This window comes from Trachurus trachurus (genome assembly GCF_905171665.1).
Source record: "Trachurus trachurus genome assembly, chromosome: 12".
Taxonomy (NCBI): domain Eukaryota; kingdom Metazoa; phylum Chordata; class Actinopteri; order Carangiformes; family Carangidae; genus Trachurus; species Trachurus trachurus.
The window spans coordinates 19,232,364-19,481,841 of NC_139908.1; the positions used below are offsets into that span (position 1 = coordinate 19,232,364).

Genomic DNA, 249,478 nt, shown 5'->3' on the forward strand with positions numbered 1-249,478 from the left:
AGTATAAGCTTCACTGCCCTGAAGTCTCTGGCAGAATAACTAACCGCATATCACATTTATAAACAGGATGCCTTCCATAAATCAACCTACAGGAGCAACACATTCATTTCCATGTGTAAACACTTTCTGCTGAGAGTGCCATCAAAGTATTAGTAAACACAAACAACTTGATGAATCTTTCCCACAGCAGACATTCCAGTGGGGGAAGCTTGGGAACTGGAGTTTTCCGAAATATTTTGTCTCATCAGGGGAAAAATAGACATTAACAGGGTGAACTTGGCTTCCTGTATGTTTTAACTGTGCTCCTTCTCTCAGAGCAGCTGAGCGGAGCTGAGAAGATGAAAAAGATTAGAGAGTTATCTTACATTATGAAATCCAGATCAAAAGAAGAACGAAATGCAGATTTGAAGCAAGGTTGTCATGACTAAGAAAACATAACATCTCCATTTCCTCACTGACTAATTCCATCAGATCGAATTCTACAAATATTGCTGGTGGTGTATTTTCTCACAGGCCCACCAGCCTGGCCCAAATTCCATTCACTCTCCCTCGGTAGGATCCTGCTATAGAGCTGCAGCTCTCAAGTCAGTGCATCAGTATGTCCAGCCCTGTCCTCTAGAGTTACATATAAATATTTAAAACAAACTAAGTTACAAAATGTTCCATACATTCCTACAATATCCATTTGTAATAACTAGCATGAAGCATGAATGAGTCCCTCTCTGCATGTGCACTTGTGTTACTGGAGAAAAGTCATGCTTTGCGTGTTATTTGCGTCACATTGATAAGACAGAAGACATAATCTTTCCAAAAGTGTATCCATAGTGCCTCTGTTGGAAGTGAACCCTGGACTCTGGTGCCCAAGTCCTACACTTTGCAAATGAAACATCTACTATACAAAAAATACTATACTCCAAAACAATATATACGTATGTTTACGCGACACTTGAAAAAAAACAAATTAAGGCCTTAAAGGGGACATATAATGGAAATATCACTTTTAAGGCTTTTGAATTGACAAAAAAAAATCTAAATTTCCAGGCTCATAGGTTGAAATCCATGTGGTTTTATGAACTGTTCCCTCTAGTTTTCAAATTTGCATAAAGGCCCCCACATACTCGGGCGTACATGACTCCGCGGACGTCCGCGCGTACTCGAGGCGGACTCAGTGCGGACCCAAAGCAGACGTCCGCCAGACCCGTCCGCGCAAAGCTCAATATTTACGACCGCGCGGACTCCGCGGACTCGGTGTCACACAATAGACTACTCGGCGGGAAATCTTCACATCGACCAGTTTTTAATGTGACACCGTACGCCCGACTATGAAAGCTCAAACGTCCGTGGACAGTGCGCACAGAGTCCGCGCTGCTCACAGTACGCGCACAATGCGCCTGAGTATGTGGGGGCCTTAATACCACCCCTACCTGTGAGTACCTGTACCGGTAGGGGGGGGGCAGGCACTGAAACCAGCCGTTCTGAACAGGGCTAATTTGAGTGGATGAAAAGAGAGCTGTGATGTTTGATTCTTGGGGTATTTTGACCAAAGCATGTCACACACGTCTTTCAGACACCTGGGAACTATTTTAATTATAAAAAAGGGGCATAATACAGTATGTCTCCTTTAATCCGTCTATAGCGGGACAACTGTAAGTGCATGTAAACGCGTTAGTCCGACTAAGACGGGACACCCAGATAATGTGATTGGAGACAGGTTTTCTCTGCATGCATCGACTTAATCTCACTGAAACTGCACAATGCATCTCACAACAGTAGTGATGGCACAAAGTGTAGCATAGAAATTGGCCCAAACGGCCCAGAAATGCACCTGGCCTGATACGCCAGCACCGATACAGAGCATTTCATATAAACAACACACAGTACAACCAGCAAGAAGGTGTGTTTAAAAAAAAAAAGAGGGCCTGACCTGACCCGAGTCATTTATTTATATTTGTATATTATTTACAACACGGCCCAGACCAGCACGTCCAGTCGGGTTAGTCGATGAGAACTGTCATTTGTTTATTAGGTGATAAGCCCTGAACCCTCACTGACTAAAGTGACGTCAGCTCAAGTGACAGAGTGTGAGAGTCTGTGAGGGTCCAGATGCTGTAAACATGAATGGAACAGCACTTACCCACTCTCACGACACGTTACCTTGACAACAACATGTTGTTGACTCCGGTCTTGGGCCGACAATTTACTGTACTTTCAATACGCACAAGGTGTGTGAGGTGGACGGACTCAAAACAAAATGTTCCTGGATCAGATCTGATCAAATCATCATCAATAATCACAAATTGCACGTTAATACTGACAGTAAACTTATTCTCTTTTTTTTTTTTTCTTTCTTTCTTTTTTTTGGTTGTTGCTCTTGTCCATTAACAATAAAGAGAGCGGCGGAGCTCTCTCTGACTACGTGTGTTAATTTACTTTTTTTTTTTTTTAACACTTGCGTTCCGACGGCATCTCATGTGTTTGACTTCACAACGCTATGAACTGTGGGTAATTCCCCTACCCAAAGTCAGCATCGGTGCTGACTTACGGTAAGGGGGCAGTAAGGGCTCATTCACTGACTCACTGACTTGATGATCTGACAACGGAACAGCCCTCACACACTCACGGACTTCCCGTGAACGCGCCTCTAAGTCAGTGAGTCCGTGAGGGGTCGGATTGGAATTGGGCCTATGTTGAGGAGGCGGACATGTTTCCATGAACTATTAGATTTTCCCCATTGCATGTAACCTGGGACAAGAACAGAATAGCGATGAGACGCCCAACTCGAGCTATGAGCATACTGTAGCTCGACTTAGCTGTGCATTGGTGAGGTTTCCTCCAAAACAAGTTGACAGTATGTTAATGTAATTTTGTCGTACACTTGGTTGATACATCTAATACCTGAGTGGACCTGAGCAGACGGTGCCATGTATCAGCTCTGATTACATAATCATCACATGGGAAAAACCAGGCAGATGGAGAGTGTGAACTGTGAGCTCCAGAGAAAAATTACTCAGTGCTACTGTTTTTGACTGGGGCTGCTCATTAATCGCTGGAGCATCAGGCTGCTGTCAGTGTTTTGTCTGTTGGGCCGACCATAATTTGGATAGGGTCTAACCATCCTTGGGTCTATAGGGATCAGCTTTAAAAACAATGCATGCACATCGGGTTGGAGGTGCTTTTTCACGGGCTACGTCAGGTTTAGATTCAAAATCTTTGACCTGTGGAGCTGCCTCACATTACTCACACCTCTAGGTGCATCACTCACCTCATCTCTGACCAACAGTATTTTTTTTTATGTGCATAATTACAGTGGTTGTGTATCAGGATCCGGATGCTTCTAAAATACAGATGACCCACAGCTCATTATTGTGAACGCAGCTTGTGCAGACACGCACGGTGCTGCTGCTCCACTAACAAGCTGATCATGCAAATGCCTTCATTGTAGACGCGGCGTAACTTTGATGTAAAGTGGTATGTAAAGAAGAAAATTATAATTCATACCCAGCAATCCCCCCCCTGGTCCTGAGTCTGATTGTCTTAGATCAGGTACATGGGCCCAGATTTGGTGCCACTTTTAGCCATCTCACATCCTCAGACCGCTTCATCTCTATTGTTAATTATAACTCGTGCTGACTGCACGTTTTTTTATGATTTTACAGTAATATCAGTTTTTCTGCTCAGTTTGGTTGATGTGACTGAAGGCCACGGAGGAGGAGGGATGTAGGGAGGAGTGAAAGAAGTGGGCAGAAAAAGCAGAGGATTGGAAAGAGGGGGAGCCTGAGCGCAGGGTGTAATGTACCGTGCTCTCTGAATCTAGATCACTGAACACACCAGTGTTTCTTCAGTAATTTCTTGTTGCAGAGATGGACACCCTGGTCTCCCTCGTCTGTCCCAGTTTTGGCAGCACTACTGCGTTCGCAGGGCTAAAGCTAACAACTAGCGGGAGCCACAGAGGTGGGAGTGGGGATGAAAACATTTCTTTGAGACATGATATATTATGCAATAAGGTAGAGCAACAACTAGCTGAAGAAAAGAGGGGAGACTGAGATGACAGTTGGCTTGTTCCACTGGAAATATTCCTTAAATCCTTGTGTGGGTGCTTAAACCATTTGTATTGTGGCTTGATATGACAGCTCAAGAACACTCCTGTGATTATGTTATTGTACATGTCTTGTTTTGGTCTCATTCATTCTCTGTAGCTTTGGATCAAAACGGTACAATTCTACCACCAGATGAGACCAAAGTGAGAATATTGAAATCCTACATATATTGTAGTGGCTTCAGAATATAAAGAAAGACTGGAGAGGCACATACTCAAATAGTATGTGTGATACCAGTGAAGTTATGACTTTGACACTAAGTTGTCTCAGATGTAGAGCTGAGAAATCCAATTTTAGGTCAGTGATCATCACTAGTTGGGTTTAACAGAGTGACAAACCTCTCCATCTAGTGAGAACAGGCCCAAATGAACACTACACTAGACACTAGCAGTTCTTGAAAAACGAGAAAGAGATCGTTTTGTCTGTGATGTGACAACAGTCACCTCAGCCTGTCCCAAGCCCCGTCCATATCATTCAAACTCACAGGATTTGGTTTCTCAAAGTATTTGCCTTAAATCTGCTATATATTCAGCCAATTAGAAGACAGGCCCAGAGCTTCCTCCCCTCTGATTGGCTCATTGATATGTTGTTACCAGAACTTCAGAGAGAGGAGATGTAAAACAGCATGGAGGTGATTTTACTTGCTTACTTACTCAATGCTTACAATTCCATAGCTAGAGTATATCATTTTGCTCCAGTGGGTTATTGTCCTTCTTTGGACTTGTGTCCCCTTTTATAATATAATATAATCATCTCTTTAGGCCTATATTAAAATGTCCCATAATTGTGTAACTGAGAGTTATTGAAAACATAATTCAAGTAATTAGTTAAAGATACATTTTTGACATTGATTATAATACATCTCAGATCATGTTGAATGAAATCTGAAATCAATGCTATCACCTTGAATATTCAGTGTGCCATACACACACAACAGCTCAGCAAACCACTGAGCCTGTCTATCTGTGCACGTGAGGAGCTCCATGAATATGAAGCATCATTATGAACCTCGAGCTGCCTCTCTGAGATAAGGGAGGGTAAAAATAAAATAAAATAAAGGGATAGTGTGAGCGGGACCCCGGGGTCTATAGGGCAGGCTGGCTGGGAAATATGCGGGCTAGACAGCCGACTCGCTTGTAACACAAGGTCCCTACACAGAATTAAATACGCTCCACTGGACCCGAGTACGCGTCTTGTCCCCGCCCCCCTCCGACAAGGCACAGCATCCATCCTCATGCGCTCACACGCTGCGTGATCCCCATCACAAACCGAGAGCGGTGGCTTTCACTGAACCGATGGAGTAGTAGTACAAGTAGTAGTGGGAGTGCTCGCGGCTTCCTTTCGCCCTTATCTCCTCATTTTCTTTCTTCAATGGATTCGCCTTTCCTCCGGAATATCGCCTCATCCCGTCGCGGTAAGTGTGCGCCAGGCTTGCGTGGCTGCCGTGGGGGTAGAAAGAGAAGAAACGGGGAGTGTGTAAGCTATTGTCTGTTGCTGAAGCAAGTTCGGATCTTGATCAAGTCACAACGCAGGACTCGGCGTTTTGATTAAACGTAGCCTACCCGCCCCCCCCCTCCAACCAAAAAGCGCGTAAAAAAAAATCACCGGGGTTTTGTGAATGGAGCAGATTTTCGTGGCGGATTGATCGACGGAGAATGTGTGCAGAATAGTGTTTTAATGATCGTAAAACGGAATCGATATCGGTATTTACACAGACACCTGTCTCTAGCAGCAACAGTGACCGCCCTCCAGCGCTCATTTGCGCTCTTGCAAATGTGATATTTTTGGGAGATAACAGCCCATCACCATGGTGCTGCTGCTGAGAAACAACAAAACGAATATTTGTGTAAATTTGTCGCCTATTCTGCCGAGCAAAAATGTGTCGCCGGTCCAAGGAAGGAAAAAAAAATGTGGCCCATCTCCCCGCCCCCCAACCTCAGAGGCTGGCTATTCCTCCTCAACCAGCCCCCCTAGACATGCACCGTGCAGTAAATGCCTTTCAGATCATTCAAAGACTGAAATCACATGCTTATTATGATGTCTTGATGAGCGCTATAGGGTAACCTTGAAATACATTCAGTTCAGCCTGTGTCATCCCCCCCTCCACCCCCTCTGATTGCTTCTCCTATCATCATGTTCAGAAATCGGTTGCTGTGCATGTGTAGCCTTGGCCTTAGCTTGAATTGAATATAATACTGAGAAGAACCTCATCAGTTTTTTTTAATGCTTTACGATAGGAATGAATTGAGATATGAGTTGAATAGGCCGGGGTTTCTTGGTCACAAGTGTCCGCTTTGATCATCTTCACACAGAGCAGCTTTCTGGCATCACCAGGTTAAATGTGGGAATGTATTTTACAGCACAGCTTTAGCTTGAGTGAAGTGAGGTGAAAAATCAAGTCCTTTCTCTTAGAAATACATCAAATCATTTGCAAATCTGCAGATGAGCATAACCAGCTACAGGATCCTGAATGCAGCAGGAGTCACTGTTGTCTGTTGGCCAAAAAAAAAAGGAAAAAAAAGTGCTGCTTATGCTGAATTACCTGCTCTCTAATTAGTGAACAGTATTTCCTGTATGCTTACTCACAGAGAGGCAAGTATTGTGTTTCCTTCCATTCTTCCCAACTGCTTCCGCGCATTAGTACTGAATCCTCTCTGTGTCCTTTGGCCGAGCACAGATAATCAGATAGCATCGGCCACCCAGAGGCACTTATTTCTACAAGCTGTGTGTAGCTGGAACCTGTGAATTTATGCATTTTGCTGTGTGTGTGTTTTTTTTTTAAATATTTGACAGGTGTATTCATGTCTGTCCCTGTAGTATAGCAGGCAAACGGTATTATTCAGCAGACAGATGGCAGGTGGCTGGGCATCAGGTGAGCCTTTCGCTGGCTGTCAGCAGCAAGACACATCTTGGCATACACCCACCATGCTGTTCAACATAATGGCACAAGTGTGCATTTATACAGCATGTGTATGTGTGTGTTTGTGTAGATTTTAGTATGCACATTTAAGTGCTCAGTTGGTTGTCATTTTATATTAAGAAGCTATAGGATGTATGTGTTTGGTTGTGCATGTGTTCCCCTTTCCATGAACATTGATGTCACTTTTGACCAATCGTATGACAGACCAGGCTGAGGTCAAAATGACATCATCATGCCTAGCAATGATAGTCTATGGTGACGTTCACCTGACATCAGCAGCATCATCAGTAGTAATTATACTGATGTGGAATTTTAGTTTCTAAATACTTTGTTGTCACCATCATTCCTGTATGTATGACAGAAATGTGTTTCTGTAATGTTAGTTCACATTTTCACAAGATCGTTAGATGTGTTGTTTCAGTTGTTATTAGTTGTTTAATGTTGTAGTAAAACACTTTCTACCACCATCACAGTTTGATGTGAACCAGCTCTGTTATACAACGTACTGTTCTCTGGGTTAGTTCTGCTCAAGATATTGATTCTTTTTGATCTTGGAAAACAATAAAGTAGATTTTGTGACAATTTACACTGTTTGTGTGTTCTGTCAGATTTAGTCTCTGCCACATCTGTGTCATTATGAGCAGCAGATATAGACACATTCACTGTAGGCCTAGTTCAGCACAGCATATGCCTGGCTCATCATCCTAAATCTCCAAGTGAAGGACCAGGAGAGGGTTGTTTGCAAGAGGGTTAAGCATCCCATGATATTAGTCATGATAAAAATACTTATCCCTAGTGCATGATTACTTCTTCACAGGGTGACTGAAAAATCAAAACATACAAATTCCAAAATGCCTCTTGAACAGCAGCCAGTGAGGACTCTGAATACACAAACGTAGTATTTCTGGCTATTCATAATAGGCAAGAAATAAAAATAATGCACTTAACACGTGGGGAAAACAACATATGTAGTGCGTTACAGATTACAATAATCAAAGGGGAGACAAAAGCTGATGAGTTAAAAAAAAAAAAAAAAAAGAGATACCAGCTGATGTGTTAAAAAAGAAACAGCAGATGGATTTATAATAGTGAAGACACAGGAAGGAATGACCCCTGAACCCTCATCTGATATCTAATTCCTCTTCTACTCCCACACCAGAGACTGGCTATTGATCACATGCACACAAACACACATACATATCTACTCAGACTGCCACGTGCACACACGCAAACACCAGCCATGGTTCATCGGTAGCAGGTATTTGATTACCACTGGATGTGGCGGCGGTGTTATTAGTGCAGTGGGGGTGTGTCTTGATTGGGCAATAGATCTGTCACCGTGATGTCTCAGGGGGATGATTGGCCCTAAGGTGAGATAAGGCCTGCCTCTGGAGATGGAGTGCCCCTCCTTTTTTTTATCTATAAGAAGGCTGATACACACAGGTGATAAGGTACCAGAGGAACAGGAAGAATGATAACTCTAGATGTGCTTTATGAATATTTTTTGCTTAGTGTGCCAGAAGCCAGACAGTAGTAGAGTGGCATCTAATGTGGCTAAACATCCATATTTACAAGGAGGCTTGATTAATTCGAGGCAGAAGTGGTATTTTGTTGGCTCAAATGGTGTTTTTATAGCGTGCCAGAATGCAGCGTGAGCTTCTCAGCCCAGACTCATGTATATAATTAGTCAGAATGTGAATGGGAGCTAATGGAGAAATACTTCCAGTTGCAGCCAAATAGCCCTGCTGGCTACGCGCCCCAGATTTTTTTTTTCCTTAAGTGACCATATTTGAAACTGCTGAACTTATTTTGGATGTACAGTACTCTGAAGACAGCTGAAGTGTTAAATTTAAAAAATGTCAGCCACTAACCTCTTTATTGTTCTTCATTAGTTTCGTAAGTGTTAGTTATTATGGTGAATGACTTTACGTATCTGTTCTGGAAACTACAAACATTTTGTGAATTCTTGTTGGCAGTCGTAAGTTATAAGAGCGGCTCTACTTTTCTACGTATCTGCACTTGATACATGACTAGAACTAAATTACAGACAGATTTTTTTTTACTGCCGTTCTACCACACATAAATCCTTTTGGAAGGTAATAAATGATTGCAAGGACGACGAGAAGCAGCAGTAGCGTGATAGTGTGTAGCGCTACTGAGAAATCTCATAAGGGAAAGATTTCTTTATCTCTGGCTGGGTAAAGAGGACGGTGCTGTGATGGTTCTGATGGTTGTTATCGCACTGAGAAATAGCTGAACACTCAGATCAAGAGTGTGTTTGATCTAAATATAGATGGAGATGTTACAAGGCTGCATAAGAAATAAAAAAAAAAACTTGCACAGCATCACTCAGCATTCAACACACCAAGTGAATACACACACACACATCCACGCGTGCACACACACGAACAAAAGCCTCGGAGCAGTCATGGAAATACATTTTCCCAACTTGAAAATTTACATTCATACATATGCAAATTTACGTACCTGAAGCATTTGCAGTTGTTTACTAATGGCTATTAATTAACTAAGATAACTAATAATTTGTGGAGATGAATAGCAACAACCACCACTGCTGGTGGATTAGTTCTCTGCATATACTTATATAAATAGAATTGGTATTAGAGGAAATTCAATATTAGAAAATCTTATTTAGCCCTAAGCTGCAATATGCAAGTCAATAAAAGTAGATTGCATTAAGAAGTAATCTAAAACCAAGTGTGAACAAACAGAAAAGCTCGGACCTCATGAGGACGTCTCCTCGCTGTGGTTATTTACTCTAAGCCCAAATTCAAAAGGAGAACTTATAACGCAGCTGATCAGACGTGTTTTTGTTGGGCTGAGAAATGAGCAAACAGAAGAGTGACATTGAGGATGAAACGATCAAGGCTCTGGCAATGAGTTAAAATGATCCTCAGACACATATACCACTCTGCTTTATCAGGGAAAAAGGCAGGAGGTGAAGCCCAGGCCAGCGGCTGAGGTGAACTCTGGATATGTGGAAATACAGGAACATGTTTGAAGGCTTTTGCAGCTGTACGTGTTGCTCTTTAGCAGCATCTGAGGAAGTAAACTTAATATTTCTTCAGCTCTTTACCGCTGCTTCTTCATGTCTGGATTCTCTTTTCTCGCATACTCTAAAGTCTTTTTCAGGTAGTGGAGTGTTTTTTCTTCTTTTTTTGTCTTTTGAGAGGTTCAGCTTCTTTTCTGAAAGGATATTCCTAATCTTCTACTTTCAACTTTGTTCTATTTCTGATCTCATCTTCCTTGTCTTTGTGTTTGACATTCATACGTCCTCCACTGTATTTCGTATCCAGGCGTTGTGCAGATTTCCCGGCTAAGCTGTCTGTCAGTGAGGCGAAAACGTGACTCTCATTGTGATTCCACACAATCAAGTGTTGATGCAAGTTCACAAGTTTTTTTTAATCAAAGCAGGTGCAGAGAGGAATTAAGAAATATAAAGGGAGTGAATAATAAATGTATTTATATGATGAACCACGACCTGACATTTATTACAGAACATTTTCATCATATATTTTCAAACTTATCTGGAAAGCATCGTGCACTCAGACTCATGGTGGACATATTTTTTCAAAGAGTTCTAAATCAATCCATAGAAATGCCTTTATTCTATATTCTTGTCACCCACAATGCAATGTGAACGTCGATTTTGCTTGTAGCAGCTAATGTAGCCTCAAGTGACTGGAGATGGGAGTAGGTTGCTCTTGAGGTCTGGTAGGCTTTGTTTTCCATCCCCACATGTTCAAACTTACTTTTAGACCCAACGGATGCAGACCCAAGTGACATCAACTTTATCAGGCTTTACATATAGCGCCCCCTGGGCCCACAAAAGGCGTCAACAAGTCCTCCAACCAAATTACCATAGAGGTCACTTGTTACTACCCTTGGCTTTAAGCCATAGGAGTGTACCAGCAGCAGGCCAACTGGCCCTATGTTGTCATGGTAACTATAATATGACCTCCAGGATTTTGCCAGCTGCAGGTGTAGGTCACCTCTCCTGTCATGGTCAATAGTAAAAGCATGGTTATGTTTCTGGATTGGTCACTGCTTTGTTACATCTGTGCCTATAGGGGAAAGAACATGGTTTAGGTTAGAGTAAGTTCTCTGCCACTGGATGTTGCTTGAAAAAAAAAGTCACTCTGGATCCATAATAAGTTGTTTACACGGACAAATCAGGATGCTGTCAAAGCCTTTACACATCTTTTGCCACATACAACACATCCCCAACTCTACAAAATTAGAGAGAAAACAAAGACTTGGAACTTTATGTGATGAGCTTATCAGTAGCCATTATTCTAGGTCAAAAGACTTCAAGGCAGGTGAACACATCAGAACTGGAGTGAAACTGAAAAAAGCTGTTAAAAATTAAAAATTGAGTTCAGAATTAATGAATACCGATGCATTTATATTACTGTAAATTGATGATGCACTGAATGGATTCCACCAAAAGTCGTGATGTTGGTTGGCTAATTACAAATACCTGTAAACCCATCTGCAGACAGTTGAGTAGATTACATGTAGTTGTATTTAATTCTGGTACAAAATGACACTTAAAGGGATAGTTCATCCACAATTCAAATTTCACTCATTATCTACTCATCTGCATGTCGACTAAGGGCTGGGAGAATTTTCAGAGTCCTCCGTGCCTTCTCGGAGTTACAGGGGGGGTCCGCGCAGCAGTATTTGTCCATAATGGTTGTGAATGGTGCTCACTTTTTTCCGTCCAAAAAGACACACCAAAAAACATCCAGATACCTCCATACTGCTCGTCTGTAATGTCCCTCTTGTATTAAAGCCCTGACATGAGAAATTGTTCTGTAAAAAATTAAATAAGTCTTTATTTTAAGCTTGTTTGTAGCGGAAGCTCCCAGTGTCTCAGTTCACTGCTCTTCCTGTGTGATTTGCACTGACCAGCGGAACAATTTCTCATGTCGGGGCTTCAATACAAGAGGGACATTACAGACGGGCAGCATGGAGGTATTTGGATGTTTTTTGGTGTGTCTTTTTGAACGAAGAAAAGTGAGCACCATTCACAACCATTATATGGACAAAAACTGCTGCGCGGACTTTGTTACGCGCGGATTTTGTTACGAAGACAGTTGGTATCCATTTGCAGCCATTATATGGATATGCACTGCTACGCCGAGCCCCGCTGTAACTCAGAGAAGGCACGGAGGACTCTGAAAATTCTCCCAGCCCTTAGTCCACATGAGGGTGAGTAGATAATGAGTGAAATTTGAATTTTGGGTGTACTATCCCTTTAAAAGTTGAGACCAGCAAATCCAGATCAATTCAAATGTGGAATTCAGGCAGGATACCATCTCCATCTGATCTGTGAGCACCTCCTGCTGAGATTTCCCTTTTCTTTTTGCTTTCACTATACAACGTGTGTGATTCCTTTACCGGCTTCCCACGCCCAAACACAAGCAATTAATTGTGTTTGTTGGAATGCGTGACCAATCCACGGGCCTGAACCTGGGGCTTCGTGTTGGTGAGGGAAGGTTTTGTCTTGCACCATCTCTGTATCAATACAGGGACTTCATGAGATTTGATTAAAAGCTTTGGCCATCAATCTAGTATTGTCTTTACACTAATAAGTTATTTTTTCAGTATTCGGGTTAGGGTTAGGGTTCTATTTTTCTTTGTATGTATTCAATATATCTTATGGAAAGATGGAATTGCACTTGTTATTGATTTTTCATTGTTTGCATTGTAGGTTTTGAAATAAAAAAAGACAGAGAGTATCTCCAGCTGGAACATAAAAGAAACAGCATGGATCTGTTGGAAAAGTCCAAATGCTGTATGTCGAACCCTGAATATAACGTTCCATATGTGCAGATGGTAGGTGTGATATGTGGAGGCAGCAAGAACCGTGGCTGTTAGGGGAATAAGAACCATTTATAAAGACGCTGTTTGTAACCCCCTGCTGAAAATGACAGTAAAGCACTAAGCAGTGTATCCCAGAGGAGGTAGCAAAAGTTCTTCTCCCATAAATGAACAACCTCCAAAAACATGACATTTCCTCCTCTGCGTTCGCCTCCGTCTGTCACTCTCCCGTCCCTTTCACTCTGTCCACCATGAGTCCTTGTCCTGTCTGATGCTCAGCTCTGCAGGGAAGTGGGGGAGGAATTGGAAAGATGACAATGTTATTTTATGTTGATGCTCAGCTGTATGTGCACCAAACTGTCAACGATTACTTTGAGAGAACACTTATTACAGTCACCACAAAATAGATTGATTCCCCCCAAAAAACATTTTAAAGGAAACCTCAAGGGAAGAATGAAAACAGACTATTTATAGCGACAGAGATGCTCTGTTGGCAAGAGTAGAAGCCATGGGAAGGCTGTGTGTGAGAGAGAGTGTGTGTGCACTGTTGTGCACTGAGCAGATGAGGAATCCAAAATGAGATTTATACACTTTGTTGACCATGAACCCTTTTTTCATAGCTGTTATGATTTCAGGGAGGAAAACTGTGATTTATATAAGAGTTGTATAATAAAGTGTGAAAACTTTGATGACAGTGGGGGCATTTTTTAGCATTTTAAAAACACAGGATTTCTCTGTAGTAACATGAAAAGACACAACAGGGCTCTGGACACAAAGTGCTGCGTTGGCCTATTTCCAAGAAAACATGTTCCTCAGATCTGCTGCTGCAAAAAGACTCAACATAGTTTCATTTAAGGCTTCAATAGGCAACCCACAAAAACCAAACCAATTATTATAAGCAGTTCTACATCTGCCTATGGAAAGTAGCTCAGATCACTTTACTATTAAAGGGATAGTTCACCCAAAATTCAAATTTCAGAGTCCTCCGTGCCATCTCTGAGTTACAGCGGGGCTCCGTGCAGCACTGCATGTCCATATGACGGTTGAGAACGGGGCTCACTTTTCTTCATCCAAAAAGACACACCAAAAAACATCCCAATACCTCCATAGTGCTCGTCTGTAATGTCCTTCTTGTTTTGAAGCCCCAACATGAGAAATTGTTCCAAAAAAAATTAAATAAGTCTGTATTTTAAGCTTGTTTGTAGCGGAAGCTCCCAGCATTGCTATTGGTCCATCCAAATCTTGCGCGACTTGCGCCGGCATCAGTGCAAATCTATGAGATAATGAGTGAAAATTTAATTTTGGGTGAACTATCCCTTTAATGAGGGTTATTGCATATATTAGTACCACTTTTAAACCAGGCTGTAAGGAGTATGGGAAAAGATGAAACAGATGAAAGTTGAGACGTATTAAAGTTATATCTGTCAAGATTTTAGATTGTCTCTCCTCTCCCTGGTTTCCACTAAGGCTTCTGTTAAAGTGGCCATAGTCGTTATTTTAATAATAGCAATGTATCACATGGTAATGAGAGAACAATGTGGGTGTTGAGAGTGATGAACCAGGCTGTAATTTAGCAGTTTTTGTTACTCTCACACGGCTCTGGTGGTGACACCGCTGGCCTCTGAAAGCTGCTGCTTTTTAGCGAAAAGCTCAAAAATGCCAAATAAATCCACCAGGTCGGTAAACTGAAGTGTGTTTGAACCTATCCCGGGAGTTCAAACTGTTCAAAAGTCCCAACAGTGCGGCTTTAAAAATCCTGCCATTTGTAAGAGTCAAGGAACTGATCCTCTAACATTCAAGGAGTGAAGGACACAGGGCTACACCAGCAACACGACGCCTGGCAGCGATAACAGGAGAGGCAATATTTCATTTTTCGATGCTCGGCTTTTGACTCTCGGCTCTATCGGCAGCTCTGTCATCGTGACAGCCCAGTCACATTCAGGCAGTCGTCACAGTCAGGCAGAACAGCTCAGTTGGGGACCAGGAGATGGTCAATCAGATGATATTTCTGGGCTCAATATTTCACAGTCAGCTCTCACCCATCTCTGAGTGGGGAGCAGTCAACGTCTAGACGAAGTCATCACAGCCTGGCTGAGTGGAGAGCAGATCCTGATGAGTCCTGACAAGGCCTGTAGGCTGCTCGTTTGATGAGCTCGCCGCCGGGGAGGCAATCTGATCACCTTTCATCCGGCCGTAATTAACAGGCTCCTGGAATTGGGAGAAAAATGCTCCACGGTTATGATCTTTGAGACATCTTTTACAACAGCGATGTCCCGAGGCAAGAGGGGAAAAAAGAGAGAAATCACGTTAAGACTTTTTCCTGCGACTAGATCCAATTGTTCGGCACTGTGACTCCTCAGAGCTGTGAGGCAGTTCTGGTAGAGAAATAAATGAATGTAGTGTAAACTCTTTGACACTGAGTGCGGCCCCCTTAAATTTTCTGATTTGAATCATCTGTCACAGAGCCCCGAGTCAAATCATCAAGCTCGCAGTCCAACTGTTAAATTGCCAGTTTCTTTTTTGTCCATTCCTTCCGCATGATTGCCCACAGAGCAGGACAAAAATAAAAAGCTTAGACTGCACAGTATTTGAGTCTTTCACAAAAAAACAGGCTACATGTGTCAAAAGGTTTGAGGATTTGACTTTTTTTTTTTAAAGCATCACAGAGACGATACTTGCCAATCATTCTCAAGGAAATCACACATCCTGCAGGGCTTGTGTTGGAATTTTATCAATGGACATGAGAAAAAGTGAAAAAATACCCTTTTTGGATTACTCACTTGGCTCTAGTATGGGTCACTTGGTCTCTAACAAGATTTATTGCTTCTTTTTCTAGTCCTGTTCACTTGTATTTGTGTCATTCTTCAACTACGGGCAAATTTGGTCTTGAAAATTTTAGAAAATCGAATGTATATTTTGAGAAATTTTTTCAGATATTTAACTTTTCAGTTATGTATAGAAACACATTCTGATAGCTGTTGTGATAAAATTATTTAGATAATATCTTATTTTTGACATTTTAGTCTAACATTAAGTGGAAAGCGTCATTTCCATCACACCACAAAAAAGTTGTTTTTCCAAACAAAATTATGAAAATAACCCATTTTTCAGAGCATTTATTGAAATTTCAGCTGCATAATTTCCAAAACTGCAAAATATTATTAGTTTGACTGTTAATTCTTATGAATTTTATGTGAAAATGTGTAATGTGATGGAAATGACAATGTGTGGTGGAAAGGACTTCACGTGTTGGAAATGACAATCGACATACAAATTGCTGAGTCACCTCCAAAAAAGTGATGGAAATGACTGTTGTGGAAATGACATTCTGTCACATTTAAAAAGAAATCTCATGCTATATTGGCATGATGATCTCAGCTTTAAAGCTATCAATAAATGTACACAAAATACACAATATCAAATATTATTTTTTACATTATTCGTACATTCAAAGGAAATATGAGCTGTTTGGAAATGACGACCAATAAACATACACTTTTTTTTGACAACATTAAACCTTGATTTTCTCTACTTTCAGTTTCTTCCAGGGAGCCAACTCTGCTCTCCAGCCATGTGCTCTCCTAACAAAGACTGTTGGAGTAATTAGAACTATACTTGACCTTTAAAAAACATCCCTAAAGTTACATTTTGTGGGGTGTGGTGGAAATGACTGAGACCCCAAGGGACAGGTGTTCTTTTTATCAAAAAATACATAAAACACTAATATATCTTACAACACATGATACATTTAATTAAAATAGGGATTTATGTACCACTTGTCTATAAAGTTACTCTTAGATCACAATTTAATTCAACATTAAGAGGGATTGAATGTCACAAATCTGAGCCCGGGACAATGGGAATATAGTTAAAACAATACATATAAACCTATGATTTATATAGTAAAATTAATAAGTTATCTATAATTAATTTTTTCAAAGTTCCTCTTGATGTCATGTAAGTGTGCCAAAAATAAAAAACAAGAAATGTGTTTCAGTTTTTGTTATATCTGCCAGGGACACAAATTTGCCCGTAGTTGAAGAACTGAATTACTACCCAGTGGGGGTATGTACTGTATGAGGTTATTCATTTACTGTGTCAAACAGATTTAGTGACTATCATCCTGTGCTACATGAACCAATGTGGAGAGATGAAATGTCTGTGACTGACAAGAAGTCATGTAGCTGTCCCCTGCACTTCATTTGTGTTTGTCTTCTCCAATGGAGAATGAGCAATAACTGAGACTTTAACATCATATCTATTAAGGACAGGTAGAAACAGCAGGGGAAAAAACTGCTAACATACATGAATGTAATAACATCAACATATAACGTATATGAAGCACAGTTACAACCATAAACTGTATATAAAAGATAAGGTTACAACACACCACCATTACACCTCCATTATTTTTTGTCATTGATCAAGGAAAATTCCAGTGCTCACTTATTCATATGCAATACATGTTGCCATGGTTACCGAATGATCTTGCATAATTGTATTGTATGCTGGGACATCTGGTGGCCAGGTGGTTTTCACACACACGTCAGTTTCTCTTTCTCTTTCTTCTCTGTGTAGGGATGTTTTCCTTTCACTTTCAGATATAATGATCTCAGATATTGGTCTTGTGATAGATTCTTCATCATGGTCTTGCCTTCATACTGATTTACTCATTGTGGAAGAAATATTGCGCTCGCTTGAGTGAAGGCCGTTGATAAGGGACGTTAAGAGTTCTCATTTGCTATACATTTTCATCATCAAATACCAGATGTATCCCAGGCTCTTGATGTCTGCCTGGAGATCCGATAAGCAGGTGTTCTTATAGGCCGGGCTCTTTTCATCTTTCTCTGGAGCATTCCCTGTCAAAGCCTGTCAGGTGATGTTTGTGTGCATGATCCGTCTCCGTCCTCTTCTTCCACCTACTGCTGGTCGTCACTGTTCTGTGTGTGTGTGTGTGTGTGTGTGTGTGTGTTTTGTTTTTTTCCCAACCATTTGATATGACCCATGACTGTCTCCTGAGATGGTGCCATGACAACCAAGGTCCAGCAGGCACACAGTACACATGACAGTAGCATACCTGCCTTTGTCGCCATGGTTATTTTCAACACCAGTCTTGGCTTGCCAAGTTTTAAAACCACTTGGTTAGGTTAATGAAAAGATTCTTCATTTTGGTTCAAATAAGTTCTTCCCCAACATTAGATGATCTTTGTTGTCAAGGTTACAATAATAACGATGAACTGCTGGTTTCCCATGGGAGTTGAACTCTCCTCTCCAACATCATATAGCCTGTACCCGTGTTTTATAGACAAAGCCATCCACCCCAACCACCTTTTATCATGGAGTTTGTCGCCGCACTTTTCCCTTATTATCCTTATTCCCTAATGACTACAGCTACTGGATGTTGCCTAACAACAGAACATAACTAACTAACATAATTAACATTTAAACCTGCTGCACAAATGATCTACAGTATGGGCTTGTGGTTTTCACAGAACAGTCTCTCTTATCTGCACATCTTTATTGCTGCTGTGGCCAGTGGATATAAATAATTCTCTTTAGTCAGTTGTTGATACGTTTGAACTTAATTGACTGTGGTCTTTGTCATTTTCCACTTCTCTTTTCGCCATGAAGCAGCACTGGTTTTACATCGGAGAGTCTCATTTTTGCTCTGCGTCACTCATCTGTGCCAGATGTTCTTGAGGTGCGAAAAGACTGTCCTTTCTTTTCCATCCTCCACGCAGCTCAAGGGCTGCTGCCTTCAAGTGTGATTGATTCAATCAAACAGCGAGGGCACTGTCCTGCATCTGTTAGCGGCGGACAGCTGTGCCAAGTTAGCTGCAAACTCTGAGATCTTCACTTCCACTGGATTCTGTACTTCCATTGATTAGTTTTATTCCTCATTACCCAGTCAGGGGCTAATAGAGACAAGAATCTCAGTTTTGACCTCAAACTGGTTGCTAACCCGTCCTTCATGTATCACTCTACAGGTCACTCCAGCTGTTCTTCATAAGGCACTCCATAATATCTCAGTATAGCTCAGCGCTTTCTTGTACTTTCTTGTAGCTCTAACTTTTAGGCTATATATTAATTATGCACTACTTCTAATATTTTTTGCAGTTCTAATCTGTTGCTTGAACCACTGTATGAATAGGAAGCATATCTGTATATTAAGCAAAAATCTAATTTCCCACTTGGAAAAAAAAATCACAGTAGGCCACATGAGCCGTTTCCATTTGACTCGCCTGATAAAATCACGGTTCAGTGAAGCAAACTGCAGAAATTATGAATAATTGATTTCCTGTTGGTGGTTGTGGAGAAATGTTTTAAAAAAGTGAGGCATATTATGGAGTATCAGAATATAAGAGTGTAAATGTGATTAGTGTGGTCATTTAATTTTGGGGGCTTTTTACCACATTACAAGCGTGACAACTCAATTTCCTCTCTGTGGCTGATGCTTCCCCACCTGCCATAATCTGTAAAGTCACTGAGTCACTGGAGGCCGATTACACTGTTAATGTGCACTGTGACGGATAGCAGAGATGTCTTGCGCTGGCTTTATTTATGGATTTACTGAAAGCAATTAAATTTACATGGCATGTAAGGACTTTCCAGACAGGTACTTGCAGTATTAGTGAACAGGGAGACCATCCATCAATCTTGCCTGACAGCTGTACCCACCTTGCTGAAGTGTATTCCCAACAGCCTACAGGAGGGTGTTGGCACTGGGCTGAGCTTTACACTGGTTGGTCTTGTTAGAGCAGAGAAAGGCGAATTACAACATGTGAATTTTTCTGCTCCTATCACCTTAAGTAATGCAAGCAAGTGTTAAAAGGTTTAAGTACCACACAGTGGGGTGGCAGTTATCTGTGTTGGTTTGAAACAGTTGACACTGGTGTTTTTTTGTCATACGGCCTAAAACAGACATTTGAATTGCTGAAGCTCAAGTGAAGCACCGTGCGAGAGCTTCGAGACCGACGGTCAGATTGTCGCCATCTGACGTCGCTTTGATTAGCCTGGATTGAGCATTAAATGAGATGGGACAGGCACTCGGGGACTGATTAGGCCTGCCGGCCTCGCTGTCTGCCTGCATCTGATGACTCGGTGAGACTGAAGTGTTTGGTTTCAAATTGAGATGTGAGTGGATCTTCATGCAAGGTGTGTAGTGAGGACTTTGCAATCTATACGTAATGCATGAATGATACTGCAGCTACAAATAACTGTGCTGCTGACCATGATGCTTTCGCTGCTTTCACTTTCACTACATGCTTTACCCCTAATCACCAGCAATAACAAGTGTCATACCAAGAGTTGACAAGAATGGCACTAGAGCAGATACCTCTGCCACGGCCCAAAGGATGTATAGCTATATCTGATGTATGTCCAATATGAAAGTCATAGATGTTAACACCATGGCTATGTCACATCTCCCATCCCAGGGGATTCTCATTTTAAATTGTTAAGTTTACAGCAGAAACAAACATGCTTCAAGTCTGGTATAAAACTGTTTTTTAAAATAAGAAAAACACTTTCTCTAATTTCTCACATTTTATTAGGGGTGTTAACTTCTGCACAGTTGAGGGGGTGTTGGTGTGTGACAGGTGGGGGAGCGTATGTTTGTCATGAGCCTGCACGTACCCCATCTCTTCAAATCAGATGCTACAGAAAGTAGGGATGTTTATGCAGTGAAAATGACTCACAGACTTGTTTCTTACAGGGAGGCGTTGAACATTAGAGTTGTAAATAGATTCTCCGTGTTCACACAGGTGTTGCCTCTGAGCTTTGTGAGATCCTGACTGCTGCTGTGATCCTTGTTTTCACCCTGACTGTTCAGCTCTGGATCTTTGTTGAATTTTGTGCAATAGGTTTTTTTTTTTTTTCACAAAAACTCATGTGCAAAGTTTTGCTTAGGTTGTTCAGTGCTATTAGTGTAGGTGTGTCTAAGGCACAATAGTATGCAATGTGTAATACCCATCTTCTCCTCACACCAAACCTCCTCCTCTCATTGTCTTTAGTTGGAACTGCACAGTAGGAAGGGAGAAAACACTCTAACTGGGAACAGTGTTCCCCTGTAATGGGGAATTAAGCACAATTACAGCCCCATAACACATTTATGAACATTAAGTATCTGCAGGGGATCGTAGCTTTGTTGATTAATACCAATAAATCAACAATTGCAACAGCAGATACTGACATTTCTGGCTCTCTGGAACATTTTTAAAACCCACCTAATCCACACCCACTGAAACTGCAAGGCACCTTGTGTACTATCCAGTGCACAGCAATTAAAAACAATGTAGCGAGTGACTGACGAGCTGTTTCAGCCTCGGATAGAGACTGAAAACCAAATAATGTTTAATTCTGCCAGTATTTATTTTTTTCGCTACATAAACCTAATTGACTCCCATTCACACTAATCAGCTTGCTATTCTACATGGGGTAATGCTATTGTTTTATAATGTTATTGTTTGCGACAATTAGAAACCATTATAAACCACAGTAAAAGAGATGACAGGAGGAAAATGGAAGCAATGCCAGCAATGCTGTCTCTCAACTCTAACACATACAACCAGAGGGCGCACTCAACTCATGTTAGAGTTAATCATGTCAAGTCAGATTCAGACTTGGACTCAGTGCCATTAAAAGTGTGACAAAACAGGCTTTGAGTCAAATAGAAAGAAATCAGACAGGCATAACATCAGAGTACAGCTAACAGAAGTCACAGTATGTCGTCGTTCTGTACATTTAGTTCAAGTGCCAAAACTGTTTCAAATCAAACAATATGAAAATAAAAACACCTCGGATTCTCAGAACTTACAATGCCACAATTCTCAATATGAACAATTTTTAATACTGTACAAGCCCCAAAAAAATACTTACAAAAAAAGAGGCATGAGAATGCATGTACACACCGCCAACACTCAACTTGAGTCTTTAGTACTTAAAGACCCCCTCCCATGAAAATCGTGTTTTTCGTACTTTTCACATGTTCCTGTGGCATTTTTCTTGTGTTAGAGGACATATCAGCAGAAAAGGACGTGCAGAATTGCACTTGAGTTTATCTGCCTTCAAATTGCTGTGAACCAATGGCAGACGCAAACTGGCAGTTTCAGGGAGACTGGAGTTGACGCGTCACAACCCCAGGGGAGGGCTCTAGTGCTACAAGCTCCCGCCCCGCTCTGCATCTGGCTCAGAGGTGAAAGGCTTGACAGCTCGGTGTAGCTGTCAAGGACCAGGTATAATTCACCTGGTAGAGCAGCTTGCACTGTGAGCAAGGACTTTATTCTAGTCTGGGATCGAATCCCAGTGTGCAGTTTTAGTGAACAATGCATTTTCTTTCTCATCATCATTATGATCACTGATATGTGCGTGTGTGATGTGTGGCCTCTGTCAAAAATGCCAGGGCCTCTTTTTGGTGCCAGTCTGCCACTGATGAACTGATGAACTGATAAACGCTAAACGCGCTGAATCGGTAATTGTACAGTGTTAAAATAACCAAAAAGGGTCGCGGGAGGGGGACTTTAATGTTTAGCAACCAAATCTGAGTTGCTGTTCACTTCCTCCTCAAGGCTGATAATCCATGTTGCATGCTTAGCAACAGCACTGACTGGAGATTTTGTTTTGTGCACTGAGATTATTTGACACAATGAACAGTTCACTGAGAGTCTATCCATATGTTTTAGGGTGGGGGAGACGGGGTCCAATCAGAAGTGCTCAGTACTCTGAGAAAACACATCCTCACACGTTGCTGCTCTCTGTGACAAATTAATTGATAATGACAATGAATATTGGTTGCAACCCTAAACAGAAAATCTCCAGGTGTCACTTCCAGACCCAGTGGCAGCTATTAACCAAACGTCTGGTCCACCTTTTTTGGGGAGGTTTTATGGGCAACATTGACTGGGAGAAGACCCAGGGGTAGGCTGAGGACATGTCAGAGTGGGTGAATTTAGCTGCTCTGGGGCTTCTTGGGATCCAACAGAAGGAATTAGTGGAGGAAAAAGGTCATTCGAGCTGTGTTAGTCTCAACCTTTTTCCCTCTGAGATGCAGCATATTACAGCTCAAATGCAGAGATGTTGCAGTGGTTAGAGCTGGTTTCTTAAATGTGGCGTTTTTGGGCAAATATAAAGCTTTTCTTGCTGAGTAAATGACAGCAGCAATACACTCACTCATTGTTTTCTCTTTATTATGTTGCAGATATATGAGCAGACAATAGAACATTCAATTAACAGTCTTTGAAATGTCATATTATGGAATAAAGCAAATAGACTCTCTAGCTGCAGGTGATTGGTTCCCAATAGACTATATCATTGAGTACCACTGATAACATCACTGTAACACTTACACATGGTATTGGTGCATTTGTGTCAGTATCAGAGAACGAGTGCTGACACTTGGTGTTCCTCTCTTTGCAGAGTGATCTGCCCCGAATCCTGACGGAGGAGAAGAAGTCTCCCGACGGGAGGCAAGATGGCGTCCAACAACACCCTGCGCAGCTACTCCATCATCCCATGTTTCATCTTCGTAGAGGTGAGAGACTCGTGTGTGGGTGTGTGTGATAATCTGCCTTCGTCTGTCCTGTAAAATTCATGCATGTGCATTTTTAACCTGCATAGGGACCGTGTGTGTGTATGTGTGTGAGTGTGTGAGTGAGTGACAGCTTAACTATTAAGAAAGTGTGTGTACAGTACAGTATGCGTGTGTATGCGTATGCACGTGTGTGTGTGTGATGATTTAACCATTAGCAGATGACCTCTTCTAGTAAATTATACACAGTTAACCAGAGCATCAAGTGTGTGTGTGTGTGTGTGTGTGTGTGTGTGTGTGTGTGTGTGTGTGTGTGTGTGTGTGTGTGTGTGTGTGTGTGTGTGTGTGTGTGTGTGTGTGTGTGTGTGTGTGTGTGTGTGTGTGTGTGTGTGTGTGTGTGTGTGTGTGTGTGTGTGTGTGTGTGTGTGTGTGTGTGTGTGTGTGTGTGTGTGTGTGTGTGTGTTGTAATGCTCCTCCATATTTAATTACCATGTCAGCTGAAAGTCCTTAATCAGAGAGATGTCTCAGGATGCTTTGCATTACTCTCTCTCTTTCACACTCTCCCACTCTCTCTCTCTCCCTTGCACACACACCCTTCTCCAAGGAAACATCCTGCATAGCAGTCTCAGATGAGTTTACTGTCACCCTCTTCTCTCTCTGCCTCTGCCTTTATCTCATACCATCCACATGAGTGTTATATAGAGTAATGGTGGTGTGTTCTCAGATATGGGAATTTGGAAATAAAATATGTGGAATGTGACTATTATGATCATTTTCCCTTTGATTGATGATGTTTCTACCTTGCTGCTCTTAGGGCAGTCATATGGGATATTTTAAAGTGATACGCCAACATTTTTTTTTTCGTGTCTTGCCTCACTCCTGAGTCCATGACCAGCAGATAGACACCATCCTTTCGACTGTGCGTGCAGTAACAAGGGAGACAGAGCCCGTATCGCCCGTAATTAGCTTAGCTCAAACGCTGGAAGTGTATATGAAGTGTTAGCCTGCCTCCTACCCCAGCCAAAATTAGCAGTCAGAAGCTGATTTCATTTTAGCTCTAAACTATATAGATATATCACTTTATCGACATTTCAAACATTTTTAGGCGAGAAAGTAGCCGTTTAGATCAGCAGTGTGTCGTTAATTTGTCTAAATACCAACTGTTTCCATTTTGTTCGGACAAATTCGGTGCTACTCAAGCTAGCCGTTGTGACCAACGCACTTCCGGTTACTTCCGGTTCTTTCACAAAATAAAACACCCGTTTCCCTTTACATACAGAAAACCATGACAATAGAATTTGTGCTTTTACTTTGAAATAGGAATGTAACCTACCCTCGATGTAGCTAGCTTGAACCAAAATAAACCGTCTTTGCTTGAACCCTCGGTTTTGACCGATCTCGTCCCGTTACCGGCATTTGACCACTCAAGATGCCTTACCGGAGAGTTTTTCAGCTCTGAGACGAAGATCGGTCTGTTTATAGTTGCTGAAGAGTGTCTCTGATGGCTTTAGGTGGAGGCAGGCTAACACTTCTTATACACTTCCAGCGTTTGAGCTAAGCTAATTACGGGCGATATGGGCCCTCCCTCGTTACTGCACGCACAGACGAAAGGATGGTGTCTATCCGCTTGTCATGGACTCGGGAGTGAGGCAAGACACGAAAATAAAACATGTTGGCGTATCCCTTTAACACTTATTAGTCTCAGTACTTCAAAACCACCGTGGTTAAAATGCTATATTGGAAAAGAACAGAACAGACTATATTTGGCCTCTGCCACAATATTAGATCAAACACCAAAAACACCAACTTAACTCCCACGCAGCCAGACAAGTAAGACCTCGGTATAAATGGCCCTGCACAGCACTTATTACCGTTTAAAAAACACACACATATACACACTGCAAGCACTGTCCTCTCGGTAAAATGCTTTTCTGAATTGTGACACATAATTAATCATCACAAAGTCTGTAGAAGGTCCTTCTGGTGGACAGCCTGTCATCATTGTATAGCAATTTGTTCATTTACAGCTTTCAAGTCTCTCGGCTGGTGCTCAATGTGAAATGCTCTGCTGGACATTGCTGATCAGTAATGAGAGCTTCACGCTCAAACAACATGCTGTCATGGGAAATAGAGGTTGGTTTGAATGTGACCTTTGACCTCAGGCTTTAACTTTTAACGATTCTTCTCGTTTGGGATTTGTACTTTTATATAATTAGAAATAGTGTGACAGTGAGACTGGGAGAATGTGAGATGTCTTTATCTGTCTGTTTTAATGATCAGATGTCAAATCAGTTTTCCTCGAGGGATGCTGTTAGATGCTGCCTCATGTACTTTAGCTTGTTGTCATCAGTTACCATAGAAACATAAATCTCTTCAAAGCTCTTCATTGCTACTAGCTCAACCCGACTCAAACAGATTAGCAAGCAAGTGTTATTGGTTATTGATGAGGCTCCACCAAGATTTGTCTTGTCTTATGATTCGAGGATGAGGAAATTAAAACCATTATAGTTCCCAGTAATGGATGTTTTATTGTTTTATTACATCAGTTAGTGTCACTGCTCAAGATCAGGAGAGAGATGAAATTGTTGACAGCGTTGTTCAGAATTCATTATTAGATCTGAAAATGGCTCCCTCTCAAAAAAACATCAACCCTGGTCACCACTCACCACTGATGTCTGCAGTCAGACATCAGCTGGAGATCCGTGCTGACAGCCAGAAAAGTTCGGGTCAAATCTGTTGTTAAAGGGGCACTGACTCAAACGATTGGATTTATCAGGTTCACTTGAGTTGAGGACAAATGACTCGGTCTGTGTGACATGGAAAGGAAGAAGGCACCAGGTGAATCTCAGCTCAGGCTTGGACATGTGTTACAAACCATCAGTATGTTTTTTTAAAGACACTTTCATTTAACAGGCAACTAAGGGCGAAAGATACGTTGCATTATGGGAAATTTAGGGTGCAATGTTTTGGGGGAGCTCGTCTTCGACTCCAGATTAAAATCTAGAATATATACCGGTAGATCTTTTTTTGCTTTGATTACTCATGTATTTTTTTAATCGGTCTCTCACCAACTTTGGGGAAGTACAATACTGAATTACTGGAGTGCAGTTTAAATATGAGTTCTTTTTTTTTTAAATAATTGTATGATAGATTATACTGCAATATGTAGACATACCCAGTTTTTGATCATTTATTTGTACACTTATGTGAAATTATAACCCATAATTGTATGAAAAATTGAAACATTCATTATAATATTGATTTGTCACCTCATTATCCGTATTTTTTAGTTTTACATCACAATCTCATGCTGCAGCATAGGGACAAGGCTGATAGCTCACTGAGTATCAAGCTTTCTTTGATTTACGTCGCTCCTATCACGTGCTCCCCTTCTTCTTCACACCATCCTCATCCTGGCATCTATCTTTCCTTCTCACTCTGCCCGTCCCTGTTTTCTCTTTTCCTCCCTCTTTGATGCCTCTCTCACATCCTCGCAGCCTCATTTCTCACTCGCCCCTCCTCACTCTGTTGAACCTGCTTCTTCCCTCCGTCTCTCCCTCCATCTCTCCTCCACCGGCCCCCATTCCCACCTCCTTTATCCTCCCCTGTATGACTCCTTCTCTGCTCCTCTTGCTCTTTTCCTGCTCCTTTGTTTCTTTCTCTCTCTGCCCCTTTCTTTTCTAAATTTCTCTTACTCACCCTGCCTGTCACGAACAGAGCACGGCAGAGGGACAGTGCCGTCACATGACGGAAACACAGCGTACCGATTGGAGCAGCTCAGCTCTGCCAGAGGCATTGTGACAAAGAGGATGTTTATTTATGGTGATTTGTTTATTTAGTCATGTAACTTGTTGCATTTCTTTCATCCGTTACTTAACCTCAAGATTATCATTTGTTGTGGCTGTTTGCCATTACTGTGGGAGTAACTAGGAGATGGAAAGCAGGGCTGCGAGATGAAAGGGGATAAAAATAAGAATAGGATGAGAGGACTGGGAGAGAGTGCAACAGGAAGGTGGGACACATGGGAGGAGGAGGAGAGGAAAGGAAAGGAAAGAGGAGATGTGGAGGATGAGGAAGGTACAATAAAGCAGGAGGTAAAGACATGAAAGGTTGCAAAAAAGGGTGAGTGATTAATTAAAGGCAGGGCTGTAAAGGTGAGCAGTGAAGAATGAGGAGAGAGCAGATATATTCCGTACCCTCCTCCCAGATGAGATTATGTAATGTGCGCAGAGCCCCGAGCTTTTATAAAATCTAACTAGGATCACCAAGACTTTCCAGGTGTTGTGTACAAAAATGAAAACTTCCCCCCGTGTTCACATCGGCGACACCAGGCTGTGAGGAAGAAACCAATCTCCTGACTAACCTCTGTCAGCCTCCGAGATAATTTCTTTCTTTCATCTCCTTCAATCTCCTCCACCAGTATGGTGTAATAATTTTGGAGGCTGTCATTATTTCCCCTCAGGGACCGTTTGTTTTTGATGTGGCTCTGTCTCTCTCATGACTGCGCTGACGCAATATGATTTTCTTCTTCTAAAAAAAAAAGAGGGGGGGCTTTTATCTGGGGAATCACATGTTAAATTTAGTTTTGAAACAGCGCTCAGCCTAATTAAACCTGCTAGTTCAGTTTATGCAGATTAGACGGGAAACATGTCATAGACATCAGATTTGGTCTGAATCATGTCATCATCATTCCATGTGTTTTTTTTTCTTCTTTCCTGAACATAGTGAAAATAGCTACGTAGTATTCAGCTTGTATGACAGTATGAGCAGTGTTATGTCCCAAGGGAGGAGGAATATTAGCTACCTAATGATAAACAGCTGTCTGCCTGAAAATACCATTGGAGCAAGATTAGCAAATAAAACTTAGCTATCAGGACAGCACAGTGAGACTGAGATAGGAAAGGCAAGGGGAGAGAGAAGATGTATGCACTCTTTCTTTTTTAAGATGGTGATTAAAATTATACCAAAAGACGACCAAGGCCATGTGACTTTATCTGGCGCAGCCTTTGAGGGTACAAGTGGGAATTACAGGCCATGAGCACATTAAACTTTGTTGGTCTTTGAGTCCCAGAAGTGAAGAGTCCTTGAACAGACAGGACAGGAAATAAAATATGCAGTCTGATGGCAGCTAGTGTAGCATTGCTCTGTTGAACAAGTGCAAAGTTACACGTTTTGGCTACTGTGGTAGAAATATATGAAGCTTTGCTCTGTTGATAAGCAGAGACCTGAAAAAGTCTGGAGCTACAAACATGGTTAAATATTAAAGAAGAGCGACTGCACCAATAAATGTGTAATACATTAAAGAAAGCATTTTTGACATATATGGCAATAAATGCAGTTATTGTAAGTGGGAACATTGTGGTAAATGAGGTAGTTCATGTAACTTCATGTAAACTGCTTTTGGCCTTGCAGGTGGTCAACCCCGCGGGCTCTGTAGTTGATTAGTGAATCACTCAAATGGCAGAAAATGAATTGCCCATCAGTTTGAATAATGAGATTAATCACTTGAGTCATTTATGAAATAGCAAATATGAGGAGTTTCTGTTTCACATAATTGCAAATTGAGTAACTGGCTTCATACAAAACAGCAGGAAGATTTGGTGGGGAAAAAAAGTATCTTGAACTTTTGGCAAGAATTTTCTGACAATTTATAGTATGAAAGATAATAAGCTTATTATTTGATAATGCCAGTGATTGATAGTTGCAACCCTGATGGGAACACCTGCAGGTGTTTTTTATAAGCAGCTGACTGTAAGGAGACCCAAGGGTAGAGCGAGGACATGGAAGAGAGATTGGATCTTCTAGCTGCTCTGGGGCCTCTTGGGATCCACCAAAGGAATTAGTGAAGGAAAAATGTCATTTGAGGAGCAACACTGGTCGTTTTCGCCTCTGAGACCCAGAATAAACAGCTCAAATATAGACTTGGCAGAGGTTAGAGCTGATTTTCCACTGTTTTGACAAACATATTATTTTCCCATCACCTTTGTCTGGAGTAAATGACCAAAGATTGGTTCTTTACACATATTTTTCTGATGTTAGTTCATTTTGTAGCTTTCACAATCCTAATCTTCAGGTTCTTCTGAGTAATGGTCAGTGACAGCGACGAGTAATTCCCGCATCAAAGTGCCATTTCAGTGCTGTAACCACCACTGCATGCATAGTAGAGGCTGGTATTTGAAGCTGTATTACCAATCACTTTAAGGGCCAAAAATACTTTATCTGCACTGTGTTTTTTATTGTTGTCACACAATATGTGTGTGTTTAGTTCCTGATTCACAGGCAGCAGAGGCAGAGCTCACACAGTAGCACAGCTCAGAAGTTTAGATAATATGGTCATCTTGACACTTTTTCTCCCATCACGGTTGAACTCTACACACAAAAGAAGGTTATTACTAAAAAGTAACATTACAGCTGGGACTGGTGACTGGTCCAATAGGAGCCAGGGAATCTTTATGAGAAGTGTAAAAGAACCAAGGCTGTAAGTCAGTCCTGGTTTGCCCCCTTTGATTAATACATCTCATGAATGTGTGCCTGAACAGCAGCAATAAAAGGCCCTTTAAAGTCCGTCCCTGAATTCTTAGAGAGACCCCACAAAGACTGGATGACCCTTGATGAAACCCTGAATGACACAAGATGCTGGACTTTACATATTAATGAGCTCAGATGAAGAGAGGCTCATAATTTCTTTGGAGACTCAGCATGGGGACAGAATCTCTGTCTCGTTTTTTTGGGCCCGTGCTCCCAGCTAACATTATTCATCATCATCATTAGCATATCTATTATCACAGTACGCTGAATATATGTTAGATTAAACAGGAATGAGTAGCTTTCTTTGACGTCACTCTTTAAGACAAGTTTGATAGTGTAATATCATGTTGTAAAACCACGGGGTGAGTCAGGCGAAGATGCCCGTGCCTGTCAGTCTGTTTCTTTCAGTCTACTAACACAACATGACAGTGAACTGAAAATCTAGGACTTGGTGTTGGATTTATATAACATTTTCCTGGTTGTTTCCGTTGTGAGGAGGGAGGAGATGTGCAGTGGGATTGACAGTAAAAAGACGCTTGAGTGAAGGAAACAAAGAGGAGAAAAGATTTGAGGGGGTTGAGGAAGGGGAGGGATGGGTAAAAAAAAAAAAAGTAATTAAGTTTGGGTTTTTATGTGATGACATTGACGGTACAGAAGGTAATTACAAATACATATAAGACATATTTCATAAACAAGTAACATCAAAGCAAATTCACAATACCTTTCAGAATATGTCTTGTTCTGTAGTCTACACATTGATGTGCCAGTGATGTATAATGTCTCGGTTACATGATAAGCAGCTGAAAGTATTGATTGGACATGTCTTGAGTCGACAAAAAGGATTAGGAAATGATTACAGTACATTGTTGGAGACCTTCAAGTCATTTAATTATGAACGGTAGCGGTAGGAAATCCTTGTCCTCCCCTCTGAAATACTGTTCTGCAGAGAAAGGTGGTCTGTTAAAAATCTAACAGAGGAAGGTGGCCGCACCACCAAAACGCCCTGCCACACTCTCTTGGGTAAAAGAGGTGAATTGTCCCCTCCGAGGGAGAAGGATAATGGCGTGCTGCAGTAACTTTGTATTGCCCATTTTACGACAGCCGCTCTCATCAGTCTGCCCTTCACACGGCTAATGCAGCGTGACTGCTTGGCTGTGCAGTGAATATAATGGAGACACAAGTTAGGCCACACAGAGAAAGGGGGACACTTGTCCAGGTGTTGAGCCACTGTCACAGAAAAAGCCAGCTCATGAGGAATTTTTTTTTTTTTTTTTTACGAAAATTGGCGAGTGGCTTCCCGGGGGGGGGGGTCCGACCTCTGCAACACTATTTTATTTTTTCCTCAGTTGGCACGCTTCAGCATCTTCATCAAAAGGGCTGACTCGCAAACCGAGTCAGGTCCGCTACAGACTGCAGAACAGACCGGAGAGAGGAGTCAGATCAGGCCGAACAAGCTGAAATTGCTTGTCTCTCATGGCCTGTTTTGGTCATTTGCCACAGCCCGCTGACTCTCGTGATGTCCAACGGCTCGCCGGTTGTTTATGGCTCGCTATGATTTATGGTGTAGTGAAGTAGAAGCTAGGTGGGCCGGAGTGATAGAGGGGGAAAGTGTGAGCTTTATAGATATCTGGAAGAGAGAGTGTGATTAGGAGGAATGAAGTGAGGAAGAAAATGGTCCACAACTTCCTCAAGGGCTTCTTGATCCTCCAAACTATAAGCTCAGTTCTTTCTACTAGCAGCTTTGACTTTTTAGTGCCGCTGCTGAACCCACGCTGGTGAATTTCCAGAAACTCTGCTCTTGCATTTGTAAATGAGCTTGAGGCAGCTTTGCTCTCTTTTTCTATTTTTTTTGTGAAATGCAAATAAGGTTCAGGTCAAAGTAAAATGAAACCATAGTAGTAATAGTAAAAGTTCAACCCCGGTGTACAACCGCCTCTAGATGATATGCCCAATCCCCTTCCCAGGTGTTTTCCTTGTAAACCTGACATCCTTAGGTTTGTGATCACACAAGGTATTACATGGCATTTCTACAAGCGGAGGAATTTACATATTTTCAGATGAGACCTATGAATAATTTTGTAGCCGATTACCCTGCTGGAACTCGTCTGTGGAACAACATGAACACACAAAATTAACCCATCTCTGTCTGTTTTAGTCATTTGGGAGCTGCGTGTGGACAATCTGCTTAAAGACAGAGGGGCAAGAGGATTTCTTTTTACTAGTGGCTTTACTTAGTTATGATTATCACAGTGTGGCAGACAGGGATGATGGTTCCTCCTAGTAGTCAATGCCGTCCATGCATGCGAAGCGTGCCGAAAACCCTTTTTTTAAACGACAGGAGAAAGTAAAAGATATTGCTAACTATCTTAGTGTAACTCTGACAGTTGGCTCGGAAACAAATACAGCACACACACTCAAACACAAACACAGGCGCTCACACCTGGACATCTCTGCGTCGCCATCTGTCACCGGACCAGACCGTGCCAGCGTTTCTCTCTTTCCCGTTCTCAGTTTGCCTTCGTCGTGCCTTCGCGGTCTGAATCCCACCGGCCATATTGTCCAGTCTGCTTCACACACGCCCTCCATATTTTTGGAACAGCTAGTTCTGGTCAGCTGATTTGATTGGACAGAATAATCAGTAAAATAGCACGTACAGTAATGTTTTATTTTTATTCTGGTGACTGATTCAGAAAAATCAGTGTACAGCTCAGTGTGGGTCGTAGCCTATGGCAACATAAAAAGTGCTGTGCTGGTTAAAAAAAAAAAAACGAGGCGAACAACTGTGCTGTCAAGCTGTTGCATTGAAAAGTGAGTCCTTTCTGATTGACAGCTGACTGACACTTCTTCTTGGACTGTACAGACTCTACATGGAGACTGATCTGTAGACCCACAGGAACTAACGGCCCACATTTTACGCTTTAACACATAAGATTTGTGGTTTTCTACAGCTAAGGTCATGTTACTGGATAATGATGCTAATGCTACAGTATGTCACCATCAATGACATACAGTTTCTATCTTCTTTTGACATAAAAAATAATGTGTTTACCAAAGTTTTCTCCAAACTCAATTTGATTTACTCCACACAGACAATTGAAGAATTGCTGAGGGAAAAACAAAAACTGAACAGTCTGATGATGAAATTATTATTTTCAAATACTGGGGAGTGCAACAGCAGACTGTTACAGAGTGCAGGCCTAATCGAGAAACAGAACAGTCTTGAGCTGTAGCATGTTGCTTATGTTAGCATGTAACTTTGGATGTAGCTTCCTTTTTTAAGGTGAGATTGCTCTGTTAAACATGTTTCAGGAATCCTGAATTTTCAATTTTGCATTCAGAGCCTCACAAGGCTGTACTGTTTCACTTTGAAGTTGTTCTTTACTTTACTTGCACTGAGTCTGAAGATGTGTGTGTGGGATTTGCTGGGATTAAAGATGACCACCTAGTGTAATGCTCAGTGCTGCCGTTTATAATATTGTGGTTATTGTGTGCTCAGTGAAAGGGGAGGTCTTATAATCACCACCTTACCTTACACACAAGTATACATTCTTGTTGATTCCTTTCATGTCCAAGAACAGTATTGAACTTGACATTGTTCAGAATGTCAGAAAATTCAGTTGTCAGATAGTTTTTCATAATAAAAGTCAGTCACGATCAGAATAGTTTATGAGTCTATTGTATAAACATCTGAGTGTAGATTTGTGTTGAAGCAATGCTGATCTTTCTGCAGTGGTGTACTGACACCTGGTGTTGAATAAGAGGTATTACACAGCAAGAATCACAGGAAACGTTCATAATATCAATTATTTTTGCAGTTTGCATCCTCTTGGCAAACAAAGTTGAAAGACACTACTACTTGTAACATGTTCTACCAAGCTGAAATAATCTGATCTTGTATTTATTTCTTCCACATAAATAAAGCTTCTTGTTATTCTGCTCTGTCCTCCTTTTCCTAGAGGGAAACTGTGACCGATATTTAAATGAACTGGCAACACGTTTGCCTGACTCAGAAATCCTACGTCTTCCAGTTCCGGTGACGTCGTGGGGCTTTTCTTCTCTTTGGCAGTGTCTCCCAAACATTAAAATATGAAAACATCTCATTACTTTTCCTCGATTATGAAACAGCAGCCTGGTGACAGCAGGGAGCCTAGATTGGCAGCATTACATGCACATCCGGGGCTGAGTGATACGAATTGCAGATGATATTCAGGAACCACATTAAAAGCCTTGCTATTCCAGTGTAGCTTCGTTATCAGTGACTAAAGATACTACATATATATTTATATATATATATATAAAAAGCATTGCCTGCAGCTGATTCTAGAAAGAGAGTGAAAGGAGGCCAGAGACAAAGGATGATGTTGGAGGGATAAAAGGATGAGGGGCTGAGGGTGGAGAGGAGGTGGTAAGTGATGGTGGTGCTGCTGCTGGTGGTGCCGGTGGTGGTGGTGGTTGTGGTGGTGGGGGGTGCTTGTGCACAACAAGAGTTTGCATGAGAGAGAAAGAGAGAGAGAGAGAGAGAGAGAGGGAAAAGGAGATGTGGTTTTAAAGGATGTGTGCAGTTGTTTTGTATTAAAACCTGTCACAGCTGATAGAGGAGCGGAGTAACGTGCAGAGAGCGGCCGTACGGCGGCTCGTTTGAAGAAAATCCACTTTTAAAACTACTGACTGTGAATCAGCGAGGACAGCCTGAGGTCCTACTTGGATATACAACTTAACGACTCTCTTTTCCTCTTCCCACCTTCCTCTTCTCTTCTTCTTCTTCTTCTTCTTCCTCCACCTCTCTCGCTCTCTGGCTCCAATATGTTTTTCTTCCAGCTCGTCATCATGTCCGGCACGGTGTTGTTGGCCTACTACATGGAGTGCACGGACCTGTTCAGCGTGCATGTGCAGGGCTTCTTCTGTAATGACGCTGAGCTCATGAAGCCGTACCCTGGCACCGAGGAGTCCGGCTTCATCCCCCCACTCATCCTGTACTGCGTGGTGGCTGCTGCTCCCACAGCTATAGTGAGTAGAAACCCATTATACACGTACGTGTGGTAAACTAGCGACTTTTCACATTGGCACCATATTCTGGAGCATAAGTGGAACTAGTTTTGTTTATTCAGTGTGTTTGTTGTTGCTCTTTTCCACCTCCATCACTCCCTGCTTTTCTCTGTTACAGCAACCATTTGTTACACATCTGGGACCCGTCCTTCTTCATTTTGTTTCCTTTATCAAATAATATCATACTAATATACCAAAAATGTCACTACACTAGTTTCTTAATGTTAGACTTGACATATGCTGATAAATTGGACTAATATATCCTGCTTATGTAAGAGTACAATGATAATAATGATTGTTACTCTTTCCCTTTGAGTTTCTTTGTCAAAGAATGGAAGGAAGTCATGTCTGAAGACTATTCAGATCGTAGTTCTATAGCTTAGCTGAAGGTTTGGCACAGATTTTTGGCTCTGTATTTTGAACTGTATACAGTGTCACTTTCACTTGTCGGTTTCTGTCTGGCACTAAAAAAAAACACCATGCTGAGTCTTCAACATAAACAGAGTCCAGTCCAGTCGTCTTTGGCTCAGTTCCTGTAGATAGTCTCGGTCCCTTTACGGAGCAACAAAAGATAAGTCCCTAATCCACGATGCACACTAAGTCTAAACAGGTTTGTTTATGTTGTATTCACAAAGGGAGAGTCTGTGGATACTGTGGTTAATTTTTGACTTTCAGAATGATCTTTTTTAAAACTTCTGTTTCTTTTCTGTGGAGCGTATCTGGCAGTATTTCATGTCTGCGGTTCCATATGTCATCTGTTCGGACAAAACAGTTAGACTTGATGATTTCTTTTTCTTCTTATTTACCTGTAGAGGCCTTTTTCATGGCAGACGTGACATAACCCTCATTCATGACCTGTCATATAAGGAAAGGCACTGGTGTAATTACTACTGTTATCAATGGCTCTGTTCCATAGAAGTGTCAGCCAGCATATACAGCACACGGTGGCAGGGCCGTGACACTATCAAAGCTAAGTAAGCTAAGTGGAGTGCAGCCCTCATTCATTACACCAGTGTTTCCAGCAAAAGACAAGTCAAAACACCCACTGTGTGTCCAAGCTGTTAATTTGTAAAGCTGCTGAATGATTTAAGATGAATGTAGGACAGTGGCTAAATATACAACTGAGACGCCTCATGCTGAAGTAGCCTCACACAGCCACTAGGTGTCAGAAGTGCTCTGTGCATCGTGACTCCACGCCAGACCAGGCATCAAATGCCTCTGGGCCCTTGAGCCAGTTCATTAATAAACCCATGTCAAATATTTTCCGAACATCTCCTGATTAGTGTTTGCAGGTCTGTGCGTAATATAATAATGCCTTGTTTTACATTTGAAACTGATTCCACAGTGATGATCTATAGAGCCCAGACGTATTAGCTGCCATCTGATTGTAGCCAAAGAGTGGGCGCCGAGTCCATTAAGCATTTTAACTAAAACAGAAAGAATTAGGGCTTTTGGCTGGTGTTGTGGTGCTACAGTAAAAGTATGCACTGGTAGCCTCCTCTTCTTTTTTCTATACTGTCTGTATGTATGAATCATTTTCACTGACGCAAATACCTGCTGCAACACCGAGTCACAAAGAGAGAAACGGTGCGACAAAGGAGAGCCTTAGTTCTTGTGATCGGTGTCTTCTGAAGAAAGAAGCAACCAGAACCAATCATCTGAATCTGCAATCCCTCCACAGTCTCTCCTAACTGTGTTGTTGTTGTATACAGCACACACAATTCTCTCCCACTACAATCCTGTGTGTGTGTGTGTTTTTGTATATAGTATATAACTCTAGTCTGTTTTTGTGTAGTGAGAGCTTGTCCCACTGCAAATGAAGAAAACACATGTAGATAGACAAATGAAGAAAACACCTTCACCAGTTGCAGGGAAAGGCTGAAGTGTTCTCAGTCACAAAACAGGACACACCTGGGCACCTTCAAATATAAATGACACAGGATGTGTGTTATCCTAGTCTACACAATAAACACTTTATATGTTTGTAATAATATTTCAGTAATACCTCAAGATGATGTTTTTAGCTCATTTTTCTACACCGTTTGCTAGTACAGTGAATTTCTGTGTTTGTGTTTAGGATGTTTTGTTGTGCTGCAACTGGTGATGTTTCCCATTTTTGTTTTTTCTTTTTTACAGCTTTCTTTCCCGAGGTGGTGCGCAAATCGGTGAAAATTCATATGCGTGCCGTGTTGAGCTCTCTAACTCTCTAACATTTAATGATTGTGTTACAACATGTCACAGTCATATTATCTCCTGTAAGAAAATAATAAGTCACAAAACTGCAGAGATAAAGTCATCCTCTCATTCTGTTTTATGGGAAACCGTGCTCACATTCATTTCAAATAGCTGTACTTTTTCCAGCAGATAGGACAACAGTTTTACTCACACCTTTAATGGCCTCTACATCAGTGGAGTTTCTTGTACTTTAATGTACGTTTCGATATCTCGCCATCATTATTCTTTCAGATGTGTGTCAAGCGGCTACCCGTCATCTGCTGCAAATCCAAAAGTTTAGTCAGAATTTATAGACCGCAAAGTGCAGTGAGGAGGCTTTTAGCGGTGTAGCGTATGTGTTTCATTTCCATATCGCAGCTTTAAACATCTTCCTGAATAGACAGCTTCTTTTTTCTATTGTGATTTCCGGAGGCACTTAATCACGGAGGTGATTGCTACTGTAAAGATGTGTCATTCCTGGACGCACGCCACCCATTTTATTTGTAATGAGATATCACTGTTCTGCTGCCTCCTCTCTCACTTGTTTATTATCTGGGACATTTGGTTCCCCTGCTCCCCGGCTCTAAACAGCGAGTGCCGTTACTGGCCTGTTATGGAGAAGTAAGCCCTGAATTATTGCTACTTTTATTGAACAAATAAAACGCATCCTGTTGCTCGCGTTCCCTTCACCGTAACTAATTGGTGGGGAGATGCATCAGCGGTCCACCTGCACACACACACACGCACAAACATGCACGCGCTTTGACACACACTCTGCGAAATAGAATAAATTGGTTTAAAATCTGGAAGAGTGCTCCGATTGGCCGGGAAATGTGACAGACGATATTATTTCCAGCTGATTTGGCGAGAGTGCATCTGTGTGCAGTTGTGACAAGACTCTTTCTGCACTGATTACTCCACAAAATAAATAATAAATAGGAGGAATCAAAGAAAACTACAACTTAACTTAATAAACTAATTTAAGAGTGAGTTTCAATGTACAAAATTATGTAAATAAAATTAGTTTACTTTCAGAAAATTAAAGCTCAAGTCTGGTTCCTGCCTTTCTGCTTTTATTTTCTTTTGTTTCTTATGGTGACGTAGTTTTACATAAAACTCATTAAATCCTTTTAAGATTAAAACTTTTTTTCCTTAATCTTGCTTTCCCCTGATCACACACTTCCTCCTTGCAGTGTGCTGTGTCAGCTGTTAAAGTTGGGTTCAACACTGCCGGTCATTTCCCAAACTTCCATCCATCCATTTCTCTCCCCTGGATATACAGAATGTGGCCTTTGTGGTTCGCAGTCTCTTTATCCATCTGTGTGCCATCCCCAACTATTTAATTGTGCCCTTTGATAGTGCTGTGTCAGGTGCTGAGGTTATGCTTGACACTGTATATCGCTCCATCTCCGCATGCGTCATAAACCAGCGAGGTGGCCGGTTAGAATTAATGATGACAAGGCTGGGATGTTGGCCAATTAGCAGGGAGGCAGTAATTTATGCAGATTGTTCCACATGGCCGGACCATTGGGAGGCTGTGGAGGTTAGATGGGTCGTACCCGTCCGTCGGCCCATAAACCTGCTCAGCCGCTGACAAGGCATCAGTCACCCTCCGCCCTCAGAGCCAAGGGAATGAAAGCATGACGCTGTTCCACTCGAGTGTGCTTCCAACAGAAACAACTGGCTGCCTAATGTCAGCTACTACAGTCACTCATAAACTTCCTATAACATCTGAACAACATCAGTGTAGTAACCTAAATAAGAAACATGCAACTCCAATGCTTTAAAAGAACAAAAAAAAAAAAACTAATTTAGCTGCTTGATGAATAATTCTACAACATTTTATGTATCTTGGTACAGTAGCAATACTGAGAATTATCAGCTCATTAAAAATAAATTAAAATAGCTTTAATTGTTTTTTGTTCAGGGTCAGCACAACAAGCTGTAAACACAACAACTTTACATATTATACCCTTTATAAAGTTGATGAGTTAGCAAACAGCGTGTTTACACATCCAGCAAACACAAAGCAGCATTTAGCTTCATCTGGCTTCTTTATGGGTGCAGTTGCAGGATTCACCCTTACAGCTCCTTGTTCGGTCTCTGCACGTTGCTCCATGTCCCCTCATTGTCTCCAAGTGTTTTTTTGTTTTTTTCACTGTTTGATGATCTCTGATCTTGATTAATACAGAGAGACTCAACCAAACAGGAAACATTGTTGTGGAAGAGCAAAACAATGAGCTGAGAGGTGCAAAAATGTTCCATAAATATGCACATTACATTGGTATAAATATTCAGTTTAAAATTTTTGTTTGTTTTGTCAGGAAGATTATGATAATATTAACCCCTTAAAACTCACCTGCCTGTGGATTGCAGTGCTTCAAATGCATTGGCCAGTGGATTTTACGGGGTTAATCAAAATAAAAAGAAAAAAGTAAAATTAAAAGAAGTAAAATTCTATATGTTATTCTTTTATCTAGTTATGGATTAAATATATTTGGATCAGAGCAAGAGGTTTGGTAATGTCTCATCAAGCTTAAGGAACTTGTAATGAGCATTTGTCATCAGCAAATCATCAATGAAAATAAAATGGCCTTCAGAAACCTTTGTCTGATTCTTTATAATGTATTGATGTAGTTTGTAGTGGAACTCCCACAACGATAACTGGATTGATTATGAATTAATAATAATTAAGAAATGTCGGGAGCGGGGAAAGAAATGAATTATTCCCTCCACAGCTCTGATCGTATAGTTGTATGATCTGTTTGGCAGCTTTTGCTGGTTATTGCATATTTCCTAACGAATGCTCAACTCCTACAGTGAAGATTTGTTTTTATTAGAATTTGAAAATCTTATCAAACAATATAAACAGTTTCTAAACCACTACAATCAATAGAAGTTTCTCGCTGCCTCAGGCTACGCACTTGATTTTTTTTTCTGATTGAAAATTCTCCACTTTTGGCCGTCAGTACGGTGGAACAAACTGCACCATGAATCATTTATGGTCCTCCACAGTGTTCAGCACTCACATCTAATATGTAACTACAAAAAAGAAAAAGGGGTGAAATGCATTTAGAATGCTTAATTTAAATACTGTAGGCAACAGGTAAGGTGTTATATAGACTTTCAATGGGCTTGTGAACCTGAGCTCCTATGTTACAGTGGTGGATAGGGCAGTGTTATTTAAATTATACATGAACTAGAAGTTTGTTTTTTTGGGTTTGAGTTCCAACAGAAGTTCTGTTACTAATGAGACATCCTGTGAAAGATTTGCATGTTCTTTTTCACGTCTGTTTGTTTAACCTTTTCATTTTCAGCTCAGACATCTCTGCGTCAGCTGAATGCCACGTTGTTTCTCACTTTTCGAACATGGCACATTTGTTTCCAGTCACTTTTCATGACATTTGTAGACAGGAGGGCGGGGTGTTAACACGAGTTGAAACGAGGCGATCAGTCAGCGGTAACTAACCTTTTCACCGTCGAGGCAGACTCTAGTGAGACAAATACCTTGAGGCGGTGGCTATAGATGCTCCAAAATGTTAATGTCATCGTTTAGAGAAAAAAAAAGAAGTATCATTCAGGAAGTGACTCACTGATTAGCAGAGTTTCAAGGAGCTGGATGGAAATGAAGTGATTGCTAACAAATTTGAATTTTGTTTATTTACCAGAGATGAAGGTTTCAGATGCAGCATCGCATATGTCTGTGTGACATGGTGGACTGCTGTATTTGCATATGTGTGAAACAAGAAGAAAAAATCAACCTAAATAATTTGTTGACTGTTACTCACATGAGACCTAAAGAAGAGTAATGAATAATTTTGTTTGCATTTAGGCGGTGGGTTTTCCTTTAAACAACCCAGGATTCACAGCCTGTAGGGAAAGTGTGTGGTCGTGATGCTCAGACCGGCCCCAGCCGCACCCAATCTCATGCTACAAGTTGCCGTTATTTTCTTTTTTACTGTTACACTGTATTTGAAGATAAAAAAGCCTTTTGCATTTGAAGACAGATGTTTCTGGGTCATTATACATCAAAATATGGATTATCTGTCATCCTGCATTTGATGATAGTTTGATTCAGTATTTGCATGCTTTATGTCAGTCATCATCCAGAGGAAGAGGGGAAAAAAAGTGTTTGAAAATATTAATTCAGCCTTCGTCATGCTGACAAATCCAGACAGGAATGGATCTAGTGCAAAGCTTTAAAAACATGCCCATGCCCATTTTATGTGAGTGCTGTCAGACCCCCCCCCCCAAAAAAAAAAACATCACAACATTGGTTGTTCTCACTGCTGGTACTCACAAAGAAATAAATAGGGTAGAGTTGCATTCATGAGAATGAAAAAAAAAAAAAAACATGAAAAAACTTCACAAGGGAGGGAAACACAGGAGTTTTGTTACCTGTCCTGGGGCACAAAACAAACTCTTTTTGTGAACACAAACACACACGCATACATACCAAAGGCAAAAACCAGATGTGTGCACACACACACTCACTCTGTCATAAACACACACATGTTTTTTTTTTTTTTTGGTGGCAGCCTGCATCACCCAAGGCAGCTGGGAACGAGTTTCATTCTGTGTGTCCAGCAGCAGTTTTTCCATTAGAGCTGATGTAATGTCCACACTATAATGGAGCTGAAGAAAGGCTGCATTAAGACACAGTGGTTTATGTACACAGGCCAGACAGTGGCGAAATGTTTCCTCCACCCTATAATGGGGTGTCTTTTTTTCCCCCTCTCCTTCCTCCTCTGTATGTGTTTCTTTTGTTGCCTCTGTTCATATTTTTTATTTGCTGATTTTTCCGTCCCTCTCTTGTGTGTAGATTTTCATTGGAGAGGTGTCCATGTATGTGATGAAGTCGACGAGGGAAGCTCTCCTGGCCCAGGAGAAAACCATCGTGACAGGAGACTGTTGTTACCTCAACCCTCTTATCCGGCGCATCATACGCTTCATAGGTAAGAAGGTTTTCACCTCAGAGTCCCCAAACTACCCGAGACTGTTCATCTTTATCCTGACAACTCTGAAACATTACATTAACCACATATACATGTGTCTTTTGACAAGCAACTCTCCTCATTTGCACTATGATCGCATATATTTATAATGTCTAGGTTGTGTGACCTATGTGTTCCTGGATAAGTTGCTTCTGTTGCAGCAGTGTTGAAATCATCCATCATCCCCCTGGCCCGTGTGCTGATCTCCCCCAGTGTGTGTGTGTGTCTGCTCCTCTCTCTCACTCTGTTTACACTCAGATTTATTTACTTATTAATCAAAGGTGTCAGTGCCGTTCTGGATCGTTTAAGTCCACTTTAACCCCTGTGTAATTGCGTGAAGTGGAAATAGTGGAAAGGCTTATTAGGCTACTTAAAAAAAAACACTGATAAACTAAAGCTGAACAAACTTTAACTGAGACTGCAGACTGATTGACTGTCCCTGACCTCCCTGTCTGTCTGTCTGTCTGTCTGTGGCCACCTCCGTTCTCTCTGTGCCATTTGCCTAATGACACTGTTATAAAAAAGAATACGTTTTCTTTTTGCATTTGTTACAACCACAGAAGTACAGTACGTTCAGTGCCTATTAGTTAGGTTTACAATACTCAGTGGGACATCCCTCAGGAAGTGGGTTCCTATCTCCAAAAACAGCTGTAGTAAAATACAAGTAAGTTAAGTTTTCCAGTTCAATTTTGTTGGATACACTGATATTTATATACATTTTATGTAATTTATATAATATTTTATATAATTCAAAGAGAAAAATATTAATTGAATTAAGTTTGGAAGTGCAGGGTTAGGACGTGGAGTTGCAATATTTCATTTCATAGAGAACATGGTGAATCCCTGACCATAGGAGAAACTAAATCTGCCACTTGATCTCCTCATACCTCATGTCATCTGCAGGCTTTGCTCGATGACCCTTCACGTTCAGCCTGTTACTTACATGAAGATTGTGACTGATCTGATGGAAGGTGCAAATATTTTTTGATCCTGTAAAGCCTCCCCCAGTGTTTGCCTGGTGCATCACCTCAGTGCAGCTGCACTGGAGCAAAACCAAGTAAATTGATGGATCATTTCACTGATTCAGATCATTTCACTCAGCTCAGTCCAAAGACTCACACTCACCAGCTGCGTAGTTTGTTTTGTTTTGTAGCAAAGAGATCACATCATTATTCAAATAGGCACCTCGGCGGTCACATCGCCGGCACGTCAAGGTGTTGATTTTGACTTTCTGCTGCTCGGTTTCGGATTATATTGGGTTTGGGATTCAGTCTTCTGCTGTTTATTTTAGCACAACACTCTTTAAGCAAGCGGGTTAATAGCTCAGGCACCCGTGCATCTGCAACATCAGACTCGTTTGTGTGTGACTTTCACAGTCTTTCAGTAAGCTTTTAATCAGGAAGCAGCATGCTGTGTATAGCATGGCTGAGCTGACAGTTGTATGTGAGTGCTGTCAGTCACCTGTGAGGGGAGCTCCAATGCAAAAAAGCCACTGAATCCAACAGTAGCTCTGTCGATTCAGAGCTTTAGGATTTGGTGTTGAAGATTAGTTTGTTCACATTCCAAACACTTCTGGCGTAATCCTTATAAAAAAAAAAAAGGAGAAGAGAGGGAGCGAGCAGTTTAGAACCAACACGGTCATCAAGCAAACACAGTACCAGTGACCTCTGAATTACATGCTAGTCAATGGGATCAGCCGTCTCCCTGTTGTCAGACACAGGTGGATGCACGGCGGTGACGGATGAGGTGACAGGGATGAAAAATGAGAAATAAAGTGGGTCATCGGTTGGCAGCAGCATATTTTAAAGACCATCACAGACACGTTTGCACTTTTATTCTTTCACACGTCAGTACAGCTGCTGCCTGCCCAGCCCCAATCAGTCCGTCTTACAGGTGCCCATGCATGTAAACCACAGTTTACACCTGACACACACTTAACAGCTTTGATCTTAAAGTTCATTACTTGAGAAAAAGGTGCAGCATATACTGGCTGTGTCACATTTGATGCACGTATCACACCCCTGACGTGCCAGGCAGACAGAAAGAGTTGAAGGTATGGGATCTGGGGATCTGATCTTGTGGAGCAAATGTGATACATTTGCTGCTTTTCTGAGGCACTGATGCTCATTGACACTAGGAAATAGGACGGTGGTGTATCCTGACGTGGTGATGGGCTCCAGATCCTGCCGCTGTGTGAAAATCCATTTTCTCAGTCAGGTTCTTATGATGATAGATTTGGTCGTATAGAGCGCAAGAACACAAAATGTTCTGCCAAAGGCGGCGAGAACTAAGCATCATTTGAATCGCTATGTCATGACAGTTGTGCAGTTGTTTGCTTGTTCTTATATGGCAGGCTACGTTCAATCAAACCTGATGAAACCACACAGCCCTGACGGAGCACAGTTTTCGAATGTTAAACGCCCAAACTTAAACTTTGATCATCCTCACACAGAGTCATGGATAGAAAATTTGAGTCAAATACATTTGAATCAATGTCATTATAGTATTCAGCAGGCATTCTTTTAATGATGTTTACCACATCGAGCATGGTCTGACAGCAGCTGCAAACACCACAGTCCTCAAGTGTAAATAAAATCACTTCACACCGCCAGTCACGCACATGATAGGCTGTTGTGTATTTCTCTTGGGCCTACGCTTGACATGTGTGGCTTAATTGGCACTGGTTGTATCCGTAGACTGTAAATAAAGATGGATGTAGGTCACCCACAGGTCTCTGAAGGGCGGTTTTGGAGCTCACAGTGAGCTGCTCACTGTTGTCTTCTTGGCAGTGCCTGACTCCGCCCCCAACTCTCAGGTTATCCAAAAATGGGAAAGGGGGAGAGAGCAGAGACATGAATGTGAATGCTGGTTTTTGGCAAAAAACCCTCTATTATGCAGAACTTAAACTATAATAGAATTTAAATGGGCAAGTTGTATCACAATTCACACCACATGCAGTGGTCGTGGAGGAGGACATTTGAGCTGTAAAGACCAATACCGTAAACATTTGGGCATTTTAACATGGAAGACAAAGAGGGTGGATTTGTTAGGTTAGTTTTGGACCAAGCTACAAGTGGTCATTCCAACAACTGCTTTTGTTTTTTTTCCACACTTCCATGTTGGATCCATTTTCAGCCCCGAACCATCCTGGTTGGACTGGTCTGACTGGCTGACCACACTAGATGTTTTTGTTTAAATGAGGTAAACTTGCTGGTTTTGGATTTTTAATAACATAATAGATTTTTTTTTTTTAAGAATCTTTAAACTTGTTGGGTTATCTACTGTATAGGTTCTGCATAGACAGATTTTCATTCATACAACAAAGCTACACTCCAGCACAGTTACAGGTATGTTTTTTTTTTCTTTTCCACACCTGGATCACTTTTCTTTATGCGGTAACAAGCCCTCCAGGTAGATTCTTTGAAGTGCAATTACTTTACGGCCACAAAGCTTGAATATAACTGGGCAAACTGACAGACCCCCTTTGATTGTTCCAGTAAAGGTGGTCGCTTTCTGGCATAATCGGAATTGTATTGTTCATTTTTAAGTAACCCCTGCAGTTTATGGAACACTCATCAGAAATTCATTAGGCAATTCAGATGATTTATATTTCCGTCTGTTCCCGAACAATCTCTCAAATTTGTAGGATCACCGAGGCTTTTCGTTTCCCGCTCTATGGCTCCCCTCCCAGCTCACCCTAATTCCCCCCTCTCTTCTCTATTTCCCGCATTGCCCTTCACACAATCATGTCCCTGTGCCCCCTCACAGGCGCCCAGACCCTCCCACCCCCCCTACGCCCCGGCCCTCTGCACCCACCCCTCTTTTGGATGAGAATACAAAGCAGAGTAATTTCATGGCTAAGCAGGCCAGATAATCAACAGTCATATTTCACAGCAAAAGGAATGCAGACGCAGACACTGGTCAGGGTTGGTGCACTCAAAGTGTCAGTGCAATCATTCATATTAGATGCTGTTTTTCCTGTGTTTATGTTTCTTTCCCTGCCTGTTGTCCGCTCGTTCTTTTTTTCCCCCCTTTCTTTCCAGTTTAACTTCATTTAAATCCAATATTTCAGTTTGAGTCATACATGCTGCAAAACAGACAAAATCCAAACAACAAAAACCTATTTTATGATGGAAAACATGCAGTAAAGTTATCTGTAATAGTACAGAATCAATACAACTCAGCTCCTACAGTACGTTTGACCATACAAGAGTCATCTGTAGTGACTTTAATACCCACTTACCCATAAAAATATTTAAGTGATGTATGAAATATTAACATTACATTCTGGGCATAGCTCCGTCTAATGGCAGTAGGGAGCTTATGTGCAAGCACTGGGAGCCAGACAGTCACAGGCCAATTTAACCCAAGATAGAAGGTGGTTTCATCATGATGTAAGGTGGATATGTGAGTGGGTGAGGCCTTTAAGACTTTGTGTTTGTGTTAATTACTGAAGGGGTCTTGCAACACACAGGCATTGGTATTGAATTTTGATAATGTGTTAATATCCCAGCTGAGATAATATTACAGACTGTCTCCACATCCCTACACTTGTATTTGAAGATACAATTTGACCAATAGCATCATATATAGGCCTATATACAGTATATTCATATATATATATTATTCTAGATCATGATAATGTTACTATCAAGATATGGCAGAGCTTTTGTAAATTTTTCTTTACAGTTTAAAAAAAACAAAAACTTTCATGCTAGTTCTCATAGTGCTGTGTCTGTCTCTGTTTGCTACAGGTGTGTTTGCATTCGGTCTGTTCGCTACAGACATCTTCGTCAACGCGGGCCAGGTGGTGACGGGCGGTCTCTCGCCCTACTTCCTGTCTGTCTGCAAGCCCAACTACACTGGCACAGAGTGTCGCTTTAATCATCAGTTTATCGTCAACGGCAACATCTGCACCGGGAACCCTGTCGTGGTGGAGAACGCCCGCCGGTCGTTCCCATCCAAGGACGCCTCGCTGAGTGTTTACTCGGCTGTTTACCTGACGGTGAGAACAACAGACTTGCTCTATCATGAAGTTTGTTTTAGAAATCATTCAACTTGTGGATGGAGTTTAACAAGTCTGATTACTATTTAATTGAAAGGATCAGGATGTGGTCACCTGACATGAAGCTAACTCGCTTTCTCATGGTGTTTTCTTTGTAAGCCATCTGCACATTGTGCTACTGCTAAATAGCCAGTGTTAGCATTACCAGCTCTTGACTCACCAGTCTTGAGTTCAAGAGCTTCAATCGTGAATATGCTTACAAATCAAAAGGGTTTTGATACATCCTCTGAGCAGTGCTACTTTTTCAGGTACAACAGGGCGGACAGTGACTCGGTATCGGAAAGTGACAAACTAAACAAGAGTTATTGATCTTGTTTGTTTTTTTGTTTTTTTACAGAACCTACTTCCTCTAAACTTCTTTTTTCTAGACCTGACGTTTAATGCTTAGGTGGCTATGTAGCAATAGTGAAAGATAAGAATAACCCCTTAAAAATCATCTCTCTCTCTTCTTTTTTTGCTAATTCATTTGCTTTCCCTTGTAGACTTTAGAACAGCTCATTACTCATTGGCCTATATACTGTATTGTTTCGACATACACTGATTAGTCACAACATAAAAATAGGTGACAGGAATTAACCTTGTGACTCATCTGTGTACCGGTACCTTTTAAAAGCCATTGACTGGTGGAAAATAATTGAAACTACAAATTAATTTTTAAAAATCCAATTAAAAACTATTCCAAATGAACTCTTCAAACAGTCCGTGGATACGCACCAGTCAGCCACAGCGATAACAACAGTTACCTACTTTAATGTTGTTGCTAATGCTGACTGGTGTACAGTATAGTTCACCGTCCATGTTATCAGAAGAGATCAAGAGCAATTTCACTGATTTGAAACATCAAAGTCCGTGTCCAGGTTATCTGGGGAGGACTGCTAAAAAAGTTGTGAAAAGCTTTTTGTGGTTTCAGTAGGAGTTGCGCAACATCTGATACACTGTGTGAAAAATTAGCCACTTGAGTCAGCGTCGGTTGGATGTGAAGACTACAAATTTGACAAGGAGCACAATCTGGGGGCTGTGGAGTCAGTAAGAAGTGAGTTTACCGGACCTCTGTAGCCTCCTCCTCGTCGCTGAGGCTGGTAGCTGGAGGCTACATTAGCTGCTATTTGTATAACACAGCCAAGCCCAAATGTCAATGGTCAAGTTGCATTGTAAGTAATGTTGGTGCCAGATTTTGACAAGGAATATAAAACACATCATCTCTATCTCTGCTGCATCTATTTTAATATCCTTTCTTTGTACTCTGTGAGTCCAACAATGTTACAAGAATGCAAAGCTGAATATATTTAAATTTCAGGAACTCTTCTCTGTGTTGCTGCAAACTTGTATTATTTTGAAAATGCCATACATTAAACTGTATAAAGGAAGATATTCAAGACCACAGTATCAGTTCTTCTGAACTGCTGAGATCTATTTAGCTTCTGCACCAAAAGACACAACCTAAATCGTGTGTAGATGCTTCTTTGCTGCAAATCTCAGTTTGTGTTATTGGTGAATGAAGTTTACAACAACAATAGCTGCAGTATAATTTAATAATAATATTTTTTTATTGATACCCGATACCCAAAGCGCGTTACAGAAAGTAAATTCGTTTATACACATTCACACCAGTGGTGTATGCTACGTCTATAGCCACAGCTGCATTCACACAAGGCAAGGTGGGTAAGGTGTCGTTCCAGAGACACTACGACAGCGACTGGGAGAGAGCGGGATTCGAACCCAACCCTCTAATTAATTATTTACCTCTTGAGCACTGCTCATTTGAACAAAGACTTTCCTGGTATACTCACCTCTGGGTTTTATTCAATTACCATTCAGCCTCCCTTTGTGACGTACTGTAGGTACTTACTGAGCTTACTGAACCGACAATTCTTTCCTTTGTTGTTGTTGTAGATTTATTTCTGTTTGTTTAAATCAGTGCCCCACAATAGAATGTGGACCAAAACAAATGCTGCAATTCCTCCACCAGATTTCTGGATAGATTTTCTTCAACACAGCCGAAGCACAGTTAATTAAAAATCACTATCGAATGTACTTGTGGCACCAGAGTTACTCATTTGGGACTGAATGGTATTTATTTTACATCTTGGTGGAAACAAATAATAGAATGTTTAAAAAAAAATCATGCCCAAACAATCACAAGAATAGATCCTTTTAGCCTGGGCTGATTAAAATTATACACTAGATCTGCAGTTTGACAAAGGAGCTGAGTTAAACGGATTATTTGCTCTAAAGAGGTGCAACATAGCACCTTTGGTTCTTTGGTGGAGGAACTGGCAAGGGAGGGAGGGGATTCATATCTCCTGAGATTTTTTGGTGGAAGAATGCAGTTCATTCAGAAGGTGCATTTTCACCTTTAGTCATGCTGCAACTTTATGGTAAAATAGAAAAAAACACCTTTACCTAACCCTTTTATTCAAAAATATTAGGGCCGGGACTCGATTAAAAAAATTAATCGAATTAATCAGAGGCTTTGTAATTAATTAATCGCAATTAATCGCATTTTAATCGCATATAAATATTTGACCTGAGCTTTTTTTTCCACATGGATTTTAGTATACCATTGAATGACTGAATACATAAGCTTAAGCAACAAAACATTGTTTTTTTTTCAAGGTGGTACTTAACCAAGACCAACAGACTAGGGATGCAAATTATCAATTAATTCATTATTAATATTTGATACATACAGATTAAATGGTCTTTCCTGCCAATACACTATGATGATTACTGTAGTATTTAATTAGGCTACATAAATCACAGTAGCATAAACTGATTTGTTGAACTCAGCCTGATGTAAACATTAATAAAACTCAGTAACCAATCACACAGCTCCATGTTGTCTCTGTGTGATGTTCAGGGACAGGTCAGGACAGTCTGAAGACAGACAGCTCTGAGGGTGAAGTCTTACGCCGGGTTCACACTGGACGCCGAAGCGCCGCGAATGGCCGCGGAGCGGAGTCCGCTTCCATTCGGCGCCCTCGTTAACTGGTGTTGTAGTTCAGACTAGACGCGGAGCGTCGCGGTCCTCCGCGGTCGGCTCGCGCCGTGGAGCGCCAGTTTCGGCGTCTGCTCTATTTTGTGCGCGAGCCGCGAGCAATCGCGTCAATCTTGGCAGGAAGTCACACATGAAACAACGAGAGAATCCGGTCAATTTTCAAAATAAAACACTTTTCAAAATAAAATACAGCGATTGACAAATGCGACCGTATTTATATTTGTCAGACTCTCAACAGAGAGCGAGAGAGATGAAAACACACACACAGGATAGGGAGACACGGACTGGGCTGGCTGCAGGGAGGAGGAGGGGGGGTCAAAACACACAAACAAACAGGGAAAGAGAGAGAGAGAGGCAGAGACGAGTTGTTGTAAAGTGGGAAAAAAAAAGGAGGACGTGAAATTAATCTTGGAAGTGAAGTACAGGGAGTTGTGTGACCCACAGCACATGGTGTTATAATTATATGAGGTTATTTACTTATCCATGATGTAAAAAACACAGCTCTGAATGTGAGTAAACAACAGCTGAGGAGCAGAGGCGCTCGCGACCGCCGCGGAGAAATCAGCGTCTGGTGTGAACTGGAGGGACGCGGCTCGCGCGCGATTTCCGCGGCCGCTCCGCTTCGCGGCGCTTCGGCGTCCGGTGTGAACCCGGCGTTATGCACCATGAAACACTGACAGGTCTGTAGCTAGGTCTTGACCACATATCAGCTGTTCAACTGCAGCAAAGGAAACTCCGCTGTTCTCAGCTTCCCCGCGACGAGCGCTTTTTTTTTTTTTTTTTTTTTTTTTTTTAAAACACGCCCTCCCTTCCCAGAGCAGAGCGCGCAAGCAACAAGCCTGCTGCTGCCTGCAGAAACTGAATGTGGAGTAAAATGTCATATTCACAGTCACAACTTCCACAATAAAACCAAAGATTACCTGTTCAACATGAACTCAGCACCGCTGCTGCAGCAGCCTGAGCGGGTCTCTGCACCGTGGCGCCGCAGAGCTCCAGGCCCCGACTCTTCCTGCTCCTCTCCCCCAGACACAGGACCCTGTCCTCGGTCACCCAGCGCCAAGAGTCTCCCTGTAGCATGAGGCTGTGCTCGGCGCTAGCCTACTAACCCCTTGGACGCACTGCACGCGGAAGCTGGGCGCGCGCACTGCGCGCGGCTTCTCGGGCGCTTGGGTGGTCGCACTAGGAGCGTACTTCTCCTCCTCTCTCCGCGCCGGTCAGACATCGACTGCAGTCGTTCATACTCGTATTCACTCGGTTTTCCACACACACGTCATTTTAAACATGTGTCTGTGTGTCTCATGTGCAGACGCAACGGTCAAATATGTATAGATGGACAAGCAACAACTTAATTAATCATCATTTAATTATTTTATTTTGAAAATTGACCGGATTCTCTCGCCTTTTCTGTGCCCAACTTCCTGTCTGGTACGACCACGTCTGTCCAGCTTGACAGACGGCGCTCTCGGCGCGCGCGGCTCGCGCGAAAAATAGAAATGAACCGAACTGAAGCGCTCCAGGCGCGCGCACTGCGCTCCACAGCGCGAGATGTGCGGCCAGGCAGACCTGTTAACATGTGCGCCGAACTGAAACTCCCTCCGCTCCAGGGCGCTGCGCTTCGGTTCCGCGTCTAGTGCGTCCAAGCTGTAATAGCGGCGGCGCCAGTCCCGATGCCGCCGCTGTGCAGTGTGCACCAGCTGCCGGTAACGAGGCGGAGCCAGTTGCCGTCGTCGCCGTCCCTGGCAACAGGACCGCGGCGACCGCTGGTACGAGCAGCGCCGCCATTAGCAGCTATTAGCACAGCGTCATGCTACAGGGAGACTCCTCGCGCTGGGTGACCGGCCACAGGGTGCTGTGTCTGGGGGAGAGGAGCAGAAAGACCGGGGCCTGGAGTTCCGCGGCGCCGCAGTGCAGAGAGACCCGCTCAGGCTGCGGCTCAGCAGGGCCGCGTGTATCTGACCACAGGACCATAATCGCTGTATAAACGATGTAAATAATAATTACCAATGCTCCAAATTGTAGACCATAGCTTTAACTCGTTACTCACTGGTTTCTTAGCGATGGTACAGCCTGAGGCCAGTATACAACAGGTAACATAGTCCATGAGCCAGACCACCAATCGCAATCGAAAGGGTGGGCAAATTCTTGTTGCTATTTTATTATTCCTATATATGTCCAGATTATTAATTGGTATGATAACCTTCGCACAAGAGTAGCTTAACAATATTTATCATGCATTCACTATTTTGACCATAAAAATGCCATATACACCAATTATGGCCATTCTCCGATGTTGCACATTTCATAATTTGTGTGCCACTACTGATGATTTAGAGCGCCTTTGCAGTTGCAGAAAGGCCCTGCAGATAATATTTGTTTGCACCACTAGTTGGCGCTAATTCCACTGGGTGCATGAGGGAGCGAGGGGGAAAATCGGCTTTAATACTGCTGTTAGCAGGAAGTAGCAGAGGACTTTTGTGAAATCACATTATACAGGGAACATTTTTAATGTTTATATATACATCCAAGGTTAAGAAGGCTAAGATGTAGTGAGTAAAGATGACATTAACTCATTGAGTGCCAACCACGTAATTACTCGTTTTTCGTTCGCATGCGTTGAGTGCCAAAAACGAGATTTTTCGTTTTTTGCCTTTTTTTTAAATTATGAAAATAGACACTTTAATACACATTATATGTAAATTTGGGGACTCTATGACGAGGAGAACTGAAATAGATGACGATCAAAGTCACATGACAGCTCATGATCTGGAAGTTTTTATCATAACTCGGCTTTTGCAAAAGGAGTTCTGCATGCAGATGCAGCAGCTGCTCTGCTCTCACCTGCGCTGCTGCTCTGCTCTCACCCGCGAGGCTGCAGCAGCAGCTCGGAGCAGAAACAGGAAGCTCTCAGCCGACTGTCCCGCCCGGTCTTCATCTGGAGCAACACCGTGTCCTCCCCAAAGTCCTCCCGCGGTAAAATCTGATGGTCTCTGGGCCAAAGCAGACCGGCATCACCGACCCGTACCACAGAAGGACCGCGACCACCGGCGGGACCAGTCTTCCCGAGGCGCTGTGGCCGACAGACCCTCACGTTCCGCGGCTAGAGGCTGTGACACGGCACGGTGCGTCTGTGTTATTGTTGTTTAGTGGCGCCCCCCCGCCCCCGATGGTGGTTTTGTGAATAGAACAACAATTGTTGTATATATTTATCTTATACGAGCCCTTTGATCCAGAAATGCGAGTGTCAGAAGAGCGACAGGCACAAACAGAGCAGCTTTCATAAAAGACGCTCTATCTCCTTTTCTAGAAAAAAAGGAGGGATTTTGGTGAAACCCAGCCATGTTTAGCTTGACTTTTCTCAGGAACGGTGGCACGTAGAAACAAACGGTTTGTGGTCATTTGAAGCATAAAGTTAAACCTTTCAATTGAGCTACAGTATGTGTTGGTGGCAATAATATAGAATACACTATGGCTCTACATAAAAAGTCAAAAATGGTCTAAATTGCCGGTACACTTTGGAAAGGAGCGCGGCACTCAATGAGTTAACATTATAGCATATTACATCCATAGGTTTAGGGGGAACTGGGGCATTGTTCATTAGGCTGACTGCAGAGAGGAAGAAACTGTTCTTGTGGCGTGAGGTCCGGGTCCTGGAGATGTACAGCTCTTGAAGAGATGGGAGGCTGCAGCCGATCACCCTCTGGGCAGAGTGAATGACACGCTGCAGTTTGGCCTTGTCTCTGGCTGTAGCTGCAGCACACCAGACTGACATGGAGGATGTGAGGATGGATTCAGTGGTGGCAGTGTAGAAGTTCACCAGCATCTTCACAGGGAGGTGAAACTTCTTCAGCTGCAGCAGGAAGTATAGCCTATCCTCTGCTGAGGCTTCTTGGTGAGGGAGATAATGTTCTGCTCCCATTGGAGCTACTGGGAGATGGTGGTGCCCAGGAAGAGGAAGGACTCAACCAGGGTCGCTGTAGAGTCACAGAGGATGACAGGGGGGACGGCAGCTTGGTCCTTTCTGAAGTCCACTATCATCTCCACTGTCTTCAGAGCGTTGGGCTCCAGGTTGTTCATGCTGCACCATGACACCAGAGGGTCCGTCTCGCTGCTGTAGGCCGACTCGTCCCCATCAGAGATGAGGCCGATGAGGGTGGTGTCAGCAAATTTCAGGAGCTTGACAGACTGGTGTCCAGATGTGCAGCTGTTGGTGTACAGGGAGAACAGCAGAGGAGAAAGGACGCAACCTTGGGGGGATCCAGTGCTGATGGTCCGGGTGTCAGAGACATGCTTCCCCAGCCTCACGAACTACCGTCTGTCAGTCAGGAAGTCCGTAATCCACCTGCACATGGAGTCAGGCACATTAAGCTGGGAGAGCTTGTCACGGAGCAGAGCTGGGATGATCGTATTGAAGGCAGAGCTGAAGTCCACAAACTGTATCCTGGCGTAGGATCCTGGGAAGTCCAGGTGCTAGTGGAGGGCCATGTTTACAGCATCATCTACAGATCTGTTGGCTCTGTAGGTGAACTGTAATGTCCTTAAGGTGGGTCAAGACGAGGCACTCAAAAGTCTTCATGACCACAGAAGTCAGAGCAACGGGTCTGTAGTCATTAAGGCCTGTGAGCCTTGTCTTTTTGGGAACTGGAACAATGGCTGAGGCCTTGAAGCAAGCTGGCACATGACAGTTCTCCAGTGAGGTGTAAAAATGTGTGTGAACACCGAAGACAGCTGATTGGCTCAGTGCTTCAGGGTGGAGGGGGAGACTTATACCCCTTTCCCACTGGCCAAAAAACCCATTTAAACCCACAAACGCACCGACCCGCGTCAACCCGGGACGTCTGTCTGACTACCCATTTCTCCGACCATACATTTCTTTATTTTTGAGTCCATTAGTCCGACCTCCCATTTCTCCGACTTAAGTAGCCCTAACCCTCAACCTTACCCTAAACCTAACCTTAACACTGTAGAATGGGTAGTCGGAGAAATGAGCTGTCGGACTTTTCAGTCGGACTGATGTATGCCCCCCCGTCGACCCGCGTCAAATGACTCGGCAAGCGACGCGGGTTAAAATCGCCTTCAATCGGCTCGGCTCTGATCGGCTTGCAGTGGGAACACCAGACCCGGCTCAACCCGCTAATTTATGTGATGACATTGGGTGTTACGTGATGCCACATCATCGCACCAGTCGCGTCTCACGTAGGCTACCAAAACAAAGCTCTGCTTGCATTCAAGACTGGGATTTGAAGATCAAAGAACACTGACCAAAAAAGATTGGAAAAAAAAGAAGCGACAGTCTGTTTAACTGACATGTTGTGCCGCGGACGTCCATCATAAGGCGGCCGCGGCAGACTCGCTGTCCTCCGTGGCGGGCGGCTGGGGCATGACACGGTGTTTCTCGCACTGCGAATGAAAGTGGGGCGACTGGTTTATGCGGGGGTTAGACAGACAGACCCGGCTCATTTTGGTCAATGGGAAAGGAGCCAAATGCCGATTGTTAGCGGGTCGACCCGCATTTAAAAAACCTGCGTCGACCCGCTGATGTTAGTAGGAAAACGGCTAGAGTTTGGGCCTGCAGCTTTGCATGGGTTCAGCCGTTTAAACAGTCTCTTCACCTCTCCTTCTTTGATTTGATTTGATTTCTATGATGGAGAGAGGTGTGAGAGGTGTGGGGGAGGGTGGCACTTGGGTGTGGGGCTGTGTAGGTGATCCAGGTTTGGAGGAGCTGTTGCTGATCGATGGCTGGTGGTCGGAGCTGTGGGGGATATCAGGTCTGTTCCATTGTCTTTCTAAGCAGCAGTAGAACTCGTTCAGGCTGTTGGCCAGGCGTAGGTCATTGACAGAGGGACACTTGAAATACTGTACTGGCAGTATGCTCCACACTATTTGTGACAGAAGGAGCAAGCTCTTTAGTTGATTTTAATTGTATAAAAAAATATTTGTTTGTTCTTGTTATTGCATGAAAAGTAAAACACTCTAAAAACGTTGGCTATTTCATGTGTATGTTCTAATTTTTATCACATTTTCATTCACATATTCCTGAGGTGAGTCTATTATTATTACAGTAGGGTCTTGATAAAAGGGAAAAACATCCTTGAAGTGATTTAGGCACTGAGTGGTCAACAAACAGCATAATACCGAACAAGCACTATACACAGTTTTCAAGTTTCCACTCTACCGGTCCACCTATTCAACACATGATAACCACCACTAAGCTACCTGTTTGCAATGGTTATCATGCCAAACTGTTCACTAGAGATGTCTACCAAGTCAAAAAAACAAACTAGAAATTGCCCACCCGTTCGATTGCGGGAGGCCAATTTTGGGGTCTTGGCTCATGGACTAACAGTGTTGTTGTCTCTTTTCACCTCCTCTCTCCCTTGCAGTGATCAGTGCATGGATGTTTTTAACAGTGTCGGTGGCTTGTTAGATGATTGTGCTCCAGTGTAATCAGTACACCTGAAACTCATCCAGTGAGAAACGTTATGCGGTGCAAAATAAGTGTAAAATGCGTTAATTTCTTTAACGCGTTAATGTTTGTGTAATTAATTAATCGTAATTAACGCGTTAAAGTCCCGGCCCTAAAAAATATATAACGATGAAGTGAAAACAGAATTTAAGAAATTTAGCAGATGTTTAAAAGAAAAATATGATAGAATAGTATTCAAACCCACTGCTGTGACACTTGGTAAGGGGTTCAGGCAAATTAAGAAAACTGTCAAAGGCCCTTTGAAGGACTTTCTAAAGAGCTGCTATTTGACATCGGCCTGTTGTAGAGGCTCGGCTTCAGGAAAGAGAGGGACAGAAGTGCAGATTTTAATGAAAGGGATACAAGGACAGATATCTGATGAAAAGATCATTTGATATGTACAGCCCCTCAGTTAGCATGAGAGTAGGTAAAAGTTCAAAAAGTAAGAACATACACTATATAGGATGAGTGATTTTAAATGCTGGGATCTTTCACTCCCAGTAAGAGATTTCTTTATTAGATTCATCTTTTATTCTCTATGGAAAAAAAACTCTTTGTTTTGGAAAGTTATTTCACTCTCATGATGTAAGTTTTTGACATCTTTCCTGAACTGTTTTGCGGTGCAATGCAGGCTTTGTGCTGTCATGAAATGGTAAAATATTTGACTCAATTTCTGTGGGAACGCCTCCAGTTGCTCTGCATGAGACTTGCTTCTGTTCTTGTCTAGTTAAAGAGAGGAACTGGGGCTACTGCTCATCCTTTGGGGCACAGAAACAAGACCTTATGTCTTGTATTTTCACATCTCTGGTTTGATCTTATCTCTCTACTCTCCTCTTTTCCAGATGTACATCACCAGCACCATCAAGACCAAGTCCAGCCGCCTGGCCAAGCCTGTGCTGTGTTTGGGCACGCTCTGTTCAGCCTTTCTCACCGGCCTCAATCGAGTCTCGGAGTACCGAAACCACTGTTCTGATGTAGTGGCTGGATTTATACTGGGATCAGCCGTCGCTCTGTTTCTGGTGAGAACAATGGACAGATGAAAGGTTTGGGTTGAAGTACGGAAACGAGAATAAAGGAGGGAGTGGTGAGAAAAAGGAGGATGATTATCCTGAGGTGGATTCTGGTCCCGAGTTATTTTCTAATTATAATAATAATTTTCAGCTTAATTTTGGAACTGACCCAAACCAGTAATTAAATGAGTAATTCAGGGTGCAGCTTTAATGCGGGTTGGGTGCCATTTTGTAGCCAGACTTGATGCTTATTTATGCCCGAAAGTTCCCATGCGCAGCAGATTTTTTTATTATTATGTACAGACGGGTGAGAAATTAAAGGAACAACCAACATAAAGTGTCTTAGTAAGGTGTTGGGGCACTGCACACTGCCAGAACAGCCTCAGTGCAGCTTGGCATTGATTCTACGAGTCTCTAAACTCTAATAGAGGGAAGAACAACATTCTTCCAAAATATATTTTCTCGCTGTCTAAAATCTCCCATAGGTTTCAGACTGGATTGCAGTGTGGTGGCTGTATAGGCTGTAGCATCACTTTCCTACTCAGTGACCTCTCTTTCCCCCTGGATTTGGGGCATTGTCATCTTGTTTTTCTACTCATTTTCAGATGTTCTCTTTAATTTGTCATCCATCTATAAATGTTTAATGTAAACTGGAGAGGCTACAGTACGTGGTGCATTTAAACAGGTTTCACTCAGTATTTCAGTCAGGAATAATGAGTTCCCAAACACTGTTTTGGTAAAGAAGTTAGACGGAGCAGTTCATGGAGAGGTGATGGGCGAGAGGATGCAAAACTGGGTTTTATAATGGGCTCTGAGGAGGTTCAGATGCAGGTGAATTTGGATAGAGGGATAGAGGGAAGTTGAGGACACACTTGCTGATTGTGAGGGACTGAATAGAAGAGAAGAAAGGAGAGAAAATACTGAGGTGGCACCTGGATTTTTACTGAGATCAGCAGTCGTCCTGTTTTTGAGCAGAGCTCGGTGAGGAAGAAGTGGGAGAACCACAAAACAGAAGAAGTTTGGCAGACACATTCGTTTTAATTGGTGGTTGTGTTTAATTCAGAGAAGACGGGGAACCAGTGATCTGATGCTTTCTGGTTCTGTAATCAAAAGCTAAGGAATCATGTCTGTCTTCTTATGATAAAAAATAATAAATAGACAGAACTAGTTTTCTACATGTCCAAAACTTATTTTAAAAGCAAGATAAATCTTCTGTGATGTGTTAACAGGCAGCCACACTTCCAAAAAAATCCCAAACACTTTGTCAACATCTTATGCTAAGTGTTGAAAGGCAGAGTTGTGATTACAGCTGAAACCCTCAAGTTGTTTTCGGGTTGAGACGGAAAGACCCACTGAGGAGGCAGGAAGGTGAAGGGAACCCCACCCCCACAAATCAAAAAAGATTTATTTAACAGTCTCAGAGGCTTCATTACTTGTAATTGCCAATGGGCCCTGAGCGTCAAAGCAGGAAGGAGTGTGACAGGGAAGAGAGGGAGGAGGAGACAGGGAGGGAAGAGTCTGCAAAGAGGAAATGAGGGCTTGATAGGGAAGCTCTCCAAGATCTGACTCTCAGTTGTCATCAAACATGGTAAACTCACTCACTAAGGTTACGTAACAACAGGAAGTAAAACTACTGTAAGTAATTTAACCAGCCTCTGCTGAGAAAACCACATTTCACATTGATATTGAATATGACATGTTACGTATCATTTTAGCATTGAAATTAGTTTCTTTTCACACTTCGAAGCAGCTGGAACTTCTACTGATAATAACCATAGTACAATTCAGCTGTTAAGACTAAAATGCCACAAATTGAAAATACACACTATCAAGAGTGACATGGTGCTCGGTCATTGAATATATCCACTGGAGACAGTGAATGCCACTAATGTTTGTGGTAATCAATTGACTATGATGTTAAATATGGTAAATGTGCAGGTTTTGGAGTTGCTGGATTGTGTATTTGATGAGTTTGAGGGAAACCAAGAAATCCAATTAGCTTCCGTAGCGTAGCTCTGAGCAGCTGGCAGCTCTGCTCCGCCGTTCTAAAAATAGCTTGCACCGACAATCAAAGATAACGAACCAACTGCTACGACTATGTGGATTATGGCAAATGGGCCAATTTGCCAAAATGTTGAACTATCCCTTTAAGAAAAGTGTGACCTGTCCAAGTCCATGAATTGGCTAAATCAATGGGTTTCCTCATCTGGAGATCATGAATGTCTCAACCAAATTCCATGGCAACCCATCAAATGGTTGCTGAGAGAATTTAGATATTTTAAGAAACAGAAGATACATTTGTATTGAAGACCCACCTGCACATATTACATGTATGTGTGGATGCGGTAGTAAGGCAGGAAGGATGCTCGGTGAAAACCCTGGTGGATGTTTAGAGTGTGGGGCCATAAATAACAGCAGCTGTAAGATTTACACACAGGTCTTGAGGGAAGGCGGAGGGAGCAGGGCTGCAGATGATGTGTGAGGTTTCCTCAGGGTGAGCTTAAGAAGGGTAGATTATAAAATGCAGTAGAAGATGTTCAGATATTGGTAGATTTAGGTTGTGACAGATGCTCCCAGGTTGAACTGGTGAGTAAGGTTGGTGGCAGTCATTCCTGCTCTTGTCTTTGCCAATTTATTTTGTACATCATCGGTTTATGGAAGCTGCTGATCTTCAGCGAGGTCAACCTGGAGCAGCTTTTGTCCTTGGAACATGAGGAGGTGGAGCCACTGCACCCCACTCTTCAATGAAAGATATAAGCTTTCAATGATTGACCTATAAAAATTGACATGTGCTGAATCAGTGATCTCCAGGGAAAGATGAAGACAAGAAAGTCAATCATCACCTCAGCAGTTTTGAACCTGCTCATTTCCACCTAATAATCAGCAAACCATGAACCGAGGAGTGCTGCCTGTCCCCTACACGCGGGTGGACCTATGGCCCTGACAGAGCCTATCAAGGTCTTGTCATCTTAGAACCCATGCTGCTTGATAGACTGCTATCTTGAGGGAAATTAATTGGCACAAAGTTGAAAGGAGGTATAGCTTAAAACCCCTGTTCAACCAGCGCTCGTGCAGGAGGAGATGTACAAGCTCATCAAACAGCAACTGCTGTTAGTCCTACAAGAGGTTTGTCCTCTGGCTGCAGATTGTGGGATCAGTGTTAATCACTTAGACGTGGAACTCCAGGATAATGTTGGTAAAATCCTAACATAGTAGACAGAGGTGTTAGCTGGATCCGAGACAAACTCGAGGTCCAAGCCGACACCTGCTGAGACTGAAACAGACCAAATCCTGTCTGATTTTCTGCAGGTCTGGGGTTTTCCGATAATCTGAAAAATCAGAGGCAGAACATAAATGTGGTCAGTGCAAAATCTGGAGCTGATTTCCCATCCCAAAATTGGATCCTGTGGCGAAAACAATATGTATAGTACTTGTTTATTTGAAAGCCCCAAAACATTTTATTTTTCAATATGTTCATGGCCTTAAGCAGATGTCACTTTCCTCACCTGAGACAATAGATTGCAGCTTGACAGAGACTTTTTTTTTTTAGCACGGATGACGAGATGCAAAAATGGAGGGAAAGCAGTCATCCACGACCTCAGGGGATGCAATTGAGTGAAAACAAAAAACTGATGGATACCATACTGAAACATGTTCAAAACAGGCAGGGAGGTTACATCTTTAAAAAAAAAAAGGTTCCAGGAGTCGATAAGATGTCATGGAAATCAGTGTCAGTGCAGAGCTTGTGCACAAACGCCTGCATTTTCTCACTTGCCCATGAGTCAGCCTAATCAGTTTGGAGTTTAGATTCACTGTGACAAACGTCGCTGTAAAGAAGTCATATTGTTTTGTGGAACAGTGATGCCAAGCCTCAGTGATTCATTCGTTTCTGTGGGAATAGCAATAGAGAAGCACCGTCCATGAAGCGCCACAAACAAGGAAACCTTGAGCATCCTCCAGCCGTGATCTGCCCTGCTTCATTTTCTCCTTTGCCACTGCCCGAGGGCACGGTTGGCCTGGGGGTTGGGATCTCCCCAAGGCTGCCTTCTTTGATTAACCAGTCTATGAAGCAGTTCAAAGATGCAGCAGTGTATCTCTTCTGTTAAAAGAACCCGACTGATGGACAAAAACTAGACTTTTCAAGAGGGCAAAATATAATTTACAAGAATTTTTTTAACAGACATATAAATGTGGAAAACAAGGTATCAGGGCCTGCTGGGCACGACGCCATGCCACAAAGATAAAGATCCCAGAGCATCTCCTGACTGCGTTAAATGATGACTGACTTTTGTGGATACTTTTCATTGAGTCTTTATGCCCATATAAACTTTATATTAGGCTACCACACGAGCAACAACAACAGTTATGAAGCTGAAAATATGGCTACATCTCCAAAGAAAATTGGGTGCTGTTAACTCTCTATAATTGGAGTTTAAGATCTCATTGGCACCAGGGCTGGGAGGCACTTGGATTTAAGTTTTGAGAAATCACGCTTTAATTTATACAATAGCTTGAGTCTTTTTAGACTATGACCCATCGGATAAGTAGCCAATTGTAGCACAGTGAGACATTTAACTGAACTTATTATGTTTTTATATTGTATAGATAATAAAACCTGCTATGCATTGCAGTATTAGCATTGTTATTGGGAGCATGTCAGTATGCTGACACTAGCATTTATGCTAACCCAAAGTCGTGAGTTAGCATTAATCACAGTCAATCCTGTCATAACTGCTAGCATGACTGTAGACTACGCCTTACCATAACACTTATGATACTTAGTCAAATTGGAAAACTATTTTGTCCAATGTTAAATGAAACAATTGTCATAGATTCATTAAACCTGATGTGTATCAACCTAATGTGAACGTAGCCTGGGAGGCTTCATAACACCAGTCACAGTGTGACAGTGCCACGGCTGAAACTGAAGACTGAATCAGTTCCACGTCGGCCTGTGTCACTGTCAACCCGTCTCTCTATTCATGCTGAACTGTCTTCACACTTCACAGGGTATATGTGTTGTGAACAACTTCAAAGGCGTCCACAGCGCAGCAGCCAAACAGAAGACTGAAGACTACCGCGGTCTGCCTCTAATGACTTTCCCCCGCGTAGAGAGTCCTCTGGAGACCCTCAGCGCACAGGTAGCTAAAAACACTTAACCTGGAATCCCAAAATCTTTAATCTGTAGGATGTGCATTATCTTTCCCCATTAATTGGTAGAGCTCCCTCGAGGCTTTGAGATTAAAACAAAAATCCCTTCTCCTGATACTTTTAATTTAGTCTCCTGGAGTTTAGTTTATACAGTAAATGACTGTTACTGTGATGTGTTGGAATGTCCCTTCTCATCTAAAGAGAGAGGTCAATGTCAGTCACATACTTGGTTCACAATGTGTTCTTTCTTTCTTTCTTTCTTTCTTTCTTTCTTTCTTTCTTTCTTTCTTTCCTTCTCTCTTTCTTTCTTTCCTCACAAAGCAATGACACATGTTCAGAGGAACATAGCAGCATGACATTTTGCACTACGCCCCCGCCCTCCTTTTCCAAACAAACACACACACAACCTCACACGGAGCACTCCTGACACTGCTTGACGATGACTTCCTCTACCTTTCCTCTCCACACCTTTATTTTTTTTTCCTTTTCATGTCTCCTTCCATTTGCTTTTGTTTCCCTTTATCTCTCTCTTTACCCTTCCACCTCCTTCTCTGCCCCTCCTTCCCTCCTTCCCTCCTTCCCCCCTTCCTCCCACGTCCGTTTTCAGAACCACTCGGCATCGATGACGGAGGTCACATGACTAAGGGGGCAGCACCGGGTCACGTTTGCGTCTCCACAGCACTTCCAGACACAATGACGAGGACGCATGCCACGTGGCGCCGAATGCTTAACAAAAAAAAGTCTACACTCTTGATATATCTGTTTCATTCACCTGGGGGACAAAATACACCATGTTTGCGATGGTTCTCATCTAGTTGGGCTATGCTCAGTTCAACCTGCCGTGGCACGCAGACCGCATCAATGGCAAATATATCACAAGGCAAACCTAAGCACAGATTGTTTCTCCAGATATTTCAAAACCATTTGAAACATGGGACATTTTTCTCCTCCAAGGTGTGTGCTGTTTGTAGTTAGAGGACGGTGTTTTGTACATTTTTGTATGAGCGAGTGCTGTAGCCTATCCTGATGGTGTTAAACCTGCACACTTCCTGTCAGCTGACTCACTCTGTCTTACATCACATCCTGCCAGGTGAAAAGCCTCATCGATCACCACATCTAATCCCCCCTCAGTCTGAAAAATCTGCTATGGAAAAAAATACATATTGATGTTGTTGTTCTGTGATGTTTGTCATTTGTACAGAAAAAAAAGACAGAATCCTTCTTTTTATTATCTCTTTCTGTACATTAATTGACCATGTCAGGTCATATTTTGTAAAGATTTTTGTTAATCTGTATGACTATTATGATCCGTTTGGACCTGTTTGCCTGCTGTAAACCTGGATATGTTTTGGTATCAGTTTAAGTGTTTTGGGAAACGACCCCCTCTTCCCTTTGGAGGAAATGACAAGGAAGAGTCAGTGACATCCTCCGAGTCAGAAAATGGGGTTTGGGCGCTTTTCTGTGCCACGTTATCAGCCGCAATGTATTCTCACTATGAGTGTGTTTCACCCCAATTTCCTGATTCACTGTGATGTTAATAGAAATGTTTTGGACAGAGAGGTCCAGTGGGGCTAGCCTGTGCCAGATCTACCTGAAGATTTCGCTGGTACGGCTTTACAATTAAATCTAAACTGAAACCCCCAAAGGAGGACGTCCTTCTAAAATATGTGGATAAAAAGAGAAAAAAAAAGAGACAGAAATGCTCTTTGGAGTGAAACTGAGTGACTGACTGACTTAAGGCCTGGCTAGCCCTTTTCATGGAAACCAGGCTAATGACTCCTGCTTCACTTTTCCTCCTTGAGGCACCCCTCCCCTTCCCCGAGCCACCAGTGGATTGTGATGCAATGTTGTGACTCCATTTCCTATTGGAAGATAACGCCCAGCATGAAGAGAGAAGTCAAGATGTTTTATAAATATTCATGATTTGAATTATACTCATTATCATTGTGATTATAATCGTCTTTTACTTTGGGAACAAAAGAAAAGTGTTTCATTCGAAATGCTGCATATATTTTTTTTTCTTGGTTTGTCCACGAATTAAATAGTCAGTAGCAACTATGCGTTCTCTTGTGGTTTTCATTGTGTCAATGAAATGCTCAAATGAAAAGTGGTTGTATCGTAAACAAATGTAGCCAAAACCAAGCAGGATGATATGAAGGTAAGAACATAGAAATATCTGTAGCGTCTGTGCTCTCCTATTTCAATTTCAAACTGACATGACCAAGAGGAGGAGCTGGAGAAAGGAAGCAGTCGGTCTCTGCACCATACCTTGCTGGAGGAAGTAGGAAATGTGTCTGTCCTTGTGTTTGTTTGAATATTACGAAAGAACATGAGCCTTTGAGCCTTGCAGTCAGACATACGGTACAGTACATTCAGTCTTCACTGCTGCATACAAATCCCTCCCTTTTGGCAGCGCTTGGCCCCAACATGAGCTATGGCTCATCTACAGCTTCAAGGTGTGATTACATTGGTTACATTGGACTTTTGTACAGAAATAAAAACTGCCCAACACTCAGCTCTGGAAAAGGATGTCATATCAGGTGGATAATAAATACATTTTAGCTGTGGTTTGTAGTCTGGTGGTGTAACAGTGCATCAGTCTTTGTATTGTGCACATCCCCATAGTCAAACAGGAACAAAAGTGAACTCTGACCTGTGAATCCACCAGAGTCAGCTGAGGGGTGTGGGGTGCAGAACATGTTACATGTGTTTGAACGTGTTCCTGGCGCAGGCTTCAGTGGAAGTGAATGGGAGATGGAGCGGATACTTGCAAGATGGAGGTGGAATGTGATCACGTCTTTGAACATTTGCCTGATAGAGGGTGCAGTGGGCATTATGCAGCCTGGGGGGACACGCTTCTGTGAAAGCTGACTTCAGGGAGGAAGAAATATCTTTCCTTACATGTTCTTCAGATATGTAGCCATGCATTATATGCTTGAACTAAAAGTAAATCTTTAGAGAGGATCATCACAGAACAATTTCACCGATAGACTTTTAATTTGAAATTTTTAAGTAAAAATCTAGATGGGGACGTTCAAATGGAAAAAACACGATGTTTCCGGAAATGTACATTTTCAAAAACTATAACTATATTCTGTGACATTTTGTGAGGCAGCCCTATCCTCTCCTCTTCACACCTCACCCCTGTCCAACCGCTGCAAGCCACCCAAGGCAGGCGATTAGAATGAGCATAGATATGCTAAAAAATAGGCTCTTATTTAGGTTTTTCTGTTGATTCATCCTGTTAGGGCCGCTTCGACTTTGGTGATGTTTATGCCACTGCTAAGCAAAGCATGCACACATGGAGACACAAAGAAAGCTGACGGCTCAGCCGGTGCACTTGCTCTTTTGCTCTGTCAGGTATTCATTTCAGCTGTGACAGCCTGCGCTTACCCTGCAGACACATTGTCTAAATAGATAGCGGCTCTGTGTGTCTGTGTGTGTGTGTGTGTGGCAGTATTTGACCATGCCATGTGTTTATAAAATGTCATCCTTGGCTGTTCAGAGTACAACTCCCCATCCAAATTGCTGTCCTCTAGCAATATGACTGAAGAATAGTACAACAACCAAATATCGTTTCAAGGTAGCAGCAAAGCTGAGTGGGTTGGTTATGAATTGCTGCAGGCTCTTTTTTTTTTTTTGTCTTTTTCTTAAAACCATAATGGAATCTTTTTAGATGGGAGGAAATGAGCAATTGCAGGTGAATCTCAATGGCCAAAACCAGAAAAAAAAAAAAAAATGCAAATAAATCTTCATTGCACGTGGTGATTGGTTTGCCCTGAATGTCAGCCATTGTTCCACTTGTTTCCCTGAGTCGTTTTGTCTTACAAGAGCTCATTAACTATCAGTGAAAGCAAAACCCCTAAATCCTCAAAATAAAAATAATAATTGCAGGATAGTGTCAGTTCAAATCATCAAGCCTCTGGTCCTCACTTGACTCAATTCACAGTTAATGCATTTTGAAGGAGAGACACTTTGTTCCCGGCACTTTCAAGGTTGCAGAAGTGTAACAATTAAATAACTGAACCCTGGTGCAACTGTGCCACAATCTGCTCTCAAAAAAACACTGAAAACCATCAACAGAGGTGTCAGAAGAAGAAAGGTCATTAAATCAAGTGCAAAGAAGAGAGGTAATTTTTAATAACAGAACACATCCAAACCCAAACAGAAAAGATGCAAGAAAACAGGTCTCATCACAGAGGGACTGTTTCAGTGTGTTCAGTTGTGAATCGTTCATCATTGAATTATATAACATGTCAGAGTTCGGGGAGGTGGTCTATGATGTTTGTTGACGTTTTTTACCCATTTGCCTTCTCCTGGTTTTGTACCAATATCCCTCTGGTAATGCTGTATTTTGTTTGTGTCACAAAATAACAAGAGCACCGCTATGTCATAAAGAGACTGGGCAAAAAACAAAAAGGTTTTGTTTTGGGTCTGTTACTAGAAAAAACATCTTATGTTTACCATATTATTATCATTATAGCCTGGAAGCCATTATGAAAAAGGAAAAAAAAAAAAAAAAGGCGCCCGTAGACCATAACTCAAACTCTGACAAGTTAAATGATGATGTAGGTGCAGCTTTCCTTAAGAAACTAGAAGTGCATCAGTGAAGTGCAGGACAACATTATACAGTGATCTATTAATAAGATTTTGTATAGTCCTAGAATCTGTTCTTGATGAATATAGAGGTGTCTTGCCATAACTTTATATCTTTATATAACAACAGCCCCGACAACCCTGAAAAGACTTAACAAGAGAAAAATGCCCTTAGCCCAGTTAAATGCACTATCAAAGGCCAGAAACATTTGGCATCATTGGCAAAAATCAACTAATCACCAGCAGTAGTAGTTCCTCTCTTACCCCATCAAAGATACAAGGTTTCAGCAAGACACGGGGACATAAAGACTTAACTGGCTGGGTTCAACCTCAGGTCATTTTACACTCTCAATGAGTCTCAACGTAAGACTCAGGTGAATTAGGCCATTAAGCTTAAATACCAAAGAGTCGTCATATCTATGATCAAGCTTATCGTTGTGGCAAGCAAATCTGTACCCTTGAAGAGACAAGGCTTAAGGGGGAAAGGGATGAGGGGGGACGAAAGTGGAGAAGAGACGGAATGGGAAATAATAGGAAAAAATGGAGGGATCGGAAAAAGGGTGAAAAAGAGGTGAAGAAAAAGGCGGCGAAGGAACGTTAAGAAAGGGAAGGGATTGCACAGCTCTTCAGTGATGGCAACAAGCTAGTGAGAACAGATTTGGTGCAGGATCCCTGGTTTCGCCTTTCGCCTCCTTATTTTATTCAAATCACGTGTTCCAGGGGTCAGGAAACGTCCCCCTGCAATTACAGAACAGGATGTGACCCATGGAGAAAGTGTAAGTCTGGTGTTCAGGGGAACTCCTGAGCCTAAGGGAGGATTCAGCTTCCAGATATCTGTGAAGGTTCCTGCTCCTGAGGATCCTTTTCCAGAACCTGCAGGAGGGTTTTTTTTTTGGAAACTTGTCCCTCCACATTGTCTGATCAGGTTTCTCTGGGCAAAAAACAGAGGCGAGGAGCTTCAGAACTCTGGGAGTGTGTTTGTGTGTTGGTTAGTCTGCTGGTGGGACTGGGTGTACTGAGCAAACTGGTTGGACTGCAGAGTGGAGGGCTGACTGGGTGCAGTCTGGTTGGCTTGCTGGTTTTCTGATTGGTACTGTTCTAGCTCTCTCTTCCTCCTCATGGCTGACTGGAGCTGCTGCTTGATGACGAGGATCTGACCCTCCAGTTCTGACAGCTCCTGAACCAGAGGGTTCCGGCCCACAGCGAGGCCGGGGCCGCAGTCGCCCACACCCAAAGCCCGGCACTGTGTTAACCCCTGTACGGAGCCCCCCGGCCCCGGTCCTTGACCCAATCCTCGCCCTAATAGATCAGAGCGACCGTTAGAGGTGGTCACTATGGGAAGGTGTTTCTCCAGTAAGGGGAGGGAATGTGGATGAGGCAGGGGAGAAGGGGGAGGCGGAGGAGGAAGATCCTGGGACGACGGACGTTCCAGGTCGTTCTGCATCTCCTGTGGAAGGACCCTGCGTCTGTTACAGTGGGCGACCTCCACAGGATTCCAAGATGCTGACTGGTTGTTTCCCTCGTTGCACCTGGAGATAAGACGCAGAGAGAAATGAAAGTGAACAAATTCTCATCTGACTGGATGTTTACAGGCTGAATCCAACAGCAAACGTTCTCTCGGAGGAATCTCTCTTCCTGACTGGTATACAGACATGATGTCAACCTGCTTTCGCTATACCCTGGTATAATCCTACACATGTTGTACGACAAACTGCAGTCACATAGGAGCAGATCATGAAGAAGTAAAGTAGATAAAAAGGCCTCTGAACTCCTGTCGGAAAGTTCCAGACATTATTGTTAAGAGTCTCACGTCGAGGTTCTTGGAGGAATACAACAACCACCATGAATGCTTGCCAAGAAATAGTACAAGTGTTCCCCCTAAATGTCCCATTAAAAGAAAAAATGCCTTATTGTATGTGTCCCTGGGTGTATTATTCTGATATTGTTCTGCTCTATTGTTTACTTTTTTTCTTCTTTTTTTTTTTAGCAATGTTTGGTCCTTTAATCTGTTGTACATTGGCATATCAGAACTATTCATGCATTTGCTATAAAAATCAATGCAGTTCCTCTTGGGTTAGGATTGTGAAACCTCAATGTTTCACTAAGATCCATCACCATCCTGCAAAATTTAAAACCATCTTACAATTTGATTCAAACATTAGAATAAAAATCTAAATTTGATAATACACTCACAAGCCCACAGATTGCTTCAGTACAGCTCCACATACAGTAGCACTAGTTTTGGTGATGAATTGAGCACCTGGAGTGTATACGATAATTTTGTAAAGTTTGTGTAGATTCTGTTTGGACAAGGCCCATATATCAGTCATACCAAGATCATATAGTATGTGAAAATCTAGGCTAGTATTGCAGATTGGTTTCCAAACAGTTTAAGTGTCCTCTGTTTTGTGGGATAGATTGGGTTTAAATTCTGCCTGATACCTCCCCTGGCTTGCACAACCGATTTCATTCGACCATAGTTTAGAGAGAAAAATCCAGTTCATCCAATAAACATGGTCAAACAGGTGTTTGTGATGCCACAGATACAGCGGCCACTTGCAATATATTCATGATCTGAAGCCTAGATTCATTCTTAAAAATGTCATATTCAGGTCATTGTTGAGATATATGTCAGGAAACCACAAAACTTTCATTTATCTTTCACTTTTGTGTAGCGAACAGGCCTCCACACAGTCATTCATGACAGAAAAAAGAAAAAGAAAAAAGAACTTAACTGTCAGCTGTTAGAAATCAAATTCATGTCTAATTTATTTCCTGCGGTGCCTGTAGCGATCCCCCCAACCTGGAGGTCTGCCTTCATCTTTAAGCTAATGAGCGCTAGCAGCAGTAAGCGTGAGTTGAACGGGTAATGTGTGCAGGTTTGACACAACATCATGAATGTCATGTTCTATCCAGACTGAAACACGAACCGGCTGACACTTGGGATCATAACACACCCTTTATGCACGTGCTAAAACTCCAGGGAGTGATGGAGGAGCTGAGTCATTACATTGAGTTTGTCCTGCCTACTCTGCATAAGCATGTTCTGTGTCCTTGTGGAAGCCCCACAAACAGCAAAAGAAGAATATAATCGCAAAGTTACTTCACTGGAACTTTAGAGCCACACACAAAACTTAATAAAAATAGTCAGCTATGGCTCTCCATGGTGATGTAACAGTAGCTTTGATTGCACTGACCATGAAAAAACTGCAACATGAAGTCACCCTGGACCTTTGCCCAAAGCTTTTCCCTTTTTTTCCCAGCATCAGCACATGGTTGAAAGAATCCAGAAAAGAAAGTGGCATTTGCAATATTATTACATGAGGCTGGTGCCATCTTAGGTTTAGAGAAAGTAGCCGATGTGTGTCCTTGCTTCACCCACCCATGGAAAAGTTCACTTTGATTCAGAATATATAGCTAATACTGACGCGTTTATTCCAAGGATACATTAGCTACTTAAGGGTTTTTCATACCTTTATTAAATATCGACTTTATAAGTTGTTTTGGTGTGTTAGTAGACTAAAATATGACTCAGGGGCAAGCTTTAGACTTTATATTCTGAGTGACGAACATAAAAACAAACAAAAACTGTATTTCATAAATTTACATTCATAGGACGTGGGGCAAACAGATTACTATTGGATTTTAATGGTAGAGTTATAGCATAATAGCCAGAAATATAAACTTTAAAAAACTTTATATGAGTCCAGAGCTCCTGAGATGACTTTGTGCTGCCTATCACTGAGAATGAATACATGACCCCAGTGCATGAAATGCAGATACGATATAATACATACTGTTCTCCCTGTCAACTCTAATGGTTCCTGCAGTCATTTCAAGGATAGCTCTGACTTGCTGGAGTCTTGGAGAAGAGAAAAATGTGGTTTTCTCTCTCAAACAGAAACTTTTTCCCCCTAATCAATTGGACCAGATCTATGAGCAGAAAAACAAACATGGTTTAATTAAAGGGGCAGAGAAGAGAGGAGAGAACCCCGAACACTTGCATTGCTGCCTAACGCCTAACTCTCGGAATCAAAGGTATTTCTGCCGACGATAAAAAAGTGACAAGATGAATCTAATGAGATACTCCTGACATCAAAAGAGACCTTAAACTGAAGGATGAGACATCAGACTATATAAGAACATAAAAAGAATTCCATCTTTAAAAAAATGATATATGCACCTTTTGACAGTGAGGCAGCTGTGCTGACATCATATCTGCAATAAAAGAGATCTCATTTTTTCTGCCATGTGCTGAACGTTATCAGTTCTCTTAAGCCTTAAATCTTAGGATAATCACCCACAATTTTAGCACCTTTAGAAGAACTGCTCATGGCTGCTAAAATTGCCTTTGTAGCAAAGATGTTCAGTAACTAACTAAGCCATATCACAGCAGCTCGCACGTACAACAATTTGTTTGAAAACAAATGCTGTCATGTAAAAAAAACTTTTAAATTAAAACCACCTTTATAAACATGCTTTTATCATCTTTTGAATACACTGAAGTGGGTTTAATTGATTCATTTAACATAGCTTTCATGCACTTATTTTGAAAGACCTACTCTGAAAAATACTATGCAAATAAAGAAAATTCTTAAAACTGGTAAAAAAGAAATACTAGCCCTTTCACGCAATTTTTTCTTAACTCTGTTTATTTTTTTTATTTTTTTTATCTGTCCGGTCTCTAACTTCATTGCCTCATGCTTTAGGAGTTCAGGTGTCACCTCTACTCAACTTCTTGATATGAATATGGAATATGATGAACACAATGTTTACATCATTTCACTGGAAAATATATAACCACTAACTTGCTTGGCTGATATGACCACAATTCACTGTCCCACAAGAAATAATCATATCAAGGTCAGAAAGGGAATTTGTGCACTATGCAGTGGAGGCAATTTCGTTTAGCAGATAAATAGCATGCTGAAATATGATATAAGTTTAGAGGGTTTTTTTTCTCAATATTCGGATGTCCTTCATATCTTCATTGTTGTGTAACATAGTGCAGTGTTCAATGGTCAGTCAATCCATACTAAAGTATTTGTGTGAAGGATTATGTGCATCTGAATGAAAAATGACAAATGTAAGGTTTAAAATGTGAGAGCTGGAGAGCTCATTGTGTTCCTCTCATTAACATCAGAGGGCTCCTCCATTTCTCACTCACAAAACAGATGTCGCTCAGTGTGTTGAGTTCTGTGTATGGAGTGGCCAGAGACTTACAGACACACAACTGCTTCCTGAGACAATCCATTTAGTCTTCCAAATGCTGAGGGTTTGATACCCCGACTCCTGTTTCTCACAGAGGCCACATCACTCCCCCAATTCCAGCTCTCACATTCCTCCACATATATCTGGTGTCCCATACTCCCAATTTGCAGGGTTTGCCAGATTCCTCTGTTAGATATGCCCAATCCTTCATTTACATTTTCATAAATATTGATTTCCTCCATATGCAGTGACTTTCTGTGTGTTCTTGCAACCTACTGCGGATCCAAAGTTGTTTGATGCATGAACCAAATACAAAATCCAAGGCTTTTACTACTCCCAAAAACCTCCAATAATCACAGATACTCTGAAGTCACATGTCAACCACTGCGGCTTATGAAAAGAGGACAGCTCAGTGTTAATTCATATTTACCTGCAGCAGCTCTCCACGGCACAATATTTCACCGCAGACCGCTATTTCCCAACACATATGTCAGCACAGATGTTGCCACCACAGCTCACAACAAGACATATAGGCACAGCTTGGAGCATTGTGAATAGTGTGCTGTCAACAAGCAGGACGCAGGTGCAGCATAAAGATATGAACCCTGCTGAAGTGTCCTTGAGCAGGATATTGAATCCCTACCAGCTGCAGTTTCTGTACAGCTTTGAATGACCTCTTGATCATACTGTGGAGCGTGAGAACATTACTGTCAAATTTGGTCCTCTTGTATGAGACCGTTGCACACAATCACTCTTATCTGTTGTGATTACACTTATTTGAAATAGAAGAGCACAACAAAAGAATCACCCATCAGGAGTGAGAGTGAGAAATACAGTCTCTGCCCAGTCAGATAGACTCTGTACAGCTGCTGTGGTGGCTGTGAAGGTGAAGAATAAAAAGCAAAATACAAATTGTTTCTTAAAGTACATCGAAGGAGCATACTTTTCCATACATTTAATTCTATGTTGGTAACCTGCAGAACCACACTGAATGGGCTTTATGCACAGCTCCACTACTACCTGAAATAAGCCAGCTCGTTTATTTCCTGTCTTACATTATTGGACCAATTTATTAATCCAGGTGTGTCTGACCTCATTACAAAGGTCAGACACACCTGGATTAATCAGTTGGTCCAATAATGTAAGACAGGAAATAAACGAGCTGGCTTATTTCAGGAAGTAGTGGAGCTGTGCATAAAGCCTATTAGATTAAAGGTCCCATGTTTTGCACTTTTCTGTTTATCAAGGGTTGATCCATCATGTGTGGTTTTAAGAACCAAAAACCATTTTGGTGTGGTTGTACACCTCGTTTCTCTGGCTTCTTTTTTTTGGAGCTCTCGTGCTGGTGGGTCTGGTTGAGTTCCCGAACTCAATTTTGAACCAGTTGGTGCGTTCAGACAGAAAAAACAACAGGTTCGGAAACTGGAAAGTCGGTTCTCAAGGGAACCAAAAAATAGTTGGTTCTTCGCTGTGAACGGTGAGATCATCAGTGAGCGTGTCGGCTGTGAAGACAAGCAGGAAGGAGGAGGAAGCAACTGACTACCTGAAGAAAAAATATTTGCAGTGGCCTGCTAATGAAACAAAAGGTTTCAAGGATCTTCAAGAAAAGCTAGAAAGCAGAACATTAAGTAATTCTCATCTTTGAATTTGGGAAAGAGATGGTCAAGGGTGGGTTCACTGGAATGCCAGTCCAAATAATTAATTAACTTTAAAAAACTGAATAAGAATTGTAGAGACAGCAAAAAATGTTGCCACTGTTGTGTTACTTCCACCCGAGTAATGCAGAGTAACGTACGCTCACTTTAGTTTTAATTAAACTGGTGTGAAGTGAACGCAGGCTGGTTCGTTGAGACTCGGTAACAGAGCCAGAGCGAGAACCAGAACCAGAACCATGTCTGAAAACTCCCTGAGTGGGCTGGGCTGGACTTGGAGCATAGCAGAGAGTGGTGACTGTATAGCTGTGACATCACAAAGTGACAGAAATGCCAAGGGCTCATTTTAAGGCATAGCCTCTCTGAATAGAGGCTGTGTGCGTTTCTCTTTGCGTTAATACTTTCACAGTTTCAAAATAGCACTTAGACCTGCTTTATAATAGCAATAGAAAAGATGATAGGGAACTCTTAATCTCTTTGTATGTTTCGAGTAATTCAAAGAAGGCATGGGACATTTTGTGAGATAAGTGACTATAGCAAAAATTATGAAATCTACTTTGTATAAATTGGCCACTACAAAAAATGCCATTGTACTGTAAAGGCGTTTAGTGATAATGCATATAAACAGAGGAAGCAATGGTCCCATCCCCATCCAAATTCTTAATTGAAAAGAACATGGCAGTGAACTCATAACTGATATTATTGATCTAGTAGAAGTGAAAGGCCTTTTCTAGAACTACATGACCTTAACACTGCGTTTGATACGAAATCACAGGATCTTAATTGGCCATCAGAGAGTGTTTCAGACTATTACAGACATTGCTCCTAATTCGCTCAGTCAGACAGTTCTCTGATGCCTTTGGGTTTTTCTACATCCTTGTTAGCACAGTTAGGAAGTGAAATATATATTATAGTTCCATCCTAAATAGTCGTTTTAAACTATTTAACTTTTATTCAACTGCTCCATTTGGTTATGCAATACTGTGGTTTTATTCCACTGAAAAAAGAGGTGGATACACAAAGATTTTTTTTTTAAAAAGCGCACTGCAGTAAAAACACTCAGAGGGGTTTTGTTTGTATATTTTCTTGTTACTGGCTCCAAGCTGGAACCATGCGCAGCACAACATCTCCTATTCCAGTACAGTGCTTCTAAAACAGACAGTATTGACACCCAAGGTTTTGCAGGACACGGACAATATGACAGTAATAAGTTCTGACTCTTAGACATCGTGCAGCCATGATGCTGAAGAGCTTGACTGAATGAGCGTAATTATGCAGGAGTAGGTAATCTATCCTCATTACCGCAGGCATCCGTCACATGGCCTTGGCTCCACAATTATTACGTGTACTTAATCCCCACTTTGAGCGCTCCACCTGAGTGTCCCCTCAGAGTGCGTCGCTAAGCAGGGATGGATGTGAAATAGCAAACAGCAGGGTATAATAAAATCTTTTGCTCAGCAAAAAGGTTAAGGATTGTTTTGATCTTTCTGTGGAGGCTTTAAAGAGAGTAAATTCCTCTCCACATCTGATATGCTTGTGTGATCGCAAAGAGCAAATGGTGTTAAAATGACAACATGAGCAGAAATCAAACATGAGTAAAAGCGGGATACACAGTGACACAGCAGTGGCAGAAACGACAGTGAAGGTTTATGTAACTAATCTGAACAAAGTGTACACATGCAACATTTGAAAAGACACTGAAGCTGCCCAAAAAAGAAGCTTTCATGAATTAGGCTTCTAAAACTCCCTCTCTGGCCTGCTGTGCCAAACAATACTCTGTGACGTCAACGTGAGATTATTTCCTCAATATCCTTTACTGATAATTAACTTCCAACAGACTGACCGTTCTATTTAGCTTCTGATTAAAAATGGGTCCCCTAACTGCCACTTGGATGTTAATTGATGTCACTTATTCTCAGCCTGATAATGTGGCCAGTGGCCCACTGGAGAGGCTTCTGTGGTATGTGTAAAGTGAATTAAGGTTACATCATGTGGACTCATACCCTGTAATTCAGCATAATATCTAGCCTATATTTAATCTAAGAAAATGTGTGGCGTTGTTAATAAAAGTAGTTGACTAAATAGGCAAGTTCAGCCAGAATGGGGAGTCAGTGGTTTGAGCAGGCACCCTATATGCAGAGGCTATAAGTCTTTGCTGCAGCCGGCCCAGTTCGAATCCCGAATCAGGTGCCCCCCCCTTACTGCATGTCATTCCCCCACTCTCTGCCACCTCATTTGATATCTCTCCCAACTATCCTATCAATTTAAGGCAAAAAGCCCCCCCAAAAATACTTAAAAAAAAAAAAAAAATGCAGGCAGAACACTTCCGGGTCTGCGCCGATTGGCCTATTTCCAGCGACGTAGCTAATTAGTAACATCCAGGTGCGCACCGCGCGGAAGTCCGAGCCAGTCGCCTAGAGACGCTGTAGTTCGTCGGAGCTCACCTGCGCTTCTCATTTCGGATTATTTGTAAAACAAAAAAAGTTAAGGTTCACCCGGGCTGCCACTGCCAGTGGTCAACCGGTTGTCACTCAGACTTCACCAGAGTTCATGTCACCCGCCGGACAGAGGCCGAGTTTCCCCTCTGTTTGCTGTCAACCCGCGTCCTACTCTGCCAGAGGCTTTCACCGGACTTCAACTCGCCCTCGCACCCGTGGGTAAGCTAAATATCTGCCGCTGTGCAGCTGACGCTTTCATGCGGTGCCAGGGACATGGCATGTGTTGGCTGGTGCAGACTGTGTTTCCTGCTCCGTGCCAGCGGGATAACTCTGGCTGCAATGTTTTATTTTGGCTGTTTATCTGTTGAGCTACACTACCCACTGTTTGTTTTGATTAAGTGATAAGCAATAATCACTTTCTCTTCTGGCCTGCGCGTGCTCACAGGTGATGTTGTGCTGCTTGCTGCTGAAGTTGGTTTGTTGTGCTGCTCAATCTTTGTGTTTCACTTAGGCTACACTACCAGTGATTTGGACACACCTTCTCATTCAATGGTCTTTCCTTATTTTTATTAATTTCTTCATACTGAAGACATAAAAACTATGAAGGAACACACATGGAATGATGTCGTAGACACAAAAGTGTTAATGAAAACCAAAATCTGAGCTGTCACATTAACCTTAACCCAACTGAGATGGTTTGGGATCAGTTGAGAGTGAAGAGTGAAGGCAGAACAGCCAAAAAGCTGCCATCGAAGTAAAAGCTGGCTACTTAGAAAAATCTATAATATAGCCTATAATAATCTAATAAACATATACTGCTTTGTTTAACACTTTTTTATTAACTACATTATTCCGTATGTGTTCCTTCATAGTTTAATGTCTTCACTTTGAATCTACAATGTAGAAAGTAATGAAAATAAAGAGAAAGCATTGTGTGTCCAAACTTTTGACTGGTAGTGTAGGTGTGTGCATTTATTTGCTGTATTCACAAGCAATCTAAGTGTTTTATTTGTATTGCTGTTGTTCAAATGCGGCTCATGTATCGCTGCTATTTGTTGCTGGTGACAGTCTTGAGCATATTGACCTGTGTGGTTTCAAGTTGTTTCTGGTGGTTTTCTTTTGGCTTGTGCTTTTGGTGTCTTCAGTCAAACTTAGTTATGGTTATTCATTTTAGTTGTTGGGTATTTTCTTTTGAGAATAGTCAATAATATTGAGTTACAGCTCAATATGAGAAGCGCTTGGTAGCATTCAAGAGAAACTGTAGCTTCAAGGCTTGGGTACATTTTGCTTTTGCTTTCCATTGAATCAGGATCCTGTTAGTATCCTGACATGTACAGTATTTATCTGAGGACAGCCAGGAGTTTGCCTGAGCTACTTCTCAGATACAAAGGGCTTTGTTGACATTCAAGTGTAATGTTAAATGTGTTTGTTGCATATTGCAGGATGGTAGATCACAGTGGCTCTTTTTCATGTGCCCCTGTGCTTAGACTTATTAAGCAGGGAGCAATATTTTGTTTTGGGGGGGATTAGCTCTCTCAGCAGACTCCACATTGCTGCTTGGGTTCACAGAGAGCTCCCTGGAACAGCTGAGCCCTTTTCACTTAATCTAACTGTATAACCATTTTTGCTATGGACACGGCAACTTGCTTGACATGTGAGTAAATGCATTTGTAAGTTGAATACATATTGTGTTCTGTGATTTAAAGATGTTGGTCTGGTTTGATACCACTCTGAGAGTTACAACCTGATGTAAAATAAATATGAAAAAAGTGTTAGCGGTTTTTGTCAGAGTTGAATCCCTTCACTATAACATTGTTGAGTTGCAGGTAGCAGGCTAAGGTGTTGCATAGATATTGTGGAAACTATTCAGAAACTGTGCCTTGAAACAAGCTATCAGGACTTATGTTATTCTGTGATGTCACAACTCTGCTAGTCTCGCTCACCAGACCTCTCTCCAGAGAAGAAAGGTCCAGCTGGGCCGACTCAGATTCTGAGATCGGAGAAGAAAAAAAAACGCCCCGACTGTTTCTTTCTTTTAACCAATCACAATTGTTGTTGGCGGTGTCACAGCAGCGGTGCACTTGCAAAATATTGCCGAGGGAGTTGGCATTAGCCTCGCTCGCTCACTGAAGACGATGGGCCAAGCTTGATAGATAAAACTTTTGCCGTAGCCGGTCGGCAAACAAGCCAGAACGTCCTTCTTGCATAGCAAATGGGGTAAACATTCTCTTTGAATATCTTTTCAGTCGTATCGTAATATCTGTTGTTACTGTTGATGTTCCCTTTATCCGAGGAGACTGTGAAAACTACAACAAAAAGGCAGGACTTCTGCCGGGTTCTACCGTGTGCCGGGTTCCTTCCGGCCAGTGAGAGGCTAATCGCAGCAGCGAACTTCCTTCAGCTCAGACTACAACTCTGCAGGCGTTGCCCTCAGCCATGCCCAAAGCATTGCCTATCCCCAGGAAGCCACAATCTCACTGCACAGCCTTGCTAAGGATAATAATATTAGAGACCAGCGGCTAAAGTTGATTTTTTTTCTGAATCACCAAAGCATTTTAGAAATTGTACATTCACCGCCATTTGTTTTTACTGCTGAGTTTCATTATGCTATGTACACTGCAATCTGTCACTTCAATCTATCAATCTATTAACAGTCACAGCACACAAAACACCCTGTTTGCTATAGAGCTGCAGGAGGTGTCAAAGCTCAACTTCACTGAGATGTTATTTTGTACTTAAAACCACATATCCTCATAACTTCAAATGAAACACCGAAAGAAGAGTAAAATATCGGACCTCTAAATCAAATTGATAAAACAGCATTACATCAAGCATCAGTTTACTGCAGTACTTGTGTTCTGGATTCATTCGACTGAACTGAGATCAGCCTTTTAATGACGGGGGACAGTACCTCTTCTCTGGCTTCGTAACAGTTGGTAGTTTGTCATCAGTGAAGACTGAGTTGAGGGCCCGGTGTAATCTCTGGAAAACAAGAAACACATGTGCTGTCAAATGCGTAGTGGAAGCGATTTGTCTGTTTTTCTGTGATTATTCTGGTGTGTGTGTGTGAGTGTGTGTTGTGTGTCAATGATAGCAGCAATCAAAACCGTCTCGTTGTCTAAATCCATATGGAGCTCACTCGTACATATTCCTGCTATAGCTGCGTCCTTATGAGTACTTAAAGTAGTCAGTACCTACCTACCTTCTGGCTGGTTTTTAGTTGTATTGCGACGATGTTTGAAAGTGTGCTTCCCCGTGGCATGGTGTGTGTGTGTGTATGTGAGTGTTTGTACCTGGCTTGTGTGCAGCCAGTATTTGTAGCGTGGCTCCTTGACCCTCGGGATCACCAGCTTGTACACAATGTGTTCCGCTACCGTGGTCAGCAGAGATAAGGCCACGCCCACGCACAGCATCACAAACAGCCCAGAGAAGTGCTTTATGCCCATCTGCAGCGTCTGGAGGGGAGACAGGAGTTTTTTAATGAGCGACAGAGGAAGGCAGAGAGATGGGAAGATTCACATCTACTGTCTCTAATGGAGGAGTAGTTGTCTGGCGGTAAATTCTATCTAGGAAGCACGACAATAAAAAGTCTCTCAGGTTTTGCTGCACAGCGATAAAAGAGTCACATTACAAGATAAGACACAATTCCACTTTTACAACTTCAACATGTTTAATTATTGATCACCCTTTATTTTGAAACCCCCAGGGTGTGTGTAGCATATATTGCTTTATGCAAACCTCATCATACAATATACAGTGTATATACTCCAGGTCTTATTGCATACAGAAGTTTAAGGTCAATGAGTCTATGTCAAAGACTTTTTTTTAATGCAGTGTAATAAAAAAACAACAACAACGGAAAACAATATGGAAACAGCATGCACGAGCAGCCTTATCTTATTGAAACAGATGTTTTCAGTAGGAAGTGTGGCCGTAGGTTTTGATTGGTGTATACAGCCAACACATTAATGATAACACCGAGTGTAATTTTCTTGTTATTTTGCCATTATAAACCATGAAAGGTGCGAACCCACTGATGTATTCACCACAGTCAGACGTTCCCACCGTCTCAATTACAGCAAGTTTTTCACGACCTCCTGAGAGTCATCGGCTCTCCCCCTTTTGTTTTGAAAAAATCCCATTTAAAAACAGCTTGCATAGACGATACACTGCAATGTCAGATGTAATGCATCGTGTATTTTTTTGCCCATAACTTAACTCCACAATCACTGCAGCTGTAAAAGCTTTGTTTAAAAAGGAGACTGTAAGTCCTCCAATTGAATAATCAGTCTTACAAACTCACTAAAGTACTTCAAAAACTCTAATGCATGTGTACAGCACTGCATCAGACAATGCAGTGCTGTCTGCTGAAGGGGAGTAGATGGCCATTATAGAGAAATATGAAATAAAGTTTCATTTACTCCTCCTGGACATATTGTCTCAATCTGGGATATCACACCTATTACTGAGATGATGACCTTTTTTTTTCTCTTCGCATCTTAATTCTAGTTCTCAGTGCGGAGCAACCTCCCAGAAATGCTTTAGCAGTCTGCATGTGTAGCCATCTGCAAATGTAATATCACACTTTGCTAATTGAGCACTTGTTGCTTTGACTGCAGATGCACATTCTCATATTTTACCGCAGAGTATGGAGCTGTTCACGATACAGCAGCAGTTGCAATGATTGCATTATAAAGTCATGTTGGAAAGGAATACATGATGGATTAAATTCGTCATTGCAGCATTGTGACTTGGCGAGCTGGCTGTAATGAAATTTTTTGGAGAGTGGGAGCTGATGATTCCTGGGAAGCTGGGCAATAGAGACAGTAGTGGCATCTGACTGCAGGGGAGCACATTTCAAACTGTACCGGCAAGGGAAACATTATTACAGTGGCGTTATCCTTTTACGAGTAAGACAAGCTCGCTGAACATACATGACACTAATCTTATACACTCAATTGAATAAGAAGCAGTGGAAGTTGGGGTGCATTAACCAGCTTCAACGTTCCTCAGATATAGTTACAGTGCTATTGGATTTTGCACATTCAAACACATACTCTTGGCTGCACACACTCTTCCTGTCTCTTGCAACCATATAGACCAATCATTAATCACAGTGATAATTCACAGCTCCACTGTGTTTTCCACCATCTTTGGTTCACTACTCCCATTGAGTAATTGCAAAAGATTTGCTGCAAAAACCTGCAAATATCTTCAATAATGCACATAGCGCTCATAATCTGCATCCCTTTGGTCACAATTTATTCTTGGTAATGTTAAGCTTGGCCCTCTTAATGTTAGCTAATTGAAAAATATGTCATTTATTAGTATTGATTTTATTACTTCAAATGGGATCAACTTCTTTGGGGTGACAGGGAGCTGGCAGGATGCCAGAGAGTTTGGCTTGACTCACTGAAGCCAATCCATCAGATTTTTCATCTTTTCAGGATCCCCGGCCTGTTGCTGCTGCTGCTGCTGCTGCTGGTGTAGCACTCATTCATCGGAATAAAAGATTGCAAAAAAAAAAGAAAAATGCTGAGCAGGACTTAAGTGAGCCAACCTTGTCAGTAATTCATATACTGCCTATTTTACATGAATTTCCCGCTGATGTTGTCCAGTGTCCATTGTGACAGTTCACTGTGACTGTGCCAAAACATCCCACCTTGACAGCACTGTCACACGTGAGTTTAAAACATCAGCTAAGGTGGATTTTCGTTTTGTGATGGATCATATTCTACGGCATTCAATATCCATAACATTAGAACAGGGACATGGACATGATTATCATCCTTCAGTTTCGGCGTGTCAACTGTCTGCTGTAGTTGTGTGTAACATTAAATCACACACAGATGAAAGAGAATACTAGGTGAGCTGCTTTCTCTGCCGTCACCGTAGACAGGCCGAGGAAGGCATGATGCTGCAAAATGAAATGTACCTGGAGCAATTTAAATGACTGCAACCGTAGATAGCATCTATAACAAGTCTAGCTGTGTGCACAGTGGAAAACGGTTCACTTCAGTGACACTGAATCTGTGCCACTGCAGTGTAGCACTTCTGCTGCTCGTACCAGCCTCATTAGACAGTAATTTACATTCATGTGTTTGGTATTGGTGACACTGTCATTCAAAGGCGTGCATCGTGAGTGCTTCTTAATTATGAACAGCTATCTGATTATTATATCGTCTGTCACACAGTATGAAACAGAGAATGAATAATGAAGAGTACACCGGAGGAAGACGGGTGCAGGGGAGGGACAGCGTGTTAGTTTTTAATTCAGGCTTGAAAATTGGGCGTGTGAAGACCGGTCGGAGCGAGGAGAAGCTTTTAGGGATTCCAAAGTCGCAGCTGGGAGGAGAGATGGCCAGGCTGCTAAGAGAGCTAAGTGCTTTGTAATAGCAGAACAACAACATGGACCATGGGGGCCTGGGACTGCTTAGGACTGAAGTTATGTGGACGACACAGCTTGGTCGGCAGCTGGAGGGTCAGGGGCCAGGGTCCGAATTAGAGGGGGGCAATTACTGTTCATAGAGGTTGTGGAGGGAGTGTGGGGAAAGTAATCTGACAGTAGAGCCAGAAACCAGCAGCTGAGTCCTTGGTTAGGATGTGTCGGAAAGGCTTTGTGAAATACATCATGGCAGTAGACGGACAAGAGAGCTGACTCTATTTAATTAGGGCATATCTGAAATGACCACAGTTTATTGACACAGTATTACTTTTATATTAGAACCACAATCACTGGCTTTGGTAAGAAGATTGAGTCAAAACTCAGTGTGTCTCCATCAACAAGAACAATGATGTGTTGCTGTTGTATGTTGCAGGCTTTACCTCAGTCACAGCGAAGCTGCGCTTCCCGCAGGGCACAACCTTGTACCATTTGTCATGCAGCGTGTCCATGAAGCCATCTGACTTGTACTGACTAACAAGCTCTGAGATGTTGGAGGTGAGCGGAGAGTTCTGAGGGAGGCCGATGCCGTAGCCTGCCATCGGACACAGAACAAAAACACAAACAGAAACACTCAGCACAGACTCTTGACTCCTCTGTCACAACAAAATCATTTTCACTTCACAACTCTGTGCAGCTATTATATTATTTTTCTGGCTTATAGTAGTGCACAGGATAAGAAAAATAGCAGCTGAGCAGAAAGAAGGCAGCCTTGACAATTTTGCAGGTACTTGACTATGTCGGTGTACAGTATCTCTGAATTCCATAGCACGCCAGGAAAGTGCGACGAATCCTGCGACGGCCAATTACAGAAGTACCTCGTCTTGGTAGGAAAGGCGCTGATTGATCTGTATTATATCCTGAAGGCTTAAGGGTGCATTAAGTAATTAACAACAACACTGGAATGTGGAACTGCGGTGGCCTGTAATGGAGGCAACCACCATGGGAACATTTTCACAGTGGGAGGAAGAAGCTTGCTAAATGGACCAGAGATTAACAAAAGACAGTGGAGAATGTAAGCTTTTGAAAGCCATAAGATTAACTGCTGTTCAAGCGTTGAGTGGCTGATATTGTTAAATGTCCTTAAAACGCTCATGGTCACTTGGTCTGCATTCATGCACAAAGACCTCTTAAAATCAAGTGACAATTAAAAACCAAAGCATATTTACGTAATTCTTAACCAATAACCAAACATGTCCACAAAGGTGTAAAATATTATTTTTTCTGAGAGCATAAATGATCAAAAGAAGCTCCCATGTGTTACCTTCTATTGCAAAGGGTTTTCCAACTGTGAGTGTTTTACAGTCTGCATCTATGGAGACCTCGTAGTCCAGCAGAGCTTTGTCCATGATGAATGCATCCAGTTTCTGAGGGTCAGCCCTGTGAACACAACACAAAAGGAAACCTTTGAATGCCACACAAGTTCAGATGTAGCAAAAAGAAGTAGTCTCACTTTCTTGCCTCACGAGATAACAACACACTGTTGCTCCAGACAGAAACTGTAGGGATTTTCAAATTCATTTCAGATATTATTGATGGATTATGGATTTAGTTTCGTTGTGGTGACAAATGCGACCCGAGCCGTTACAAAAATCTCATCCTCTGGCAATGAAGCACAGAAGCTTACAGACAGCCCTCTGAAATTCCCATGAAAAATTAACCTCACACCCCCTGAGACACGAACTCGAATGAACCCTCTCACTTAGAGCAGCAGACGAGAAGGAAGATGACACTAAGACTCATTATCGCTGCTTTTGTCCCCACGTCACTCCTCTGTCTGTTTCGCTAGGTCTTTTTCAATACGCTTTCCCCTTCCTAAACATGTAACGCTACTTGACACAACAATAAGAAGTGAAGCAATGAATTAGACATTAACAGCATGTGAGAATCGAATGTTTGGCTCCGAGCTTGTGGGCGATTAATCACAGGGCAGTTTGCAACCCTCACTGAAAATGAGATGTTAATGATTCTACAGATTTTTCTCTCAACCTTTTTACCTGGTCCAGGACCTTTCAGTACTTTATCCGATCATATGGCACAAAAATCACGACTTGTACTTGTCTTCCTCACTCCAGACCTGTTTTACAGGTGGGGTTTGAGTTACAAGACTCTGTAAAGCTTTTACAAATCAACTCAAAATGTCAACAGACAGCTAAAGCCTCTTGGGATGCAAGTGCTACATAGCAGTTCTTTTCGAGATGAACTCAGTTTTTTGTTTGTTATCAAGGACAGTGTTTGAAATCCTCCACTATCTTCTACCCATGAGCGGCCTGTTCGTTATCACAGGCTGAATTAGCTCGCAGCTTATGTCCTTGGTGTTTCCGCCACAGAACAAAACTGACGTGAGGTATTTTTTGACAGTAGCATGACCCCAACATCAATCTGACACCCCGGCATGCACGTGTTTCCCAGTGGCATGAATGGAAAACACCACTGCTGACAGGGGGCCATTTCTGCGGCACGGCTTTATTTGATACGAAGCGTGAGACACAACACTTTCTATTAGTGGTGCATTGCTGGGATCGAGTAAGTAAGACCAGGTTGAAAGTCCTCTAATAAATTGTTTTGCTTCGTGTTCAAGGCTCAGCTGTGTTTTGTGAAAATCATTCACAAATGAGATTGCACTGAAGAATATAAGGTCAGAACTTCCAATTTTTCCTGCTCCACTTTAATAAGAATGTAGTTCCATCCAGCTGTTGAAACTGAATACAGCTGTGACTATGATAATGTGACTGATAAGTAATGCCTGGCTCCTTGTGGTGTAAACCCAGAGTGTCCTGATTATTCACCGTTGCATCTCAGCTCACTTTTATGGCTGTCTTGTTCCCCTGGTTGTAATTTTCTAAAAGATGACATTTTCCCTTGAACTCTCTAATCAGCATATTACAAGCTCACAGAAGAAAAAAAAATCATGTTTCATCCATTCAAATTCTGTCCTAACCAGCCTAGGCCGGCATTCCAGCTGCCTCCTCTCACTATATTCTTGCTTTGCTCCACAGGGATGCCAGTTGAATGTCGAAGCAGCTTAGGATGACAGCAATGGCAGGGTAAGGAGGAGGGTGAGATCTGAATGTGAGCAGGCAGGCTTGCAGTGGGGGGAACCAAAGCAGCAGGGCTGGTGGTACAGTTCCTTTTGTTTCCATTTGTGCAACCAGAGAGAAATTAGATTTTAACGGAACAATGACAGTAAGATATATTGGAGGAGCAACGATGGTGGAACCTGGTTCAGAGAGGAGCACCGTCTGCACACCTGCATATTTGTGTGTCTCCTAATGTATGTGGGCTATGTGTGTGTGTGTGTGTGTGTGTGTGTGTGTAGCATTGGCTTACTTCAGATTGTGTATTCCATCTGGTGTTGCCGGGACGTTGTATCTTCTCATGTACTCGTGCATCTCAGGGAAACTCTTCTTGAGGTAGTCCTCTGCGCTGCTCTCCCTCACTGTGGCAAAGCGGAATCCCTGAGAGGGATGGTGCAACTGCAGGAAAGCAGGAAGAAACTGAGGTGGTTCTTTTAAAATTGATGTCCAAAAGTATTAATATTAATATTGGTATTTTCAATTTCAATTTGTTGTTTCTCTTTTTTCGGTGAGGGGTATGAATTTTTGGAATTCCCAGATGTAAAAGAAAAACTCATACAAAACTTTACTTTTCTTCAACTCAAATATTTCTGAGCTTTTGTGAATGAGAGAGTAGTTGAGTTGGCAAAAAAAGGACCGCACATCAATAGACTTTTAAAAAAAATATATGTAGATGATATGAAAGTAAATTAAAGAATCTATTTGCAGACTTAAGAAGTAGTAGAGTGGCTCTTCTGAAATCCAGATACTTAAACTTCAGGTCTGCATTTTTTTAGAGTGCACGTCAAGGACATTTTCAAAGAGAAATTCCTCAACAGCTTGTTAATTATCATAAGCTCAGCCAAGTTTGCAATGACAGACGGTGTACCAGAAAGACATGAGAGAAACAAACAAATTAAACCCAGTCAATTTCAAAACCACCACTTTCAAAATCCAAATGTTTTTGCCTGTTTTAATCTGATGAAAAATATAACATGTATATAAATTAAATAAATTAGTTTCCTGATTCAAAAAACCAAACAAACCAAACCTGATTTTCTCTGAGAAATTCTTGATATCGATCTGATGTTTGATTGGATTTGACCCCGTTTCCATCTCTCAGTGTAAAATATTGCTTAAGAAAATGTTTCTTTTTTGGTGTTTAAACTTCAGAAACAAATCTGCACCTTTGCCCTTAATTTGGTACCTTTGGGTCATGAATCCCTGACAGCTGTTCGTAGGTCTTCTCTCCGACCATGACGGCAGCCAGATTCGCCGTGTAGGTGGACAGACAGAACAGACAGAAGATGGCCCACAGGTTCATCAGCAGGCGACCGGTCCAGCACTTCGGGGGCTTGATGGCCACCGTCCTCCCGAAGAGAATAGCGTAGCACACGTTGAGCGCGGAGGAGAAGGAGAACACCCGGTCCCGGTTGCGTCCGCGCGGCGTCATACCGAACGGGCTGTGCCACTCGTACAGGGTGAGGAAGACGGCGGTGACGTGGAGGGAGACGAAGATGCCGAGCCACATGGACCAGTGGAGAGGCCACATGAAGGCTCCGATGGGTGCAGCTGTGTCACGAGTGCGAACCTGGGTGGGAAGGGGGACACAAGGTTTAAGAACTTCTAATTCTATTGCTGTTCTTTACCTTCACGGGTTGTTTATTTACAATAACCTCATAATTAGTGCCTGACGATATAGCAGGGCAAACAGGAGTGGATAATATCATTTTTGCACTATAAACAATGTTATCTTTTTGTTTGTTTTATACCACAGTGTTGGGTTAAAGCATGTGGTTGTTTGCTCATCATAAATTCTGTAAATAATTATAATAAAGGATCAGGAGTCTCGACAAGAGCAGAGCAGGATGGGAAGAAATAAACTGTGACCCCAGCAACAATGAGAAAACAATCCCTCCTTCTCCATGTGCTCTATAAACTATACAATGAATGAAATCAGTCCACACAGAGAAAGTACACATTCATTAGCCATATCTTAATTGGACATACATTAGCTACACAATCCAGCACACATGCAGATGTGATAGGGTAAAGGTGGTCTTTGTGACATTGTTTTTTTGTTGAGAGGGTATCTGATGTAAAATAAAGGGGAGGGGAATACAAATAAAATGGATAATAGAGGACATGCACTGTAAATAAAGCAGAACGTCTCCCACTGTAGAGCCATGTTAGCAGGAGGAGAGGATGGAATGATTACCACTCTCGCTATGCTTGTCAACTGGTGAGACTAGCTGTAGTAATTGCAGTAATAGGGTCACCTCACAAAGCTGTTCGCTGCTCACCGGTCTAGCCCCATATGGGGAATTGCATTAGATTCCAATAACGTAGGGCTTGCAGTAATAAAAGTCTGCCATATTGATACTGACCACCAGCATACCAAGCGGAAAGAGTTGAGGTGAGGTCAATGACAGCGAGCAGAGAAGGATGGGCCAAAGAGCAGCAGAAGTGAGTAATAGGAGGTAGAGAGAGAAAAAAAAGAAAAATCTATATATAATGAGGAGAAAAAGAAGTGAGGCAGCGGGAGAGGAGCAGCACTGACCAGAATCCCAAGGCTGGTGGAGAAGAAGGGTGAGGTGAAGTCAATGACTTGGCTTCTGGCTGAATTAATGCTAAAAGAAGTCACTGCTAGGTGGGCCGCGCCGCTGAGCAGGTCGCCCACGAGTCCCGTCCAGCGGCCATTTTTAAACCCCCCATACTTCCCATCGCCAACGATATAGAGGTCAAACGTGAAGCCCATGTCCTCTGCTAGCTTCTCCAGCAGATCGATGCAGTATCCATAGCAACACTTCTTCAGCTTGGTGGGAACAGATCCGTTGGGTCCTGCGAGGTTTTGGAAATATCCCTGCAAAACGGAGGATTCATTGGTGAGGGGGTCGAGGCACAGTTGGCCCGCGGGGCACATCCCGTCCCCGTCCACCTCGCGGGTGAACACAAACGGGTGCTCCACCAGCGTCACCACCCGCATGTGCAGTCTGGTGGGCCGGCGCCAGTCGCCTCCGCCCCCTGAACCCGCGTGGCTCGGCCAGGCCCCCTGGTCCATCAGAACCCTCCCCCTGCGCCAGCGTCCCAGGCGGGTCCAGGTTGGCTGGCCGAGGGGGTCCAGCTGGAGGGACCAGATGTAGTGATGGGCCTCTGAGATGACATTCTGGCTGTGACCGTCTCTGGATACAAAGCCGCTCTGGCCCTCAAACGATGTGTTGGATAGAAATCTGAGGGGAGTAAAAGTAAAGGGGGGAAAGAAATAACAGGGGGGAGGGGGAGAAGAGGAGTGACAGAGGACAGCAGAGGAGTTAGAGGAACATTTTTAGTCTGTCGATAATCTCTGTCATCTTGGGTGCTTCATTTCTTTCAGGCAGATAGCTGAGACACTGTGGACAGTATACGCATTATTGGGTAAGAATAATCTTTTGATTTCTGTATGTTAAGTTTCCAAAGGCCACCAGTGGCCTAATGTAGCAATCTGTCAGGTTAAAGATTATTAACCAATAATTAGTGTCATCCTGCCTGCCAAATATATACACTGTTAAGTGGTCGACTAACAAAGACTCCATCCAGGATTTTTACAGATTTTTACAAACTAATTCCAATTCAAGAGACATCGGAAACTGAGTGAATGTTTCAATGTTCAAATAAGTATGTGGTGTAGTGTGCAGTCGCTACTTTGATTTTAAACTCCCGAGTGAAATTACTTTTCAGTGTGTGGTGTAAGAGAAGTTCGTGGATTTCAGACTAAAGTGGGTTTGAACATTCTTTGAAACTCCTAGACCACAATTCTCTGTGGACAGGAACAGCATATGACCAGTGCCATAAATAATAGTATACTGAGTCTTAATGAGCCACACACTGTACTGTATTATAATTGTATGAGAGTAGAAAATAGTACTATGAAGGTGGGCATGCTGGGCTGCATGCCACTTGAGCTGTGGATGCCATCAAAACAGAAGCAACACCAGCAGCCTTGCCTAGAGTTGTGGTTTGGGTTATTTCATGTAGGTTGTGTGTGATGTATTAACTATAACAAGTGGATCACCTGCAGTACATTTGGATCCGTGAGCTTCCAGTTCACTGCTGTGAACAAGGCTGGGGGAAAAATATGTTTTAGCCACTGAAAAAAGGGCAGCATCAGTCAAATTTGAAATATTCTCACCTCCTTTAAGGAGTATTTTCCATTGGAACTACATTTTCTCAACCACTAAACTACCATATTTTTTGTTGAAAGTTTTCTGCAGGAAAGTTCCACAATTCTGACTGAGCATTTTGGATACGGTGAGGGAATGATTGTAGTTGTGGTCAAAATACAAATCATCTGTTTATGGACATGTTTTTTTATTATTGAAAATAGCTCCACCACCTTTTATATAGTTTTGTGGTGCTGTGACAAAATTTCACTTCACCTCACCTCTGTAGAGTTTATTATAGTTCATTTTCAACATTTCAACAACAAATGACCAATGATTTGAAGTTTTCCTGGTGAAGGCAGGAAGGAGCAGGAGCAGTGATCACAATTCACAGCTACCAGACATAAGACTACAGAATGATAGGCCTGAATTGAAGTTGTTTTCAACAGTGACCCATCTACTGTACTGACTTCCTTTTCCTTTAGTTTTTAAAATAAGTTTCTTATTTCGTCTTCTATCCATGCATCTATCTTGTTTATGCTCGCAGAAAGCCCAAACTTTCACTTTGTCTCTAATGAGTCGCTAAGCGTTTGGAGTGCATGAAGCGCAGTTCAACTCCTACAATCAAATTAACTGCAAGATGCGCAGCAGCGGACAAAGTTCTCTGCTGGCTGGGTTTTTTTTTTCTTGTTCGTTTGCCAGTGAGAATATCACCTTTTCCAGGCACCTTTTAGGATTTTTCATTTTTATTTTTATTTATTTTTTTTTTTTGAAGCTGGGATTTACAGGCTTAAAAGTACGATTTATGTTTTACCCTTGGTTAGTTTATACAAAAATTCCAATTTAATGGTATAACACCAGCACCGGAGAGGTGTATTATCTTGGTGGCCCCAGTGGCTGTCTAGTGTGTGTGTGTGTGTGTGTGTGTGTGTGTGTCAGGATAAGACAGACCACGGTCCAGCGATCACGCCATCTCTCTCACTGAGCCATGCTACTGGCTGTCTGAGAGTGTCAGATACCAGAGCAGACGCACAAAATCACATCCACACCCACACACAACACACATAAACACACACGTCCACACATACTTGTCCATTGGAATGGATATGTTTGGATGTAAGAAGGAACACAGGCATCCATTCTGTGCAGGGCGATGAACACTTCTTCAATACGCCTTCAGGAGGTAATGATGTAAACGACGTGACCTTTTCCAAAATGTTCCGTTTGTGTCACCTTGCTCACTGGGAAATGTCCCTTTTCACCACCTTGTCTACTTCCCTCCATCTTTTAACAGGCTTTAAACCAAACTGACAGCTCAACTAGTCCGTCTGAAGGTCAGCTTCTACACCGCTGCTTGTAAATATGAAGCTACCTGGGGAGTGTGTCTCTCTCCCCGGTGTGCACGCTTGAAGTGACACGCTCTCGTACACTCCCGACAGCGCAGTGGGCGTCGCGTGTTAAAAGTGTAATGCCGCCTTTTTAGGAAAGGACCACATATTACAACAGTTTCTACTTTATGTTTTAGTCAAGACCTTGATAAAGTCTTTGGAGTGTTTCATCTCGGGAATGCGAAGTTGCAGCCAGTTTCAGACGCACGCTGGCAGGGGATGTCATCCGAGTGGAGTTGTGTAAGTGGAGCTGAGTGTTTCACAGTTTCGCCTGCAGCGGGAAGTCGCTCCTTAGAAAGTCAGAGATGCTCTCTTTCACTCAAAGGCTGCGCCACCACTGCTCTTTCCCACTAGCATAACAAACATTACACGCTGCAACAAACACGTCCAAGTTGGGCACATAAGTGCACATAAGAGGGCACATGTGGATTTTTCTCATGTAAGGGAGCCTTTGAATCCTCTCCTTTCACATGTGGACAGGGAGCAGACGTGGAGCAGTGTGCCACAGCTAAAGTGCTGCTACTGCACTCGCATAATCAGATTTGGAGGATACTCATTACATCCGGGATTGATCCTGATTGGATCCCTGCATTAATGAACTATTGAATTCCTCTAATCAGACCAGTTTGCAGTAATTTTAGTTGAACTCACGCACTTACAGGACTGCTGTTTGTGATGAATTGGCGTGAGCTCAGCTAAAATGGGCTCGTATTACCTTCACTCTGCATGGAAAATGCAGCGTAATGGGGACATGATTTCTTGTTTCTTTCTCTGTGAATAGAATGTAAGGAACTCACTCAAGTACAAAATTGCAGTACTTGCCCCTGATTTGTCCCCACTACAGTTCAAAGGGACATTTGACAAAGTTATTGTTACAAATTGCTTCACAAATTGGTATCGTCTTGCTGCATTAACTATGATGCATTGTTATAGAATATAAAAGTTTGTAAAATAGTTCAAATAAAGTCTTGGTCAACTTTAAACTTAAATGTTACTTACACATCAATGAATCTAATAAGCTCACAGGAGAGAGTTTGATGATTACTTTTACTTCACACACTGTCATTAGTGTATTTCTACAGTGCAGTGATGATCCTCCCCCAGAGTGAGTTTTGAAATGTTTAACAATGTCTGTCCTCCTCACTATCTATATTATAGCAGTTCAGCTTTCACATGAAATGAAATCATCTTTTTTTTTTTTTTGGTTGAGCTCAAGTATTCCTGTGTGTGAAAAGAAAGCTGCAGGCGTGAAAATAATCCCCCAAATTATTTCAGGTTTGGGGCAGTTGAAAGTTGAAAGTATTTTTTTTTTCTTTCTTCTGTTGAATTGCTTAAAAATCTAAATATAATGTCTGAAACTGCCAGGCGTGAACTGTTCTTGAGGAACTTATCACATAAAGTGACACCTTAACAGAGGTTTGCATTGCTTTTAGCCAATAATCAAAGGTTAGTTTGGAGAGGTTTGGATAGCAAAAACCTATTCACCACAACACTGATGATGACTCAGGCCCAGTCATGTTTTCTGCTTTGCGGATACACACAACATCCTTTCACGGTCTCTTACTGTCAGACAAAGGCCACACTCCAGATACAAACTATGGTTTAACTTTTTTTTATACAAGGCGACATGATTCAGTTCCTGCTCATGAACTGGAGACATGATGGCATTTAAAGCAGAGGAGTCTTGGTGGTATTTTGGGCTGAGGAGTGGCGTCGTGCGTGAATCACATCGAACACACGGCAACACTCACTCAATGTCTGCCTCGTGTTCTTGCCTCATGCGTCGCCTAACAAAGTCTTTGAGGATGATGTGGGGTAGAATCACAATCTGCGTTTGTGTCCACATCAGTGGACTATAAATGCAAAGTACTCATCAGCGTGACTGCCTGCTGGTTTTAAGTATATGTATCGAAACACCTCGTTCTTCCCACCAAACGGAAAATGAAAATGTGCAGATGCAGCTGCCTTTTTTTTTTTGAATCGCCTGTCACTGCCAAGGGCATTCCTCCTTGTTAAACCAGTCCCTCCCTGAAGCAAACAGAGAGTGTTTTACTTACAGTGGTTCAGGGGATACAACTCTCAGAGGAGACATTTATTATATAGCGTTTTTTATCTTCATAGCTCAGCTGGCTGGCACATTCAGGGTACTACACTTGGCATTGGTGGGCATGCATCACTTTAAAATGATTTTTATCAAGAAGGACAGGGGAAAAATGAAAAAGAGAACCTGCTGAAATTTGTCCTGGCTCTATCTTATCTGTTAATGCAGGACTTTTGCCCCCTCTAGTTTATCTGTGTGTCTGTATCTCTAGGGGTTATACACAGATTTTATGCGAGTATCTTCTTCTCTCTTTTTTTCCCCCATCGCTGCCTTTCTCTTTCTTTCTCTGCTGCCTATTATTTCGTCTCCTTTGTTTTTGTTATCACATCTTTGCCCCCTACTCTCTGCCTCCTCCCTCAGCTTCTCAGTCTGGTGGACAAAGCTTATCAGTCCCTCTAACTGGCTTATGCACAATTGTAAATGCAGATACTGTGGATACTGTGGAATGGCACACTTAATGTTGTTCTTTACACTTTTTAATAGAATAAATAATTATATGGTATACACCCCATCTGACATATTCATTCTGTCTTTAAATCTGAAAAACCCAGTTGATTGTCATCAGTCGAGGTCGAGAATCTGTAGAAAGGACAGTCCTGTGTTTGTACCTGTCGGGTTATGGGAGCTACAGTATGATGTGGCTAACAAGTTAAAGTAAGAACAAAAATATATTATAACTAAAAAAATAAGGCAAATATCCAATGTGATGCATAGACATCTGTAAGTTTAATCATGAATGAAGTGCATGGATGAGTATGTGTTGGAGGTGGAGGTGCTGTAAAAGAAAAAACAAATGGATGGGCAGATGGAAGGGACAGAACAAAGAAACTCATCTAAGCCTTTATCATTAGAGCTGAAACAAGGAACAGTATTTCTTAAGGATTTTTTTTCAGCAGCGGGGGCTGAGCTACAGCAGCAAAATGCACACTGAATAGCCACAATAGTAAGTCCAGTGCTGGTTTTAATGTAGACACACCCAATCATGTGCGTGGGGCCATGGAACACATCACCAGCCACAACACTGAACAAGTTTTACCGCTGTGCCTGATCGGTGCAGTGGAAGCAGTTAGGAGCTGAGCCTTGTCTTGCTGGTATTATGTAGCACTTATGGACCCATCTCACAGATTCTTTATCATACGTTAATATGAATAACTGCAAAGTGAAAGCAATGAACTTATTTCCATGTCTTGTAATGATCAACAAGTGAGGATACAGATCTGTGACATGTTGGTAAAATAAAACCATATAATATGGGACGTTTGCATGGTTTTTGTTTTGAAATGAAGTAGTTGCAGATATAAATGTTATTCACAATACTGATTGTGTGTGTGTGTTTCAATAATAAAACTAAAATGTTGGCCATGAAGGTCATTGTTAAGAGAGAAGTTAAGAGAGAAAATGTCTTGCAAGTGGAAACTTTGTTGACCTAATGATACAGGATATAACACTTGAAGAGTAATTACTGTAGGCTGATCCTCCTTAAGTCCATGGCTATCCACTCATCCATTTAAATTCATATTCCTTGTGCGTTCAGATTTTGACATTTCTTCTGAAAAGCAGGGGGATTTTTGCAAGAATGGTAAAAGAAAAAAAGAAAAAGAAAAGAAAGAGACATTGCTGGAGACAGAACTCTGGCACAAGTCTGCCATCACTGCCCTGCACTTTGCTCCAGAGTCCCCTTTGGGCTCTTTCCGCTACATAATGCTAAGTGATGTGCATTGAAAGAATTTTCCCACAGGACCAAATGAGTGGATGAATAATAATAAAAAAAGAAGTGCGGCTCTGAGAGTGCTCAGCAAATGGAGGTCAGTGACAAATGGAAAGAAGAGATGTGGGATGTGACCATCGGGGTGGAGAGTTTATCTGTGGTACAGTCTGACCCTTCTGATCCTCCTTGGGTTAAAGCTTGAGAGAACAAATGCACTGAGAGATGAGACTGACAGGAATATTAAATGCATAAAGTCAAGTATAGAATAGCCAGCAGTTACTGATGAACTGTATTTGAAAGAGAAAATAATGAATCATCTAGTTTTTCATAATGGAGACTTTCTGCGTTATTGGATTTTTTTTTTCATTTTTCAGCCATGCATTATTTATGTCATTATATTTAGGCTATAAATATTCTAAACATGCAGAACAAATGCGATCTCAAGACGCTGAGAAACTTCCTCAGTGCTAGGAGTTGGCAAAATTTCTTAAGAACCATTTTCAACTGAGAAACTTTCATAGACTTTCACATACGGGCCAAACATTATTCCACAACTGCCTGATTAACTCCGCTTCCCCGCAGCGATTTCAGTTACGTCCCATACAGCCCAGACATACAGACTGCACATGAACTGTTATTTCATTACCAGATAGCCTGGAGCGCATTGATTAATAAGGATAACACATCCAGTCTGTTAAAAAACTTAACTTTCTCTTTGTATTTAAAATTCCTCCCCATCACTATCAGTGTGAAGGTCCTGTACCTGACACCGGCGCTCCGGTTGTATCACATATCCTGCAGGAAAACTTCAGGAAAACAAATGTCAGGGTAATGATGTGTCTGCTCTTTGGCTGCTCTCATCACCAGAGTGATGAGCCACAGATAAGTGAGTGTAGTTATTTTAGTTATTATACCAGATATTTTACTTTTGTGCTGTTCATGTTAAGATTTTTAAGAACATTTCAAGCCACACCACATTGCTACAAAGTCTAGGTTTTAGCTCAGCAACCCCGGAACTGGTTCTGTCTGCATAGCTGCTGCTGCTGGTGATTTTTCGACAATGACTTGTGCCACATTCCCTGACAACACTACAGTTGGCTGATGACAAACACCTGTATATGTCATCGACTATTGCTCTTCTTGACCACTTGATTGCTTGGCCGGCGACTCTGCTGCCGCCATAACTCCAAAATAATCACGCAATACATTCCCCAGAGGGTTTCAATGTCCAGCTTGAGACCTGCCGCAGCCTCTCTGCTGCTCATCTGTCACATGGCTTCAACACTTTAGCGGTGACGATCGTTCCCTCCAGGTCGGCTCATCCACCGAGCACCTGATGCCAGGACTCCCGGCTGAAACGCAAAACCAAAGGCTGTTCTCTCCCAGGGGGAGATCTGAAAAGACTGGAAATGACAGCGAGTTTAGCATTAAGACAGCCATGGGGGTTGAGCGGTGCAGCTGAAAGGTTCAAGGCCAAGTTTAGATCTCTGAGAAGTACTCAAAGAAATCATTTAGAGGAGGGGAGAGTATGCTGCTTCCGGTAGGAAAATGTCTCATTTCATTGTTTCAGCTAGTCTAGAAAAAGTAAGACAGGGACTTCTTTTAAAGGGGACATATTATGGAAATATCACTTTTTAAAGGCTCTTTAACATATATTTTGGAGTCTGGCTTGCCTTCTGACCCCCAAAATGTGAAAATTGACAATTGATTGAAAAATCTGTAATTTGCAGTCTCCCTAGGTTGAAATCCATGTGGTTTTCTGAGCTGTTCTCTCAGTAGTTTGACAATAATGTCAATAGTTTTCGAATTTGTATAATCTCACCTGTGAGTACTGGTAAAAGGGACGGGGCAAGCAGTGGCTCATTTGCATTTAAAGGGACAGACACTGAAACCAGCCGTTCTGAACAGGGCTGTTTGAGCAGATGAAAAAAGTTCTGTGATGTTTGATCCTTGGAGTATTTTGACCGAAGCACGTCACAGACACCTGGGAACTATTTTAATTTGTGGAAAAGGGGCATAATATGTCTCCTTTAAAGATAGTAGGGTATATTCTATTTCTAAATTAAATATAAATAAGCCAATAATAGTACCATCAAGCAGTGACAGCTTTATTTTTCAGTCTTTTCATCTTGTCTCCTGATTAAGTATCTACTAATAATGGTGAGGCTGCTCTGATGCAATTCTTGCACATTAGACTTTATCAGCTCACTGCAGGTTGATTACCAATGAGGAGGGTGGAGGTATAAACATGATAACTCGTCATCATCAGTGTTTAAGAAACATTTACTCAGCGTGACAGCATGTGATTGTCTTCAGTCGCCGAGCTTGAAGTTGCTTGATTGATGATTTGTTAATTGCAGCGTCTAATTATTTCAGGGATCGTCTTTTGTTGCCGTGGATCCGTGCCGCTGCCAACAGGTGGGGAATTTGGAGTCGGTGTAGCTCAGAAAGTGCATCAGGATGTGAACGCTGCGGTGACATAAACTGTGCTGAACAAGTGCCGCCTGCTCCGTTTTATTTGGCTTCACTGCTCTGTTTGTAGGCAGACAAACCTCTAATGTGTCAGCTCCTCCTTTCAACACCTGCTTCTCTTTTCACAGAGCCACAATGTGTGAATGACAACTTGTTGTCATGTTTACGTTTGGATTTCCGAGTAAAATCCTCGGCTTCAACCTCAATTCTTCCTCAAATGTTCTTTTGCTTCTACACCTTTTTTGGTAACTTTTTTTTGTGGTCTTACCGTGGATGTAGGACAAAACAATTTTGTTGTTTTGTACATGGAAGAAATCCTAAACAGGGCTCGGGCCTAGAGCCTCTGTTATTTATTTATTTATTTTTACATCCATAGACTACAAAATGATTAACTACAAAACAAAATATGAAATGGCTACAGACAGACACAGAAGAATCAAAGTGAGTTGTGAAAAAAGAAGAACCAACTCCAAATAATTGACTAATTTCTACAAACGGAGACAAAACGGCTACAAAATGATCAAGAATCAAAACACAACCACAAAGTGAGGTACAATACGAGAAGTACAAGCACACAACAAATTGAGGATTTAGGAGAAGAAAAAAAAACAAGATACAAAGCAATTCTTTGTCATTTACTTTTATGTTAAAATGTTTTGATATTAGCCTGCATATAAATGTGTATATATATTACACTTTTCCAGACTTGCATCCAGCTTTTTCTCAACTGAACTCGGACTTTGTAAAGATAACATTATTATCCAATAAAATCGGATCATTTATGTGTCTAAACACTCCTCCAGAGTCTAAATGTCCTGAAGCAAAAACAAAATCAAAATTGCTTTAATAATATAGGCTACTCATATAAACTGACTTTCAGGAACTTTCTCATTCGCATATCAGATTCCTCCTCTGCAAAACTTGAGGACATTGAGCTAATTTCCTTCATAGATCTCCCTCTCCCTTAGGCCGTCCCCTCCCCCCTCCCCCCTGCCCCCTGAGCCCTCTGTCGTCGCGTGGAAAATTATGACTGAATGAAACGATCTGAATGCCGAGAAATCTGTCTACACTGCTTATTGACAAATGACAGGTGTTAACAAGGAGTAGAGTAATGAGGAAAACAAAGGTGCAAGGGGATACAGAGTCACTGAAGAATTAGCTTCAATATGATTTAAATAATGAGACAATACAATTATGGTTTAGTTCCCTGTTTAGCCCAAGAAAGTGTTTCGGCTGTCATGCTACACTTTGTGTTGTCTCAGTTGAAGCATGTGTTGTCCAGATTAAGGCGTATACATGCAGAAAATTGGTTCCCAATTGCATTATCTGGGCTTTAGTTGGATCTGGAGAACTAACGCTTTTACATACACTTTAGTTGTCCAGTTGTAGACGGATTAAGGCCATAATTAGTGTCACATAAATGTACTGACTGCTTTCTGAGATCATCTTGAATGGGATAGTGGAGACAGAGCCTTAGTGGACACATAATGTACACCGGGTCATCTTTTTCACAAAGTAAACCCATATAAAGGTCAAACTGCACAGGCAAATGTCAAACTACTGTATGTGGAAAAAAGTTATAGATGATAATTGGACCCTGGTCTAAATCTGTATAACCTAGAAAGACATGTTGAAATTGGAAAGAGAAAAGTGAGTCTACATCTATTAATCCCTGGAGCATGAATGTGATCGGACAGTCCAAACAGTCACACGGCTTTACAACAGACTGCATCACAAAAAAAGAGGAAATGAATGTTTTCTTGGAGAAAGCAGCCCTTTTTTGTGTTAGCAGGTTATGTACAAACACAATCTCCTTTTCTTATCCACAACCTGCACAGCTGGTTACAGTCTATCACATATTACGATCTAATACCTGCAGATTTTTCTGAGCCAGGTATATGGCAGACTTTTCCAAATCCTCAACTGGGATTAGACCCAACATGGAAAACTAAACCTCTTCAGGTAAATCCTCTGCCCTCACTCGGTCGACAACAGGTCTCTTATAAACCTGGTAAAAGGTCCAGTGACTTTAGGGGTTCCTTTCTGTGATATGTAAAACATTGGAAGATGAATCAAGATTCCATAAGCAGCTTAAAACGAGGCAAAGAAATGTATGCACAATCAGTCAATCTCCTCCAGCTCCTCCAAGCTCACCTTGTTCAAATAATTCTCTTCCTGGTACGATTGCTCTGCTGATTCAGGTGTTTTGAGGAGAATCTCAGTAGGAAAGGTCAAACTCTAATTATAATGCAGTGGTGTGTGATCACACACTCTTGACTGCTCATATCTCAGCAGTATAAAGTACAGTGGCCCAGATGCAGACGCAGCTGCACGTCGCTGCTGCTAAATGCAATTCATCACATGTTATCATTTCACCACACTGCTGCCATGACTGAGTGAATATAGAGTGCGTTCTAATATGGTGCGTGGTTGTGCATGCATATACATCTATGCAGATGTGAATGTATAATGTGTTTCAGTGGCAGTTTCAATTCCAGACTGACATTTGTAGCTACACTTGGACCAAACATCTGCCAGATGTGAGAGAAGCAGCAAAGAGATGATAGAGGTGGCAAAGTAGAGAGATGACACGCTGTTGGATTGAAATGACCCAGGTTCACTAACCTGCTTATTATCATGTCAGTTTTTAAAAAATGTAATAATGGCCACTGTCAAAGTCTGATTGGTACTGCATGAGTCATTTGTTTATCATTATTCTCTGTTCACTTTGATAAAATTGTGTTCTTTCAGGACAAACTCTGTAGGTGTATTCAAATGCTGGGCACTGACGAAAGAGAAAACAGCATGCTGATGTATTTGATATGTGTTGAGGCTTCTTTTCTCTTGGCATCTGTAAACAGACCTGGGATCATCCAGACTGGCTATATCAGTGACTGTCAATCTTATGGATAGTTTAGTTTTTTTCTCTAAATCAACTTTTTCCGCAGCACCACGAAACAAACCAAATGTGTTGGCAATCAAAAGGGTAGAGGTTAGATTCTCTACCTGAGACGGTCAGATCTGGCTCCAGACTGCAACTTTACATGTGTTCAGAGTGTAACCTCAACCCACAACCAACTTTTAAAGATGCATTATAAGGTTTATGATAAAGTTACAACGTTATAAATTTCAACACTATCCGCATGGCGTGCCTCCTCTGTGTTGAACCTAATTTCTGTCATTAAACTTTGTCAGAGCTTATTAGAAAATGTTAGGTTTAATAAATAGAGCTAATGGGCCGGGACCGGTGTTGAGGAAATGTGTACTGTAGGAGCTCAGGCCGGTGTGAGCTGGATTTTCGGGCCCCATCGAAGCTCTGAAAAGGAGTATAATGGTGTGACTATTCATTTTTACTGACCAGTACATGCTGTTTCAGATGTTAATGTCATAATGAGTATTCTCATAACACATTGATTCACATTCATTCAGCTGCAAAAGAGCCACTCATTTCCCTCAGTAGTTGTGAGGATCAGTGGACTTGTATTCACCAGGCGGCCAGGAACCAACAACTCCAAATGAATGCTAATGTTCCCCCCTATCTGCTGCGTCTGTAAATAGAGAAATGTTTGCAAACAGGTTTGTCACATCAACTTAAAAGACGAGGTAGTGCTCACGGCTCACTGAGGCTGCTTTCAAGTTCCCAGAACCATTGTAAGTTTAAACTATTGTGTGATAATGGAGAGTTTTTGATCAATCTGCGTTAAGTTAAACTGATTTATCGAGGCATAATGATGTTAACATGCTTGATGTTTAATGTGAAGCCAGCTCGAGTAGGTTTGGAGATGGTGCCAATAGATCTTAGATGCCTGGTACTTTGTTAGGTGACGTGCGAAGGGCTGTCACACAACAGTCCCTTATAAGTGTAGAAACATAATTATCATATTCATATTCACATGAATTTACAGTTTACCTACCTTGCCAAGTATTCCCCTGAGCTGCCGTTGTTCTGTTGTACATCCATACAGTTTGTAGTCCCAGGTATGAGTGCCAAGGCGGGATTCTCCTGGGCTGCGCTGCCCACCGCCCGCGCCACCAGCGCCAACGAGTCGTGGACGTAGTGATCCAGAGAAGGGGAGCCCATGACCCCGTGGGCCAGAAGCCCCAGCGGCAGCCCCTCTGTTCTCAGCTCGGCCACATTCTGACTGTCCCCCAGGACCCAGTGATACTCCGGGAGCATCATCCGAGTGGCGAGTGTCCACAGACGGCGCACCTCACGGATATCGCATCCAAACGTCACCACCCCCGTCGTGGACGAAGGTTCTCTCAGGGCCTCCAGCTGCCGCATGAGAGCTTGCTGCTGGTCAGATTTTGCGGAGGAGGTGGACGCAGAAGCAGCAGTGGAGGCCGCTGAGGAAAAATAGGGTAAAGAAGACGATGAAGACGCGGAGTCGGCCCCTGTTGCGCCGCCCGATGCCAATCCTGAGGACGCCGGCGGCGACGAGGTGGAAATGTTGGTTGTCAGGTTGACAAGAGTGCCCAGATGGAAGCGGGTGTTGTTTTTGATGAGGATGAGGAAGTCGCTAATGTCCCATTCCTGGCAGAGGAGAACGCTGATGTCCCACCAGCCGTTCATCATCAGCAGGAAATAGAGGAGGCGGGATGGCGGGGCCTCCACCGTCCGCATCGCCATTTGGAAATGGAGAGGATTCTGTGAGGAGATAGTAAGAGGAATGAGTGTAATGGGAGAAGAATGATGAGAAGTTGAGAGGGTGAGGGTGGAGGACAGAGAAAGAAATATGAGATCATTTGGGAAAGGAGTTAAAATGTGTATTAAACAAAAAAATAAGGGAATGGGTATACAAGAGGTGAGGAAGAGTTAAGGGGGTTGGAAGAAATAGATGGAAGGGAATGGAAATGGAGTTGGGATAGAGAGGAGGCACAGTTAAATAAACGGGAAGAGATGGAGAATATGAAAATGTAAGGTTAGTGGGAGTGATGAACAAGTGGTGATGGGGAGGACAAAGGGGGTTGTCAGGGTCAGTTGGATTTCATGGAGGACGGAGAAATAGGAGAAATAAAACATTAGCGGATTGGTTTGGAATGAAAGAAAGGTTGTGAGAAAGAGAGAGATGTGATGGGAAAAGGGTGACAGATAAAATGAGAGTAATAGGAAGATGGTGGAGGAGGGAGCGGGGTGCGATTTAGAGAAGGTTAGAGGGGGATAAGATTAGGGGGATGGGACACCAGGAAGGAGAAACGGATATAGAAGATAGGAGGAGAAAGGAAGGAGAGACGGAAAAGGAATTAGTGGAAGGGAAGAAGTGGAATTACTTTCTCTCTTAGAATTCAACTTGTTCCTTGTTCCAAACACAGTCTGCTGGATATAATGGATTTCAGCCTTCACTTACCTGCTCCCATGAATATCATTATTCACATCATAAAAAATACTGTGCATCTATTATGTGTACAGGCTTTTTTTGTTTTCAGCAATATACCTGAAACTTATAAAGAAACACAGCTGGGCTCCATTGAGAGTGGGTCTTCCACTCACTCTGCCAGTTCCATGTAATTTAATTCACAAATGCATTGGTGGATTCACGAGGGCTGGAAAGATCAATGAGTACGTACAGACACTGGTGTGCGATTTCCAACTAGACCTCAGATAACAAGCGTGTTGTCTCATGGTGCTGCAAGGTGATGTGATGAGAACTGTTGATGAACCTGACATCTGATTAATATGCTGCTTTGCATTTTGGCAGAGGCAAAGATTTCAAATATGAGTATAAAACAGCGAGTGGTGTGTTTTCTATAATGCTGTGGCACCTTTTCTTAAATGTATTGTGCATTTTTTAGATTAATTTCCTGCCATCCATGGAGTTGTTGGTGTATTTTCAGTACATTAAATGCCCTCTAGCTTTTCAGGTCATAAGGTAATCTACAGGTTGCAAACAGAGGTTCAGGGGTCTCCTTGTTTGCTGTATGGGCGACTCTGTTATCAGAAATCGTGGAGAAAAATTATGAGAAACATATACAGTTATGTTCAGCATGAGACCTTCAAACCCCAATAGTTAGGGTTCTTATTCTTGCTCAAGTGTTTCACACTTCTAGGTCTTAAAATATAGATTTATCAGATCTTAGTTATGCATTTGTCAAGGTGGAAAAAATACTTAGTCCACAGTTTTGTTTTGTTTGTTTTTTTTTCCACTGGGGAACATTACAGTTGGCTTGCAATGTGCAGTTCATGCAGTTTCCTGGAGTTCCAGGTTAAATACTGAGAAGTGCTTTAGCCGCAGCACTGTTAACTGCTGTTGGCGCGGCTTGGTGGTACAGAGGTTAGCTCTATGACATCACAGCAGTAGGTTTCTCGGTTCGATCCCAGTTGGCATGTTCTAAGCCTAACCCTGCAATAGCCTGGTGACCTGTCCCGGGTGCCCTATATCAGGATTGCCTCAGTGCACCCTGTGACCCTGCACAGACGAGCTGTATACTGTAGGTAATGGATGGATGGTTAAACCAATGTCCGTGACGTCAAGCACTGATCTTTCAACTATTCTGAAATAATCTAAAAGCTGGACATGAAATTCAAAACTTACTGTAACAGTTGGTAGAAATGGCAAAATGTGGCTGGTTAGTTGTTAACAGGCAAACCATCAGATCGGTCCACTGGCTCCCTGAGTGCCATTATGATCAGGCCAGTGCAAGCCCCACTATATCCTACACACAGAGTGCACTGCACCACCAGAATTAAAGTAAGCCAGAAGATCAGAGCGGATACGCTTCAAAGCTGACACAGTCATCCCTGTAATGCTTCAGATAAAATTAATTCAGCCTGCATGAACTGCCAGTTCAGCTTCAGCGTTCGTTGGCATACTATACCCAGTCCACAACATACCAGTCACCCAGGTAATCAATCAGTCATCTACTTGCACACACACACACACACACACACACAGGAACTGCACACACAACTCTGTTTAATTGACTTTACAACTTTTATACAAGCTTTGCACTAAAGGTCCATTAGATTAATCCATTGGTTAATTTCATTTATCCCATTAATCACTCCAGCCAATAGACATGCAAATGAGACAATTATTATTCACCTCATGGTCACATGTACACAAATGGATTATCATTGCAAACAAAAGCAATGAGATGAGGTTTTATTTCAGATGTTAAAAGTCCTTTTTCAGAGAAACAAACAGTAACACAGTCCGCAGGGCATCAGACTCCCACCTCCTCTCAGGAGAATTGGAGGATTTATTCTCAGCGGCAGCACTTCTGCACCGTGATCACCATAAATCTGTAACCTTCTCTTTGTTCCTCATGTAAATAAACAGAAAAAAAGGGGAAATTGCCGGGAAGTGCGGGTGACTGCTCTCTTACATAAATACAGAGATCTGTTGCTTTCGATGCACCAGGAAATCCCAGGTCTGCTGTCACTGTGCTCCCCTTTCATCCTTCTTCTGTCTTGAAAAATCTTCCCCTTTTTTTTCTTTTTTTCTTCTGTGATTTCCACACAAAACACATTTGCTGTGAGATTTGAGGTTGGAGAAACTTGCAGCCCTTGCTGTATGGTAAAACTGCAGCGCCTGGCAGAATCACAAGCCAGTGGACAAATCAAATAAACTAGTAATGACTTGGTTATCGATCTGTCCTTGATTAGATGATTCGTTGTGGGTAAAGGGTGAAAACGGATTAAAAAAGGTTCACGTGGAATTTGTTTTAACTAAACATATAAAAATCTGCTCTGTACTTGCAGTAATTTTCAGGGGAAAAAAAAAAAAATCTTGCATATGTTGCAAAACTTTAACATCCCGGGGGGTCTCACTATTCTTCTTTTTCACAGCTAGAAATCCCAATGGCCCTGACCCCCCAAGAACTTGATAAAGACCTACCCGTACGTACCCTTTCATCCACCTGGCCTTGTTATGTCACTGTTCACATTATTTATGAGGAAGTCCACTAACTCCCCCCACACTCAGCAAAACCCTATCGTTCATGGGTAGAAGCTCAGAACATAATTACTCCAATCTCTTAATCTTTAAATTAATTCACAGGGATGAAATTGAAAAGTTATTTCCAGCTTTAGTATTTATATCCGTGTACATTACAGTACAAATATTCCTCACTATCATCTGTCATTCCCCGAGCCCCCTGCCCTGAACCTGAACTTATCGTGGGATGTGCTGTTCTGTACTTGTTGTAAGACAAATGGCCTCCTTCTGTTCTGCTGGAGAAAACGTATTCAGACTGCCACATCGTGCAGGCCGCGATGTACATCCCTGCAGCTGTTGGTTACACGTGTACAAATGCGGTCCACATCACCACTACAGCATTACAAATGACCATCAAATTAAATCCACACCTGTCTGACACGTACAATCTCTGCAGCGATGTATGATTTATTGTCTGTAAATGGGCTGCATTGTTATAGCACATTTTTCTAGCCTCTAACCACCACTCACAGTGCTTTTCACTACTACTCACATTCACACAAACAATCACACAATGTTTTCTTCTACACACATGCTCACATGTGTGAACATATGAGTGTTGGTCAAGGACATTCTGAGGATTGAACCACCGACCTTCTCCTTAGTGGACAACCCACTCCAGCACCTGAGCTCTTATTATAACAGATGGTACTGTAAATGGACTTAAAGAATTTATAATAGGATAGCTGTGTGTCTAACACTGCACATCTACAGTACAGTACTTATTCCATGTATAGGTCTGTATATATGCCCTTTGACATAATGGAAATATCTGCAACACATTTTAATGCAAATATCATACAGTTGTACATAAATGGATTAAATGGCAACAGATATTTGCATCTACCCTTCAAGCTGTCTGTGAAGATGCCATATCTTCATTTTCCACTTGTTACAGCTGCAGTGTGGCAGGGCAGCAGAGGATATAATATATTTTCACATAAAAACTAGGTCCTTGTATCACAGACAACTGGTCTTTCCCCAGGAGTTTCTCAGTCCCTTTCAACCACGTCCTGCTTCCTAAAAACCCCCCACCACCTATTCCCAGTCTCCCTCGTCCCTTCACTCCGAGTTTACTTTATCTTCTGCTCCATAAGCTTCATATTCTCATGCAGCCTCATCATTTTGAGACTTACATAACAAACTGTGTGCAGATTACATTATCAAAAGTCACTTGCCAAATTATTATATTGTATAATTTCTAACAGTGAACTTAGTTTAACCTTAGCTAGAATAAAGTTTGGCGGGATGAAATGAGGCCAAGGTCACTAATGAGAACTTCTCAAGACTTCCAGACAGTTTTCATATTGTGGAAACTGTTTTTTGGAGAGGGTTGCTGTCGGCTTTCTGTTGGGATTTGCTTGTGGAACTAGATTGAGCCAGGGGGGAGTTAAGCCATTTCGAGCAGTGCACAATCTGTTTGTATAATTGTCTCTTCCCTCGATGTTTCCGTCCTTCCTTCCATCCACTAACCCACCCACCTCTCTACGCAACCCATCAGTTAATCTTGTATTTAGTCTTTGTTGGTGGGTTCCTCTGCTATACCTATACCAGTTATTCTTCTTCTCTGAACCAGTTTGGACAGTGGACACCTGCTGACTCCTTGCAGCGAAATGCTTCCTTGTGCACAAAGCAGGAAATTGGATATTATACACACGCGCACACCCACACACACGTACTTTAGCTCACTAGGTGGCAAGTGTCCCAGAACCCTTCAGCCTAACTAATGGTTTAGATGTGTGTGTGTACGTAGGTGCGCGTGTGCGTGAGTGTGAGTGTTGAAAAAAAAAACAATGATGCTCTATGCCCCTCCCAGGATGGTTGTGCGTGGAAAGCCAAGAACCACACACTCTGTTAGCCTGCACTCATTGATATGCAATAAGTGCCCTGTTAGTGCCACCTAATTAAAGAGGTTTACAGTGTTACACTACATCATTTTGTGTCTGTGTGTGTGTGGGTGTCTCTACTTAAGAGTCGTGAGAGAGAATTTACCTGTTCACACACACGCACTAGGTGTCTTCTCTGCAGAATGATTATTGATGAACCATCCCAGTGATGCATTTAGGGTGTTTACACTTTTTAACTCATTTTTTTTTCTGTCTCCCTCATTCCAGCTGCAAATTCTGATAATCTTCACTTGGTGTATTTGGCAGGGGAGCAGCTTCTCAGCTCATGGAACTGACCAGGCTCATCCCGTCTCTTACTGACAGTCAGGGCTGATTTTCATTAAACATGAAGGGGATCTCTCCTGAATTTTAACCAAAATTGTTGCAGTTGCCTCGACTTGACCGTTAATCTGTGAAGGAGGCGGGTCGGAACGCGCTCAGCCATGTTTGGTACTGTTAGTGGTGTTGCTATGGAAGGTACTGAAAAACAATTTTAATGTGCTATGCTGTAAATAGGTTCTTGATGGTACATTGTATAGCCTGTCCCTGCTTCTAACCATTCTGAAGATCAATTTGAAAGTTTTGAGGCTGTCAGTGGAGTTCTTCTGTTTTTTATTTGACTCAAATTTTTGTAGAGATGTGATGTGTTTCTATGTGTTCAACAACAGACAACAAACCAGCCTTCTTGATTCTTAAATGGCATCATGTCCACCATGGCATAGATAGATAGATAGATAGATAGATAGATAGGTAGATAGGTAGATAGGTAGATAGGTAGATAGGTAGATAGGTGGATAGGTGGATAGGTAGATAGACTTTATCAGACTCCAGGTCCATTTAAAAAGAGACAAAAACACACATAAAATTATGTAATTCCTCCTTAACAGAATGATTGATGGCTCTCCATTTAACCAGACCGCTACATTAGATATTGGTCGTTGCTTTAAAAATGACGGTGCCATATTTAATGTGTTTAGTGATTAAGTGGATTTATAAGTATGTTCTCCTGCCAAGTGGGTCTATTGTGTGGAGAATAGAACTGAACACACAGTCTGGCCAAAGTTGAAGTAATTAAAAGAACAGGTGGTGAAGAGCAGTTCTGACTTTGTTGCATTGAGCAGTGAAACGTCTTCAAAATATTCTGTGTGGCTGAATCAGGGTGCAGCTGAATGACTATAGTGTTGCCCAGGTTACTCTATAATACAAGTGGCTATGTATACATGTTTTTTTTTCATGTACAGACTTGAGAGCAGGCCAAAGGCTACAGTCAAAGATTTAACTTCAGATTGATGGTGGAGCTCATTGAAGATCTGTTGATTAACATCTCAATAAGCAGCTTGATTATCAGACATGTGTCTGATCTTTGTTAGTGGATGGAGTGATAAAAGAGCAGCTCATCATCTCTGTGTTGAAAGGAGTCAGATTAACACTCTATATGTTTACACAACCAGATCTTACCGTGTGTGTGTGTGTGTAAGAGGTTGGCTGGAAGTGAAACTAACACACTCTGTCACTACACTTCATTTTGATACCTTATACTGCACTACCCTGCTGTGCTCTCCTCCCATGATGCTGAACTTTATATTTTAGCTTCATGTATACACACAGGGTGCTGAATATCAATGAAGCATGTGTTTACACATATATACTATATCCCTCAGGGCGTTTGCTGCAAGGTGCACACAGCCTTCAATCAAACTTTTGCTTGTATCCTTAAAAGAAGATACAATCCTCTCCTCTGCACAGACATGGAGTAGGTTTCAGCACCATGGACAGAGCCTGCTCCTGTCCTGTCCTCTCCCCCATCCTGCTCCCTAATTTGATGCTTTGTGCGAACATCAGCTCGTGTCCCAAATTGTGTCGCCATTTTAGCTTATTTTTGGGCCATTTAACCAAGATCAATACAGAGGAAGGAAAGAAAATGGAAAAAGGAAAATGCTCACGTCCTCTGACAAGATGCCTAACGCACAGAGGGAAGAGAGAGGGAGGGAGGCAGGAGGGGAGAAAAGACCAAGAACAGGAGGACGTGTCTCCCCCTCCAGCTGCTGTTTGAAATGTGGGCCACTGATGGCACTTGGTGAATTAGGCCTCATAAATCCACTCCAACTCATTTCACTTACGCGTTTCAACTGAGATAAATCTATTTAGTGTGAATTGACCCCGCTCGCCCTCGTGTATCAACATGATGTCCACTTGTCACAGGTAAATCCCCGTTGTTCTGTATCACAACAGCTGTCACACCTGCACACACACACACACACACACACACTCGCCCACTGCAGCTGTATGTTGGAGTGTAGTGATCAACAGTTCAAATACAACTCAGACATAACTTTTTTTCTCTTCCTTTTTTACCTCACTTTGGCGCGTGAATTCCCTCTGCACCACGCTGACAACCGGCACCCGAAGCGCCAGCGAGACGAACTCCAACTTGACCAACTCGTCCCGGTTCCGTGGGAAGGAGATCATGGCGGAAACCCCCTGCACCACCACAGTGTGACACACGCTCTCCAAGAAGGACAGCGGGTCCTCGTTGTCGGGGCCACCCGCAGAGGAGAAGGAGAACGCGGGCAGCTCACCGAGCCCGGACCCCACGGCCATCACCAGCTCCAGGGACAAATTATAGGGAAGTAATCCGGCGCGGTTCAGAGCCTCGGCGGCGAGCAGGACCGACTCTCGGGGCGCGAACACCCGGTTCTCCTTGGAGGTGTTCTCCTCCCGCTGTCGCGCCTGGCTCTTACTCCTGTTGGCTCCCCTTTGGCTGTTAACGGTGCCTCTAGTCCTGAGGTTTCCGTATCCAGGCGCACTGGCACTTGTTTTAACCTGTTTTTCCAACTTAAGCCGCCGCTCCGCGCTCCCCGTCGTCGAGCCTCCCTCGGCTTCCCAGTCCTCAGAACCGCTGCCAGCAGCAGTGGCGGAGAACACGCGAGGCTGAACGTGCAGAACCCCGAGCCGAACCGTGTGGCCGATGCGTTTCAGCACCTGGCACGGCTGCGGGTGCGAGTGAGCGCACGGCGGGAGAAAGACGAGAGCGCACAGTAGTAGTAGTAAACATAACGGCAGCGAAAGCCCGGCGCCTGCTCGAGACGCCGGGCCATTCATCATCACCATCACCCCCGTCTTCATCATCCCCGCTCCACAGCTGCACCGACCGCCCCGTCCAACCACAGACCGGCCGAGCACCGGGGCCGCTGCGCTGGTCCCCTTCTTGGCACCCCACGTGTGGCCCTGGTGCGCCGCTCAGACCAGCTGTAGCTCCAGCTCCGGCTCCGGCTCCAGCTCGCGGCAAAGTTGTGCGTTTCTCCACGGACACAGACAACAGGCTGCTGAGGCGCGAGATTAGGCACGAGCCGCGCACAAGCAGAAAATGATCCCCAAAAGTGCTGTTTTTCATCTCAAAAGATTTTCATCATTCAAGCCCTTTTGATTACTAAACAGGTCGTGGAATCAATTGGTCAAATACGCACACATTCCAGTGGCAGAGAAAAAACAAAACAAAACACACATGAAGCAGAATGTGTAGGCAAGCCCAGGAGGAATTGTCGAAAAAAAAAGAAAAAAGAAAAAAGCTTAATGCGCATCAAACACATTCCAAAACAGAGGAAATCCACCACTGGAAACATCTGATGGCTTCGAAGGAAAATTATCCCATTATCATCCAGAGCTCAGGAGCCAAGACCACATCACTTCGACCCGGTACTGGAGATAAAAACAAACATTTTTCCCCCAATCTCTCTCTCTTTCTCTCTCTCTCTCTGTGTGTGTTTTTTTTAAACCCCCCCTCTTGTTAAACACCCGGGTAGAAGCTCTCCAGAGCTCAAGTCATCCTCTGTACTGACACTTGTACAGGCTAGACCTCCTGCACGAGAGCGCGGTCCTCTGCACACGTTCCAATGTGATTTAACCCCGTCTTCACTTTGCCCCCACCCACCCCCTTCAACCATGTCAGGGGGAGAGGTTAAGAATGAGTAGGCTATAAGTTGCATAACACAAAACAGGATAGATAGATAGATAGATAGATAGATAGATAGATTCTGATCAGATTGACAATGAGGATGCAAACCTGATGCATTTGATTTCTGCTTGAGTGTCGGCTTCACAGAGAAACAAATTTAATCTTGTTTACATAGCAACTTCATATTTGTCCTATAGCCGAGTGCCTTCACCGTTAATGTTATATGGAAGTAAAACCTCTGCAAGTCTAGTAAAACTTGACAAGTCATGGACCAAGATCACACTAAGCCCTTCATTTATGGAGCAATCAAGCACTACGTGCTCAGATCCCAGTGTCCCTGTTGCTCTCTGGTGCGTGCGTTCTGCTAATTTCAACAGCCACCTGCTCTTAATGGGATTGTTTTATTTAATCATATCTAAGGACAGCCAATTAGATCATTAACAGCCCTGAAGGAGCCAGTGTTTAACAAATGTGCCACCCGTTGTTGTGGTAACCCCACAGGTCAGAGGTCACCATTGACCCAATCAGCGGCCTCAGTTTAAATAGCGACCTAGATTAATGATTAGTTAATGGTCTGATCAAGATTAATGATTGGCTATAATGGTCTGGCTTGAAATGAGAGGCACGCCTACCGGGCTATTGGAAGATCAATGACCCTGATCGATCCGATACAGCCTGACCTCAAAGTATGGGACAGGAAGTGAAGGCAAGAGAGACAGAGAGGAGAGAATTTGACAGGGGAGGAAAAGGAGGAGGTGGTGACCAGAGGGGAAGGAGGAGAGAGAGAGAGAGAGAGAGAGGCAGTGGTGATGGAGAGTCCAGAGGGGGTGGAAATGTTTGGGATTGATGGGAGGAGAAGGGGTGAGGAGGGGAGGGAGATGGAGAGCAGATGATGTGGAGGTGAAGGGAAGAGGTGTGGAGAAGGAATAAGGTAAGGACAGAAAGAGAGGATGAGAGGAGGGCAGGTGGATGGAGACGGGAGGAGAGAGGAGATACAAGAAGCTGCAGTTTCTTTAAAGAATCAAGGCTGCTGCAGAAACAGGAGAGATTTTCTTGAAGATGAAACAAAAGCAGAAAGATGGGGGGGAAAAAAGAAAATAGCATTGAGACCGAGATTCAAGGTGAGATTTAATTGTGAATCTTTGAAAGAGCCATTGTAGTTGTTGTGCCAAAGAAAGCTATTCTTCTTCTTGTTATTTTTACCTTAACATTTTTGCACTGTGGTGGAGCTGGAGGTGGATATCAGACAGCCATATGCTGCACAGGACTTTCAAAAAAGGCTTCAGAGTCAGAATGTTAATTCTAGTTCCAGCCCTTGATGAAAAGACAGTTTAATCAGACAAATGTTGAAGATTACCTCTGCCATTTGAATTGAGCTCAGTGGAGGAAGTTCCCACTTTTAAATGTATTTTCAGCACAGTCATATTCTCTCCTGCTGTCCTCATGGAGCCCCTCAGGAGGACAGTTGTACATTTAGGCACTGTATGATAATTTGCTTCAGCTGAAAGGAAGATAACCTTGAATTCTTTTTTTTCTTTTTTTTGGGAGGGGGGAGTTTCTACTCCATGTATATTTCTTATTTATGTCTCTCCTGGTGAGATGTCCTATAGACTACAAAAAAGAGAGATTTTAGTTGGATCAAAAAAAAGAAAAAAGAAAATCCAAAACATGTTCAGACAGATAAATTAACCATAACCATTGTAGCCAATAGGACCAACATTATGTCTGTTTTTAAAGTCATGTGCATGTTATTAGTTCTTGTGTAGCATTGATGTTTGCTGTGATAGAAAGACATGAACCATTTTCTGACGTCGTTATTTGTGGTTTGGTTTTTTGGCTCAAACATTTTCATACACTCCCTTTAAAAGAAATGCATAAACATGTCTTTTTTCTTAAATATGTTTATTATCTGCTGCACATTAAAGTTAATGAAACCTTCTTGATCTTGACCTTTCCAGGTTGTGTTGAAATGTCTGTGTTTTTCCAGCCCCCTCTGTCTTTTAAACTTATTTTTAAGTTTTTTGTTTTTCTTCTTGGCTTCTGCTCTCTGTCCACTTTCGATTTCTTTATCAGCGGTAACTTCCTGTTTTTTTTCCTCTCTCTCTCTCTCTCTTTTGTCCCGCCAGGCGTCTTCTTGTCTTTGTGCTTGGGAGCTGATCTGATTTCACATGCATGCCCTGCCTGCCTCGTTGACACACCTATATAAGTCTGCCCTCTCTTTTGTCCCCGTCTGAATATCTGTCTGACCCCTTGTCTGATTGAATTTTCATCCATGTTCCCGCGCGTCTGCTTTGGTTGTCGGATTTGCTGGCCATTTCCCTCACCTGTCTGCGTTCCTGCTCAACGGCCCACCTGTCTCTCTTCGCCCTCTCCAGCATCATTGCGTAACTGTCTCCGTGTCTGTCGCTCCGCCCCAACCCGTCTCTCTCCTTCCCAGTTTGCTCGCTGTGAAGTGACTCTGCAGACTCCTCTGACCCTTACACCTGCCAACCACATTCCTCCATGGTTCAATTCTCCCTCCAGCAGCGGAGAGAAGGAATAGATGAAACCTGAAGGCATGAAAAAAATATTAAGAGTACAGCACCTGTTAGACACACACACAACATGCACAGAGATCACACAGACAGAAATCCCATTCATACTGGTACACCGAGTTACCCAACTATTATTCAAATCATTTATACAATTTAATATCATTATTCACTTTTTAATGATATATTCCTAAATCTAATGATGTAACATCTTTACAAGAAGTAGTCTGTCTCTTTTTATCCTTTTTGAGGAGCAGCAAGCAGTTCATATTAGGACTGCTGATTAGTGTTCAGCGTGCCCTTGCACTCTGACTAACAGAACACAACACAACTATTTATTACTCGGCTTTGCGTGGAAGCCTTGATTCAGCCGAGCCAGCATGAGCAAATGTCTGATTTTAATGATTTAATCCCCCTCATCAGTCTGTTGTCACAGCATCGAGCTGCTGCCATAAGTTTGCATCAAATACCCGTGTTGCCTAGAGGATTTCTAACTTTATACAAGTATGTTACTTGTTTCTTGTAATAGTTTTTCTCTTCCTCCTCCTTATGTTAAATCAGTCATTATGTTACCCGATAGAAATTAAGTGACCATGATGAATGATTTAACATAGATTGACCTGATGTGACGTGATGTACAAAATCCTACAGTGGGACAGGCATTACTAAAGCGTGGGTGGATGGAAGTGGTGTATGACTGTAGGAAAGGTGGTGGTTGGGAATTGGTGTGGACTGACCTGCCTCGGTGAACAATGAAATAAAATAAAAAGGAAATTCCATAGTAGTAATACAGATCAAACAACAGCAATTATGACAAATGGAAAGAACTGAAAATGGATGTGTGTGTAAGTAAGACTAAGTAATATGAAATAAATGAAACAGTAGAAATACTGTGTCGAGTCTTTGGGATGTGTGTGGCTTGGTCAGTGGGTGCTGGTAGAACCTCCAGGTTTCATTAAAGGCTGGTGTATTCTCTCTGTATTCTCTTCATTGAAATGTGGTCTGTAAGTAGGTTAATCCATCGAGTGATACGATTTTCCACATCTCCAGTCTTGAGAGATTATATTCTAAGTGATAGTTAAAGAAATGAGTAATGGCTTTCTGTGTTTCGTTGGGGAGAGCAACTTGTGTAATATCTCCCAGCCGGCACAGAGAGAGAGAGAGAGAGAGAGAGAGAGAGATGGGGACGATGTGATCCTGCAGCTTAAGATAGTGGAGCGTTTAATGGAGCCTCCGTTACTGCTAAGAGAGTGAACTGGCCGGCTGGCACAAGTGGCATGAAAATAATCGTCTGTGCTGCCCAAAGTGCAGTGTGAACAGGTGTCTGTGTGTGGTGTGCTGTATTCGTGGACATTGAGTTTTTTTAATTTATTTTTTACAGATTTTACAGAAACAGCTAAGTCATTTTCTCATTTTGTGGATGTAATGGAGGGTTTGTGATCCAAACAACTTAATTGAGTTTTGAAAATCTATTTTTGGGTTTGGTTCTCATGAGTTAGAGCGTTGTAGTGAGGGTTATGTTAATTTTAGATTCAATTCTGAAAGTTTGGAAACTGATCTGGATTGTGCCAGATGGAGGAGTATCTATGGCGCTAGTGATGAGCTGAGGAGATTGTGATAGACACTAATCAGGATCTCAATTGATTGTGATGGGAAGAGAGGGTCTGCAGTTAAAGTGTTTTACACTGATTTCGTTCAGATTCAAATGAGTTACCATTGTACTTTTGGGTTCATTTGAATAAATGTTGTACATCATTTTTCCAAGAACTAGTAGATAATGCTCTAGGCCTACTTGTGATTTTCAGTTTTGTAATGTTGAAATGAGAAATGTGGGCCTTTTTTGTTTTTCCAGGAGAATTGAGTCGTTATTGCGCTTTGAACCATTTGTTGGTGGGGGAGGTGGGAACTTGAAAACTAATTAATCTGAGGTTTTAATTTTAACTGAGGCCACCCAATGAGAGAGAAGCACGGTTCAGCATTTGAAGTCATCTATTTTTTTTTTTTTTTGTAGGGAATGGGTGTAATTGAGGTTGAAGAGCTCTGACAGCCTAGAAATATTAATGCCTAAATATTTCATGTTGCCAATGTGAAGTGAACGAGGAGAAATGTTGGGGCTGCATCCAAGGCAACTTCAGACAGTGATGGTGAAGTTGACTCCTTTGCCTATAGAGTAAATATACGGTGGCCCTGTGAAAGCTCAACACAATCCAACTGAAGAAAAAGACAAAACATCAGAAAACTTCCCAATCAATTTGATGACATGTGCTGCAAATGCACACAGCATTACATAATACATAAACATTTGGTTGTTTTGTATTTGCATATTTGCAGCATGTGTCACAATGATAAAGACGGTTTCTGGCTCTGATTTTGTTGATTTCCATGTATTTGGTTTAAACAAGATGATTTCTGTCATTTTCACAAACACATGATTAGGTATGCATGGAGTGACTTCATTCAGAAAGAGCACAAGCAAAAAGGAAAACCTCTCAGTATTTAGATTTTTTTTTTTTTTTTTACCTCTTCACTCGTAACAAAGGTTCCCAACAATACAAAAAAATGAAAACTATAAAACGCCGATACTTGCAATCAGTCAGTCCTCCATGGTGTGACTTTAAATTTTACAGCACCGCTCTTTCAAGGTCAAAGCTGTATTTTCATCAAACCATGTTTTTTTTTTGTCATCCTTGTTCTGCTGCTACAGTGTGCAGCAGTTACTGATAAAGAAACGACAGGTTGTTATTTTTCTTACACACCAAGTCACTGAGGAGTTCATTCAGCATGTTAAAATTCATATACATGTACAATGTGTATTACATATGCAGCACCTTTCATCAATGAGGACTTGAGTGACAGCTATTCTCTAAGTGGAGGACAATCTGCAATTCACATCTTAGCCACTAATATCTTTTTATGCGTGCTATCACTCATGATTAAAGAGGGAGGGAGAGGGAGGGAGGAAATGATAAGAATATTTGCATCTAAACCACAATTATGTCAGCTGTGCTCCAGTGCAAAAAAAAAAAAAATCCTATTCTTCGAACATGACAAGGTCTAAATGACCCAGTCTAGGTCAGAGAATACAGAAAGGTAATAACAGAAGCTGCAGACGTGGTGATTTCAGTGGAATCCAAAGATGATGGGGAACAAGATGACTTGTGAACATATAAAATGTCAGACTGAGATGACTTAGGTCCAGTTTTATAAATAACCTTGAGAGTTGGGAGTGAGTCATCTGTGGGTCCTGTGCCCGTGTTTGTGTTGAGTCTGAAAGAGAATACAATATGACAAGATACGCAGAGAGAAACACTGAGTTTAGGACAGCAGTGGAGAGTCAGAGAAAACACATGAGAAATACTCTGAAAGAAGCACAGTGTTTTTGTTTTTTTAAACTATCCCTACCACTTTTCTAATCAGCATTAAAACTACAGCAGTCTTTCATTCCAAAGCTCTGCTTTATCTCACAGACAAGCAGTCTCTGTCAATCCCCCTTTGGACCAGCGCCCCAGATTACAAAATCCAGATTCGGCAGAGGAGGACAATACTGTGTTGTTTTTTTTTCCGGCCAGCCACCCAAAGGACAGCATGGTGCTTCACAGACCAGGAGTCAGGAAGGGCTGCGTCCTGTTGTGCCATCTCCTCTGCCTGCTCTAGTTTTGTTTCTTTCCCCAAAATGTTCCCAATTTTCACCGGTGGGTTTCCCAACCTGCCATTTAATTAAGTGAGCAAAAAACACATCTCTGCGACCAAATTATAATTGGAAAGTGGATGTTGTTTCATACACAGAAACAGATATGAAGTAATTAAATATTTGCAAAAACAAAAACAACCATAAATACATATTCTCATTCCTGTTTAGGCACAATCCTTTTAAAAAGACAACAGCGATATCCCTCGGTGTGATAATGATGTCATAGCACATTTTGACACTGGGCTAAGCAGATATAAATTGTTGCGTTCTCTACAGAGACATTAGTGTCACTTCTCAGCAGGCAGGCGTTTAAGGGAAGTTAAAGGATAGCAGGAGGTGGCTTAGAGCTCTTTGATTTGATGATGATAAGAGGCACTTCATATATCTCTGACCGGTGCACAGGCAAAGTGGTGTATTCGGGCGAGAGAGAGAAATGAGCCCGGTGATTCATTTCCTCGCACCCATTTTACACCGCGAGAATGCTGGAGAGCCAGAGTGGAGTCAAAGATTGTCTGTGGGCTTTTTTTTTTTTTTTTTTTTTTGCTGTGAACTATTTCTTGCCCTCGCCCTCAATTCTGCCCTTTCTTGTTTTATTGCACCTTGCAAACAGAGCAGCTGTAACATTTGCAGTGGATCTGATAGCAGCATCTGTTCAGCAACAATGCATGGCAATGTAAGAAATAGAATATGTTCATACAGTCCAGTAATAAGGTGGTTTTAAAAAAAAATACTCCAGACGGCAGCAATTCACACGTAACCTTGTGTCTGTGCAATGTAACTGGTGTAGTAGTAGTAGTAGTAGTAGTAATTGAAGTTGTTGAAGAATCATTTTTACTTTCTTCAACTAAAGTGTACAAAATCTGCACTCTCATCCGAAATGTCAAGTCGCGATCCATACCATGTTAGGGAATTGCTTCTGCAAACATCAGCAATATGTAATCAATACCCTTCACTCATCTCACTGAGATGCTTATTACAAGAGCTCATGTGCATTTTCATTTATCCAGCAGATGACACCGGCCGGGACTGAGAGAATGCTAATATTGACACAGACCAGAAGCCATCATCCCTTTGATGCTGATCTCACGCTGACGTTAGCTTCATGCTAATCGCTAACATGCCACTATCTATTACAAAAAGGGCAGAGCTCTTTGTACGAACAGAATGCTAATATCGACACCAGGACTCCCATAATAATCTGATTATATGATGATGTGAGGCCGTATGGTAAAAGAACATTTAGGCCAATGGTTCTCAAACTTTTTCACATTGAGCACCTTTAAAATGACACAACAGACCACGGACCCCAATCTGTTATGTTTTCGTTTCAAGGTGGCACTCGCTCATTGAAGATTTCTGCTTTTGAATATTAGATTTCAGAAAGTGGTTGAAACTCATGACTAAAATAGTAGCAGATTCTCATTGTGTAACCTATGGATGGAACATATAGGCCTTTGAAATAAATTATTCACTTAGCCTATGATTCAATCCATATGTAACGCAATGAGAGAATGTGAGGAATTATAGGACTGGTGGGATAAATGATTTCTCCTTTTTTGTTGGAGACCTACAGGAAGCCCCTGAAGGGCCCCTGTGGGGGTCCGAGCTTCACTTTGAGAACTATTGATCTAGGCTATGCCTTTCTGAGAAATAGTGTAACCTTACCTCATCTTTGCATAATGTGTTATATGTTACGATGAATGAGGCCATAGGACAGGGAAACTACTGAAAAGCGTAAATCTTAAAAATATTCTCGCACACCACAAAAGCTCAGTCAGGGTTTTCTGAACTGAAGAAAGAAAGAATCCAATGCACTATTGAGCACCTCAACTCACTTTATTCAATAATAACATTTTGGTAGACCTTCAGAAAATGAAAAAAAAAAACTGAAGGAAGAAACATTAGTTACTCTTTTAAACCAGGTCTTCAAAGGAAACTCATTCTCATTTCCACACTTGTGCTATGTGGTGCAGCCAAGCTCCACATCACCACATTTTGGGGCGTTTTGCCTTTATTTGATAGTTGAGAGAGAAAGGAAATGGGGAGGCAAGAGAGAGCAAAGGGCCTCTCGATGTGGGATTTGAACCAGGGCCGGCTGCAGCGAGGACTGTAGCCTCTGCAATATGGGGCGCCTGCTCAACCCACTGAGCTACACACTGCCCCAATATCGACTTTCTGTTTCACATTTGCCTCAGCCGAGGTGCACACATTTGGAGAATTCCAGCACTTGAATGTTTTAAAAAACGTTGCTCTATGAGCTGTGGAGCTGTCATTTACTGTGAATGGAAATGCACATGTACAACTTGTTTTGTAAAGTTTCACGGGTGAAGGAAAACGTGGAAGGGGCCAGTCAGCCATGGTGAACCCCAGAGGTGATGCTGCCTGTGGAGGATGATGGATTGCTTGTCATGACACAGGGTTGTAGTGGAGGGATGGGCAGCTCAGCCCAGCACAGCGCCGCGCCTGAAATGTCCAAACGTACTGAATATGATTAAGAAAGAGTGTTTTAATTCAGCTTTTATGTTGTTCACTTCATGACCTCATGGTTTATTTATTATCAAGTGTGCCCTGCAAATAAGGATTGACATATTCAGTGGGTTGATTGCACTGGACTAAAAATATTGAAAATGTTTTGGGGGGCCCCTCTGTAATATTTGTGCCCACAAAGCATTCATGTGAGAGAAGTCAAGGTACTGTAGATGCAAAATAAATGTTCTGACTGCCACAGGGACAGGCAGAGGATGTTTATGAGGACATATTGTGAGATAACGCCTCTCATTTTTCTGTCTAAAAAAAGTATCCTTGAAAGTGTTGTAAGGAAAGTGGCAAGGTCGGTCCACCCTCGGTCGGTCAGTACGGAGAGAGGTCGAGCCTGTCTGTAAAGAAAGTGTCAGAATGTAGAGCACACAGGCTGATGGGTTTTGGACACATGATGGCTGGGAGGCACGGAGCTGGATCACGGCCTGGTGATGCGCAGGTGTCAATCCCCTCGCAGCGCTGCCAAAGGAGGGGATCTATGGAGGGGATGACACAGGAGATTTTTTAGGGAGGTTGAAGCCGACACCGGCTGCTGTGTTGTGTGTGTTTTAGAAAGAATACAGATAATAAATCACAGGTGCTCAAACATGGAGCCACTGGCTCCTCCATATTTGATAAAGCTTACAGGCCTACTGTGAACTCTTGTGTGTTGTTTTGACTTCTGAATAAAGGTCTGTCAAAAACACCTGCAGAATGGCAAAATGGACCCTCAACTAATTGAATCTATTAATTAGTAACTAATAAGTGCTTGATTCAACACAAATTTGTATAGGAATGTTCATGTAAGTTAAGGAATGAATTTTATTATGAAGCTTTGATTTTGAATTGTGATAAGTTATTGTTTCAGGCAATAGGTGATCCAGATGTTATACCTGTGACCATAGCAACAAGAAAAAAAACTGACTTTTCATACAAAGCAAAACAAAGAAAGTTATACTTTTCTTCCCCTCTTAGTTAAAAAAAGAAATATATGTTTTTTTTTTCTCTCCACTGGTGAGACAGGGTCTGCTTTGACAGATGCTTTGGCCCATGTATTAGGATCTGTGTTAGTGACACTCTACTGGCAATTCCATCGTGCTCATGTGCACTTTATATACAAGAGCAGTTTCTACTACGATAATGAGCCTATGTTTATCCAGACAGATTGCCATTGACAATAAGCACTATCCCATCAGCTAAAACCAACACAGCTGTCTGCGACTGCGGACCCACACCCAGAAATATTTAATTGGTGGGTAAACTTGGAGTAAAACGCCACCACTAACGCTAGAGACTTAACGAAAGGTTTGGCTGTACGAGGGATAACAGCAGTGTTTTTTTATTGCTTGTGCATTAATACTAGTATTAAAAACAAGCTGCAGTGAATTACTAAAACAGCAGCAAAGAGGAAGTGTTGTTGGAAAACATGCAGCCAAAACACCCATGGCCCACGGCCAAACGATTTGTGTGTTTGTCATCCCTGTAACCTCACCACATCTTCATCACATGTTTTTTTTAGCAGCCAAAAAACATACACATTGCCAAGAATGACTCTGCATGCTGCTGAGCACCGGGGAGCGGCTGCACCTCTGCCTTTGATGCACGGGAGGTAAAGTCGATTTTCTACCCCAATTTCTCATCATTACATAAAGTAATTTTCACTAAAAATAGATTCAAACCTGAATGAGCAACGAATTACACACACAAACACCTGCACTGACAGACAGCTATTAGACACGTTCCCTAATCAGCAGACCTGAGAGGTTGGAGCCTTATCCTGCCTCACTCCCACTGTGCTATTGTGATTCCTCGGCTATCTAAGGTGACTGTGTGTGAATGACTCCAGGCTTGAAATGCAGTCAGTCTGTCAGTCAGTCAGTCAGTTAGATACAGGTTCAGCAGAAAATAATTTGTGTGTGTGTGTCCCACAGAGGTGCTCTGGAAACACCCAAAACGATGAGGTAAACAACAGGAAGGAGCTTTTGGACGATAAGCTGCTTGTAAGCTGCGAGAGCTGTCTGGGAGGCAGCTAAATTACTTTGTTCCAATTGGGCAAATGTGAGTGTAGCGTGCACGATGTCAGACAAACCTGACAACACATTGTAATTTATATATCTTGAAGGTGCTTTTGTTTTTGCATACATATAAACTCATCTGGTGTTTAAGATACCATGGATGCTGCAAAAAAAACATAATATTTCAGCAAATAACTTACATTTTTGGCTAAAATAACTGATCTAAGTCAAACTTATTTGCATAATGACAAATGTATCAAAATTGAATGAATGCTGATGAACTCCAAAAGTCTGAGCAGCAAACATAATCAGATCATCAATCGCACCACTTAACTGAGCAGGATCCCGTTGGACACAAGCTGAAAGACAAGTGGCATTTACAGACGACTGAGCTGCTCAAAATGTCAGTCAGCAGGTGAGATGGGGGGGAGGGATGCCGCTGCGCATGAACCCCTTATTACAATTAAATGTGCACTTAAGTAAATTAAGTTTTGCAATGAACATAGAGAGGGAAGCAATCTAATGAGCGGCGAACACGAGTGAGTCATCCCGCAGCGTTCCCAGCACAGCTAAGAACACGATGACAAAGCAGGTCAGTGTTGTCTGTTTACCATCAGTGGCAGAATTCGGGCTGAAAATCCTTTTTTCTTTTATTCAAGTAACCTGTTTTCAAACTGCCATCTGAGACATTTTCAGTAAAAAAAACATAACAGAAGGCTGTTATCCCATTATGCTTTTTTCACAAAGTCCACATGTGCCTGTTGTTACTGTTTGTCTGCCCCCCGGGATAGAGTTTTTGATAAAACATGTCTCCAGTGCTCGTGTTGGCCATGTGAGCATTGTAATGTCCTTGAATGCACCAAAGAGTTTTCAGGCAGATCTCGGCAGATGAAAAAACAACAAACAAACAAATACGAGCTCAAATGTTCTGTGATGAAGTACCTTTTTGGAGTCTAAGTGTATATTTTCATACTCTACAGAAACCTAAATGATAAAAAGGAGAAGAAGAAGAAAGGCTGGTAACAAATCAGACCGCTCTGCTCTGTGTGTGTGTGAAGTAAACATCGCCAACAAAGATTTTACTGTTTTAATGAGGAGTGCAATTTCTGGCAAAGTATATACCAAATGAGCCCCTTAGGGAACAGCTAAATGCTAACAAATACAAAATAAATCCGAATAATCAACATGTATTCCTCAGTGTGGTGAAGCAGCTCTGTAGTGATTGGCAAAGTCAGTGCATGAGAGGTCATGCAGCGGTTTAAAGAGCATTAAAAGGGTGTAAAATGTGTTTCAGCAAAACCTGCTTGCAGTGACTGAACTGTGAATATGAAACTTGTGAAATGTGTAGGCTAATATAGACGTTAGATCCTGTCAAATATCACCTTTTCATTGATATAAAATCTCGGTAACTGTCAAGTTGAAAGAAAACAATTGGAAACTGAACAATGGAGGAAATACTGGATGAGACTGTGAAGCAAAGCCGTTCTACTCTCGAGTGCATATTATCGCTGTGACTCTCCAAGCAGTTAATTAATCTCCATTCATTTATACACTTTACTCAGAGAATTTGCTAATGAATAAAATAAAAGCTTGAAACCAGCGGAATGAAAATTGTGTGTTTGGTTAGACTCAAAATTGCAATTCAACAATTTAAGAGAAAAGTTCTTATGATTTAATTCCACAGCCTCCGTCACCAAATCTGCTTCAACACATCTTGTCATAGTAACACCTGCCCTGTCTCTCTCTTTAGCCTCTTTAAGACTCTCCTTCAAACTCATATGACTCTCCTTCTCCTTGTAGCACTTTCCAGACCTTCACTGTCTACCAGTTGCCCTACCCGGCCATTGCAACTGGACAGCTGACCTCTCTACCACTTACCCCTCTAGTTCAACTGTATATCTGCCCATTAACTTTATTTATCTTAAGTGCCAGATGCTTCACTGTCAATGGGTTCCAACCTCCTTGTTCCCTGTTGCTGTAACCCACACTGTTTGCTGCTACTATGTTTGGACCATATCCCAAATTTAAACCTTTGATTTGACCATTGATTCCAGTATATTGAAGCCTACTCTGCATGCATCTGCAGATTGAACTGTGGCAACAACCAGGATATTCAGGCCATTCAGGCTTCCATGTATCACGTTCAAGTGGCCATTTAGAGATATTGACATTTACTCTGTGCTCTGTGTTTCAAGGCCAGAGGGTAAAAAGAAACCTCAGGCATCTAGAGGGATGCAGCAGAGGCGTATAGTTAAACTCTGTAATAAGGTGCGGCAGCCGATGTTTCGACAAACATAATGAATTTGAATCTCGCTCACGTTTGACCTCCAAAAGATTTTCTCATCTAGAAGTCTCTAAAGTCACGAAGGACTGCAGTCCTTTGCCCACTGAGTTTGGTACGGCTCTCAGTTGAGTAGAATTGTAATAAACATTATATTGAAGAAACAGATCACCGTCTTCAATGATCGCCTTCAGGCCCTTGAGCCAGTGCAACCAAGCCACAGACAACCTCACCTTCACCTAATTCTCTAGGCGAAGGGAAGCAGACACTTAACAAATGGCTGTACATGTCCAAGGCCCACATAAAAGTGGACGAGCGGCACTTGAGCTGCCTAATGTCACACGATAATAATGATATACTGCACCAAATGTAACCACTTATGCTAATGGAGCAGTTAATTAATCAGAAAATACTCCTATGTCAAACTGTCCACGCACTGTCTGTATCTTAAAGCAATTAGCAGTTACAGTAGTCCCTACAAAATAGTCCCCCCCCCCCCCTCTAATTAATATGTAAAGTTATGCAACAAGGTGCTCCAAAATCTAATCAGGTCATCTGCTCTATTAATGTGACCAGTGGTGTCACTGAAGACTGTATTCTTCTGTAGGCATTGTGCTGAATTTTCATTTCCTGTATGAAATCAGCAGACAGCATTAAAGGAGACATATTATGCCCCTTTTCCATAAAGCAAAATAGTTCCTAGGTGTCCAAATACCCCAAGGATCAAACATCACAGCACTCTTGTCATCCGGTCAAAACAGCCCTGTTCAGCAGCTGGTTTTAGTGCCTGTCCCTTTAAATGCAAATGAGTCACTGATCACCCCGCCCTGCCCTCTCTAGCAGTAACGGTACTCACAGGTTAGGGTGGTATTATGCAAATTTGAAAACTAATGATATCATTGTATGACAACTGAAGGAATAGCTCATGAAACCACATGGATTTCAACCTAGGGAGCCTGCAAATTACAGATTTTTTTTTGTAATTTCTCACATTTTGGGAGCCGAACGGCAAGCCAAACATCCAGATATGTTAAAGAGCCTTCAAAAAGTGATATTTCCATAATATGTCCCCTTTAAGTTGAGATGACCCTGCTGTAAAAAACAAGCACATTGGTCATCTGTGCAAGCGGCTTATTATGACCTATACAGTTATGTTTTATAGTTAGAAGACCTCTAGTGGTTGTAATAATTATGACAAGTCTGAATGAGGAGGAGGAGGAGAAGCATGGGTTGGATGGATGAGTCGTCAGCACATTGGACACAAAGAAAACCTCTGTCTCTACTGATAAATATTGTCTCTTCTACCCATTAGCATTCAACAACCTTAACAAGTGTTTCTTATTGTCGCCACACCATGACAATAAAGGTCTGCTATGCCTGCGGCTGATATGCCACCATAGTTAGCATGGTAGTAATGAGCAGCCTATGACCAAACTAAACTAGAGCCAGAGGCGGTTATTGGTGTGTACAGTGAGTGCAACTGCTGCTGAGTGTGTCAGATGCATGCAGCTCCCTAACGGCTCTGGTAAGTGGGTTTTGGCTGCAACTAGTCAAACACAATGGCAGTAAGCAGGTCAGAGTGTGGCAGTGTTCACTAAACAAAAACCCCCAGTATCAGCCCGTCTCTGTGAAATCAGCTAAATAATCCAATAATATTTTGGTCCCTCTTATTTCCAAGAGGCACTGGAGTCAGCATTTAGTTCATTTCTCAAACTTTTCTCTATTTTCTGTTTTGTAGAGGCAGGGGATTACTGGCTCAGCAGCGGGGGCCCCCCCTCGCCGAGGTATTACACTACGAGCTGCCTTGAAATGATCTGCTACTCTTGCGCCGCTACCTTTTTTTTTTTTTTTTTTGCCCCCCCACCCCCCTCCATTTCTGCATGTCACTCTGGCTGTCTGTCTCTGCCCATCTCTGAAATATATGCTGCCATTTCCCTTTTAATACCCATTACTATCTTATACAGTATACCTTCCCCTCCCCATAAATCTCCCCCTCCTTCATCCTCGCACCATTTACACCACCCTCTCTCTTCTCTTCTCCTTCTCATTTCCATCCATCCATCCATCCATCCATCCATCCATCCATCCATCCATCCATCCATCCATCCATCCATCCATCCATCCATCCATCCATCCATCCATCCATCCATCCATGTGTTTACAATTGTGTGTATAGGTGTGTGTGTGTCTCATGATAGTCCTCATCCATCATTTCAGCTGTTTAAATTAAAGACACTTTGTCAGAGTAGTCAATTACAGATTTCATATCTTGTCATTTCTATTAAATCAATAGATAAGTCAATTTGCTTACAGATGTAAAAATATTTGTGATAAACTGTTTGTTGTGTAAGTTAAAAGAAAAGAAAAGTAAGAATGTCAAATGAATGTCAAATGCACATTTGAACCATTTGCATTTGGTGTATGGGCAAACTTATGTGAATAAAAAGTACAGCTCTCCGTAATAACTCCAATTACAGTGTCGCAGATGAAGTTTCCAGTCAATTACGCTTCAATTCGTGTTCCAACAAACTGCTGATTTTAGTAAATACAGAAAAAAAAAAAAATCCAAACAAACACAAAAATACTTTGTAGGAAAACATTATTTTTTAAAAAGGAGTGGTTAAATGTACAGAGCTTCATAATTTTCAGGAGGACGTTTTGTGTAGGTGGAATCTAAATGTGCTCTGATGTTAAAGAGCAAACATTGTTTTGTAAAAAGTCTTCCTCTGACCATGACACAACATTTCTTGCCTTCCTCATTCTCAATATGGCTTTTGCTCCTGCTGTGTGCACAGTCCTATGCACAGCACAACTTCATGCACATATTGACATGGAGACGTGCTTGTCTGCGCTTACTGTAAATTCTTATCACTCCCAATTTTTCTCAGTCACACTCCCTCTTCCATTCATTTGCTTTGAAAGTATGTTGATCCATAGCATAAGAGACAACCCTCAGAGAGCTCAGGCAGTAATGAAATTTTTTTTTTTTTTTTGATAAGCTCCCATCTCTTATTTCACCGTATTCTGCTTTCAGTTCTGAGCTAAATGAACCTTGCTGAGTTCTTGAGTGGTTTTTAGTTTCGGTTTCTAAATACTTGGGCCTTGGATCCAGTCAGCCTGTCAACCTTCCTCATTTGCAGTCAGTTGTCCCCTCTTGCGCCACGTGAACACGCTTCCACTCCATACAAAAACTGTTTTGGAGTATTGCCATTATACCCATTTATATTCAAGTGCATGTTTTTGTCAATGTTAATGTAGCCAGGAAAACCATGGCGGTGGGAGTGGTATGGGGGGAAAAAGGCCTTTCAATTTAAAACACCTTTTTTGGCTTGGCTTTCAATGTCATTTGAAGAACTCCACTTAGTGTCTCTATTTACTCAACAGGCTCAACAATTCGCTACCATCAAATCCAACTCCACAAAGGTTTAAATTGCATTTGCATCAAAGCATGGCTTGCTGGTGTATTTGTATATAAAATGACAACATCAAGGAGAGATAATGGGTTTTGTTAGAAGGAACAACCTTTTGAATAGCAAGGTTGCACCTGTACAATATATACACATCTTTAGACGTTTATTCTCTCTGAGTCTGAGGAGCATTTACAGTAAGTGCTGTGGGAAGTGAATAAATGCAGAATGCCTCACTAGGTTTATGATAATGCCTTAGCCAAGGATGACTGAGTCAGTTCACTCAATTAGACAGGAACAAGTCATTAAATAAGTGGGCAATATGGAGACATCTGATCACAAAGGCTCATCTAATAAACTGATTCATGCTGATATGTTACTTATATTCTGATCTGTATGTTGAGCCAGTCTGTGCATAAAAAACATACTGCACATGTATCCTTTTCATTTCCCCTTATGATTTATGCTTTTAACAGTTCCTTGCTTCAAATTGTGTCCCTCCAAGACATTTGGAGATGTTGAATTCAGCAGGATTCATTTTACTTTTAATTTCCCTGTGCACCCTTTTAACTTTTTTTATCCTTGTGTGTAACTTACTGTCCCATGCTATTCTCCACTCTCTCCCTCCCTCTCTTTCCCCTGCGGGACTAAAGCAGCGGGAGCATGAGTCTGGTCAAAGGCGAAACCCGAGCTACTATTTGAGATTGATACACAGACAGTTACACAACTTTTTGAAAGCAGCATTAGATCTCTGTCAACCAGTGACTTTGACTCGGAGCACCAAAAGATAAGGGGAGAAAAATGAGCGAACGTGTAACAGATAAAAGGGCGCAGCAGATAAGACAAAGAAGTCTGCTACAGTAAAGTTTGAGGAGAGAAAGGTGAATTATGTTATTGTGACTTTAGATTGTTTCAGAGAGACAGAGGTAAACAAAGAGGCAGGAATGCAGATTTTGCTGCTTCTCATCTGGATGCATGTCCAGCCAGCAGCTTTTGGCTGTGGCTTCTCATTCAATGCAAATGGGGTTTCCACCATGCTGCCTGTTACTGTACTGCTACATTATATTTGCTGAGGCTGGGGCGCCCTGATAACGCGCCATTTCCTTTCTGCTCACTTGCTCTTTCTTCTTCTCATTTCATGATGCCGCTCTGTCACTTCTTTTTGTTCTTTTACTTATTCATCATCTGTCGACCATCCATCTCTGTGTTTGTGTCTCGAACTCCCCTCTCACCTGCTCCCCCCCGCTCTCTCCATTATCCTGCCTCCATCAAGAAGAAGAGATGAAGCCCCGCGGCTTTTCAAAGACGATCTTTACAAAGCTTTTCTCAAAACATATCACACCAGTCCACATCTTGACTGTGTTTTCAGCTTTGAATAGCTCAGCAGGAGTACCACCCACACAGAGCAAAACAGTCAGTGCTCATTAAGTCTGAAGACTAAAGGTCAAGTATTATTTTTTCCTTACTGAAGTTTAAAAAATGAATTTTAATTTCCAACATATTTTATCTTGCTAATGACATGGTGGGTGATGCAGCCCAAAGATCTCATGTCAGTCTCTTTGGGTGGAATTGCAAACCATGATTACAGCTTTAGTTGAACTTGTGTTGAAGTGATAAGGCTTTGTGTCCAAGAAAACATATAAACAACTCATCATGTGATCACAAGGCTTAACCTTTCTCTGGTGTTCAGGTCACCAGTGACCCGTTTTCAGGTTTTACATGCATACAAGTACCACATAAATTTGTTTATAGCATCAAGGCTTTTTGACTTTGTCAGGAACCTCAATTTAAACAAAATTAAAAAAAATTCTTTCTCCCAAAACTATAAAATGCTCTGGTTAAAATTATGACTTTTGTGGTGTTCGGGTCAATTTTGACCCAGTTATTACGATAAGAACAATAATGACAGTTAAAACTGAAATCATAAGTGCAAAACCAACCTTTTCATGGATAAAGAAGCCTAACAACCTAACCAAGAGATGAGAAACAAATTGGATGATAAATAATTGTTTTAGTGTGTTTTACAGCTGATTTAAGACTTGGGTCAAAACTGACCCTAACACCATACAGTAGATGGTAGCAGAAAGCTAACAAGAGGAAGGTTGAATTGAAACCAAGGGGTATACTGATAAAAAAAAAAAAAAAAAAGGCCCAGGGGCCCAGACCAAAAAATATTAACACCAATATTTTCATGGATAGGGAGCCTAACAATGTAACCAAGAGAAGAAAAACAAATTGGATGAAAGAAAAATGTTTTTAGTGTATTTTACAGCTGATTTAAAACACGAGTCAAAACTGAGCCGAACACCATAGATGGCAGTAGAAAGCTAACACAAGACGAAGGTTAAGGCCCAACTCACAAACCACAGCATCCTGTGCCCACAATAATGTCATAACATATGAGTATTCATTTGGACAGTCAGAGTTATATGTTTCTGTGTTTCGATTAGAGGGTTCACTTCCTGTTCTGCTCTGGTGAAGAACTGGTACACATGCTGCTTCGAGAAAATCGCCAAGACTGCAGAGCACAACAAGGCACCAGCTTCAGATGACAGGCAAAGTGGTGATTGAACATTAAAATGATCTGGTATCTAATTATAGCACAGCTAGATTTAACATTTAATCTACAAATTAGATCATATGCCCGTAAAGTAAAGTGAAATAATATTATCTTAAATATTATATTTTATCTTTTGATACAATTGGATTTCTTCTATCATTAAAATCTTTGGAGATTGAAAAACAGGCTTAACATGAACAGAGGTGAGGATAACTTGTTCTAAAAACACAGCCCTAAATGCAACATGGTGTCCATTTATATCTTCCACTTTTTCTAATGGTTAGTCAACTTACTGACTTAGAAAGGCTAAAAGCTCCTGGAGTGTAATGACAAGGGCAAATGTCCCTGTACTATTGATTAAACTGCACATCAGTAAAACACTTAGCCTCCTTAGGCAGGACACACATACACACGCTTGGGGGCACACACACACACACACACACACACACACACACACACACACACACACACACACACACACACACACACACACACACACACACACACAGACTCCCTCGGTGTTAAAACTGTCCTTCATCTATATTTCAGCTTCGCTCCCCATGAAAGAATGAACTGATGCTGAGTTGTTAAGAGAGCGGTGCTGAGAGAGGAGGTGGAGACACAGAGACAGGCAGAGGAGAGGGAGAGCTGTGCGCCTTGTGTCTGGTGGGGTCCAAAAAGTTGCCACAAAACTTTAAGGAAATATCTTGCAGTGTGTTAATACCGGTGTATGCGGTGGAAAGGTTGTCTCAGGGTCGGCGTATGAGGTTAATAACAGCAGGATGGTGTTTTAAAGGCAGGTTTGTGAGCGTCTTTGAGCTGCAGCATGGGAGATGGTCATGCAGGTGAATGTCATCCTATTTGTTTATTTTACTCTGAGGACGGGCTGCCGTGGTTAAGCTGTGTTATACGTTTGAAGAGATACCTTGACATTTTCGCTTTTGGTATTTCGCTGCAGATACGAGGCACACAATGTTGCTGGGGATGTTAAAGAAAACAGAAGTGTAGGCAGATTTAAAAAAGAAAAAAACATATGAAATTCCCAAATTTAGTTTTCTACTCTACATTGAAGGTGCCATGCAAATCTTCAGATATCCTGCCCTAAAGTCAGACATGTTTTTTTTTTTACTGCTTTATTCAATATTATTATAGTTTTAAATCTGGTTTTTATAATTGTGCAAGACTTCCACATTCAAGTGAGACATTTGGTTTATTGTTTTCAGAAAATGAGCAGTGACAAATCTAGACCCCCTTCAGCAGTTTCTGTCACAGCAGATTTTATATGCCAAGCATGAGACGGCATCATGTTGTGTGCCAAAATAAACAAAAGTTCCTAAAGATGTTGCCATTAATATATGTAAAAAAGACCAAATGTATTCATGAGATGCTCACTGTGATTGGCAGCATATTGCATAACAACAAAAAGAGACAATGGCCCTAAAAAGAGAGATGACAATCCCGCTGGTGCTTTCAAAAAGGAAAATCTTCTGGATGTCAGTGTGAGTTTACTGTGTGTCTTTCATCATGGTCAGGAATATATTATATGTTCATGATCTGGTGCTGCATTCAATCAACTATGAACTCGTTTTAATTTATGGGTCCCTTAACACAAAATGTTTACATTTTTATGAGACTTGCTTGTACCTTTGAATTCATTAATCCTTCCATCTCTGTTTTATATAACACAGGGAGAAATGACTCTGGTTCACTGTGCTGCAGATCCCACAGAGAAAATCCACCCCACTCTGATCTCATGACGTACAAAGAGCAGTTTTTTACACTTTGAAATTACATGCAATGTCTACACCAAAGTCAGATTCTGTGTGCAAATGATGTGCACAGCGCTACAATAGTCTTCAAAAACAAAGGGTCTAATTTGCAGCTGTGTCAGCCCTGCTTACATGTTAGAAATGTTCATACTGTCAGAAAACCAATGAAGTGACAGCAGTGTCTTTACCATTTAAATAGCCGCATTATTGAAGGGGCTGATCAATGACGGCATCAACTTTGGTTTTAAGCAGGTTTTAACTTGGCTCAGTTTTTCCAGCCTAGCAGTATTGTGGGTTATTTCGAGACCTGGTGAAAACACCAGGATGGGCAATCCATGGTCATCAGGGTGACAGGGCAGCCAGGCATGTTTGTTGCTTGTCACCTTCCCTCCAGAGATTGGTGTAGGGACTCTGCTTTAACAATTATGATCTCTGACATGGCTGCTGTACCAGAGGACAAACCGCAATTAGTAGGTGTGAGTGAAATGTATTACCACTGACATTTGTCATTACTCTAAAAGGTTTAATGTCACAAAGTATGAGCTCTAGAGGACAAAATGGTGTTGCTCGCCATTAGAGCAGTGTTATTAGATACTATAATTACTTTACTTTTTTTTCATTGTCTGTCTGTGCCCAAGCAGACAGATGGCCATCATGTCAGAAAACAAACATGTGTTTTCTACATGATGTTTAAAAAGACTGAGGAACAATAAATCACAGGATAAGAATTATGGAAAAAGCAGAAACTTCAATTGAACAATATACTTTAATTTAACTATAGATAAATAGATAGATATAGTAATGCATGGACATAGTTTTAACATAAAATCATACCTAAATTGGACTAAATTGTTATTAATTTATTTATTTTGTCATCAGTTTTTGGTGTTTTCAGCTGATCTCAGAGCTACAATAACATACCCAGCTAAGGTCAGCAGCCAACGAAATTAACCCTTTGACTGATGTACAACCAAAAAGAAATCTTTAGTACGTTGATGTCAAAGCTGCTGCTGTTCTCAGTCAGTGGTGTTGGATACCTCAGCTTTGGGAAAGGTCATTTTGAAAGTGGGCCAGGCTAAACCAGCTGTGCCATTAAGATGAACTTTGTCTACCAATGTACATCAGAACGCTGTGCATCAACTGAATGCAAAGTTTGACTTTGGCGTACACACAGCTTGTAATTTCAAAGAGTAAAAGCATGTAATTTGTTCACCATGGGATTAGAGTGGGTTGGATTCCCACTGCAGTCTGTGGCTCCACGCTGCTTTCTATTGCAGCTCAATTTGTTTGGGTGTGACAGGCTCCCATGAAGAAATATTTTATTTAGACCTTGCTCTGGGGTAATTTGGTTCCTTTCAGCTCATCATCTGGATGATACACTAGAATCACTTTGGTGGAGGTAAACTTTCTCAGGCACCATTCTGCTTCTGACCAGTAAACCCTGCAGGCCACGTAAAACCCTCACTGTGCCCAGAAAGAAAAAAAAAAGTTGCACGAAGGAGTAAAAAAAGTTGCACGAAGGAGTCTAGGTTTTAATACAACATTCAATGAGATAAAATGTGAAAGTCATGATACACTGTAACCGCACAGTTTACTGAGATATGCTAGTTGGTTAGTTAAATACACTTCTTGGCTAATTTAGACGTGGGGATAACCAGGAGAAGGATAATAGTTCAAGGCGAGGCCCGAGTCCATCCACCCTGTTTAAAAATCCCACTGATCTTCCTAAGGCCCCCACACACCGCCCCGACGTGAGCCGACGGCCGACTGCCTTTATCCGACAACTCCGTTGCCTCTTGTCGGACACAGTCGGCATAAAGGAAGCAGTGAAACACACCGCATCGACTACTGCCGAGTCGACTACACAGCAGCGTGTAGGTTCTGTGCTTAATAAGTCTCCTTAACATCGGGTGGTGCCAGGAATCCAAAACATCAAAACAGGAAATGACTGAACGGAGAAACCATAGAAGAAACCATATGGAAAAACAAAGCACACACAACATTAGCTTGTTATTCGTTTTGAGAAGACTTTTTAGAAAACAAAGCTTGGCAGCAGCCTGTCGGATCGGGCCCGACAGCTTCCGCGCATTCCTGACGGAGCTGAACATACCAAACAGACGCGTACCTGACCTTGCCAACTCTCCCCGAGCGTCTCAGACGGCCGACGGTGTTCCTGCCTTAAGCCTACTAAAGCTATTTGCAGAAGTAACAGGTACCAGCCTAGTTATGAATTTGACAGCCTATCTGGGTGAAAAGCTATCTATATTACAAAATACAAACATTTGGACTGAGCAACAAATGTGGGAAAAAAAAACATTATAAATGAGTTTTTAGGCATTTTATCAGTTGTATGTAATGAAGAGAAGGCTACATGTGCAAAATAGTCAAAGCAGGAACCACATTTAGGCTATGATGATATAATCTTCAGTGGTACAGTGGTGATGTGCTTGGCATTGTTACCTCTCGGGGAGAAGGTTCTGGGTTTGATTTGTTCTGGGTTCTCCCTGTGCCCGTGTGACTTCTCTCCAGATTGTCTGGCTTCCTCCCAAAGACATGTGCAATAGTTGGATTGGAGAATGTTTGAATGTGAATGTGCAAAGTTGTTCATCTCTATAAGTCGGCCCTGTGGTAGACTGGTGACCCAAAGCGAACCCAAAGTGAACCCTACAGTATGTCAGCTGGGATTGGCTTCAGCCTCCCATGACCCTGCTTAGATAATCGGTACAGACAATGGAGGGATGAATGGATGATTTATCAGTTGAGGGGCAGTAGTTTTCCAGTGCGCTCTCCTCCTGTCTTTTACCAAACAGAAATTCTATTCACTTTTCCAATAATGACATCAAATCAAACATTCTAATACTAATGGACATTACTAAAGGCAAACTCTGAGCTTTCTTTTGGCCCAGGAGTGGGAGTCACACCGGAGGTCCATCGACTCATTCCCACCTGGTGTATCATCACTGATCAAGAAGATTGTTAACGGTGCAGATCGTAATGACCCAGGCCTGGCCAAAGCTGTGTATATAAATGAGATGGAGAATTACTGCTTTCATAAGATTTAGTAAAAATGTTGACAATGACTATCTACTGTATATAACGTTGATGTTTCCAAGAGTAATTAACTGTGGGCATATATGGAGAAGTTCCTCAAGCGATGGATTTCCTAATGATGATATCAATCCTCTGAAATATTTGAGCTATGCATCTGGCTCAGGACTTGGCCTGAAGCGTATTTTCAACCTGGCAGGATCAGCTCCGAGGTCTCTTTCTGTGATACTGACAGTAATTGATATTCACCCCACAGCTGTCTTGATGCCAGGGCACTATGTAGTCAGGATGACCTTTATGAAAGGGATTTCTTGTAATAATGACATATTTTTTCACAATTATAAAACCATCTCATGCTAATTGGTTATGAACTATGTCGAGATAATTCCAAAGTGTTTTTCCATCAACTCCTCATCACCCAACTCCTAAATGTTTTCCGTCTAATCAATCAGAGCTCGTTGGTGCCAAATGGGAGTTATGCTCTAATAGACAAACAAACTTGGAACAAATGCAGATGGTGCACAGTGATGACATCATTCCCAGGGAGGTACAGTAAGTCCTGACATATCAATCAAGACAAAAAAAAGTTTTCATCCTGAGATCCCACAAAGAATTAGATGTTTCCAACCCAGTGGGCTTCAGTCCTGTGCATAGTTGTTTAGGAGAAGTAGATATCCTCTTGACTTTACCCCGTCCCTCTAACTCCTGTAACAGTTGCTCAGTATAGGCCTTCGTTGGCCCTTGACGTCTCATAGTCAAATTTAAAAGAGATTTTGGGGGGAGTCTGTGAGGCTCAGAAAAAAAAACAATTCACCATTTCAAAACTTCTGCTTTTCCAGTGGCCATCATACCAAAATCACAGCACAATGCTATTCATAGCAGGCAGCTTACCATTTGTCCAGATGTGTACTGTCAGATACCTGCTCTCCATTCCCACAAGTCCTGCTTTTTGCACACACAATTATAAAGGTGCTTAGCAAATAAGTACTTATTTGATTCATCAATGAAGAAAGATTTTGGAATTGAGTTTAAATTAAAAAGGCCATAAGCGATCCCCCTTTCCTTGGCAACATTGTAGTTTATAGTTTTAATAAACTGTTGCATAAACTGAACTTCACTCCATATTAAGGACTGAGGCACAGTATGTTAACTTTCACCAACACAAACTCCAGCACATGTACCTGCGTACGTTCATCACATTTTATGTCTCCAAGTGCTCCCAGTGACAGCCAAAGCACTGGCACACTCTTTTCTTTTGAGCAGAAACTCAGAGAAGCTGACAGTCACTGCTCAAGGCTGGTTAGTCCTGACTACCAGTGCCACAGCACCTTGATATCCATGCTACAATGTACAGAGGCAGACTGTTGATCGGTCCTCACATCCACTGCATTGGGAGCCAAGTCTCATACACTAAACAGAAAGGCAGAAAGAAATGTGGAACTGCTTTCAGAACCAAGATTATCTCCTTTTTTGACAGGAACAGCAACTTTATTTTCTTCATTGTTTTTAAGAAGTAATAAACTCAAGTATGGAGAATAGAAAAATGGATATAATAAATACAAAATGGATCTGTTTCTTCAGCCCTGAAAACCATGGGTTATGAGATTATATGTTGGTTTTATGACCCACAGTACGGTCCAGCTGCACACACACCATCAAAACATTTCTGAGTGCCTTATGAAGATAAGTGGAGTTACTTGAGATTCTTGAGGATATTTCACCTCTCATCTGAGAAGCTCCTCCACGACTGGAGAGGCTTTCAAATGAAAAGCGAAACATCTTCAAGAGCCTGAAGTAGCACTTGGAAACACCATGAAAACAGATACCAGTCAGCTCTTTTACAATGCTGCTCTTTTATTGCATCTGAATAGGACTTGACTCGCTGTGGTCTTTCAGAATGGCTCTGAGTTCATGTGAAGTGGAGTGCTTGTTTAGGAGCGTCAGTAGTTTACGGTAGCTCCTCAAGTTGATGGTGCATTTTATTTGAGCATCCATAAAGTGCGGGAAAACTGCCTATGAAAAGAGCTCTAACACCCAAACAGGTCAATGATAAGATGACGGGGGAGGTGGAGAGAATTGGGGAGGGGTTGGGGAGTGGAACTTAAGATAGATACTCTCTGATTCCTCTACTGATGAGGAGGAGGGGCAAGAAAGATGGAGCGATAAAAGAAGATAGATGAGAGATGGAGGGATGATAAAGCATATAATGGAAGGATCAAAGAAAGAGATTGAAAGGAGATGATGAGGATGAGGATGACTCTTCATGTGTCAGGGGATGGAGAAAATCCACTTTATTTTTTTTTTATTTTTTTTTGGGGGGGCGGGGTTATTATCCAAACCAAAGTGGCATTTTGTTCAATATGTACAAAGTGTCAACACACAATCTATTCAATTGATTCAGGGTTAGTAAAGCTGTCTAGTCCACGAACAGCAATTGAGTTGTATTTTCCTCTTTATTTTATTGTATTTTGCATACAATGCTAATGTGACATGAACTCCTCTGTGCAGCATGAAAGTCTGACTTGCTAAGTTTCCATCCATCAGTCAGACCTCCATACCTTCACTCCTATACCTTGCTCCATACAAGGTGCACTGGGACACTGGATGTAAATGATGTACATGGCCAACTCTGTCCTGTCCAACAACTGGACAGACACGTGTTGATGTTTTTTTAATCTTTAATTCAATTGATGAACATTCCCAAATAATCTTTACATTGATCTGTGTATATTGCTATTGTTTATTCTATTCTATTCTTGATGGACCTTTTTAAAACTTTCCAAAGGTGATTTATTACTGTGTTTTTAATGTTGCACCTGCAAGTGAAATCCCAACTTGTGTCAGAACGTGACGAGGAATTAAGTACATTACTTTTTTTTTTTTCCTCCCCAAAAATTCATTTTAATCTAAATCATTAGTTATTTATAAGCATGTACCCTGGCAGTGGTTAACCACTTTGAGAAGGAGTTCATGTGATTCAGTGTTTGTGAATCGGAGCCAGCAGCTATAGGTTCTGTATTTCAAAGCACATTGGCTTGGCAGTGGCATGGAATCAAATGAGCCAATTTACCGTAGCTGATCCATTTTGAATGAACAGCTGAGGCATGCATCAGCGCGTCTGCCGACGGTGGCACTTTCTAACTGTAGGAGCTCAATCTCATTTTACTGTTTAGGGTTGTAACGAGAAAATCACTTGTTTTGGCTTATCACACTTTTTTTTCGCATTAATATCAGTCTGGAAGTGTTTTTTTGTTTTTTTTAAAGAAGAATCGTGGTCTAATATCATGTTGGTTTAGCTTAATTGTACAGCCAGATGTTGTGCAGGTGTGTATGATAAATGAGCTTGTTTGACCAAGCGCATGTGTTTCTAATTAACACTGATACACCTGAAGGTGCTGTGGTGTATGTACTGTAATAAACAGGCCATCCATCATATATTTGCACTACCACAGAAGACGTTGTTGATATTAGCATGTTTACAGTCATAGGGGATAAATATTAATGAAGTATGTGATTCAAAGCAAGAGGCAGCAACCCGGATAACGCCTTTTATTTTGCTCTACCTGTTGCACAATATCTCAAACTGCAGTTGTCTTTAAAAAAAAAATTTTTTTTAATACAAATTAGTGGAAAAGATTCTCTATTTCACTGAGGTGAAAATTCCACCTTATGAAACTCCCACTCCATGAGCTGCTCCCTCACCGCCACGAGGGTGAAAGAATGCCAACTATGTAAATGGAAGGAATTGCATCAGGTTGTAGAAAGGAAATGGCAGAATTGATAGCGTCCCTGCCCACCAAACCAGCCATCTGTTCCAAACATTTTCATTTCGGCACAGCGCGCCAGCATATTAAATCAGAGACAACTTTTTTTCCCCCTCAAGAGTTGTTAACCTGTCTTATCAGCCCACCAGTCTCTGTTCAGCTTCAAAATAATATCCTACCCTGACATGCTCCCAGTGAGTGTTTTCCCATTTTTACTCATTTTATTCAGTGTAATAATATACCATTATTTTGTATTCTAATCCTGTTTACTGTGCAATGTCTACAACAAACCATTAAAGAGAGACTTTTTACTGTGTGACATTTTCACACTTTCTGCTCCAAACTTCAGTGCTCATAATATATTTCAACCACCTAATTCTTTCAAGCACAGCACACTGGAGCATGACCCGGAAAGACTGTCTGCACTTTAATCACTGCAGTCGTGCAAAATGCTAAACGCTTGACTAAACTGAACAGAAACTCAGTGTAGCTTTAAATGATCTAATCCTCTCCACCATCGCAGTACATAACTTACATTGTTGCCCTGTCACTATGCTACACCTCAATCTACAGCCTTACTGTAAAGCAACAGGTCTTTAAGATATACAGTAGCCTACAGCGGCACACGTACTGTAATGGGCCGTGGTTGTCATGTATACAGTATCTATCATCAGTAATAATGACATTGTAGTACTTTATTGACCATGGGATTTGTTCTAGACTCAATATACTGATCAACTGTATACTGTGTTGACAAAGGGTCTTTTAGAGGCCGTTCTCCTTTAAACAATAAGCCCATAGGCCATTTGTTTAGCAGTTTACTATAACCATTAGTTTTCAGTGGGGTGGAGAGGGCATTAAGGCAACATAGTGGCCATAATAAGTATGACAGAGACAGAAGAAAAAGTGCTGTGATGTAAAATAAAGAGTGCAAAAGTCCAAGACAGGATTACAGTAATAAAGTAATTCGTATTCACATCGTAGAAAGTGGTTGGGGCTGATTCATGTTTGTGCAGGAGCATTTACTGCAGTTGTGTTATTTTTCTAACTGTATGGACCTTCAGTGCCTAATTCTAATAAATTCAAGACTGTAGTCTGGTTACCATTGTAGATGACTGGTAGGCTGATACAGTTGCTATGATTATTATGGTAACAGCCAAGGAGGTCCAAGGTGTGGTATTCCAGAAAACCCTAAGAGTAGAAAAACATGTGGTTGTTGTGACCTAGGTTATTTAGCACTTAGTAGGCTACAGTAGCTTTGCTTGTTTTAGCTTCAGATCTCATGAATGTGATGCTCTCAGTACCTGTGGTGTTAATCTCTCATCATACTTCATAAAAAATACCAAGCAGGAAAAAATACTAGTTGTACTGTATGGTTTTTCAAATTGGCAGTAACACTGACCCTCGTCCAATGAGACCGTGACCCTGTATTTACTCAGCCCTGCATAACGTAGATTACATAGCTCCACAAGTTGGTTCCCATTTGAATTTCTAATCTAGTGAGCAAGCTATTAACCTTTCTGTCACTAAAATGGTATCTACTTAAATTCCAGACAGAAGTTTATGAAGCCACCATGATAAAAGGCTGCCCAGGAACAATAAATATAAAAGGAATGCACAAAATGATAACAAAAACAATTTAAAACAGCAACGCTGGTATGTAACAGGAGCAAATGAAATATGCAGTAAAAGATCACATGGCAAGCTCCCACCAATAAAAGTATAGCTCTTGTCAAATCATTGGAATGAGTGACATTTGGCAGCAGCACAACTCGCAGCTTTTCTTGTGTGTGACCATCTTGACCTCATGTCAAGCCAATTTTGCTGTATTATGCATTTTTTACAAAGTCCAAACACATTCTCTTTGAGATGTCTGGGAAAGTCAGAGCTGTCTCAAGTTTTCTTCTCATCTTGACCTTAATGACTCACTCAATTATGTTGGGTGTTATCAGTCTTTCTTCTTGGCAGGGAAAGGTGTCTCAACATCAATTAGGTGATTTGCAATCTCCCATCAGCCAACAGGTGCACTCTCCTGGACTGACACGACGATGGTAGAGAAACTTGTTAAAAAAGGTGATGCTGATGTTTATTTAAATTCTGTCAGGGTCTGTGGCTACAACAGCTGAAAGAGAATGAAATCGTTTTTGTCTGTGGTGTGTGGTCACACAGTTTGATGCACTGGGAGGCAGCTGTTGTTGCCCACCTCCCAGTTACCACGCTGCAGGCTACGTGTCAGCTGGAGTTTGCTTTGTCTCTGTGAAAGACCAGGTGAACTGGGGACACATTTGCCCACATGCACCAGTAAGCATTACCATCCTCCACTAAAGGCCACCGGACACTTTTGATAAGTGCGTGGCCTTTTTCACAGTAGATATTTTGTCTCATCTTGTCAGCGAAGGAAAAAGTAGTGGTGTCGCTAACAGTGAGTCAACATGAGCAATTCTGGGTCCAGGAAACTGAATCATCTAAATCAAATTCACCCATCGTCTAATTTGATTATGTATACCTGTGTTTTCTACTGCAAAGTGTCATTAGGTGTCCTATTTAAAAAGTTTATGTCCCTCGCTGTTATGTCAAAGTCTGATTCAGCCAGGACCTGCTGAGTTGTGCAGGGATTTTGGCAAAGTGGGCACAGATGGATTTACAGACAAAAATACTTAGTGCGCGAGGTCTCAGATTGGAGGGTGGTGTGGGCGTTGCATGGTGCATGTCGCACAATGGTATTTTCACACCTTCTGTTCTAGATTTCAGTGCTTATCATTTATTTTAACCACCAAATTCTTTCAAGCACCAACACACTGAACAATGGACAATGGCCAATATATCAATCCACTATTCTTACGCAACCAATAGTTAATTAATTCTCCACCAGTACTTGCATAAAATAGAAGAGCTTTATTATTACAGTAGGCCCATGCATTACATCACATGACAAACTACTTTAAATGGGGTTAATATGAAATAGAAAATCATATACAGTGGCCAATCATATACAGTACATATCTGGCAGTGGGACTTCCATGGAGGAGATATTTTGGCAATTCTACATCATGTGCCATTAAAACATTGCAACATTGAAATGGCATGACGAGATGACATTAATAAATAGACTAAGCGTCAAACATAATCAAAACAGAAAAGAAACAGTGATGTAAACAAAGAATTTCAGTTTGTTTCATGATTAAATCATTTGATGAAGGTTACAGACTTCTATTGACCCAGCGTTCTGATGTTTTTCATCAGCTGCAATTTTGTCTGTCTTCAGAGGAGCGGAAGCTTTTAGCTTTTTGATACACCTCCACTTTTAACCAGCGTCAAAACATTTTGTGATGTTTCCGAGTCCTTTTTTTCTGTCTTTCTTTATGGAAACGGTGCATAATAAGAGTCTGATTGAAAATTACTTAATAAAACACGGCTCAGGAAGAGGAGTTTGACTAACAGCCCTGTCAGTCTGAAGGCTGATCAGATTTCAAAACACAGTTTAATGAATTTGACATTGCTTGGATTGCCCACGTTTTTTCTTTTGTGGCACAACAACCATGAAGTAAGCCGTAGAACAAGATTCACTTATGTTTTATCATGTTATTTGGTAATATGACTTGAGATTTTATGTTTTTTTGACTTAAGGTGAACAGAATGATAACTTTATCTTATTAGAACAGATGTTGACAAAGTTTCCTTCTGTGACCAGGGCCGTGATGGTGATGATAATTCTAGGGGCCCAGCACCCAGTAGGGCCCACAAAAAACCCCAGTAGTCTAATATTTGTATGACTGAATTATTCTGCATAAGACCCTGACAAATACGCATAGTAATGCTGCATTAGCATCAAAAATAAGAAGGCTAAATAAGAAATGATAAAACTTGTAGTCTCGTAGTCTATTAAAAAAGTGGAAAAGTCAGGAGGCAGGGGCCCACTTTAGTATTCTTTCAGGGGGCCCAGAATTCCTAGCAACGGGCCTGTCTGGGACACAATTAACAGTTGCAAAAATGTTATAAATCAGTGTATCACAATATGCAATACTCAGGATATGTACAAATGTTCAAACTCACAATTATATCAACCTAGGTATTGTGAGAATAATGTATTGTGGGGCCTCTGGTGATTGTTCAAGTAGTGCTAAAAATGAACCAGGTAGAAATGTGTGCCTAATGAAGCCTTAAACAAAAGCTATATATTTTTTACAGTGCTCAGTCAGCAGCTTTGATTTGAAGGACATGGTGTGTACTGCAGCACTTTATTATATTCACTAAGCAGGAAACACTATACGTGACAATGGGAAGGGAAGCTGAGGTTAAGTCTGTGCATGTAGCAGCTCTGTCCGACTAGTCCTGCCATCATCTGTGACTGACCTGAGAGTGTCTCAGACTAAATGTCTTGTAATGGTCAGTGTAATGCAGCCCATATAGGAGATAAAAGTGTGTGTTGTGTTGTTTGTGTGTGTGTGTGTCTGAACACCTCTTCAGTGATAACCTCCTGTTCTCTCAACCCAGACAGATTCTAATCCTGCAAGACACGCCACTCCCCATGTCCTTCCCCTGTCTTTAACCTTCTTATCGCTGCCACATCCTTCCCTCCTCTTCCTCCCCCACCATTATCTTTTCCCACCCGGACCGTGCACCATGAGATGGCAATTACAACTCTGTTGACACGCCGACTCCGCGGGGGCCTTCGCCTGCGTTTTCTGTCCTGCAGCATCTGTCTCTCTGTCTGTCTCTCTCCCCCTGTCTCCCTGTGTCGGCGTGTTCCCGTCTCGCCGCGTTTCCGTCAACACCTCGGTCTTTCTCTGTCTCCCTCCCTCGCCCCAGCACTTCAGCACCCACGGGTGTCTCTTTCTCTCTGCGTCCCCTCCACCTCCTCTCCACAGATTGCCCCTCTGGCTCTTTTTTTGCACTTTTATTGCACTTTGTGACCGTCTCTTCCTTCCGGCCTCTTTACTTGTTTTCCTGTTTTCCTTGTGTAACTTTTCCCCAGCTGCAGCAGCCTGCTCACTCTGAGCTGAGCTGCAGGTTTCATGCCTTTCATGGCCACGGCTGCAGACACACAAACACTACCTGTGCTGACTGAATGGAATCTATTTAATTTTTTTTTCATCATCAGGTTTTCCCCTCGTCTTACAGATTCCTTCAGGTGCACTGAAGGGTTTTCATTAAGTCACTGAGATAAATGATATCAGCCTTGGAAGCACGGCCCAGCTGATTTTATGATTTGAAAACAGCTTTATTCCTGCTCTATAGTGCTGTGGGGGGTCATATAGGGACAACCCATAGATCTATGAATGTGTCAGCTCAATCAGCGTGTGCGTGTATTTGTCTCTCTCTCTTCTTCCTCTCTCTGTCTCTCTCTGTCTCTCTCTCTCGTGCTGTGGAAACGGGCCAAGTTAGTTGGCAAGACTGTGTTACGTGTCAGCTTTTATTGGAAATCACGAAGTGTGGAGAAAGCACTGCTTTTAGTGGCTCTTATTAAGTGTGGATATAAAACACTATCTGGAGCTGCTGGTGTGTGTGTGTGCTCTTTTGATATCCGGCTGTAGAAAATGCGGCTCTGTGTGCGTGAGACTAAGAGAACGGGTTACACGACTTTGCATGTGTGTTTACAACATAAATTCTTGAAAACCTATGCAAATTGTTGTCGTATCTGTTTGAAATTACAGTGAGGGGGTAGAAGTAATCCCTGTATTTTTTTCAATTTTTTTTTGATGATGACAAACCATTCCCTTTAATGTTGGCAGCGCCAACAGAAAAAAAAAAGATATAGATGGAGTATGGCAAAAAAAGAAGAATATTATCATATAACTTTGAAATGCTAAGAGGAAGTTCATTAAAATGCAATGATGTATCATAATTGTAAGTGCAGGAAAATCTGCTACACTTAACAACACACAAAATCACAGTGAATCACTGCGCACCAGGAAGCCTGTCTAAATGTTCTTTAATAATTCATGTTTATTAAATAACAATAGTGACTGTGCAACCTGTTTGTCACAAGCATTTAGACACATACAAGCCACAACAGTCTGTACTGTAGTTGTGGTATGGAGTTGACTGCAGTCGTCTCAGAGGCTGATCGCACCAAGTGTCTGTATCAGTGAATTCCTGATGTGAGTGGATTTACTCACAGGGTCAGAAAATGATGCACACATGAAGATCGACTTAGAGATGTCTAACTTAGTTAGATGATTAATTTCCATTCTCATCGTTCAGGGCCACTGCAGGAAGTAGTGATGTGACTGCAATGAACTTGCATCATTAAAAGTAACAAGTTCTGTGATTACCAAACTTTGAACATATTTTAACCTCCATTTTATTTCCCATGATTATGACTCCAACTTTAACCATGATGTAGTTGCCATGTGGAGAAATTGTCGCAAGCAATTTTTCCAAACATTGGTTTTAGATGTAAAACAAACAAAGAAGAAAGTATCGACACATTCTCCAGTATGAATGGTCGGTTTACAATGAAAAGAAAGTTGTGACCTTTGAGAGGACAGGGGGCCAGACATCCAAAACAGAGTAATAGAAAAAACATTGTGTTGCTCTATTCTTGGGTTTGCAGTTGATGGGAAAAGAAATGTCTGTCTGCATTAACTTCATAACTGACCTCTGAGAGCTGCTGAGGTTAGCTACTTAAACAAACAACAATCAAAAAACATAATGGCTGCTTTTTAAATTAATGCTCATCTCAACATCAAATGTGTCATTAGTCATGCGTTAAGAAATTACAAACTAAAAAGAGAGAGTTTTAGTAACACAAATAAATCCTTAATGAAAACTTATGGAGCATATCCTACACACACTCCCAGGTTTTAGATGAAGCTTCCTACGCTGTCTACTCGCTAACATTTTTTTTAAATTTTTTTTTTAAACTTCCCCCAAGCTGCCATTTCATGCTTCTTCTACTGACATTTAACAATCACATCATTCCCTGAGTCATGGGAGACAGTCATTATGCTGCAGCCATGATTGAAAACTGTCCCGCACTGACTTGAATTCAGCTGTCATCCCTCTGCTGCTGTTTCTGGACGCTGCCTTCTCAGTCTCTGCTGTCTTATCACCATCCTTAAATGTCTATACACTCCTTTGGGATAAATATGTCATAATGCTGCCTATTTTAAAATTGGCATCTCATTTGCCAGATTCGGAACTCTAATTTAAAATGTTAAAGAAAAAAAATGCAATACAAACTTGTTTATCGTATCGTAAAATCGATACAAATAAGATCTAAATTTGGACTGTGGAAATGGGTCACTCGCTTGGAAAAGACAAGTTGCAATGTAATGTAAAAATCTTAAACTCAACAAGCTCATCTGCGATGCTCGCTGCTTGTAGATCAATAATGAATGCATTTTGCGCAGCCTTCCCTCTCACTTAAAATTAATCTACCCTATCCAATAACGGAGATCTTAACACTAAGCTAAATATTGCGCCTCATTACCAGGATGTCAAGAAGACGTTCGCCCTAATGCAATAGCCTGGCTTTGTAGGTGCGCGCTGATATGAATTAGCAGGAGACGTGCAATCTTTTAAGGAAAATTGTTTTTTTAAGTGCCCAAACAGCAGGGAGTGGTGTTAAACGCTGAAATCTTGACATATCCTAATACCAGCCTTCACATCTATGTGCATCAAAAAAGATCAAATGTTACATGAAATTACATCAGAGACCGTCGGCATGTGTGCGGATCAAAGTGATAGACGTGGAGAAAGAGGCGGAGAGGACGAGGGAGAGACATATGCTGAGGAAACAGTGAGTATGCAACAACGACCGGTGTGCAGACTGTGCTGTATTTGAAGATGAGTAGTTCCTTTAAATAAATACTGTTTCCTGCATGTGTGTGTGTAGCATTTTCCACCATGTGTCAGCAAATGTGTGCGTGTGTTGAAGGGTGGTAGACTGTTGGGAACAAGGTGCCAGAGGGACACGAAGAAGCTGTTTGATGTCATCACCATGTGTCCTTTCTAGTTACCCTTGGCTCTAATCTATGGTGAGACACTGTCTGAGTCCCTCATTAGTTACTGGTAACTCTCTTTACTGTAATGTCAACCTCTGGAGGCAAGGTTGACTCGTGCACTGAATATCAATGTGACCAGACATGTGGTGAAGGTAGACTGTCATGAATATTACCGTCACATGAATAAGAACATGGTGGTAATGCAGTTTCCTCGTCAGCGTGTGTGTGTGTGTGTGTGTGTGTGTGTGTGTGTGTGTGTGTGTGTGTGTGTGTGTGTGTGTGTGTGTGTGTGTGTGATCCAGCACATCAAAGTCAAGTCTTTGCATTTGTATCGTGTTGTGCCTTCATCACGATAGGGGTGCAAGTGTGGAAATTGTTTGCCGCCACCTTTATTCATCAAGTTTTTCAAGCACTGCACACTGTTCATACAGTTATGCATTTTAATTGAAAGGTTTTGGTCCAACAAACTGAGATTAGTGACCTCGCAGCCTGTGAGGTCATAACCCACTTCTGTAAACCGTGTGTTCTTTTCGTACAAGAAGCCTGTGTAATCATGCTCAAGTCAGGTGGGGTTTGACCTCCCCTAACCTGCCAGATGCAAGCTCCTCTATCAGCGGAATGGAACTGCACCCCGAGGTCACCAACGTAACCCACATGCACGCAGCTGCATGCAGACCGTCGCAGAGGTGCAAAGAAACAATTGATTTATATGCTGGTGTTTGCACTCGGTTTTCTGCTCTGTTTATTAGATATATAATGTTTTTCTTTAAAGGGATAGTTCAACATTTTTGAAAATTGGCCCATTGCCATAATCCCTATAGTCATAGGAGTAGGTTTGTTACCTTTAATTGTCTGTGAAAGCTATTTTTAGAACGGCGGAGCAGAGCTGTGAGCTGCTCAGAGCTACGCTACGGAGGTTCATGGAATTTCTTGGTTTCTCTCATCAAACTCATCAAATACACAATCCAACAACTCCAAAACGCTCTCGTTGACAAGTTGTGACCTGCACATTCACCACGCTATTATCTCATGTTGGATTGTGTATTTTATGAGTTTGATGAGGGAAACCAATAAATTCCATGAGCCTCCGTGGTGTAACTCTGAGCAGCTTGCGGCTCTGCTCTGCCATTCTAAAAATAGCTTGCACCGACAATTAAAGGTAACAAACCTACTACTAAGACTATATGGATTATGGCAATGGGCCAATTTGCAAAAATGTTGAACTATCCCTTTAATTGTATGAGCGAGGCAGTGATGGCTTTTCCCACTTTTTTTTCTTTGATACAGTATGCATGAAAACACACCTTGCAAGCCCCGAGGATATTAGATTCATGGCAGTGCAGATAAAGTGCAACAACCTTGTGCCAGCAAAAGGGGTCATTTCACTGCAAGCAGATGTCCGACTGATTTTGTGGCTGTGGCTTTCCATGGCATTGAAGGTGCCAAAAATATGTGAGGAGTAGAAGACACAGAAGAAGAAAAAAGAATAACATAAAAGACAACCTCAGTGCATTTGCAAATGGAAAATGCTAAATACACTTAAATTCAAAACCACTTAAACACTAAAAAGCCTCCACCCTGTGCTGCTCTTACCTCTAGTGAAAAAGTGCAAATACAGTAAGTACCTGATTAATCGCTTGTTTGAGTTTGAGAGAACTGCAACAGTCAGATATAGATATCTGCTAGCTGAGCAATTATTTGAAAATGCAGTTACAAAATATGAATATTATATGTTTTAATTGGAAAAATCGTACACTACACAAGCTCTATAGATATGACAACAAAATGGAGCCATGTACTCCAGGGAGCCGTCTGAGGTCAATAAATTTGTCAAATTCTTCCAAGCTTCAGTGGGTGAACAGGTTTATTTAGCCTCAGGGTTCCAACGCATTTTGATGAACGGTGAATGTACGCAGAGGTTTGTTTGTTTGTTTGTTTGCAGAAAAAAAAAATCCACAGGATACCTTCATTTGCCGTATGCATCTGGTTCCCTCAGGGGAACCTTTTGCCTTACAAAGCTCGGTCCATCACAGCCATGTGTGCGCTGCATTTGAACAGGATGAGAGTGGTAGATCTGATTGTCCGTGATTGATGCCAGCCGCTATCACACCCCCACTGATAATTGAATCCTCCTAATCCAGCCACTTTTACAAAAGTGCTGCAGGTGCTGTGGTCATGGAAATCTGTTGGTCGCTCACAAGAGAGCCACTGCCACCTCCTGTGCTTTGAGTGATAAAACAGGAGCCGCGTCGGCGCACAGAGGCAAAGACGCAGCCGCACATGAGGGTAGAGTGTGCGGAGCAAGGCAAAACATTTAAGGCACGTTAGCTCATCAGCGATTGTGCAGTCGTCATCATCATCAGTCTCTTGACTCCAAATTTGGCAAACATTTACAGAAGTATAAAGCCCAGAACAAGGTGAGGTTGAAGGGGAGAAGACGCTTCCCTGTGGCAAAGCAGTAGAGGATGAAAGTACACTGACCAGGGTCCCGCTGTTAAAAATCCCCTCAGCCAACAGACAGTATTAAAGTCCATGTCAGAGTTGGATATGAGCTTCAGAGAAGATGGGGCAATATACAATTACAGGCTGTGGAAAAGTCAATAAAAAACAATCTGGCATGGTTCTTCCACCGATCCTGACTCCCTCTCCACAGTCTCTCAGACCAAGCTTTGGTTGAGTTATCCGGTCCAACTGAAGCGCTGCAGGGAACATGGGGAGATCAGCTTATGTGCAGCTACTTACACTGGTATATATAATCACCAAATATTCAGAGAAATGAAATTCAAATTTGCCAGATTTACGATTAAGAGAATTAAATCCTTTATTGATGCAAATAGACTGTTTTCAAGAATAAATTTGTACTATCGTCCGCATGCTTCAGAACTCATCTCTTCATCTAATTAAATAAAAATGGCCAAGCCTGGAATAACAAATGATTAATCGCTTATATATTCATGAATTCAGCGGGTGTGATTGGCCTGTTGAACAGGGTTGTTTTGCAGTGTAGAGGAGGCAATGCGGGGAGATGAAAGAAAATTGGGGGCAAATTTCCCATGAAGCTCCTGTAGAAAAGGATAGAGGAGAATGAGAGACAGGAAAAAAGACAGGGTGAGGCAGAAAGGGGATGAAAAACTAAGACTGACAAGGACAAGAGGGCTGGTCTGGTAAAATATAGATTGGGCAGATAATTGAGAAGTGGGTGGACAAGTGGCAATAAGGAACTTTAGTGTGTGAAATGTATTATGCATTTGACCTTAATGAAAACATTAAGTATGGAATCAGTGGTCCCTGTATTAGGCTGAACTACAATGTCAAGGGCATAAAGACTTATAAGGCTTTTTTGAAATGCTTTCAACTGTATCATACTTCCCCCAAAAAGCTGTTTGAATTTGAATTAAATACAATAAATTGTACAGTGTTATTAAGCGCTGGCGAGACTTCTGTGCCGGATGAAGTCAGTCCTGAGCATTATCTGTAGTGACAGGAACGTCAGATGTGCACTTACATGTACACGTCTTACCGCAGTAACTCCAATACAGGCAATTTGTTCCACTCTGACAGAGGCCATTGCCTGAGGAGGGAGGTGTATAACATGTAAATGGGAAAGTAGTGGCCAAAGGGTTACACAGCACTCTTAAAGACCCAGAAGTGAGCTGATGTAACGCTCATAAAAAAGGAAGACATGATATTTTCTTACATAAAAAAAATAGAACCAGAACAACCACCAATGGATTTTGTTGGGTTCATTTTCACACAGAGAGGCCTGTAATGTTTCAAACCTTTAGGGCTAAACAGAGACACATTGCCACATCCATGACAATTCATTAAGCATGAAACCATAAATAAAACAACATTATTTGTAAAACATGTAGCATTCCTGTGGAGATGTACACTGATCTCAGCAATGCAGTCTTTTTTTTCGCTTAAACCAACAGACTGAGTTTTAAATATGTAACAAGCCACTGGAGACGCTCACATCAATTATACATGGACTTTCTTTTCTAGCGGCATCGCATAGAATCGCATGAACACAAGAGAGATGTCACGGTGTTAATTCCTACTGCTGTCTGTGATGTTATTACTAATTCCACGTCCATGATCATAGCCACGACAATACATGTTATATATTGTTGTATCAAAACACTATTATATTCAACTTGATAACAAATAAATTCAGTATTCAAAGTGGTGGGGATGGGAATGAGACGTGTGTGAAATGTAGATTTAGTAGCGAGGCCAAGAGAGCTAACAAACAGTCTAAGGATTTTCTTTCTTTTTTTATGGCAGCCAATCAGCGTTGTTTGCTCATACTTGGAGACCAGCTGTAAGACAACGCCTGAACTTAAGTTTAAGTTCAGGTGTTGTCTTACAGCAACCTCCTACAACCTCCTTACGATCATTAGGGACATGAGGAAGTTTATTGTCATCGTATATCTACAATTTAATTTCAGTTTGACGCTCTCAAAAACAGTGAGTCACAAGGTCAAACAAACAAACAAACTAAAACCAACTAACACAAGATGAAAAGTAGATAAAAAGGCAGCATACTGATTAAAACAACTAAACAAGCAAAGAAATAAATGGATAATGAGGACAACTAGGCTAGTACAGGGATAAATAAAAGGCAGCAGCCGCAGAAGCATCCAACAAGTTCACAGTGCATTTAAGAACATTGGAACTCAGATACAGTATTACACATGACTGCACATTATAACAGTCATTACTAATGACAAATGTTTAAGGTGGTAGGAAATGGGGTGGGGGGAGGAGGGGGAGGAGGGGGGGTGGAGTGATGGAGGCTCCAGCAGTTGGACTCTGCAACAGTTGGTGACAGATTGTGGTTTAGGTCAAAATATCTATGAAGAAAACATCTCAAGTCACCGTTGATAGATTGAGTTAATAGCTGACGCAAATGAGTTGCATAACAAACATGACATGAAGAAACATGGTCACACTGTGGCTCTATGAGACTCCATTTTATTAAATGTCTTCACCTCACCAAATGTTTCATTAATTCAATAGAAGGTAAACAACATGAGAAGTGTTAGAAGGTTTTGGTTTTCTGTGCAGTTACTAACATTTCTAATGTCATCTTTCATAATGTTGTGCATTGTTTTCTTTTTATCAATTCTGTCCTCACTCTCTGCATTTCTTTTCCCTCCATTCCTCCATCTTACTGTGTTCCACCTTGTGAAAGCTCATCAATGCGCACTCATTGAATTGAAGAGACACGGGCAATATACCACTAACCTACAGAGAGAGAGAGAGGCACACACACGGTCTCTCACTTCCCCTCACACACATGCACAGAGTGAGCCAGCGAAGCATTGAGAAGAGGTCTATTCTGACTGTGGTCAAATGAGTCACCTGGGAATCAGACGACATCAATCCTGCTGTCAATACGGGACAGCTGAGCCATTCATTCTGCCCACCTGCAAGGGGAGGGTGTTTTGGTGCGCCTGTGTGCACGTGCGTTGTGTGGGTGTTTGTGTGTGCAAGAGTAAAGTGTATTTGTGTATGGGTGCAGGGTTGTTGGATAGATAGAAAGTCAGAGTGTCTGTCTGAGGGAAATAAAGTACTCTGACTGTTATGAGTGCCTTAGCTACATCAATATTGGCACGGTGTGATTATCTGCGGCACTCGGCCTGCGGCCTCGTGCCTACGACCGAATCACAGCCGTGCTGATATACAGTACAACAGCACTCCCTCTCGTGTGATATTGCTTAAGTATAAACAGTAGTCGACAATTCCAATGCGATGACTCTGCAGGTCTATATGGAACAAGTGGCTGTGTCCATAAAACACAGTTTATAGGACATACACACAGAAAATCACACTTTGCATTTATGTGTGTGTGAATGTGTGTTTGTTTGTGTGTACTTTGCAGTGTTAAGTGTGTATCCTTATCAAACATGAAGCACCTACACCTGTATGTGTCTACAGGATTGTGTGTTTTTGTGTGCAACCTTGGGTTAAAACCTTTGAGCGAAAAGTACACAGTAGTGTGTGTGTGTGCATGCATGCGTGCGCGTGTGTGTGAGTGTGAATCTTTGCACATTCTTTGTAAACATACAAAAAAGTCATGCATTTATGTGTTTGTACAAATGTGTGTGTGTGTGTGTGTGTGTGTCAGAATCTGCATTTGCATCATGTGTGTGTTCTCTCATCAGTTGTGCATTGCCTGAAGGCATTGTTACCACTGGAATACATCATCACACTGACACCAACCTACTGCTGGTGCTACACACTCACACACAGACACACAGACACACACTTGTAAGAGTTATAGACAGTGCTGTTGCTTCATAGATAATTTTTTTCTCATTCACTCTCTGTGTCTCTGGGGCCGCTGTTGGCCATTTGGGTTTCTGAGCCTTCTCTGCTTAAGCTCTGGTTCTTTGTTCAGGGTGTTGCAGAGCAGAGGTCCTTGGCAGCAGACTGAGCCTCAGCAAACCCAGAGTGTCTGTGTTTGGAGAGGAAGCTTTTGGCACACTGAGCGAGCCCGACGGCAAAGTCAATCAGCTTTGAACTAGACTGAAGCATCTCGTTCACCTGGTTTGTCCTGGTAAGAATGTCAACACAACACAACAAAGCAGAAGATGAATCTGAATGAGGCCACTTGCTACTTGAGCCTCGGCTGGATCACTCTCAGCTTCCCATGGTCTCCACAAGAGCTTCTCTGATTTTCTTTCTTTCTTTTTCTTTCAGTTGTAACACTCTGAAGTCGTCTCCACCATCTATCGCTCCATGAGTCGGCATTAGAAAAACATGCTTGCTCAAACTCTGCCATCGCCGTGTGGCTCCTGAAAACACAGAAGCACGCTCGTTTGCACAAGCAAGCAGCCAAAATAACCAGAGGCATCTTTGGACGAGTTAGTGGCATAAGATTTTTTTTTTTACAAGATTCATTCTCGGTGCTCTTGAATTTCTCTGCAGCAGTCGGGCCTGGACGCTTTTTACCTTTCATTGCTCTATTGTCATGGGCCTGTGCTCTACAGTTTTCAAAGGGAATGCTGACTCCTTTCAACTTATTGAAACAGACACTGGACAGGTTGAAGCCAGTTATTTCCACCATAGCCACACAACCGATGAATGTCTGACTTCACTGACATTTGCTTTATATTGCGTACAGCTTGGTTACACTCGATATTTGTAGAGTAATATCTTGCATTTGATTTTTGATAAGAGAGACCGAGGTCTGTTTTGTTGCATCTACTGTCCAAGATGGTGTGTCTGTGTATATTGTCTTTTATTTTGGCAGTGATATATGATATATATGATGGTATAAGATATGATATTCAAGACAGGCCAGAAAAACAAAACAAACTGCTAAATTTTAAACAAACTTGCTGTCAGCTGTCCATGAGCATCAACTTGCAGTTTCTCCTCTTTTCCTCCTCTTTGCTTTCTTTCCAAAAGTGTTGCACCAGTGTTACCATGACGCTTCAGGGCGGGCGCAAAAGAAAAACACTGGGGGATGGGGAGCCACGATTTGTTTTATATAATTTCCAGCAAATTATGTGTTAACTTGTGTGGTCTATTGTAGTTCTGGTTCATCTTCCATTTAAACAAGTCATTCATTATGATAATTATGATTGAAGCCCACTCTGTTTTGGTGCCCTCATGTTGCTCTACACACAGTGAGTGATGTGTGTCTGTCAGACCTCTCTCTGTCTGCAAGTCGACACATACGGGTGTTGCCTCTTGTCATCTTCCCCTCTGTCTGACTGAGTTCTGTGTTTTTTCAGTGTCCACACACACACACAGGTCATCCAGCAGGCCTCTCTGCCATCCTCCCCTGTGTCCCGCTCTCCGCTCTTTATCTCCATTTCATGCCCCCCCCTCCTCTTTCACATGCTACTCACTCCCAATCTTCCATCTCCCTGGTCTTGTTGCCATGTGTAACTAATCCGCTCTGATGATGCTGGTGCTCTGCCAGGTTGTGTGTAAGTAAGAGAGTGTGCGTTTTTATCTTTTATATCTGTTTTTTTGCTTGGTTTGGGGCACAGGACCGTATGCAGCTTTTGTTTTGGGCATGTTGGATTAAACGGCGAGTTATACCCTGGGTGTGCACATCAAAAGGAGACTTGTAAATTTACAGCACTATGTGGAGGAGGCTAGTTTCAGGCTACATCAGAGTACTAAACTCAGAAACAACGCTGGGTCGGTTTTAATTTGAAAACTCCTTCTAGTCTGGGAAGGTAAATTAAGGTCTTACTGTATGTAGACACCCTTTGTCCCTCCCTGGTTAGGTCTTATTTGCCTCGACTATAAGTGCTGTCAACGGTGACAACATGGATAATGTTCTACAAGCATTTTTGTCCTTGTTGACTTTGCTTGTAGCTGATGTGAAGTTACATCTTGCATTTTAACACCACAACTCTCTGTCTACAGCATTGGTCACAAGAAACACCGGTAACAAGCCTTCTTGCTTGCTCCGCTACCCGATTGTCCACACTACAGTATGACATCCGCTGAGCAGGGATGTTCTTTTGATACGGAGCTGATACGTCGTCTAGATGCAGATGGTTTTGGTCTGTAAATGCTATTTTAGAAATAAAACTCTGGTGGTGTGGAAGCAGCGTCAGTAGCCCCCGAGACAGTGAAGATAGAAAGTGACTTTGCAGGAGCAATGTGATGAAAAAGTCACTTCACCAAAGGCCATTGGCCACTGAACGGGGAGGTTGGTGTGATCATCCCGTCTGTCAGCTGATCAGTTTATGACTGGAGTCCAGACTTAGACATATGAAATCCATCGTCACCAACAACTGAATCCTAATGACTGTGGAGATCATCCTACTACTGTAGTGCCATCAGCAGGTTGCCCTTTAATAAAGCATATTACAAATATTGAGTGGAATTTCATGAAGGTGTCCGGAGGATGAATTATAATAACTCCAGAGATCTCTTGGCTTTTCCATTAAAACCACAATAAGGTTCAAATTTGTGAATATGAGTAAAATGTCATGTAAGTTTTTGGATGTTCCATAAAAACTGGTAAACACATTCAAAGTAAAGTGAGGACAGACTAAAACTATGCTATGTTACTTCAAGCATGCTAAAGATAATGCAGCATCTGTTAATTAGAAGTATTGAATATTTAAATATTTAAATATTTAAGTAAGACAGCCTGCTACATGGATGCAATCACAGGAAATATGTGACACATTAATTTGTAGTTATCGGTTTGGAAAGATGCATGTGTGATACTGCTGTTTGGTGTTTGTGCAGCGCATTCAAATTGAGCATCGGACAACTGTTGTTTTCTGTTTCAGAGAGATGGATTGACTTTACCAAGTCAATTTGGAGCAGCAGTTTCTTTTAAAGGTTTTCCAGCTGAATAGCAATTTGCAAAGCTCCTCTTCTCTCCAACTATTCAATTAACAGTTAAGAAATACTAAAAGCATCCAGAGAGAATGGGAGACATCAAAATAAGTGAAATGTCACAAGCCCTAACGGGTTCAGAGCTGCCGCCTTAATCATTGTCCTTAACCCCACTGTGCCACTCAAGTCCCACACTGTGTATTCACTGTGAGTAATGTGCTGCTTGACACAAGAATGGATGGCAAAGAAGACGATGTCAATAGTGGGTGCTCGCTGAGAAGTGGTTTTTCATTGCTAGCTGTCATAACAGAAGTGTCTGGTCATGCATCTCTGTGAGTCCACGCAGTACATCACTCACTGTGAACACATGCACACACAGACACACACACAATCACACAGACGGGGGGGCCGAAACCCCAGAAATGAACACAAGCGCGCCCTGCATTCTTCAGTAAGCGAATGCATCATATTCAGTTACACTCATCACGTGTTGCAGTGAATACCGAACAGCCAGCCAAACACAGAGAGGCTCCTCTGTTAGCACCAAAACACTGGGTGAGGGAGACTCACAAAGCAACAAGAGAAGGAACTTATGAAGGCAAACAGATAGGGAAATAAGAGTAAATAGAAGAGACGGACAGAAAGAGAGAATAAGGATCCGAAAGACGGCAACAAAGACAAATTAAGATGGAGAGACGGAACATAATTGTAACTGTTCCCGGGGTAGAGTGAAAGTATTGTGTTGCTGCCAGCGCAGCCAGTCTTGTTTAAAAAGTAACTTCGATTCCAACTTTCTCCCTTAAGAGAGTTTACATCCCATCCACACCATCTGACACATCCTTTGCTCTCCTTTATCTCACCCCTCCCTCCCCTCTGTCCCCTTTTTCTCCCACATCTCAGCCCCGCCAGCTGCTGTGTTGTCTCGTTCGGTCCCGAAACCTCCTCCAAGTGGAAGATGTGTAAACATGTGTGTACAAGTATAAGGGCACACTCTCACAAAAACCTATAGCTGAATGGAGACATTGTCTGCTGTCAGGATGCCTCCCAGATGTTTGCGTGGAAGACAGATGTATCAGCAAAACTGCCAGTATGAGTGTGTGTGTATTTGTGTATGTGTGCGCTTGTGTGTTGATGTTTTATGGACATCATTTTCAGCAGAGCAGTGTGTGTTTGTGGACAAATATTGATTTTGGATGGGTAAGTCCAGTTTCTGCTGATATATGTTTGTGTGTATGCATCCATCTTTTCACTTGGTGTAAGTGAGAATGCGCGCAACTTTTTTTTTTTTTTTTACTACGAGTGGGTGTGAATCCATCTGTGTGTGTACGCATGCATTTTATAGGCGTAATAAAGTTTAGAGTTTTATTGATTTGGACTCAGTCCTGACTCGCAGCTATCAGCTTCATCTCCACGCCGACCCGTATCGACCTGATTAATTCCGATGGACAATAAAACTTAAACTGTTCCACTGATCACCACTCCAGGACTTCAAACTGATTGTTGTGCACTATTAGTGTGGGGGAGGAGCAGGGGGAGGAATAGAGGGAGGGTAGTGGGGGAAACAGAGGAAACAGATGTGATGTGATGGGGGTAATTGTTGTCAAGTTTAAACAGAGGAAGATAGAGAGCATGAAAGAGAAGATTGTGAGGATGACAAGGAAGCACAAAAAAGGAGGAATGATGGCAATTGTCCAAGAATTTGGGATGCACTGATAGTACATTTGTTTGTCCAAATCTGAGTGTGTGTCAAAGGATGATGGAGGCAAGATAATAAAGGAGGAGAGGTAGGGAAGGAAGGAAGGAAGGACGGACTGCTGATAAAAAATTTAACAGCTCAACAATTTAAACCAAACGACTACTGCGAAAATGGGAAGATGAATGAGTATTAAGCGTACAAGGAGAAGGAATGCAGGTGGTAGAAAGAAGGGGGAATCTAATGGGGAATATTCAACCAGAGACACGGATGGAGGGAGGGCGGCGGGGCGTTAAGGGGGCTGAAAACGAGCGGCCATGAAACATTAAACATCCTCACACCATCGGCTGAAACTGTAAACTGATTATTAATGGGAGGAAAAAGATGGAGGGCAGGTGAAAGGAGAGGGAACACGGCAGCGAGAAAGACACACAAGGTTAAAATATAAGGCAGTAAATGCTGCTAAAAGTTTAAATGGACATATTCCTTCCTGGAGGAGGAAGCAGAGAGAAAGAGAGAGAGAGAGGGGAGAAATATAATAATTTGGGGACTAATTCTGGAAAATTATTCAGTGCCGATTTATTCAGTCCAATCTACTAATACTGAAGTACTTCAATTACTTCCCTCAATTTTGAATATTTGATTTACAAACTCAGACAAAGAGCAAACTCAGTTTTATGAGTGCCTGTTATGATGGCCATTTGTTCAGGTCAATAGGATTGATGATTACCTGGCTGTGTGATCAGAACAATGAGAGGGTCCTTATAATCTAATCTCTCCTGCTATGACTTGTTTTGATGTGATTTGCATAGACAGATGGATCCGCCTCTGTGATGTCACTCATGGGTTCCTGGCGAGAATGGGCCGTTCTGATGTTGCCATCTCGGCAGTGTTTACCTGATGTTGCCTAATAACTCTTGGCTAAGGTGTGTGTGAGTGTGGAGCTAAGAATGCACATCAGTTTGTAGCATAATGTTAAGCCTCAATAAGATTTAATGAGTGATTTAATTAAAAGTGTATCCCTTGTAGAATTATGAAGAATGAATTAGCAACGTAAAAAAAAAGTTTTGTACAAGATAATAAATATGTTTATTTCTCCTGTAAAGTTCGGCAGTTTCAGATGAGAGTCTATGGGGATTGACTCACTAGTGGTCTTTTTAGGAACTGCAGTTTTTGCACTTCAGCGTTGTCTACAGTGTTCAGCCCTGAAGGTTGCTGCTTGGTAATTAGTCTGGGACCTTTATGCACCTATCTAATTTATTTCATTTATTAAGACACCTCTTTCAATAGAGGTTTGTTTCTCCTTTGTCTTCTCTGGTCATGAATGTTAAAACGGTGAGCTGTATTATTCATACGACCTACAAGCCAGACAGACAGAAAAATTCACATTTTGATAATTTTGTGCCATCAAATTTTTCATTAAAGTGATAGTTCAGGTTATTTGACGTGTGGGGTTGTCTGAGGTACTTATCTATAGTGAGTGTATTACCTGCGGTAGATTCAGATCAGTGGGCTCTCAGTTTGGAGGAGCAGCTGGAAATAATGGCACAGGCTGAGCAATGTGCAGGGACAGCTACAGGAAAAAACTGTACTTTACCCACAATGCCCTCAGAAAAATATAATTAATATCAGCAAAGTAATAACAGTGCTAACATTATTTGTGTAGCACCTTTCATACATAAGGTGCTGCTCAAAGTGCTCAACATTTGAAGCAATAAAATAGGAGCACACAAATAAATACAGTAGGAGCAAATAAATGTAACAGCATACAAAAAATACATAAAAAATGACATTACTTAAATGAGAAAAACGAAGATATAATACACAAGCTTCAGAGATGATACACAAGATAAAAATGCTGTTAAGCCTTCCAGTAGGTAGCCTATGTTTTTAGTTATTTCAAGAAAAATGCCCACAGAGATGCCTGTTTGATGTTGCTGTAGTGAATATTTTCACTGTTTTATCTTGGGACGGACGGACGGACGGACGGACAGACAGACCTTTCCATTGGAACTCCATTTTTCTGACTCGCACCTGGACAGTGCTTTGGTTTTTGAGAGAAGCTGATGAACAGAAGGTCAGCTTACTTTTCTGGTTTCAGAGCTTTAGTTTTGTATTTGCAATGGTTGATCTGTTGGCCTCTTGGAGGCAGTGGAAACTAACAGCAAACCAAGATTTTGACAAGTTATCACACTGATTAATGTTGATTTTTACAACAGTAAAGTTGTAAGCGAGAACAAGAAGGAACTGCCGATTTGGGTGATAATCCTCTGTGTGACTGTTACGTTTTACTTTTATCGTGTTTTAAATGGGAGAAAAGGCTCCAACAATAAGGACTCTCTTGTCCTCAGTATCTTGAGGAAATGTTCCCATCAGGACAAGTGTGAAAGTGTTTCTTACCCTTGAGGTCTTTTTTTTCTCTCCAAAAAACAGATAATTGGGAAATGGGACATCATCTTATAATCAGTCGTGTCCTATATTCAGGCTAAAGCAATTTTGCACGTGAATGTTCTTAATGTTTATCCTGAAGTTTTGTGTTAAATGAATAAAAAAATGTTATTTACAGTAATATTTTTTCAGAGATAACTCTTTTGCTCAGAACCTTCATGGACCAGGAAGCAAACAAACAGTTTTATTATATTTCGTGATAGAGATGACGGAGATTGGATGTGAGAAATGAGGGGAAGTGGGAAGAAAGACTGATGGTGACAAACAAGAAAGGTATTTTTATATATGTACAAATACACATGATAGAAACACAGGAGGAGGAGAAATACAAACTGTGTGAAGGAGATAAAGAAAGCCAAAGGAGCAAAACAGTCAACATGACAAAGTGAACAGGGAGGAAACAGAGGAGCAAGGGGATACGGGTAAAATTTAAAAGCCTTCACTCATCTTCTCATGAGTTCAAACTAGCTGATTGTATCTGGCAGAGAAAAGGTATTGGAGTCAAGTAACAGGGGAGAAAGCGGAAAAGAAGAATACAAAATTAATCGAAAGAGATGGACCAGAGGGCAAAATGAAGATGTTGCACAGCAATCATTTTAAACAGCTTTGACTGGATGCAGGTGGGAGAGGAGGGGAAAGATGAGATTGACAAAAAAACAAGAAGGGACAGGTGCTCACATGTAAGGTTAAAATAATCCATCTGCAATGGTCAGGAGTCTAAATGGGTTTCTTGCTCTGTTGCACAGCGGCTGGGGGAAGAGGTAACGGAAATGAAAAGATGGAAGAGAAAAGATTTATGCTGATCTCAGATAACATTAGAGCGGGACTGATGCTGTTACTGTGGAAGCACTCAATCATTTGATAAGTAGACTATAACAGTTGTATTAATACAGTAGGTTGATAAATCTATTGGGGTAGTTTTCAAACAAAATATGCTTGCTGGTCCAGCTCAAATTTTGATTTTCCAGATATTCTGGCAACTGAACAGTTCATCTTTTATTCAGAAAAAATGATAATGATCACCATTTGAAGCCCTAATTGACAACATAATGTAGAATTCTCCCTAAGATCGTAGGATGTCAAGGTGTGTATCAGATGTGACCAAGAACAATATATGTAATATACAAGTGAAGAGAACATGATGCAGGAAAATGTTGAAGGTGGAGGCACTGAGTTTGGGGAGGTCTGGAGCGTGAAAAGAAAATGAGAATGTGTATTGAGGTTTTACAGGCTACCCGGCTCGCCTGCGTGGGATTTACTTGACCCCCTCTCATGAATCATAGAGTTTTATTGGAAAGGCTCTTAAAACTTCTTCTTCGGGGAGAGAAATTTATGAAGTGAGAAGATGAGATTCACAGGAGGGCTGGAGCTCGGCGATTTCCGTTTATGTGCATGCGTGTGCTCCGTCGGTGCATCTGCATGCCGCAGCGTTGAGTGTACACATGCCGAGTGCGTATGTGGTTGCAGATTGTGCAATGGCGTCCAATCCACTCATCCTCAGGTCATTCATATTGTACTATCTCTGAATGTGCTCTCTGAAGTTGTCTTCCTGCAGAGATGAAGTTCAGTTAAGTGAGGTTGATGGAATCATGGCAACACCTGCAGGGCACCACGGTAACATGTGTTTCATCTGTGCTCACATTTGATGAATGTATATTGCGTTTGATACTCGTTTCTGTTGTTTGTGCATGTTTCTGTCTTTGTTCATCATTTCCCCTGATGTATTTTTGTGATGATATGTTTATGTCTAAGCCTGGGTAGATAGACAGTGTTCACCCTGAGGGCACAGTGCTTGCCAAAGGTTAGAAAGCAGTAAAATGGGGGGTAATTCAGACACAGAAATAAAAGGAATAAAAGAGTCTTACATCCACTACAGAATGTCTAAGAAGCTAATGAATCTCCCTGGGTAGACGCACAACTGTGATACTTTGACAATTGTTTGTAAATCCTGCCTGCAAGCCAAATTACCCTCATGTGACAGAAAACCTCTGAACTAAATGCATTTGCGTCTATTTCAGTATTGATTTTCAGGGTTCTCCAAAGTATTGAGAATAATTGAGATGCTGGATTTATGCAATTAGTATGGATATGCGTCTATTTTAAAACAGGCTTTTCTGTTGAAATGATTTAAGTGGCCTTTGATTTTATTTAGCAAAGCAGATGGCGTATACAAATGTCCCACATAATGAATTATTAAAGACGCATTTTGGAGCTGGCTCTGATGATTTGAAATGAGGCAACATTTTTTGAAGCCTGATATGGTCTAAAAGAGTTTGCTCCCGCTCCAACAACTAATGAATATTAAGCCCTAAAGCATTTTGGTGACACCATAAATATCAGAGCTGAAAAATAAATCATTGTTAACTGCTCCAGTCCCAGCTGATTATACAGTAGTGGAGTGGATGCCAGAGATAATTTTCGGTGCTGTTTTGCAGGTTAGGGTGAAATTCAGGGGTCTAGCATTTGAATGGGAACGTACCAGTTATTTTTTAATGGCATCTATAACAAGTTCTCCCTCCGGGCTGTACAAGACACTTGTGTTACAACAACACTCAAGTTCCAGTTGTAAACTGCATGGCTCACAACCTGCTTCCAAATTAGTGCTGATGTTGCCATAGCCAGACCGGTTTCAGTTTAGGCTCCTTACCAGTGTAGAAGAAACATTGCGAGTTCCGCCGAAAGGCAAAGCTCTCGATTTACCGGTCGATCTACGTTCCCACCCTCACCTATGGTCATGAACTCTGGGTCATGACCAAAAGAAGGGGATCCCGGATACAAGCGGCCGAAATGAGTTTCCTCCGCAGGGTGGCGGGGCGCTCCCTTAGAGATAGGGTGAGGAGCTCTGTCACCCGGGAGGAGCTCGGAGTAGAGCCGCTGCTCCTCCACATCGAGAGGAGTCCGCTGAGGTGGCTCGGGCACCTGTATAGGATGCCCCCCGGACGCCTCCCTCGTGAGGTGTTCCGGGCATGTCCCACCGGGAGGAGGCCCCGAGGAAGACCCAGGACACGCTGGAGTGACTACGTCACTCGGCTGGCCTGGGAACGCCTTGGGGTCCCCCCGGAAGAGCTGGAGGAAGTGTCCGGGGAGAGGGAAGTCTGGGGATCCCTGCTCCGACTGCTGCCCCCGCGACCCGACTCCGGATAATGCGGCGGACAATGGATGGACAGTTAGCATGCTAACCAGCTAGTCTTAGCCTTTCTTGTTGCACTCGTGTAGCTACTCACGGTTGCCTTACAGACTCAGCGCTGCTTGGAGGTTGTATAGAAGAAGAAGAACTTTATTTGTCCCCATAGGGAAACAGGTTTTTGGCATAACCATGGACATTTCATAGACACCAAATTGAACACAACATAGTGAGACACAGCATTAACACAGACACAGCACCATAGAGCCACCTCCTCACGCCCTGAATTAGGTGCAGAGTGGGGAGTAGTACACACAATAACAACGATTCACAATTATCATAACATGTTTTTGAGTATGTAACTGCTCAGGGAATATGTGGATTCTTATGTGGATACTAGACTCGGTTGGAGTGTTTGCAAGAAGTCTATCAGAAAAACTTAGGATTGGGTTGAAGGTGTGTGGTAGGGGAAAGGGTGAGATGTTGTCTGGGTGAAGACTGAGTAGTGTGGTGTAGTGGGTACTGGGTAGATGAGGTGGCAGTATGGACAGGAACTCTTATCTGACTCGGGGGGCTGGATAACTGAGGCACAGGGGAGAATGGAGTTGGCAAAGAGCAGGAAGAAGAAAACACACGAGATGTTTTCAGGTAAATACTTGTTGGCTCCCGCTGAAGCAGGCTGACCAATCTCACAGAGTGAAGGGTGAGCTGGAGTGCTTGAGCAGAGGGGTCATGATCTAGATTGCAGTGAGGCATCCAGGGCTGCCAGAAAGAAGTAGCCATGCCCACAACACACACACACACACACTGACAGGAGAGGATGAGACAAAAGAGAGGCGAATGTTACAACCTGAGCTGTGACAACAGAGGCTGATTTGGAAGATAAAGAACAGAAAGCTGAACAAATGACATCCTGGTCCTTTTCAAGTCAGAGCTGATGTCAGAAATATGCCACCAGACCATGCCAAGGTTGTCATAAACAAGTCACGGCGACAATGACTGGAGCAGATGTGGTGAGCAAGTCGCTTATGCCCTTTTGTCATCTGTCTGCGTGAATGAACTTGAATTTGCGTGATGCGTGTGGGAGAATGGGCGACACTAGGGGCTGGTAATCATGAGGAACGTCACATCAACCATGCAGTCATACATGCTGGCCGCTATGACTGATGCATTCCCATAATAGCTGTTACTGACAACCGATGACAAATCAGCATCCCGAAGCAAATCCTATATTGTCTAATTGAATGAAAGTCTCGAGTGAACAAGTGTCACTCAGAAGGTCATGTGTAGATTTTTTTTTTTCTATTGTGCAAATTCCGTATTGGTGGCTGTACTTTTATTGATATTACATTATCTATTCACTTCAAATTAGATTAGAAAATCAGCATTCATTCCACACAGGGAGTAATTGTGCACAGTTTGGCTAGAGGCAGAGCTTATGTAACTATGAAGCATAATTCATACCAGTCAGATCTGACCCTCACGGTCCTCAGGCACACTGCAAGAAGGAGAATGAAAAAAGCCAGTGCACCCACATGCAGCAAAGTTCACTGATATTTTTACAGTAAATCCTAAAGATACTCTACTTGGACTTTTTCTAACTCGTTGTGCTCTCCCAAGAGTAGACTCACAAAGTGTAAGTCTCATGTGCGGTTCAACATGATGAGCTATTTAATTATCACACATAAATATGGATGTTTAGAAGTTGGCAGGAAAGGCGTCGAACAATCTGTGTGTTTCTTTCTTTCTTTATTTCATGGAGCTTCCTCTGAAAGAAGCTCAGAAGATTTACAGTAATGGCTGATTAAAAAGTGGAAAATAGAGTTAACCAGTATCTGTTCTTCAGTTACAGAGAAACACTTTGATCATTTTCAAGCAGATGAATAAACTGCTTGACCTTTTCGCCCGTTTGTGCGTTTGCTAAGACGTTGATGAGGAGGAACTTAAGTGGAATTCAATTTCCCCACAGACGCAGTCATTTCATTAAAATCTCAACAATGACAATTCCTCAAGCTTGATGCAACTTTGTAGCTGCAACCTGCTCTTGCACTTATGAACTCATTTCACATTGTTGTGAGTGACAAAATCAGGTCAGCGTCGGGTAATGTTGAGTGCAACATTGTAATTTACTGTGGCTGATGAAGACATGGAGCATTGTCAACCGCCTCTGACAGCTGTGACCTGAGAAAGTTGAAAAGTTTTTAAAGTGAGTGTATTGTTTTTCAGAATTTCACCCAGGCTGTTTGGTCGCCACAGAGGACTGTAAAAGAAAGTGAAAGTGACGACTCGGGTGTTTTGATGAGCATAAAACTGTCATATTGAAGGTAGAATGACGCAAACCTCTCTTTTGTGCCATAATAAGAAGGATTTCTTTTAGAGAACTGTATCCATGTTGTGATCACAACAGGGATATTCTGTTATCTGCGCCATCTGAAACTATTTGGGCGAGTTTTTAGTAAATACACTTTTTTAATGGTGTGATGAATGGATGTCTCGGCTTTTGGGGTCAAACACATTTCACTGAAATCCCCATCTAAGATCTGGATCTGTACTTTGCTTTGTAGGGGCAAATACACTGTGTTCACAACAGAGATTGTAGGTATGAAAAGATGTTTTCTAAAGAAATACAAGTATAAACTGGTGGAGGGAGATGACAACAACAGTGTGTAATCCTCACTGGCTTGTCCACTCGTCCACAGACTCGTTTTCTCAACCGTGCATTCTGGTGCCATGTGCAAAAAGAAAAAACTCAATCACATTGAAGACAGACACTCAGAAATATGGAGGAAATGAATCCTCAGCGCTCTCCTGAATTATTGGTGGTTATTCAAAGTGCAGGGAAAGCGTGGGCCGGGTCCAGAGCTGCTGGCTCCTCGGACTGTTTGCAGAGCTTTGGGGCTGCTGAGAAATGAAAGCATGAAAATGATCTGGAAAGCAAAACTGGGCTTACCTGAGCCTCTCTGTTTAACCATAGCAGATGCTGGGCGAGCTCCTGGAACATCACAGCATTTCCATAAATCTCTCCAAACACAGGGAGTCATGTTACTGTTGATAATAGCGCAATTTTGATCTGAAACTCAGATCACTTACGCTGTATAATTCACTATAATGTCTCACCTTGAATTAAATGTCACCTTTTATGCTGATATCCTGTGATATTATGTGTGGATTTTATTAAACATCAGGCGCTGAAGGAATGCTTTTTATTATGCAGTGAAAAACGCCATTGTTTACGTGTGGAAGTTTAAATCCATTGTGGATTATTTTCTTACATTTTTGCTTTGTGAGCACCTGTCCAACAGCGTGGCAAGGAAATACACAGTCACAGTATTTAATGTGAAAGGCTCTTTGTTTTTTTTTACACTCTGTTGGATTCTCTAACTTGTAGTCTGTGTTGGGGGATTACAGTCAGACTCCGACAAGAGAGCTCCTGAATCGGTTGATGCGGCATGAGGAAACCTGTTCCCGGGATTTTACTCATCACTCTGTGATACAGTTCACGTTTGTAGTTACATAAACAGACCTGTACTCCGAGCTACTCAGGAGGCAGAACTGCAGTAATAATTTGACTGTGGAGTGAAGCATACGCGGATGGTGTCAGAACTTTTTTTTATTATTATTAATGCTTTGATCTGCTTAATAGCTGGTGAAAAATAAAAACACCCTTGCTTCAAGATTCCTAAAAGTCACAGCAATCTACTCTTTTTCTCTGCTCTCTAATCCTTTTGACTTTTAAACAAGCCTGCTGAGATTCAGTGACCTACTAATACCACTTTGCTGTATCAAAGGTCGCTGTTAGGTTCGGTATTTGTGGATATTTTAATATTTCTTTTTTTGTTGCTATTAATAAATGCCAGGAAGAAAGTTGCATTGGAATTTCTGTAGAAAATCATTGAAGCTAGGTGGGTGGAAATAAAATGTGAATATTTTATATGACTGCAGACATTGTGATGACTAAGACATTCATGGTATAACAAAAAAAATGGGGAAATAAATAAAAAAATAAAACTGTATGTGGGCGAGCATCATCAGTTTTGTCTGTGGTCAATGTGCTGTTTAGCATTTTAAAAACCTGAGATGAAACTGTGCAATGCTGCGAACTGCTCCCAGATAACCTGCCCTGGCCTTTAGGACATCCTATCTGTATTTAATAGGAGTCCTAACTCCAATTACCTGCCACTGTAAACAGCAAACATACTGTAGCAAGCAAAGCAGCAGAGTGAGACAGTCATCGCCCTGCGTCTGGCGGTGTCTGTGACTCTGTGAGATTATGTAAGTCAGGAAATTTGCTTTAACACCTGACCCATTGTGGCGAACCCCGCTGATGCTGCAGGGGAGAGAGAGAGAGAAAGAGAGAAAGAGAGAGGGTGGGAAGGAGGAAGGGAGGGAGACAAACTGTTCACAGGAGGATTTATCCCAGAAAGGGGAGGCACAGAGGAAACAGAATGTGAGACAAGTGTTGTGACAGAGGTAGCGGTCAAACAGAATGTGTTTTTTTTTTTTTTTTTTTTTTAGAAAACTTCTGTATTTCCCTGTTTAATTTATCTAGACTGGACCAAGTAGAGCAGATGCCACCTGAAAAGCCAAGTCTTTAAATCTGCATCAGTTGGACTAATCCAACTCTGGTTCATCACCACTTGCCAAGACAGCAATCAAACTTGTGAAACACTATAGCCACTTTGCAGTGGGATTTACTTGACAAAATAAAAGCCGTGTCAAATTGACATCTCTGATAATCTCCAGAATTATGACAAATCAGTCGTCATTATCCATGTGAAATTGGTAAATACCGTGTAATTAGAAGTTGAGTGAGATACAGATAAATGGGGTGAATTGACAGCACTGCATGGACGTGTTACAGTGACAAACTGACACACAGCCACGCAGAATACTTGATAATCATTACAGGCAGCAAATCGTCTCGGTTTTAGGTCGAGCAGGATGAGATAAATCTCTTCACACCGATTCACAGTGTCCTCATGGGCCGTCCTCCTGGACCGAAGTGTGCGTGCGTGCGTGCATCTGTGTCCATGCGTATATGTGTGGATGTATGTGTGTACTGCCTTGTTAAGCCTTGGGGCAGCAGACAGAATGACAGAAAAGAAGATAAGCTGCAGTGACCTCCCTCCTCTACTCTTCCTCGCCGCCCTCTCTTTAACCTTCCTGTCTCACCCATGGGACGCGCGATGGCTATGCTGCGCACTCCACAGTGGAAGTGTGCAAACACATTGATGCTGCAGGTGGAATATATAGACTTATGAAAGAGTGTGTGGCGGTATGTGTGTGTGTGTGTGTGTGTGTGTTGACAGATGTTATGTCTCTTCTCATCAGTGGGTGGGCTCAGACACGCAACAAAGTCAAACTAAATATGTGAAACCACCTCTGTTTACAAACCATCCCATGCCCTCCATGCATATTTTAACCAGATCCTGTTTATTGTGAGATTTGTTGATCAGGGACGCTCTGTTAACATGTTGTCCCAATTGTTGAATTAAAAAAACAAAACAGAGAAAGTAAATCAAATTAGGTTTTGTTGTAAAGTTCCACATATTTTCCCAATGAAAACTCACAGGTGCACAATAGTGGACCCTGAGGCATTCCACCTAGGACACCTAATCTCTCTATTTGTCCGACACATTTATTATAAAACTTGGCATCCTGATATTCGGACTGATCCAATATTTACATAGGGGTCGAAAGGACAAAACACCGGAAGGGAAACTAAATGGACATTTTAATTTGTTTTAGGGACATGTCCCAACATGAAACCTCTGTTTTTTGGATGGAAGGTGATTTAGTAACACTTTATAATAAGTACACACTATTAAGCATTAGTTAAGCATGAAATACTTAACTCATCATTTATAACACATGAATACTCAATAGTATGTGTAAACAGTTAAAAATGTTTTACTCATCATTGATAAAAACTAACTGTATTTATAAACTACAAATTAATCAATATTCATATGTTATAAATGAAGAATTCAGTATGTATTAATGCTTAATTAATGCTTAATAGTGTATAAAGTGTTACGAGTGAGGACTTTATTAATTCATACTGGCACAGATACAAGTTACATAAAACACATGAGAACACAATAAACCAACTTTCAAGCATGAATCAAAAATGTATGTAACAGGCTTGTGATCCAAACCCACTGCTGCAGCCTTTAATCTCAGTAAAGGGAGGAGGAGGAGGATGACCAAGCTGCACGCTGCTGTTACCTCTTTGTCAGACAATTGCTGTATCAGGTGGGATGCACTGGATTATTTCTGCCAACCAGTCAGACAATCTTTCCTTTCACCCACTCGGGAAAAAAACCCTGTCGTCACTGCTGTGGGGGGAGGAAGCAGGAAGAGTCGCCTGAAGCCAAATTTTCTAATTCTTAGTTTCTTTCGACCGATATCATACGAGTCCAGTGTCTGGAGTAAAAAGTCAACCTTCTTTTTCTTTTCCTTGTTTTGTTGTCTCCTCCGTTTCTGTCTTCCTCTCTCTGCCCGAATTGCCATTAAAAGAACATGTCACATGATGAGATGCGGTGGTGGTACATAAGATAAGATAGAAAAAGTCACAAAGATCATCACACACACACAAACCCACTCTTACTGACACGTGTTGGTGTAGTAAGTGACATGTCAGCATTGTGTAGAGATCCCTGGTAAATGTTGCTGCAGCTCAGGTTGTCTGCGTGTGTGTGTGTGTGTGTGTGTGTGTGTGTTTACATCCGTAGGAGCACAGTTACTGCAGTCCCCCACTGAGTTTCTGTCTACCTGTTTTTCTTAACTGCATCCCATGCTGGGCTCTATTTTGTGATATCCGTGTATGTGTGTGTGTGTGTGTGTGTGTTCGCCCACCTTTGCACGGCTTCTTTTTTATTTTATTTTATTTTTTTCCGACTCAAGCCTCACTTTACTTATCAGACAGAGTCAGAAACTGTTTTGAACAGTTACGGCTGTGTGTGTGTGTACTCGTGGGGATATGTTTGTTGTGTCTGTTTTTTCTTCCATATCCGTGCATGTGCATGTGTGCACGTGTTGTCCTGTTTAACTGACCACCAGGGTGTTCCTGAGAGAGGCAGCCTGCTCGTCTAAGGCAACAGAGTTCACCACCACCGTACACACACAAACACAGACAGACACACACACTGAGGAAGACAAATATCCAACTAGACACATACAATAAATACACCAAGTGTTGTGCTACTGTAAGTGAAACAGCTCCACATCAAACCAATCCTCTGATTACGCAATAAATACTGAGATTAATCACGTGAGTGAATTAGTAAATTGAATTAATAACAGCTGTTTTTCCACTTCACTGATTAGTCGAGCTAATTGATTCATCGGGTAGTAACTCAAGCTTTGGTTCATGAGCTTTATTTGACCCACTTTAACTACTCTGCTCGTGTTCTCAGTGCACGCCATGCTAATCATGCAGCAAGTTCGTTAATTTCCCTTCATATCCGCCTACTTTACAGGAAAATTGCAACCGTTTAGGAAACACGCTTATTTGCATGGAGCGATGCCACGTTCATGACTGAGATGGAGTCAGGGCAGGTTTAACCTACTTTACCCAGCCTGGCACTGTCCAAGGCTAAAGTCAACTAATTTTGTTGTATCTCAGATGTTTCATCTACAGTATAGACAAATAGAAATTGAAAAAACAATTTGTTGTCCTAGGAGGAGTTAGGTGCTGTAACTAGATGCATGGAGTGCCTGTAAGAACGGCAGTGAATGGAAACAGTTGCTGAGACTTTACAGAAAATAATTAAATGTTGCATCAGTTAAACACACCATACACTCGGTACACACCACCTCTTTTATGAGGTGTGAAGAGGAAAATATGGTGGCCCTGAGAGCTCAGTGCACTGCCATTAGACAAAACACAAGCAAATTTGGAAAACACCATCAATTTGACAACACATGAGCTGCAAAGTGTTTCCAGGGGACACAAAGACGTGATGAAGCGCGGCTGGGACGCAGTTGCAATAGTTATTCAGTTATTTGTTAAACATTAGCTGGCAGCAGATTGTGTTGTCAGATATTGTTTGAATTTTCTTGTGTTTTTATCTATTTGTCTGTTTTTCTTCAGTTCCTTCTAGTGTATTGACCTCTCAGGGCCACCGTAGGAAGAAGTTTTGGAGACTCTGAAGCTCAATTAAGGAGTTTTGATGTCCTCTGTATTTGAATTGTAACACATAATCATATGCACTAATTGTCAGACTCCTTTAGAAACACATTGTATTTAAAGGGCCAGATTTATGCTCTTACATTAAGCACTTTATCTAGGATGGTGACTTGTTCAATATGGGAACCAATTCACATTTAATCTTTTTTTATTTCGTCTCGCAAGCCTTAAACATAAAAAAAAATGACTCGGGCAAATTAGCATTTATGACATATATGGCCTCCGTTTAAAGACCAATCTAATTAAAAGGATTCACGATAACAATTTTCTGTATTTACATAATCCTCCGTAGGAACCATGAGTCATCAGTTTCAGAATGAAACATCAACATCTCACCCACATTATCATACAGTTATGACACTGTTGGCGACAATTCACGCATCTATGGCAAACGCTCTCTTTGTGCGTGCTCATATTTATATCATATACCTCAAGGGGTGAGAAAGTCGATTCAAAAAATGAAGGGAAAGAACGTATAGACAAGAAACAAAACCAGAGCCGGTGCATGTATTTAAGTTTGTTATGCTTTAATCTGCCACTTCGGCATGGGGTGTCAGTCAGTCGTACTCTTCCGGTTGATTTCATCAAACGTTGCATTAAATGGTTGACTTGATGTTCACAATTTGTTTTGTTTTTTTAGTTTCACAAGATCACAGGTTTTAGCTGAGCAGGCGGTGATTCTACTCATCTTTCCCACTGTTGCGGATGTGTGTTCATGTTGTTGTGTGCACAGCCACTGGCAAATTAGAACAAAACAGTGAGGCTTCTTTAACAACTTTGAAAGAAGATGCAGTTTATATTTGATGACATATTAAAGCATGTCACACACCTCGGGGAATGACTCTGAAATGTAGGAGCCATTTTAAATCTAACTGCCAAATTTTGGTTCATAAAATATAGTTACCAGCAAATGGCTCATGACTGTATTACAGTATCATCAAAAATGACACACTGGGACACCCTGTGGGGCTTCACAGAGAGCTTATACAGTATTTATACATCTTTTTTATATAACATTAGGTTTTTGCTCTCTATCTCCCTGTTTTTGTGTGTGTATGTGTGTGTGCCTTTGTTACCTCTGAGAGATTTCATTTTCTGGTAGAAACCTCATTGGAAATTATGAGGTTAAGTCAAGGTCAGGGTTAGGCATAAGACAAGAATGTCATGGTTAGCAGGTAGCTCTTGGGTTACGCTGGCTGGAGATCAGTGTGTGCATGTGGCTTTCATGGCTGCCTGTCGACAAATACAAGGTTTTTGTGACACTATTTATATTCATCAATCAAATCTGTCACTCTTGTCTGTACCTGCATCTACTGTCAACTCATAAACTACAGTCATAACAGCAGATATGTACAAGTTGATGTACTGCCCTGAGGTAATAAAGGATATGCAGTGATATGTGAGGAACTTGCATACAAACACAAATGGATATTGAGCGACTATACAGAGCAAAGAGGCAGACCTTTTTTTATATATAATATTATAAATCTTTTTATTAGATTTTTCGTTTACATACATGCTTTGTATGTCTAATACTTGTACAATTAATGACAACCTTTGCAACAGTGCCCATGTAAAGGTGTGTATTGAGTCCTAACTACAAGTACAACAAAACTGATGGACATTGTAAACATTACACCTGCTACACATGAGTCAGGTAACACTGTCACTAAAAGCGTCGCTGAAGTAATTTGCAGTTAACTCACAACGTAGTTAAATTTTGTGACCCAGACAGTGACAGAGATGTAAGATCACAGAGTTCACCTGGTCCGTTGAAAAAGTCAGCCTTCATTCAGCTCACTTCTCCTCTCAGACTGGCATTTAAATGCAGTTTTGGGTCTAAATATCACTTATCAGGCATGCAGGTTGGGAAACAGAAAGAAAATAAATTGAATTTAAAGGTATAGAGGTCCACAGGAAATAACAGGGCAGGCTTACATTTTCTGTGATGGTAGAATTGCTCAGAGGTTTGCTTACGTGCAGCAGATTGGTGACAAAAAAGACAAATTGTTGAGTTTTGTGGATACAGGAGCAGGAGTAGTCATTAGCTACATTTGGAAGCTTGTATGATGGCGTTTCAAGGCAGAAGTTGGGTTTCTCAAACAATTGCACAAGTGGTTTTGTATCACTGTGATGAAGCCATTTCTGTTCTTGTTAAACATCTTATTTTCCTAGGACCTATGCATGCACTTGGAGTATCTAGTTGGCATACAACAAAAATATACAGAGATCATCATTATTCAGATTTGTGGTTCCACTTTGACCAAATCTCTGTCTTTCTAATGCACACATGAACACATAGGCAGACACACACACACACACACACAGATCAGGCCTGGACTTAGACAACAATGATGATTCAGACACTGTCAGCACTGTGTCTCCTTCCTCTCCTCTCCTCTCCTCCCTCTACCCTCCTCTAAGCCCACTCACGTCCCCCTTTTTCTTCTTCCGCCATTCCCTTACTTCGACATCTTCTTTTCCCCCTCATCTGTCCCCATCATTCCATCCCTAATTTGCCATTTTTGCTCTCCCTGTCATCCCTCAACCCTCCCAACGTCCACCCCCCCCCCCCCCCCCCCCCTCTCTCTCTCTCACTCACTCACTTGCTCTCTTAGTTAATCATTTTGATTGGATCGATCAATATCAGGAAGGGGGCTTGCACAACAAAGCATTCCCTCTGTGTGCTCACTGCATCAGCACAAATTCAACAAACTCTACAGATAAAGATAAAGAAAATTAAACACAGTGTGAAACATTGTATTATAGCACACAGGTGCAGAATTTTGTAAGAATAAGAATTAAATAAGAACTCACTGACTTTCAGCCACATTCATATTATTACTATATATTGACATTAGTAGCATGTTGGACATGGATTTAAAAATTGTTAGAAGCTCAAACAGAAGATCAGACCTAACAAAACCCAATGAAAGAAAAGCCATTAGGAGAACAGGAATCTGCAAGCTCATCACATGTGCAGGTGCAATGTCAGCGACAAGTATATGTTCTATCAAGGCTATTGGCTTATTTTATGTGTAGCAGGCTACACATAATTAACAAGCCTCCCAGTGGTGTGCGTCACATGATTATTTCATGGACTCTCATGGGAATGTGACGTCTATTGCTAACTGTGTCCTGTGATTCGGGGGCTGGCTTAAATACCCTCTGGAAAGATGAGTCTAGTTACCGAGGAACATGGCCTACATTTTTATCACCCACATCTCCCAGGCATGTGAACCGAGCAAAATTACCTAACCTACCCGGGAGAAACAAATGTCTGCTCCATTCACATGGCATTCATTTTCCCACAATGGGTACGTTCATTTGAACACACCATGTGATTGTTATCCTGCCCAGAGTGGCCATGTTTCATAGCACATGAATGAAAAGGAAAAAGTCTAAAAAGTCTTAATGATAGAGACAAATGTGTTACATCTACAAAGAAAAGCATGAATTACAAATGTGAGTGATAATTTTAGGGTAGTTTCTTCTGTTCACAAATACATTCTGCAGTGTACAAACAAATTTGAACATAGATGTAGATAGATTCCTAATACTCACAAATTGTATTCTTTAAATAGGCCATGAAATACTACGGATCTGTTTTTTGATGCTTTCTAAAACTATGCCAACTAAGCAGACTGAAATGAATGAAACAGTAAAAATGTCTGTCATTCATTCGAGTGTCTTCCATTCTATTATTCAAAGATTTTACTGCCACGTTTTATTATTTGCAGAACAAAACCGTGTTTAATCCACTTCTCAGTCACTGCCCGGACTTTCTTTCCCCGTGTTTGCCTATGCAGCATTTGACAGTTCTCATCTGTATAATTCATGTGCCATTTGCTTGTTTTTCAAAGTCTTATCCCCAGTGGGATGTTCCAGTGTTTAGTTGGTCTCAGGTATCAGCTGCTGTTGATGGAACAATCACTTCAGATGTGTTGACATTGTGTGACAGAGTTAGGAAACGAAAACTAAGCGCTTTTCTTCCTCCTGTGTTTACACGCTCATTATACTCGGGAAGAATACCTTTCAAAAGGTAAGTGGGAGGTTAAGGGGAGCGAGAGAGAGAGAGAGAAAGAGGGAAGAAAGAGAATATAAATGACAAGGGGAGAGATTGAGCCACAGGAAGGAGAGCGAGGTTTACATGAGGGAAAGGAGAAGAGAGAGAGAGAAAAGGGGGCAGAGGAGAGGAAGCAGTAAATGAGGGAGAGAGCAGGTTGTTGGCTGAGCTCCAATGAGCTCATTGAAGAAGACCCTGCTGTCAACTTGTATCACTCTGACAGACAGTGGACCTGCCACATGGGGGCCTGCTAAGACACACAAACACATGCGCAGGCACACACAAACACACATATATAGCAACATACCTACAAACAAAAATAGACACACAAGTTTACACAGTCATACATACCTGCACATTTCCACACATAAATGCAGAGGAAGATGTATACATGTACGCATGAACAAGTGGAGGCATGCACAGAAATAGCCATAGTCAAAAATGTTTAGAACACACACATACACACATTTACCTAGATATTAGCCTCGTGTCACCAGGCTCTTTATACAGAGTGGAGAAGAACCTGGTATCCTGGATCAGGAAATCACCAAATTCATCAAAGTAAAAGTGTTCATGAACATAAAACTTATAAAATAGACAATACAATTAAATACAATCAAAGAAAAAGGTTATACTTAATGGCTCTGGGATTTTCTTGTAAATTATATACTTTAAATTAAATAGTTTCACCGCATTTTATTAGCTTGGTGCTTTTATTTTGACGGAAAGGCCTGTCTCTCTCGCCCTGGTTCCGGTTGCTTACCAAAACAGCGAGTAAACGGCCCCAGACTACCTCCATACAGGCACACACAGGTGATGCTATGTAAGTACTGAGTAAACACATGTGCACAAAGGGTGAAAACCACCACATACACATCTGCTTGTGAGGATCTGGGTATTATGTAGCACCTTCTTACCCTGACCATCACATTTCCAAGCATAACCCAATTCTGATCGTTTGTTTTTTAACCCTAAGGTGAAGGGCTTACTTTTGATGGAGGGAGGACAAGTGTAAATGTCCCTACTTTCCTCAGGGTCCCCACAAAGAAAAAAAAGAAGGAATCAATACAAACAGGAAGACACACACAGGAACAAGCATCATTTGTCTGATCATTCATGGATGTCTCTCTCCTGCAGCTTGATAACACACACACACTGCCTCTGCTCACCCCACTGTGTAATATGATCCCATGAGAGCCATCTGTCTCCAGTCTCAGAGACTGTGTGTGTCTGTAGCATATCTTAACCCCCCCCCCCCCCCCCCCTCCACCACCACCTCTTTGTTTCTGACAACGCTGACACCTCTGACCTCCCGTGGCCCAGTGTGCCCGCCAGAGCTGTCTAGCCAATCAGAGCCATTGTTACTCCCTGAAGGAAATCCTGTTAGAACCTTTATCAGGTAATTAGAAAACCTGATGGCAACTTCGGTGGAGAGAGATGGGACCCTGATCACTTCCTCACAACATCCAAGATGGATAGAAGTAGTTTCTTTCTGCCTGTGACTATGGGTGTGTGTGTGTCTGTCTGTGTGCAGTGTGTGTGCATGTCTGTCATGTGACAGGCGGGTTAAATAGAGACAGCAAAGCCATTAAAGTACAGCATCCAGATCGATAACCAAACCCTGTTCCAGACCTCCTCCTTGTCAGACTAGTTATCTGTCATCCACCGCTCTGACACACATTTCCTGTGCTCTGACACGTGTAACCAGACTGTGGATGTTCACCTCAGCGGTCTATATAGCTTTCTTGTATACTGTCATATTGCACATATGCATACATTCAAAATCAACAGAAAAGATGTTAGACATACAAAAGTGACTATAAATGTAATACTGAAATAAATATCTAGATTGGATGCAAAAGCTTCTTAAACTAAACAAGCATCCAGATGATACTATTTTATCCTCTGTGTTTAGAATTATTGCTGAATTCCTCTTCTCCTTCTGCTGTTTATTCTCAAGTTATCTTGTTATTGCACTTTGCCTCTTACTAGAGAGCTAGATTAGTTCCACTTCTCTGAACAGCTGCAAGCATCTTCAAATTGTTTTTTCAGTGATTTAAGTACACATAGCGCCAGGAAAGAAAGTAAGTGAACCCTTTGGAATTACCTGCATTTATATAGAAATCTGTCTTAAAATGTGGTCAGATCTTCATCTGAGTTAGAAATTATGAACAAAAACAGACTATTTAGAAAAACAACACACAAAGAAGTGTTGTTCTTGCCTATAATGAAAACAATGCTGAAGTATTCACAGTCTAGTGAGTATCTGAACCCTGAGGCTAATGGCAATAATAAAAGCTAATTGGTGTCAGGAGTTATCAACTCCAGAGTCCAATCAGTGAAAGCAGATTGGAGGTGTCAGTTAGAGCTAATTTGACTCCTGGAAAAAAACAAAACGCTCATAAATATTTTGTGTCAGTTGCATCTGTTGATGCCTCATACAACAGAGATCTCATCTCAGACAACTTAGAATTCAGAGTTATAGATTTGCATGAAGGTTTACATCAGGCCACAGTCAGAGTCTATAAATGGAAACGATTTAGACCTGTGGATATTCTCCCTAGAAGTGGGAGTCCAGCTAAGAAAACTCCAAAAGCACAACTCAGAATAAAACTCAGGTAAAAAAAAAAAAAAAAGAGCTCAGAGGAATAGCTGAGGGCTAAAAAGAATCACTGGAGCGCAATAATGTCTCTGATCATGAGTCTATCATATGCAAATCATGAAGCAAGGTGACCCTGACAGAGCTTCCCTGAAGGAAGCCACTGCCCTCCAAAAAAGAAGGAAAAAAATATCACAGCATGCCATAGGGTTAAATATCACATTTACTCTCCTCAACACTATGTCGGAACTATTATGGACTACAGGTTGAATTGTTGCAGGAATATGCAGCATGCTGTAAAAAAAAAAAAAAAAAAAAAGTGCACTGTATACCAAAATCACATAAGGAGGAGGGAGCATAGTGATTTGGACAACTCAACATCACCAAAATGACAATCAATTCCCAGGTTTACTGAGGTATCCTATAGGATATTGTCAGGATGGTTGTCAACCCGCTGAAGCTCAGTAGAAGCAGGACACTGACCCCCAGCATTGAGGTAAATCTACCACACAATGACTTCAAAGAAAATCCCCCTCAGAGCCCAGAACATAATCCTGCAGGGATGTTGGGGAATGACCTGAGGAGAGCAGCTCACACCACACAGCCTTAAGAGCATCGCTGAGCTGAAGCAGTTCTGCAAGAACAATGGTCCATAAATCCTCCAGAACATCACCCAGGTCTGATCAGCAGCTACTACAAGAAAGTTCTTTATGCCAGCACAGTTATTACTATTTATTATTATGGCGTTCAATCAAAGCATGAACAGTTACAATTGTTTTTAGTTTTTTTCCCCCCATACTTGCAACTTAAATGAAGATCAGATCATGTTTCACCAACAATTAGTGGAGAAAATCCGGTTATTTCAAAGGGTTCACAATATCATTCTACCTAATGTAGTTCTGCTGCTGTGACAGCTTCCTTGGTGAGACGTCAGCTGAGCCAACGAGGATGTCATCCTCCTGTGCCAGAACCGTAATCCCTTCCTACCTAAATAGATTGAGAGAGATTGATGCAGCTGTACAGGTTGTGTGTCAACTTACAGAAACAGAAAACTCTTTAACTGATATGTGTCTTTGATCAGAAGTAACTAACACTATACCCCAGCCTCTGACAGAACTGAACATGATGTTGGAAAGGAAAAAGTAGTCATTTGTTATTGACTAAACACACTCCCATATGGATAATTGCCAACAGACACACACTGTTAATGAATTATGCAGTGGAAAACAATATGGCAATTCAGGCTAGACTAGATTAGAGAGCATCTTGTGGCCCTTACAAATAAGTGTTTAATTGGAATTGTATTGCACATGGCAGAGAAAAAAGGTGTGGAGGAAGGTACGAGCATTTAAAATGTCTTCTATGGATTCTGCGTTTGTTCACTGAGGAAGGACGACAGAGACTTCTATCTTAATAAGAAATACATTTCCACATATTGTTCAGTCTTGCCACTTGCCAAGATTAAAAGATTCCAAAAGAAGATGGAAGTTAGAGAGAGAATATATTAGAAAGAGCTCATGTTGATAGAACTCATGAATATATCAATATTTAGTGGAGCAGAGGGGGACATGATACATCATCGGTGATGGCTCATGTTTTTGTGTCATGTTGTTTTGTTGTCTTTGTATTGACAATAAAAAAAGAGAGAGAAAAGTACAAGAAGCAAGAGAAGAAGTGAGTAAAATAGTTAGAAATGAGGAAATGGAGAGCGGGAGTGTGCAGGGATTTAGGGATGTTCACTTTAACCATATATTGTTGATGCTCCAGAGGCCACATCTCTAATGACTAAACCGTCTCTGGCTGCGAATTGTTTTCTTGAAAGAACATCTGCTCCAAACAATAATTGGATTGTTTTACCAATAGTTGCATTCCCCTGTGTGCTAATTGGAATTTCAGTCTGTCAGAAAAATCAACTTTGGTAGAGTGAGCAGTAACAGGTGTCTGCGTCCTTTGGCAAATCACTCTCTCTTTCACTTTACCTTGTTGTTGTGTGCTCTCGTCCTTAAGCACATGTCATGCACTGCACACATATATATATGCACGCATGGGTGCTGTCAGGCTGTGATTACACCTACAGCTTTCTTTCAGGGACATAATAATAATAGTTGTCAGGCGAGGACGAGATGCCATCTTACAGTATCTTGTCTCTTGCTCTGCTGATTAGCACCACTCAACTCTACTGGGCTGTTCCATGCTCCCTCTGGAAATCTAAACTTAATGTAAATTATTCACTCCTCTAGTATTTGAATTTCTTTTTCGGCTGATTGGGAAATAAAAGACAAGGGCCACATAGGAAGAAATAGACTGCAGATCATTTGAGTCATAAACACAGGTGTGAAGGATGCTTCTCAAAGCATCACCTATCCAGATGCCCTTTAGCAAGGCCTTATATTACCAAAACACCTGTAAAGTTCCTCAGCACAGGAACTTTAGAGTTCATCCAGGGGTGAATGTGTGCTGTATGAAGAGCGCATAATCAGGTTTTTCTCAGGATTTGTTTGGAGTTTGTTTGTGCTCATCACTTCAGATCGTCTGTCTCACACAGAACAAGACAGAATCAGCCTCACAGTGTTCACAACATGTGTGACTGTAACTGCATCGAGCACCTAAACACATTAAAGAGGATTTTACAGAACTGTGATTTCACACGTTCATGTGAAGGCAGGACTGAGAGACAAAAGAGAGAGTACAGAGAGGACCACCAAGTCTGTGGAAAACAGGTTGGTTAAATAGTGAATTAAAATTGAATATTTACAAATTAAAGAACTAATTTCATCAGTTAATTGTCTAATTAGCCCTCTTGGTCATGGCAACTGCATTATATCATGTTGATGATGGGGGGACATTGGGGAATCTGGGAGCCTCCGAGTATTAATTAGATGCTGCTGAGTGTGTAACTGACGTGATTAGTGGAAAATCAAGAGCTGTGCACCATGAAGTGCAGCTGCCCTTCCTGACTGTTCATGCAAGAAATACAGATAATAACAGCTGGTTGTCTCCATGCTTGTGGCTCCTTCTTTTCAATACTTTTGCAAATTAAGTTCAGCTTTTTTAGATCCAGAAATGCCAAAAAATGTGAGACTTTAAGGCAAATAAGAAACCTCCATGTTTTGCCAGCATGTGCTCCTCCAAAATTCATGTTGCATCTGTATGCTGTCAAGTTTATATAAGCTAAAAGCCCAAATCACCTCAAAAGCCCAAAAAGCTTTTGACTGATGAGTCTGTGTTGCTCCTCATCTGCTAAGTAATGCACCACTTCCTGGTCTGCAAGCCTTTGCACAACAAGCTCCTCTTCCATATGAGCAAACAGGGTTAAACATTGTGAAACATTTTGCACAGAGCATGTCAGCTCTTCTTCCCACCTAACATCTGCACTGTGTGCTTCCTCCCAACCCCCTCCTCATGCCCCATCCCTTTCTCCTGCTCAGCTGGCATCAAAGACTGAGAGAGAGAGGGCGAGAGAGAGAGAGAGAGAGAGAGAGAGAGAGAGAGAGAGAGAGAGAGCGAGAGAGAGAGAGGGGAGGGAGGGAGAGCTGCCCTGAGTGCCAAGCCAGTTGGATAGTGATGAGTGATCCGCGATGTGTCCAGCATACTAAACACTGAAACAGGGAATTTTAATTCTACATCTGGCCCTTGTTCAAAATTCTTTCTTTTCTACTTTGGTTTTCTATCTCTTTTCACTTCCACTGCCGCTCTCTCAATCTCTCTTTTCTCTTCCTGTCACATCCTTTCATCCTGACGATCTCTGCAGCGTACCATCTGCACCGTAGCTGTCCAGCACTTGGTGGTGTATGGCGGGGAAAACTCATACGCAAATACACCACAAACCCTGAGCATGCAGCTTTTGTAAACTAATCAATTATGGCAATGGGCCACACTTACACCAGCTCACAGACTGCCTGAGCATTTCTTGACAATAGTGCGGTCAATAGTACGTTCATCCCCTACTCTGTCAGGCTGCTGCTACTGAATTGCACAAGGCAGAGATGGATGAAAAATATGTGATGTATATTCTCTCCCTTGTTTGCTGGACCACCACAGGTATCAAGTTGTATCATCAATTTAAGTGATAACTTCCACTGATGTAAAACTGCTTTAACTTAATTTTGCAGACTAGCAATTAGAGACCATACTGATCTCACCGTCTTAAATGACACAGAAACAGATACTATTTCTAATCAGATAAAGGGCTGTTGTGTGATCAGATGAGTTTTGGATTCTGTTTTGAGATGAATACAGTTATGACAAACTTATGTAATTGAATAGCAGATTTGGTGAAATTATTCTTGAAAGGAAATAGAAATTATATTAAAGGGACTATGAGGAGTTTCGGAATGTAAAGTGTTTTCACACTACATTTCCCATGAGCCTCTACGCGCAAGGTGAAATTCTAGGACTGGTGCAAGACGGATGAAATTGAAAGCATTTGCCAAGAATGTTTTCATCGATCAAGAATGAAAGTCGGAGGTTCAAAGACGATCAGATACCGTCGTAGTTCCGACCGTAAACGATGCCAACTATAGCGATCCGGTGGCGTTATTCCTATGACCCGCCAGGCAGCGTCCGGGAAACCGAAACTATAGGAAATGCTGGGCGAGTCAACCACTAAATAATAATATCAAAATAACTATAAAGACAAAACGATATATTTATCGAAAATGGACCCATTAACAAGTGTGGGTAACGTAGATTCATCCACATTAATATGAGACTCTTTTATAACCAAAAGAAAACTCCTCGGGGTCTCTTTAAACTGAATTGCAAAATGAAATTGAAATGAATTGGCCAATTGTTCTGCACATTGTGAGTCACAATTAAAGTCCTTATCTAAATGAGTCACTTAATTTCATGTAAAATTAAACCACTGAATTGATTAAGATACAAAACGCACTGTTTTGCCAGCTACCAAAAATAACCGTTTGACTTGCTTAGTGTTGCTCTTGTGAGTACTAATGTGACTCTTTTATCCAGTTTGAGCCTCTGTGTTAGAGCCGCTGTAAAACCAAGAGAAGCTGACATCTGCTCAGAGGTGCAGAGGGTGCGATCAGCCCTCTCTCTAATCACAGAGAGGCATTTGATTTACTCTTATGGCACTTGATTGTGACCAACTGTGACCATTTGAAATTGGTTCATTACAGTGGCAGGTTGGCAGATGGTCGTACAGCTTCACTGCCTAAATTCCAGGAAAAGCCAGTTGTGACACCTCTACTGTATGCAATATGAGTTTACTTATTTTATTCTACTGTTGTTTGTGTGTGTGTGTGTTCATGTTTGTGTGTATGTTTTATTATCTTTTTTGCATATGGTGACTGTGGTGACATGTGCGAGTTGCAGAACATGGCGTTTGGCCCACTTGTAGTAGAAACAACAGATTTATGATGTGGTACTGTAATTTACTACCACAGTCTTAGCACTAACAGCTGTGTTGTGTGTGTGTGTGTGTGTGTGTGTGCGTGCGTGCATGGGTATAAATGACAGACATGGAGAAAGAGAGAGAGGGAGGGGTGTGGTTATTTACAGTAAAATCAAATTCTGCTCTCTTCCAACCCTCCCAACCCTCACCTCATCAGCTGAGGAGTCTGCCTCCCAGTAACGGTGCAGCATGTTTATTTCACAAATAGAACCCAACAGATATTCAGACAGAGTCCTGCCTTGGTAAAATAGGATGCTAATGCATAACATTACGTTTTCTTGTAGCTAAAGTGAAGAGGTCAGCGCACTCGGAGTGTAAAATAATGAGAAAAGAGTGATTCCCTGTTGACCCTTCATGTTAACGTTCAAAGCAACTCACAACAGTGTCAACAATGTGACAGATGAAGTTCAAACAAGTATTGTATTCTTGAGGAGGTAAAAACACCTATAATTTGTCTGTTTTAATCATTGTTGTTTATTTAATTATTTGGTAATGCCCCTTTAGTTGGCTGCCTTTTAACCAACCCTTTTAACACAGTAAAAACCCCTACAGTTGACCCAGATAACAGGATCCTAACTGGTCTTCAATCAGTGTCATTGACTTATTAAAGTCACCTCTGGATTAACTAAGCCATACAGACTTCTGTTTTCCTTTCAGCCCCTGCACACCACGTCTTCCTCCCACTTCTTTACCTGATCTACTTGCATTTATTAAATAGATGAAGCACTTAGTGTTTACACCAAGGCTTCCTACTGCACTCAAGCTTTAGTTGCTTTGGATAAAAGCTTTTGCCAATGGAGTAAATGTAGCAAATATGAGCGTTTTTTTCTCTCTGTGGATCATTGTTATTAAACATCAGTACTGTAAGGGTGCTGCTGTATAGCCATGAATCACTGTGAATCACTGATGGAGCAGCTGCATTCTTGATGCATTGTTAGGACTTTCCACAGGGCAGGGCTGAGGTCACCTTCACTGGTACAGATATAAAATGAGTGGAGCCTGAATGAAGAGATGAACTGTGCGTCTTGTGAGATGTTTTCATATTTAATGGTACGTCCACTGTACATGTTTAATGTAAGGGGGGAATAAAATGAGATAAATAATATATTAAACATTCATTTAATGCATTATTCATATCATTTAGCGTGTTTTATGTTATCTACAGATGGCTCTGTGACCTAGGATTTAGTTTGTCTTCAGGCACCATCGACAGACATACTATTTTATCAGCTGAACAAAATGAATGTATCTTATTTCTCCTTGTTGCAAGTGTGTGTGTCCAGGAGATACTGCTATATTATATCGTATATCATTTCACTTGTGCTGATGAAGAGTAGATAGTGTAAATAGACTGATGTATTTCTCCTGTCAGATGCATCAGTATGTCATTATCAGATCAGGTGTCATTATTTTCACTTTCCACTTCCATTGTAATGTATAGGCTACTGTTGTTCAGAGCCAGAAGAAAAGTCATTTATAAATTTACTTAATTATTGTTATGAGTTATTTAGCGGGTATTAATTTGTTTTTATGTTTGTTTATTTTGATGATGAGGGCGTTGGGGAAGATCTCACAGGACGTCCCTGTGAGCTGGACTTCCAAACAAAGCAAGTAGTTTTAGAGATGGCAGACAAGGAGAGGCTTTTTTCTTCTTCTTTTTTTTTTTTACCTATAAGCCAGTGTCAGTTTGCTTGATAACGTCGGTCTCGGTGTTATCTGACAGAAGTGTCTTAGCCTGTCTTTCATCCAATTATACTACTTTCTTTGAGCTGGAGTAAAGTTTGAATGAAGGCTATTCTGCTTCCTTTGTTCCCCTGTGTGATGAAGGATTAAAAGTATCAGCCTGAAATGCCCTTAACCCAAAGAGAGCTTTGCTAAAACCACCCTGACCTGTGTCTATTTCAGCACCACAAAAAGAGACACGGATAGCACTGATTGAATTCATTCATGAGAAAAAATGTAACACCGTATGTTGATATAAGTTTGAAATTTAGAACAATTTCATAAACCGAGTGATGTCGACTTTGGTGCTTCAGAACCAGGAAGAATGAATTTTTCAGCACCCTGGAGAGGGACACAGAGAGACTGGGTTTGAATGTGTTAGCACAATGGACAGATATATATGCAGTGTGTGTGTGTGGTATATTTACTATACAGTAATACAACTTTTGATTCAGTACATATTCTGTGATTTTTGTCCAAACCCACCAGCAGAAAATGTGAGAATTGTGAGTTGATTTGAGTGCCTGGTTCCTCGTACACTGCCCTTTCTATGACCGTCTCTTCCTCTGTCACCTAGTTTCCTCCTCTCCTCTTCACTTTGCTTTTACTCTCACTGGGACACCTGAACTTTCCTCTCACCCCTTTTTAACTTTGCTCTGTTATGTTTTCCTTTTCCCTCCATTTCGTCTTCTTTGCTCTCCCCTTGTTCCTTGCTGAGATCCCTAAATGACCCTGCTTGTCAGGGTTCTGACCTACGAGTCCTCTCCAGAAAGACGTCCTTATCGTTATCCCCCTTTCACATCCTCCATTTGTATTCTTCCTTTCCAACAGAAATCCAGTCCCTGGAGGCATCTTGCCCTCCTCCTTTTCTCCTTTTTGTCCATCACTCCCCACTCTTTCAAAATAAATAAGTGTGTAGGCTGAATGAGAGAGAAAAATTATACCATTATGATTGTTTTCATACCTCAAAACCGAGGTCACATCCAGAGGAGAACTAATTAAAAGCAAACATTACAGTATGTTTTCCCTGTATATAGATATTGAATAATACTGCTTTTAAACTTTTTTCTTTTTAAATCCTGCCTACGAAGTCATTAAACTGACGCCTCACTTGAGAGCTGAGAAACACTCAGGAGGGGATCAAAATGTCACTTTTGCCATTTCAGATTTTAGCACCTGTGTTGATGGAGAGCACAGACCAGCAACAGCTGAGGGACCCGTGTTTCCCCAAAGCTCCTCCTGTCTGCTGACATTTTTGTTTTCACCACATCATGACAGGTTTGGCTTTGAACTTATTCATAGAGTAGTCACTTGGTTTTCAAATCAGTCTGTTGGTCTCATTTCCAGTTTTTGAGGAGTTAGCACTATCTTAGATGGGTTCTGTTTAGACCTCTTTCAAAGGCCCAAAGCTTTATTGTATATTTTGTAAATTGACTTGTTGATTTCAGGTAAATAAAAACCTTTATTTTTGTTGTTGAGAAATCCACCTGTGACTCTTGCCTGCCAGCTCGGTTTCTGACACCATAGGCAACACCTAGGTAAATGGTAAATGGGAAGAAGTTCACAAAGCTCTAAAAATATTGAATAGTGTTCCATTCTGCTACACAATATATTAAAAATACAGCCCGTCTCTCTCCCTCTATCTGTCACTGCCACACACAGACGCTAGCTCACTGTCTATCACACCCTCTCACTCTCTTCCCGGAGACTTTCCCCTCAACTCTTTATTTGTTTCGTTTTTCTTCATACCTTTTAGAATTGACAATTTTTTATGTGCCATGGTACATAATATAAATGCAATTGTATGTTGTAAACTCATTGGGAACACTTGCATACCTCCTTAATCATGTATTCATCCAATCTGCCAATCTTATGGCAGCATGTGGATTGCATTAAATTATGCAGATACAGGTCGGGCACTTCAGTAAATGTTCATATCAAGCATCAGAATGATCCCAGTGACTTTGACTGTGACGTGATTGTTGGTGCCAGACTGGCGGGTGTGAGTCTTTTTGATCTCCTGGGATTTTCACACGCGACAGTGAGCAGCGGCTCTGTGGACAGAAATACATTGTTGATGAGAGAGGTCAGAGAATAGCCAGACTGCTCAGAGCTGACAGAAGGGCTACGGTAACTCAGATAACCACTTTGTTACAACTGTGCCGAGCAGAAAAACTTCCCAGTGCCCGACACATTGAACCTTGAGGCTACTGAGGCTATATCAGCTATATGTCAGCTAAGAACAGAAACCTAAAGCTGCAGTGGTTCACCAAAACTGGAGAGTTGAAGGCTTGGAAAAATGTTCCTTGGTAGGATGAGTCTTGATTTCTGTTGAGGCACATAGATGCTATAGGGTCAGCATGGATCATCCATGGACCCAACCTCCCTTATGCCAACAGTGCAGGCTGCTGGTGGTGGGGAATATTTTTCAGTACATCTCGGGCCCCTAAATAACAAATCAATCACTGAATACCCCAGCGTATCCCTAAGTGCTGTTGCTGACCATATTCTTCCCATTAAAGGGATAGTTCACCCTAGAATGATATTTCGCTCATTATCTACTCACCCTCATGTTGACTAAGGGCTGGAAGAATTCTCAGAGTCCACCGTCCCTTCTCTTAGTTACAGGGGGTCTCGGCGTAGCAGTGAATTTCAATGCAACGGTTGCAAAGGGACACCAGAGCTCTTCGTAAAAAAACACACACAAAAACATCCAAATACCTCCATGATGCTCGTATGTAATGTCCGTCTTGTGCTGAAGCCCCAAATTGCGTAATTGTCCCGAAAAAAATTAAATAAGTCTATATTTTAAGCTTGTTTGTAGCGGAAGCTTCTCGAAGCTCCTCTTCCTGGTCCGTCCAAATATCGCGTGATTCACAGTAACCGCACTGACGCCGGCGCAAATCACGCGAGATTTGGACGGACCAGGAAGAGGAGCTTCGAGAAGCTTCCGCTACAAACAAGCTTAAAATATAGACTTATTTAATTTTTTTCGGGACAATTACGCAATTTGGGGCTTCAGCACAAGACGGACATTACATACGAGCATCATGGAGGTATTTGGATGTTTTTTTGTGTGTGTTTTTTTACGAAGAGCTCTGGTGTCCCTTTGCAACCGTTGCATTGAAATGCACTGCTACGCCGAGACCCCCTGTAACTCAGAGAAGGGACGGTGGACTCTGATAATTCTTCCAGCCCTTAGTCAACATGAGGGTGGGTAGATAATGAGCGAAATATCATTCTAGGGTGAACTATCCCTTTAATGGTGGAATGGCTCCATCATGTCAACATGAAGCTGAATCTCAACTAGAAGACACAGCCAGTATTAGTGTATCATTCCTATTATAAGTGCTTGCAGATGTATTTTCCTGCAGTGGCATTGTATCAGCTGTGTTTCAGAGGATGTAGCATCATCATGACTAAAAGATCTCAAAAGTTTGATTAATTTAGAGACTTTGATTTGAGCATCTTGTTGAGAAGAAAAAGAACAGAGCTGCCCAAGGCTGTTTCCAAACAGTATTCTGAATAAACCCATGTGCAAGCAAAGCCAAACCCCCCAAAATCCTCAACACACACAGGAAAGAGGCCCCGTCTGAATGAGAACAGATCAACCGTGTCCATCAAGACCAGTGGTAACGCATCCCAAATCAAGCGCCTAGCGATTATGTTGTTTGGATTAAAGCTTTAAGACCACTTTAGCTACCCCCCCCCCCCCCCCCCCCCCATCAAAGATGCACAAAATGTTGATACAGACGTCAGGCATGTTTGTGACATTGTCACACTCAGTCCACACACTGTTGGATTGGAGCAAATTCTCTCTGTGTGTGGGTATAACTTCACAGAAATCACTTGTTTTTGTTGCTGGTGGTTTTCAACCCACTACCCTCACTTCAGTTCAACCAGTGTTTGCTATTTCTTTCCACTGTAAAAAGCCTGTGGTTGTTTTTATAAGTGTCAATCTGACTGACAGTGCGTACAGCTCTGCAAGCCAGTTTCTCTTCATTGCTGTACCGTAATTGAAAAAACAAAACAAACCAAGAAAAAAAAAAAAAAAAGCTGTAATCATTTCTCGCTCTATTCTTTGGAGGAAAGAATCTTTTTTGGGTCATGATTTGACCGATTGTTACATGAAAATGTTTCTATCCAACTCATCCAGTGTGATGTTTTTGAGAGCATTGGCAGGAGAATGGACTTTGCTTGTTACGTATGTGACTTGATAAATAACAGATAGATATCTTTTAAAGGCTGCAAGGGTGCTCATTTAGACTGCTTAGACTGAACACACGCACGCATACACACACCTTAATAGTCAACCCTGTTCTCCAGACACCTCGCTGATGGCTGTCATTATCTGTTTTGGCAGACTCTTGCAATACTTTGTCCACAACCAGGCCCTTGCCCTCTGGCATTAAAACTCCAGCAGACAGCAGTTTGCATCCCCAGTCGAGCCCATCATATTAGGGCTTAACACGGGTTCATGAGGTGTCCAGAGAGGAGGGAGAAATACTGAGCTGGACCGCTGAGACAGGAGATTGATGACGTGAGCAGACCTGTCGTATTTTCTGTTGCTTTTTAGTGCCTCCTCTGCCAAGTCTAATGGAATTCATACAATTCTTGCACAAAGTGGATAAATGCTTACTATCAATCAATTAATGCCCCAGCTCCCTCCTCTCCCTCCCAGTTTGGAATGACCAATGCTCTTTGCGCCAGAGTTTTCACTCACTCTTGAACTCCCCCTGTTGTTGCATGGAGGGTTTGGACAGCTACGTGTCCCCCCTGATAAACACAGAGTTGACAGCTTCTTCTTTTCACCTGACAAGAGTGGAGCTTCCCTGGGAGGGTGTGACGCACACAGAGGCTCATGCTATCCCCCCGAGATCCTGTCACATCCTCCATAGGTACTCGAGCCAAGCAGTTGGAGGTGCTAGCGCCGTGACAAGAACACGATCCCTCCCCAGTTTCTCACCCTTCATCACTGCCAGTTTCATTAGCGAGCGCTGACCTGATTGACCAAAGCACTTTCTTTTTTAAAAAGTTTGTTACTTTATCAGAGAGGTCATAGTTGTGACAGCTTTCTCATCACATTCCATCATCTTTTGCGGATGTCGGTTTAACTGCTGGTGGGCCACTGTTAACCTGAGTGTCCCTGGTTTTACCCATAGTGTCCTTAAAGTCACCCATAAGACTATCACTGCTATGAAATGTTGCTGTTCCGAGGTCACTGCTGTAATATTTTCAAATTGTCCTTTGCACAGATCACTGCACAATCAACATAACCAAGAATGGAGGCAGGACAGAGAGGGGGTCTGAGCAATTTGATAGAAAATGTACAGGTGTTATTGACAGTGATTTCTCATTGAATGGCCACCATACAGGATTTTCATTAAATAGTCCACTGGAATTTGTTTGCTTCTAGCTCAGGCATGGGCAACTCAATCCAGAGAGGGCTGGCGTTTCTTTCCTACAAGCAGCAGCACGCCAGACTTGACTCACTTCATCAACTGATCTCAGTTTTCAGACAACTTATTGGTAAAACTGTGTGCCCTTGGTTGGTTGGAACAAAAAACCTGCAGCCACACAGCCCTTTTAGGAATGAGTTGCTCCATGCCTGTTCTAGCCACTTTACACCTTATAAGTGACCTCTAGAGGCCTGCAGCAGATAAAAGCACAGTGTTGTGAAATCCCAACCTTGTTCACTGTGCTGGCACAACATGACGTGTGTGCGTGTAACTAATGGAACATACGTCATCTGCGATGCTTGACTAAAATGATCAGTATAAAGCATGGATCGACTGATCGCGATTATAGCTGAGTGGTATGGGCGGCAGCAAACGTGAATGTGCCACCTTACTATCAGATGCCTGACCTAAATGGAATGCAGCCACATTTAAAGAGATGTATGTGTTTGGAAAGTCAAAAGGTCTGTCATTGACAAAGAAGACAGAGCATAGGCAATGTGTGAGGCGTGTTTTCACAATGGATGTCATGTCATGTGACCTGTAGACAAGTCACATGAGTTCTAGCAACACTGACAATCCAATGAAAAATCATTCATTCAATCATTATCTGGTTTTATGTGCATTGTTTGAGGAAATACACAAGCTGTTCTGCTTGATCAGCAGTGCTTCAGGTTTGTTGCTAAATGTTTTGGATGTCACCTCATTAAAGGTAGTGTTGGAGATTCTGTAAAAACGGTTCTAGGAAGCCACATTTTGAAAATACACAAGTCAAATGTCAGACTTCATTCTGAAGCCGCGCCTTCACCTTTCCGCGGACATAGGTGAAGACTCTGATCGCGCACAAGGAGGGATAGAGACGGCAGCTTGATTGGGGCGTAGGCAAAACTAGACATGAAGTTCATCTGATTGTTTTTTTTTTTTTTGCTTTTCGGAGCAAAAAGCATGGATTGGTCAGAGTTTTGTCATGTATTGACTCTCAGGATAGAAGGACCATTTCACCCAGTATAACAAAAAGTGTTTCTGAACATGATTACAAACCATAACTCTTAATACCTTTAGAAGAAAAAAAGATTGCCAAAGTATCTAGGGTTGTAAAAGTTTCTAAATATAGACACAAAGCTGTCAGCAGAGGTGTGTTCGTCCCTTGTGTGCAGTAATTTCAGTTTAAGATGTGTGTTCTTGAGGCTGCACTCACTCATATAATTAATGTCTGAAGAGCAGCTCGGCCTCTAAAAATGTTTCGACAAGCTCAGTTAAATTTGCTGTGTATCAGTGGAGTGTGTGTATCTTTGTTTATTTGTGCCCCTAGTTCCATCCATAGTCTTTGTATCTTTCACCCCCGTCCGCAGGACTGTCTCTAACTCTGAGACACTCAATCCATGTCTTCCTGTCAAAGAAATTCAGAACCCCCACAATCACAGTTTGGCGGGCTGAAGTTCACAGAGCCCCAGAGCTAAGATGGCTTTGTGTGTATGTGTGAGTGTGTGAGTGTGCTATAGTCTAGGAGGCCAGGGGGAGATTGGAAAGGGTCACTCTTGGTTATGGCTGTAATCACAAACAGTCTTTGATGGGTGAAATCTCATTAGTGCTAATACCTGATAACATGAATCAGCTTTACACACATCCTTCATGGTGTCTCCTCAATTACAAGCATGCAAATACACACACGCACATACACACATACACAATATGCATGGCACTTTTAATGAGCTCATAATGACAGAGTTTGCTCATATGATTTAGTTTTAGGATTAAAAGGACCTGCTGCATTATGTGCACTCATTAACCAAGCCAAAGATAATTCACTGAGTTCCTGGCCCTCTTTTTTTTTCTTGGGCCAAGATGTGAGGCTTACAAAACGCAATGTGATGAATGACAAATACATTACCATCCCTCCTTTGTTCCTGATGGACAAAAGTCACAGTTCATATATCGAGGTGTATGTCTTTTTTTTTTACCCTTATACTGAAATGCCTTTTTACCTGCCCACACATCCACAGATTTATGTTCAGGCACATATGTGGCACTGTAATGGAAGTTGTAATGAAACATGCCGACAGCACGGAGCACAACAAGCCAAATAGTATCAACACGCTGAACTGTGATTGATAGGGTCGTTTAAATCAATAAAGTTCCCCCACCCTATATCAAACTATAGAGTAACTACTTTTTGGATGGATTGACTTCCAATTGGATTCATGAATACATCTGACTCTGCAGTTCTCAAAACACAAGCAACTTTCCCCCGTTCATCAGCACAACTGTCTCTCGAACCGGGCTTTCTGTGGAGGATCTGAGCTCGTTGGGCAGGTATAATATGTGAAAAAATATGGAGAACATTGACAAGTACAAAACAAAGCTTCTCCTTTCCTCCTTAGACTCTGGCATATTTGTTTCTTTTCGCAGAGGGAACTGTCAGCTGCACTTCCAGAAAGCTCATCTATATCCTTGTCACATCCGCTTTATTGTGGTTCGGCTGCTTATTGTGATGAATCTTGTGTCATTCCTATTCGTTTCTTGCGGTACACAGATGTCCCAATGAAGCATGTGTGTTTACATCGGTGACAAGAGGGTTACTCAGTTGGTCCAAACTGATATGCCAGTGTTGTGGGTGTCACAGGATAATTCCTGGGACAACATACTTACTCACTTCTGCTTTTCATTACTTATTATTTATCACTGCACTATGGGCTGCAAACACCTGAATGTTTGCTTTCTGTGCCTGTGTCAGTGATTTAGTCTGGCTAAAGCTGTAACCTTTGAGTTCTCATGAGTGATAATAGCAGATAACATGAATACATGAATATTCTTTCATGTATATACACACACACATAAGCAAGCTTTATAGTATATAATATAAAGCTTGGTTCTTCTGCCAGAGGCCTGGGAGTTTGAGGTTAAGTTGTTCCTAGAATTGAGCTCCTGAAATCAATAGAGATTCACGTTGACCTGATCAGAAATTGCATCACATCTGCTGTCAACTTTCTTCTATGTTGAACCTCGTTGGCTATTTGTTTTGCTTTCTGAAACCAACAAAAAGACAGCTGAGATTGAAGAGATAAAGTGTTGATGTACACTATTTAAAGGGGTATTTCCTCTAAGCCATTGACATAAGGTTGTGGGGTGGAGAGATTAATAAAATAAAATAAAATAAAATAAAAACTTAAGGGGAACAGAGCCTTACAGACTTTTAATGTGTATTATGAGTGATGCTTCAGAAAAACTAGGTCCAAAGTGGTCCTTATCCTTAAATCAAAGTCAGCTGCATTATTCATTGTGCAGCCCTGTCCCTGTTAAATAGACTCATACCCTCAGTTTAGATTGAGCTATCAAATAGTCATTAAAATGACTGAAGTGTGTACAGATATATGGTGTATGTATACGGTCTGGGGGTGGATTGTTCATCTCTGTTGCAGCACCACTTTATAATTAGGCTGATGAGACCAGGGCACTTTTCTAATAGAGCGCATAGCTTTAAGAGACTTGGATCAAGCTCAGCACATGCTGAGATGTTAATAAAAGTAACTGGAAGGAAGGAATTGGAAGCTGTTATCTGGGTTCACCTGGTCCAAAAAGGTAAAGTGGGCTTTTTCTATTTCATCTTAGACTAATGTATTTTAGCTGTTACAATTTAATTTAACAATGTTATTGCTTACTAAATTGATTTGTTAAGGCAGAGCAGCTATCAGCCAGCTAATGCTCCCACTAGTTGTTCTTGGCTTTTGGTCAAATTCCCAGTGGATCAATTGACAAATGTCCCTTGTGTCCCTCCAAACTGTTTCATGGCAGTGGATTAAAGGAGAAAAACAAGTCTGAACTCTAGACACTCCCAGGACTGCTTCAAACATGGCAAACATTTTCAATCTTTCTGCTTTCCTTCCTCCTTTTTAATTTTTTTTGCTCCCTTCTCTCCAAGATTTAAGTCTGTGAAACAGCAGGTGACACCACAGCACAGCAGGACTTTGTATTTTTAATATCTTGTCTTTTGAAATGAAGTTTTTTTTTTAGGAAAGTTCAAGTCTAGTGCATCCAAGGCCGTCCTGACACTCTGAATGTTACAGTCTGCTCTAAAACACTCAGAGGAATATGTGTGCATGAGGGGAGCGGTTGGGTGTGTGTAGTCCTTAAAGTGAAGCAAATGCCTGGTTCATGCCAGTGTTAGCATTGAGCTCAACACATATAAACACAGATGTATAAAGGCCAATTAAAAAAGAAAAAGTACAGGGAGAAGACATAGCTTGTTTGACAGCAGCGAAAAACTGAATCTTGTGTTGAGAAAATAAGTGTGTGAGACAGAGAGGGATTTTTGTCCTTGTTTGTTGCTCAGATACAGTTCTGACCAACTGCTTTGGCAAAATGGCTATTTGATGTGTGTGTGTGTGTGTGTGTGAGTGTGTGTTTGTGTGTGTTTGTGTGTGTCTCTGTGTCTGTCTGTGTGCGTGTGTGCTAAGAAAACTCTTTTAGTCTGGCATAGGTCTTTTTCTAGTACCTTCATAACAGCAGACAGATAGACAGAGTCTTAGAGAGCTGATGTGTTGGTGAGTTCTTGTGCACTGTGTACATATTAATTAATACATTTTTCATGATAAAACAATAGAAAGAAGAATAAAAGAAAACATTTTGTTAAATGAAACATTTGTGAATCTTATCAAACATTGTATTCAATAAAAAGGGAAGTATCTCCACTGGGAGAGAGGGAGACTGGAGGGGTAATTCAAAATGATTTAAAGTGGAATATGATAAATGGGAAATGAAATACAGCTAATAAAGTGTCTCAGTTAAGTTAGGAGATAAACCATGGCAAGTATATAAAAGGGTTGTCATGATAATAGAATTTCTATCATGATACCCAGGAAAATCCTCTTTTCTTGATATCATTTTCGATACCACAGAGAAACATTTTTTAAAATAAAGATTAGAAAAATACAACAGAACAACATCAATAACGGTATGATTCACTTGGACTATTGAATGGAGATGGCTGTGTTTTAACAACATGGGGCTGTGTGTGTGTGCCTGCCTGTCTGTAGTGAAACAGTGGGAAGTTGTGATATTTTGATACTGTTGGAAATGAGTATCGAATCAGAAACGTATTGTTAGTATTATTGATGATTAGTAGATGTTAGATGTTATCAAAACCGAGTGCACAAACACAAGTCCAGAATACGTACCTGTATTTCAATCCAAATGTGTATAACCATGATTCATGTTTCTATACTTTACCTTTACATTTGCCATGAACCCTCTTGACCAAGTTGTGTGGAATGTTTACACGCTGTTGAGAGGAAATGTTGACCCTGTGCTTGAGCCAGAGGTCACGGTTCGGCAGCTGAATGACAATTAATTACAAATGCATGACTTAAACATGGACTAACAATTGCACACATCTTGATGACATGTAATTTGTGATTAAACAATATGTTTGAAGGGATTTAATTAGGCTCTCTGAACCAGCAGCATGGAACAAAAAGCCAGTGGACCCAAGCCACAGAAACAGCTCAGCAATCACAGCTAATACAATCTCATTAACATCATAGAGGAATAAGTGATCAACATCATAATAACACATATTCAATTGTAGATACCATATGCAATTGGCCTTTTGACCTCACTTTGGCAAGCAGACAAGATCAAAATGAATATTCTCCAAACTATTACCTGTGTAATTGGTTTTCAATTTGACTTGCTCAGATGCCTGCAATTCTAACTGCTCCATTTCCTATTTAAAAGCCCATTTTCCTGCCATTTTACCTGCCTGTCTCCAACGATCTTGTCCGCTCTTCCTCCTGCCTCCTGTCTCTGCTGGCTGGTTGTCTTTTCTTTTTTTTCTCCCCCTCACCTGTTTTAGTTGACTGGTTGCCCACGTATAGTGATGTTTAAGTATGCCAGCTAAGCGCCGGAGGAAGCTGATATACGAGCAGCAGTTAGCACTGCTCCCTGCCTTCAGGGGCAGTTAATCAAAGATACTGACTCTCTTTTTTTTATGCCCTCGCTTTACAGTGTAAGGCTGCCGCACTTGTGCTGTTATGAGAGTTTCACCATGTGATCATCGATGTTTGAGTAAGTGAGAGGGAGAAAAAGGAGGTTTAGTTTTGACAATTTTTCCCCCCGTTTTATAGAAGTTATTTAGTTTATCTAAATGTGACTTTTGCTTGTTCTGCCTTCTACACTTGACCTCCAGTGCTGCTGCAACAACTGTGATAAGAAATAATGTATGGCCACAGTGGGGGGAAGTCATACTTGGGTCCTATGGAGTTTGCTGTAAGTGAAAAACAAGATCAACATCGGAAGGATAAACTAGCGCAGGGAATTGTGTAAGAAATAGTCATGAAAATGTTACTGTCATGTAATTGCATGTTATCAATGAAGATTAGAACCTTTTTTTAAAAAAAATCTTTGTTCTTCCATGTCCTCTTCCTCTCTCCTTTTCATGTGTACAAGATGTGGTGTATTGTGACAAAGAAATCCCACTGATGTCTTTCAGAAACTTCATGTGGTTTTCTCAGTGAGAGAGAGACATAGATAAGGAGTGACAGAGGGAACGAGAGAGAGAGAGAGATTGGGAGGGCGGCAGTAAGTGTGTGCACATATATATATATATAATGTAAGTGTGTGTGTGTGTGTATGTCCCTGACATGTGAGCATAAATCTGGGAAATATATCTGTGCTGACACAACACTACGGCTCCTGCCCACACACAAGCATCTGATGAAACACATACGCACACACACACGTGACCCCACCCCTGACACATATACGCACACTCAGGCGCACATACAGCAGCGATCCATCCAATGCAGTCAGTCTACCACCGCTAGACCCCTTTTAAGCTAATTGGTTCTATGGCTGTGATGCAGGCAAAGCTCATTACAGGCCATCTGACACAGTCACTCCTCAAAAACACACTGCTCGTTGTGCTCCTCAGGTCTGGCCAAGGAAAAATAAATAGAATGAAAAAAAAATCTTTATTACTTCATAAAAACAATACTACAGATAAAACATTCTCAACACACCTTTATTTATGGCTCTTGTAATGCAGAAATCCACATTACAGCAGAGGCGACACAAAATTTAGAGTGTGTTGTGTATTTTAACATGTCACACAAAATAAAACACCAATAAGTCAAACATTTAATAGGTACCTGAAGGGTGGTGAAGCATGTGATAGATTAAAAGTGTAACCTATACACATAGTAAAGTGTTTTTGATCCAAACTCTGGACCAACTGTCATTGTCAGTCAGTTCGTACTGTTCTATGACAGTGTACTGCATACAGCAAGGTGTAGTACTGTATATTTATTTTTTTTAACTTTATCTTATTCCTCTCCCGAAATATGAATCTACCACAACATCTTTCCAGTGACTTAGATCTGCAGTATGTTTATGTCCTGTCCACATAATGTTTAAATAGGCTGTCTCCTATAGTCACCATTATTGTTCAGTGCCCACTGTATCATAGCAGTGGTGATTTTTCTTTATGCAATAGGCGGTTGACCTGAAAGCACCCTGTCTAGAGCTGCTGTCTGGACAGACATCAAGTCTTTCACGGTGATTGATTTTCATTGATTTTCTGATCATTGCCTTCATTGCTTCGTGCTTTGAACTGGGATCGCCGGTCAGGTCGTCTTTCCATACAATTTGCATTAATATTTCAACTGCCAAGATCCCTTAGATCAGCACTTCTTGTTTATGATTCTTCATATCCACCCCTTCTCCTCCTCTTTTCTCCTCCGTTCTCATTTTGACTCATCTTCTCTTTCAAACTTCCTCTCATGAAGCCATTTCCCCGGTGCTCTGTTCCTTTTTACTTTTGCTCCATCCTGACCCCGGCCCTGACTCCTAATGCTGTCATTTAAAAACATTACATTTCTAAAACTGGAAAAAGCCAGTATTAGGAAAATGAAAGAGATGTCAACTACATTAAAATTCAGCAGCTCATTTTGTGCTACTGGTTTGAGGGACATCGCTGCCTGACAGTCACTTTGTGAATTATGCAAAGCTTGAGGAAATGATAAACAAGTCTACAATATTAGGCAGCCTTCAGCAGCAGTCTCTTACAGTAACTATGTGGATGAGTAAAGTAAAATATTATTCACAACACATTAAGGGCATGTGAATAATACTGTGTATTAGTGACACAGAGATTTAAGATATAGAATTTTACAAAAAACATTCTTGTTTTTCTAAAGCCTGAGATGTGGAATAAGAAAAGTCTCTTTGTTGTTCTTTGTTCCCTCTCCTGTCTCTCCTCCCCTCTTTCTACCTGTCTCCTTTACACATCTTGTTTGTTCTTTTTCTTCTCCTCTTGTCCAGTTCTCTACACTCATGTCAACCGCCCGCTCTCTCTTTCTCCATCTCTAGTCTCCTCTTCCTTCTTCCTCCTTCATTATGTCTCTACCTTCATGTCAAAACATTTACACTTTCCTTGCTGTCTCCATCGCCTCCCTCCATCACTGCCTGTCTCTTGTCTTTCAATCGACATAAGTTTAGAGGTTCACAACTGACACCCTTGCCAAGATTAGACCTTTCTAAGTGTCACTCTGACTGCCCACACCTCCAGAAGAGGATGCAAAGAAAAGCTGACAGGTTGACAGTGTGTGTGCATGCACCTCTTCATTAATAGTGCTGACAACATCTTACAGACTCAGACTAAAAAAGAATAGCCTAACAAAGAAAAACACTTAGTTTTAGGAGAAAGTTCCAGACAGGTTCACATTTTTTTCTCTATCAACATGGTTTTAGGGATGGCAGTGTCATTTTGTCACTATCGTTCAGACTGAAATATCTCAACAACTTTTGGAGGTGTCGCCATGCAGCTTTATACAACATTCATGGTTCACAGAGAATGAATTACCTTTGGTGGTTCCTTGACTTGCAAAACAGAGTCATTTTCGGTATTTCAACGGACTTTGGTTCATATTATACCCAGAGAATTTACTTTTCTTACCTTTTAACTTTCTTCTGTATAGTGCATCATCATGATCGGCTACAGCTCTAGTTTGTGCTTAGTTCTCAAAGTTAGCATGCTAACAGACTAAACTAAGATGGGAAAATAATCTGCTAATCAGTATCATACTGTGACCATGGAACCGTTTTCATTACCAATGTACCAGCATACCAGGGCATGCGAGGTGGAACCCTGATTGGTTAATTGAATGCAACACCTAAAACACAAAAATGATAGGCACACCCTTAATGCATTTGCACAGCACTTTAGGCCATGTGCTTTTGGCCATTAAGATAGAGCCCTGAGTGTTGTTCAACAGATTATTTCGTGTTTTGTTACGGGTGTGTTGCAAAACACACATTATGCAAAGAAACATGACTAATTGTCTTCCAACTAATCCACTTGTAAAACTCTTTTGTTCAAATAAAAGCAGGATGTTTTAGAGACAGCGAACCAGATATTTTACCTAAAGGTCTGATGTTAATGAAGACTCAGGATTCTTTCAGGTCAACAAAGGGCATGTGGGCGTTCATATATGTGCATGATGACTTGGCTTCTTATATAAATCAGCATTTACTTAAATAAGCGCTGTCAACACAACAGCAAAACTGCTCCCTCCTACGCTAATTCTGTTAGGTCCTTTGTTCAGATAACTCTTAGCTGTGTTATGCTAATAATGTTAGTGGCCTCTCCATACAAGATCAGGCTAATATTGTTACAGCCTTTGGATCTAATTAGCATAGCTCTGGCTGTGAAGGGGCTGTATTGACAGAAAGCTGAGAGAAAACCCGATGAGAGGAGTGTCATTAGACTTGTGGGCTTTGTACTGGCTTCTATTTGCATTTAAGTGCATGTGGGTGTTTCCTTGCAGTCTAGTGCATGTCTGAGTGTGGATATGTGGACCGAAGAGAAGGGTCATTAGATACTACAATATTTCTATCTGTCAGGCAGTCATCAGCTCGATCCCAGCTTAATCACATAATGGCTTAAAAGGCTGACGGAGTGAGAGGGGGAGAGGAGATAAGCGAGTCGGACGCTTAATTGCCCTGAGAGTAAGACATTAACATTGTATCATTGCCCCATCTGGATCACAAATGTAGTCAATATTCAACCGGCCTCGGCAGGGAATTGTTGTTTTGTAATTACATTTAATCCTTTCAATGACACTGCAGTTCTCATAAATTATCATTTTATCAAACAGTTGTGAAAATGCCAATTTTTGCCAGAAGTTGAAAGTATTTCTTGCAGCCTTATTACCAGACAAGAATGTCAATACTGGACAATGTTTTAAAACTTTTTGCTTTCTGTAATATCTGTGCCTAACAGAGTGGCGTGGCTAAGGTTGGGGAAAGGTTACGTTAACAAGCATATTAGTACGGATATTGTACTGTATGTTCACGGTTTACAGTACAGGTACTTGAACACTGACTTTATCATCCAATATGGGTGTAATTTGTAGGGATACAGTGCAGCTCATTTACATCATATGGACAACTGCAAGGCCACTAAAGCTGTAGGGTTGTACAGTTAACTTACTGTATCAAAATGTATAATGTTAGTGGTATCTGTAGCAGTACGACCTCACCAATGCAGACCTATTGCTTTTTATTTACTACAGTGTGATTTACTGCTTGAACACTACCGTATTTCAACACTGATTGTAGCTAGGGAAGTAAATCCTCCTTTTTAAATTTTTTTGTGGAGCTCCACTTTACTGTTAACAAGCAAAATGCTAAAAAAAAATCATAGATAGAAAAGAAAAGACCCGTTCATAATGGTTCAGTTACTTCAGAAACACCCAGTGTAAAACTGATGCAAACGGATTACACTGGGATTCATACTGAGAACTAAACTGTAATACCCCAAAATCCACTAAGCCTCTATTTATTTTAATTTCACCGACACCTCTAATCAAAGAAATCCAAGTTACTGAAAAATATCTGAAATATGTACAGACTGTAAAAGCTTCCCTGTAAAGAGTTGTGTAAATTGACCTTAATTAACCCCAACACCAATTTCTCATGGGAAACAGGATGTCAATAGAGATAACAATTAATGAGTTAACTCTAATTGATGAGGGGTTGGGAGGTTGGGTTTGTTTAGCGGTAGGAAATAAATATTATCTGCGAACTACTTATCAGTAGATCATCTAAATTACAGAGTATCATGCTGCCTTCATTAATAACACATGCAGAATTACAATCACGCAATCAACAGGAGGCAGAGTAAAGTAAACGACTGATTCTGTTAAAGCTTTCTGGGGAAACAACAGCCACAGGTTTCTGGTGATTTAAAAAGGGATTGTTTATCAAGACAGATATTTTCCAGGGGTGTGTTTGCTCTGATTGACAGACCTTGCACCTGTGCTCGGCTGTTGTTGTGGTTTAGTCTTTACTATATTGCTGAAGGTTTCATTTTCTGGAGACAACAAGTATAGTCTCCCCAGCTTCAGGCCTCAGATCACGGGCCAGTAATTCTGTTAAGTCTGTAGTTATTTCTCAACATGTCGATGTCTATATGGGCCAGAGGCATGCCTCTCACTTTGCCAAGGCTACTTAAAGGGGACATATTATAGAAATATCACTTTTTGAAGGCCCTTTAACATTTATTTGGGTGCTTGGCTTGCCTTCTGGCCCCCAAAATGTGAGAATTGACAACAAAAAAAAGTATAATGTGCAGGCTCCCTAGGTTGAAATCCACATGATTTTTATGAGCTGTTCCCTCAGTTGTCTTCCAGTGATGTAACTATTCAAAGTTGCATAATACAACCCCTACCTGGGACAAGTAGAAGAGGTGGGGCCGGGCAGTGGTTCATTTGCATTTAAAGGGACAGGTACTGAAACCAGCTGTTCTGAACAGGGCTGTTTTGAGAGTATGAAAAAAAGAGCTGTGATGTTTAATCCTTGGGGTATTTTGACCAAAGCACGTCACAGACATGTCTTTAAGACACCTGGGAACTATTTTAATTTGTGGAAAGGGGGCATAATATGTCTCCTTTAACAGATCTCCTCTAAATGATTTTACTTGAGCATGGTCTCTACATTGTTTTGAGGTCATTGGGTCTATGTTTTTTTTAACGATGTGAACTTAAAATAACTTGACATAGTTCCAAATACATTTGCAAAATTTACTGCACTCTCATTAAGAGGCGTCCTGTCTGTCTGGCATGATTCAGCTCCTACATGTCAATATGTCTCCCCTCAGATAAGTTAAGGTTTTGCCATTCTCAGCACAGACTTTTTATAATATAAAAAACAGAAACTCTGCATATAACTGTGTTGTTCAAACACTAAATGAAGTTGACTGAAGACCAACGCCTTTTTAAATACTTGATGAATGCAATAGAAAGTCAAGAACCCTAAGCATCAGGTTTCAGAACTAGGTCAAAGATGTGGTTGATTGATATAAACTTCTGAGAAAGGGGGCTACAGACCTGTGTCCTTCTCTAGATGAGTCAGTGTACGATTTATTATTTATAGGTGCTAATGTGTTGTCTGTAAATCTCAGGAGAAACTATCCTGGTAAGAAACTTTTCCTGAGTTGCTCTGTGGCACTGAGCTGGATGTCACATACGTCATAAAAGCAAGTTCACTTTCAAAGGACAGGTCCTGGGACAACAAAACTCTAAGACTGATGTCAGGTTTATGAGTTTATGAATACTGCATCGAGTAAGAGTTTTTCATTAATGATTTTAATTCTATTTGCTTTTGCATAATGTAGCTACAATGTTGTTGTCAGTCCAGTAAACAAAGAGGATATTTAGTATTTAAGCAGAAAATGTGATTTCTGGCAGTCTAGTGAGGTCTTTGAAATTGCATTTATATTCTCATTTAGGGAAATAATATTTTCAGAAAATCTAACTGGACACCTTATTGGATGAATAAAGAAGTATTTGTCATAGTAACAATTCAATGTCCTTTTTAACATCTGGTCAATATTGTGTCAAGAGGGTTTGGGCTTATGACCACAGTTATTCCTATCTGTGCCCAATGTGGTGTGTGAGTGTGAGTGTGTGTACTGTAGATTCGTGTGTGTGACTGCGTGATGAGGACAGATGATGCGCGTCGCTCCCTCACTGCCTGTCTTGACCAAGGACAGTCTATTCTCACCGGATCAATGTTTTCAATCTGGTCATTACCATTTCACCATCAGCAGCATTATAATCAATAATTCTGCTTTCTGCTAAAAGGTGTGTGTGTGTGTGTGTGTGTGTGTGTGTGTGCGCACTCTTGTACCTACTACACACAGACATTTACACACTGTTTATTCTGCTTATTGAGGCCCATCTTTTCCTTGCCATCAATGTGACCTTGTCTGTTCTCTAATCCTTATAATTCCCTCTATGTCTTTAATGAGATTATCGTCATTTACTTTCTGTGACACACATTGGCATTTATCATCGTCACAGAATATCCCCTAAGAATGCACTGATTAAGGTTGATTATAAATGATTATTATTCAATATTGCTGTTGATTTCATTAAGTCGATTAACTGTGGACAGCATAAAATTGAACTTGCTGGATGAATATATTTCTACTATTAGCATGGCCAGATCGGCAGCCAGAGTGTCCTTTGTGTGCACCCAGGAGTCCAACATGTCAGCAGGACCCTGCAGTTTAGAGAATAATTATGAAGTAAAGTTATTTTAATTGCTGACTTTATAACATTCACTGACATGAACACAAACACACATCCTTACTAAGTCAATAGTGTAAAATGTAAAATTAAAATAATAAAATAAAAAATAAGATAAAAAGAAGAAAAGAGGCTCCTAAGAGGACTAAATAGTTTTAAGGAGTCATAGATTTTCAGGAATGTGACATATGATAAGTCTCCATCTGAAAAGGCTGTAAACCACATTCATCATTTTACAAGCAGCTTGTTTGTTAAAGGTAATGTGTGGCTGGGGCCATTGGCCAACACCCAGGGATCCATTAAGCCTTAATCCAGTCATAGTGTTTAGATATTAATCCTGAAGCAGACACATGGGGAGAAAGAAGGTTAATTAAAGGAAGTAAGAGAGATAATATGAAATATGATGAGGCGCAATGTTGATGTAAGTCATGACAAAGCACACTGTGTCCGACCCCGCCGAAAGATGAACAATGGGTGCCTGGGCGATGTACAGCACAAATGCTTTTCAGATGTTATTGGAGATAATGCATGTCAAGATGAAATGCATTGATATGACACAGGTTTTGCAAAAAAATAAAAGATATGAAAATGAGAATACACCAAGGACAGAACAGGACAGGCTGACAAGGATGAAGATGATAAGATGAGACAAATAATCAGGAAATACAAACTGAAGGCAAAGAAATTGAAGGCAACATTGTAGCTTTGTACAACAATGACTAGTCGATAGCAACAAATCATCTAACTTAAACAACCATAAACTTTTTTTCTTTTTCTTTTTTTCTGTGATGGTCTAAGGGTTTGGTTATAGGGAGATGTAGAGATTGCATGTTAATGTCCAGTGTCTTGATGCCTCCATCAATCCACCCTGGCATTCTCCCTGTCCCTCAGCAATGTCACCTGACTTACTTCTTTGTTCATGTGAGCTTTGCCACCCGAATGTAATGTTGGAGAATTTGCTGAAAAACCCAGTGTTGTCGAACTCAACCTCCAGATGTCCCATAGCAATTGCATCTAACTGTGGGTTGTAATAAGCCACTTGCATATAAACCATATGGGGTCAATTCATATAGGGAGAACAGCCTTAGACGTATTGCATTATCAGTATTTAATGCTTCTGTTACATTAGCTGTGGAGTTTTCAAGATCCTCAGTAAGTTGCTGTTGTCCTCAGTGTGGGACAGCGCTGACTTGTTCTATTCATGTGGATCTGGCAGCTAATATTGTCAGAAACTCTGAGCAGTCCACAGCAGTGGCATCTGGGGCATTACGCAGCTTTGGACTTTTTTGTTTCCACAAATAAGTTCAAATAGTGAGGGTTCGGGTAGTCTGAATTCCTCTAGGTGCCTTCAAAAGTGCTGTCAAGTCTGGACTTCTCAGCCCAGTCAAAGGCTGACAGAGGGAAGCAAACACACTGGTGCCCCAGCTGAAAAGTTCTACAGCTTTTATATAGCTGCACATTGGCAGATTTGCAAAAGAAAGAGTTCTAACAACACAACAAATGGAGTAAACACTACAATTAGATTTTGTGTATGATTTGTAATGAGTGATACTGAGAAATTAATTTCATATGATACAAAGTTCCCTCCTTTGTTGATGGGACAGTCTTCAGCAGTGGACGCTGACCTGTTGACCGGTGATATCACAGTGCAACGTTTAACTGGAAAATTGATATTCCTGTAACTTTAGGAGCAATACAATCTCATTAGTTATGAATAATTCATCACTGGTTATTACCAAATATTATGCATTTACTGTACATCAAAATGAATTGATTTGAATTAATTTGTTCAAATGAATTAATGTATTTATTTCACTGAAAGCCGAGCCCTGAAGTGAGCAGGATGTATATTGTGTAGCACTATACACTACATAATGGATAATGTCACAGTGTTAGTTGTTTTTACAACTACATGTTTTTTTTCTTACTCTCTCAAATGACCCATATGTGTGATTCTGATTCCTGAAATACTGTGACACCGCCATGAGCGATTAACCTTGGTCTTGGTGACCATAATAAACACAGCGGTAACACTTTACAATAAGGGTCCCTTAATTAACGCTACATTATTAAGCATTAATTAACTATTTACAGATATATTAACAATCATTATTATGTATTACTTAGGATTAGGAAACACATTAATTAATGTAGCCTATTAGTAAACAGTTAATGAATGTTTACTACTCAAAGTTTGTTAATAAATTAAGTAATAATAAAAGTTGAATAATGTAATTAGTTATCATTATGTATGCATTACTCAGCATTAATTAACACATTAGTTTATATATTAATGCTTAATAATGTACTAAGGGACCCTTATTGTAAAGTGTTACCAACACAGCAAATGTACCGGTAAACTGATTGTTGCAATGGTCTACTATTGTTGCCATGGTTTATGCCATGGTTCATGCATAACTACATTGTTATGTCTAGGCACAAAAACAGCATGGTTAAGGTTAGGCAATGAAAAGGTATTTGGTTAGGGTTCAACAAAGAACATGACTTACTCATTCCCCTGCATGACAGTCCTGGATCTGATTTATTATATTAGGTCACCACACTTCTCCCTGTGCTGCTGTCATAATAGTTGTGGCCACTAGATGTCGCCTTAAAAAGAAATATAACATGGGGTCACAATAAGCTGCTGAAAGAAAATGACCGTCTCACGGACAGTCTCATACATTACTGTAGCTTCACATCTGACGGCCCACAGCCTGCTGGCAATGTAGGAGACAAACAAACAAACAAAATCACCCGCTCCAACGAGGCCTTACAGGCTTTTTTCCCACAGCGCACACTTAGCATAGCAGGGGAAACCCAGGTGTGGCTAATAACGTTAACGAGGCGTGCATGTGGTTAAAGTGTTGGCCGTCGGCTCGGCTCGGTGGATGACCAAGCAGCCGTTAATGTTATTAGTTACACCTCTGAGTTCCCAGCGATGACGAGTCAGAGCACGCGCTGGAGGAAAAGGTCGGTGCTGATTCAGGCAGCACAGAGGGGCCGGTGGAAAGAGTCTAATTGCAGGCGATGAGCAGCTGGGCGAGGCAGGTGACAGGGTCCTTGAGAGGATTAGAAGGCTGGACTGAGTCTGTGGCTGCACCAGTGATGCACTCCAGCGACTCCCTTTTCAACTCGTAACATCAAACGAACTCTAGAAAGTTGCCCTTAAAAAGGTGAAAACACAGGGAAACTGCAGAAATATCATGACATCAGGAGAAACAGATCAGCGACGAATTGATTTTTAACAACTTCGGCTTCCCTGTTGACAAGTATTAACAGATTTTTACGCCTGCATGTCCTGAGCTATTCAGCAGGGGGTTTTGTATTGATCTTGCTCTGAGGTTATATATATATTTTTAAATGAATCTCCGCCTTTCTTCAAACACAACATGATGAGTTGATATTTCCCAACTTGATGAGTAGGTAGGGGTTACCAGAATGCTTTATTAAATATTTAACTGATGAAAGGGATTGTGGGACGCTGAGGTTTGCTTTGGATGGTCTCCTTCTGTCCCCCAGTTGAGACTACCTTCTTTCTTTTCTTTTTTTTCTTTCTTTTTTTTCCGGACAGACCTCAGCAGCCGGCTATGACATATTCTGTCTGCAAATATGGACTTTTTGGACGTCCAGCCCTTGAACTGGGACACAGTAAGAGATTAATTAGATGACCTAGAGGCAGAGGTGATGGAGCACCTGTCGCCATGACACATCGTTCTTATAGGTGGCCTTATTTGGTAATAATCCTGCAGGGTTAGAGCTTCGCTTCCAATCTCTACCCATTGACAACAACTAGCACTTAATTTATTAATGCAGTTTTTGTAGCATTGATTTCACACAAATGTGGTCTGTGGTAGTCTAAGGAGTTAGATGAGAAACACATAGATCCTGGGCTCCGTCCGTGTCTTCACCTTTATGAATTACATTGTAATGCAGAGGTGCAGAGCTTTGTGTGACGACACACCGTATGATAGTTGAGTCATGCCATACCATGCATTGCAGTGCAATCTACTTAAGCGTGTTAGCATGTGGGCGACTGGGATTTGTGTGTGTGTGTGTTGTTTACCAGTCTGGAACAGCTGCTTAAAATGACTGACAAATGACAAAATAAGTGACAAGCCTGAGACGAGAAGTGAGTGGAGAAACGGCGTGGAGAGGAGCGTGAGCAGCATGGCAGGAATTCGATATGAGGGTCAGAGAGGGTAAAAGAAAATATACTGTAATCCATTGAGGAAGATGAGTGTTACCTGGCAGGTGTGCAGGAACAAGCAGATGCTCATGTTCTACCAGTGTGTTTCAAGTCGGAAGCCTCACCTCACCGCTGATCTGAAATCCAGATTCCTCCTGGCCAACTGATGTTTATATCACCCTAAAGGCAAGAGCGAGGGATTTGGTAAGATAGATGGAGAGGTGAAGGGATAGACGACGAGAGGAGATTGAGAGGCGAGAGGGATTGAGAGACTGGATGTGGGAGGAAAGGTAAAGAAGTTAGGTTAGGGTAGAGGGAAAGACAGAAAGAGGACAACGGCAGACTGGGAAGCAGAGAGAAAAGGCTGCAGAAAAGGAGGCTGGTGGGCGGGAACAGGAGGGAAAAGAGAGAGAGAGAAGGCGAAAGGGTTGTTACAAAAGAGGGGAAACAGATGTCAGGAGAAAAAGAAAAAGTGGGGGACTGATCCCACAGGAAATACAAAGTCAGGAGGAAATCCTCATCTCCTATTTACTACTGATGAACCCCCCCCCTCACACACACACACACACACACACACACACACACACACACACACACACACACACACACACACACACACACACACACACACACACACACACACACACACACACACACACACACACACACACACACACACACACACAGAGATAAGATAATAAACATATGAACCAGACTGTAGATAATTGGCTCATGGGAAAAAGAAAACCTTGGTGCTGGATTGACAGGTGGACTGGTGTGCAGAGCAGCAGAATGAGGAATGATTTAGATAGCACAGCCCACTAATGCACACGCACTCGCACACACACACACACACACACACACACACACAAACTCATCCTAACATATAAAAGCCCCTCATACAAACTTCAACACATTGGGGGTGTAGTGCTGCTAGAGTGCACTAGAACAATGCTGCCCCATTGTTTTTCTCCAAGGATTTATACTTTCTATACATTCTTAAAATGTATTTTCCAAATCTTATGCTGTGCAAGAAAACCAATAAATAACGAACTTGATGGTCAAATTTTAAATTACTAGCCATATTGATGTTTTTTGTGATGACTGATTCATGGCATCAACTCAAGCTTTGAATAACTTGAAAGAAACCATTCCACTTTTAAAGTGGTTGGTAGCCTTTGAGCTCAGATACCATCCTGTGAAGGTCAATGATTTTTTCCCTCCTTTGAATATCTGATAAACACAAACTGTTTAACCATATTAAAGATATTAAAGAAACCAGCTCTTCACCCTGGATTCAAAACATTCATTCATTTCGCTGAATTTCTACTGGGCACTTTTCAACTGTTTCCAGTATTTCTTTATTATTGATTCTTTCTATAATTGTATTACGGTGTACTGTATCAACATTTGTTAAAATTCTACTACTACCACTGCCACTAGCCAACTTACAAGAATTATAAATAATGCCATTAAAATAATGATAACACACTTTTATTTATGTCTTACAAATTAATAATGGACCTAATAAAGCTGTATTAAAATGAGATTGCAAAAATGGCTTGAAGTCTGCCATAATGTCATTTAACAAATATGGAAATAATTTTCTGTTGCAATATAGTAAGCTGTTCTTTTTGTTCATAAATAAGTTGCTACATGATGTTTTCATGAAGTGTTGACTAATGCATGCAACCCGTGGGAATGCCGTCAAAGGTGCTCTTCAGTACTTAAACAAGCAGTGCACCCCTGCAGTGCATCTCTGTATGCTACATAAAAACTTGATTAAGAGAAACACTTGAGGCGCAGTGGATGTAATTCTCCCTTAAGACAGATAGAGACTGTAGACTGATGGTGTGCAGGCTGGGAGAATGAAACCATTAGCTCACACACAAACACACACACAAGCACAGCTAAATAAATGAAAAGCAAGCAACATTTCATGTCAGTATTATTAGATGTGGACACTTGGCCATGCATACAGAAATACAAACACAAAACAGGTGCATATTAACTCAAACTGGTTTCATTTTAGTCATTTTATCCACAGTGTTGACAATCAGTGTGTCAATGTGAAGACACATGGCTCATCAAAATCTCATTAAAAAGCCTCAGTGAGCTAGAATCTCATGCAGCCGTTTGCTAAATGTGCTATTCATTTGGAGTCAGCCTGCTTTGAAATGAAACCCTCTTTTTCAGTCTGGCTGTTTAGTCTGTAACTGAGTTTGACTGACACACCAGTTTATACCAGTTTCAACTGGCATAGGCACCAAAACAAGTTAGGTGTGAATGCACCCTTGGAGGACAGATGCACACATTTTTGGCATGTCGATAGGATGCCACGTAAATTCAGTGTCACTCTGTCAGGACGAAGCTCATCACAGTGAAGTTAATAATTAGTCTCCTTCTTTTGAGGTACTCAGTCCTCATCTTGTCTCCTTATCCTAAGAAAAAGGTCAGGCAACTGTTTATATGAAAGTGTCATTAACATTAAAAAGCAATACTATAATCAGGGTAATGATGCATTTTGAATGTGCAGAGAGAAATCATTTCTTATCATGACAGTAGACTCCTCATTTTAAGTCTCAAAATTGTCTGCTCTTATAAGCAAAGTACCAGTACACATCTTGGGACATCAGTGGGGCACCATGCCAGCATCTCTCACTGACTTCATTTTGCATTCACATTCATTTTAATACATACACATCAAATCACAGTTATTTAAACTTTTCTCCCCATTTTGGAAAACAATGATGTCCTATTGCGGATTCACAGTTTGTTCTCATATTCTAACAAGGCACTTTGATGTTGTTGATGATATTTCTCCTGCAACATTTTCCGTGCCATTCTTTGCTCCCTCCGCAGTTCAAATACTATTATTCTCAGTTGGTCAAACAAACTGATCAAAAGGAGGAAACAGTGAAGTTTTGAAACTGTTCAATACCAGTGTGAGCACATCTTACGGGTCATTGGGGAGATTTATTGTGACGGCACATCAGACGGAAACTGACATTATTATCTAATAAAATAATATATATAAAATCGAGAGAGCATGATAGGATGGGGGGATTGGGGAAATGGAGAAAGGGGGTGGATGAAACATCTCTCATCACAAACAACATCAAAAAGTGGTTAAAGCACAAAGAATTAGAGAAAAGAAAACGCATCAGAGACGGAGTGAAAGTGACAGAGACACAGAGAGAACATGGGAGATGCCAAGACACCGTGAGACACGAGTTTAGAAACAGAAGGCGTGAAGTAAACAGAGGATGACAGAAAAATAAAGGGAGAAAGATGAGTTGTTTAAACACCGGTAGAGGAGTTAATGTGTGAAAAGATTTGTGGTAGGTTTACTATAGCAGAATGCTGTTTATTTCCAGAAAGAAAAAATCTAACTGTTTGGACCAGAACAAAATATAGATAAGTTCTGGATGACTGTCATCAGTATGTGGAAAAATTTGCCTCATATTTCCTAATGGAGTATGAGGCTGTGGTCATGTGCAGTGTTAATGTGATATGGCTAAATGCAATTCAAATGTAAGATGCTCTGCGGCAAAGAGCACGTTAACATTCTGTCAAAGGGCTGCAGATGAAAATTGGTCAGTATTGGCTAACTCAGGCACATTTACATTTTTATTAAGGTTGCATAATTTGTACTGTTTCTGGTCAATAAAAGGATAAATGAACATAAATTGAAAATGCAGTCAATAAATGTTTGTTTATTTGGGTTAAAATCAAATAATTGTGGGATACATCGGTGCAAATAAACACAATAAGAGAGGGGGGAAAGGTTGATTTTAGCATAATTGATGATGTATTCAGAAAGTAATCAGACCCCTTCACTCTTACATATTGTTGTTATTATTTGTATATTGTTATTCAGCCATCAATCTTCACTCAAATCCCCATCATGACAAAGTAAAAACTGAATCATTTTTGCAAATTCACTGAAAAAGAAAAAAAAAATGAAATATGACATTTTCATAAATGTCACTTTCACAAGCTCTGCGCACCTAGATCTCTGGGTTTCTGCAGAACTCCCGACCTGAAACTCTGACATTTCTTTAGTCATTTTGTCCAGAGCTGACACAGATTTTTTTAAGCGTCACTCCTGCATGTTCTGCAGCACCTGCCACATTAGAGGAGAAGCACAGCTGTTATAGCAAAACATGATCCAATAGCCTGGAGACAGATGGAAATGCACCTGAGCCCCTGCTGCTGGTGCAACATAAATGTCACAGTTCAAAAGGGCTCATGTCTGTAATACCCCTTTTCAAATTGTTTTATTTTTTTCATTACTTACATAGTTATGGTTGTAAGTAGCTTGATCTATTAAATATGTTTTATTTCAATGGGCATGAGGCTTTGTAATGTACAATCATTCTGGATGGAGATGGACTTTTGTTTTTATAATTTATGGTTTCCCAAGACATTTCACAATAAAACTAAATGAACGACACTGACTTTACAACCCACAGTTATGGTTATCATGAGGTGACTTATAGCGGCCGCATAAGGAGGAAGTCATGTGACAGAGTCCATGTTAAAAGGAGGTTGGGTGAATGAATGGGTTGACAAGACACAGCACTTTAACACATGAGACCGTTTTTTATTCCCTGAAACCCTGAAACAAGACGTCATTGTTAATACAGTAAACCATGATAATGAAGATCCTCTAAGTTTAGAAAGTACTTATTTAAATGTTTTTGTGCCAAAATCTGCTGGTTAACTGTGGAAGTGATGCATCCTGATGTTTGGAACATTAACACATTAGTGGTGTAAAGGGGGGCACCAAAATATACCAGTGAATGTTTGTATCACATTTGAAAAAAAAAAATCCTTGAAGGTGTTGGTGAGATATTACTTTCACAAGACCAAACATGTGTGTTGTGAGGTCACCACATAGAGTCATAAGGACATAATAGTGCTGGGTTACAGACAGAGGTAGGATTCCATCAGGAAGCCAAAAAGAAATGTGAGCTACCGCAAAGTATGTACACACATAAAGGTATACTCAGGTTAACTAGAGCACAAATTTGAATGCATCCACAGAGCCACAGCATGAACTCCCATAATCCAATATAGTGACACACACAGACTGTTTCAAGCTGTCATGAACTCTGCTATGAACCACTGTGGCTACTGTGGCTCCCACGCACACAAACAAACACACGCAGAGCAGACACACACATGCTGTGACAGTATCTGTTCCATATTCCACTGGGCTGGCGTTCATCCTCACCGCAGGAGGTGTCATCACCTCAATGAGACACTTGGGTTTTTCTTCTGCTGACGCACCTCCACTGTAAATCCAGATTAATTACCGTCATGTGGGTTCCTCCGCAGTAAAGCACATCTATATACTGTAAACTCACATACTTAGACTGCAGTAAAAAAAAAAGGCAGACTCACTCAGATGCGCAAACAAAATCTAATTCACCTCAGTGCTCAGAAGTGCTGCGTTTACAATGTTCTGTAATCTGAAATATTGCAACCGTTAACTCAGCTGACATTTTTTTTCATGTTTAGATGCTCAATAAGTGTTGAGACAGGAGCAGAGCACTGTTTAAATATTAATCTGTCAACAGAAATACGATTAGAAGGAGTCACTAAAAACTCTACACATGCACACAAGTATTTGTATTCGAGGAGTGTGGGCTGGTGTGTGTGTGTGTGTGTGTGTGTATGTGTGTGCGCACGGGGAGCATGAGCCTTTTCTGCTCTTTCTATCCACCTCTCCAGTTGCATTCCCCCCCGCAGGCCGAGGGAAGCCAGGGTTCCCCCGTTTCACAGACTGTAGTTGTCATTAAAATGAAAAACACTCCCCAATCTAATTTTACTGAAGTGTGGCTGTGTGGTGAGACGACTGGTGCCATGAGCTACAGTATAAGCTCCTTCTGTAGACCAATGTCATTTCTCCACAGAGGCCGGGCCACAGTTGGCATCCCTTGATGAAATAAAAGGGAATGATCAACCAATCAGATGAAGCCAGTGCGCCTAGCATGCCACTGCCAAACTGTGATTACAGTCACGACTGTGCCAAGGGAACCCAGCCGCCCTCTGGCCTCACACCAACCAAATCACAGCATGTTTACAATGTCATTGACACGGAAATTAGAGGAGGTAACTGCTAAAGCAACAACATTGTTAAGTGCAGTTATGTAGTTTGAGGTTACATTAAATACCACATACTGTAGATATCCATAGCATTTTGAAATATCTTGTGTATAAAACATTTACTGTTTATGATGTTAAACTTCAGATATCTTTAAATATTTGAAGAATGGATGTGTCTTTTATTCATTATTGAATCTAAACTGTTGACCAAGCAGCTGTTTATGCATTCAGGTGAGTGGTTGAGTATGGGAATGTTTAGGAAGGTGTGTGTGAGAGAGAGAGAAAGAGCTTGTATCGGTAGCCTAAACACAATGAAGATTAGTATATGACACACGTGCACGTCATGCATCTGTATGATACAGTTATGTGTAAAAACGATAAAAGGCACTCCAGTAACCCCTCCCACCCCTGCGTCCCTTGGAGCCTTGGCTTCCACAGTAATTTCCCCCACGCCACGCCACTGCCTCTCTCTGCATCTGTTTCCCTCTGTTACACTCTCTCTTGGTAAATATTCATTACGGCTCTTTGTAACACTTAGTTCAGCTCTCCTCCCCTCGCCGCCTGCACCCCGGACTCTGCCGCTTGTGTGGTACATGCTGATGAAGTGGACTTTGTTTCAGGAAAAGCTTTGATTTGCAGTTTGGGATAGTGTTAAAATATTGCTTTAATCCACGGAGTTTGATGAAAGTAGTGGCAGTCAAGATCAGTTTTACAGTAATCGGTCTTTCTTTCTTACTTTTTCCCGTGTTCCTTTGAGTGTGAGCCATTTGGACACATGCAGTCCCTCGGTGTGTGGTGATCCAAAGGCTCCTCTGAGTCACTGATCAAACTCAAACAAAGCATGTTTACTTCAGGATTTGTTAGTTGTCACAGGGATAACATCTCAGTCTCTGCTACCCTCTGTGATGCTGCCTCCCTCCTCCAAAGTCCTCCACTACACCCTTGCTACATCCAGACATTCACTTGCGCGACATCTTTAAACTCTCAATGGGAACTGCTTGTATGTTTCCTTGGCAGTATTCAGAGCTGGCATTAACATTCATCTTGGGTGGTCTGATTGCAAGTGGGTATAGCTCTGAGTACAGGTGTGAAAGCACCCAAGACTCGTGTAGGTGTGTGTGATTGGGTGCGTGAACACATGGTGTTACATATTGAGGAAATTCTTTTGTTTTTTTATTCCATTTGTCATATAAATATATGAACATACAGTGGTGTTTTTTTAATTAAAAAATATTTGAAAATTCACTTTAAAAAGATGTGAAAATGTGAAAGCAAACAAAGTGTAATAAATTCTCTCTGTAACAAGAAGTGAAAAGAAATAGAATGTAATATTTACTAATTATATTACAGTTATTAATCAAAGTAAAACAGGTCTTACAAAGATCCTGACTACAAAAGGTTGATATTGATTTCAGGGTTGTGAAGCCTACTGTATAATTTCACTATTCAGACTGGACATGTGGAAAGCTGCATGCAGCCAGCTGGGCTAGCTGTGAGCTAGCTGCTGTGCAAGACCCTAAAAACCACAGGCTGACTGCTTGTTAAACCACATTTCACGTATAATATCGAGCTTCGGACTTGTTTAAAAGCAGCTTTGTTAGAGCTATGTTGAGAAATGAAATTAGTGTAATGCAACAAATTACTTGCACAATTGATCAGCTGCACTCTGAGCAAATATTCTGTATCTTAACTTCTGAGTGCGTTTTCTTTTTTGATTAAGTAAATTTTTTTCATAAATTATATGTATTTTCATTTCATAATATGCAGTGCTAATTATACTGAGTGAAAATTGGTTTAACAGATTTGCTCTGTCTCAAAGAAATTGTGGTATTCTTCAATGAGTGAAATCCAAAAAATGATGAGCCATAGGAAGTATACACAACATACTGTACATTTGTGATGAGAAACGCTGAGCAGGAAATGCTCTGAACATGCTGATTGGTTTTGTAGTATGTCAGGCTTGATTGATTAAATGCAGAGGGCACTGCTTGAGAATAATTGATTCCTATGATAAAATGAGTAATGTCATCAGGTTTTCTGCGTCACATGACATTGTACCTCCTTGACCTTTAAGACCCCAGAGTGACGGAAAAGCGAGAGAGGCAGCAAAAAAGGAGCAAGAGATTAGAGAGGAAAAAGGAGATTTGCATTTCGCAGCAAATCCTCATACTGTGATCGATGGCATCAATTAGAACAAATGGTGAATTATAAGCAGTGATGTACTTAAGGAGTGTAACATTTGCACTGTTTCAATTTCAATTTCAATTAAGATTTGATAATTAATTGTCAATCATTTGGAAAATAAACAATGCTGTAATTTGGAAAAGCAAGAGGGTCTTAGTTCTACCTCGCCACCATCCATGTAAACAGTTGTTACATTGACTTAGCAGTTAGTGGTTTGGCTTCTGCAGCCATCACCAGCCGGTGACTGATGGACCTAGCATGCTGGTTAATGAGAATTGACTTGTCACTGATGGAACTCTTGCACTGCAGTGGCTCTATGTGTACGTCTGTGAGCTTTTACCTGCAAATCTTTGAGGGAGGGCTTGTAAGTGTGTAAATGTGAGTGTGTTTTAGTCACAACACAGGGTCAGTCAGAGAGCGCAGCACCCCTGGAGAAAATACAAATTAACCTTTTCAAATACTCTGGATTTCTTGGTGAGAGTATCATTAGGTTACAAATGTGGGCAAACATTTTTGTTGTGTCTTAAAATGCTGGTATCACCAACATTCCCAAAGATACTGTGCCCGTTGTTGTGAGTCATAGTGAATGAATTGTGTAATGTTTCCATAAATTAATAAATTGTAGCATCCTAAGTAAGTTTACTGAGAATGGAGAACTGAAATTTAAGCTTGGCAAATACTGTAAGGCAGAGCTCTAACAGGAACAGTGGTGACATGATAAACTTTGTGTTCCCTATAATATACAATCCTGCAAATGCCCTGCGATAATAATAACATGGTATTTTCCGACTACCATCACTCATGGTTGTTCTTACATGTTTTGTCCCCAGAATAGCTCTAAATGACTTGAAGAAAAGTTTAGAGTTTTTCTTCTTCTGGTTACCACTCTTTTCTCTTTCATTTCCCCTCATCTATTCAAGTTCATGCATTTGAACTAATAATTTACTCACCTCCTCTTGCCTTTGTTTCTTTTTACATCATTTCTTTCATTGTGATATCCCTGGTAGTTTTTTACATTCCCTTAAATCCACAAGTGCTATAAGTGACCAGCATAATCCTTTACACGTGAAACCCTCAGGAGTTGATCCCAAAAGAGCTTCCCTCTCCAATGCATGCAAATACACAATTTGCCTTTGCACATGTTGTGTAATCAAAACTAAATTGTGTGTTTTGTGCCAGGCAAGCACAGTCACTCTGAGAAATTAACATAAATACATTCCAAATAGGATGGAGGCAGTGAATTGACTTCTTGAGGGGAATTGGGTGTCATGAATAATGACTTAGCTTGTGCTAGTCCTTGATGGAAACCAGGCCAATCTTTGGTCTGTCCTGCACAGTTCATAGATTGGCTGGTTCTGACATCTAGTGGTGAATGTAGCAGTTGCTTTTGGAAGGTGCTGCGGTTCAACATTAGCAGTAGTGATACAGTATGTTGAATGAATGTCAACAAATGGATGAATGAATAGATGTTGATATGGAGCTGCCATGACAGCAAAAAAGATGGAAGACAAACCTCACATAGGGATATGGGATATTCATATTATACTACAAAGTACAAAAAAGCTGAGAGCTTATCTCATAGCCAAGGTCTGTACTTTGACAGTAGCTAAAATGCAAATTTGAAATGCAGCATAATATTATTACTGTGTTGTGTTAGTGTTCACCAACCTGAACTCTCACTGTGTCGAGATCCCAGTATTTTAACAGGGATTAAGTTTATTTTTAGAAGTAGTGTATGTGGATCACCAGTCAATGGTTCAACAGCTCCATTCTTGGTGGTGCTAACTAGAACTATATGGATTTATTTGTCTTTTCTGGTTTCAGATTAAAAACCTCAAACTAAAGGGATTTTATTTGCAAATGTTATTAAATTGTTCAGTTTCTGAACTCCAATTTTATAGGCTCAGGACATCCAAGCATCTGCCTTTATCTGTCGCCCAATTGGCAATGAATGTGATCTATTTGTATCAACTTGTAATTGGTGGGTCGATGCTGACAATACACCACATTGTTTCTTTGAGTTAAACACAGAGTTTTCTGCAAGATGACATAGCACGGCTGTTGAACTGCCCTTAATATGACTGATTGCCACAGACCAATTTGTCTTGGGTGGCTTTTCCAGAAACTGTTTCCCTCGACAATAGAGTTCCCAGGTTAATGGGGACAGAGATATATCTGTACCCCTTTGAGGAAAACGTTGTGGTGGTTCAGGTATCTAATCCATGGATACCTTGGAAGTATCCCAGGTACATCCAACTGGGAAGAGAACATTTGGCCAGCCCAAAACGTACATATCCCATCTGGTTTGGGAATTATTCGTGTCCCACAGGAAAGATATAGGATGTAGCTAATGAGAACAAAAGAATATCTGTAGTCAATAAAGAATGAAAGAATGAAACATTGAACTCTTCACTGTATGATTTCTACCACAAAGCTTTTAAGCATTGTTCAACAAGAACAAGAACTGTGAACCTTTACATGTTCTTTGGTTTGATGTCTATAATGCTGGTGAAAAAAAAACTATTTGTTTTCATCCCTGAATTGATTCTTTTCTGTAGGTTTGCAGAGCTTCTCTGTCAACATTTACCATAAGCCCTTTCAGTGACTCCTATTCAATAAGTAATGTCTTATTATGAACTGTGAACAAAGACAGTGTAGAGGCTCTGTGCAGATGAGCCAAGTGGATCAGAATGTTCTCATAGATATTCAGAAAACTTCAGACAGTGAGTTCAGGGTGAAGCTAAAGAAGAAATTTGTCACCATGTTCTCCAAGGATGTCACATAGTCCTCTACAAATGAGTTAGATAGTGGATAGCATCTATACATTGAAGGGTTCTTATCAGTAAAAGTCCCCCGAGCCTCTGATATGTAAAACAGTGTAAAGTATAAACAGGCCTTCAAAGAACGTGCCCATTATAGTGGCAGCAAGACAGGTTCCAAAAGAGTTTCCTCTGAGCCATAATTGGGTCAAAATGAATTAGTGTCACAATACTTTGACATGAACTGAATTTATTTAGCGTGCCTTTTAAGCTTGGCAGCACGGCCACTTAAAATACATCACTGTAACTCACCAGAGAAGGCAGCAGGGTAATTAAAGATTGGGGTTAAGAGGGACACTTAAAAAAAAAAAAGTGAATTCCCCATTTAAGAAGTCGCAACAGAATTAAAGGATTGGTGACAATACAATCATATCTACATGTGGGTGACAGGATAGACATGTTATCAGGTACAGTAACACAGGGCAGCAATGTATATCAACAGCTGCTGGTAAAGCACCATGTTTTGTCAGTGTATTAATATATAGATACTTATATTAACTTTACATAATTATGTAGTTAGGAAAGACAAGAGAAATAAAAAATTCAAAAAGTCTTTCCAGCTGCCGAGCTGTGTAAATGTGATACAGGTAATGGTGTCATGGATAAACTATGGATGGATAAACAAAGAAAATAAATTATTAATAGCAACAATCTCCATTGAAAGTCCTTGAAAGAATTGAAAGTTGCTATTATAAAGTTCCTCGCTATATGTGCAGGTGTTAAAAACCATCATCAATTTCCATATCAAGTTAATTCACATTTTGATATTGTTATGTGCAAGGCTATATAGTGCAGGACATTAAATAAACACATCCACTGCTAAATAGAATTTACTTTAAAGAACAATGAATGATTTATTTGTTTTTATATGACACATTAAAACCATTAACTGTGTAACAGGTGTCATCTCACCACAAGGGGGGGCTAGGTCCACATGCTTTAATGACCTGTTTCCCCACAGGCTCTTCCGCCTGCTATTTCAAGAGCAGGCTCATTAAATATACAATATGAATGTAAAAATGTATCTTGTATCTGTTTCAGTAATGAATGTTTGAAACATCCCACATCAGTTCATTTACATTTGGAAATCCAGAGGTGCAGAGGAGACTGATCTGTCTCTTGCTCCGCTGTCAACCCTCTTGCTCTTGTATTGCTCATCAGTTGCTGATGTATTGTATCAGCATGAAGTCAGATATGTCAAAGAGAGATGGGTATGTTTTGCCAAAGGTACTGTGGCACCCTCTGGACTGTCCTGGCTGAAAAGACCAAAATTTCAACCTGAGACAATTGCTGCTGTCAGATTTCCTCATGTTAAGTCACTGTTATGACTTTATGGAAACCTTGACCATGATATGTTGTAATGTTCAGGTATATTTTCATTTATTTGCTCTTTTCAGTGTCTCCCAACTATTCAGCATACATTGCCATCATGACCACATGATGTTGGTCATTTACACTGCCAACATTATCAGCCTTCCTAGGACATGTTAGCCTTTTTCACACATGGAAAGTCATTCAGCTGAGAGGAATGTGTGTTTGCATACATGCATGTCTGTGTTTCAAATCAGAAAATGTAAAGTTAAGCAAAGAAGACATATTGTATTATATTACATATTAAATGTTTTGAGTCAATAGCCTTGAGCAGAAGAGAAAGTAAATCCACTAGCGTGCTTAGATTAAATGATACATATATGACACATATATCCGACGCTCCAGACAGACCAATTCAGTGGCCTGAATCTCACTGGACTGGGCTAATTAATGGCTCTAATTAGTATTTTCATGGCTGAAAGCAGGTCAGTGGCTGATCTTCTGAACAATTGACATGGACACTGATCAGCACTGGGTTAGTGTTCTCAAGAGATCTGTTCTTATGGTACACGGTATAGTGGTTTCATAAAACAATTTAATTATATTTAAATCTCATTAGAGCTTTAGATGAACTGAACATATGGCCAAGGTTGTATAGAATCCAAATGAACCTAAAGTCATTTGTGTAATTTTCCAAGACATGGAATCATCTGATGAACAACATTTCTGTGACTGCCCCCACCCCAACTGCTCCCACCCCCACCCTCCTGTTCCATGAAGTGCACTACCAAAATCTGAATTCAAAATCCCCAAACAATATGCAGTAAGCTACGGTATCTGCTCAGCTGGCAGAGCACAAATGAATAGGATGTAATTAATCCTGTGACATCCTAATATGACAACTGTGATGTGTGAATGAATGTTATGTGGAATTGGCGTTGACATAGCTAGTACATGTGTAATTTAAACAATGTTTTGCTCTGAGCTTCAAGGTCCAAGAACACATTTTGGTGACATAATCTATTTTATCTGATTAGACCTTTTCAGGGCTGGATTTAAATTGCTCTAACTATCCTGCTGCACATGGCCATTTTTATTGGTTTGGAGACCATGGCAGAGGTCTAATCAGCTGTAACTAAAAACATCTCTTCAAGTGTGCAGTGCCCTTTAAAAATGACCTAGTAGTAAAAATGGGTCAAGTGTCTATGACAAATTAAACTGTCTTACTCAAATTTCAAAGTAGATGCACTCCTCCATCCAAATCCACTGACACTCCACTCTACTGAACATGTCTGTCTATAACTACAGACTGGCAGGGCTTAGGGTTGGCCCTGGAATCTCAAATTGGTTTTACAAAGTGCTATTGTTTGTTATTAACTATGCCAAAGTTGTATTTTTCAGAGAGTGCAGACCTCCACTGAGACAAACAATACAACAATCAGACTTTAGAGAAAATGTAGCATTACTGCCCTGTGTTTGTACGTCTTTGTCACTTAAAATCATTTAGGGCTCGCAGTGGCGTGCAGAGACTTTTTGAAGGGCAAGGGCGAAAAGAAAAAAAAGGGTACATACTGTACCGCGCTCTCACCACTGAAGAGGGCACTTTTGCATGCGTTTTGGCTCCCAAGAGGGCACTTTAACCCCCCCCCCCCCACACACACACACACACACACACACACACACCACTGAGGGCTAGTTATCTAGAGCATAAATTATTAAGCTTCGTGTGAAATTTTGTTGCTTTTTCTCTTTTCCTTGAGCCCAAGTTAACTTATATGCAAAATCTAAGGGGATTCCCTCAAGGTCTTCTGGAAATATGAAATTCACAAAGCCAAAATCATGTTCTGAGAGGCCATGCCAGCCTTGACCTTTGACTGTGAGAATCAAATTATTTTGTTCTTGGGTGTTAATTTTTTTCGACCAAATATGAAGAAATCCCCTCAAGGTGTTCCTGTGATATCAGGTTCATGAGGCCAACACAATATTTTGTGAGGCCATCATGCCCTTTTAACTTTGATGTTTGACCCCTGATAATTGAATTTGTTCATTCCTCAGTTAAAGTGAGTGCTTTTTGCCAAATATGAAGGCGTTTTGGAGATATTGTGTTCAGAGGACCAAAACTGTACTTTGTTCAGTCATCATGCCCTTGCTGATCCACTCATGAAATTGGTTCATTCTTGAATCCTTGTAAATGTTTATCCCAAATTTCAAGAAGTTCCATCAAAGCGTCACTACGATGTTGCATCCACAAAAAGGGGAAAGACAACTCATAAACAGTGTGTCTCCGGATTTGTCTCTCGCATTTGTGGAGGCATAAAATTTGAGTTGATAGTAAATGATCCAGATCTGCTCCACAATTGAATGGGTTCCTCCCTGGCCCTGTCCCCGTCCCTCCACCACGTTCAGTGCTAATAATTTCAGGACTTCTTGCATAATCCTGCCAAACAAACAGAGGTAAAAACATAACCTCTATGGAAAAGGTAATTAATCTGTGCTAGAAAATAATGGTCAAATGGACTCACTCTTGTGTGGAAAAAAACTGGCATTGTGTTCTCAAAGAGATTCTACTCTTTGGCTGTGTGCTGATGGCGTGTTTGTGTGTGTGTGTGTGTGTGTGTGTGTGTGTGTGTGTGTGTGTGTGTGTGTGTGTGTGTGTGTGTGTGTGTGTGTGTGTGTGTGTGTGTGTGTGTGTGTGTGTGTGTGTGTGTGTGTGTGTGCATCTCTCTATGTGAGAGTGTGCCCATGTGTTTACGGTTTCAAGTGACAGTAAAAGGCCCAGTTAAGAGCTCCATCTGGTTGAATGACAGATGAGCCAGTCGGCGATGGCCTTGCGTGTGTGTGTGTGTGTGTGTTATTAAACAGGCTAATTAATCCCCAATTAGCTGAGCGCCTTAAACATAGACAACATATTGCAAAGTGAAATGTATAGGAACCTATATCCCACATATAGTCTGTCTCTTTGTTCTCCAACATTGACAATCTCATACCCATGTTGGAAGAAGAACAAGGAAAAAGAAAACAGGGCATTCATCATGAGCTTGGAGACATGGGATATGGGAGTGCATGATAAATGAAGAAAACCTGTTATAATATCCACCTATTAATATACCTTGAATATGATATGTTCCTACCTGTTCCTCTGTCTGCCAATCCTGAGGGGTTAAAAGATAATTATGCCTTCATTGATGGACAATGTGATTGGGAGTGGGGGATCGCACGGTGGATGGAAGAATGGGAAGAGAGGCGCAGAAAGAGAAATCCAACCCTTTGGGTATCAGGACATTAATGACTGTGGCTACTCAGTGCCAGATATCACTCTAATATCCTACCTGGACACAAATTCACTTATCAGACTTTGGTCTCATCATCAGTTGATGAGCCCGTCAGTGTGAACTCTTAATGGAGTTGACCCAGAAATGAAGGGACCTGTATGGAATATCATTAAGAGTGGATGGACAGAGTTTGTTTCACTGGAGTTGAGTATAGTTTCAGACTTGTAGTCCTCAGAGTCTTTCCTGCACGTATACATTGTTACTGCACTTAGGATGTTATATAGCCTTTCCATTTTTTATGTGAGTGACCTGTGCATTGGCCACTGACTGCGGTGGAGGAGTCAACAATAACGTCTCTCACAATTTTACTCACTCACGAAGCAGCACAACCAGCTGAAGCTTGTAAACTTGTGTTTTATTACAGTTGGTTGTTCCAACACTTTGTATCATGATGAACACAGAATTCAAATTAATATGGGTGACTATATTAAGGCCCTGATTGGAGATGTAGATTGAAGAGAGAGGGTTTTGGGTGAGGGGCAGAGGGGAGCAGACAGCAGGCCGGGAGCTGTAGAGAAGAGTGGAGCGTGAAGAGTTGGGCCCGTCTTGATTGGCCGGGGAATTAGCAGATGAGCAGGCAGGCTGAAGGGGTCTGGGAGTCTGGGCATTAGCAACGTGGAGCAGACTGTCTGGAGCGTCGCACTCTGACTGATGAGCAGGCGGGCACTGATTCTGAACACAAAGAAACAAAGGTTACAAAAGGATGGAAACACTGGAGCAAATTTCAGAATGTAAATACCAAACAGCCTGAAGATGGCCCGGGGCTGTGGAAAGTCCAAAAGTTTTTTTCTCACTCAGGAAGTTTCCTAACGTGAAATCACCCGGAAGGATCTAAAGTGGCAGCCATGACAAGAGCATCGACTTCTCCTCATGATAAGGAAAGGTTAGGTGCTGCTTATCTTATCTCCTTTAGTGTACGACACACTGGACCTTCCTTTACGAAAGGAAAGGTGAAATGCTGTCCCAATGGTCGATGCTGCTCCAACCTTTACATTAGCTGCATGAGGCTTTAGGATTCATCTAAAAAAAAAACCTAAAAAAAACTGCCCATTGAATTCCTAGTTAGCAATATTATAATCATGATAACCCCATCATGTTTTTACAGTGGAGAAAAAGATGTTACGGGGTTATCCCAGGAAATATTATGGTACGACTGAGCTTGATAAGTGGGTGAAATGCTTGTACGTAGTTTACAATTCAGAGTCTCCAGAGGATGAATCTTAATGACATTAAATGCTTTTACTTTTCCTCTTCACCACCATGATGCTCACATTGGGTTTTGATTGAAATGTGGATGGATTGTCATGACATTTTCACCTTCAAATTCTCACCTTTATCATATAATGTAAATGCTACCGGTAGTTATGGAGTTATTAAAAGTCATTGCTACTGATGAAGACGCATGAATGTGTTAATGACATCTCACTCTTAATTACATCCTGAAATAATGTGCAAAAGTAGATAGATTTGGCTGAGGACCATGAATAAAATTAAGGATTTTTATGCACATACTGCCATGATTTTGTTGCACTTTGTGAAGTGAACTTGAACTTGAAAAACAAACAAACAAACAAACAAAAAAAAACTGCTTTATCTTCAGTTATGTATCTTTGCCCAAACCAAGAAAAATGTCTTGTCAGTGATCATGGCAACAGAGATGACATTAATGCGCATTACTTTGGTCACATTTTCCCCTATTGTCCACTCTACTCCAGAGTTTTCATCAGTAGAGACTTTTGGAAGAATTGTCGGTCCTGTTTTATTTTGAAAATCTCGGTGCTTTGTAACAGACACCCATCTTGCCTCCTGATTGGTTCTTCACAATGATAAGACAGTGATTAATGCAACATGAATAGAGACCAAACATACTGTAACACAACCAATTTGTTTAATCATCTTTGTAAACCAATTAACATCAAAATAATTTATATTAATTTAATTTAATCAACATAAAAGTTTGAAATAATCGTGATAATGGTTTCAACTCGTATACCTATCCTATATCACATCCATGAAACCCATGTCAACCTATGCACAAACAACCCAAGCAAAATTACACTTATGTAATTTCAGTATAAGTATTTGTGACTCTAATGACATGCTAATTAGTTAGTTGATTGCTATCATAAGTCTCAATCCACAAGCACCAATGTTTGGTGCCATCCGAATACTTTCATTAGCCTTCATTCAACGGTGTGGCTCATCACCCTGACAACCACGCCGCAATGTGATATCATCAGTCATCATTATCCAAGTATTCGCTGTCGTCAAGGAAATGCTTTGTGGGTCATTGAGGAATGATGGCATTGTGTACCGAGACAATAAGTTCAAGATGAAGCATGGCATCAATTATGCACATCATAATTTGATGTCCTTCGAAGTAACACAAAAGTCTGATAATTTGTTGTGAAATGAAAGGAATTGGTGGCAGTTTGTTGATAAAGCTACATTACAGATGCCTCATATGTCCAGGTGTTAATATATTTATTTACACTAACAAGAAAAAGTTGTTGTCATATGTTTTGATGCACAAAAGGGCAGAATGAGCCTAATTGAGGACCGTGTTTTTGTCGCGTTCACTAATAAAAAGCTATTTCAGTCATGAAAAACTAATTTTCCTCAGATCAGGACAAAAAAAACTGTTTTTATTACTTGATTATCTTCACATAACAAGCTTGTCTGGTTGAGGTAGAAGTGGTTGTATTAAAATAATTAGTAATTTGTGAGTTAAATGCAAGAAAAGAAACAATAAATGAGAAGCAATTACAAACATGGCCTCTTCAGCCTTCCATAAGTAGCATTCTTGGGGCGAAAAAAACTAAGAACAAACAAAAGCAACAATTGGTACACTGTGGATGAGCATCTGTTGTGGTGAATACAGCCCTATTTAATGAACACTGATCAGTGTCCAGAAGCAATTAACATGTTCCCAGAGAGAGACGGGGGGAGCCTTACAAAGGAAAGGCAAGGGATAGCTTATAGGCAACTGCCAAGGAAACAGCACTCACCTGAGACCCAGCGCAACATAGTGTAGGAAATTCATAGTTCACACTCGTCTGAGATGACAGGAAATGAGGGTAGAGAAACAGGGGAAGTTAGGGGATGAAACGAAAAAGCGGATCGAGAGACAGGGAGAGGGAGAACAGAAGGATGAAACAAAGGGAGGAGAAAACGTCCCCAGATGGTGGGGCATACGGTGAGATGTGTAGCACACAAAGCTGGCAAGCTGATATGACTTGGAGAGGAATAAAGGGACAGCGATTGTCTGTGTGTGTATGTGTGTGTGTTGAGGTCTTTGATCATTCCTCAGAGTCATCATTCTCCATTGCTTAATCTCTAATGAAGATCTCCATTGGAAAACGGAAATCATCCACAATAACAAAATGTCTAAATAATGCTTCTAAATCCTGCCCATAAACACATAATACACTGTTTATTAAGTTAGCTCTATTAGCCTGCAGAGGGCAATGGAACACTGTACTCTTCGCAACTTTGTTTAAGCACTGTAATTCTTTTCACACTTAAGTCGTGACAGCGAAGAGTTCCTCTGCAAGATAAACCTCTTGAAAGAAAATGTGAATATTTTCATCCTGTTTCTCTGGTTTCTCTTCAGTCATCAAACCCTTTTCTTAACCTCTCTCTGGGGTATATTTACCAGCTTGGTCTGACTGCCTGCTGCACTGTAAAACCAGAACCTTTAATCGATCCAACACTGCTGACCTGCTTGCTAATTAATAATGGATCAGGTTGCCTCATTAGGTTTGCCCCTTAGGTGATCTGGTTTGCTTAGCTGGAGACGAACCTAAGTAAATATCATCACCCGGAGGCCTATTTACCTTTATTATTTATTTTCATAAACTATATTCAGGTATAGCTGTGTACAAGTTTGTTTGTTTTTCATTAAGAGTGTGATGGTGGTATAGTTAGCCTACTGATGATGAAACAGATTAATATTGTATATAAGTCACATGAGTAACAATATGGAAAATGGAAGATGAAGATATCCCTTTTAAATCATGTTGAGGCAATAATAAACCCGTGGACATTAAAGGCGCCGTGTGGAATAACGATATGCAGCAATGATTTTATAAGCGGCCCCCTGATTTCTCTGTAGAGTGGATGAGGACGCAAATGTATGCACAAGAGGTTGCCACAACAAGTGCCACCATTTTTCTCTTTAAATGCCATACATTTAGCTTTTTCAGCTTTTTTTTTCATTTTCGTGGATTGTCTTATATGACTTCCCCACCAGGCTGGATGTCTCTCGAGTGTGCAGACGGCAGACGCTGTCCTCATTCATCTATAAGTGGAACAGAGCTGAGACATAAGGTCAAGTGCTGTCAAAGAGGCCAGGAGGTGGTGCAACTGAAGTCAATTATTGATTAGGCCAGTTTATTGGTATGGATACAGACACTCTAGACTGTCTGAGGATCAGGTGTATGTCTTGAAAATAAAGAAGGAAAGAGATAGTAGATGGTTTTGTTTTCCTCTGGTAGCCTATATGTATTCTTATTTATCTTTTTTTTTTTTTTTTCCTGTATTGATAATGAGTAATATGTTTGTAAAGCTTAAATGAAGCTTTGATTTGGAATTGTTCATGATCCGACGACAATGGGCAAATGTCTGGAACTTGAGGTCTATTTCTCTAATGATGCTCCACACCAGATGGAGGCTCATGTAGACCATTGCCTCAACTATGAGATTTAATAGCCCCTGCTTGTGTAGACATGTACTGTAAGTGCACATAAGCAATACGGTCCAGCGTCAGTCATTGTCTGTAACAGAAATGAGCCAATGAAAGTGAAACATGATGCAAATTTTCTAAATACCCACTTGAAATTTCTAACCTCTGGTAATTCAGCCAGCCTGCATGAATGCTATTGAGATTCAGAGCAGCTGCGTTTACTAACTGATGTAAAGCTAATATTTTTGACAAATCCAGATGGTTGCCCACCTGTCTGTGCAACCATAAGCTGTTGTATTTCCATGCAGTGTCATAAATTGGCATCAACAACACATTTTAATGGTGATCTCGATAGCAAACAAGGCCAAAATACATGGTTTGTTTTGTCATACAGTTGAGATTTTATTGTTTATAGGCAGTTCAAAACAACATAATATGAAAAGATAGTTTTTACAGTATGCATAATGCTGGTAGGTGCTTGTTTTATAAGATAAATCCATAGGCAGACAATCATAGGCAGCTTCGGATGCCAAACTGAGCAGCTGCGAACATCATGCAAACCATGCAACAACATTTAGGAATCATGAAGAAGATCAGTGTGTGAACAAACATGTTGGCCAGGGGGTTTGAGTGTGCACTTGTGTGTTTCTGTTGAATTCATGAGACATCTGGCATCCCTGAACCCCCTGCCCTCTATCTCAACATAAACACACCACACACACACCCATGCACAGGCACACGCACTCACACACACACACCAAGACCTGAATAATGAGGTGTCATGTCTCTCTCACACCCTGGGACGTCCATTCATGCCTCATCCATTCACGTCATTTTCCAAATCCATCTCTTGTGCTGTAACTCTCCAGTGTCGCACGCCCTTTCTCTCCCAATCACACACACACACAGTCACTGAGAGGCACACAGTGTCGCGATGGAGGTCAGGTCATGGTGCTGAGAGATGAGACTTCTATTGAGAATAATTACAGTTGAGGATTGGCTTCTCCCCGGCCTCTTCAGTATAAACAGTTCCTATTGGTCGGGCTGGCTCACTTCTAGCCTACCAGCTGCCCTGTTTGTCTCAGGTGGTAAAGGCCATTATTATGATTAATGAAGATATTATTTATCATAGCAGATAATTTGACAGCAGAGCTGGCTCTAGCTGCTTTGTTACAAAGGCTCCCATTGTGGAGGTTCTCATAATTTATCCACTCTGCATCTGTCTTGTGTTTATCTGAGAAGATAATCAAACTCTGAGGTGAGATATTTTAGAAGATTTTCAGAGGCGTTTTGATATGGGAAACATTTGCCAGTTTGGTACTTGGTTATTCAGCTTGCTTCCATCACTCCATCTATTTTTTACACAGCGCTGTCTTTAAATAGAGGTCCCAACAAAGGCCATTGCGGACAGCTCTCTGGCGAAATTGCAGCTGTGCAACTGTCGATTGTGAAAAAAAACATTTATCCATGATATCCTTATGTAACAGAGACATGAGAACAAGCATTTGCATTTATAAAAGATTTTATTTTAAGAGGATTTATGTTTTAGTCACACACTTGAATTGCTTGTTTTACAAGTGCATACAGTTCATGCAGAGTGGAATATAAATTAATATGTCATTTCTGTTTGCAAGTCTGTAGAAGCACAATCTCCAATACAGTAAGTGCAAATTATATTATAACACATTGCAGTCTTTATTATTGCAGTGTCTTTTGTTTAGAGTTGTATTAACGTGCATATAATTTCCATCTTAGTGGAGTTCCTCTCCAGATAGGTCTTTTAAAATGTAAAAATGCTCTGCCATTAGTATTTTGTTGAACATAATTTTCCCACATCAAGTGAGACAAGGGGGTTAGAAGTATATCAACATTCACTTCCCAATCCAATTTTGGATCAGGCCTTGTGTCCAGTCAGCCACTGCTGTTGTGCTATTGGTTGGCAGGTGAAAGAACAGAGCACATCAGCGTGACGTCAGACTGAGATGAGGAGTCTGTCATGCACCAGCCATGGCAACTGGCAGGTGTATGGCAACAGTTCACTTCAGTTCCAAGATGGAAATAGTCATACTCATTTCATACATGATATGTCATACGTAAAATAAATAAATAAATAAAAATACATCATAATATTTACATATAATGCTGCCACATGCTTCCAGAGTGGGCTTGTAACCTCTTTCAGTCTCTCCACTCAGAGGTTGTACCTTATTAAAGTAATACATAGTCATCAAAAACCAAGCCACGCAACTGCTTCTCACAGTTACCTTCATTCTTTAAATATTCACAACTTTTCAACATCAAAAATTCACAAAGGAAGCACAAATAATCTATCATAACTATGTCAACACTGGGTGTGAGCCCATTTGAAGATGTGTGTTCTTCCATCAAAGCTTAGCAAAGTTTCTCTCTCTCTCTCTTTTTTGTTGTTGTTTCCCTTAAAAAAGTTTAGTGTTTGTCCCTCTGGCTAATGGCTTTGAAATGATCTCAGTCCCCATGTGTGTGTGTGTGTGTGTGTGTGTGTATACCTTTAGCTTTAGAGCCACCCACAGCTCTTTGATTCAGTAGGTTAAGATGACAAGGACACATGTGCATGCACACGCACACACAGACAAATGTGTACATTCACCTTGCGTCCTGTAACCCCTATTACCCGGTTGTCATGTGTTGCTGATGACAGCTGTATAACACTGCTGAGAGAGGCAAAACCCTCAACACTGTACACACTTAAAAATGTTGGGTTAAAAACAAACCAATATGGGTTATTTTTTAACCCAACACTGGTTAAATATTGGACAGAACACATGCTAGGTTATTTTCAACAAGTTGGCTTGGCTTCCTTAAACCAACAGTTGGGTTGTTTATACAACCCAGTTGGGTTGTACATATAACCAAATTAAGGGTTCACATTGACTACACTGCTGGGTTCTTTTAAACCAATCAAGTTGGGTTGCTAACTGAAGCTAGTACTCAACAGTGTGTCACAAACTTGCACTTAACAACTATATTGTGGCAGGCTAGGGTTCTATTTAACATAAACTCAAACAGAGACTAACTTTAGATCTTGTAGCAGCTCATACACCACAGGTGGAAGAACATTGAATTAGTAAATTAGTGTGTAGAACAGTATCACTAAAGATTGTGTAGCTGTAACATCTGTGGCGATATGTAACAGAAATAACCTAAACTTAGAATCACAAACACACTGTCCCAAAGCATGCTGGGAAACTCCTCCCACCGAACGTCAACCCAACATGTTGGGTAGTCCGAAATGACCCAACACAGTATAATGGAAATTACAACCCAACAGCTAATAACTCAACTGCCAACGACAATAACCCAGCAAATTGGGTTCTTAGATTACCCAACTTGATGAAAACAACCCAATTAAACTAACCAACAGTCTCAACTCAGCTGTTGGGTTGAAAAAATAACCCAACATTTCTTAGAGTGTATGTTTGTGTGCACATATGTTCATTTGAGTGCATGTGTGTACAGTAGTTGACGACGAGGAGACAGCAAACATTAATGAGTGGATTGACTGATCTAATCTAATTAATTCAGATTTTCTACCACCCCCTTTTGGTTTGGCAGCTCAAATATTGAGAACAGACAAAGAGTGAGCGGGAAAAAAGTGGTGATAAATAAAAGAGGACAGGAGTGAGGGTGGACTGGAGATGTGAGGTACAGATAAAGAGAGGGAGGTTGCAAGCACAGGTGTAGGAGGGTTATGATAAAGGGTTGGTGCGGGATAATTTATTCAGCCAGTATGTAAATAGTGTGAAGTATAATGCTATTAGCTGTGATTATATTAGGCAGCTATTTCGGGAAAGAATCTGCACCCAGCTGCTATCACAGATGTTGGAGGAGAGGAGAAGAGATGGGAGGAGAGACTCATGAAACTTCTCATCCAGGCAACCAAAGGATTTATTTAAGTCAGACAAGCCACATAAAGAATGTATGGGTATATGAATGTTATTTATTGTGTCTGTGCTCATATATAAAAACTGAGTGTCCGTGCGCTCGCATCACTTAAACAAAGGAAGATGCCCTTGTGGCTAAGTGCACGTGTGTTTGCATCCCTAAATATGTATGTGAGACTATACTGTATGCACATGTACATCCTTCTTGAACTGCCTCTCTAATAGCCTATAGAAATACATAAGTGTGTAGATATGCCATAGTTGTGTGTGTGCACCCTCACCACTTCTTCTGAGCCCTCTTCCCCCTCTCTGCTCCTATGTTGAGGTATCCTTGTTCTCTGTATTGTGATGTTTTTATCTGTGTGTGATTGCTACAGTTCCCCTCAGCCAAAACACACAGCTCTCCGAAGGCACACACAGTGCCAGCTTTAGCCGCCCTCAGAGGAGTATATGTCAATAAAATATGAGCCCCGGCATACACACAGCCTAACAAACGCTCACACTAACCCACGCGTTTACACACACGCACACACACTGAGGCCTGCCTCGGCTTGTGCGTTTACACTGCTGTGAACATCAACACTAAGTGGAAGTTTGCACGCAAACATGGCGGCCACGGGAGTTACCTCAGGCCAGCTGCTCTCTCATCCAGCGAATCAAACGCACCCCTTGTATTCCCTGCCCATCATCACCGAGGCTGATTTGACTGTTGGGTATGTTTAATTGATGAGCACCGTTTGTGCTTTTATATCCTGGCTTGATCTTTCAAGACCTTCCCGTCACTCCTACCCCCAACAAAGACAGGAAGGACAAAGATTGAGGAAGAGTGACACGTGTAAGAGATAGGAGAGAGAGAGAGAGAGAGAGAGAGAGAGAGAGAGAGAGAGAGAGTGGTTCCCACATGGGAGCGTGTGCGTGTTGGTCTAATGTGGGAACTGTTGGTGCAGCAGGCTTGTTTGTTGGTGCATCAAGTGACAGCAACAAACTTCATTCATGTGAAAGTTCTTCAGGCTGAAAGGCTTTAAGTGGGCATCTCAGCACCGCAGAGGATCAGAGGGCACACACGCACATACACACATATAGACGCAGTGCATGCTGACACACCGTATATGCAACTACTGACAAAGGCTTTTAGATGATGGCTGTTCCACTGTTGCCAACTGGACAATTTGCATCAAACTATAGAAAGGTATAATAAAGTAGACTTTATACATATACTACCAATGAGCAATCATGTTATAAAAGATAATCCTTCATTTTGTATGATTTTGTCTTTTCAGAGTTCATGTTCAAAGCAGTAAGTTCTAATGGCTTGTGGCAAAGTGCAAATATAACACATATTTTTAAATTGCTATTTTACTTCATCCAACAGTCCTGGTTTTATGTTGTTTTGTCATTACTTTGATGTTTTTCACACTGCTTTGTGATCCTGTCTTTTATTTCCCTGCCAATATAGTTCCCTCTCGTCAATCTTTAACCCTCCACTAGACTTTACAGCTGCCTCCTGTATGTCCAACTGCCTGTCTGCATCCTGCCAAAAGTAGGGAATTAAACCAACTGTTCCCACTTACTTCACATCCAACTTGAAGCTGAACTGTGATGGGTTGGACCACCTTGGACCGATCCATGCCAAAATTTGACCCTGTAGAGAGTAATCTCCAGGTGTGGCCAGATGTGTTTGTTCTTCAGTTCCTCCCCGTTGTCACTCGTTTCATTTATTGTCGGGGATGGAGCCGCCTAAGAAGATCTGGAGCATGAATTTCAGAGGAGCCCTGAGAGAGTGACAAGAGGTTTTTTTTTTTCTTTTTCTGGCAATGATACCATGACTCCCCGAGCAGCATGAGGGCCATCATGTTCACTTTCCTCTCAATTTACCAAATGCTCCATATATGGGCTGCTAACTCTAGTGGAAGGTTTAGGAGACAGCAGTGCCCCCCGCCCCTCAACCCATCTCCACTATGCACAAGCCTTGACGAGAGGTGCAGTGACAAGGACATGATCCCTCACTGGCTTCCCACAGAGTCAGTTGTGTTTGCTTCTGCTGGGAATACGAGTATGTTTTTCCTGCTCAACCAATGAACCAGACTTAGATTCACTTGGAGAAAGTTCTGAGGACCTCCAGTAGCTCACCAGTTCATTCTGACAGTTACATCCTGTCTACACCTGAAGTGTTCCAGTCACATTTTCACTTTTCCATCTCACTTTGGTTTTACACCAATTTGCCTCAGTCTTAATGAATACTGCCATGCCATGCTCACAGCTTTTGCTTCAGATGACTCACTGTGAAATGTAATTTTAGTTTTGAAGTCTGCTTTCTTACATCTTATCCCATATCCAAATGAAACATATGCACATATAAAAAATTCCCATATACTATATATATAATGTATGGAAACATGAAATAGAATCATGCGTGTAGCCTACATATGTCGAGAAACCACATGTTAGACCTGTTGAAATTGGAAATATTTTATATAGTGACATACTGTATGACTAGCACATTCGTGTATTATATGTATACGTATATATGTACGTATTGTATGTGTACATGTACTATATATACAATGATTACAAAAGAGGGAATGTGTAATATTAATAAGAAAATGTTGTGTTAAATTTATGCTAAAAGTTATAAAGAAGAATTACAAGTGTATTGTTAAAAAAATATACACAAATATAAACTTACAAACTTTTTATATAAGGACAGTAATGTCACATTACTGTTGGGACACAACATGTTTGAATATGAGCTTTGTCAAAAAACATGTGAAGTATACATTGTTGTATAAGTTTGTATTATGCAGACAATACATCTAACTCAGTGAACTTGGGACCTCCTAAGCACAGAAAGCTTTTACCTTACTCAAGTTTAAAGCTCTGTGCCCTGTAACAGTTCTGTCAAACTTTGCTAATTAGTATTGACAATGAGAATTGGATTTATATTAATGAGTGTGTTATCACTTGAGATCCAGACTATTGGGGTATTTCATGGTCTGGCTGGGGGGACATCAAGCGTGGATAGACGTTTGCAGACCTTTATGAGCTGGATGCTCAGACAAAAATTAAGCCTGAACAATTGAGTACAGAGACAGTTTCCTGATCGTAATTCAAGTTTAGTCAGACACTGATCATTTTAGGTCATCACAATTATTCATAGTTACTTCATTCATAGAAAGTAAAATTATTTTTAGATGGGTGGACCTGAATGTTTATCAGTAAAACTTTTGCTTCTGTATTTTTTTGTCTGAGAACTCTTCTCTCAGCAGCTGGATCTCTTTCTTTCACTCTTTTTTTATTTTCACCTTCTTTCTCTTTCTTCCTCTTTGCTTCTTTCTTTAGAGTGGCCTTTTTTTTCTTTCTCACCTCTCTGTGAATGGACAGGGTTGTTCATTAAAGGCATTCTTTATCATTTAATGAAGCCATTGGATTAGAGGTGATGCATTGACCAGTCAAAGGGGAGAAGGCTGGAGAGGCATTGGGAGCAAGGAGAATGAAAAGGAAATCAGCTGCTGGTAGCACCAAGTGAACATGTGTTTGATCGATAAGAAGCCTATAAAAGATAGCCTTGCAATAACACCATCATTTATTTAGCTGCACCATGGACCATGCAGACAAAGGCTGTGATTAAATACAATTCTATATTTTTCCACTCGCATAGTGGGAGCAAACATAAACTAAAAAGGCAAAAAGCAACGCTGATGTACATCTGTATTCTCTGGCACATGAGAATATGGAAACATTTGTTTGAAACCCTGGAAAAAACATGAAGACACCATGAGCTGCATCTTATTATTTTAATATTCCTGATCATAAAGCTTTAAATCATCACCATATACTATACACTATTTGATTCTGAATGTTCAAAAATACAATTGTTTGCATAGAAAGAACAAAAAAAAAGCTTTGGTGTATGTGAACTGCATGATTGAAATATTGCCTTTTCTTATCTTCAGCTAAAAATACAGTAAAGTATGTTTCAATATGAATTATTGTTAACTACATACAGAAAGGGGTTCTTTAGGAAGTATACGTGTGTACCATTTGTTTAAACTTAAAAACAAATGCCCCTTCCTTCTTACAACCGCAGCTCATTCTCCACCATCAAAGTGTAGGAAGTCTTTAGCAACCGAGAGCAAACCTTGATAAAATAACACACATCTTTCTGTTGCTGTTGTTGCCGCTAAGGGGGAGAGGTAAGGACCAGATATCTGATGTGATCTTCATATTCAGATCATATAAGAAAAAGTTTTGATATTCAGTTTGAAGAAGAGTAGGCAGGACTTGAAGCTTTGTCCTGATGTGGATCCTTGGGGGGATAGAAACATCAATGAGATGCTGGAGCTTTTAAGTGTGGATGCAGCCTGTGCCTGTATCCTCCCGACTCCATCCAAGGAGACTGTGCTGTGTGTAGTGAGCTGTGTCAATATTGAGCTATCTCTCAATATCTTAAAGAGACAAGAGAGGAGGCAGGCCCATCTCTGTCTGTCTGTTTTCTTTTCGCTATTGCTTTTGGTGTCTTTCTATTTCTTTTTTTCCGCCACACCTTATGTCCCTTATACTTCTTTCTGTATCAATACTCTTTCACTTACTTCCTATCTGTCTCACTGTCAGTCACCTCTACCACCATCCACTCACCTGGAACTGTGTTTGTTTCTTTTTAGCCATACCTCCATTCTAATTTGTTTCCTCTTCCATCCCATTCCCTTTCTCATTTGCTCTCTCTTTGCTCAGCGATTTCTTTCTTTCATTTCCTTTCCTCTTTTTCTTGTATCCATTGAATGCCATCATACAGAATTTTGATCCTAAGTCTTGCGTCTGACAACAAACTGGGCCCAGTCAGTCAGCCGACACCAGCAGGTGTCTGAACCTCCTGTTACCAAAAATCAGGAAAACAGTGAAGCTGAAGACAGTGAATGTGGCAATCTGTCATCAGACCATTGTCTCAAAGCAGTGAGTTATACAAGGTGCAAATTAATTCAGTCATGAAGAGCTGATTATTTCTCTCAAGGCACATTGGAAAGTTTGTAGCTCTGCGGTGGTTAGTTGGTTTCTTTTTGACGCAGAAAATATTCTTTTTAAAACGATGGATGGATGGATGGATGGATGGATGGATGGATGGATGGATGGATGGATGGATGGATGGATAGGATATATATTACTGTGTTTGTATCATAGGAAAGCCTACTGTAGATATTTTGGTATAGACCTGTCCCACAAACCAGTCAGGATCAGACGGGCGGTGACGATTTGATATGCTCTGATATATTGGGATACTGCATGTAATCAATCATATATAATATTGTTGTGTTCCCTAAGTCTATTTTAAGAGAAACTCAGTTGTTTACTTTCATGCAATCAGACTCAGAACAGTTGCACCTTGTATGATACAGTTCCTCTAACATCCCATATCAGAGTACTACTTTTTGTGCAATCCAAATAAAGGAAAGACTGTCACCATGTAAAATATTGATACAGCACTTCAGAGAATAGACACAGTATCATGTCATAGAATATCTGTCGTGTATCTATATTTTCTTACACCCCTATTTGCTAGTGTTGTGCAGTCTGTAGTTTAACTACAACTGCCTTTGCTTTTCCCTGCTTGTAGTATTTTCTGCAACCAATAATCTGCAGTGGAGACAATCCTGCTTCCTTTTTACACCGGCATGCCCAGAGTACATGAATGGTCATGTGCATGTGCATTGTTTCTGGAGGGACTGATTTTTATTTTAAAACATCCTTTTAAAATGAAAAGGCATTAGTTTGGATATAGCCCGAATCAAATGTAATAACCATCTCAAAAGATAATAATATCATAAAATGTGATTAGATTCGTACATTATTGGATTTGGATATAGCTCGCTTGGCTTTTTTTGCCACAAGAGGAGACTTAGATTCCAAAGCCTTTGAGATACGAGGGTGGAGAAGATCGTTCTTCAGACTGGATCTGATGAGAAAGGGGCTGCTTTATTGATGGGAGGTACCATAGAGGGCCTCAACACATGCAGTGACTGAACTAAAGGGATGATTCAGGAGGTACAAGTAGGAGGGGTGGTACCAGGGTGAATGGCCTCATGAGTGTCGCCCAGTCTCATTGTTGATCTTCTAAACCTCTCATTGTTGAATCTTTATACAACCACTCTATGAGCACTTGTTCCGTGACCATGCAGGGCAGAGCATGTGCTTTTGTCGTGCTCTCTGCCATGAATGATTTGAATTTTGTTTTCCTTTACTTTGCCTGTTTAAAATCATTTGCATGTGATTATCATTTGACTGGCAAGGCTGACTGCACTGGGCCAACTGGAGGAGTCACAACTTAGTTTAGTAAAAGTGATGTAATCCAGAGAGAGTCACGCTTAATGAAGTGAAACTCAACAGCAAGTCTTCCTTGGCTGTGTTTTCCTCAATGAACACTATACACTGTCAGCTGTTTAACCCAGAGCATCTGCTAGACTAATACATTACCCTTTTGAACACGAATGGTGTCATCTGCACTGTGATATGGTAGTGTGAAGCAAAGCTCTTTATGACTCAGAACATTAGTCATAATCTGGACAGAGGGGTCAGACGGGGCAGCTGCTATCTGTTGCACCTGTGATAATAGATAATTATACAGCGGCTGCTGTCAGGTGCTAACACAGTGAAAACATGGTCCATTGAGAAACAACTGTAATAAAAAATGTTGTTTTTGTTATTTTTGTTCACATCAACAAAAAATACATGGCTGCATCTGACCTCATGCACCTCATACTTTATTGTATCCTGGAAGTTGATGACAGCAGTGATAGACATTACAAGTTAATATTGTATAATGAAAACATTAATGCTTTTCAATGTTCTTGATTTTCTGCAGGATGAGGTAAACCCTTATCCTATTTACAGTAGTAATAATGTCTTAAACTGTGGTGTTAGATGAAGATTTTGCTAAATGACTATTTTAAATCCTCTCTCCATTTGCCTCACTTCCTTTTCCTGTCTTTCTCCTGTGTCTGCTCACCTTCCCCTCCTTCTCATTTTCCCCCAGCTCTTTCTTTTCCTTCTCTCGATCCTCGTCTTCTCTTCTCCTCCTCCCTTTCTGTTTCTCTCCCTCAGTCTCTCTCTTTCCTCCAATCTCTCCCTCTCCCCCCGAGTCTTCCCCTCCCACCACCCACTCCCCCTCTCTCTGCTTTCTCTCTCTCTCTCTCTCTTTTCCTCTCTCACCCCCCCACCCTATAGGGATAGAGACTCAGTAGAATTACCATCCTCTTGATCTATAATTACCACACAACTCTCTCTACCCCTGGCTCTCTTTTTCTGCGCTTGCTTGCCAGCCAGTCTCACAATGTACACAGGATGCAAACATGATCATTTAAACATTTTTTCTGACAACAGTCTTGTCCTTGTTGTGTAAAGACTCATTGCGATATTGAATGAAGGATGCTGAACACGCCGTATGACAAATGCATGATGGTATGACCTATATATTGCATGAGCTTTAAAGAAAGCACAGAGAGTATGGTTCCTATCCTATCATCGCATCTTTTCGCATTGATCACAGGTGATATGGTGGAAATTAGGAATTCTTAAATCCTACAATGGCTGCTGTGAAGACAAATTTTAAATGCACATATGCAAATGTGCCATTCAGCCATCTTAGATGTCTTTCATCTTCACCAACTAATTTTTGACGGTTACACATGATCCTTCCTCTTTCATGCTTGCTCATTGTCTAGTCATGGCATAATAATTACCCTCATAATGTGTGCAAGGCACATCTTTGCCTCTCTTGCCTCTCAGATTTGACAGCTCGGGTGTTACAGCACATTTCTGTTTTTTTTTTTTTTTTGCTGAAGTTGAAACATTTGGTTAAATTTGCATCTTTTTCACTTTTGTCTTCTCAGTTCATATCTTTTGATGTGCGTTATTTTGTGGTAGAGTTTAGAGATAAAGAAAAGAAAAGACTGTCTCAACTGTCAGGTTGTAGATAATTGGCCTGTGGTATTAAAGGGTACTGTAGTGATTAAACAAATCAGAATCTGTTAACATGCACTGGGGAATACTACTGCACATGTTCCCTCTGAAGCCTAAAAAAAGGCTTCAGAGGGAACTGCACAAAATCTGATAAGCTGATGTGATGTCACTGGAGGCTGTGTGGATTTACAAGTATGAAAATTAAAAAAGAAAAATCGGGGGGCTGTGGAGTTTTACTAGAACTCTGTAACCTGCACTTCACCTCAGCTGGAGGCTAGCAGCTCGAGGCTACATTAGCCGCAACCAGGATTAAACACCTGACACTCTGACCGAACTGTCAGTGATTTGAGTTGCATTGTGGGTAAAGTATGTGCCAGGTTTTGACAAGAAAAAGATATGCATAGAATAAAAAAGAGGCTGGATCCCTTTGGTCTGTCCAGTGTGAGCCCAGCAGTGTTACAGAGTTAGTGCAATGTAAAATGCTCTACTTTAAGCTGTTAAGTTTGCATAAGTATCATAAAAGCACATTGATTGCTAATAGCAGCTCAATATCCTTATATGTACTATACCCTTGCATCTCACAGTTTACATTCAGTGCTATTACAGGAAGTGATGAACACAGATGAAGGTGAAGATGTCTGTGTGGTTGGTTGGTGATTGGTACAGTATGAAAAACACCAGGGTTTGAATTTGTATCCTATCATGGATAAATAAAATCTGTCTTTTTTTTTTATCAACTATGATAATCTTAACCAAGTGTTTTAGTTACGTAACCATAAGAACCACTACTTTCCCCACAACTATACTATAGCTGCCATGTGCAACCACTGTAGAAATTCTCTAATACTGATGTTGTTGTCAGGTTACACAAATAAGAATGCGGAAAAACAACAGATTTGTGAAAGTTAGAAGAAAAAAAAACATCTATTTCTTTCTTTCTTTCTTTCTTTTTCTTCACCTGTGTTTGAACAGATGTCATCTCCTGCAGGGGTAAGTGCTCTGAAGCTATAAACTATAGGCAGGAGGAACAATTTACCTGTCATTCAGCCGTTTACACCTGCTATGGTGCAGGATTGTTTGTGGCTAGCAATTTGAGATGCAGTGCCTTGCTCATAGACACTCTGGCGTACTCTAACCTGAAGATCTGTCAGTGTTTTGTATGATGAAATCAATAAAGCAACGTGGGGGGGTGACCCTGTTTACTTGCTCTTCCCATCTATTGCAGATTTGAGACCACAGTAGTTGTCTTCTTCTTACTCGATAAGATCAGCCAGTCAGTCATTTGTTTAACTATGGTGAAATTAATGAGGCAGTAGATGAGGCAGTGAGGGTAAACACAGTTTGTAACCTACACTTCTATTCTCCTCAACATCTATTATTCATCGGCCAAGATGATTCTTTCATGAGGCAAGCGAGTTGCACATAATTCATAACGCAGGCTGTGGAAACTAGGACAGAGTGAGATACAGGCAGAGAAAGAGGGGGGAGGGGGGAGGAAGGATGAGAGGGGCTGAGTGAGGAACAGGGTGACAAAAAGGATGAAGAAGGAGAGGATGTCGGGATGAGAAGGTGAGAGGGAAGAAGAGGAGAGAACAGGATTTGGGTTTACAGAAACGCAAGAGAATGAATGGAGAAGATGCAGAGCTGAGTTCACCACGGAGAGGGGAGAAGATGGAAATTGGGAGATTAAAGGCATGAGAAAAAGAGACGGAGAAAGAAATGCTGAAAAAATATAGGAGAGGAAAAGCAAGAAAGAGGGGGAAGAGAGAAAGCTTAAGACACGGGAGAGGGGGGTTGCGTCTAGCCGATGTGACAGACATCTCTATCAGGGAGGTGGGGGGAGGAGTCTGCAGTAAAGAGAGAAGTTTATCATTGGTCCTTTGTTTTACCAAAGCGAGAGGAGAATACATTTGTTCAAGCTTAACTGTGCTGCCTGGTGAGGAAACAATTGGTTTCCCTGCATCTTTTTTTGAATCTATAACCACGGCGAAGAGAATCCATCTCACTTATGTACCAGCGATGAACGTATTAACTCACCAAACGACCCTTTGATTTTCTATCAGACCTTTTTTTTTTTTTCCTGTTAAGTAAAGTCTCCTTAAAACACTGGATTTTCATCCTCGGCTCATTTTAGATATTTGTTCAGTATTAGTAGTAACAGTTCACGCCCATCCACCTGTGACGAATGCAGCTGAAACCTGTGAGAAAGAGAAAAAGAGCTGAGGGATTTGAATGAAGAAAGAGACAGTTGTAATTCTCTGGCTGAGGAAGTGATACATGGAGGTAAAAAGTTTGGACCTCATTTCTGTGGTCTGGTGCTGGGAGCAAAAAAGATCAAAATTCAAATATCATTCAGAGGCCATGTGTGTGTGTGTGTGTGTGTGCATGTGTGTGTGTGTGTGATTGAGAAAGAGAGAGGGACAGACAGACGGACAGGAAGAGAGAGATCACAGAGAGTGTGTGCACTCTCTCCCATGCTATATAGCTCTGGGCCATGTACACAGCAGAAAGTCACGACCCCAAAGTACAGTACATGTTCTGAATGCCAATGACTTTTTGACTGAGATGGAGCATTGGTGAGTGTGTGGTTGTGTGTGGGTGGTGGTGGGGGGGAGTCGGAGGAGGATGGGTGCGTGTAAGCGAATGGGGGACAGTATTCCTCTGGGAGCTGAGGGGAGAAAAAAGTAGAATGCTGAATTGTGACAATGACACACAACCCGCGGTGAGCGCACAAACATGCAAACACGCACGTGCGCACCCACACAGCAAACATCCTTGCAAGAGGTGCGGGTGTAGGACAGGACAAGGTGACCACAAATAGAGTTGGAACAAGGCTAAGCATTCTGGCACCTGCTTCCACACAGTCAGGCCAGTTCTCTGGTAAACAAAAAGCTTAAGAAACTAAAATAGACAAATGATTAAGTACAGATAACAAGACATTTTTGACTTCTGGATCTTCTGACATAGGTATTATTTTCACCTTTATCAGCTAGTGTCTTCTGCTCGTTCCAAAATATATACTCCACCAGCTTCATGGTAGTTTTATGTCTGACTCTCTGGAGGTTTAGATGTCAAATGTGAGCAGTTAAAAGTACTTTCTGCCACATTCTAGATGAAAGACAAGACAAGGACAATATGAAATACAGTATAAGCAGTGTTGGGGAAGCTACTTTGCAAGCGTAGCTTGTAAAACTACATGTTGTTCAGCCTGGCAGTAGTTCGAACAAACAACATTTCTACCCCTGGAGAAATGTAGTTTGTAAAAGTACAGCTAAAAAAAGTAGCTTTAGCAACTACTTACCGTTAAATAAGTCAACATATATCATATGTATGAAACAAAATATAATAGCCTACAAAAAATGTCATGCTAGCAGAAATATGCCTCTCAATTCAGTTTTTTTTTTTTTTTATAAAAAAAAAAAACTGATAATTTTTTGGTCAACATACTATAGGTTCACCATAGACATATTGGGTACTCTATAGACATGTTGGGTAATATAAACAGAAAATGAAAATCCTTCCCCAGTCAATCAGTCAACAAAAAATGTAATAAAAAATACAAAGAGGTAGACATATTCTAGATGTTTGTGTCTTGAACAACAATGTTTAAAACCATGACAAGAACGCCAGGGCAAGCCAATCAGAGGCAGTGTTGGCTTGGCATGTCATGACCATAGACTGTAAAAAGAATGGACGTAGCACCCGTGACGTCACCCATTGGTTTGTAGGAGTCTGTTTTGTGCCGCTACTACGGGGGTTTGAACCGCGCCATCTTGTATTTTACTTTCCATATTTGGAGAGGTGCGGCGGTTAGCCTGCCGAGAACCCGCCCACTGGCCTCGAAGCAGCGGTCTCCGGACCTGTCACTCAACGTTTCCGCGCCCTAATTGGCCAGAATTTTAACCTAATAACAGTAAAACGGTAGAGTTTAAAAAAAATTCACCCCCCTCAGAGTGTGTGCGGGGGTAGAAACTATCGGTTGAGACCAAAAAAATAAAATGTACCAGGCTGTAAATATGTTTTTTTAAGCTGTAAAGTCGGCTATTTTAACATGGGGCTCAATTGGAGTTGCTCCCTTCTGGAGCCAGCCCCCAGAGGAAGCCGAGGGGATTGCAGTTTTTTGAACGCGGAAGTGAGCTTCACTTCTCAGACCGACAACTGCCCCCTTGGTCATGACATGATTAGTGCCTTTTTTCAAAGAGATATTAGTTTGTAAATTGAGTAGTTAAACTACAAAAAATTACCCAAAAAGTAGTTGAAATACTTGACCCAGCGCAAAATATGAATGCAGTTTTTAGTAACGCCGTTACGTAACGCCATTACGTAACGCCGTTACTTTTTTCAGTAACTAATACCGTAACGCGTTGTTTTTTAAAATCAGTAACTCCGTTTCCGTTACCAGACGCTGCGTTACTCCGTTCCTTTTGGTGAGGTTTTACAGCGGCATACACTTCCCATTACATTTTAGCGATCAATAAAGTTTCATTGAATTGAAAGAAAGACAGAGCACACTGCAACCAAGGGGGCAGTTGTCGGTCTGAGAAGTGAAGCTCACATCCGCGTTCAAAAAACTGCAATCCCCCCGGCTTCCTCTGGGGGCTGTTGTCAGAAGGGAGCATTCTCCATAGACCCCCATGTTAAAATCGCAGACTTTACATCCTCAGTAAACATGTTAAAAGCCTGGTGTCAGAACGTTTTTTTGTCTCAATCGATAGTTTCTACCCCCGCACACACTCTGAGGGGGGTGATTTTTTTTTTAACTCTACCGTTTTACTGTTATTAGGTTAAAACTCTGGCCAATTAGGGTGCGGAAACGTTGAGTGACAGGTCCGAGCAGCTCCGTGGACAGCTGCTTCGAGGCCAGTGGGCGGGTTCTCGGCCGGCCAATCCAACATGGCGCTGTCCAGGCCGCCATATTTGAGTCACAAAACGACTCCCCAAAACCAATGGGTGACGTCACGGGTGCTACGTCCATTCTTTTTACAGTCTATGACTGCAACACTGTGAAAAACAAAGCGCTTGGTGGCCGCCCTCTAGCGTCCCACACGTAATCAAACAAGCTCCATGAAGAGGACTGGACAGGTCAGGGCAGGGCATGACAGCGAGCTAAGGTAACGTTAGCTAACGCAGCATCCGAGACCGAAGCTGTGTGCCAGTTCAGGCTGCAGCCCCTGCACTGGGACACAGCGAGACACACAAACACCCACTCCACCCGAGCAGCAGCGGTATTGGAGTCCGACAGACGGACGCCTGAAACGGTAAACACAGAGTGATCACTCTGGGTAAACACAGCTGATCAATCGAAAAAAATTACCGCTGGAGTGAATTTAGTACTTTCCGTCATTAAATCAGGTTCTTGAACGTAACTCGGTCAAAGTAGTATCCTCAAGATGTTTGCAGTTCTGTCATGCTGCTGTAGGCTACATGCTGACATCATGCAGCATGATGATGATGATGATGATGATGATGATGGTAAAATCTTAAAGATAAAAAACGTTTTTTCATCAGCATCAGTACAGAACTGAAATGAGGTTAGAGGGGAATTCAATCAACCTTTATTTAATGGGAGCATTGGGGAAAAAAACGTTTTAAAGTAATGAAAAAGTTACTTTCTCAGTAACACATTACTTTTTGGTTGAAGTAACTGAGTTACTAACTGAGTTACTTTTTTAATGAAGTAACTAGTAACTGTAACTAGTTACTATTTTTCAGTAACTAGCACAACACTGGTTTTAACTACCAGCAAGTTACAGCAAATTGTAGTTAAGCTACGTGTAGTACACTGTGTATAAGCAAATAGTGACCTCAGACAAAGTGATTGTGTGTGTGTGTGTGTGTGTGTGTGTGTGTGTGTGTGTGTGTGTGTGTGTGTGTGTGTGTGTGTGTGTGTGTGTGTGTGTGTGTGTGTGTCGTGACTTTTTTCATCCTTTGACTTCAAAACAGCAGACAGAGAGAAAATGTTCTGTAAAGCTGTTACTAAATGCAGAATGATTACATCATGCTATATAGTGATTTCTTTTCTTCTTCTTCACTTACATACATTACATCATTTATTTATTTTTTTGTCATCTGACTAAGATTTGCTTAGAATAAGTCCATGGCACCAAAAAACCCATGAGCACATTTCTGTGGTTTGCAAAAGCCTCCTGATTGATCGGTTTATATTTCAGTTTCCTTTTCTGCCCATCTCTTTCTCATTTTGCCTAAATGTGCATGTGTGTGTGGTTAGATTTTTGTGTTAACGACTCTATGTGCAGTATTCAAATCTAGTAGATTTAGATTAACCCTGCACACACTATGGTTACAATTGAATGCACATAAAGATTTTATCTGTCTGCAACTTTTTTTTTTAATTTTAACTCTTTTTTTCTCGACGCTATATCTGTATTTGTATTTGTGTGTGTGTGTGTGTGTGTGTGTGTGTGTGTGTGTGTGTGTGTGTGTGTGTGTGTGTGTGTGTGTGTGTGTGTGTGTGTGTGTGTGTGTGTGTGTGTGTGTGTGTGTGTGTGTGTGTGTGTGTGTGTGTGTGTGTGTGTGTGTGTATTTGTGAGAGACACAGTGAAGCACTTAGAGAAAGAGCTCTGTGTCTGTCTCTCATATTACAGTGTGAGTTACATATAATACTCCTCAGCAGTTCTCAGACTGTCTGGTGGCTTCTCTACATGTTGATGTCATTATAGCACTGCAAACAACAATCACTCTGATCAATAAGCCAGTGAGGCAATCAAATAATATTTGATGCATTGGAAAACATATATGATATAGATTTTAATATCCAGCATATGTGTAGTAATCCTGACTTTCATTTTGAAATATAATGGCCTTTTTCTAAATGAATGCCAGGGGGAAACATCATTTCTGCTGGTCTGTTGCCAGTTTTCTATTAAACTGTCATGAGATCACACTATCTTGCCAACAATAAATGAACTGTGATATGGTGTCTGTCACTACAAAGCATCTTGTGATTAAGTTTTATTGTCGAAGCTTTTTAGGCAACTGATTTTCTGTCTCACTGACTTCATCAATGTGTCCTTCAACCCAGACAAGCATTTTGGAGCATGTCCTGAATCAGCACCCTGACAGGAGGTGCTGTAGCCACCAGTATTTTAGTAGCATTTGGGCACACGACTTCACATCACACCCAGATAGTAAAATGTGATTATTTTCTGTGTGTCAGAATTGGCCCAGATGTGGAAGTAGCGTCTCACAGTCATGATGTATACTGTATGGGGGCAGATTCAGTCTGTGGACCTCAGTGTATACCTGGCCAGGAAAAAAATGAGCATGTGGCTCAGGAATAAGCCAGATTTATTTTTCCACCTGTGCAGTTTAGGTTCAAATAGACATACTGTATCATTATGGTTTGACTGTATAATGATTGTATCATGGTTAAAGCAGATATCAGCTTCACGGCCGTTTCGGCTAATGCTGCGTTCAAGGCAGGCTTTTGAAACCGTAAGTTACAGCTTCAAGTCACAACTACGACTTGGTAGCGTTCCAGGTAACCCGTAGCTCGTGTTTTTACCATCCTGTTGTCTGTGAAAGTTCCCTATAACGGCCACTCGTAACTTCCGACCCGTGAACTCGTACCAGATCGAACTGGTATGACTTCACAGGAAGGAAAAACACAAAGTACGAGTTTCTTTGAACGCACCATGAGTTAGCAGCCCCCGCCCTTGTCAGGCATCAATTGGTCCTCGTGCTACGTCACCACATTCACGCGCATCCCTTGGCTGCACACACAGCCCTTCATGCCGTTCTCTCTCCTCATTGGATAACACTTGTATCCCACAAGGAAAATTTTCTCCTCGGGTTACAGCAGAGCAGAGTGACGGAGAGACTCGTGTTTAGGCTGAAATACTTCATGTAAGTGATTGCTGACGGAAAATAGGACTATTTAGGACTTATATTAACAAAAACATTCCACTGATATCTGCTTTAAAAGAAACAACAGTGATACAGTAGGTCTGAAATTGGAGGTC

At 41.4% G+C, this 249,478-nt stretch overlaps 2 protein-coding genes across 2 annotated transcripts; one reads left to right on the forward strand and one right to left on the reverse strand.

Moving 5' to 3' along the window:
- Positions 1-5,380: 5,380 nt before the first annotated feature.
- plppr1 (phospholipid phosphatase related 1) lies at positions 5,381-63,498 on the forward strand (the record flags this gene model as incomplete). The annotated part of the gene is made up of 8 exons (XM_083983295.1): positions 5,381-5,511; positions 23,278-23,392; positions 34,736-34,924; positions 42,000-42,132; positions 46,926-47,176; positions 57,540-57,716; positions 62,717-62,848; positions 63,466-63,498. Exons 2-8 carry the CDS (start codon positions 23,333-23,335, stop codon positions 63,496-63,498), a joined length of 975 nt encoding a protein of 324 aa, XP_083839421.1. The 5' UTR covers positions 5,381-5,511; positions 23,278-23,332.
- A 4,914-nt stretch (positions 63,499-68,412) lies between these two features.
- grin3a (glutamate receptor, ionotropic, N-methyl-D-aspartate 3A) lies at positions 68,413-111,013 on the reverse strand (the record flags this gene model as incomplete). The annotated part of the gene is made up of 10 exons (XM_083983195.1): positions 68,413-68,983; positions 79,667-79,737; positions 80,049-80,210; positions 83,581-83,732; positions 84,462-84,577; positions 86,528-86,673; positions 87,461-87,844; positions 88,814-89,483; positions 101,976-102,709; positions 110,240-111,013. 10 exons carry the CDS (start codon positions 111,011-111,013, stop codon positions 68,413-68,415), a joined length of 3,780 nt encoding a protein of 1,259 aa, XP_083839321.1.
- Positions 111,014-249,478: the final 138,465 nt, after the last annotated feature.